The 245414-nt window shown below is 39.6% G+C and overlaps 10 protein-coding genes and 2 long non-coding RNA genes across 26 annotated transcripts in view; 4 read left to right on the forward strand and 8 right to left on the reverse strand.

Annotated features, from left to right (window-relative positions):
* Positions 1-505, reverse strand: part of amacr (alpha-methylacyl-CoA racemase) — a 22124-nt gene extending 21619 nt beyond the window's left edge. The window contains exon 1 of one of the 2 annotated variants that reach the window (XM_005456235.4): positions 383-505. The gene's annotated coding sequence lies outside the window, so the exon portion shown is untranslated. Of the gene's footprint in view, positions 1-27; positions 125-382 lie in introns of those variants that run through there. The other variant, XM_003451485.4, reaches the window with a different exon arrangement.
* Positions 506-26275: 25770 nt separating this feature from the next.
* LOC109203018 (uncharacterized) lies at positions 26276-33584 on the reverse strand. The gene is made up of 4 exons (XR_002062989.2): positions 33553-33584; positions 32717-32814; positions 28648-28733; positions 26276-27608 (listed from the first exon to the last, which is right to left on the reverse strand). It is a non-coding gene; the product is annotated as an uncharacterized LOC109203018 (long non-coding RNA).
* Positions 33585-34630: 1046 nt separating this feature from the next.
* LOC109202794 (uncharacterized) lies at positions 34631-36489 on the reverse strand. 2 transcript variants are annotated; one of them, XR_002062727.2, is made up of 3 exons: positions 36398-36489; positions 34874-35078; positions 34631-34755 (listed from the first exon to the last, which is right to left on the reverse strand). It is a non-coding gene; the product is annotated as an uncharacterized LOC109202794 (long non-coding RNA). The 2 variants fall into 2 exon arrangements; XR_003220919.1 differs by having other exon boundaries at positions 34631-35078.
* Positions 36490-45799: 9310 nt separating this feature from the next.
* LOC100698771 (lysosome membrane protein 2) lies at positions 45800-73838 on the forward strand. 2 transcript variants are annotated; one of them, XM_005456236.4, is made up of 13 exons: positions 45800-46250; positions 58661-58818; positions 60573-60720; positions 60909-61100; positions 61240-61331; positions 61861-61980; positions 65597-65775; positions 68628-68746; positions 69054-69127; positions 69218-69269; positions 70120-70272; positions 70420-70461; positions 70783-73838. In XM_005456236.4, the coding sequence occupies exons 1-13, from the start codon at positions 46128-46130 to the stop codon at positions 70891-70893; spliced, it is 1563 nt and encodes a 520-aa protein (XP_005456293.1). In that variant the 5' UTR covers positions 45800-46127; the 3' UTR covers positions 70894-73838. The 2 variants fall into 2 exon arrangements, with proteins under 2 accessions (XP_005456293.1, XP_005456294.1); XM_005456237.4 differs by lacking the exon at positions 70420-70461 and having other exon boundaries at positions 45801-46250.
* Positions 73839-83196: 9358 nt separating this feature from the next.
* On the forward strand, positions 83197-101448 carry nup54 (nucleoporin 54). 6 transcript variants are annotated; one of them, XM_019360998.2, is made up of 15 exons: positions 83197-83356; positions 83744-83851; positions 85306-85389; positions 85540-85704; positions 86083-86163; positions 87578-87742; positions 93391-93608; positions 93695-93882; positions 93986-94182; positions 94859-94913; positions 97753-97846; positions 99082-99189; positions 99455-99574; positions 100281-100391; positions 100862-101448. In XM_019360998.2, the coding sequence occupies exons 1-15, from the start codon at positions 83314-83316 to the stop codon at positions 100988-100990; spliced, it is 1866 nt and encodes a 621-aa protein (XP_019216543.1). In that variant the 5' UTR covers positions 83197-83313; the 3' UTR covers positions 100991-101448. The 6 variants fall into 6 exon arrangements, with proteins under 6 accessions (XP_019216543.1, XP_005456295.1, XP_003451577.2 ...); XM_005456238.4 differs by having other exon boundaries at positions 85540-85575; positions 100862-101274; XM_003451529.5 differs by lacking the exon at positions 85540-85704 and having other exon boundaries at positions 100862-101274.
* Positions 101278-110222, reverse strand: ppef2b (protein phosphatase with EF-hand domain 2b). Of its 3 annotated transcripts, XM_005456240.4 has the most exons (19): positions 109321-110222; positions 108894-108964; positions 108788-108805; positions 108658-108666; positions 108442-108569; positions 107898-107952; positions 107543-107718; positions 107325-107439; positions 106649-106695; positions 106391-106557; positions 106174-106210; positions 105609-105758; positions 105147-105497; positions 104874-105059; positions 104655-104797; positions 104341-104447; positions 104045-104208; positions 103854-103941; positions 101278-103634 (listed from the first exon to the last, which is right to left on the reverse strand). In XM_005456240.4, the coding sequence occupies exons 2-19, from the start codon at positions 108943-108945 to the stop codon at positions 103450-103452; spliced, it is 2178 nt and encodes a 725-aa protein (XP_005456297.1). In that variant the 5' UTR covers positions 108946-108964; positions 109321-110222; the 3' UTR covers positions 101278-103449. The 3 variants fall into 3 exon arrangements, with proteins under 3 accessions (XP_005456297.1, XP_003451578.1, XP_025764875.1); XM_003451530.5 differs by lacking the exon at positions 108658-108666 and having other exon boundaries at positions 109321-110217; XM_025909090.1 differs by lacking the exons at positions 107325-107439; positions 107543-107718 and having other exon boundaries at positions 103162-103634; positions 109321-110212.
* Positions 110223-114698: 4476 nt separating this feature from the next.
* On the forward strand, positions 114699-118096 carry gsdf (gonadal somatic cell derived factor). The gene is made up of 5 exons (NM_001279581.1): positions 114699-114921; positions 115394-115551; positions 115655-115747; positions 115837-115967; positions 116646-118096. The coding sequence occupies exons 1-5, from the start codon at positions 114812-114814 to the stop codon at positions 116793-116795; spliced, it is 642 nt and encodes a 213-aa protein (NP_001266510.1). The 5' UTR covers positions 114699-114811; the 3' UTR covers positions 116796-118096.
* Positions 118097-122910: 4814 nt separating this feature from the next.
* aff1 (AF4/FMR2 family, member 1) lies at positions 122911-140541 on the forward strand. 2 transcript variants are annotated; one of them, XM_005456241.4, is made up of 20 exons: positions 122911-123241; positions 127420-127540; positions 128407-129264; positions 131202-131243; positions 131383-131469; positions 132064-132097; positions 133245-133302; positions 133956-134097; positions 134189-135097; positions 135184-135272; positions 135359-135572; positions 135741-135835; positions 135920-135983; positions 136079-136215; positions 137101-137172; positions 137505-137598; positions 137721-137758; positions 137871-138086; positions 138722-138837; positions 138982-140541. In XM_005456241.4, exons 1-18 carry the CDS (start codon positions 123225-123227, stop codon positions 137926-137928), a joined length of 3129 nt encoding a protein of 1042 aa, XP_005456298.2. In that variant the 5' UTR covers positions 122911-123224; the 3' UTR covers positions 137929-138086; positions 138722-138837; positions 138982-140541. The 2 variants fall into 2 exon arrangements, with proteins under 2 accessions (XP_005456298.2, XP_019216544.1); XM_019360999.2 differs by having other exon boundaries at positions 138722-140521.
* Positions 140542-141266: 725 nt separating this feature from the next.
* LOC100699850 (macrophage mannose receptor 1) lies at positions 141267-161258 on the reverse strand. The gene is made up of 50 exons (XM_003451532.5): positions 161023-161258; positions 159894-160039; positions 159684-159796; positions 159315-159448; positions 158371-158594; positions 158187-158293; positions 157985-158103; positions 157737-157872; positions 157465-157547; positions 157231-157350; positions 157020-157121; positions 156786-156944; positions 156603-156685; positions 156261-156405; positions 156127-156171; positions 155874-156041; positions 154882-155001; positions 154671-154781; positions 154555-154587; positions 153098-153235; positions 152815-152961; positions 152577-152711; positions 152292-152449; positions 151992-152136; positions 151842-151896; positions 151640-151706; positions 151192-151325; positions 151059-151102; positions 150754-150927; positions 150481-150635; positions 150274-150387; positions 150047-150162; positions 149556-149710; positions 147985-148190; positions 147718-147895; positions 147402-147626; positions 147083-147252; positions 146934-147004; positions 145804-145904; positions 145571-145690; positions 145303-145440; positions 145055-145209; positions 144829-144928; positions 144462-144697; positions 143825-144008; positions 143459-143707; positions 143171-143350; positions 142974-143030; positions 142254-142396; positions 141267-142169 (listed from the first exon to the last, which is right to left on the reverse strand). Exons 1-50 carry the CDS (start codon positions 161063-161065, stop codon positions 142125-142127), a joined length of 6486 nt encoding a protein of 2161 aa, XP_003451580.2. The 5' UTR covers positions 161066-161258; the 3' UTR covers positions 141267-142124.
* Positions 161259-163207: 1949 nt separating this feature from the next.
* klhl8 (kelch-like family member 8) lies at positions 163208-177183 on the reverse strand. The gene is made up of 12 exons (XM_003451533.5): positions 177044-177183; positions 174734-174953; positions 171764-171825; positions 170674-170839; positions 170163-170483; positions 169777-169963; positions 167813-167956; positions 167213-167324; positions 166844-167012; positions 166597-166756; positions 165546-165747; positions 163208-164760 (listed from the first exon to the last, which is right to left on the reverse strand). The coding sequence occupies exons 2-12, from the start codon at positions 174929-174931 to the stop codon at positions 164637-164639; spliced, it is 1845 nt and encodes a 614-aa protein (XP_003451581.1). The 5' UTR covers positions 174932-174953; positions 177044-177183; the 3' UTR covers positions 163208-164636.
* A 745-nt stretch (positions 177184-177928) lies between these two features.
* On the reverse strand, positions 177929-185994 carry sdad1 (SDA1 domain containing 1). The gene is made up of 22 exons (XM_003451488.5): positions 185777-185994; positions 185569-185673; positions 185390-185488; positions 185181-185291; positions 183962-184033; positions 183770-183870; positions 183617-183674; positions 182560-182634; positions 182284-182385; positions 182039-182108; positions 181835-181938; positions 181531-181588; positions 181102-181160; positions 180934-181010; positions 179995-180092; positions 179832-179908; positions 179340-179469; positions 179160-179251; positions 178814-178995; positions 178555-178639; positions 178207-178368; positions 177929-178110 (listed from the first exon to the last, which is right to left on the reverse strand). Exons 1-22 carry the CDS (start codon positions 185864-185866, stop codon positions 178063-178065), a joined length of 2055 nt encoding a protein of 684 aa, XP_003451536.1. The 5' UTR covers positions 185867-185994; the 3' UTR covers positions 177929-178062.
* A 4387-nt stretch (positions 185995-190381) lies between these two features.
* Positions 190382-243434, reverse strand: ptpn13 (protein tyrosine phosphatase non-receptor type 13). 4 transcript variants are annotated; one of them, XM_019361000.2, is made up of 49 exons: positions 243214-243434; positions 232972-233091; positions 228816-228982; positions 226991-227056; positions 221960-222145; positions 221611-221698; positions 218982-219614; positions 213728-213820; positions 212369-212468; positions 211644-211836; positions 209850-209924; positions 209580-209751; positions 209060-209210; positions 208786-208924; positions 208490-208642; positions 207891-208073; positions 207584-207746; positions 206925-207348; positions 206252-206358; positions 206084-206137; positions 205545-205634; positions 205106-205213; positions 204820-204951; positions 204246-204712; positions 203695-203826; positions 202734-202827; positions 202555-202640; positions 202275-202446; positions 200422-200636; positions 200223-200321; positions 199766-200139; positions 199508-199667; positions 199238-199393; positions 197658-197829; positions 197297-197507; positions 197042-197124; positions 196842-196903; positions 196489-196644; positions 196083-196248; positions 195930-195986; positions 195735-195838; positions 195571-195626; positions 195380-195477; positions 195141-195289; positions 194963-195053; positions 192698-193035; positions 192100-192315; positions 191953-192015; positions 190382-191845 (listed from the first exon to the last, which is right to left on the reverse strand). In XM_019361000.2, exons 2-49 carry the CDS (start codon positions 233084-233086, stop codon positions 191768-191770), a joined length of 7647 nt encoding a protein of 2548 aa, XP_019216545.1. In that variant the 5' UTR covers positions 233087-233091; positions 243214-243434; the 3' UTR covers positions 190382-191767. The 4 variants fall into 4 exon arrangements, with proteins under 4 accessions (XP_019216545.1, XP_013130665.1, XP_013130664.1 ...); XM_013275211.3 differs by having other exon boundaries at positions 203710-203826; positions 243048-243434; XM_013275210.3 differs by having other exon boundaries at positions 243048-243434.
* Positions 243435-245414: the final 1980 nt, after the last annotated feature.

Raw genomic sequence — 245414 nt, forward strand, 5'->3', positions numbered from 1 at the left:
ATAGCACTAAGGAGCAGTTCGGCTTACTTTCAAGGAGAAGACAGGAAACCTCTGCTGAAGCTCTGCGTGCACGGGGCGCCTGAGCAGACTGACGTTACAGTGACCGCTGGATATGTCAAAAACACTTGGGGGTGAATCACGTGTGGACTAAACAACAACTACATGCTTACGACATAGCAGTAACAAACTTAAGAAAGAAACACACACGAAACAGTCATACCAAACCGCTCATAACTGTCACAGAGTTACTATCGTCGCTAAATGTCTAAAAAGTAATTCTGGCCAAATTACACAGGCGCTGTGTAACCCACAGGCTGTACAAAACCTCTCTATAAAAATTCTTACTAAAATACTGTCCTCCAAACCTCCTGCTCGCCCTCACCTGTTCAGCCGAAGTGATTTTTTGTTGTTGAGGAGAGGTTTAAACTGAATAAAGAACTCCGAAGGAGCTAGTTTTTATGCAGAGTGGTTAACTCCGCCTGGCTGGGCTTCTTGCGGTGTACGCCGGTGAATAATTAGCGAATACCGTCTGTTGTGAAGAAGCGGCTTCCTGGTGACCTCAGAGAGACAACTGCTATATTTTCTGGGAATTGTAGTTTCCACATGTCGCTAACGTATAGGGTAATTTTAAGTGAGTGACTGAATGAAAGAGCCTTCAACTCCACAAAATAAAATATGTAAACACAAAATATTATTTATTTCCATTGTTAAAGGTTATTCTCAGTATATAACAACTTACCTTAGCTTTACAGACAGTATTCTGAACAAGCTCAAAAAGGAAGCTCAGATTTAAAATGATTGCTAATACAACACAAACATCACATCTTTAGCATTTAGAAGACAATTTTAATTTATTTTTCTGCATCACTTTGGGTAATTAGTATTGTTAATATATTTAGATTTTGCTGTTTTTTGTTTCGCATCATAATACACATTGTACACTAATCATTCATCCTTAATTTTTATTTATCTATCTATCTATCCTGTTGAATATTGTTTTGTTTTGTTTTGTTTTAAAAAAAGAAAAAGAATAAAACTCTTCTGGGAATTCTGATATGTTGAGCCTTGAAGCAGATGGGCTACAGTAGCAGAAGACCACACCAGGTGTGGTTTCAGCTAAGAACATGAAATTGAGGCTATAAGTCGCAGGTTCACCAAAACTAGATAATCGAAGACTGGAAAATTGCATGATAAGCCTCAAATTCACTAAATACCATAAAAGCATGGATCCATCCTGCCTCACGTCAAAGGTTCAAGACAGGATGGTGGTGGTGTAATGGTCTGGGGAGTATTTTCAACCAACTGAGCCATCATTTAAACACCAGAGCCTAGCTGTATATTGGTGCTCACCATGTTAATCATCGTTTTATAACCACAGTTTACCCATTTTCTGACAGCTGTATGTGTAGCATAACATGTTAATATGGACTAAAATCCGTGAAAAATGTTTCCAGGATCTTGGCCACACACACCAGAGCAATTTTCTGAGCTCACATATAGTCTGTGCTGAAGATCTACAACCCGAGGCGAAATCCAGACACTGCTTTCATTTTTTTTGTTGTCTCACTCCTTATTCTCTAACAGCATACTTAATCTACAGCGTTTAAATTCAACACAAGAAAAAAGAAATCATAAAAGAAAAGTGCACCAGAGCAACAAGTCGTAGCTGAAAACCCTGTGAAATTATTTTGCATTTATTGTGTTTTGCAAAGACCTTCATGGGAAATTGTTTAACTCACTTTAGCCACTTTTAATCGATTATTGGTCTGATATTTCACCACCTGCAGGTAATATCAGATGCATCAAACAACAAAGGTGCTACTTTTGTTTATTAACCTGTTAAATTACATTCCCCAGAAGCCAGCACTTCAGTTATTCACTATTTCTCGTTCAATGTGAGAGAAGATGTCATAATTTCTTTCAAATTATCTCTCAGACACACAGCATGTGCTCCTTCAGGATGCACTTTGAGATGATGTTAAACATCCTGGTTTCAATGTCACTAACAGTGAGGTCATTAGTTGTTTTTCTTTGGTTCTTTTTCATGTGTTTTCTGCTTTTATCGGTATATTCTGTTCATCTGTACTTTGCTTTTTTCCCCCCATTTTTTAAAATCTAAAATCTTCATATACCTTCGGAACATGTGCATCAGTGATGAAAGCCTTTGAGTGCTCTTAAGAAGCCAGATGGCCCTTCTGTGTCTGGAGGACATGGCGAACGTGGACAGTTCATCTCCAAAAGTTGATTCTGTTCATCTGGACGTAGCGTTTTGTGGGAGAAACGTTTCGTCACTCATCCAAGTGACTTCTTCACTGGTTGTTGATCAATGGTCATGAGAATTTGCATAATTATGATTAAGGAACTGACCTCCCAGCCCATTGTTCCTTCAGTGGGCTGGTTTCAATCATTATGCAAATGTACTGTTTATAAGATTTGGGGGAACCTGCAGTCAGCTGAGACTGAAGAAGTCACTTGGATGAGCGACGAAACGTTTCTCCCACAAAACGCTACGTCCAGATGAACAGAATCAACTTTTGGAGATTTACTTTCCTGGATGATTGAGAATGCATCAAGACAATCGACAGTTCATCTAACCACAGAACAGTTTTACTTCTCAGTCTATTTAAAATGAGCTTTGGCTCAGAGAAGTCAGCTGTGTTTCTGGTTCACATATGGCTTCTTCCTTGCATCTCATAGTGATTTTCAGTCTTTTCCCTTGAACACAGAGATTTCTCCAAATTCTCTGACTCTTTCGAAATATTTTTGTGTTGAGAACATTATTCAGAAATTGTTCCACGATTTGTTGACAACTTTTGCAGATCAGTGGTGAAACTCAGCCCATTTTGGCTTCTGAGAAACTCTTGCCTCCTTAAGATGTTCATGTTACTGACATGTTAGCACCTGACCTAGTTAGTTGTCACTTGCTTTTCTAGCCTTTTGTTGCCCCAGTCTCAGTGTTTTTAAGATGTTGGTGCCATCAAATTCAAAATCAGCACGTATTTTCCATCAAATACTGAAATTTCTCACTTTAAACATTTCATATGTTTTTCATATTCCAGTTTGTGTTGTATAAAGTTTCACCAAAGCCTTTCGTTCCTCGTTTGGCTCTTGACAAAGGCGGTCACCCTTTTCTCCCTTTCCCTTATCTTTCCTGCTTGGCTTCTCATGTCCTTGTCTAGTCTCGTCTACTTCTCTCCTTTTTACCCTGGAAGAGTCTCACGGTCTGTTCTCTAAAACCTAAAAAGAGGAATTATGGATTTGATCAACTGGTCCCTGAATGCAATTGACACCCTCTTCTCAATGACAAGCCTGGTTTCGGGTGAGCCCGAGTGTCCTGGAGCGATGTTCCTTGCCGGATACACGATGGACGGGTGGAGGAACTGGAAGGTCGTGTGCCTGGCGGGACTGTCAATCGAGGACACTGAAGACATCTAACTTTTCGGAACCATGATAACAGGGTTCTTGCTGATCGGAGCTGGCTTGGCCCTGACTTATCGAAAATTAAAGAAAGCGGAAACGGCTGTTCAAATCCTCACAAGGCTGCCCAATATGATGATTGGAACGATGGAGCGAGCTGTGGCTTCTCAAAATGGGCTCATCGAACGCAGCACGGATAAGATCTTGGAGAAGCTTGCGGCTGTTGTGAGTACTCAGACTATGCTCTTTGAGCGCAAATTTAACAACGTCTTGGAGAAGCTCACGGCTCTCCAACGGGAGACTGAAAGACCAGTGACGGACATTAAGATCAACTGTAAAAAATTGACATGCATTTGTTCGCACTAAAGGAAAGAACACCACCGTTATTTCATGCGTGCCACCATGTCGGCGTCAGCTGCGGTCTCAAGGCTGGAGCTGAACAAAAACAAATTCTCTCCCTGATAACAAACTGTGTTCAGACTCTTCGTTCTCGTTCCACGTCTCCCAATCCTCGATTCCAAACGCCTTCGTCTGCTTATCTCCAAAGCTGAGGTCAGACGGCGGGTCTGGCCAACACTGGGTGAATAGCTGCAGGGCAGGATGGCTGTGACTACATCGGCTTACTTCTCACCCCTTATCCACACCTGTTGCTTGTCACGTGTTTCATGGTGTTGTGATGTGGACATTTATGTGCTCTCTGTGCAGAGGAGTTTTTTTGTTTTCTGTTCTCATGCTGACCTCCCACAGAAGCCCAGCATGAGTAGAGGTCTCTTTTTTCCCCCTCCTCCACTTACCCATTGTATTGTACATTTCAGTGTTTTTCCATACTACTACCTGTCTCCGACCTGTCTTCCCATGTGATGTCTGTGTTGTGTATGTACGGTCGGGGGGGGGGATTAATCAGCAAAATAATCATAGAATTCACTGCAGGGCAACTTGCATGTGACAAAAAAAGGTTTCTTGACTCTTGAAGCCTTTTCCATTTTTGTATTGATTTATTTGGGCTTCTGGACGGCCTGTTTTGTCCCTGCAATGTCTCTGCTCCATGACTTAACTAAGGTTAATTTTAGAATGTGCCAGTTTGCCTCCTTGTTTCTTTGCAAATGCCCCTGCTTAATAAACAAAAACAAAACAAAACAAAGAAACAACACACATAATAGAAGATCCCACAGAACGGGTTAGGTTTAGTGATTTAATTGTATCCCATCTTTACAGGATGCAAATTACTGTATAAATGTGGTTGCAAATTTTGTTTTTCAAATACTGTTCATGCCTTTAGTGCAATTACCCTTTTTCAGTAAGTGCTCTCAAGAAAATGCTGGTATGCAGGCATTTATTCAAGGATAAAAATGAATTTTATGCTGCTGTTCCAGATTCATTAGCGTTCCATTAAAAAAGGCTGTAAAATGTCAAGGAAGGAGCAGTATGTTATTATTATTATTATTATGGTTTACTTTTTAGTCTTCCCTTTACCTTATTCCCCTGTAAAAAGCAGCTTTTAAGGTCGGTGGCGACTGAACATTTACAGGTTTTACTGCAGAAAAATCACGTCTTTGCACATTTAACAGATGGTATTTTGACATCTGTTTTATGTGCTGAGCAAGAAGTATTAATAACAGATCAGTTTTATACCGAATCAGAAAACACACACTCTATCAAGGAGAAGCAGTACTACCTGTATACTTCACATAATAATACCTTGAACAGTCGGTAAAACAATGTGCAACCTTCTGAAAAAAAATTGTGGTTACCAAAACACAACTGCGGGCTTAGAATGTATTCCATTAAAATTTTCCAACATGAATCTACAGCTTATTAGTTGCAGTTTAAAAAAATAAAAAATTACATTTCTCGATATACACACTTTTTTCTTTTTCATAGCATTTGCTTTCTCATAAGCTAAATGCAAAGCCACCAGCAACAGCTGGCAAAATTGACTTTGCATAGAAACAGAAAACAGATGGAAGGAGATTGTCAGGTGCTGTCCAAAGGCAACAGAATCCACAGTTTTGAAGGTTAGAAAACTAAATATTACATATTGTTGCAGTTTACAGTTTTACAGAGCTGAAGCCCTTTTCATTGAGAATAGACAGACTGAAATGGCAGGTTTTCTAAATTAGTCTCTCACACAAATATGCTGTGAATGACTGGCAGCACGTCACGACAGATGTTTACTGCATCTACACACACGCTAGATGTTTGTTGTGAATAGCTGATAGCACATGTTGTGAATGACAGATCGCAACAAGGCTTGACTCTGTGTTTACATATGGTATAGAATAATGTGACAAACCATATATGTTAATGTTAAAAACTAATCTGAAATCAAAATGTTGAAAAAACTAAAAAAAATAAATTTAAATTTAGTTGTATACATGTCGAAGAATCTTCAACTCTTCTTAGTTTTGATTTTAAAGTTTGGTTTTAATATATCTTTAAATATAAATGACACATGATTGTCTATTTTTAATTACGTGCATCATGTGTTTAAGGGATCGTTGTCAGTTCTGTCGCTGTGGTTTATACTTGGAAAGCAATATAATAGTTGTGTGACAGAAGGGCACCTGGCTCAAAGACAGAGTTAGCAGGACAGAACCCAAATTTTTATTTATTTATTTTTATCAAGAACACATTTTGCTCTTGTAATTACAGGAAGAGCAGAACCCCAGAGACCAATGAACACTTTAAGAGCTTTGAATTTGACAGGATTTTCAGACAAAGAAACAGGTAAGTTTTAACTTAGATAAGCTGTCCTTCAGAACAGTAAGCAAGCCGGTAAATTGTGTTTCCTTTGTGATTTGCAGGCTGGGGAGGCAGCAAAGTCTCCAGAAAGCAGTGCTGGTGAAGAGTGAGGTGAGTTTGAATCAGGGGCGATTTTAGCCCATTTTGGGGGGTGCTGAAGCACCCCCAAAATGAATCAAAGCACCCCCAAAGATTTCTTACTTATTTTGACAATATTTGCTGTTTGTGTGACACATTACTAAAAATATAAAAAGCATACAGTACTTGGTTGAGACGGAACATTTTAACAACAAAAGTATAGATAACCCCTCCCCCCTCCCAAAATGGTTTGTTCCAGCTCGCCCCCACTCTGGCTCTAGGGTCGTTGCTGCCAGAGCGATGGTAGCTGAGACGCAGCAGAGCGGAGGTGGAGTGCCTGGATTAAAACAGGACATATTAGCAGCATTTAACCTTCAGTTACTCTTTATGTAGTTAGATAGGAGTCATGTTTCTTTTTAGCTGAAAAACCTTACACCAGGTAACCTGCAGTGCTGAAAACGTGTTTTCCAATGATGTTTGCTACCCTACAATCCGTCCTACTCTGTAGTAAAATCAGCGACATTTGACCGTCCTGTTGCTCCCACTGAAATGTATACAGCCTATTTAAAATCTAAAACTTAAAATTGTCCGTAGCCTGCTGTTGTTACCACTGTCCTGTTTGAAATGGATACTAACTAGCTAACTTACTGAATGCCCATTAACCTTATAACTCCTGTTGTGTGTGTGTGTGTGTGTGTGTGTAGAGAGAGAGAGACAGCCAGGTTCATAATGGATATAAGGAAGTTTTTTCAAAAACAGGAGCCACATTCAGGTAAAAGTGTAAGAACAAATGATCCATCAATAAAGGATAATGTTGGATCAGTGTTTCAATATTTTATATCTTTTATTAGATGTTCATGTGGTTTGGTTATTTGCCTTTTGGTTGAAAGTACACTGAGAGAGGACTTTTCATTAGTGATCTTAATAATTATTTTTTTCATATTAATGTAATTTTTTCATCTAATTGAATACAATCTATTTGTGTATGATTGTCAGTCCAAAGAGGGAGAGAGGAAAGAGGGGAACGTGAGGAGAAAGTACAAGGTCAGGAAGAACCAGGTAAGAAAACAGACAGGGAACAGTGACAGGCAAAACAGAAACTGTTAAACTGACGAAGAGAAAAAACCTGATTTTACTCATACAGTCTGGAAGTTGTGTCCTCCCTATATTAAAGCTGCTATACAGAATCTGCAAAACAAACTGGGTTGAAACATTTTTGACCCTTGTGGTCGCCAATTTTTGAAGCCATCCTGATAACCTTCTTCCACCAACGATGTGGAGATCCAAATCCAATTAAAACCAAGACACTCAAAAAGATGCTCTGTAAAAGAGTAGAATTCTTGGAACAGAGTTTAATACACTGAATCATATGAACAGCAGGAAAAATACATACAGACATTTAGCAAGAAAATTACATAGCAGAAAGCAAGCAAAGCAAAACCCCGGGGTGTACAGCCTTAAGCACAGACAGCAGAGCAACACAGAGACGGACAGGTAGCAGCAGCAGGAGGAAAAAGAGCTCTGGGGGTGTCTTCTGGTCCCCTAATATAGGGACCAGTATCCCCGCCCCCTGCTGCTGGGTAACTTTCCCACACGCCCAACACAGCTGCAGGGGTCAGGTAGCGGCCAAGGTCTTGGCCAAAGGCCAGTCAGGACTCTGAGTACCCCTTGCTCTGGCTTATCACAATAGGTCATGACACGGTCAAAGGTCAGACATTAATCCTAATTATTAAATCTTATACAGCAAGTGGCACAATCTTATAACATATAATACATAGGTTACATGCTTTCTCATATATAAAAACACTTCAGTGTGGGTTCAAAGTGTGTGTGTGTGTGTGTTTATTTTGTATGGTATTTTATCGTGATGTGTTCAGGATCTCTGTTACAATGTTACTGTTTTGGTTGTGCTGCGTTAAAGACATTGAGTGTGTATTAGGGAAGGTTAGTTACCGGAGAGTAAATTATTCAGGAGAACTCTCCCCTTACATTAACTGCCCTGTTACTGTACCAACTTAATAAACCTCGGTGTCTTGTGCTTAAGACTCCACATGAAAGTTAAAATATATATGTTCAGTGCGGATAGATATATAGAGTATATAGTTACATAGTTATACATATCATACAAAAATCCACCACACCCTCTTTAACAACATTCCAACATAACATTATCATTGATTGGCGAGATTAAAATTAATGATATATTTTTATGTGGTTCAGCCACAACTCTACTAAAACCTCAGCCAGTAATAGGTAGGCCAACTTTTGGACTGTCCAGTTGTCTGTATGACTGCCACATACAGACTTATGCGGCAGAGAAACACTTATCAGTGTTTCTCAAACTTTTTACAGTGTGTACCACCTGAGAAAAATGTCAAGCTCTCCCAAGTACCACTATGAAAGCATGAAACTCATAAATCTTACAACACAAAATTAGTATTATTAAATTAGTTAAATTAGTATCTGCAGTAAAGATTTTTTCATACATTGTATACATTCTACCATTGGCAAAGTTGCCTCCATTTTTATAGTTTTTTATTAATATTTTGTAATAATTTATTCTGTTTTGGGAGTGTTTTTTATGTATCTGTATTATATTATACATACACATTAAAAGTGAATCTCTGTCCAAAACATGCACTCAGTTTACTTCTTACTCACTATGAGCATCATTTAAATACCCTTTATCAGATTTGATGGTTTTGTTACAGACTAATCAAAAAAGTGTTTTGCTTTTCTTTCACAAATGTGGGGATTAAATTGTGTTAAAATGTACAAAACGGTGATGTCATGTTTTGTGACGAGGACCCAGGCACAGAGAGACTTGTTGAATTTAAGAATCTTATGATTTAATAAAGAAATTTGCAGACTTGCGCAGAGATGGTAAAATTATGATGACTGATAGCGGAGATGAAGACAACAGACAATGAGGACAGGGAGGAACAGGGGTTTAAATGCACCAAGGAGACAGTCAGAGAGAACTCGGGACAACTGGAGACATTTAAGGATGCATGGACTCAAAGAGACAGGGAAGACGTCTCATCGTGACATGTAAAGTTTATCTTGCCTGGCTGGGCAGCTCTCTGGGTGCTCAGCACCCCCAAAGCTCTGATCCTAGAATCGCCCCTGGTTTGAATATCCTTCCTCTGCAGGTGAACAACAAGGTCTTGGCAGTAGTGCTGGCAATCCTGCAAATTATGGTATCGATCCAATGCCAAGTACATTTAGTTTAGAATTCAGTTTAGTATTATTTTTAACCTATAAAGGCAGTTTATGTATGGAGAGAGCAAAGTTCATAAAATATGAGATGAATTATCATCAATTTACCAATTCTGAACACATTTTAATGACCTCTAAATCACAGATTTTTACTGTCCCTAATAATAGTTGTAGTTAACAGAATAAAACACACCTTTTAGCTATTCATGTATTTTCAAAATGTTTTTTCAGTACCTGTAATTTAAATGTGTCTGTCTTTAAAACACCATAAGTCAAATTCTGTTTTAAATGTGTTAAATAAATAAAACAGGCTTGACAGTAAACAAAAAATTATTCAGAGATTTTTCACAAATGAACTGGAATTATTTCCAGTTCATTTCCAAAAAATAAATCAACAAAAATAAATAACAAAGGAGTATGGAGTATCAGTGTTGGTGTCGATACTATCATATTTTGATCAGTTCACCCACTTTTACCCAACACGTTTTACCAGCCAAGGAACAGACAGGGAGAGAAACAGGAGTGGAGACAAGAGGAGGTCAGGTAACATGAAGTAAGAGTGAAAAATAGGTTGAGCGCCAAGTTACCAGCGCACAGTTGACTGGTGAATAGTGAAAAGTTCAGCTGGCTTTTTATCCACAGAAGATAATAACCTAATGAGTATACCTCCTGAGCACCTTGTGGGTGAGGTGTTCCGGACATGTCCCACCAGGAGGAGGTCCTGGGGCAGGCCCAGGACATGCTGGAGAGATTATATCTCTCAACTGGCCTAGGAATGCCTTGGTTTTCCGCCAGACAAGCTGAAGGGGGAGGTGGCTGGGGAGAGGGATGGGCTTCTCTGCTTGGGCTGTTGCCCCTGCGACCCGGCCCCAGATAAGCGGAAGAAGATGGATGGATGGATGGATGGATGATGTCTTATTTAATTCCTTCTGTAATTTAGATCCAACAACTTAAGTGCTGAAACTGTACATATATACATTTCTGTGTATTCTTCCATTTTCCATAAAGCAGCCAGCAGTTCCAAATTCACAGTGGTCTGTTACTTCAGATTACCAGTATAAACTGCTCTTGCAAACCTAGACTCTGGTCCTAGCTATCTATTTACAATATGTTAATGTTTCTGTTTTGTTTTTTTAAGACTATGTTCAATAGTTCCTTCATTTATTTTGTACTTTTTTAATCCAAATGTGAATAAAATCTGTGCTTTTCATCAGTCTAAATAATGCACATTATGTATGTGTTTCTCTTATGTTAAACAAATTTTGTCCTCTTACATAAGAGAAACATAACTCTGTGTTTTTTGTCTATGCATTTCTTTATTGGGTGAGTCAAACCAGCAGATCACGACAGACACTATAAAATGTAAAACATAAATGTGCCGCCCCACCAACACACACAGCTATCACCAATTCTGTTCCTAATTTTTATGGACAGACTAATGATAGCCAGATGTGCTGGCTGTACCAGGTCAGGAACACCCTATCCTTAAACTTGCCCCTAGTCTACTCAGGGCAAAGTAGATAGCACCACAAGAAGAGCAAGATCAACAAATATAGAAGTTAAAAGGCGCATGACTCATACACCTGACTCATATTTCCTTTGAATGTACCAGTAAGAAGAAAAATAATGTTTTATTTCGTGTATTTTGTGTTCGTTTCATGCTAACTTGTAGCAACTTGTTTAAAGAGGTGATATAGTGTCATTTCCACAACAGTAACTTCCATTATTTTCTTTATTGTGATGGTAATATCAGGGTTTGAAAAGCTTTTCAGTAGGCTTATATCACTGGAAATATTGTGTATTAAATGAAACTATTACTGTTAATATTAATGAAACACTTTTTTCCGGTCTATGCATTTCTTTATTGGGTGAGTCAAACCAGCAGATCACGACAGATACTATAAAATATAAAACATAAATGTGCCGCCCCACCAACACACACAGCTATCACCCATTTGTTGTTTTTATTTTTAAGATGAATTATTCTTGAATGAAGAGACACTGATTTGACACAAGTAAAAATATGGTTGATTATGTTTATTGTTAGTCAAGAATAAGTTAAGTGAGGGTGAAAAAAAGAAAAGAAAAAGGATGAAGAAGGGAGGGGAGAAAGAAAAAATGAAGAGTGATGGAGAGGACGAGGAGAGATGGTAGGAGAGAAAGGGAGAAGAGGAGAGGTGAAAAGAAAGGGATATAAGGGAGGAGAGAAAACCCCAACAATCCCCTCTGAGCAAGCACTCGGCGACGGTGGATAGGAAAAACTCCCTTTAAAGGAAGAAATTTGCAGAACCAGGCTCAGGGAGGGTCATCTGCCTTGACTAGTTGGGGGGTGAGGGGGGGAAAAGAAAAGAAAAAGGATGAAGAAGGGAGGGGAGAAAGAAAAAATGGAGAATGATGGAGAGGTGGAAGGAGAGAAAGGGCAAGAGGGGAGGTAGAGGGGTGAGGAGATAGAAAAGCGGTGGAGGAAGACCAGGCTACACCACCTTATAATCAAGTGAGGAAGCAGGAGGGTCCCTCCTCCTGAAAAACCAGAAGCGTTTCTTCTTCTTTTTCAGGCACTGTTCCTGGAGCTCTTTTTTCTGTAGGATGAGGGTTTTCAGTTCTTCGGTTGTTACTGTAATTTCCTCCTCAAGTTTCTTGCATTTTTTCTCCAGTTCTTCTAATTGTGCTTGTTTTTCTTCAAGCTTTTCTTTCAGATCTTTAGATTTTGCCTCCTGTATTAGCTTTTCCTCGTGCATGTCTGTATTCCTCTGCTGTACTTTGTTGTACATGTCTTCTAACTCCTCATTTCTGCTCTGGATTTCTTGAAGCGTGCACTTTAGGTCATTATGCGCTTTCTCCAGTTCTTGCTCTTGAACCTGCATGTCATTGTTTTTGCACTTCAACTTGTTATAAGGTTCCTTGAGCTCTGCGTTCTTTCTCAGCATGTCATTGATCCTACAGGGAGTGCAGAATTATTAGGCAAATGAGTATTTTGTCCACATCATCCTCTTCATGCATGTTGTCTTACTCCAAGCTGTATAGGCTCGAAAGCCTACTACCAATTAAGCATATTAGGTGATGTGCATCTCTGTAATGAGAAGGGGTGTGGTCTAATGACATCAACACCCTATATCAGGTGTGCATAATTATTAGGCAACTTCCTTTCCTTTGGCAAAATGGGTCAAAAGAAGGACTTGACAGGCTCAGAAAAGTCAAAAATAGTGAGATATCTTGCAGAGGGATGCAGCAGTCCTAAAATTGCAAAGCTCCTGAAGCGTGATCATCGAACAATCAAGCGTTTCATTCAAAATAGTCAACAGGGTTGCAAGAAGCGTGTGGAAAAACCAAGGCGCAAAATAACTGCCCATGAACTGAGAAAAGTCAAGCGTGCAGCTGCCAAGATGCCACTTGCCACCAGTTTGGCCATATTTCAGAGCTGCAACATCACTGGAGTGCCCAAAAGCACAAGGTGTGCAATACTCAGAGACATGGCCAAGGTAAGAAAGGCTGAAAGACGACCACCACTGAACAAGACACACAAGCTGAAACGTCAAGACTGGGCCAAGAAATATCTCAAGACTGATTTTTCTAAGGTTTTATGGACTGATGAAATGAGAGTGAGTCTTGATGGGCCAGATGGATGGGCCCGTGGCTGGATTGGTAAAGGGCAGAGAGCTCCAGTCCGACTCAGACGCCAGCAAGGTGGAGGTGGAGTACTGGTTTGGGCTGGTATCATCAAAGATGAGCTTGTGGGGTTGAGGATGGAGTCACGCTCAACTCCCAGTCCTACTGCCAGTTTCTGGAAGACACCTTCTTCAAGCAGTGGTACAGGAAGAAGTCTGCATCCTTCAAGAAAAACATGATTTTCATGCAGGACATCACACGCGTCCAAGTACTCCACAGCGTGGCTGGCAAGAAAGGGTATAAAAGAAGAAAAACTAATGACATGGCCTCCTTGTTCACCTGATCTGAACCCCATTGAGAACCTGTGGTCCATCATCAAATGTGAGATTTACAAGGAGGGAAAACAGTACACCTCTCTGAACAGTGTCTGGGAGGCTGTGGTTGCTGCTGCACGCAATGTTGATGGTGAACAGATCAAAACACTGACAGAATCCATGGATGGCAGGCTTTTGAGTGTCCTTGCAAAGAAAGGTGGCTATATTGGTCGCTGATTTGTTTTTGTTTTGTTTTTGAATGTCAGAAATGTATATTTGTGAATGTGGAGATGTTATATTGGTTTCACTGGTAAAAATAAATAATTGAAATGGGTATATATTTGTTTTTTGTTAAGTTGCCTAATAATTATGCACAGTAATAGTCACCTGCACACACAGATATCCCCCTAAAATAGCTAAAACTAAAAACTACTTCCAAAAACATTCAGCTTTGATATTAATGAGTTTTTTGGGTTCATTGAGAACATGGTTGTTGTTCAATAATAAAATTATTCCTCAAAAATACAACTTGCCTAATAATTCTGCACTCCCTGTATACTGCATGCCTGAGCATTGTTTTTTCAGTTTTCCCCTTTCTCCTTCTAGTTCAATGGTTTTCTCCCTCATTTCATTATGACATGCGTGTAGTTCTAGATTTTTCCTTTTTAAGTCTTGGAGAATAAGTTGTGTCTTTTCCTGCATTTTTTCCAGTTGCTCTTTTTCCCGAAGAAGCTCTTGGTTTTTCTCCAGGGCTTCATCAAGGTGTACTTGCAGCTGCTGATTCAGGTTGACAGCGTGTTCGAGATTCTCACAGATCTCCAGACTAACAGCTTGTGCTTGTTGAAGCTGGTAGCTGTTCTGCTTCTTTTCTGTAATCAGGCTTACAATGCGCTGCTTAGCTTGATTAAACATTATTCCCCTTATTTCTTGTTTTTTGGGTTTGTTTGTTTGTTTGGTTTTTTTAATTGAAGCCAGGGCTGCCCTTTGCTACCAATTCTGTTCCTAATTTTTATGGACAGACTAATGATAGCCAGATGTGCTGGTTGTACCAGGTCAGGAACACCCTATCCTTAAACCTGCCCCTAGTGTCACGGTCCTGGGTCGGTGACCCAGTGTTTTGAGTTTCTTGTGTCTCTGAGTTTTGTATTATGATCTTAGTTCCCTTTGTTCCCCCAGTTTATTCTTTAGTCTAGTGTCTTAGTTTGGCTTAGTTTTTCTTAGTTTGGCTTTCTTCTTTAGTTCTCTGAGTATTTAATAGCTGCCCTTGTTGGGTCTGTTCCCACAAACCCCGCTAATTCTAGAGACTTATTCATCATGAATGAAAACAAGACAGTCAGCGATCGATCGATTACTTGCGCAAGGGAGGCCTCGTCTATGTCCAGCATGGAAGTGACCCCGATGAGGGCCTCCTCTCGCTGGCTTTTATTGACAAACTTCAAACAATAGTTTACAAAACACCTCCCCTCGCAACCCCCTTTGGTTACAAAGACAAGGCACTGTATGTATATGCATGCAGGTGTGTGTGTGTGTGTGTGTCCTCCTGCTGACCAAAGGGTCGTAAACGCAGGAAGCTTACATCAAAGGAAGTAGATCTTCCAGATAGGATGTATCTGCTATAAAACCTCCCCCAACACAAAGTGGTTAGAGGTGCTCAGGATCAAAGGAATAGCTTTGATAATACTGCTTGAACTAAGACTGTACAAATTTAAGAAACACAATGGCAACATTCAACAATTAGACCTAACATTTCCCCCCTTTTTGTCATTGTATATACTTAAATTTCAACTTATGCACCCTTTGTTTGGACAGTGACAGTGTAGATTTCATTCATACACAACTCCTCTTCATTCACCTTCTATCGATGCAAAAGTTCACAGTTAATACATGTAAGCAGTTAACCTGCTTCTCATTGATCTCATACACAGTAAACTACATCCTATACGTAAGCAAATCAGTATCAACAGTCCAAAAACAGGAATTAATATTTTCAAAAGAAGATGCCACCAAGGACCAGACATTCACCAAGTTATCCAGCCTTGTGGTGCATCTACTCCTGTCGTGCAATTCATTATGTATTCCTGCAAGTAAACAACTGAATGTAACAGTCAAACAAGAAGAATCAACATTCTCAAAAATCATATGTCACTACAATACAACTGTATACAGACATAGACATTCAAACACATCAGTTGACTTTATTGTTTGTCCATGTGGCTCTCAGCTAACTTCAAAGCTGTAGCCTGGTCAACACCCTTCTTTATGACTCCTATCAACCCCCAAATCTTCTCACTGTAGGCATCCTGTGGGGGTTAGAGTCAACTGGTAAATTATCCGCATTTACAACTTCTCCTGTCATGTTGTCACCACAGGAAAACCTTTGTAAAGGAAATTGGATCAAGGTGTTTTGATCTTCTTGGCTCAAAACCTCAGCCAGCTTGATGTAGATGTAGATGATGTAGATGTAGACAAAGGGCTTCTCTGTTTGCATCCTTCTTGCAGAGGACACAAGAATAGGTGACGTTGCTCAGATTTCATGGTAAATCTCCAACTTGGACTAATCCATTGCCCTTCATACACATAGGCAACTGGCCTGTTTCCAGTTTATTTAGCTGTTCAATGTCCTGCAGCAAGTCAGATAGTTGGAGTCGGACTAGCAGGTCTGTCTTACCAGAGCAGTTCACCTTCCCAGCTACTGGTGAATCAACCGTCAGGTTCAGAAGTTGAAAAGTTGGCAGTGTTCCAAGTATGTTTACTCCTGGATGTGTTGCTACGGCAACCAAACAAACTGTCTCGCTCTCAGTGATGCTATATGGCCACAGTCCAGAAGAATGTGTAGACAGTGGCTTCACAAGCATAACCATTGGTCTCGTTCTTTATGTGAGCGGTTGTGTTCACAAACTGCCACCAATAGTTGGTTGAAAACCCCATGCAGGCACTGGGTGTGGTTTGCTCTGTCCCAGTGCGCTCCTGTCATCCCACTCTGGGTCCACAGGCACAAGAAGGCGCACAGCACATTCCCAGCCATCTGATGAGTACCTGTGGCTCAGTTGGTTTCTTCACCGGATTGAGACGAGGGGCCCTGGAGGCTTTCCCCCCCTTTGTACCCGGTCTTCCTGCCACTTACTCCGAGCTGGCCTGGATGTGTGTCACCTTCTTGCAGTGCGCTTGATGTATCCAAGTGTCCTTTCAGCAATCTTCACTGCTGTGGTCGTCGTCAGCAGCACCCGATATGGACCTTCCCACCGTGGACTGGACCAGCACTTCCTCTCCATGGCCTTGTCCACATCCAATCTCCAGACTTCAGACTCTGCTCCTGTGGAGAACAGAATCATCTGGCAGATCATTTGTTCTCAAGACTTTTTTACTTTTAAACACTTTAAGCATCTAACCTGCTAATATGCTCTCTCTTCTGCTCTCCTATCATCACTACAGAAGACTAGAACTCTAAATGCTCTAACATATATAATCTCAAAGAATCAGACCATTCTCTGTTGGAGTAATCCTCATGTACATTCATATACATCTTAACTAATTCTACACAGTCTAACCATGTCCTGCGTGTCTCTTCCAAAGTCTTCCTAAGTTTTAACTTTACTGTTCCATTAGGTCTCTCTACCAACCCTGCACTTTGTGGGTGATATAAACAATTATGTTGTTAATGTTATCCCTAGATGTTGTGCCATTAATCTAATCACTTTATTTACAAATTGTGGACCATTATCACTATAAATGGTCTCGGGAATCCCATGTTCCAAATATTTGCAGCATATCATACATGACCTGCAAAATTTTTTTTTTAAGGGTATTTAATCTTAAAGTATAAACTACTCATTATCTCCCTCCTGTTGCGACATGGCAAAGCCCATGGCGCAAAATAGCAACAGTTTTATACCAATTCTAAGGCAGTATTGGTTTATCACACAGATAACAAACACCATCCTGCAAGCTCGCTCCTACTGTAAGTCACAACTGTTTCCCTGCAGTAGATGAGTGGCCCTGCATGTCTGCCAGTGCATCCCGCATAATAGCCAACGTCTGCTGGCGGTGCACTGCTAAAACGTTAACACCATGTTCTCCTAAAGTTGCCTCTTTCGCGATCTTATCTGCAAAAGCATTCTCTAATGCATCTGGATCTTTCCCTCACATGTGTGCTACACATTTACAAACGGCAATTCTACTGGGTAATAACACTGCCTCCAGCAGATTTTGCAAGAGTTTGGCATGTTCTACAGGTTTCCCTGTAGAGGCTGTCACACCTCAGCTCACCCACTGTACCACGAAGAAATGTAATGTAGCAAATGCATACTGGCTATCAGTGTATATCGTCACATCTTATTTCTCTGCAGAATTAGACACTTCCGTTAAAGCTAGCATCTCTGCTACTCAAGCAAATATAAAACATGCTAGTTGTCCTGCATAAATAACTTTCTCACTATCTACTACAGTAAACCCGTTTTAGTTTGTCCCTCTACTGTTGTAGAACTCAACCACCAACAAACCAAACCTTTCCCTCACCAAGTGGCACATCTGTTAAGTCATCCCTCGGCTTATACTCCTCTCTACGCGCTGTCTACACTCATGAGAAGTGCCCTCTTCTTTCGTTGGCAAAAGGTTTGATGGATTCAGAATTGTGCATCACTTTATGGTTATATGTGGTTGTGAGAGTAACAGTAACATTAAAGACAAGTGTCTTGTAGGTGACAGAAATGTAATTTTAGTCTGCAGTAGTAGACATCTACCTCGTGTGAAACTAACAATGTCAAAAGGTGAAATAAACTATTTCCTGAAACATTGTACAGCTTAGGCTGCTGCACATACTGATCTCACGCATGGAGGTAAAGCACAAGCAACTAGAGCTAATCTTTTAGGATAGTAAGTTACTGGCTTCACTTGTGGAAAAAAAAAGTGCTGTTAGTTATTTCACAGTCACCTGGCATTTATGCTGTTCACAGAACCACAAGTCCATCGCTGGACCTCCTCTGCGCTGTCACTTATGGAGCCTGGCACGCTCCCTCAAATCCTCATGATTCAACGTTGCTGAAGATTTTAAAGGCAGAGCACGTCGTACACCTTAGTTGTCTTCCTCAACGTCAACGTCGAAACTCTTTCATTTTATTTAAGATTTTGCTGTGCAGAGTCTCCTCATGACGATCTCCTGGAAGCTCAGTAGCACAGCTCTCTGTGCTGAAGGCGATCTCTGATCCTCCTGAAGACTCTCTCCAGGCCTCAGCTCCCATCTTGTGGACGATCCTCTCAGTCACTTCTCTCGTCATGGCATCTCACGACATCTGCAAATTAAAATGACACTCCTCTTGCCACATGGCTTCCGCCATGTGTCAACTCCCCAATGAGACATGTACAAGAATGTTGCACATTCTCCCTAAAACAATCTCCAGGGTTTGTCCCTTGGAGCAGCTTCACTCCAACCTGTAACCCTGTGTAAAAACATTAGTCAGCAATTAAATGTTTAGCTTGTCTAACTCTCAGCTCCACCTGGAGCCTGTATCCTGGAAGACAAATTCGTTAAATCAAACTTCACATTTTCAACCGACTATAGATCAAAGGAATAATAAAGTATTCAGCATAAAAGACAAATATCATGTGCAGGTTTTCCCCAATCATTAAATCACTATTATTATCACAATTTGTCCCAAATCATGAATCATCCCAATTTATTCCACAATTTAATCGGTGACTTTCCTTAAGCAATGTCACTCCACTCATTTTATCACTATGAGCTCAGTAGTGGCCAGCTAATGAGCCCCATATTCAACTATTCTGTAACCACTGCACATTTGTTCAATTGTCACTTCTCTGTCTGTGCTGAATCCTTTACAAGCACTCTTAAAGAAAAACAAACATTAGCCAAACACAGTTCATCCTGGTTATCAGGTGTCGGCCATTCAGATTCCAGAGAAGCTGTGAAAAGTCATAAAGTTAACACTCGCTGTAGAAAAAGTAACAATAGTTTCATCACAGTATGTCTCAAACTGTATTCACTTCTCCCCTGTAACATTCATATTTCTCCACAACACAGTGTAATTTCATCATCAACACACAGCCTGTAACCACAGTTTTCTTCACACAAAATCTCAGTAATCCTGTGGTAGAAAAACACATTAAGTTGTGTCCTGCTATAAATCACATGATCAAATCACATGATTAACCATCTGCTGTAAAAGAAATGTTAATGTTAGCGCTGCGCAGGTGTATACACTCTTTCTCACAGTGATCTCTGTGAGCAACACAAAGTAGTTAATAACACACCCATGGTGAATTCACAGACACAGAAAATTTTAAACCAAAAGGTTAAATTTGCAGAGTTCACATAGTCATGTGACCCAAGTTTCCTCCTGTGGTCTCCTTCTGTTCCTGCAACAGAGACACACACAGAGATACATCCACACCTTTGTCAGGTGGGGGTTAACTTCACACAATGGTGTTAAGTCAGTCAGTCTTGTCAGCTTTTGTCAGTCAGTTAGTTAGTTCCCCATTTATTTTAAAATTCTCACTCATTCACACAGTCATCCATTCTTTCTTTTTGCTGATTGTGGAATTTTATCGTCGCATTTTCATTTTCACCCACAGCAAAATAACGTCATTTCAAAAGGAAAAAGAAAAACTCCAAATTGGATTCCCTCTCTGAATCCTTTTTGACAGGGACTTGTTTTCTGATTGTCCCAAATAAGTGGCTTTCTCCTGAGCTCATTTTAATTTTTGGAGAAACTCACTTTTGCAACAGTTTTCTCGACGATGAGTCGTATAGCTCTTTTATTCTAATCGTGGATATCTGCTCAAACAGAGATCATCAACCGAAACCTTCAGTGCACCATGAAAGTAACAAAATCAAAAAGAAAGGAAAGCAAAGGAAAGAAAGGCCTTGTTTAAGTCATGACACGTGTTCTTCATGCCAGGGGATAAATCGTAACAACCCATTTGGCAGGCTCAACTTGGTAACAAAAGACAAATCAACAGCCAGTTTAATCTCAAACATTCATCCAATCAGTCACACACACAACATACAGCATAACCCTGTTGTCTCATCACATAATAAGTTTCTTCTCATGTAACCAAAAAAATGTTTGCCGTGGTAAAACTTCTTCATACACCAGAAACTCACAATCAGCTCACTCAGTTAAAACCCCTCATCAGCATTCTGTTTTCCTCTATGATGCAGTCATCTCTCCTCCTATAATATTCAGTCCACTAGTCTATGTATCACTTTCATCTTACTAGTGACTTGGACAAGATGACAAACAGAATCTCATGCTTAAGATGCTGTCTGGTCTTCATGAGTATCATTTATTGTGTATATGCATGTAGGGTTAGTATGGTTGATGTATTTTCTGTATGTTTTTGTGTTCCTCTCATCACATTTCATTAATCTCATCACTGCTTAAAACCACACACATCTCTCTCTCTCTCTCTCTCTTTTAAACTATCCTTCTCTCATAAACAGAAAGTAGCATTATAGCTGTTTCAGGCTGAGAAACACCAAACACTCTTCGTGCTATCATTCACCACACAAATTATGTTATTTCTTTGTCCGCTGGGCAGGTGACCTGCAGAATCACGTCTGCCCCAGCTGGATGCCTTTTCACACACACCGTGACGTCAGACACACTCACACTCGCTTCTGCTTAGAGCACAATTTCACTTCATTCATCAACGATCCACACACCACGTGCTGCCCAATAAAACTTTGCAGTGTATTTCATCCTCTTTCAAGGCAGACTTAAACACCATATGGTTTTTTTCTGTTGTATCAGGGATGGATATGTGGTTGCAACGTTTATGTTCACTTTCTTTCCTTTCTGTCTCCTCTCCTGCCTAGTCTGTTTTGGACTCAACGCTGCTCCTAATGCCTCTCCATACTCAGCCTTTAGTCTCTCCTCCACCTCTGCCTCTTACGCTCTTCTCTGGCTCTTTTTTTTTCTGCTAACATTCTTGCTCTTTCTAATGCTTTTCCACGGTGTTGTTCCACAACTTAGCGACTGCTAACTGCAATTCCTTCCTCTGCTTAGCTGTCCCTGTTTTACCTGCTGCACTTAGAGTTATTCTTTCTACAAGCATTTTACACTGAACTTCCACTAATATCCCTTCAAATACACCAACAACCTACATACTGCATGCTGCCCGGTGAATATTTCTCCATAAATTTTACATCCCCTTCTAAGGCAGACTTACACATTTTATTCTCACACAAGACAACAATCAGCCACACTCACGCAGACCACGTCTGGCCCGCACACACACAACATAGGCCTATCGCTTGCGTCTACACGCACAGCTAGCGCGCTCTGTTGAAAACTCTCAAACGCCCCATATGGCGGAGAATTCAACCGTCGGACACTCTCCAAACGCCCCAAATGGCGGAGATTCCAACCTTCGGACACTCTCCAAACGCCCCAAATGGCGGAGATTCCGAACACTCCTCACGGCGGAGCTACCGAACCTAGGTTATCTCCACGCCCCACACGGCGGAGAAGCCTGCGTCTCTCTCACGCGGCTAGCGCGCTCCCGTACCTGCGATCAACGCAGGGTCACGTAGCATATCACAGCGCTCTCTAAGGCCTTCTGTACTTACTGTTCGTGTTGTTTCCGTTCATGGGAAGAGTCTCTGTATCCCGTCAATCGCCATCCATCCCGAGGGGAGTTCAGACGCAAACTTCCCGGCCTGGTGACAAGCATCAAGGCACCAGGGCTTTCCGTCAATCATCCCAGACGTTGCGGTGGCGTCCTCTCCCTCTCCTCGCGATGGAGGCAATGTGTTGGGATCCGGCTCGAAGGACCAAATAAATGTTGGGTCTGTTCCCACAAACCCCGCTAATTCTAGAGACTTATTCATCATGAATGAAAACAAGACAGTCAGCGATCGATCGATTACTTGCGCAAGGGAGGCCTCGTCTATGTCCAGCATGGAAGTGACCCCGATGAGGGCCTCCTCTCGCTGGCTTTTATTGACAAACTTCAAACAATAGTTTACAAAACACCTCCCCTCGCAACCCCCTTTGGTTACAAAGACAAGGCACTGTATGTATATGCATGCAGGTGTGTGTGTGTGTGTGTGTCCTCCTGCTGACCAAAGGGTCGTAAACGCAGGAAGCTTACATCAAAGGAAGTAGATCTTCCAGATAGGATGTATCTGCTATAAAACCTCCCCCAACACAAAGTGGTTAGAGGTGCTCAGGATCAAAGGAATAGCTTTGATAATACTGCTTGAACTAAGACTGTACAAATTTAAGAAACACAATGGCAACATTCAACAATTAGACCTAACAGCCCTCTATGTCTCTTTGTTGTTGTTCTGTGTTTCTTAGTTGCTCTGTCTCCCCTAGTCTAGTTTGCGTCTGTGCTACTTCCTGTTTTACTTTGAAGGTCCATAGCTGTGTCCCAAAACGTCGGCTGCATCCTTCGGAGGACCCGGCCTTCGCGGTCTACGTGGGCCGGGTCCTTCGAAGACCAAGAAGGCCGGAAGTGCGAGGCTGTGAAATGGGACGGTCTAGCCTTCAGATTTGCGTCACCGCTGTGTCGGTGGAGTTTAATAAACTCGGCCGTCTGCCCCTTGCTATCTAAAATATAACAGGACACTGGCGTAAATTCTCGACCATCTCACACTTCGGTTTAATCAGTTTTCTGTTTGACGTTTATTCAGCTGTGTGAAAATCCCGGAGGAACCCACCCAATGGATTAATAAAGTTTTATTTAATCTAATAATCTAATAACTTTGATCTCAGCCAACCCGATTTACTCCGGAACAAATAAAACACCGAAATAAGGCAAACAATTACATTTTTAAGTTATCCGAGTGACTTGTATATCATGTTTAACCTGAGTAGCGAAAGAGCGGGGATCTGAAAACGATGAAGCCGGGAGTCCGCTGCTCTCGCCGGCTCGAGCGACCATTGAACCCCCCGGTTTGCTATCGAGCAGGTGGGTAACAGACGTCTCCGAAAACGTCAGTGCACTTTTGCAAATATGCGATGTCTTGATAAACCAAGCAGACATTTGAAATTTACACAGCTACTTTCTCACCTGAAAATATGTTAAAAGTTTATTTTGTGACCCAGAAAGATTAATAAGACTAATTTTAAAACTTAGTAGCGGCCGCCATTGTTGGCAGCTGAAATTTGGCTGGACCGCGCTATGAATTCTGGGATATGGTGGGCCACAAAGGACACACCCAACCCATCCTTCAAATTCGGGGAAATGAAGGATGCATTTGTCGGCTGCATTTGAAGGAGTCTACGAATTGGGACAGCCTTCGTCGCCGGGCTGTGACGTAATCGGCCTTCAAATGCGGCCTCCGGAGGATGCAGCCGACGTTTTGGGACACAGCTCATGTCTCTTGTGAATGTATTCTACTTTGCTCCCTCGTCTCATCAGTTCTGATTTCTCCCAGCTGTGCTCTCCTTCTGTGTCTCATTCCCCTCGTTACTTCCCAGTGTATTTAAACCCTGTGTTTCTCTGAGTCAGTGTCGCGTCGTCCCTCAAGCTGTGTGTTTCCTCGTGTGCCTCTCCGTCAAGTGTAAGTTTATATTTCCCAGTTTAGTTTTGTATGCTTTCCCCCGTCAGCAAATAAAGCTGAGTTTTTGAGTTCATCCCTCGAGTCTGAGTGCCTGCATCTTGGGTCCTACTCCTGCCTGCCACACAGCGTTTCATGACACCTAGTCTACTCAGGGCAAAGTAGATAGCGCCACAAGAAGAGCGAGAGCAACAAATATAGAAGTTAAAAGGCGCATGACTCATACACCTGACTCATATTTCCTTTGAATGTACACTGTAAAAAATGGCAGTGAAATTGACATAAAAACCATGCAAAATCCCTACAGAAATGTATAGTAAACCCCAAAACACAATTTTTCTGTTTCAATCACAGTGAATTTTTGTAAACTATTAAACAGAATTTTTTTGTTATATTTATAAGATCAATGTGTGATTATAATCAAATTTATTTGTTAAAACTACAAATATTGGGAACAAAAACAGTGAAATACTTTAATACTCATAACAAAACAATGATGTTAATCTGACATGCAAATATTGTAAAAACAATAGTTTTAGTCAGTTGTTTTTAAAAATACACGAATTATATGTAAGTCACTTTACAAGTTTATACTGTAGGCCTGTAACGGACCTACTTTTAACATGATTCATGAAATTATGCAAATTCAGGTATAGGGCTAATAAAAATGTTTTCACAGAAAATGTCATTGTGAACCTGAGAGGTTACTTCTCTATTATTATGCTATATAAAGATATACAATTATAATGACATTGTCGGTTTTTTAATCATTCAGGCTATTTGCAGCCTATTGTAGAGTAACCTATAAGAAATTATTATTATTGATAGCCTTAGTAACACTTCTGTTCAGTCATAATCCTTGTATTCTTTATGTTTCTTTTAATTGTAATGTGACACTGAGACTAGACTACTGTTTTTTGGGTTAGGTTAGCAATGTATCATATCACAGGCTAAACAACCTAACAGTGCCTCCCATAGGATGTCTATGGTGCCTCCTCTCCACAGAGCTGTAGGCTACTGTAGCCTGCACTGAGTGCGCCTAATTTTGAATGTGCATCTGTAGTTCGTCTCTGATTGGATAATGATGTGAGGGCGGGAGGAGCGGGAGAAGAGCTGCTAGTTCACCGCGAATGAACCAGCATTTTCACACTTTTCTATCTTGTTTAAACACGCTCAAAGTTCAAACCTTAGTAGAAAAATAAGTCCAGTTTTATAGAATGGTTGTATGCATGTGTTTACAAAAAAGTAAGGAAAAAGTGTAGGAAGCATAAAGCATGTTCCCCAGATGGTATTGATGACATGTACAATCTCACCCTCAGCCCCCAAATGACAGTACAGATTATTAAGAAAACACACATAAAACCATGTCATCTTCTAGTTCAGCTAGTGATACGCCAGGGAATGATAGTCAGTCTTATCTCAGAAACATGTCTCTTTTACCCTAAACTGCAAGTACAGCTGCTAATTCCTGCCTCTATTATACAGACTACTTGGATTTGAAGGGGAAAAGATCTTCTGGACTACATGACCACAATTGGTGTCAGCAAAAGCAAGACGGTTATATTTTGTCTTGAATTTAATATGCTTTTATATGATTTTATTCTACAGGTGTTTCTTCTCCATAAACCCAGAAAAAGGAAACAAAAAAGAGAACAAAAACTTGAAGCATCTTTCCAACAAGAGCCCTCGAGTCCTCACCCTGATTCAGGATCTCTCCGACCACGGGTGGCGTTAAGCCTGAATATTGACTCTTTGTGGACTGGTAGCTTTTACTTTGTTAAATCCACAATGTGTACTTTGAAACTTTTTCTGGTCAAGAGTCCGCCACCTGCTTGTTTCATGAAGATGTTCTTGCTTTGAAGGAATGTTCCACAGTTTTGTTTGTTTGTTTGTTTTTCTATAGTGCTGTTGCTGCAGTGTTTATAGGTTTGTTTCCCCACAGGTGGTTTCCTGATGTTTTGGTATGGTAACTACACATGTGTTTTCTATGACCAGGGCCATGGTTGTGGTGACAGCAGAGTGCGTGTTGCGCGGGATGGTGATTACGGTAATTTTCGCACAATATGTCATTTTTGTTTTAACAGGTTACTATGTAACTTTTTGTGGCAGAGGGTCTGTCACATGCTTGTTTCATGAAGATGGTTCTTGCTTTGCGGGAATGTTCCACAGTTTTATAGCATTTTGATTGAATTGTGTGACTGTTGTGTAAGTTGGAAAAAATGCATCCAATTGTTGTCAATTGTTTTATTGATGATGGCTGCAAAATAAATTTCACAAAAGTGATATTTTCCTCACTAGTCTTTTCTGAAGATGTATTTTTGCATGTTTAGGTGTAGGCATAGCAGTAAGAAGTTTGCAGGTTTATGATTTAAACTTATACATTAAAACATAAAAATACAGCATAGTAATAGATTTTATGTATAATATACAGAGCAGCTCCATTTAAAATGCACAGTTTCACAGTTGTTTTACCAGTTCAAATGAGTTTTTTGTTTGATATTTCCCTGTTAATTTTACAAATTATGGATCCCCAATAAGCAATTATTACATGTAAAAAAAAAAAAATACAGGAAATATTCTATGAATATACAACAATTGTGTGAAATTATTTTCTTTTTTTGTAGATTTAACAGTTGTGAGTTTCCCAGCTGTGTGGTAACCCCAGCTGCCAGCGTTTTCCTGTAAAAACAGCACTTTTTTTTTTTTTTACAGTGTACCAGTAAGAAGAAAAGTGTTTTATTTCATGTATTTTGCGTTCATTTCATGCTAACTTGTAGCAACTTGTTTTTTGTTTTGTTTTTTAAAGAGATGATATAGTGTAATCTCCACAACAGTAACTTCCATTATTTTCTTTATTGTGATGGTAATATCAGGGTTAGAAAAGCTTTTCAGTAGGCTTATATCACTGGAAATATTGTGTATTAAATGAAACTATTACTGTTAATTTTAATGAAACAATTTTCTCCGGTAATTCATATGTTGCATGTTGCAGTTTGGCTAGAAATGTTCTTTGTTCTTAACTATGAAGGATAAAGACCCGCTTTATCCATAATGTGAGAGCTTGTTGACTCTGCCTAAATATAGCAGAACATACTGTGATTTTTCACTCTCAGAGCAAATACACAGAGAATGAAAGGTCCTTTATATAATGCAGATGGATGCAGCTGGACATGAGGTTTAGACAAGATTTATGGGGATCATTTGAAAAATGCCAATTTTTATTAAAATTCAGGGAACTGCTTTATTGCAATATCATCTGCAATATTTCTTAAAGAGAAAGCAGAGCGGGGAAGAGGAATATTCCTCAAAGGAAAATGATTTATTTGCATTCAGCAGCCATGTAATATATGATTATAGTTTGTTGCTAATTTACTACTCAAGAGTGAACATATTTATACAGTGCAAAACCTTTCACCCAGTCTTTGCCATCTGTGTGATTAAAAGCAAATTTCAATGACTGGATCGTCTTTGATTCCTAATAAAATTGAGTAATATTCCATCTGCTCTTGTATTATTGCCTGGGGATGAAAAATACCACGTTCTCCAAGAAGGTGCATCAGCAGTTAACAGAGAACAGCAGTCTGCATGGTTTCTGAATAGTGTTTTCTTATTCGTGCAGGTGCTGTGCTGCAGCCTAAACATCTGTGATTAAAGAGAAGCAGGTCAGAACCATTCGCAGCCGGTACTTCAGAGTGGATATGCTGCCACTGGAGAGACAGAGTGGGAGAAAAAAAAACATGTTTTGCTTAATAAATGTCTCCCTCTAGGGTTATCTAACCTTGTCATTGAACTCCACACCTACATTCACAATCCAACCACCTGTGTACTAATTAACAACATAGCATTGAACCTGAATTCTGTTGTTTTCATGTCAAATAATTGAAACTTAACCTTAGAGCAGCTACACGTCTATTTACCGTACTTGTAATATTGTTATCATGTTGCCTTCATTTACCACCTTCATTTATTCACATTCACACAGATGAAAATCACTAATCCAAATTTATCAGCTGCATTAGTAGCTAATTACAAATTGCACTTAAGTGATCTCTTGTTGTTATGTAAAATCTCAAACTCAAGCAGGGTTACCTGCGGCACAAAAGTAAAGCTTCAAGTAAGGAAAGCCAAAGAGAAATAATGTGAATAAGAAGATCTCTGATTGAGAGTTTCTGCTGCAATCAACGAAAACAAGTGAAAACAAAGAACTTCAAGTTGATGTTGCACTGTACATTCAGGCTATTGCTGCTCCTGGAGAAAGAAACCATGTTCTGTACAATCTATACTTTTTGGATTATAATACTCTTTTGCATCCATAACTGAGCTGCTCATCAATGCCATTACAAACCCTAACAAGGCTTTGCAGATTTCCATTTCAGAAAGCATGAAGCACGTGAGCCTGCAGCTGCTGTGGCCATGGATACAGTAATGGAAAGAGGAACCGGCACTTCCAAATTTTGACAGGTGACTCCAACAATAACAATAAATTATCACCATAGTGCAGTAACCACTGTAACCAATGATTCATGTCTTAATGAAACTGGGTCTGAAAAAGACTTTTGTTTTTTTGTTTGCTTGTTTTTTAAATCGTATGCTATGAAGGGGCCACAAACATGATTTTAATGAACAGCCTAATCTGCATTACAGGTCAGGCCAGCAGCGAGCAGAGACATGAATTCTGTTCAGTCACCGGAAGGCTTACATTTTCAAATGTGTGTTATTTCATCCTTCACTGGGTGGAATACTTACAATGAGCTGCCTCAAGGATCTTCTGTGAGTTATGGAGATATCTTGGGATATCCGCGGAGTGTTTCCACATATCATGGTTTAATTACCTCAAAATAAACATTAAGATTATTGAATTTGTTTGCAAGACAAATTATTGTAAGGTTCAGTAACACAAATCATCAGTTGATCTAATTTTGCTGTTGATTTAAATGGAAATATTTAACGGGGAAAAATACAATCCTGAATGCTGAAATGCCTTTTCTTATTTTTGTTTTTAATGATCATGTAATAGACACAGCTGGGTGCACTGTTGCCATTAGGGCCATTCTGCTAACAGCAGCTCTTTCGATTTGAAAGACTGAATAGTCTGGCTGCACTTTCTTGAGGAATGTTCATCCAATTATAGCCACAGACCCACACACCTCACACAAAGAGGTAAATAACACTCCCGCAGGGCAAAATCTTGTAGATTCTAACTACAGCTCAACAGCACTTCGGGCATCATCATTTTCTCTTTGTTGTGAACTGACGCGGCACAATAGTGACTTTTTTTTTAGGGGCTGGCAAAAATTCTGTAAAACCCGGAGCAGATTTCGCGAACGCCTCCCTGTCAGCCACCCTGCAAGTCAAGACACTGGAGTTTAGATTCAGCTGATGTGATTATGTGACAGAAGAGTAAAAGGTTGCTGCAGAGCTCTGCCTCCCTCTGTTGGCTAGCCATTTAAAACAAGTTGTGTTGACAATGTGTTGGATTAACTGTGGAGCAAAACTGCTAATGATTTAGTGCTTTGTCCAGGGAGAAAAGCTATAAGAGAATGAACTGTTTCTTGTGTGTGTGTGTGTGTGTGTGTGTGTGTGTGTGTGTGCGTGTGCGTGTGTTCCTTTACATGCGTTCATGCAGAAAATGATCTCTGCAACACCTCTAGGTGTGCAGGCGAGCTTCAAAGCTCTCTGTCTGCATGCAGGAGATTTCGAATGCTCGGATTTAACTTTGATGAAACGTTTTTTCCTAGAAGCATTATCTTTCTGTTTATCCAGAATTTTGATATGAGATTAGGGAAAAATGTAACCGACACATTGTGTTTGTATCCCTTGATATTCATCAAACTTCCCATTAATGTGTATCTATACTGTATTTTCGTTTATCCTAAAGCTGCAGCTATAAAACCCTCCTCGGCTGTGCTTTCACTTGAGGATGCAAAGAAAGTCACGTTTCACATTCAACAGCTGGCAACCATTCAATACATTTAAGAAATTGTCTTCTTTTCTTAGCATTCAAGCACTATTACTTACAGATAAGTGTCAGAAATCCAGTTAATATCTAGCTAGACTACCTGGAATTACATTTGAATAATGCAGTTTCTTATTAACATGGATCATTAGAGGTGGAGGCTTAACAGCATACTCTGTTTGACTGTCCAGACGCATTTTAATAGTTTATAGCCAATCTTAATGCCGAAAAACACCTTAAAAGCACAGTAAGTTTGAATTGTACAACTATGAAATGTACTGTCAGTGATTTTTTAAATTTACAAATAATCCACAAACGATGGTTTCTGGTTCACATAGATAGATAGTTCCAACATTAACATGCAGCAATGTGGCTTTTCAGTATTTGTGTTTCAGGTGTGTTTTTTGAAGTCGTCCTGTGTGCATAGAGCAACAACTATCCCACTGTCATTCTGCGGAGATGAAGGGATGACAACATTTCTGAAAGCGCTGACACCTGCTGACAGATAGATGAGACAGCGAGGAAGCACATCAATCTGAAACAAGAAACGCGGAGGAGGAAGTTCTAATCTGTGCATGCATTTCTTTTCTTTTTTCTTTATCTAGCAGGTTTCAGTTGAGCTTGTTGTTGTTGTTGTTGTTTAGTTATCTTTGATTTGATTATATCCCCACACGCTAATACGTGCATGGGCATATGCAGCTGGACACATGCAGAGAGAGAGGGCAGCGCAGGCCCCTTTAAAGATAGAGTATGCTCAGAGGGCTAAATGTTTTTCACAGCCACGTTTGAAGGCGAATGATAAGACAAACAGGATACAGAGACTTGGCAAGTGCCAAAGTGAAGATTAGGACGTAATCTTCAGATTGTTGAATGTGAGAGTAGTGGAAAAAAAGCAAATAAAAAAATACACTTGAGAGTATTCGATGTGTCTATTTTTTGGAGACAGTTTGAGGAATTCCTTTTCCTGTTTCATCATGCCCGCGCCTCAGCGCTGCAGAAACAGGGTCTGTAAAGAAAAGGCTTTTCAAGAGTGTACTAAGCTTTGATCTCAAACCCATCCCATCAACACCTTTAGTGTGAACATTGAAATGAAACAAAGACTTTGTGGAACAGACAGGCTTATAGCAGCAAGTGGTTTAGGAATGGCCTCTTCCTGATTAGCATACTGTACGCTGTGTATGGGTTAGGGATACAACAATGCCAATTTTTTCAAACCGATACGATACCGATACTTGGATCTGAGTACTTGCCAATACCGAGTACAAAAACCCATACTTCTACCCAGAGATGGGCAGTAACGCGTTACTGTAATCTGATTACTTTTTTCAAGTAACGAGTAATGTAAGGGATTACTATTGCAAAAACGGTAATTAGATTACCGTTACTTTCACGTAGGAACGCTGCGTTACTGCGTTACTAAAACCGTGATTTTTTGCGAGAATGTCTCATGACAGTGACGTAAGCGAGTGCGACGTTCGTGACAACAGCTGTCTGCAGATCAACAATGGATAATATATGGAGTGCGTGAGAGAGTATGAGCGTGCAGCGTTTAAAGCGTGGAAGTACTGACCTTACCTTGAGTTTGATTCCATAAAAAGTGACAAAAACATTAGTGTCCACTGTTCGCTGCGTGGGAAGAAAACTTCTTTTTAATCCCCTAAACTTCCAAGCAAGCACCGAGCGCGTTACGACGTAATGTGAAATAAACCTCCGCCTACCCCACTCCTGCTTTATAGGTGAAAATAGAACAAGAGGACCGCTAGTCTTTGATTTTATTTATTTTCTGCTGTGTTTTACTTGCATCTATGCACCGATACCACTATCGGTATCGGTGCATCCCTAGTATGGGTGTTTCGCTCTTTAGACATATTAAAGAACCGTGTTATGCACTTTTTTCAAGTATGTAATTTATCTGTTCCGTTGTTCCTAAAAAGTATCCGTTGTTTAACAAAAGTAGCATTGGTCTATATTTATTATACTAGTAATAGCTTATAATATATGCATAGGTAATATATATTAAAATCGAACAAAGAACATTTTTGTTTTCTTTGTTGCTTTTTTTAATGAATTTATTTTTATATTAGCTCTTCAAATCTACACTTACAGTTAGGTATAATTCCTGTTTAGCTCTAAAAAAAACCCCATAACAAGTATATTTCACTGGATTTGAAGTTCCTGTTTGATGTTGCTTCAAACTTAAAACCTATTCTTAGTCTATATTTTAGCTCAACAGTAGAAATCGGGGATCTGTGAGTTTGAGCATGGTGCATGACAAAAGTCGATAAAGGCAAGGATCTTTATTCGTTGCACAAACACACAAATGCAATTACTGCCGCGTGATGGTTACTGTCAACATGGACTTTGCACAGAGGAACACTGAAGGGAGAGGGAGAGCATATGCAATAAATCTAATAATAGCCAGCAGATGAGTCTGTAGGAATGCATTTATCTTATATGTTTAAAATGCTAGTCATTTTCAAGTAATACCACCTTATAAATTATAAGGCCTGGATTGTGAAAACTTTGGTCACTTAGTGTCAATTTAAGCGGCCAGCACACAAACAAAGGGTTGGAGAACAAAACAAAAGCCCAAAAAAAGAGCAAAAACTACTATTTTAGTGTTTGCGTGTCTGATGAGAGTTGGAATTTTGTGATGATTTACTGTAACATGATGCCAGAAGTACTGGAAACTGGAGGTTAGATTTAGCAGTGTATTGTTTACCTGCTGTGTTTGTGGCCTGAATTAATGATATGAAGGGCCATCGAGGGTTTTCTGACATTTGCAATGATTTATGATTTTTGTTTTGTTTTACCAAATAATCATATGCGCCCAAAACAATAGGTTCAGAGTTGGCTTACCTACATGTTACAGCAATAATATATTTTTTCCTTGCTGCCGTATAAGAGATCGGATGCCAAGACAATTCCAGGATGTCGGTGAGTCTCTGCTTTTCTCTCTGTTTAGATTTTTGTTTGAGAGAGAGGGAGACACATCAGCAAATACTAGCACGAGAGAAGGAAAGGAAATCAATAATGGACGAGTCGCAGGTCTGTGTGACTTCCAGATGATTCCTCCAAAGGTCACTCTGGTTATTTGATCAGAGCTATAAACAACTTATTTATCAGTAAAGTTGTGGCCCAGTATTAACTAAGGTGCATTATTAGCTAATTATCTTATCTCTTTTTTAGCCCTTTATGGCTGTTCTTTTAAATATGTTTGGGGGAAATCTTGAAGAGGCAGACACAAGAGGCATTTACAAAATTTACTGCTCAGAGCACAAACTCAACTGTCATTCAGCGTTTTCTGTTGGATACAAGTGCGCACATGGCAATAAAAAGGGCCTGAAAGCACAGTGAGCAGCAAAGAAAGCTAATGATTAACGTGTATAAATAAAGGGTCACTACTGAAATAACGCCTGTACTTTTCTTTTTTTTTTAACTTAAGCAAATAATGCCGATTAGAACTAGCCCAGCGCAGTATGTGCTAATGGGTTAAAGATGGTGTAGAACAATGAGAGGAAAACAGTGTTTAATCATAAACTAACACATCAAATACTTAAAAAATAAGACAGAACCTGACATTTTACAGGCACATCTAGCTTCAGCCATCCACAGCCAACACATAAACCTTAATTTAAACATAAAATGTGTCATAAACATAGGAAATGCACTGTAACTGACAGAAGAAAAGTCACCTTTAAGAAATACACCTATTAAGAAACACAGCTCACACACTGAGTCAGTTGTGTCCTGCTGTGTAAAAATGAATTCACAGTGTGTTAGCATTTTAAAAAACAGAAATAATACACATTTTATTAATACTGCTAATATTCCTCCAGCAGAGGAGCTTCTGTCTGTGTACAGTTCTGTAGTAGATCTTCTAACTTGCATCTATGACTTGAGGCTGAATCAGTAATGTCTTTATCCAATGATGAATTTTTACTTTATCTTATGAACTGTTCTTCAAGCCACACCAATTTGAAGAGTTGCCCGCTGTACCATAATCATTTACTTTAACTTAGTAATTAAAAAATAATAATATTTTAAAAGCTGATCAAATTTATAACATTGCTATTCACAAGAAACTGCTGTGGTAAAATACTGCCTGATTCAATAAATATTTTTGCCTATTAGAGAAGAAACAAATACATATACTTTTACGTGCATGTTACATATTTTGGACAGAGCTGTGTTCTTGTTAAGTAAATGCGCCTATCTATTGTTTTCATTTGTTTCATCATATTTGAAGAAATCCCCTGTCTACGACCTTGGCGGAGAGCACAGGATATGTGTCCCCATCAGTCATGCTGTAAACCATATGTTTGTGAGCAGTCTGGACAACAACTCTCTAAAATATACTTTTCCATTGAGACACTGTGTTCACTCATTTGGCCTTATTTGGTGGCTTCCACATATAGGCACGTTTCAGCATCCACAGATTTGTGTGATAGTTTTATTGCACTGCATTTAATAACATTTGTGTTTGTGTTGTTTTTGTGTTGTGCTTTATGATGTTATAAAAACAAAACACTCATACTGTGTGTGCTTCCTGAACTAGTACCTGGCAGACAAGCACAACTCAATAAAATTTGTTTTTATAATAACAAACTTGCTGCGTGTGTCTGTGTTAGACAACCTGCACTTTACAGAGAACATGCTAACTTTATTGCTCCCATGATTGCTATTATGCAAGCCGATGGCAGTTCAGATAAATATTGAGTTATTTTAAGCTGTGAAAAAAAAAAAACAATTGGTAATAAATCAACAAAGAACATGCTGTAACACACGTTTAATTGGAAATGCAGACAGAATGTAACAATGGTGCCAGCTATTTTGGGGTTCCTCTGAAGCGTCTCAGCCAAATTGAGGGAAAGGTCATCTGGAGAAAATTTCAGTAACTAAATGCAAAGTGATGAATTCGGAAACAAAATACAACATGTGTCAGTGAATGTCATTATTTTTAAAGGGGGAAAACGCCAACCTTTAATCTCATTTAAAACATAGTATTGCATCAACCTGTTACTCCTTTGTTTGTGTTGGGTGGGGCGTTCTATAGTGTCCTTCGATGTTTCCTGCCCTGTATCCTCAAACTGCGTGGAAAAACATTGGGAAATGAGATAAACACGCATGCTACGTCCAAGGACACGATACATCCTGTGCAGTGGACGGTAAGGATCTCAAAGTTGAACGGAGGCGATGCGTGGAAAATTCCTTTGGTTCACTGGCAAAGAAACAAATTCAAATTATAAAGGTGTGAGGTACACGTGATGGCCCGTAAAGTCACCTTTCATATATTACAATTTTGTTTTTGAAAATCTAAATGGTTCACTGTTAATTTTTTGGTCAGTACATTTACTTGACAGGTTCTTGGATAGCAAACTCAAAGTATTTGTATGCCAAGATAAACAATGTTAAAATAAACTTTTGATCACTTCACTAAAAAAAACCTTCTTCAGAAAGTGTTGCCTTTAACACATTTTCCTTGAGAAAGTGTCATTGTGTTGAATTTCTGCCTTAATCAGTAGAGGAAGAGCAAGGCCACCGAGTTTTTCTTTTTCCCCCCCAAGTCAGACAAAAAACTGATTTCAGATGTTTTGACTGTCCTGTTTGAGATCTTTTCCCAAAGTTGGAACACAATGAGAAGTGACAATGATGATGTGTGAATTAGAGAAGAGAGAAGGTGCCTTCAGCGGAAAAAGAATTGGAAGAATGAACATGTTTTATTCATTGTAACCGTGTCACCAAACATACAGACTTAATCATCCAGAGTACACGGATTGTTTTTCAAACCAATGCAATTTAGATTTTACTCTAGCCTGCCCGATGAGGCTGAGTTGTAGTCGTAGGAAAATTAAATAGCAGCAGGGAGTTTGTGGCAATATTGTTTCCTGTAATCTTGCTATAGCCAAGATGTAACGCATATGATGTTCTTTTGGCAGGCTTACATGGCACCAAGACCTGCAATCACGCATTTCTGATCATGCATTTTATTTCTTTTATTTTAGTAGCAAAGACTCTTTCACATCTTTGTGGAAGAATTTTGGCCCATTCTTCTTAGCAGAAATGTTTTAATTCAGCCACACCGGAGGGTTTCAGAGGTTGAACGGCCTGTTTAAGGTCCTGCCAAAGCATCTCAATTGGATTTAAGCCTTGACTTTGGCTAGGTCACTCCAAAACCCTAACTTTTATTATTTTAGCCATTCAGAGTTGGACTTACTGGTGTGATTCAGATCAGTTATTTTCCACACAGATCCAGGTAGGTTTGGCTAGGCTAAATCAACACTTTAAAAAAAAAAAAAAAACTGGCTTCTGCCAGTGCTACTCTTCAGCCCAGCAGACACACCTATGGTATTCATTTGTAAATCCTACGTCACTCATTCTCAAGTTATTGAGAAGTAACGTTTGAACTTTGCAGAAACATAAGCAGTAAAAGAACGCTGTGTTAACATCTAAGCTAAACTTAAAACACAGCCTGCAATATAACAGTTGTTAGTAATAAAGTCACCAGCAACAAGAAACTCATTACCTCCCCTGACTCACCTTAACGTGTAATTGTAACGACTGTATCTTCTGAGAACATGATGGATGCATCGGCATGGCACCTTGATGTTCAGCAGTCCTGTGGGCTTAAATGAACAGGTTTGGCTGCTGTGAGAATATGTCAACAAATCTGAGCACACAGATGGACCTTGAAGTGAAACAATACAAATTCTGGACCAAAGGGGGGGGAAAGGCCATGGCAACTATTTACTGTTGCCTACATTGTAGCTGGGTGACTTTACCAGGTTGCAGTGGTGCAGTGTGGGAAGAAACATTTAGACAGAAGTCACAATAATTTCTTTTTTGTGAGCTATGGTAGATTTTTTTCACAGTCACAAAACTAACACTGTACCTTTTTTTGGCTTTTTCATGCCAAAAGAGGCTTTTGGTCCAGCAACCCTAAATGTCTTGATGAGAGCTTCAACCAATCATTTTATCTTTGTTAATTTCTTGCATAAAATACTCTTAGAGTGACAACTGAGTTTAATTGGTTAGGCTGAGCATGAATAATTTATGTCCTTTCTTGGAAAGGCATTGCTCCCTTGCTCTCCAGCAGCACTACGCCTCTGTGTATGATTGAACAGAATTATAAATGACAATTGCAGTGGGAATGAGTGGAATAAGGGGATCCACAGGTAGGTCAGGTCAACAACTTTGCACATTGCCATTATTGTAAAAAAATAAAAGTAAAAAATAAAAAATAATGTTAGAGAGCCCAGAGTTCCCTCCTATGGAAAACAGTATGGTATGTGTGCAAAAAAAAATATGTATGCAATGAAGAGTTGAAATATTGTTGCACAACCCAAACAATATGAGTAAATGAAACCACTACATACTTACATAGCTAAAGTAATGCAAAATAGACTGAGAGACCGCATGTTTTTGTTAAACAACACAATCAGGTGTTCAAAGGCCAACAGGGAATCCAATTGAAATCAAAGCTTCAAAAAGAAATTGTCATGTTCTTTCTTTTAAACAACCAGTCATCTGACCAGAGGACCTGGGGGGCCTCAAGGGTATAAGATGACATCAATCTATTCAAAGCCCTCAGTCATAAATCATAGCTGCTTTTTTGAGATCGTACAGTATAATAAGGTGTACTCCTACTTCTCTTAGTAAGAAGGCCTGTTATAATTATCGAAACATTATCACAGAGTCTCTGATCCCCCTCACTAACGAGAGCTCTTTAGAGTTGGATATCTCTAAGATCAAAGAGCTGTGCAATGGGAGAGCTGACATCTGGTGCTGCTGCCCACCCACTTTTTCAGCTGCTGGGAAAAAGGGGGAAAGGTCAGGTGGAGAAGCAGGTGGGAGGAACCGCAGATATCTGGGCACCGGAATAGAAAGAAATGCAGATGTTTGAGCTTTTCTGAGCACACAGACTCTGTGTAGCGAAAGTGGTTTTTGTTCATGTTAAAAGAGCATGTTAATACAAGAACTAAAAGTCAAACACAATTACTTGAGATTGCTTAACAACTAAATATTACTCAAGGCCACATTTCCTGCCTTCCAGAAATCCCATTCCTATAAAACTAAATTGCCTTTGCTAATTATACTGTGATACCTTTGTGATCAGAGGCAGCACTTTATTTTGAATGAAGCGGCGTTTACATTTAAAAACAAAATATCAAGAAAACTGCACGACTACAGGTCATCACAAGCTACAGTACACCTAGTAACGGTTGCAAGGCTGGGTAAAGGGTTGGGCTGCATCAAGAAGGGCACGCGGTGTAAAATCTGTACCAAGCCAGAACACAGATGGATCCATCTGTTATGGCAGCCCCATGGGAATTAAGGGAGAAGCTATGCATGTCAGAGGAGGTGGATGGGGTGCCTGCAGAGCACTCAATTTTCCCATGAACTTTTTTATTTATTTATTTATGTTCTGCTTCTACAACAAAAAAGGGGGGTTGTGATTTAAAATGTAAATGAAAGTGACATGCAATTCATTTGAATTTATAAAAATGTATTAATTTAATACATTCATTTATTCAAATCATATATATTCATTGAAACTAGTGAAAAGATTCTCACTTGCTTTGTTTGATATGTTATGTTTTTTTTATCCCACACATCCACATAGCTGAACTTTTCAGCTGCAACTGTTTCAGAGGGAAAGAATCTGCTTCTTGCATTAGATGATAACAGCTAATTAAATGAATGACTTACAAAGAAATGTACTTGTTTGAGTGGGAGGAATGTTTCCACATTCCTCCACCCTCTTGCCATACACATATGGGAAACACATGCTGCTTATTTTATTCTTTTTTTTGAACATCTCTCCCAGAAGAGACAAATAAAGAAGCAAAAGTAATTGTTTTCACACTTCCAATATGCCAATGTGACTAATAAACCCTTAAGTTTCTTCAAACATTGACATGTTTATGTAACTACTGTCTAATAAATGTGACATTGTCTTTCTGTTGTTGTTAAACTGTAAATGTATATATCCTGTTATGTCTGTCAATGTTTCTATGCGCAGTGGAATTTCAAAAGGGAGAGCATGCTATCACAGCTGAGTTCTGCTGATGCGTTTTCCTGTTATGTGTAACATGCTTGATGCTTATACATAGCTGGTTCTAAGACTTTCAGCACGCTGTAGCCTATACAATGAAAACCACAGGAGGACAATATAAGACAATGGATATATTTCCTAATGCCTATTTATAAAATTAGGCCAACACATGAAAAGGGCTCTGGATTTTTATTCTTCAATAGGGTTCTCCTTTGAAGTTGTATGTATATTATGACTGTGTTTGCATTTGAACCTGTTTTCCAGGCATGTTATTTGCATTCTCAAAGGGCCTATTCCTGTATGACAACACACCCTGTGGATGTACAAAGGGAAGTTGCAGACGAATAATGGATAATGGCAAAGGCATGTGCCTTTCAAGGCTGAGCAAAGTGTCTCAGTACAAAAACAAGATAGTAAGACTGCAGATTTACTTCTGTGAGAGAGAGAACCAGAGCGATGAAAAGGTCTGCAAGAGTCTGTGATAATGAGTTTTCACATTAAAGTCATGCAAAGAAGAAGCCATCAGACAATGTGATCCAGACCAATTCTGTCACCTTCTTTGGTCAAAGCCCATTTAAAATGCAGTGAGGCAAAGTGGGAAACTGTTCTGTGGTCCGACAAATCGAAAAGTTAGCTTTGTGGAAAGCACAGATGTTGCAATTTCCAGCATCCTCGGCAGAGAAATCCAGACCTCAGCCACCTCTTCTAGCTTATTCAGGGGAACACAGAGGTGTTCACAGGCCAGCCAAAAAATATAATCTCTCCAGCTTGTCCTGGATCTACCACAAAGCCTCCTCCTGTGTGGACATGCTCAGAACACCCCACCCCGGAGGTGCCCAGAAAGCATCCTAGACAGATGCCCGATTCACCTCAACTTGCTCCTTTTGATATGGAGGAGCAGCTGTACTCTGAGCCCTTCTCAAACAGTATTGAATGGTATAAGCACTTTATTATAATAATGCATCAAGTGATAATATGAAAATAGTTCACAAGGGCAAAAGCAAATTTCAGCTTATAGATTTGCTAAACAATCGAACTTTATTGTTTAAACTGGCAGGCACAATTTTCAGCATAAAAAAACAATTTCTCATTTCATAATGTGGGTCATCCAGTAAAAGTAAAAGTGCACAGCAACAAAAATGTTCACATTTACATTACACCATACTAAATTACACTTACTAAGATGTCTGCAGATAACTATGTGCAACTTTAATTTCTACTTTTACAAATTCAAGAAACAGCTTTTGCAAGTCAATAAACACTTCAGCTTAACCGCCCCACCACACACAAAAAACCTCAAGATGATTCGCTCAGAGTGAGCCTGAAAGTGCAGACTTGTGCTTGAGAATTTCATTCCAATCATGTTATGGCTTCCTCTTTAAAGTAAATGCAACTAAAGTGCAGTAGTACTTAAAAAGCCACACCTCCATTAAGACTGTAATACTGAGAAGGATGACTGCACTTCCTAATATAACTTGATTTCAGAAGCTTCCGATGGCACAAAAAGATGCATCACATATAAAGTGGTAGGTTAGATCAGTGGAAGTATTTCCATTTTCCTCAAATGAGCAACTTCAAAGGCTTTTATTGTTGTCTACACCCTCTATATGATGTATTTGAACTTCTACACTCAGAGAGGAGATTTGGTATAGTTCCAAGTGCAACACTGTAAGAGTTTATATCCTTTATACTCTCATATCCTCATTTAGGTAGCCCTTTCGATCTTAAAGGTCTCAGCATGTGGACCAGGTGAAGTCATTCAGTGAAGTGGAAGCCTCCTTCCAGTATCATCAGAATGGGCACCGGATTGTTTCACTGGTTTTGGTATTTATCTCATAAAACTGTTATTTACACTCTAATTTACAGTTGATGGAAGTTTTCAAATCTCACAGAGACACAGAGAGATATACAGTCATTATTAGAGCTGTAGCTGAGAAAAAGTTGTATTTATATTAATTAATAAACACATACAGCATCCAGGAATTCAAACTAAAGATGAACTAAGGATTATCTGAACTTAAGAGAGGCCAAGGTCTCTACAGACGCTGCTGAGGATGTGAGGCCAAAAAAACGACTTCCTGCACCAGCCACATCCTCCAGGTAGCATAACCTGCCTTTACGTCCAGTACAAACCAATTCAACCTGCTAGATGGGCCAGACGCTGTAGACAGAAGTCTAGTGTGCTCTACTGGCAGTCACAATTCACCAAACAGGAATTACATTTTAGGGTGCTTCAACACGTCTACTCTGTCCTGTACTTTAGTATATTTGAGGCCAAAGTCTACTGCATTTTTATGAGTGTGAACTTGGTGCACTGTTGCAAAGCACAGTATAACAATGCAGACCTGTATAAAAGAGCTAATGCCTGGTGTGGTTAATATCAGATGTGAAATGTACTGTAGCTCTCCAAATGCTGACTGGTTGGACAAAAACTTTCAAAATCACCAAGAAATGAGGAAAGAAATATCCAAGTGTGTTGAGTGTCACAATGTGAGGAAATAACTATGCTGCAAAAAGCTTTAGCAATCAGATTAATGTGTCTGAAAAAGTGTGTCTAATGCAGTGGTGCTGCTGTGGCCCACACCAGAAGCAAAAAAGAAAAAGAAAGAAGAGTTATTGCCCCACATACTACAATTATTATGGAGTATAGGAGTATTATAGGTGTATTATGACCCAGCAACAACCATAAAAATATCTGAATGCATCAGCATGTCACAACACCGACCATATTACTGATATGTAATGGGGACAGGAAGACCCTAATCTTCCTTCCTATTAAGATCATGATGCTTACGATCTAACAGGAAACAAGTATGTGTTAGTGTTAGTGGGTGAAACACTATTTCACCCACTAACAAGTCACTCTATCTGACAAAACATTTTTAGGTTATTAAATAATCTGGTATTTAGTATATTACACAATGTGAAACCATGTCATATTTTACAAAGTTATTTTTGGGTCCTACAGAAACACTAGATTTTGTTGTATCAAAGCGAATGAAGAAGAGAAGTCAAACGTCATCTATCTCTGGTAAACAGGTTAGCACAAGAGCGTTTGCAGGAGAGGCTGTACACGAGAAATACCTGAAGCATTTTAACCCATTTACTGAAAGTGACAGGGATCAAAGCGATACATGTATTGCCAGGAGGTATGAGTTTTGCCAACCTCTGGAATGCAACCTGAAAGGAAGCAAGTTACGGCAAATACAGGCCTATGGGGAAATTACACCAATGAATTACAGATTAGACCAAAAAAACCCAACCCATATATATATATATATATATATTTATAAGCAACCATTAGATGTATCAGACTGACAGGGTGATTGGCCTTAACATATGCACATGATCAAATCACAAAAACCAGAGAGTGACGAAAAATTATCATTCTTTATCAATATGTAAAGTTACAAAACAGCTCTCAGCACTACTTGACCTTATAATTCATAAGGGGGTGTATTGTGTAAACAGACTGCCATAAAGAGTAGTTTGTATTTCAAAGCTGGTTTAATTCAGTATTTGGAAAACATTTTAATTGCGGGGCAGGACACAGAAATCCTATAACCTGAAAGAAGTGCTTAAAAGCCTAAAACTAATGCTTACAGAGGGAATATACTTTCACCCAATTACACAGTGTGTCATACTTGAGAAATGTCACTGGCGCAAAGGGAATTCACGTGATTCCAAAGCAGCAGCACCCACTACCACTACTAATAGCTGTTACAAGTAAACTACATTCACTTCTCCATTTGATCAGTCACTATAGTGAGTCCATGTCTAATTTTGCCACTCCAATAACCCCGTGACAGGATTACTGCAGAGACTGGGAGTCGTTAGCGTCATGTGATAAATGCCCCTGATTTTAGCTGGATTTATTGTGCCTGTGAGATTTATTATAAAACAAGTGAACAGCACAGAAATCCTGATGAGTTATCCTGACTTCCATTAGCAGATCACAGATTTCCTAAACCAAACACAGCGCTCCTGGTGCCTCGCATTCCTACCGCCGCATATGAAAAGCAGAAGAAACACAAAAAGTTTTCGCACAGCGTATGTTATCTGAAAAATCAAGTATACACAGCAGAGGACGCTTGCGTTTGTGAAACTTAGATTTGACCTCACATGAAAACTGTGTTCTCAAGAGTTTCAGGGTCATCTTATAAAAAAATGCACGGCAGGTTTTATTCCAGAGATAGGTTTCAGCCACTGTGGGAGTGAATGAATGCGCTCTCCAAAGGCCTTCTATAGCGGTGTACACTTGATACGGTAATTGAAAAACAAGCAGAATCTGTGTAATATGCAGCAACGTATAGAAAACGCATTTCACAGACTGTGATTTCTGCATCTGGGAGAGGACACACCTTCAATTTTCAAGGGATGTTAAACAGATGCCTGTTATGGATGGATATGCACGCTGGCCTGACATAATTCAAATGCAGAGCACCGCAGCCAGCAAAACAACTGCCCAAAGGGATAGTGACAGATGATGGACCTCAATTTACATCAGGCGAATTTGAGTTATTGCTAAAGTTGAAAGCAGTCAGACATCAATAATTCATTCCACTGCCCAGCCTCAAATGTGTTGGCAGGAAAACTGCAGTAGCGAAAAAAAATCTCCAAAAACAAATAGACCAGCTGGTGGCTTGTGTTATTACAGCACTGTATTGCTAATTTGTTGTTAGGTACACAAACATATGGCCCACAACTACCAAGAATAGACTAGCCGTTTCTGATAAGAGAGGCCTATACTAGACTGTCTCTAGTAAAAGCAGAGATATCTCAAACTGGTCTCATCACTGATGTAGCCGGTGAACGCAACGGGAACATGTGATGATATGTAAAATGGGCTTTGTATACAAAGAGAAAAAGAGGGGTTCATGAACACACTGGAACAAATGCTGGAACAGACTCAGATAACCATGAAATTATCATGGACACAAGGCTGATAAATGGAATAACCTGAGCGTCTGAGACGGCCTTGAGCCAGCCATTGTTTTTCTTGTAATTTTTTTTCCCATATGGCATGGTGTCACTGAGTTTGCATCACTCATCTGACTGAGGTGAACATCCCCTTTACAGAGATGTGGATGAATGACGTGTGGCCCAAAAGACAAAAACTACTCATCCTGATTCATTGTTTCCTCATTTTGCTCCCTCCATAAGGGTTTTGTTTTTCATAAATTTTAGTTTGGTTTTTTTTTAAATACATGTATATGTATATTTATGTATATATACATATATATTTACTGCTCAAAAAGTTTAAGGAGGCACTTTTTAATCCGAGTAAACCATCAAGTCAGTTAAACATCAGGAATATTGATGTAGCAGAGTGGGTTGTTAATCACTTTCAGCTGCTTTGGTGTTCACCAAATTAGACTAAAGGAACAGTTGGAGCAAATATGGAAGGAAAATTTCAATGTGGTCCCAGTGGTACTAGGAGCATTAGGACCTTTAACCCCAAAACTGGAAAAGTGGTTTCAGGAAATTTAAAGCACAACATCAGAGGTCTCAGTCAAGAACAGTGCAGTATTAATAATGGCTAAGATACTGCGCAGGACCCTCAAACTCCCAGAGCTCGAGGATCATATATATGAAGCTAAATTCCATCTTATTTTTAACAATTATATTTTTTGTAAATTTTAGGTTATTCACTACAATTTGGAATCACACGTCTTTTTCTAATTTTGACGTTTCATATGACCTAGTTTAATCTATTTGTAATTTTTTAAATAGTTTTTTCTTTGTTTGTCTTTTATTAGGTGTTTCTAGGAAGCACTCTGGAACACTGGTTTTGAAAAGTAACGGTTTTTTAAATGGTTTAAACCAGGAAATATGTGTGATGCAAGCTTTTGTTCTTAACAACTTTTAAGAGCAACCCATTTTGCTCTGTGGGCCAGACCAGTGGAATTCCCCTTTTTGTCAGTGTAAAGTTCAATTACTCATTTAATCCTTGAGATATCTTAACATAAGAAAAAGAAGTCCAATTCTTCTTTTTCTTACAGGACATCTCATTTTTCTTTCCTACATACAAAGAAATGCTGCTGTAGTAAATGGACCCCCCCGCCATATTTTTTACACCTTATTGTAGGAGTATTCGTTTTATGTAAAGCTTTGCAAGCATTGATTTAAAAAGTCACCTAGATAATGAAACAAAGCTATCCATTTTATTTTAATTTCTGCCTCAGCCTGTAGTTAGGCTGTTTTCCCACAACCGCAGTGGAAAGTAAGGCATGTTTATGGAAAGTAGTCCAGCAGCCTTTAGCTCACGGTTTGATTAAATAGAAACAAATTTCTTTGGGTTAACCACTTCCAGCTCACTGCAGAAACTACTATCTTATCTGCCCTTGAGCAAGGTGAAGGGCTTTTGACATAAAACAGTAGCCGGAAGCGTTGCGCGTGTATATGAGTGAAATGATATCCGTCTGGCTCGTCAGCTTTTTTAATCAGAGCACGAGAAAGTGTCACGTTTTCTGGTGTCACGGATAGCGCTCAGAATACACATAACGAGAAACGTAACCACAGCCTGAAAGCATGAATATCGCCTAATCAAACTACTTATGATTATTGCTAGCACACTTGTACTCACTGGCGTGTTCTGCTCTGAACTATTCACATAAAACAATAAATACGTAATTACTCCTATGGTTTTCAGTCATAAAACCCCTCATATTCAGCTGTCCTTCAGTCACGTACAGTGAAACCGCGTTTCAGTTTTGGAGCAGTTGCCTGCAGCTGCGCTAACAGTGATACGTTTAGGGTTGCTCTGCATGTGGTGGTGCGTTCACGGGGCGCACGCCCGCGCACACACCCTTGCTGGCTCGTAAACCCTATCAACCAATCGGCGCTCCCTCGTAAGGAGGGAGGGAGAGTTTTTACAGCCCGGTACAAATACTCGTGGCACATGTTTTATTTTAAGGTCGCCGCTTCAGACTGACTGAGAGGAATGGGGACCTCATGGTAGTCAAAAAATAAACCTTTCACTATCAACAGCAAGTCACAAAAAACTTCCTCGCAGCTCTGTAATTTTGGAAAACTAAACACTCAGCACCTTGGAGATATAGCCTTGAAGAAACTTTTCTGCAACTTTTTTTCAATAACCCAAAGAGGGGGGAAAAATTTCTGTGTCTGCAGTGGGGAAACGTGGGGACATTAAAGTGTCCATCCATCCATCCTTCAAGAGTCCCGCTCGCATCTCTCTTCCTGCCACCTGCCAACATGACACGGAGATCGTGCACCATTTATGTGGTTGGGATCACCTGCGCCGTCCTGCTCGCGGTTGGGATTGGCTTGTTTGCAGGGCAAGTTTTCCGCACATTAATGAACAACCGCCTGAAAAAGGTAAAGGGAAAACACACACACACACACACACACCGTTATATTATTCTACTTTTTAAAGCTCACGTGCATGCATGGCTGCTTGAATGAGTGATGACGTGCATTTTTCCCTGTGAATGGGCTGTTGTTTACAAGGAGAGTGTTGAGAATGATGAACACTGAAATGATGCCATTGTCTGTGTGCCTGTGTGTGAAACCCTTACTCATTTGCATACCCTCCAATTCTCTTCAGACTTTCCAACATGGGCTGTTTTTTCCTGTTGGTTTGATTGCATTCATTGTTTGCGCTGGGATTCCACATGTGCCCAGCTAAACTCTGAATAGAAACAAGAGTAAAAGAGTTGTTCAGCGACTGTAACGACTCGTCAGTTGTTCAAACAGACAGTGATGGGCTACGTGTCTCAGAAGAAATGGCTCACACAAGAAGCCGAACCGCGTGAGGTGGAGGGGGATGGGCCAAAAATGGGCTGTTATGGGTTAATTAGCCTGTACTATGCAATCAGCACTTTCTCTTCTCTGGGACTGAGGTATGTACCTCAGTCCCAGTTCCTGTTGCATGAGCACACACATATGAGTACTTCTTCCTAGGGAATTACTGATCTAAAGAAATTCCTATCGATCTCTTATGATGTGATATGTATATCTTGTCCCAACAAGTCACTCCCCCTGTGCAAACAAGTTACTTTCTTGTCCACACAAGATAAGAAGTCAACTCAAACGTAACAACATAACTTTTCATTGACTTAAAATTAAGTGTAACAAGTTAAGATGCTACAGCCACTGTAGCAACAGAAAGACCTCAGTTTCATACGGGACTGTAATGAAATACCACACAAGATAATAAGTCGTTCACAAAAGGTTAAATAAAACATCACCCTGAGGGGACCCTACTCTATGAAGACATATGTTACAGGAAATTGTGGATGCAAAGAAATTTGTGTTGCTGGTGGTGTTCCAGTTCAAGTGGTGGCCCTGTGATCTTATGGCTTTTATTTACATGTTGCATTCTTATATGTTCCAGATGGTGTCGTCAGCAAATTGCTGTCTTCCCAGTGAGATTGTTACGTTTAGCGCTATTGAAGACCATGTTGGGAAGGGGGCTGTGCTTAAACTGAGGATGTCACTAAAGCAAGTGACACTCTCAGTTTAAGCACTCAAAGTGCTTTCTTACTATAAGCCACACACGCACACACGCACACACACACATATACAGATAGACACTTTTAAGCTAGCATTTACACACTGACAGTCTGCAACTGCAATGCAGGTTGGAGGAGCCAGATATCAAACCACCCTGTCAGGCATCCAGCATAATGCACAGTCTGTAAACTCAGCGACCTGATTGGTACCTATATGTTACCCTATTTCCCACCAATTGGCTGAAGCCCTGCTTTACCTAACAACAATGAGGTTCACTCTGTCAGCTGTTACTGATTTGGGAAAACACTCCCATGTTAACTGCTAATAGTCACAACCTAAAATGTGCAGCTGCCTGGTCAACAGGTTGTAATATCTGGCACTAATTTGCATAAAATAAGCAAATGTGCTTTATCTTTTCAGTTCAGACAAGATAGGCTGCTGGGTTCATTAAGTTTGTTAACGTTGCACATGCACTTACATGCATGCTTATTCCATTTAAAATTGGTAAATGTGATAACAGGATTTTCTGTAACTAAAATATTAACTGTGTAAACTTTGTTCAACATGCCACACCAGTGCAACGGGTAAGATAGTTGCCAGAGATCTTTAATGCCCTTAGCGGGGATATTAAAGATTCAATTAGTAGTATGTGGAAAAATAATAATGAATACCTTTTGTAGTTCCCAGCATTTGGTATCGTTTTTAGCATTGTTTTTAATGTTAAATCTTCCTACTTTGTTTGTCATGGCAGTGACAAATGTGCAACTCTAACATCATGGACTTGGTTCTGATATTAGCTATTCTATGCTAACTACAGTTTATACTGGTCAAAAAAGTTAAAGGAAAATTTTTAAGTCAGAGTATAGCAGTCGGTTAAGTAGCAAAGGGGGTTGTTAATCAGTTTCAGCTGCTTTGGTGCTCATGAAATTAACAACAGATGCACTAGAGGGGTAACAATGAGACAACCTCCAAAACAGGAATGGTTTTACTCGTGGAGGAAACTGACATTTACCTCCTCATTTTTTCTGACGGTTTTTTCCACTACTTTTGCATTTGACTAGAGTCAGCGTCACTACTGGTAGCTTGAGGTGATATGAGGACCTACAGACGTTGCACAGGTAGTCAAACTCCTCCAGGATGGCACATCAATACGTACCATTGCCAGACGGTTTGCTGTGTCTCCCAGCACAGTCTCAGGAGTATTACGAGTAGGAGATTCCAGGAGACAGGCTGTTACTGTAGGAGAGAGAGCTTGACTCTAGACGAGCTAGAGGGTCCTTAACCCATCAGCAGGACCAGTATCTGCTCCTTCGTGCAAGGAGGGACAGTTTCAGCACTGCCAGATTACCTACAATATGGCCACCAGCAGGCCACTGGTGTGACTGTCTCTGACAAAACAATCAGCAACAGACTTTATGAAGGTGGGTCCTTTTAGTGGGTCCTGTGCTCACCACCTGGGACTGTGGAGCCTGATCATTTCCAGAATTGGTAGGTCCATCACTGGTGCCGTGTGCTTTTCACAGTTGAGAGCAGGTTCAGCTTCAGTACATATGAGAAGGAGGAGAAGCTGCAGAGAACATTCAGCATGTCTAGTTTGGTGGTGGGATAGTTATGGTCTAGGGCAGAGGTTCCCAAAGTGTGGGGCCCGCCCCCTACGGGGGGCGCAGAGCCATTGCAGGGGGACGCGGTATGAAAAGAAAAAAAAAAAAAAAGAGCGCTTGGACACTGTGGACAGGTTTTTGACGGGGCTCCCACACAAACGCAAAGCAGGAGATGAAGCATCGCCAAATATGTTTCCAAACCAACTTCCTTCCAAGCCAAAGACTAGAAAATATGGTGAAGCTTATCTTCCCTTTGGCTTCACCTGCACAAGTGCCAAGGTAGGTCTCCCCTGCAAAATTAGTTTCCCTGCGTCGGGAGCACGCGCTGTGCTCTCCAAATCACGGACAAACAGTATCCCACATTCTTGATTTTTAGTTCACAAACACTTCTTGTAATAACTAACTACTCAAAATCAAGAGCTAACATGATGTTAGCTCTTTATACAGTAAAGTTACAGCGGGATACAAATAATATCAGGCTGATCCTGCCGTAATTTGTTCCCCCGGTTCAAATCACGGACCAGTGGCGGTCCTAGCCTGTTTGGTGCCCTGGGCGAACACTCCCTCTGGCGCCCCCCCCCCAAGAGAGAGAGAGAGAGTATGCATAGTATGCAAAACAGCCATTATAATTCGTCATACAATGAGAACAGGACAAATCAACATAACATTGTGCTGAACACAGTCCAAAATATTCAGTAAGCTACATCAGTGTCTACTATTTACTATCATAGCCAAGTGACACTTCACTATCCCTACTAATTGATGTTATCTCGTTGTATCTCTGATGTGGTCAGTGCTATCCTCTATGCTGTTGCATGCTGGGGCAGCAGGCTGAGGGTCACAGATGCCAACAGACTAAATTAACTGATCCACAAGGCCAGTAATGTTGTGGGGATGGAGCTGGACTCCGTTAGGGTGGTGTCTGAGGGGCAGATGTTTTCCAAGATAAAGATACTGTTAGATAATACCTCCCACCCACTCTATGACATGAGATGCTGGCTAGTCACAGGAGCACGTTCAGTGAGTGACTGAGTTGACCAAAAAGCACCACTGACCGACAGAAGAAATCATTCCTGCCTGTGGCCATCTCCCTGTACAACTCCTCCATCTAAAACACTGTGAACACTGCAATAGCTACACCCTTTTTACACACGCTCTTTTCTACTCTGTAATATTCTTGTCAATCTTCTTGATAGTTATTTATAATCACCTCTGTTAATCCTTGATATTTAGAACTGAGTGATCTGTATATATTAGTGCTATTTCTTAAATGTGTAAAAAATGTTACATAATGTTTGGAGTTTAGTCTGTTACTGTTAATATTTTTACCATTTTTTTTTACCATTTCTTCTTGGAGCAACTGTAACCCACATAATTTCCTTAGGGATTAATAGAGTATTCTGATTCTGATTGTTTCAGGATACATGACCTGCCATTATCCAATGACACATCTGCTTACCTGTATCTTTTGGTCGTTTCTCCGCTTCTTTTCTCTTTTTTCTAAACTGAGCACCTGATGGCTTTGAACTTTTCTAGTCCATCTTCCATTGGTTTTCATTTTGCACTCCAGTATGAACACCCATCCTTCAACCCGAGGATCACCACAACATAACCTAATACACCTATACCTTAGTTCACAGATTCACTTTGTCTGGGGTTTATTTCTGGGGTTTCACACAACCCACGATTCAGATCATGAATACATAATGGTTTTGGATTTACAACATTATGAATGAAATGTGCTCTATTTGGAAGCAGCAGGGCTCTCCTCCCCTTTCGACGGGTTGTGTGTGAGACTTTAAATCATCAAATTGTAAATTATAAATTTTAAATTGTTATTGATCCCTGTTATTGATTTATTTTCTTACTATATTGTTTGTTTACTTGCACTGCAGTAACTGGAGCCTCGTCGTCTCGTCTCTCTATATACTGGACTGTATGTAGCGGAGATCACAATAAAGTTTACTTTGACTTCCGCAGCGAGCAGGCGCACCGAGGGCTCTCGCGCTCACTTTTCGCGTATAGAATTTCGAAAAAAACATCGGTGCAAATTATAAGTCTGTATCATTATGTCTGGTGTTTTCGTGTTTGTTGGTTTGTTTTTATTTTGTTTTATTTTGCTAGTTGGTTATTAGATGCTGCTCCAGCCAGCCAGAGAATCCCCCGCCGCCCCGCCCTCTCCTCCCTGTGCCGCAAGCAGCAGGCGCACCTCGCAAACGGATGGCGGCCTTACTCCCAGCAAATGGGCGATAGAAAACCGATCGGTGCCTACGACATTCCCAAAATGCGCTGGCATCATGTCGGGGCAGCATGAGTACGAGCAATTTTTTTTTTTTTTTTGCCGATGCCCGTGATGCCGCCCCGGGCAACCGCCCGTGTCGCCCGTATCAAAAACCGCTACTGTCACGGACAAACAGTATCTCACAGCTGTTTATGTGTTTAAACCCATTTTGCACAGAGAGACATTTTTTGAAAAATGTATTGATAGCAATGTTGAATATTATTACACAGGAAAAAAAAACAACTACACGTAAAATAATTACACCGTGACGCCTCTGCCTTTCTAAATGGAGGGACAGTAACTGCGTGTGTATATGTAAGCGTGTAAAACCTGAAGATAGTCAGATTAACAGTATTTCGTCTCTATCTGCCATTCTGCAATTCATCTCATGTAAACAATAACGTGGAGCGCAGCGTGACGTGAAAAGAGGCACATACCTTTGACGTTGCGTGACGAACTCTGTATTCCTCGTCCACACGTAAACGCAAAAAAGGAGTTTTAAATAATCTCCGTTTTCGGTGAATCGCAACGCCGTTTACGTGTTGACGAAAAGCCCAAACGCATAGAAACAGCTGAGTTTTCAAAAATACCCGTGTAGGTGTGGACGTAGCGTAAAAGAGTTAGTAGTATATTTTATTACTAACTGTAATTTATTGCCGTTTACTTGTATTTGCTTAATTGTTTACTAAATGTTTGAGGTGTGAAATAAACCGCAATGGAGTTTGTAAACAAAATATGGGTGTGTGTGTTTGGAGGATGTGTTTGTGCGGGGGGGGGGGTTAGGTGGTGGGGGGCGCGAACATTTTTCTTGTAAAAAAGGGGGGCCTGGCAAAAAAAGTTTGGGAACCACTGGGCTAGGGAGTGTGGAGATTCAGAAATTCTTTTATTGCTGCCATATAACCTGCATTATTATAATTGCATTAATAACATATTTTACAGCATTATTCTATTAGTAATATTTCTTACAGGGTTCATATTGTATTGAAGATGTTTGTCATCACATTGACCTTTTCTATTTACAGGTTTAGTTATGATCAATCTATACACATTGCATATTTATGCTTATTTGGAGTTGATGTTCCATCCAAAAGGGTCTTAAGCTTCACTGGTGCGACTGTCCAGGTGATACATGCTGAGGGAAGATGAGAACATAGAAGGTTGACTGCATGCATGCCTACAATACACATAAATCTAGTAACAGGCCTGAGCGAAGGCCCAAATGTATTCTGCTTCTTTTGTAACCTGTTGCATTTTAGTCTACTTAACAAATTTCCCACCTGTGGGACTAATAAAGGCCATCTTACTTGGTGACTGATGACGAGGGTCAATAATTAGCCCTTAGAGACCCTGAAGCTTGAAATTTATTGCCTTGTATGGAAGGTGTTATAGAAAAGAGAAGTTTTATGTCTGTTTATAGCCATTAAAGATGTACAAGATGTACCACTGACTGTAAACAATGTATTTTTAATCTGTAATTGACGTACGTGGGGGCGTGATCCCCTATGCTATAAAATCAGCGTCCAGTGTATTTTTGTTGGAAGACATATGCTGATATTTCTTCTCCTGTGTTATAAACTCGCCGTTTGAAACTCATACTCATAGCAACGTTAACTTAAAAATTGTCTCCCAGACAGACCCCAGTCAAGTCATCCTGTTTCAAGAGTTCTGTGGTTTTAGAGCATTCTGAGATGGTTTATCTTGAGTACCAAAGGTGAAAAGGTCAGAGGGACACAATTACAAATAAACACACCGTCAGGGCCTCGTGCATTCAGTGAATTTATGTTTATTCAGCTGCCAGTCATAGTTCCTAGAAAAGAAAATAGGAATTAGCAGGTCATGCTTTTAAAAATAATCTGTATTGGCCAAGAACATTGCAATCTGTGCATCTTCAAAAGAAAGTTTGCATTCTCAACATGTAGAATAGCTACTGTTTTCACTTCCTTTAACTCTTGTTTTTTTTAGCCAATCTGTTTTGTAGTACATTGAACATTGGTCTTTGATTTCTAAATGTTTGAATTAATTAAAGCCAACTGAAGCACTTAGTCTTGCTGCATAAGCTTAAAAATGGGTCCGAAACTTATCAAATTGGACGGGTGCATTGAATACAACAGTTTTACGATCAATGTTTGATCCAGCATCTGCTCAACATTGAAAACATTTGTAGTAATGTTCATCGTATCTTTAGTCACTGAGGTCTAGGCATTTCCATGATTTCCAACATTTCAGATGTAGGAAAGTAGTGGAGGTTTCCCAAAAGGTTCACTTTACCTTGATAATAGTGCAGACATGAAAGACCCATTGGCCCACAGTCAGTATTCTCATATGGCACACCTTCATGCTTGTTTTCATATCAAGACTTCATAACAGGTATCAGATTATTCTTCGCAGAGAGGCTCAGGGCTGACTTTAGAGGTCGACAGCCACATGCAAGACTTTCTATTGACGATGTGGAAATTTTCATTTTCTTTGACCATTAGGCTAGGTGTGGAAAATGGAGATAAAAACAAAAAGGTAATGAGCTGAAGATGAGCTTCTGCAGTTAGTATATTTTGATCACAGATGTCACAGAACTGATTAATGTCATTAAATTATTTTCACGCTTGAACAAGAAAGTTGTCAGAATTTTTAGTTGTCTGTAACAGAATAGTCTTTAGTAGCTAAATAACACAATTATGTGACATTTATATTAATCAGCAGCGTGTCAGTTACAGAGATAAATATACTTTTTACTCAAAGTCTGGAGCCTTAAGAAAATCTCTATGTAAGTGGATTGCACAGTAGCTCTTTCTAAAAGAGGTTTAGGTACTTTTATATGCCCATTAGTAAAACTCCAGTACAGTCAGTTTCTAGTCCAGAACAAAAGAAGAACATACAGGTCATTAAGTTATTGAGGTCAAGAGACTAGGGGGAGGGTTGGTGTTTACCATTATTCTGAGGAGGGGGGTCTGGGGGTCCTACTACATGCCTTGTAAAGTGTACTGTTGCAGTTCACACAGATCCAAAGTTATTTTGAAAAATGTTTTTTCTTTTTCATCATTACTGAGATAATATGACAATGTAGTTTAAATAGTCAGAGTACAATTTGGGTTACTCCTTTACACATTGCACAACTCTGCTTGGATCAGCTGAGATTTGTGGTTGTGCAGAGTGTGCTGTTTAACAAGGTGCAAGGTCAACACACATAACATGACTGAAATTAGATTCTCCCATCTTTTCTTTATTTTTTTCAAACTTTCATGTTTGAATGTTGCTACTCAGAAATTAATTGATACTAAAAACAATTACAGATGCACCAATCATTTCCACCAATATTGATGCCAACAGTGTCATCATCACCTCCTTTATCTGACACCACACCCAAACAAGCAGGCGCACAGCCCTCGCTTTCGCTAGCAGATACATGAAGAGCAGCAAAACAAACTTGGTGAAGCATCGTAAACATGAAACAGCTATTCGTTATCATTAATATAGCAGCGAGCAGAAATGATGAATAATAAAACCACTGTATTAAATTGGGAGGGAGGTAGGCAGCAAATGTTAATGGTCCTGTCCATATATAACATAAATAGTTATTTGTCTTAAATGTGATATCTTTGTCTTAAAGTTCCTGATTAAAGTTAAGAAAAGTCTACCAGCAGCCAGATAGAAAGGGTAGAAGTCTACCTTAAAAATATTTAATCTGCAACAAAAATATGATTCAAATTAACCAGAAGCAGATGAAGTAATAGAGGTTATTCCTACAAACATTTGCACAGATCAGTATTCGGTATCAATATCAATGCTAAGCGTGAAATGATAGCATTTTGACAACCTAGTCTTTGGTTACAATCTTTAGAGTTCAGATTAGTTTCCATTTGAAAGACACATTTACAACAAGCTTCATCTTTCTGGTTCATGGTTTGTAGCTTCCACTTATATACCCATATTTTAGCCTGCATAAAAAAAACCTATTTAGTGAAGTGTGAAGTATTTTGTCTGTAAAGTAATGTGATATTTTTCTTGTAAGCTTGTAAACTTCGCTTGGGTTAGGGTTGGGCATGACCAAACAGTTTCAACATACCCAAGGGTATTTCTCAAGAACAGGAGATCTTTATCGGGGGCGTTTTTGGCAGTTTTGGAGCAGTGGTTTCTTCCTTTGGATTAGCCTTTTAGTTTACGCCTGCATTATCTGTTTGTTTGTTTGATTGATTGATTGACTGTCTAACCATGTCAAGAAATGGCACATTGAGTTGACAGTGTAGGCCTAAAACTGGATCCAAATATATATATATATATATGCCTCGAGGTGACATAACTCAAGTGAACTTCTTACCCACTGGCATTACTGGACTGAAAGTGAAGTAATCTGTCTGTAAAAAGTTGTTGAAAAAATGTCTTTGTGTCTTGCATAAAGTAGATGTCCAAATCATCTATGGTTTGCTAAGATGAAATATGTGTAGAGGTTGGAGCGGGAATTTTGATGACTTCGGCCTGTTTATGTAAACACATGTTCATATGTAAGTGTTCAAGCTCAAAATGAAAATGTTTGCATTTTCCCAGATGAACACTCTGGGATTTACCCAGGGGTTGCTATATATGGTCATTGTTGTGGCTTTAATGGTCACATTAAATCATATCAAGTCCTGTTAAAACAAGAAATGAAAGTTTTGCAAAGTACACCATGTTTAATAAAAGAATTCGTCTTCACTTGTTCAAGCAAGTAGACAGATTTTTGTTAAAAAATGGCTGGAGAAGATATCAAGTTTCATTTTTAAGTGGAAGAAGAATGTATCTGTGGGAGTGACACGCAAGCATTTAACTCACATGGAGACATATTCAGTTATCTGCTAGTTTGGCAATATGATATATTTCAGCTGCGTCGAAATACTGCCTTTTCCACATTGCACCAGCATGAAGGATCTCTTCCCATGGATACCCTCCCAGCAGTAGACTGTCTTTGTGTGCTAAGCCTCTTTCAGGTTGAAAGATTTATTGGGAAACTGGCTAGGCTGGCAGCCTCTCAGCTCATATGTGAGTCCACCAGGGTCAGTATCAGTGACCTACTGATGAAGTGATAATGAAAAATGACTTAATCCTGAAAGGAAATTTCACCATCACTGCACAGACTTCACTACACCTCTTTGGACTTTGACTGGATTTCTTTTGCTTATTGGTTTTATTTTGAAAATGTTAACCTGCTTAATGAAGCTGGCGAAGATGCACAACTTGCAAGTAAAATAAGCTTATTTATATGTTAACTGAGGGAAATGTTGTTGCCAACTTGTTAGTCATACTCATAAGTGTGAACCTCGTTGCAGTGTGAGGGGAAAATCTTTCAATTAAGAATTTAAACATAAATATTTAATTCTGCACCACCATGATGGTTCCTTCCACATCTGTTCTACTAGCATGGCTATAAATTTTATTAGTGTAACTAGCAAAACATGCCATATAGGAAAATACACAAAAAAACAAGTTTTACGTAAATTTAGAGGTACGTGTTGTAGGGGTTCAGTCCTGATGGTCATCAAAAACGTCTTCAGCTTTACTGGAATGAATTGTCGTCTGTTAAGCTTTATGTCTGTGATACTTTATTTCGAATTCTTTATTGCGTATTTAGTGTTGACCCAAACAAAATTCTGTCTCGGATAGAAATTTTTGTGACTGTAAAGCTACGTACGGGCAATATACATTGAACGTGACACGTGAATCGATTGTAAATGGCGAATGTAATATTGAATTCGCAGTGGGATGATGAAATGAAGATAATCTATACAAAGATGAAAAGAATTGGGATAATTCTTTTTTTAAATGCATGGGTGTTGTTAATTGCTGTATGTGTGATGATGTCTGTGCAAAGTTTTGCTCAGATTGGTCCAACCATTCAGAAGAAAATATATAGATATATATACATATATATGCTGAAATCATTATAGTAAGATTCAAGTTGCAGGATCATCACAAAATCAAACCCATCTTTTGGTTGTGTTTGTGCCAAACCATAATTTTGCCAGTCACTTCTGCAGTTTGGTTGTAAGTGGGTTTTATGGACAATCGAAAACTAAATGGACCTTGATATCTTCTCGATGGTTTCAATAATATCAGGGCTGGTCTACAGTTCTTTGGTTGGCTTTGTTGAATCTTTTAACCACTACTGAGGCAAACCCATTTAGAGCCTACAAAGCCTGTGCACCATGACTGCAGGACTTAATGAATACCGTGGCCTCTTGCTGTGCCCAGTGTTGTTCCCATCTATGTATGTGAATGTCTGCACATCAAAGCACTAGCTTTAAGTGTATTTATGTATTCACCTGTTGCATGTGTTTTCATATGGGGAGTGGTGTAAGGAAAGCAGTGGTAGATACTGAGATAAGAGGGGTTTTTTCTGTTCCTGTTTTCCATGTATTTTATGTGCCATGCTGGGAGGTTTACCCTATTGATTGTTCAAAGCCTGAAATAAGAACACAGAAAGACCACGCTCTCCCTTCCTCAATCTAAGGTGACAGCTTTATTGTCCTTGGCCACTCAGCTAAACTTTTGTCTCTGAACAAGTAGAGGGGACCCCAGAGGAAGAGGGGGGAGGAGGAAGAGGGGGTGAGTATTCCCCTAAAGCATCAAGCAGTTCTGGACCTATTTCTCCAGCTATTAACTTTAAGATAAATCTGACACAATTAGGCCAGAGTGAGATTTTCTCTTAATGTTCTCTTGAAAGAAATGCTAATCCTCTCAGAGCCTTCAGTTTTTGCCTCTTTCTTTGCCAGTATCTCAAAATGTTCCTGCTACCAGCCAGAGCATCGTTGTCCGCAGGCAATGACGTTTGCTGTGAGAATGAAGCAGGATAGTTGCCTGTGTTCCACCTCCAGGGCCTCATAAGGGCTCAGTACCCAGGAATGTGGCTCAGTTCATTAAGGCTGGAGTTCTGCACAAACAGTGTGCATCCAGCTTTCTGCATCACATGATTGGTTAGCGGCTCTCCCCCAACTGCCTGTTGCCACAGGCAACCGCTAACAATTGGAGCAGTAGAAGGGTCTCCCCTCATACCATTCATGTGTGCAGTCAGTGTTCTTGATTGTACCGCTCAGACAGCATCTCCCCTCCACGACCCCCTACGGACGATTTGTTGTTACTATTTGTTTTTACTAGAAGCACATTGTGGAAACTTCATGTTCAAAATGTGTTGGCCGTTGCAAAAGTTTCCACTGTGTGCAGGAAATCACCTGAAAACCACATAAAAAATTATGTCAAAGTCCTTATTGAATAGAAAAATGTTTTAATGCAGTATGTAAAATGTGCAGTCAACGTTTTTATATTAATTACTCCCAAAAGATTTGCTTTTCACAACCATATTTGTGAGTTTGAATTACATATGATGATGAGTTTTCAACTAAAAGGTGTTTCTTATGTCTCAACAGGAGATCGTGTTGGTAGAGGGCAGCCGCGTGTTTGACTCATGGAAAAAACCTCCTCCTCCTGTCTACATGCAGTTTTTCTTCTTCAATGTGACCAATCCAGACGAGTTTATTGCAGGGGGAAAGCCAGAAGTTAAACAGATTGGACCCTACACGTACAGGTAAGAAGCAGGAGCAGAACTTGTCAACTTCTTGTTGATATGAATGTTAGCAAACAGATGTTTATGGTGAGTGTAAAAAAAAAAAAAAAGTCTTCTAAGAAATCACTGAAAGCACACAATCTGGTAAATGTGCTCTGGGTAGAGACTGTAAATAAAAGATGGATGTAGCCACAGGGACATGACAAATTCCTTTTTGGCTCAATGTTTTCAAGCCTCAGTGTTAGCCTTTTGACTACCACTGTATGTCTTTTTGGAACCAGATGTTGCCATATTTGAATGAAAGGCTGGAATGCTAAGGTATCGGTTAATGCTAGCAACCTCATTAGCAAGTTGCAATCATAAACTGGGATAGACAGACATGTCACATAATCAATGCTAAGTATTAAACTGATAAAATACTACAATTTCACTCATCAAAACTAAACGATAAACTTCTTAGACAGTATGTACCAAGCAGTACGCAGCATTATGTGCACCAAATATGAAGAAGTCCAGTTAGCTTAGGTGAAGCCTAATAGATACTAGGTGGCTCCAGTGACCTGTGTTAGGACTACAGTTGGCAAATCTGATGTGACAATTAAGGGTGCGTCTGACTGTGAAAGGGCACACTAATTATTTCTTGTTAGCCCATAAGCATGCAGTTTCATGTCACAGAAAAGCATTTAAGACATGCTATGTCCAAGATTTACAAAGAAGACGTAATTCTGTATTCAGTATTATCCAAAATGATTGTGTGAGTCCGTAACCTTACCATGAACGTGTTGATAGAGGTTTGTCTTATCTGGGAACGTAAGTCTTTTTGCAATTACAGCTGTCGCCATCTGGTGCGCTACAGATTGAATGCAGATTTTTAGGCACTTTTATAAAGGCTTAATTTTTCTAGCTATAAACATGGTTTATTAATGCTGTAAAATTTGGCAATTGATAGTATAAAATTTATTAAATATATATAATACCACTACTACTGTGTTGCCATATACTGTGCATGTTGAATTTCTGCTTAGGTTTTCTAGATTGGACCACAGCCACAGGTCAAACCCTCAAACTGTGTCAGCATGCGGCCTTCTGCTTTTCTGCTTCCTCTTTTGCGATCTATTACTTTCTTCTTGTCTTGTCCTCAGGAGGCCTTTTTTATTTTTTTGTGTGGGTTGCTGGTTTGTAATCACTAGTCATCAAAATCCTGCACTCACTTAAGCCCTAAATGATGATAATTGCTAAAGCACCAGAAACGTTGCAACAGCCAACATTGCCTGTCAAGATAATCTATTCCTAGAATGTCATTTTAACAGTTTTGGGTTGGTTAATTTCAAAACGATGAATGATAAAACTTTTGCTTCACAGCAAAAAGGTCCTGAGTTTGACTCCCCAAACTGGCTGGAGCCTTTCTATGTGGAGTTTGCATGTTCTCCCTGTATCTGTGTGGGTTCTCTCTGGGTACTCCGGCTTTCTCCCACTGTCTAAAGACATGCACTTAATGTGGTTAGGTTAACTGGGCATTCTAAATTGCCCATAGGTTAGAATATAAGTGTTAGTCCTGCGTCACACTGGCAACCTGTCCAGGGTGTTCCCTGCTTCTCACCCTATGATAGCTACAATAGGCTCCAGCACCCTCCACGACCCTGATAAGTGGAAGAGAATGGATGTAGGGATGGATGAATGGTTGCAATGTTGCACTAAAATACAAATGCAGTGCTATGTTTATGTGGTCTGCGTTTGGAACTTTTAAATGACATTCTTTTCCCGCGTTTGCACAGGGAGTACAGGTACAAGGACAACGTAAGCATGGTGGCAAATGGCAAAATGGTCTCCGCATATAACACGAAAAGCTTTGTGTTCCTGAGGGAGAAATCTGTGGGTGATCCAGCTGAGGATAACATCACCACTGTCAACATCCCTGCCTGGGTGAGTCATGAACTGAAAAAGAAGAGGAAAGTGGAGATCCAAGTGGGTTAAAGAGGACTTTATGTTCTCTTTGTTACTGAACATTGTTTATTGTGTCCTCATTTCCATCTCATTGTCCACCACCACCCTCTACCTTATTATTAGTCCTATTTTTTTTTTCTCACAACTGCTTCCATTCCTGTCTCCAGGCTGTCATGAACAATGTGAAAGGTAGTTTCTTTAAGTCCTCCATGGTTTCAATCTGGATGAACTCTCTCAAGAGTGGTCTGTTCACTACACGCACTGTGGATGAACTGCTTTGGGGCTACGAAGACCGTCTGCTGGTTCGCGTTGCTGGCACCAAACCTGAGGTGGAGACGGTGTTTGGACTCATGTACAAGGCATGTAACAGCTCTTTACAAGCAATATAAAGCTATGAAAAGAAAGTTGTCAGAGCACATCCTCCATGAAGTCTTGAAGATGTTTTGTTTCTCCAGAAATAACATTTGAAAAACATGTTCTGAATGTTTTTTGGTGTAGAAAAATGGAAGCAATGACGGTGAATTTATCTACCACACTGGAGAGCAGAACTACATGGATTATGGCCGGATCGAAACATGGAAAGGCCAAAGGTAGCGCTGATGCAGTCTCACGCAAACACAATCTTCCTCTCTGTCTTCATCCAGAGTGATGAAATTTTATTGGGTAACCTTTGTATTAACAAGCCTGTGAAATCCATTTTTTTCCCCCCTTTTTTTGGCAGTAATAGAGATACTGTCTGCCTGTGCCTTTCATTCTGTTTGTATCTTCATCTGGTCTTTGCCCTTAACACAGAGCACAGAGCAGGATATCCTGATGCCTTAAAAATGGCCTTTACTGAACCTTCTTATCCAGTTTTATTGTCTTAGATCCCCTGGAGTCTCTAATTACCCTTGTGCTCCTGGGAAACAGTGTTTTTTGAACTGTGACTTTCAGATAAAAACACATTTGATCATCAAAACGTACCACTGCAATTTACGGTTATTAAGATGAAAATGATAAATTTGTTTTCACTGGACGGGATTATTTTGAAAACAAGATTTGTTTTCTTTTTTCTTTTATTTTTTTCGATTTTAAATACAAGCCTGCATATTCCAAAAGCATTTTTTTGTTGTTTTGTAGGGAGTTGACTTTCTGGAGCTCTAACTATAGCAACAGCATCGTTGGATCAGATGGAAGTGCTTTCCACCCCCTGCTTGACAAGGATGAGCGCATTTACATCTTTACTCCAGACCTGTGCAGGTACGGTTCAGCACCACGGGGCATTCCAGCCCTTTCGTGGTTTACCAACCACATCTTAGGTTTTGTGTGGTGGGAAGGGTCAGATCCTTCCCTAGGAAATTATTCAATCAGACATTTTATTTTATCCACTGTGGTGAAGTTTTGTGCACCAATTTTTATCTTTTCTGTACTAACATATAGTGAAAATGTAAAAACTTAGTAAAAACAATTATAATTTCAGAATGAGCACAGCTTTATTATTAATCATCAACAATGTTTCTAGAAGGCACCAACACCAACAAACGTGATTGATCAGTCCAATTTAGTTTAATTTTTAGCTACTATATACGTAGCGAAACCCAGACCTTTTCTTTTAAGAAATTCAAGGCTGTGACCGTGTTTTTTTTTTTCCTGTAAAGTTGGTCTTTTTATCACAAGTCTATAGGGAAAAACTAATTTTTAGAGAGAGCCTCAAGTGGCCATTATAGGAACTGCAGTTTTGACTTCTTTTTTCTGCTCTTTGAGTTTGCCTATAGCTGAAAATTAATGTAGCTGGCAAACAGGAGGAGGGAAAGGGCATCAGCTTTGGCCTTAATTTTATTAGTCATGTTGTAAAAATAAAGTGTTATTTCAATTAAAGAGTCAAACACATGTAATGTGGCTACCATGGTGATTTGTGTGGGCCTGTCAGTTTCTATTTAGTGTGCCATTTAGGATGTTTAACATGGGGATTGCATGTTCTATTTGTGGTACATGACAAGCAGACCAGGGTGGAGGCTTTCACATCTACTATGGAAATAATGTCCACAGCCTTTGGATCACATGGTATGTTATTATAACATGCTGACCACTTCCAAACAGCTCAGTGGGTGACCTCTCTCTACTGTTGACTTTTTCTGCTTAAAGCACGAGGACTGTTTCAAACACTTAAGTGGCATTTTCCAGAAAACACCATGAAAAGGCTTCCTTATTAGGAGAGTTTCCGTCCGGAACATCAGGGAGAGGGTGACAGAGGGAATGGAAGGACAATTGTGGGAATAAGAGTAAAAAAAGGAGAGAGAGAGATAAAGAAAATGCTTTTAATGGTTGATGATTGATGGTAAGTGATACTTTGTGATAAGCACAGCACAGCACCTCTTGGACGTGTTTGTCAGAAATGTTCTCAACTAATGCTTTTGGGGAAATTTATAATGCTTCCTCCAGGATTTCTGGGATGTCTTTAGGGAATGTTTGACGACTGCTGAGAATTGCAATGAGTACCAAATTTAATCCCAAACCTTGTTTGTTGCAAAACAGACGAGCTGCTTCCCTAGTGTTCATAGCAAGAGTTTGTCCTTTAGAGAGCACAAGCTGTTTCGGACGTCTTCCTCATGTTGTTGAGCGTGGAAAGAATCTGTTGGAGTGGAATGGTTGCACCTTTGACTCTGATTGGACGTGTGTCAAAAACCCTGCACCAAATATTTACAAAGCACTTTCACCTACTTGTTCTTGGCCTGGTTGTGTCATCATGGCGTCTGTGTTACTGTGACTAAAGGGAATACGCCTTCCCCCTTTATTGTACTTACTACAGTAATTTGAAGTGGAAGTGCTCCATTAAGTCATACATGACGACCTTTCACACAGAGCCTCTGCCCTGTGTATAAGTCACTCGCTTAACATAACTTTGTGTTTAAAACACGTTTAGTTAAAAGAAAACATCTGGGACTGATGCATAGCAGCAGGGTGGTGGCCTCTCGGTCCAGAAACTGACAGCTGAGCTACCAGAAAAAATGAATTGGTAACGTGTCATTGTTCGAAAACCAGCTTCACCATCCTTTTGCTCTTCGTCATCATTACTGACTTCATTAGATGGTTTTATTTCATTTAAAAAATGTTGAAAAAGAAAGTCAAAAACACACGAATATTAAATGACAGAAATAGTAGACTCTCTTATATCATTTTAATTTAACCAGCCCCGTGACACTTTTTCAAAGCCTTCATTCTGTATTTAGTGGTAACTCTAAACAAAATTCCATCGCAAATACATTTTGGTGAAGCTTTAAGTTACATATGAGCGATATGTGAAAATGATTAACCCTACAGAGGGCTGAGTTTAAAGACACCCTAAAAATGAAAGAAAAAAAAAATAATGCACAGCAACTACGCAGCAACTCAAAGGCTTACTTAGTAGTAGCCTGACAACATCGGTGCATGCTCCTAATGAGATGACAGATGGTGTCCTGGGGGATGTACTCCTAGATCTGAATCTGGGCGTCACTCACCTCCTGTGCAATCTGAGGTGCGTAGGATGGAAACATAATGTCACAGAAGTGTTCTATGGGATTTAGATCAGGTGAGCATGTGGTCCAGTCAGTGGTAACAAATTCTTCAGCCTTCAACACCTGCTTCCATAGTCTCCTGCACATGAGATCGGACATTGTCTTTCACAAGGAAGAACCCAGGAACCACTGCACCAGTGTGGCGGATGCAAGGATTCATCCCGACACCTAATGGCAGTCCGGGTGCCGTTGCCTAGTCAGTAGATCTCTGTACATCGCTCCATGGATATGCCTCCCCAGACTATCACTAACCCACCATCAAACTGGTCATGCTGAATGATGCTACAGGCTACAGGTTCCTCCACAACCATTAATGTCTATCACATAAAATCTGTTTCTGATTGTTTGGTCAGAGACATTCAAACCAGTGGTCTGCTCTAGGTCATTTTGTAGCTCTGGCAGAGCTCAACCCGTTCCTCTTTGCACAAAGGAACAGATACTGGTCCTGCTGGTGGGCTAAGGACCTTCTACTGCCCTATCAAGCTGTCCTATGGTAACAGCCTGTCTCCTGAAATCTTCCTTTAATTTACACTAATTTTTAGAGATGACTTTGGCAAAAGAGATGCAACATCAAAGTTAGGTGTTTTCACATTATCTGGTGAGCTGTTTGAAATACTTCTCCAATATATTTAGGAATTTAGTTGAGAAGAACAGTGTTTGCTCTGCTTATCTAAAATGAATTCACACTGTAACAGTTCTCATTCCCAGCAGTGTAAGGCCAAGGATTTTCACTTGGCTTCTCCCAGGAAGGTCAAGGGAAAGGTCTGTACAGTATTGTTGCACGATTGGTGGGCTGCACCCTCTCAACCAGCTGGCAGACACTGTATAGAGTGCTTTGTTCTCACTGAGACTGGTTGGGATTCCCTCGACAGGACAAAGCTACAGATATGCAGGGCAAGGATGAACTGCTCTCAGTTCTCTTGGATGTTGGGAAAAAAACCACACACACACTGAAAGATTTCCCAATGTCTTTGCTCCCAGTAATAAAAGAAGGTTAACACCACAATATATCATTTGTCTTCCCTCCTCCCCTTACAAGTCTAGATTTAATGATGAAGGAGCCCCAGCAGGATTTCAGCATATTGTTGAAATCAATGTAACAGATAACAGAACATTTATTTCTCATGATCACATCGCCTGTTATGAAGTTCCTCACCTAAGCTGCAGTCCTTAAAAAGATTAGTTTGAAGTATTCAGCATTCACGCTTGATCATGCTGAGAATTTCCAGCAGTCACGTGTCACTATGAAATTCTGTGGTCTGAGTGAAGTTGTTCGTTAATTGTTTTTGTGTAATGTGACCGTTCGCTTTATTCTCCAGGACCATCTACATGGAGTTTGAGAAAGACGTCGAGGTGAAAGGGATCCCAGCGTACCGCTTCACACCACCACGCTCTGTCCTGGCCAGCAAAGAGGAGAACCCTGACAATGAGGGTTTCTGCGTCACCCCAAAGGAGTGCCTGGGAACTGGCGTCCTTAAAGTCAGCCCCTGTCGGAAAGGTAATCGGTGCAGCACAGTTTCTCTCTGAAACTTTCCATGCATCGGTCATGATTCAGCTCCAACATAACAAATTTTATTCTTTTCTCTAATTTCTTTAATAACGGCACAAAAGCTTTGCTTAGACTCTATGTCCAATGTAGTAGCCATTAAATACTAATGGCTACTACACTGATATCAATAAAGTCCTTCTTTTGTTTGTAATGCTAATACCCCCTAAAATACCCATGTGACACAGCTCTCCCCACACCTCAGGCGTCATCTGACATGACTGACCCAGTAGCAGAGTGGGCGGTAAGCCCTGTCACCTGATTCTGCCCTTGAATATGACCGGGCATTACCTCAGTGCCTTTTCATAGCTCAGCTGTGCTTCATCTCTCCATAACTTCCTGTAAAATCACAGTACTTGTGGTTTTAACATTTCTTTTACATATTTAAAGTTAAAAATATGGAATGTTTTACATGGTCAATGCAGCTGATGGCCCATACTGCACCTTTCTGTCACAGCATGCAGCCATTTCTAACTAGTTTCACAGAGTTATTCCAGCAAGTGAATATCCAGGGGCGTAATTTCCAGGGGGGTTAGGGGAGTTATGACCCCCCCAATAATCAGACCCAACCAATATAACCCCCCCCCCAATAAAATTATGAATTATCTTGCATGATAACAATAATAATAATAATAATAATAATATTACTACTACTACTAATAATAATAATGATACGTTTTATTTGAGGGCGCCTTTCTAAAACCCAAGGTCACCTTACAAGAGAAAAAGAGATCAAATAAAACAGTAGATTAAAATAGATTGTAATAAATTAAAATACAGAAACCAGCAAAATACAACCACAAACAACAAATTAAAAACAAAACAAAACAAAAAAAACCACGATTTGACAGCAAGTAAAATCTGTATTAAAGCAAGTAAGCCAGTTTAAACAGACACACACACACCCACCATGTTCAGCACAAAGTTACGCCGATGTGATTATCGAGCCCTGTTTTTTCATGTTTTATTATCAAGGTTTTATTATTGTGAAGCGATACATTTTAAAAACTTCATGCTTTGCTACAGAATAATGTAACTGTGCCAAAGATTAAAACGGACATCACAGATTGGCGTTCTCAAAAGGATTTTCATTGTCCACTAAAACAAATGGAATGACTGCAGTTCACTTTAAAGGTAAATAGCTAAGTATTTTTGAGCTTATGAATGTCGTTTAGCCATAAAGAGAAATGTGAGTGCATGTTTATGGCCCGGAGTTAAAGAACAAACGCAGTGAATAAAGGCCACTGTAAGTATACCAGCAGAGGTGTGTGTTAGCACGCCTGCGGTGACCTTGTCGGTTGTCATGTGAACAGCCTCTCAGGTGACTGCATGTGTCCAATGTTTTTGTCAAACGTCTGTTGCTAAACAGGAGAGCAGGAAAACTGTCACCTCTGCCCCACTTTATCAGCACCTCTAACTGCCCCCTCCCTCCCCCCTCCTCTCATGTCTGACTTTGTCACTGTTGCTGCTGCGGGAACACATGGTTCTTACACCCTTGGACCATTTGTGTTTGTTGGGCCACCCACCAAAAATGGCTCACTCGACTTTATAATAGCGAGTTTGACCGAGGTGATGTTGTCGGAACATGAAGTCCTCCGTTGACAATATAAGGAAGGAACTCAGAAAGACTAACTAAGAATTTTTATCTGGATATCAGCTGCCGCCTTTAATTGCTCACACAACAGGGGTTATTGTCCATTTGTGCTGATTTATTGTTTGTTTTTGTTTTTCTTGGACCCCAAGTAACATGTTGCATCCCTGTCAGATCGTATCTCACCAGCTTCTTCGCCTTTTGATCTGTTTTGTTATTGTTGTCATGCCCTGATTAGATCAAACTTCGAACATTAAGGAAATGTGGCATTAAAATGTTTTTTGTGCTGCCGCTTTAGTGGCGACAGTTGTTATGTCATCTTTGTGGTGCTTAACATGTGTAGATTCACCATAGTCGTGTGAAAAAGAGGTTCGAAGGTTTTAAATAAGAGGACATAAAACACGATCTGAACAACAGCACGTGACTTTTCTACTCTGCTTGAGTGCTCAAAGTGCTTTATACTGCAAGCCTCATATCTATATAGCATTGAGACACAGTCACACTCAATTCAGGGTTCAAAATCTTGCCCGAGGATATCTTGGCCTGCAGATGGGAGCAGCCAGGGCTCGAGCCACTAGCCTTCCAAGCAGTAGACAACCTGATCTTGATCCTGAACTCTCTTCTTTTAAAGAGAAGAGGCTTTCTCCTTTTCAATCATTTTTCTCACTGTAGAATGACGGACTTACTGGAATTTTTCGAAAGTGTCTTTATAACCCTTCCTGTGTTCATGGACAGCAACAATAGCTTCTCTAAGATCATCGCTGATGTCTTACGCACCCAAATTTTCCCAAAACTAGCAAACTGCCAAAACATCTATGTTTAGACAAGTGCTCACAGTGGCTAATGATCAGTTAATCAAGTGCGTTTAATTCTAAGCACCTGACTGCTGCTTATCCTCTTGATTCCAAAAGTAGCAGTAAGGTTGTACTTGTGTTTTTCACACACTGCTCCTGCGTTTTGGCTTATCATTCTACGCATACTAACCTAATTTTAAGACCAGTAAGGACCAGATGATTTTTTTTTTTATTATGTCCTGATACTCACAACCTTAGAACCGAAAGAGCGTGTTTTCTTTTTTACGACTGCATTGTAAATGATGAGAAGCGCACGCTAGAAACATGTATTTTGCATTACAAATAGCACAGCATAAAATATCATGGACACCATCTTAATATTTTTATATGATAATATATACATTCATTTCTTCTCTCAGGTGCACCAGTGGTTGCCTCCTTTCCTCATTTCTACCTGGCAGATGGCAAATATGTGGCTGCCATTAAAGGACTGTCACCTGAAAGGACACATCACCAAACTTTTCTAGACCTAAACCCTGTAAGTCTTCAGGCTTAAGGTCATCGGCTTTAAGTTGTTAGCATCCAGCTATAGTTTGTAAGGCATAACTTGTGTTTTGTTGCACCACAATGCTTCAGGTCATGTACCAGCAACATCAAATACTGAACAAGGTTAAAAGAAAGCCCAACAAACATTAAGATGTGCTGCTCCGCCACCTAGTGGTGGAGTTCTGAAATGTATCAGCTGTGCTTTATTGTGTGTGTGTGTGTGTGTGTGTTTTGGGGGGTGGGGGTATGTGTTTTTTTTAAATATATTTGATGTGTTTATATATATTTTTTTCTCACAGACTACTGGAGTGATTGTACGCGCTCACAAAAGAGCACAGGTGAACATCTTGATGCAGCGAATCACTGGATTCCCGTGAGTAGCACACACTTCTGTTGTTGTTCTAAATGTATGTGTCTGTGCTGTTTTTGATTACCAACCATATTTTTGCTGCACTTTTAACAGGAGCACTCGATTCCTGAATGAAACAGTATTTCCTGTAATGTTCCTCAATGAGGTAAGTGATATTACACATGCTGAAACACACAGGAAACTCCTAGATTCTTATTATGAGGTGCAATAAAGAAATTAAACAGTATGTCAACATTTTGAAAAAGACACGTGTTACTGAGAGTTAGATGATTATGTCGGTCCAGCTTAGCTTTACTGAGCTGAGCGTGGCTTAGAGTAAAGATGGAAAACAGCTGGAAACAAGCGACCTGGCTCTGAACTAATGTAACCGGCACAAGGGTGCGATGTGCAGAGAGTTCAAGTAGTAACTGTCTCCCAGCCAGGAAATAGTCCTGCCCCATAACCTCCCTAAAGAAACAGATGGGCCTCACAGCAAGAATGTCCTGTTTTAGAATCCACCAGCCTGCTGGGGCTCTTCTGTGTGGAGTCTGCATGGGTTCCTCCCTCGGGACTCCTCCCCTCACACTGATTGAGCAGTTAGAAAAAGACGGACAGATGGGTTTTGCATTGATTAAGCACTAAACACAGTGCTTAATAACACAACGAAGTTATGTTTTTCTGGTGCTATTACAGTGTCTAGTGCAGGATTCTAGTTGAGATAAGAAGAAGCCCAGCTCATTTAAATCAGGCATTGCCAAACAAATTTGGTGTTTTCCACTGAAGATGTATCTCTCAGTTATGTATCCACTCTCAAAGGGATTTCTTTTCAAGAGATTTAGACAAGGCCAACCTAATCAAAAGTAGATTTGGTTCCCAGAAGTCAAAGCCTGACTAGATTTTCCCACATTTTCAGCCTTGATGCTTTAGTGCTGATTGGTTTCTTCATCTTCTGTATGCTCAGCTGAATTCCCTTCTTCCTCTGATGGATCTTTTACTCTCTCTCTCTGAATAAACAGAGCGTGGAGATTGACGATGCGTCCGCAGAGAAATTAAAGAAGCTTCTGCTGATTAGCAATTTGGTGTCCAACTTCCCTCTCGTCATTGTGGGACTGGGTGTTATTCTGCTCTTGGTCTTTGTCATCCTCCTGTGCCAGGCTCGCAAACAGAAGGTATGAGACTGCTTCTTGCTGAGTTTGATCCTAACAACTTACAATTTGCCTGCTCCTAATGAGTCTTAATTTTTGCACAATTCATTCAGTTGCTTAATTGCTCACTAATAACACCGAGCTTGTGTTTCTCACTGTGTTCCTGGGCAGAATGAAGTTAAGCGCATTGTGTTTACCAAGCCTCTTTATGCTGTAAGTGTTTATAATTAAGTTGCTGCTTATTATATCTGCTTTTTTTATTCATTTGTCTTACTTTGGTTATTTTTTATCACCTAAGTGCCTTTTTTCATTAAATCTTTCATTGCACAGCTAGACCAGTTTCACCTGACTTAAAATAACTCTGCTAATGTACAGTTAATGCATTGAATATTAATACTGCCTGTCTTTTTAATTGTCGTGAAATGGCATGCTTGAGGGCATCAACCACTTCCCATTACAGGTATAACTTTACAAATTTAAATAAGACGTAATTAGTTTGTAATGCTGCTTTATGTCCTTAATGTCCCTCTACAGTCTTCTGCTGAAGACGACACCGCTTACTCTCCAGTTAATGATAAGGAGAAGGAGGATCCCCAGAATGGAACCTACATTGGTCTGACACCTAAGGCTGACGTGGAAGCTTGAGGATGAGCAAGGGGGCTTTGCATAGAGGGCTCAGGTGAAAAGTATATGTTTTTAGTTTCAGACGTCTTTTATTGTATGCTCTTAGGTTTATTTAGAGAGCGCTAAACTCTATTCCCAGACAAACATCGTGTTTAGAACACTACGGTGGCTTCTTCTAGCTGCTGCTAATTATGTAAAAATAGTTGAGAACAGTCGTCCAATAAGCAGAGAAGAAGAGTGTGCTCTGTGGTGGTTCTAAAACAATCACACCCTTTAAATGATGGAGGTTCAAAACTGCCAAAATTAAGCAGACATGGAAAAAATGACTCAGTAAATTAAGGTTAATGGAATTTATTACATTATTTACAATGCATTTGTAAATGATTGTGTTTGCTTTTGTATTATTTGCCTTTGTACTATGGCTCCATAGTAGTGTTGTTGTGATTAACACCTCAGTCACACTCAGGCCAGAGACTGGTCAGCGACCCCCTGGCAACCTCTGGGGAAAAAATGTGTACCGATTGGGTAACACTAATCTTCTTTTCCTCATGTGGTTGCCAAGCAATTGCCAACTGGCCTTTAGGCCTGTGTGACTGGGGCCTACTACATTCCTCTGAAATATTAAAGAAGGATGCACAAATTCCTAGTGCCAGTCCCAAATCAGGAGGGTTGCAAGAAGGGCACACAATTTGAAACCTGTATTGAATCACATATTCAATACAGGCCTGCTGTGGCACCCCCTTGGAAAATAAGGGAGCAGCTAGCAGTACTCATATTATTTACATTTGTCATAATTATTCTGTTTATCTACAATCAGATTTAATTCAAACTCTCTGTTGTTTTTTTGTGTTTTTGGGGTGGGTGGGGTTTACATTACGGCTAACAAGTAGTTTTTCCTGTTTTAGAACCACTCACTGCTTAAGGAATTGAGAGTGAAAGTGGACATTATATTCTTTCTTTTTTTTAACTTAACATTCATTTTTGCAGCCAAAGAGGCTTTTCCCAGACTGCTTTTATTATTTTATTAGACTGCTTTTCATTGTTTTATTATTATTATTTGCTTTTTAAGTGTCCTTGTTGTCCACTGAGTTACTGAGTGTCACTAATTAGCTAACATAAGCTAATGTAAGTCTATTAGCAGCAACCAATCCAGTGATGTCGCAATATAGCACAAAGTATGTTCTAAAAACTTTAAACACATATTTCTTCAATCCAGCTTCACAGACAGTTTATAGAGGTTTATTTGGAAAATCAAACATGTTTGGCACAACAGTGCATTCAGATCATAATTATGATTATAACTTTTTTTTGAAAATTTTGGCAGTTTTGGTCCTCCATACACAGTTAACTTCCTTTCATTATTTGTATGGCTAAACCGATTTGTCTTGCTTTGGAATTCAGATTTTATGGAATGACTACTTGTACAAGCGCACCGAGGTCATTTGGGGAGCAATGTGATGAAATCCTTAAACTGATGTTTTTTTTGGGGTGTTATATTTCACTCTCAGGGGGTCTCATCTTAGATGCTGTAAAGCAGTTATTAAAGCAGAAGAAAGAAAGCACAATATACTGGATGATAAATCAGTGTTACTATGTCTCATTTCCATTTCATTTTCATTTTAATGTTACAAAAAAAATGTCACAACTTAATATTTTCTGCTCATCCATGGCGCATATCGGATATCTAACAACCAGCATACCTGAGAATCTTCAGAGTATGGAATTTGTTTGTATATACATACAGTGTAAGAAGTGATGAACTGCTTACATTCCTCTCAGCGTATGATGGGGATGAGTATTGGACAAAACACTGTATATTTTGGAAATTTTAATTTGTAAAGTAAGACATACCTTGCTTTTTGGTTTTTTGTGTTGTCTTTCTTTTTTGTAAATGTGTAATTGTAGAAATGTTTGAATTAAAGACATTTCATGTAAGAACTTTATAAATGTTTATAAAGCTCTAAAGCAGGGGTCTGCAACTCCAGGCCTCGAGGGCCGGTGTACTGCAGGTTTTACATCTCACCCTGGGTCTACACACCTGAATCAAATGATTAGTTTATTACCAGGCCTCTATAGAACTTCAAGACATGTTGAGGAGGTCATTTAGCCATTTGAATCAGCTGTGTTGGATCAAGGACACATCTAAAAACTGCAGGACACCGGCCCTCAAGGCCTTAACCACGGCAGATTTGCTTGGGTTGAAACCATCATTCAGAAAGTACACAATTTATGTGTTGACAGTATTTTGCCCTGTGTAACTGTGTATTACTAAGTGATATAATGAAATGTCTTTTAGATGCTGTAGTGGTGCCTTTAAAGTTACTAGATTTCTTGTTCCTTTTAAAGATTTTTGTTGCGTGAAAAGAACACTGTGCCATATCAACAAATCTACTCTCAAGTTTTTTTTCCTTCTTCTTCTTCTTTTAGCTACCAAAAAAATAAATAAAAATAACAAAACCTTTTGATATTTCTAATATCTAAAAGCAGGGTCTAAATGCAATTTAAAAACTCTCTGCCTGACTAGCAGGTTGTTGTGCAGGGCCACAGTTTTCTCACTCGATGCTGGTGATGAAAATGTGTCGTTATAATGTGATCTGGAAAATGCTGCAGAATTCCTCCGTTAGAACTGTGACGAGTCCGCCTTTCATTATTACTCTTGTAACATTTTAATTAAAGCCTTATATGCACTGTGATAATGATAATGACTATATCAGATATTAGTGGATTCATGTGATTACAGTAAAGTGTTTAACACATACACTATAATAAGGAAAAAATGATTGCATTTTAGAAAATTTGTGCACAGCGTTTTATATAAGAGTTACAAACTCACAAGGAGATGAAAGACGGGATTCATCTGAATCCCTTTGCAAAATACACACTATACAGTATAAAAACACAGTTGTGGCTAAAGAGAATAAATTATTTTGCTATGTCGATAAAACCAAAACACATAAAGCGGAGCATGGACTGTTCGCTGCTTCCTGAAATTATTGTTACTGCCATAAAACACATACTTGTTTTGAAATGTTGAACGTTTTTATTCTGTATACAAAAAATAAAAAGTAGTTTCAGTACATGTCTTGCTGACTGGTGTTTGTCTCTTTTTCTTCTTTTTCTTTTTTTAGTGAAGAAGTCCGATTAGAGAGTCTGCCCCAAGGGGCAGAGAGGTAGTTGGGAATAAAATAATATCAGAAAAAGTACATCGCTGATATTCTTTGTTTAAATTACTGGATCTGGAGTGAGCTGTGCCCAGATAGTGATGATATAACTAACACCACAGAAAAGCCAGAAAATGCTTTGAATGACATTTGATTTCACTTTTTCAAATATCAGTTAGCAGATTTTTCAGTTGGCATCTCTGAAGGTAGACATGAAATGTGCAGCTTAAAGGCGCTGCTATGCTAAACACATGTAGAGGAGAGTTATTGGAATGTTTTTTCACAAAGAGTTTAGTTTTTTTTAATCTGCAACCCGAATTCCAGAAAAGTTGGGATGTTCTTTAAATTTGAATAAAATGAAAAATAAAAGCCTTTCAAATCACATGAGCCAATATTGTATTCACAACAGAACATAAATAAATGAGCTCATTTCAAATTTGATGTTTGCTACAGGTCTCAAAATACTTGGGATAGGGGCGTGTTCACCATGATGTAGCATCTCCTTTTCTTTTCAAAACAGTTTGAAGCACGTCTGGGCCTCGAGGTTATGAGATTCTGGAGTTTTGGTGTTGGAATTTGGTCCCATTCTTGCCCGATAGGTTTCCAGCTACTGAAGAGTTTGTGGTCATTTTTCGTTTAATGATGCACCAAATGTTCTCTATAGGTGAAAGATCTATACTGCAGACAGGACAATTCAGCACCCAGTCTCTTCTCCAACTAAGCCATGCTGTTGTAATCGCTGCAGTATGTGGTTTTGCATTGTCCTGCTGAAATACACAAGGCCTTCCCTGAAATAGATGTCATCTGGAGGGGAGCATGTGTCGCTCTAAAACCTTTATATACAATATTGGCTCATGTGATTTGAAAGTCTTTTAGTTTTCATTTTGTTCAAATTTAGGAAACAAAATATTATTTCCAAACTTATATCATGCTAGTTGTACACCTGCTCAAATGCTTGTTAGTGCAATTATCTGATCTGCAACTTAATGCATTTAGGCATGTAGAGATGGTCAAAATGACTTGCAAAGAAAGATGATTTAAGGGAATTTGAATGAGGCAGGATTGTTTGTGCCATGTGGGCTGGTCAGAATTTTTCAGAAACTGTTGATCTACTGCACACTGTAAAATATAACTTGTTGTTTCAACTTAAAAATATGAGGTAAAGGGCTGCCTTAAAATTTTAAGTTAAGTCAAGAAATAGAGTTTGTTCTTATAACACAACCAATTGTTATCTTAATGAAAAATTACATGTTGTCTAAACTTTCGTCTTAGTTTAGTTGACTGAGATTTGTTAGTCAGTTCAACTCCTTTAATTGTCATCTTTACTTGGGAAAACCCTTTCAGCTAAATTAAAATAATCTATTGTTTAAACTCTTGTCCTAGTTCAGTTGACTTGGGTTTTTTAGTTAATTCAAATACTTTAGTAGTTCTTTTAACTTAGGAATCTATTTTAGCTTAACTAACATAATTTGTTAGCTAAGTTGATTTAAGTGTATTAATTAACTGAGCTCCTTAAGGTAGCTGAGTGAACTTGTAAATCAGTTTCATTTTAATTATCAGAGTTGATTGACTGGATGTAAAGAAAAATGTGTATTAAACATCTTAAGTTTTGTTTTGTTTTTTAAGCTTTCTAACATCCATTTCAGCAAAACTACCTGTTAGGTTTATCTTAGATCTCAGGTTTAAATATCTACATTCCTTTAAATAAATTTTCTGTTGTTTACAGAAAAAAAAATAAAAACCCACAGATTCCATTAAAGTCTATCTGATCATTTCATACAAGTATAGTACATAAGTTTGTTTTAAGAACATGACAAGACAATTACTAATGAGCACCCAACATTCACCATTTATTGTGCCATCTTAGTCATCTGAGAAACAGAAAAATCAGTGACGTAGCTCATCTTTCTCACAATCCATCAAAACTCAAAGGCTGCTCCCTGTGAAACAATAAATTTGAACTTGGTCTTGAGCCCAGTTTGGGTGAAGATTAAATTCTGACCAATACTCTAGGAGCAGTAGTGATTCTTGTGAAGTAACAACATAAAGTCTGCATTAATGTAATGTATCAACAGAACACTTGATATTTTAGAAAAGTTATTCTTTACATTTGCAAAATTTTTAAACTTCATTGTGCTCAGTCACACCTGTTAGCATAAAACTTGAAATATTAAAATAGTACAAAACCTTTGATAAGTGACAGTAAAGATCAGTTTATAACAACTAAGACATCAAACTCTTGTATTTGTCTTCGTTTACAATTGCAACAAATTCCACAGAACCAATATCTCTGAAAATGAGTGCATGCTTCTGAAACATTTGATAAGATGGATATTTCAGAAACATCAGTTTGAGTCTGCTCAATTGCAAAACAAAGGAAAAACTACTGACTTGCATGAGATAAGCATCTGCAGAGTCCACCATTATATTGTTGTTCACATAAGTTTCTTAAACCATGAACAAATGAGTAATTGTCTAATCTGGAATGTAAAGTGTAGTCATTTAGTGACATACAAAAGTGAGAATGAGAACTTGCAAGAATAAAAAAACAAACAGTAAAATAAAAACTGTCCTTAACACTAAGGAACATACAATTACAGTTCTGCATGGCTTTCTGCAAGAGTCTGTTTCTTAGACCATGCACTAGTGAGATGCACTGCCTTCCACCAATGTTCATTAGGATGTTCTGAATGGCTTCAAAGATGTCCTTAAGTTCCTTTGGATAGTCTATGTTGAGGGCAAAAAGAAGGCCCATCAGCATGGAAATGGCACTTGAGACATCCCTCAGATTAGACAGGATTACTGCCGCCTCAAGGACAACCAACACATCGATGATGTCTTCTTCTTTCACCATCGCAATGCCAACTTTCATCCTCTTAGAAAACGTGTCTTCAATACCTGTCGGCTATAAAAGGGTTCAAAGACAAAAAAAAAAAAAAAAAATTACACAATTACAATTACACAATATCCCTTGTGCTTAACAATTCATGTCTTTCCAAAGAAGAGCCATACTGATGCTTTGGATGATGGTGATTGGCTTTGGGTAACACTTATTAGTTGTTAAAGTTTTTTCAGAATGAGATATGCACCCCCATGTTACAAATCCATTTCTTGCTTTAAACAAAGACCATGTTCATAAATAACTGAGCATGTCTTCAATTGCAGAATTCAAACAAAATTTTCAATTTAAATGGTAAATGGCCTGTATTTGTATAGCGCTTTACTAGTCCCCTAAGGACTCCAAAGCGCTTTACACATTCAGTCATTCACACACATGGGTGGATGACTGAATCGTGACTCAAGAGTTGACAGTTCGTCTTATAATTGGAAGGTTGCCGGTTCGAGCCCCGACTCCGACAGTTTCAGTCGTTGTGTCCTTGGGCAAGACACTTCACCTGTTGCCTACTGGTGGTGGTCAGAGGGCCCGGTAGTGCCAGTGTCCGGCAGCCTCGCCTCTGTCAGTGCGCCCCAGGGCAGCTGTGGCTACAATGTAGCTTGCCATCACCAGTGTGTGAATTTAAATCTACTTATGCTAAATATTGGCTGTGCTCTAAACCAAATCTGGCTGAGAATACATGAAATGTGCAAACTGCAGCTACACTACAGGATCAGATTATGGCTCCATAGACAATGCTTCTTTAATCAGTTTATTGATTAAAGTTTATTTTTCCCCCTATATTAACCGCATGAAAAAAGAGCATATAGACATGGCTGAACAGGTTGCATAATTGGCACTGAATATCAACATCCACCTTTACCCAGCTGCCCAATGACTCTCGGCCAGTAACCTTTAATTGCTTACCCAGTCTACACAGTCTCTTTTCCAGGGTCCAAGACATTTCACCAAAGTATTGCCCCCCACAGCTGTAGCAGCCACTGCAACCCCTTAAATATCCTAATATCTCTGCCATTACAATATACAATGTGAGAAATCAAACGTAAAGCTGAAGTGAACAGTACAGCAGCGAAATGTCAAAGACCCTGGTGAAGACATGAATAAACACAAGACACTAATAATATCAATGCTAGCTTGCCAGTTAGTTTCTCTGAAACCCAGGCCAAATCCAGTGTCAAAGATCTTGTAATAATACATTTGGTGAGGAAAAAGTACACATGTTATCATGTGGCATCTATTGTTTCATAGATGCCATATGTTTCATTTAAAATCCACTGTGGTGCTGTCATTATTAAATTTACTAAAAGAAACAATGCTAACCTTCACAGTCTTGAAAGTGTGTGAGGGATCTTCCTTTAGAAAAGGAAGGTGAGGTCCTCTGTCCTCTTCCTTTGTGTAGGGCTCTGGTCAAAGAAGTCAAAAACAAAACCAAAACATTTTTTAAACAGTGTTTATAAAGCATGTAGACAGCTCCAAATTCACAGCTTTTTGATACATAATTCCATCAATATATGATTATCATTGGAGATTTTGAATCAGGCTTATCAGGACATTCAAGTAGAATATGATATCCAACCTACCACCAATATACACAGATTCTGTAAAAGTTACCACACTAAATGTCCAGTTGTGAAATATGATGACAGACTTTACTTATCAGCTTTCTTTCAATGAGTTCATCAGTTGAACTGGATAACCTAAAACTTAAACAAAGGAGAACATTTCGCAGTTGAACACTTACATCATCATTGAAGCATTTTATGAGCCTAGTCAGCCCTCCTATGCCGCTCTTGATTTTCTACAGCTCCACGAACCTCTCCATAATGGTCAAGCACAGCAAAAAGGAACCCTTTCAGGTCAACAGATGTAAGACGGGCAAATTCTGCTTCAACCTGAGCAATAGAAGAAGAGGGGTGGAGAGTACAGGCAGAATAAAAAAAAGATTCTTTGAGACCCAAATTTAAGCAAACAGTCATCTGAGGCCCATTAGAGAAAACACAAACACACAAAAGCAAACAAACAAAAAGATGCACTTTACCTGCCGTTCAGCAAACAAGGAAGTTCACAGAACAATAAGCTCTGTCTTGAAATCTTTTAAAGTAGAATGATTGTGAAAATGACTTATGTGATGTAAAACTTTAGTAAATGTGCGATTAAAAGAACACTGAGTAAAAGGACAAGTAACAATTTCCTTATTCCTCAGATGTTTACCTTGATGAGCAATACTGTTTTAGTCCAACTGCCTCATTAAAGTTACACAACAGGCTTTTTACATTAAAGCCAGCAAGTCCATTACATACTCCCTTTTTAGATCTGAAATACTGTGCAGATTCTGTGTATATGTAGTGGACAGCAATTTACCCAAAAGAGTGCAAAGTTTGCAAGTCCACCTCATTTAAATGACAAAGACAGATGTGATCATCTAGACCTGTGAAAATAAATTAATGACAAACTTGCAGTTATGGATGTTATTACAACCACAAGAACCTAAACAGTCTGCTCCATTGCTTTTGTTAATGAATCATTTGTTGGTAACAGGTCTGAATATTTAGTTTATGCCACCTGCATGTGATCATCAATAGTGCCATATTACTTCTTAAGAAGTACCCTGACACTACAATCTTTATATCATTTGTTCTACAGAGCTATTAAGTTACAATATAATCTGTGGTGTTTCCAGTATGACAAAATGCACAAATTGTAACTTACCATTTGACTCCACTGACAAAAATAAATCCCCAGCATCAAGTTTGGCTTCACAGACCTAAAATAAGTAAAATAAAAATATATGTTATAATTATATTGTTTTCGCCATTTATTCATGTTTGCTAATTTTCTGACATATAAACAATATTAGTTTTGTTACAATACAGAGAATGCAGTTTAATTAAAAGGTAAATTATGCAAAAAAACAAAAACAAAAAACTTCTGCAGTATACCATGCCAAAAATCAGTGTCTCTGATGCCAATTATTTTATCACTACAGCTCTTTTAGTATGGAAACTCACACAATCTAGTCATACTGATCACAAGAGTTCAAAAATAAGTTAAAATAGTGAGCTGTTGTTAAGCATAAAGCATTTCAGGGTAACAAATAACTGCACAATAGAATTAAAGCAAAAAATAAACACACTGGAGGACTATCTGATAAAAACTAATATAATGCTGGTTTGTAGACCATATTTTGTCTCAATCCTCAGTGCACTCTTGCAGCTTAGCATGCAGCAGTTAATAACAACTTAAGTGATTACATAGGGGTAAACAGATGACAACAAGCATCGGAGTCCTGCCAAAAAGTTCTTTTTGAACCCAGTCAGTTATTGGAAATATTGCCAAAATGAACTTCCACCAAAATACAACAGCCTGTGAACTTGAAAGAAATTTACAAGTACAGAGACAATATGAAATAAGCTTTATTAATTAGCTGAGTTAGCTTGCTAATATCGCAACAGTGGTTGAGTGCACAACCTTAAAGCTAGCGGCACAATACTTGTGATTTGGTCAGTGCCACATTAAACCCATAAAAAAGGCCATGTGTCAGTTTATTAGGTCAAGTTTGGTCATGACACACAAGCTGGACCTTGTCGGCTAAAGTTACATTAGCTAAAGCAAACATTTCGGTAAAAGAGAAAAACACACATCATGCCATAAATTCAAAACATGTTCCAACTTTTGTAGCTCTCTTTCCTTATAGTTATAACCAATGTTACTCACCTTGAAAGCATATTCCAAAGAAGACGATTAGAAAACGTCCAAGTAAAGTGAGCATGTCGTTAACCGCCAATTCCCCATGATGCACCTCGGTAGGAGTCACGTGAGGCAGTTTTGAATCCTGCTGTGCTCAACTTACCCACATTGTCAAGTTCACATAAGTTTCTGATTTAGCTGGACATGAGTTTTCAAGTTAGCTTTTTTTGGTGTAATTGGGACGTTTTTAACTTGTAATTCTATGTTATAACAACAACTTCAGTCATCTATCGTCAAACTGATATAGAATAATATGTTGAAATAACAAACATCTAGAATTACATTTTACAGTGCAGTGGCGGTCCTAGCCTGTCTGGTGCCCTGGGCGAACACTCCCTCTGTGTAAATGTGTAAAAAATGTTACATAATGTTTGGAGTTTAGTCTGTTACTGTTACTATTTTTACCATTTTTTTTTTTTACCATTTTTACCATTTCTTCTTGGAGCAACTGTAACCCACATAATTTCCTTAGGGATTAATAGAGTATTCTGATTCTGATTGTTTCAGGATACATGACCTGCCATTATCCAATGACACATCTGCTTACCTGTATCTTTTGCTCGTTTCTCCTCCTCTTCTTTTCTCTTTTTTCTAAACTGAGCACCTGATGGCTTTGAACTTTTCTAGTCCATCTTCCATTGGTTTTCATTTTGCACTCCAGTATGAACACCCATCCTTCAACCCGAGGATCACCACAACATAACCTAATAGACCTACACCTTAGTTCACAGATTCACTTTGTCTGGGGTTTATTTCTGGGGTTTCACACAACCCAGGATTCAGATCATGAATACATAATGGTTTTTGGATTTACAACATTATGAATGAAATGTGCTCTATTTGGAAGCAGCAGGGCTCTCCTCCCCTTTCGACGGGTTGTGTGTGAGACTTTAAATCATCAAATTGTAAATTATAAATTTTAAATTGTTATTGATCCCTGTTATTGATTTATTTTCTTACTATATTGTTTGTTTACTTGCACTGCAGTAACTGGAGCCTCGTCGTCTCGTCTCTCTATATACTGGACTGTATGTAGCGGAGATGACAATAAAGTTTACTTTGACTTCAGCAGCAAGCAGGCGCACCGAGGGCTCTCGCGCTCACTTTTCGCGTATAGAATTTCGAAAAAACATCGGTGCAAATTATAAGTCTGTATCATTATGTCTGATGTTTTCGTGTTTGTTGGTTTGTTTTTATTTTGTTTTATTTTGCGGGTTGGTTATTAGATGCTGCTCCAGCCAGCCAGAGAATCCCCCGCCGCCCCGCCCTCTCCTCCCTGTGCCGCAAGCAGCAGGCGCACCTCGCAAACGGATGGCGGCCTTACTCCCAGCAAATGGGCGATAGAAAACCGATCGGTGCCTACGACATTCCCAAAATGCGCTGGCATCATGTCGGGGCAGCGTGAGTACGAGCAATTTTTTTTTTTTTTTTTTTTTGCCCGTGATGCCGCCCCGGGCAACCGCCCGTGTCGCCCGTATCAAAAACCGCTACTGATCTACTGGGATTTTCCCACACAAGTATTTCTAGGGTCTAAAAACTATCCAGTGAGCTGTAAAGGTCAGAGGAGAATGGCCAGACAACTTTGAGGAGAAGATTATCTCTGAACGCATAACACATCAAACCTTAATGCAGATCTGCGACAGCAGCAGAAGGCCACAGCGATGCCACCCCTGTCAGCTAAGACGGGGAAACTGAGGCTACAATTCACACAGGCTCACCAAAATTGAAAATAGAAGGTTGGAAAATGTTTTCCAGTCTCAGTTTCTGCTGCAACATTTGAATGGTGCTGTTGTAAACATCCTGACTTGTATCAGCTGGGCAGGTTGTTGGTGGTGCTGGTGTAATGTTATCTTCTTGGCACATTTTGGCGCCTCTTAATACCAACTGAGCATTGTTTAAATATGACGGGCTGCCTGAGTATTGCTGCTGACCATGTCCATCCCTTCTAACAGTGTACCCATTTTCTGGTTCCAGCAGAACAATGCATCATTTCACAAATCTCAAATGGTTTCAAGCTAATTTTTTGAACATAAAGAGTTTATTGTACTCAAATGGCCTCTACAGTCTCCAGATCTCAATAAATAGAGATGCAATGTGCTAATTTCCATCATGCATGTGTAGAAAATAAATCTGCAGGGTGCCCAAAAATTGATTCCCAGGATTTAAACAGTTGTAAATGACATGCTGGCTTAAAATCTTCCAGAAGGAAGATTCCCATTGCAATGTAAAAAGCTAAAATAAAAAAAAAAACGATATAATTATATAACATATATTTTATAATGTTGGTACAGTATTGCAGAGTAATAATCATACTTGCAAAGCAGGTCATTTCTTTATTTATATATAAAACCCCTTCATACCCCCTCTTGATTGCAATCTATTTACCAATATAATCAAATATAATGCACATAGAAGACACACGGAAACATCTCACTTATTGACACAACACCGGTCCTGTTCCTTGCCACAAATATTTTTCATAAAAGTACTCTATTTGTTTCGGCGGCTGTTGAATTAACATTTTGGGACAGCAGGTGGCGGTAGTGTGCCACCCAGTTGGACCAGAGTCAGACGAAGAAGCAGCAGCAGCAGAAGACGAAGAAGAAGAAGAAGGTGTCTGTGGTGACAGCACTCAACATGGCGTTCAATTTTGGCGGTGCCACGAGCAACCCAGCAGCAAGTATGGATATTTTTTAGTTAATTGGGAAATACTTGTAAGAGCTGGTAATGTGTTACATATTTCATGTCGAAGCTAAAGCTGTGTTAATGCTTGTACATGAGTTATAAATAGAAATGGCAATGCTAATGGTTCACCCTCAGTTGTTACGGTGGGTTCGTCTACCGGCTAACGACAGACCTCACGTGAAAACGGAGAGCTTTTACACTTGAGTCAGTGCAACTAATGAACTGTAGTCGGATTTGTGTTCGCGTGTTTCGGTGCTAATCTGGGCTCCAATGAGACCGAGCTCTTGTGGCTAACTGTTTTGGATGCCCGTGTGTAAGCTAAAACAAGCTAAACTCACCCAGTACTTACAGCGCTCTCTCGTTGTTTGTTTGTTTCTAAAAGGCACGTCCGGGTTTTCATTCGGTTCATTTGGAGCCAAAACTACGCCATCGACAACATTTGGCTTCGGGACCCCAGCCACTACCACCACAGCCTCATCCGGATTCGGTAGTAAGTCCACAGCTCAGACCCAGATTCCTCCTTGCGGGGATTATCCTGTGCGTGGGGCATTATCATCACGTAACCGCCACCAATATGAACATAGAATGGGTTTTTTCCCAAACCCTTCTCCTCAAAGCATAACTGAGCCCACTGGGTTCCCTCAGTCTAGGGCTCAAAGGTTCTGGGTTGTTTTGTTTGTTTTAAATTGGGCATTTCTTCACCTCTCGATGCATTTTGAACATATCTACCAGTTGGTTTCTTGGGTTTCCTTTTTAAAGCTTTAACACTGGCAAACTAAGCACTCACTATATGGTGCACCTCACAGATACAGGCAGCTGCTAATCAGTCCTAAATAACAAACTAATTAAATACTCAAATGTCACTCATAAACCCAAACTGCTTGGATGGATGGTATCACACAGCAAGCCATATTATTTGCCAAAAAATTCATTTTAAAATGCTCAAAAGGGCACCAACGCTATAAACATTGTCAGGGGGTCCAGTTCATGATGAGCTTGATGAAGACCACCACCTGAAAGGCATTGGTGGTAAAGCAAGCATTCCTGGAGCTTCTCCAAGAGGTCTGGTTATTTGGATTAGCAACCAAATGTGCATTTTCTCACTGTTTAGCAAGTGGTTGTTGGCTGTTGTTGCTGTGAAATTGGTCTCAAAGAAGAATGCAGTGGTGCATTGAAAAGCCTCCTTGTGATTGCTAACAGATAAGTGGTCGCATATAGTTTGCATGGAAGATACACCAACTGCTCTCCATGCACTAGTAAAACTGCGAAAAGTGTGACACAAACTGTAAACTGGGAGTGTTCACCTTCAGAGTAAAAGTTGTATGTTTTGAAACGTATTGGTTGAAATGCTGAGGCATATGTCATTTGAGGGCAACAGAACTGCGTTTCTGGTTTGTCGCACTTTTTCCAAGTTTCACTACTACTCGACAAGTAGTTAGGTGTTTGCAGACAAGTCATCATCTTCCATAAGATGCTTTTGATGCAGCATTTTCGTTGCAACCGATTTCACTCAGTGACAGCCAGCAGTCTTCAGCAACCAATCGCCAACCAGGGAATGTGTTTTTTTTTTCCCTTGCAACCAGTGGTTGCCACGTAGTTGCCAGCTAGCCTCAAAGCCTGTGTGATCTTGTCTAAATAGGGCCTTACTAGTATTCAACACAGACAGTTACATACAGTCCAAAACTACTAGGCTGTTAATGTGGTTTTCATAGCTGAAGTTGAGCATTTTATCATGGGAGTCTGGGGATTCACTCACATCTGGGAACTGGAATTGTGGGCACTTTAGTAAACGGTCCCTTTTTAAAAAAAAAATTCCTTCAGCGGTTGCTACATAGAAGTTAAAGACCCTCTTCTGCTGGCTGTTAATGTTTCGTTTTACTAACTAATGCAAAATAAAGCCATGCATATATAATGTATTATTTCTGTGTGCTTTGCCTTCATTAGCTCTAACAGCCCCTGGTTTTGGGGCAGCCACCACCACCACTGCTGCACCAGCCACAGGCTTTAGCTTTGGCTCCACCAACACTGGTAAGATGCTCATTGTTCAGACGCGTAGCTTTTCTTTTAAGACACTTGAAGACTGTTTTTACAATAAATGAGTCCGTGCTGAATCTGGCATTGTGTCATTTAATTCCATGTCATTCTCTCTTTCTCGCTGCCTGCCTGCTTTGGCTGCAGGATTTGGGGGGCTGGGAGCTGGAAACACCACGGCTGGTGGGTTTAGTTTTGGGGGGTTCGGTTTAAATGCAAACCCGGCAGCAGTCAGCTTTAATGTGGGGTGCTTTGGTACAGCAACCACCACTGGCACAATTTTCAATTTTGGTAATAGCCTGGCTAGCACAGGTAGATGACCTTTGTGAATCAGTACACTCTGTCTGTAAACTTACATTTCCATCCATTGTTTGATATCTGTGTGGATCAAGGATCGTTTTATCTTCACCTGGTGATTCATTTCATGAACACAATACATCGCTGTGATTGCATGAAGAGACAAAATGTTGAATTTTTTTACTCATTTCATTTGATTGCTGTGAAGAGTCAGTACACTTTCACCTTTGTGTAGAGGTAAATCGCTATATTGTAGTGAAATTCTCATTCTCCTCTTATTAATGGTAGCAGTTGTGAATTCATTCTGTCATTCTCTCACCTGTTTTGTTTGTTGGTTTGCTTTTGGGGGGTTTTGTCGCCTCGTTGAGCACATTTCTTTTCTCTTCTTCTTAGGCACATTCGGTGGCTTCGGAACAACAACGACAACTGCTGCTGCACCAGGGGCAACATTTAGCTTTGCTCCCCCTGCAACGGGTTAGTTATAGAGCTGGTTTGAACCCCCACTCTGCCTTATTACAGTTAAATTCATTTCAGTTTTATTTATATAGTGCAAATAAAGACCCTACCATAATAGAGATAAAACCCCAATAATCAGACGACCCCTAAGAGCAAGCACTTGGTGTCAGTGAGAAGGAAAAACTCTTTTAACAGTACGAAATCTCAGGCAAAAGCAGACTTCGGCCGGGCCAGCCATCTGAGCTTAGGTGGTAAACATCACCTAGGCTGTGCTTACGTTTGATTTGTGCTGTGCCGCTCTACGTAATGCTTGTTTCAGTGGATTCAAACTTCAAATTAGGAAGTGTGTCATGAGTGGCAGTAGCTTACTGGAAAAGGATAGAAAATTTCCTTCATTTACTCACACCTAAAAATGCTGCTTCCTGTCGAGTTGCAAACATCAATGAAATGTTCACAATTTTATTTATTTATTTTTTTAGATTGTTACTAGGGCTGTTCGATATAACCATATATATATTGGATGACGATATAAAAACATCTATCGTTGCATTTTACGCTATCGTTTGTTTCGTGGTGTCGCAAAATAAACTGTTTACGGCAATATTTTTTCATCGTTTTGATGGTCACTGTAGTGGCTATATTAATTTCCTAAAGTTCTCTCTTTCTCTTATATTTAATATAACCACACTACAGACGGACAAGCGCTTGTTTTCATGCATTGTCATTAGCAACAACGACGGTAACACCACCGCATGTCCTCTTGTTTATTTTCCACATAAACCTTTCACAATAAAGCTCAAGATCCTGTTGAGACTTTTCAAAATAAACTGAATCACATGAAAGATGCAGAGTATTTATGGATGAGAAGCAGAAAAGAGCCGTCAGGCGCTAAAAAATAAACCTTGGACTCAAACGTAAGAACAGGCTTTTCCCCGCAGCACGCCGTGTAATAAATACTCAGAAAGAAAACGGCGGCCGTTACAACTTATGTCTAAAAATGTATCGTTTCATGCATCTGTTAAAACACTCGACTCCAGGTACATGACGCGCAGCTGGAAACACTTCCCGCAAGTCGAGCTGCCCGAGATTCACAGAATTTACAGAAAATGTTACATTTTTGTGATTTATATCGTTATCGGACGATAGATGTCTGAATATCGGGATATGACATTTTGGTCATATCGCACAGCCCTAATTGTTACCACAAATTTTCTGGAACTCTTATATCACTTTTAAGGCTTCCGTTGTAAAATAACAAATGCTAAAACTGCCAAAAGTCCTTTAAATTTCTGCGGTGTCTCTCTGGCAAAGCTGGAACCATATTTCCCAAATTCCCAAATATTTGGCATTGTTTCCTTAACTGGTTTTTCATGAGCACTCGTACTTCCTCAATCATACTTCCTCCCTGTGTTTGCACATTGTTTTGTTTTAGGAAGCCTGTTTGGTAACACGCAGAACAAAGGGTTTGGGTTCCCGACTGGGCTTAGCACAGGGACTGCTGCAGGAACGTCGGGATTTGGAACTGGAACTGGACTAGGAGCAACTAGCCTGGGTGGCTTTGGAGGCTTTAATATCCAGCAGACTCAGCAGCAGCAAGGTAAGAACCTCAATTTCCCTGCAAATAGAGGAAAAATACAAATGAAATGTATATCTGTTGAACAGAGTTAGAAGCCAGCCACAGCTATTCAGACTGATATTCTGTTAGAAACAAATTTTTTACAAAGTTCAAAACTGGTGCCAATACATTGTTGTTATAATTATGCAACTTTGGGTATCATGAAATTGGAGACATTCCACTAAATTCCACATGAATTTCTTGCATCTTTTGTTTCTAGTAAAATGTTTTTTGAATACATTTGAAGAATAAGATAAAACTAGAAAGCGAAAATTTCTGAAGAAATTTTAAGTGTGTCTATGCTACTGCCAGATCAGTTGTCCAAAGACATCAGGATGTATGTGTTTGGAGCAAAAAACTGTTGAGTTTTAAGCAGAGAGTCATCAGCTCAACTCCTGTGAGTGGCAGGAGGGGATGAGACACACACACACACACACACACACACACACACTCTGCAGTTGGGGTCAGACACAGAGATGGGCAAACAGGAATTAAGCTCTGAAACAAATGCTTGCCAAGAGAAAACTGTAGGTCCGATCGCAATAATTCTTTCACCGTGAGTGGCAGGAACTTCCACACTACAACATATTAAATTTTCATGCCTGTAGAGTGTATCATACTGACGTGGTGACAGTGTAAAGACACCCTTCAATGTTAAGTTTGAGCTGAAAATTGAGAGCAGTTTTAGAATGGTCGTCTATGGGGGACAGAGAGGGAGGAGGCTGCGCTTTGATGGCATTTGTGAGAAAAACGTAAATCTGATCTTGATAAGAAACACATTGGATGAAAGAAGACAACGATAGCTACATTTTGATGTATAAATTATTGATGTAGGGCAAACGGTTTGGGTGGGACAGGACGAGAAAGACAAATTTTTTCAATTATTCTCCACACTCTGGTTTTTTGGCAGTTGACAGTTGGGCGAACATTCTGTGAAAATCCCAATTTTCCTAAAACTTAAACTGCTCTTGTGAAACAACCGTAAAAGATATCGCAACGAGGATTTGGTCAATAAAAGTCCAAAATCTTGTGACCCGTTTAAAGTTTAAATGACGTTTCTACGACAAAGTATGGCCGAGCGGTAGGCCTTCAAAGTGGCCTGGGTTGGCGCCACCAAAAGTCATAGCACACCATTCCAGATCCAGCTGCACAAAATGATATAACATATGTGAAGCTTGTATCAAAACTGTGGGGTGAGTTACGTGGCGAAATTTTAGGCAGAAAAAGGAGAATAATAAGCAGCATAAATCTGTCGAATAGTAATAAGTGTGCCGTTACATAGGCACACTTGATTTAAAAAAAAAGAAAAGAGAAAAAAAAAGAATGTTACGTTATGTTATGACATCATCATGATGATCAAGGCATTTCATATGCCTTTGAGCTGTGAATCCTTAAATAGGGGTAAGAATCCCATACTTTCATGCAGTTTTCTTGCAACACTCAAGATTGCAGCATTCAAAGGTACGCCTGAGAAACATTTTAAAACAGTTGAATCTTTAACACAGTCACTTCAGCAACACTCCAACATGTCTCAGAGTAAACACGCTGGCTTTACTACAATGGACCACCAAAATCCAGAGCCAAATTCGGAAGAAACTCATTTCCAGCTTCCACTCAAGAGGAAGGCAGGCCCGGATTATGTTGCACAGAATTGCACAAGTGCCGACAGCTGCTTTCCACCAAAGAAAAACAGGCGAATCTGTGAAGAAAAAACTGTGTTGAAAAGACAATCCAGTCAGACCTCAAAAGGCAGCAAAAACAACTCTGAGAGCTACTCTCCAGAGAGAAAGAGGAAGAGGAAGAGAATAGACACTGAGAAAAAAGAAACAGCAGTGACTCCGAGCATCCAAAAAAGTTGGACGCCAAGGTCTATCCAGCACCAAGTTGGGGAAATGGACGTTACGACCTCGAGCGATACTTTAACCTCTGAAATCGCACCAAAAAGAAAACAAAAGTCCAAAAGAAGCCATAGTGACACAGAGCATCCAAAAAAGTCCAGGACTATCGATCTCCCAGGTCAGAAAACAAACGATACGGCCTTGAGTGGTACCAGAACCTCTGAAAACACACCAAAAAAGGAAGAGAGGCCAGAAGACCAGAGAGAGAAAAACGTGTGGCTCATTGGGTCCATCAACATCAGACGAGCCGAGGGTGAAACAACAAAGATTTTCGGAGAAAATTTTGGACTTGATGCCAAAGTCCAGTGGTTTGGCGAAGGAGGAATGCGCTGGTCGGGAGTCCTTCCTCGTTTTTATGAGGAGCTATCCACACAGAGCCCACCTGACATACTGGTAATCCATGCTGGGGGCAATGATTTGGGACTCTTTTCTGCTGATGAACTTTCTTCTGTCATTGAGAAGGAATTGATGCAACTGCACACAGAGTTCCCCTCAATGACAATTGCATATTCATGCATCAGCGAGCGTCAAGTGTGGAGACATGAAAATCCAGACGAAATCAATGAGGACAGGAAGATTGTGAATGCCAGCATTAGAAAGGCTGTCGACCGCTTTGATGGAGTGGTTATTGAGAATCCGCCCTTCAAGCTTTTCAACAACTCCAACTGCTTTGGAGTTCATTTTTACACGAAAGCAAATGAAGTGTTTCTGACAAGCATCCGCAAGGGCATCAAGAAAAGTCTTAAGTCACATCACTGAAAACTGACTTGAGACATTTCTTTCACAGTCCAGAAAACCATACGTTGTTCATTTTAGGCAATGTGAACAACATATAGCTAACATGTGCTCTCATTTTTCTTTTCCTCTGCCTCTCACCCCCCAACCAGTCATGACAGATGGCTGCCCCTTTCTTAGCCTGGTTCTGTCAAAGGTTTCTTCCTTTTTATAAGGGAGTTTTTCCTTTCCACCGTCGCCCAGTGCTTGCTATTAAAGGGGATCATTTGAATGTTGGCGTTGATAGTTTAGAATCTAAACTAAACTAATAAACATCAAACTTCAGGTGAGGGGTTCACATAGTAGGGAGCACTACAAGAATTACAAATAAAAACATGTAATTGGTGGCTAATCAAAATAAAGAAAACAATAAAAAAAAAAAAAAACATCTCTTACTGCTCTGTTTATTTATTTAAATGAACACTTGTACTTTTTGTCATAGAAGAATAAGAATATTAATATGAATATGAACACCAAGGCGTTTCCAGGGCAGCCAAGAGATATAATCTCTCCAGCCTGACTTGGATCTGCCCCGGGGCCAAATGCCTGGTGGCACCCTTGCCTCCATGGGCACCTTAACTCATCACTTTTGGCGCAGAGAATGTAGTTTATGAATTAATACTAGAAAGCGAAAATTTCGGAAGAAATTTTAAGTGTGCCTATGCCGCTGCTAATCAGTGTAGTTTGCCATTCATACGGCTGCTTAGGGCAAAACTCAGAAGAGCAGCCATTCTCCACCATGAACTATGGTAAAAACAAACACCGCTCACGCTTCACAGATGACAGCTTACAGTTTTGTGTAAAGATGAAGTTACTTCGTACAGCGCTGATTTGCAGACGCTGTGCACACAGATTCATGAGCAGAAGTCCCATTGTACCACGGCAGAGCCGACAAAGTTTGCATGAACACGCTTTGAAGCATTACGTTATGGACCACTTTTCACACATGGTTGGTGTACCCACACAGCCGGCTGTAGCTTTTCAACTCACAGCCCGACACACACCCAAAAAACAGCCGAGAGAGCACAGACTACGCCCGAGAGGCGTGATTGCAGATGCCGCTCAGGTGGGTCCACCTCCCCTGCAGCGGCACTGCAGACCACGCCCCGCCACACACATCAAACACGTAAAATAAATATTTATGCACTTTCACATTCACTTTTTGTTTTTTGTTATTTTTACACAGTGTTCTGAATGGCTGTAGACCATTCTTCATCAATCTTGTGTATTATTATACAAACTTTGGTTGTAAGATTCAGATAACTATTTAATAAAAGCTAAATATTTTATATGAGAGTAAGAAAGAAAAGTATATCTTTGTGTTCACCTTTCTCTGTTAATGCCCTACCTGGCCCCCTGGCAAAAGCTTTGCTAGATCCGCCCCTGCACAGTTACCAGCTGTCAGCTACACAAAATAGGAGCTTGGTGTTTGTCTCTCAGAAACAGTTCATAACTTCCCTTCAACTCATTCATGTCACCTAAATTGTAAACCTGTTTCTCCATCACCAGTTCAGCTCTGATGATTCAGTAAGGACCTCTCCTGGTTTGGACCAGCCCTTTTTTCAGCTGTGGCTCCAGCAAACATCAGCTGATACTAGAAATTAAAATCAAATGAATTCTAACAACAGCTGATCAAGCTTAAACGTGCTGCTGTTGTTTAGCGCGATAAACAAACAAGAGCGAAAAGCCGATCATTGATCAGTTTCATGATTGAAGTTTCAACAGGCGAGAGAATGACAGGGGAGGCTTCGTAACGACAGAATAAATCGTAATATTTTCTCTGAATGTGGGACGATTCCGTTTGTACGGCAACTCTACGAACTAACCCTTATGAATAAAATAAAGTTCAACGTCAGTAACTTAGCGCGCACACAGCTGTATAGAAACTCCCGTCGTGCTAGCTAGCACGCAGTACGATTGTAAAAAGTCAGCACAACGAAAATAAACTACACCTAAACTCTGTTTATATCTGACCCAAATAGAGTGCAGTTCATAACTTCTTACCTGAAATTCAGTTCACCTCACGCTCCTGCCTTCGGTATCCCTGATCTACGATTGAGCTCCGCGTTAGCCACCACCGGTCGATCGGCGGTCGCCTCGCCGCCTCGTATGTCTCTTTCCCCGCATGTCCTTTCTGTCACACACCGGTGGATAGCTGCCCTCGGTTGTAGCTCCGCGTTAGCCACCACCAAACAACTCAGTTATTTTTTCCACATCGACCAGCATCATGGCAGCACGGTGGCACGGTGGTTAGCACTGTTGCCGCACAGCAAGAAGGTCCTGAGTTCAATTCCACCATCAGGCCGGGGTCTTTCTGTGTGGAGTTTGCATGTTCTCCCCGTGTTTGCATGGGTTCTCTCCGGGTACTCCGGCTTCCTCCCACCGTCCAAAGACATGCAGTTTGAGGGGATAAGTTAATTGGATAATCCAAATTGTCACTAGGTGTGAATGTGTGAGTGAATGTGAGTGTGAATGGTTGTCTGTCCCTGTGTGTTGGCCCTGCGACAGACTGGCGACCTGTCCAGGGCGTACCCCGCCTCTCGCCCTATGACAGCTGGGATAGGCTCCAGCGCCCCCCGCGACCCTGGAAAGGATAAGCGGAAGCGAATGGATGGATGGATGGACCAGCATCATCGGCCCATATAAACGAAAAATAAGTCCAGCTAAAACACAGACTCTTGGCGAGCGATCGGGTGATGAAACGAGTGTCAGCCGCCTCACTGTAAGCCAAGCCCGGGTGCTTTTTCACGAAGGGTCGCTAGCGGCGCTAGCTAGCTAGCCGGCTATCAGCAACACATAAGAGAACTGTTGCTAATATGGGATGTCTTGATAAAACGAGCAGATATTTGAAGTTTACACACCTACATTCTCGCCTGAAAATATAGTAATAAGTGTGCCTCTTGGCATAGGCACACTTAATGAGCTGTGACATGTTTTACCTCTCGTTCCCATGGCCAGGAGGCTTGTTCGGTCAGCAGGCGGGTCAGAATCAGTCCACCCAGCTTTACCAGCAGGTCACCGCTCTGTCAGCTCCCACCTTGTTAGGAGATGAGCGTGACTCCATACTTGCCAAATGGAACCAGCTGCAGGCATACTGGGGCACAGGGAAGGGCTACTACAGCAACAACAACCCACCTGTGGAGTTCAATCAGGAGAACCCATTCTGCAGGTTCAAGGTAAAGACAGAAAGCTCAGTACAGTGTGTTTGGTTTGTTTTGCTTTGAATTTTACATTGTAGTCATGTGTATCTTGTGGTTCCTAGGCGGTGGGGTACAGCTGCATCCCGATGAGTAAGGATGAAGATGGTTTAGTAGTCTTGATTCTTAATAAAAAGGAAGCTGATGTGAGAGCTCAGCAGCAGCAGCTGGTCGAGTCCCTCCACAAGATCCTAGGAAACAACCAGACCCTCACTGTCAACGTAGAGGGTGTCAAAGCCCTGTCGAATGACCAGTAAGTCATAAATATGTGATTATATTTCTTTTTTTTGGTTTTGTTGTTGTAGTAGTAGTAGATCACGTAGAAACACTCTTCTTGTATCTTCTGTCCTTTTTAGAACAGAGGTGATCATTTATTTGGTTGAGCGCTCTCCCAATGGCACCTCCAAGCGAATCCCAGCGAGTACCCTCTTCAGCTATCTGGAGCAGACTAATATAAAGGCCCAGCTCACTCAGATTGGAGTGGCCATGTCAGTGACACGCACAGAGCTGTCCCCAGCACAGCTCAAACAGCTGCTGCAAAATGCTCCTGCAGGTAAATGTGCATTTGGTGTGTTCTTTTCTTGTGTACAGTGGTCCCTCGTTTATCGCGGGAGTTACGTTCCAAAAAGACCTGCGATACGTGAAATCCGTGAAGTAGCCAGCTTTATTTTTCACAATTATTACAGATGTTTTAAGGCTGTAAAACCCCTCATTACACACTTTATGCACTTTTCTCAGACAGGCATGAACATTTTCACACTTTTCTATCTTGTTTAAACACTCTGAAAGTTTAAACCTTCGTAGAAAAATAAATCCAGTATTATAGAATAAAACCAAAGGCACCCGCGGTTGCCTTTGACGGTGCAAAAGGTTTCGTCGACATTGTTGTTTTGGTTGGGGAGAAAACTTACAAACATACAGTACAGCACTTCAGAGTCACACTGCTAGCGATCGAAGATTTATGTAAATTTGACAAGCTGAACGCATTCTGTACTGTATAGAAGACACGGCACGATATTGATTGACAACGCTCTACAGCCAATCAGGACGCAGAATATAAAGCGCTGTTGAAAAAAAACCATGCAAAATTGTACACAAAAAATCCGCGAAACAGCGAGGCTGCGAAAGGTGAACTGCGTTATAGCGAGAGACCACTGTAATAGAAGAAAGTGTCATTCTTTTAAGTTGGTTGTTTTGAATAGTTGCCAATAATGTTTCTTCCTGAGCAGGAGTGGATCCTATCATTTGGGAACAGGCCAAGGTGGACAACCCTGATCCAGAGAAGTAAGTTGGTTGTGGTATTATAAGTTTTTATTATAATTAACGCAAAGTTACCCTAGCTTATAAAAAGCAAGACATCCAGCTAAATAATACAATTTTATTTAACTTAGTTGAACCAATATGGAAAATGACAGATAAACATGAATCGACTCCAAGTCTTCATCAGTCTATAACAAACAGTCTGAATCAGAGGTGTGGACTCGAGTCACATGACTTGGACTCGAGTCAGACTCGAGTCATTAATTTTATGACTTTAGACTTGACTTTAAAAAAGGTTGTAACACTTGTGACTTGACTTGGACTTTTACACCAGTGACTTGGGACTTGAATTGGACTTGAACCTGTTTACTTGAAAAGACTTGATATTTTACCCAAATCTAAAATTTAACATACATATTATATAAAAAGTGCGGACCATTAATTCACTTTATTCATTCATTCATTCTTACCACACTCCGTATGTATGTGAGCGTGGGCTGTAGCACAGCCAATCAAATTAACCAGATTTGAAAAAAACAAGAACAAAAACGCTCGAGCCAAAAATGCTTCCAAGAGTAATTTCTTTCGGGTACATAAACTACGAAGTAGTCAACAAAAAACGAAATGCAATATGCAAAACATGCAAGAAGAGAATCACAGACGGAGATGGAACAACTTCCAACTTTGTCCGACATTTGAAGTTGCATAAAGAAGGTAGGTGGTGCTTTTTTTTTTTTTTTTTTTGCTACGATGAGACAGCTGACTTAGCTAACTTCATCTTATTAGCAAATGTTCTCCGGGCTACGTTGATGATACTGTTTGGCTTTAACAGGTATGATATGTTTGTCATGCTATTTTAAATCCGGTCCTGCAAGCGCATCCAAGAATAACATGCAACTTGTCAGCTCAGAATTGTCGGTGAATGGTGAGCAGGGTCCGTTTCAGAAAGTGGGTTCTGTAGCTGTACTCAGTCTCTCTCCGTCTCCTCCCCATCATTAACCCCGTAGATTTAACCCAGTTTAGACTGACAAATATTTATTTTACCATCACATCACAATTCAAAATCACTGTGTTTAATTTGCAATTAGTGTATGGTCGTGTTTAACTTTTGCATGTCTGAGCCAGGGAAACATTTTTTTTTTGGTTAGAAAATCTGGCCCACCTTAGTGTGTAATTGAGTAGTCCTGCTATACATGGCCTTTTTCTTCTGTCATTTATGTCAATACATCAAATAAAATACTTTGATCTTATATTATTAGCTGTTGTTTATTTGCAAAGGTTATTCTCAACAGGGATGCTAGACAAAAACGGCGTTTTCTACAGACAGCCTAGCATACGCTCTCCACTTGCGAGTGAAAAAAGAAAAAGAAAAAACACCCCTTCCCTATTGGTGTTAGAGTTTACCATGTCAGCCAATCAAAAAAATGATAAGGCAACATGTGACATTTGGTTGTTTAGGGAGAAGGGGAAGTTTTTAGGAGTGACACCAGCGACGGAAAGCGGGCGAGCGAAAGAAAGAGAGAGAGTTTTCATATGTGAGACATTAGTGACGTTTAGCGTGTTTGGAGGCTGTAGTTAGTTTGTTGTGTAGTTATTGTTTTGTATTGTGTGTCGGTTAGACTGCTGAATTTCATATTTGATCTAAAAAAGCTGTCAAAGGCAGATTCCAGTGTAAACGCTGTCTCCACATAGAAAACTGGACTGTTGCACCTCCAGTTGTCAGACCTGCAGGGTTTAGGCCTGTGGTGTTCTCCTCTGTCTTATACTGAACACAAACTACATTTTTTGGACTGGCACAAATAATTTGTGTGCCTTCTTATTTGATGCAGCACACCTGATTGTTCTGTAAATAGATTTAAATGGTTATATAAAAAACGCCTGAGGCCTTGGCTGCATTTTTAGGTAAATAGTACCATATAACTTTGTTGTTTGCAAAACTTGTGCATAATTTTTAGAAATGTACAATTTCTATTTGCATTTCAAGTTATGAAAATGATTCGTTAAACATGTAAAAAAATATAACTTTTTTCTACTCGGATTCTGAATTTTTTGTCTGAATTTAGATCAACTGTGCTAATATAGTATACCAAAATGAAAAAAATAACTCAAATTTCAGATATTTGAGGTTGTGCTGTAAATAATGATACCAAACAAGGCAAGAAAAACATATTTTAAAAGTGAAATATAGAGGTAAAATCAAAAGTAGTCAAGAACGGCCAATTATACCCGGGACCCCAGAGGGTTAAAAAAAAGACTTGAAAGGACTTGAAATTCAAAGTTTCGGACTTGGGACTTGACTTGAAAGTTGTCTGTCTTGACTTGCGACTTGACTCTGACTTGCTTGACTTTACTTGAGACTTGACTTGTGACTTGAGGATAAAGACTTGGGACTTACTTGAGACTTGCAAAACAATGACTTGGTCCCACCTCTGGTCTGAACTATTTATCTGTTATGATAAATAATTCAAAATCTAGTCTACTACATGACCCATAGAGGGCACTAAAGTATAAGCATAAAGTCTGGGCTGACAATAAGATAACTGTTCTATATTGCAAACCATTGAGGGACCAGCAAACGCTAATAAACAGCAATACAAGAACAGAAAAAGCACACTAGCATAAACATCCATGACCCCATTTCACACATTTTTAATAAATTAGTTCATATTAGGAGAAATCTTTTTGTAAAAGCCTGAGTAGGAAAAGCTGAGGCACCAATTCCCCAGATTTGATCTAGTTCCGATAATCCATAGTTTCTAAAGTTTTTTAGGGTTTTTTTTTTTTTTTTTTGGAGTTGTTCACATTAACTACAAGTTTAACAAAAATTTAATAAAAGCTGCTGCTTCATTTTGTGTGTCTCCAGGTTGATCCCAGTGCCCATGGTAGGATTTAAGGAGCTGCTCCGCAGGCTGCAGATCCAGGAGCAGATGACTAAACAGCACCAGACCAGAGTGGATGTGAGTGTAGTACTCACTGTTCCTGCTGTTTGTGGTTTTAATTTTCCAGATATTTTTTTTTTCTTTTTCTCAAAGGACTCAACATGGGTGCAGTGCTGTTAGTAATGACATGAAGGTTCTGCTTTAATATGATTAGAAACACCCGTGTTTACCTGCTATTTCAGGTGGAAACGTTCTGTTAACAACAAAATCGGTTTGGAAGCAAGTATATTTATATTGTAACACTTTGTTAGGCTGACCCCAGCATGAGACACACACAGTTCTCAATTGCACTTTCAGGGGACGTTTATTTACACACTGTCCAGATCGCTCAGTTCTGCTTTGGATCTCTCTCCTGCTCAGCCCAGCTCTGCTCCACTGTGCTCTGTCTGTACTGCTACCCCCAGGCCCCAGCAGCTACTGCAATAGGAGAAAGTATGATTAGTATGATGAAAATCAGCTGTGTCGGCCAGCCTCCCTTGGTACTGTCGGCTGATGATTGCTCCACCCCTCCCTGCAGCTGAGCCACAAACCACACTCCACCACATACATATGTATATCATAGGACATTTCAAACTAAACTAGAACATGAGACCTGGTAGCTGTGTGGGTTCTCATCTACTTTTTATATTGTCACTTGAGTGCAGTTCTAATGCTGTTGGTCTTGAACTGTGTGTGTATTTCAGCATAATGTTATAAATGTCAAAGTTCTCTTCACTCTGTTAAATGCTGCTTCTAAATGAGTCACATTAGTATCTGTTGTAGCGAGTGGACCTTCAAGTTGCATAGAGGTATTAGCCACACTGCTTTAATCAGGAAGAGAAAGGAGCAACAGAAACACCTGGATCTTTTTAACCTAAATTTCCTGGCAAAGCCGCTTAGTCAAAGTCACGGCCAAGCACAGGAGAGACTGCTACATAACTCTAAAGAAGTACTAAATTTAAGCTACCCTGTGATTTACAGTCAGCTCTAATATCTGTGCAGATTGAGCATCCTTGCCAGGTCAGGTTTGGCATTTTTCTCTGTTGTCCATGGCCCCTGCATTCAAATAATAAATTAATTTTGCTCCAGTTGAAACTTTTTCCAGGTCTTTTTGCATTCGGGCATGAAATTTTGGATGTGTGAAGACCTCTAATATCAAACATGTGCTTGTTATCAGTTTTAAAAAAGCATAAAGTACTTGCAATCAAAATAAATTCTTGAAATGTCAAAGCTTCATCCTCACTGTTTTCAACCATGCATGTGTGGACTTGCAGATTATCTCCAATGACATCAGTGAACTGCAAAAGAACCAAGCGACCACAGTGGCAAAGATCGCCCAGTACAAGAGGAAGTTGATGGATCTATCTCACCGAGTGCTGCAGGTAGCTGTCTCACTTTTTTTTATAAGCCATTCAGACATCCTTGCATCTCTGTTAAACTCTAAGCTCAAAATTCACTGTTTATATAAATAAAAATTAAATAAGTGTGGGAATTGAAAAGTAGAACTTTGTTTTGCATGAAATAAACTGATGTCATATCTGAATGAATGCCTCAGCTGTCTAAAGCTTTCCCTTCACTACTTTATCAAACTTTTCTTTTTCTTTTTTCCTTCCATATTTATCTCTCCTCCTTTGTTTTCCTTGGAAGGTGTTGATCAAACAGGAGATCCAGCGAAAAAGTGGCTATGCTATCCAAGTGGACGAGGAGCACCTCAGGGTGCAGCTGGACACCATTCAGTCTGAACTCAATGCCCCCACACAGTTCAAGGCAAGTGTGTTGAAACTGTGGCCGCACAGTGAGATGTGTCAAACAATTAGAGTTGCTATGAAATATTTTTGTAATCAGGTATTCTATCAATTCTCTATTGACTAATTGAGTAATCGGATAAATACTTTTGTCTTAATGAGCCAATGGAAATTATTCAAAAGGGGGGGAAAAAGACGCATACCATCAGCAGGGCCTGGTCACAGGACCTCGGGGACATATGGGTGCAGAAGCCCTGTGAAATAACCTGGTGCCTGTCCATGAAGAGCTCTCAAAGAATCTTAAATTGCACTCTGGAATAAACTTGAAGCCAGTGTAGCTGCATCAAGATTGGAGTCGCATGTGAAAACTTGGAGGATTTTGTCAGAAGCCTGGCAACAGCATTTTGAACAATTTGCAACAGTTGTGGGGAGGTTTTGCTAAGACCTGTGTATAGTGCATTGCTGTATTCCAATCGTGACGAAACAAAAGCATGAATAATCATTTCGAGTTTGGGACGTGACACAATGGAGCTTCATCTGTTAGCTTAGTTTCTCTTAGCTGAGTGCTACAAAGAAACAATGCAAAGACTTTTCACTGAGAATATTTTTGTAAAGTTTTTCAAGTTAATCATTGCAGCCTTAAAATGAATAAACAGTTCTTAGCAGCTGATAGACGTCAAACATTTGTTTGTTTTTTTTACAGTGTTTGTTCTGTCTTTGTCTTCCAGGGTCGGTTAAATGAATTAATGTCCCAAATCCGGATGCAGAACCACTTTGGAGCTGTGAGATCAGAAGAGCGTTACAGTGTGGACGCAGACCTCCTCAGAGAAATCAGACAGGTGAGTCGGAATTCTAGCACCTCTGACCTGCAGTTGTTGTGCAGGCATTCCCATCATGTGTTCAGTGATTCCGGAAACTCAGCCCAGGACTTAAAAAAACACTAAGAAGGAGAACATTAAAGTAACTTTTGAGTCTTCCGATACCAAGTTGCAGCAAGCAGAAAGACTATCATGATGGTAACATCCTGTCAGGGTTCTCACCCACCTTCCTTTATGCGGGTAATCTCTGAGGTGCTGACAGCGAAAGACAGAAGTAATCACTTTTGCACAGGAGCGTTTTTTCTTATTGCAAATAAGTGTAACATTGTAAAAACATTAGCTTCAAGGTCTGTCTCAGAGCTTCTGTGTTATTACTGGTGGCTCCAAACTGAGGAAGACTGCTCTAAACTTGTGGATGAAGGCTGAGACAGCTTGTTTAAGTTGTCTTCTCCCAGTAACTGAAACACTGTCTCCTTTTCTCTCTCTTTCAGCACTTAAAACAGCAGCAGGAAGGTTTAAGTCATTTGATCAGTGTCATCAAAGATGACTTGGAAGACATCAAACTTATAGAGCACGGGCTGAGCGACAGCGGACACATGAGAGGAGGCATCCTCAGCTGAGTCTGCCCCACCAACCTGCACATGCTCAGACACACAATCCTCCCAAAAAAAATGGCGCCTCGGCCATTTAATTTAGAGGTAATCTGCACTGTAGTTCCCCGATAACCCCAGTGATATCTGAACCTGCCTGCTCAGATGATCATTTTGACTAGAATGTGCCTTTAAGTCCCCACGCGGACAGGTTTATCATTTGCCCCACTTTCTGTACCAGGTAAACACTGACTGGTTAATCTGTGCTTTCTCAACTGACACAGCCCTAATGGAAAAGACTCAACAAAGTCTAATAATAGCTGGGATCCCTTATGTCAAATCAGATTATAATTATAAGACTACAAATGTGACTGGCATGTAAACAAGTTGTGTATGTCACCAGTGAAGACATTGTAAATACATGTTTGTATTTCTTTTTTCTTTTTTTATTCTCCTAGAATGTTAATAAATTTCATTTATTGGAAAAATTAAAGCACAGTGAACTTGCATCTCTTACACACATACTTTAAACAATGGCTAGTTTCCCTATTAATCTATTTAATTTATTCTTGTAAGTCCACCTATTTTGTGATTTGAGCATTTTCATTGTTTTGGTGCAAATATAGAAACACCTGACGGTCCTTCTATAGCTCTTCAGGCCAGCCCTTTCCAACATCTCATCAAAGCAGGGCTTGAGTTGATAGGATTTATGTCTCGGATTCACATCCCTGCCGAGATGAAAGACTGATTGGCAGTTGAACTTATTAGGCAGCTTTCATGCAGATTACATCCCCTCATCTAACTTCTACTTCAGTAGCTGGCAAAGAGCCAAACATCTGAATTCTCCAGACCTGGCAGCCTTTGCCTCTTTACTTTCTTCTTATTGTAAATATTTAATACCCATTATTTGTCATTATCTGTTCCTCTGCCTGTAAATATTTTTGGGAAAAAGTCCACATACACTACGTTGCCAAAACTATGTGAGCCACCTACACATTACACATAACAGCCACAGGAGCTTTTTATGATATCCCATTCTAAATGGAGTTCCCCACCATTGCTATGAAAACCATTCCCATTCTTCTGGGAATTCTTTTTGCAAGATTTTCACCCAGAAGAACATTTGTGAGGCCGGACACTGATAAGAGATAAGAGTGCTTGGATAAGAGTGCTTGGATTGCAGTCTCCGTTCTACTTTCTCCCAAAGGTGTTCAGTGGGGTTTGAGGTCAAAGATCTATGTGGACCAGTCAAATTCTTTCATATCTAATTTATCAAACCAGGCCTTTATGGACCTTATTTTGTGCACTGAAGCATAGTCATACCTTAGTCCTTCCATTGCTAAGCAGCTGCATGCTAGTCTTACATCTCCAAGAAGTAGCATACAGCTTTTATACTGATGTTAATCCAAGAGGAGGTTTAAAATTGTGCAGTTATTGAGTGCATAGAGGGATGGTAGCATTTACACTTGTAGCAATGAGACTTAAAAAAAAAACCACCTGAATTCAAAGATTAAGAAGTGCAATTAAGCAGCTTTCATGCAGATTACATCCCCACATCTAACTTCTACTTCAGTACCTGGCAAAGAGCCTGCATCTGTATAGTGTATCACAGCTGTTATCACTAACAGAAACTGAGGTCAAGAAAATTATGACACATCTGTGGGCTGCATCTGCTTATCACTGTGGAATTTCCTGCAGTATGCCCTCCTACACCCACTCATACAGCTCACTATGGAACCACGAAAGACATCATACTGTATCTGTTTATCCATTAACACTTTATAATAAAGCCTGTGACTAAAGGCATAATTCCCCAATAATTAAATGAAGTTTCAGTGTATTTTATTTGAAATTGCAATTAAAATGTATTTACCTACAAATACTTAAATGTATGTACACTAGAAAAAGGGAGTAATAACTCATGTTTTAATTAGTAACAAATATATTGTACAGTGCATTGTGAAGTACATTTAATTATGGGGAAATTATGTCTTTAATCAGTTGGTAGTAAAATACATTGAAATTAAACTTAATTACAGGGGAGTCACGCCCTTATTCACCAGCTGTATTAAAAAGTGTTACCATTTTTCCCTCTCCTGTAGTAGTCTCAAGGAACTGTGAATCAACTATGATGTGTATCTGTAACAGTATCTGCTCCAAAGATGTTAATAGTACACGGAGTACAAATAGACAAGCCAGTATTGCACGTGTTTGATGTTTTTATTCACCAACTAAACAGGTGAACTTTCAGTTAGATAAAAACTTTAAAAATACATATATAGAAAGTTCTTAAAAAAGTGGTCAAAAAGATCTATGTTGCAATGCAAAAATAATCTTTTTAGTTCATGATGTAAAATACTACTAGTACTACAACTATTAAACTTTTCATGATTGTGCATCCAGGTAAAAAGTAAACACAGTCCTTGACGTTCTCTGTGCATCATCCGGGTCATTTCAGCTGGTGCAGCTACAGCTCCCGGTCCCGCCTCTCAGGAATGTGCAGAGAGGTCCACCAGACGGAAAGCCTCCATGAACTCATTAATATCGATGCTTCCGTCCTTGTTAAAATCGATGCTCTGGGCCAGGTTTGCAATGACATCATCACTGATCTCTGTCTTGAGATGAGAGCTCAGGAGTTTCCAGGTTTGACGAAATTCCTCGTAAGAGATCAAACCTTAAGGGGGATGTGGAGGGAGAGGAAAATTCACAAACGTGCTTTATTGTGTTGGTGACCTTGGAGCTGATCTCAGGTCTTTCACCCATTCACAGAAATAACAGGGCACCAAGAGCATATAAACACCCCCCCCCCCCCCCCCCCCCCAAAAAGAAACAGTCAAGCCGAGTAGTACACTGCTTATAAACAGTAAAACTGAGAGTTTGGTTGTTAACTAACCTGAGTGATCTGTGTCTATGATTCGAAAGATAGTTTCCAAGTTGGAGTGGTTTTTGTACATCGTCTCCAGTAGGCTGGTATCTGATATCTGTCAGGACAAGATGTGTGTTTTGTATTTTGGGGTGCCATACATTTTTCATGGTTTTACAGCTCTGAGCAGAAGGGAAGTAAGTTAAGAACAAATGAGTCACCTCTAGTTTGGGCTCAGTGATGGAGAGCTCCCTTATCCACTCCTGATAGTCCACCATGCCATTCTTGGTGCTGCTTACAAGCTGTGGGCGCAGCACTCTCCAAGGCAAACCCAGCTTCAGCACGCTCTCTGTGGCACTTGCCCAGTGACTTGGAGAGATTATCCCTATGAAAAAGATGGGAAGAATGACTAGCCCTCACGCTCTCATATGCTGCCGTTATGATGTGTTTTATGTTTTGAGGAAATGAAGTATTAAAAATTCTGAATGCTATTTGGTGTAAAGCAATTACAGCTAACCTGTGTTGTTGGGATCAAACTCTCGGAAGGCACTGATGAGATCTGACTTGTGTACGAACAGCTGTCGCCTCAGAGCTTGTAGAGCTGATCTCTCTGTCCAGCCAACACTGCCGAAAAGCCAAGGAGGAAAAGAAAATCCTCAGGGATTTCATATTTATTAAAACAATGTGTACAGCCATCTTCAGCAAAGGTTACCACTTGATTTTCCACTTTTATTTCAACTCAAAAGAACTTTTTGTCAGAAAATCTCATGAAAAACTCTTTGAATTGCTAGTGTTAAAATAATGCTTGACTATTTCTTTGTGTTCCTTTACCTTTGTCTCAGTGTGAGCTCTCTGCAAGTCCTGCTGGCCTGATACTGAACGAAGTGAGGGACCAGATCAGCTCCCATTCTTATATAGGCTCCTCTATTGCTGCCCACCTCATAGTAATTTGAAGCCGAAAAAATTGTTAGTACCTGGATACAAGAGAAGAGATGTTGGGGAAAAAAAGGTTTCTTCTGTCACTCAGAAACCTGTGCTTTATGTGCTTACCCTGCGGTTGTGGCAGAACTCATAGCCATCCTGTTTGCATTCATGGGAGCGGATGAGGAGCTGCAGGTTGTGTCTTCCGAGAACCTCCTCTGTGACATCTGGGCCCCAGTAGCAGCCTCCACCTCTCACTTCATTGGGAATGCAGCCATTTTGGGGCATAGGATCACTCCACAACAGGTCTACCATCTGAACAGAGGGTATCAATCTGCCTTCTGAACTGTATGAGCACTCTGAAGAATTGGTCTATGTTTGACGATGCTCACTGCCACTTACTTGTTCCCACTCATGCTCGTAGGTCTCTATTCCTTCTTCACACTCTGGGTCTGAGTCAGAGTCTGGCTTCTTCCTTTCTCCATATGACTGGTCAAACCCAGCCAACCTACGTCTTTTCTTCAGCTCGTCATCCACGGACCAGTTCATTTGCTGATGGCTGATGTGCAGGTTATGTAGTGAACGTCGTGGGGGGCCTTGAGATGGGGTTGAGCTGTGGTGAGTCAGAGATCGCACCCGACGTCGAAAGTCCACTGGAACGCCGGCGTCTCCGTTCCTGCTGTTCATCGTCTGGCTGTTGCTGCCGTTCACTGCTAGTTTAGTCATCTTTGGAGGTCTGAGGGCTGACACATACTGTGCATGTTGAAAAAACAAAACACAGATTAAGTATGCTGACATTTCTGTTTCCTTAGAACAAAATTGAACTTAAAACACAATGAACTGAAAGTGAAAGGTCTTTCTTACTTTGTGTCTGTCCACTCTGGCTATTACGTTCAGGTCTGTTGTGTCAGAGATCCCTCCATGCACAATCAGCACCTTGTGATCAATCACAGTAGCCAGAGGTAGCCAGCTGAAGATCTTTTGGAGAAGCTTCAGGATCTTCTTGCCGTGCACCTACAGATCAAGTCATCTTTATCATACCTTATATATAGTCACGGTCATTATTATCATAATCCATCCTCTTCTGCTTAAGAAATTCAGGGTAAAGGTGGGGAGGTTGGAGAGAGAGAGGCAAGGTACAGCCTGGACAGGTCACCAGTCTTTCACAGGGCTAAACATACAGTACATGGATATAGACAAACATTCACTCCTAAGGGAAATTTTCTGGCAGTAACTTTTTTTTTTACAGATGTAAATTAAAAACAGTAAAATTCAATGCATGTTTAAAAAATACATGAAAATTCCTTCTTTTTAAAATGGTACATTGTAGTGTATTTTTATGCATTTTGTTTTTTAAAATTATTTGTTTATTTGTTTACTGTTTGGGTGTCAAACTGAATGCTAATATTAAAGTAAGTTTAAGCCTTACCCTATATTTTCCCAAAACCTCTTTAGTAAAGCCATATCTGGGATAACACACAATGAATGATAAAATTAGTAAACACATCACATGTTGGATCGATATAAAAATGATTTCTTAAAGCTAGACTATGACTGTATTCTGACTGAAGATGTAAAACAAAAAAATAGAAAGAAAAAAAAGAGCGCGAGATTAAGAGAAGAAAGTGTTCTGCAGACTGGCTTACCTTAGGTTAACAATGTGGTCCTCATGGTTCCCTCTGTTTAAATGAACATCATTGGGGTAGAGTAGCAGGAACCCAAACAGGATGAGCAGAATCTCCAAGGAGTTTTTGCCACGATCCACAAAGTCCCCATTGAACACATACGGTTTCTCAGGAGATGGCAAACCATTCTGGACAGTTTTAAGAGGAAATTTTGATCAAATTGAACATCTCTGAGTGACAAACCTTTTTGAAATGTGTGGATTGTGTAGCCTAACCTACTTTATAGAATATCAATAGCAGATCTTCTAGCTGCCCATGGAGGTCTCCTGGAAAAGAAAACATAAAACCTGTTTTTATCATACGACTGTTGTGACTACAGTAGACTGAAACTGACAAAAATAACCAAATAAATCATGTGGTAATGATCATATCAACAACAAAAATACAAATCATAAATATGAGGTTTAATTATTTATAAAGTGTTACATAAATCAATATATTTGTAGGTGTTTGCCACCATAATAATTTACCCATCAAATAATTTCACTATTTTTCTTACTTTCCCATTTTATTTTATTTTATTTTGTTACACATTTTCTTATATTTCTTCCCAGGACATATTTATTTGTTTAATTTGTCATAGAAAGTCACACATTTATTTTTTGTTTCATTGTGCAAAAAAGACAGTAACAACAAAGCAAAGAAATAAGTAATTAATTAAATAAAAAAATAAAATAACATGGAAAAATACATGGAACTGAAAAGCAAAGCTACAAACCATGCTACAATCATTTAAAAATGATTAATGTCTACATAGATTTCTGATCTGTGTTTAAGTATGTATTACTCTTGATTTTGACCGTTTCGGTCCTCCATAGATGAGTGCATGCTCAAATAGTAGGAAATAAAAAAGGCACAGTTTGGGGGTCAAATCTAGGAAAGGCCTGTTGTGTACCACATATAGTAATCTCCTTGGTGTGACAGGAGGAGAGATGACTGATGTTTGGAAGAATTCTTAGAAGTCTCCAAGTCTCCCCAAGAATCTGCAGAACATATCGTGCATGGAGCTGCTACTGGGGGAAAGAAATCATGTATGAATAAACCGAGTGTTGAAGAATAAGGCAATAAGGTCTATATCTGCCATCACTGTGCCTAATGTGGCGCTGTACCTACTTGCTTGTGCTTAAAAGCCTCCACAAGCTTTGACACTCCGCAGAACGTCATGGGGAAGGTCAGGTGGGGCCCCGTGTAGCTGTCAGGTACATCTATACTCTTGTAGCAAAAATATCTTTCCCATTCTGCATCACGGCAGATTTCGTTCTCACGAAAGATGTGAGAAATTAGATTTCCTTCATTAGAGACAGAGGAAGAAAGAAACGGACGTGGATCAGTGCAGTGAGGAAAAGCTACTTTTGTGCTTCTCAGCAGGGAGCAGGCTGGGTGAGCTCGGATTAGCTCACCGACTGTAATCTAATGAAACCTATAAGACCGCGAATGAAACTGTGTGTAATAAGAGTCACTGTCTTACTTTCACTGCTGGCTGGGGTGAAGTGGTCCATCAAGAAGCCAAAAAAATTGTACAGCTGCAGGAAGTGAAAAAAGTAACCATAAAAAATGACAGTTTATGAAATCATACAACTAGTCCGGTAAAACTGTACTTAAGCAGAGTGGACACCGGAGCCCCTGTCAGTGCAGGTATCATAGTTAGCTGATATTGATGTCATGTTTTCTGGTGTCTATTATCTATATATCAAAGTATAGGACACATTAAAATTATGGCCTATGGCTAAAAGAAAAGTGAAAATAAAAGTAGCATGGCAGACAATTAATGTCTGTATTAAATTCAATAGTAGTAAGCGATGTGATGACCTATCCTATAGTTAAAGCAAATATGCCAGTTTCATAGTGGTGCTATCAAAAACAGGCAATACATCCATACATAGCTGTGCAGGTATTCCAGTCTCTACCAGAAAATTGCATGACCAGCATTATAAAACACCTTAGAAGATGGCTAAAAAATTACTTTTATAATGCATATATGACACCGACTAATATCAGTTGCGTAAGCTCACCTTGATCTGATCTTGTTGTCCTGCATATTCAATAGACTGGAAGATGTTCCACGTGCACCTGCGTCTGATCTCCAGCCGGGCAACATACTGCCGATACCAGCGCTGAATCAATAAAGCCGCTCTGATTGCTGAAGATTTGGAGAGAAATAACAAAGCACTCATCTTCCATTACCAGTACTTTTACACTCTTAGTGAGATCCAGGTTAAAACACTTACCAGTGGCAGCTTTACCGCATGCATAAAAGTTGGGTTAAATTTACAAAGTTAAACTTACTGAGATTTTTTCCAGAGAATAGTTTGAACTATACACTATAAAAGGTACAGCTGACTGAGTAAATAAACTTACCTGGGACTGAGATGCTCACTAAAATGGGAGAAGAAACTGAGTTGTAGTTTTACAATTTAAAAAAAGCATTTCTTTAAAGAAGAAAAAGATTGGAAAGTAGCTGCACCTCTGTCACATTTCTTCTGCTGTACTTCTGATTTTCTCAGGCCACAGCCCATGACCTCTTTGCTGCTGTCACTGTCAGAAACAAAGACAAAGATACTTTCACACGGTCTGAAATTTCTGACCTTGTGTTTTGCAACCCGGGAATAGTGCAATACTAGATCTCAAGATACAAAATAACATCCTATACTTATTTTTACAGTTTAACTGACACTTGATTCATGAAATGTTCCCAGTAAATCCAAAACAGCATTAACAACACAAGTAACATAAATGTAAGTAACTTGGAAAAACAAATTATTCCTTAAAATAACTGAATTTATGATGTTAACCATTAATAGAATAAGAACCTTGGCATTTAATATTAATATAAAACTGAAGAATACACAACAAAATCAAAACAAATCCCCACACTGAACATTAATACTTACCTGGCCACGTCCCCTTCCGTTCATTACCTCCTCTCTTACACCTTATAAAAAGGAAAAGGAAAAAAGTATAGGTTATAACTTTATGACTATTTTGTTTTCCTTGTGTAGCAGCATGGGAAACTGCAGTCCTCTCTCCACAGCTACAGCACCCCAGCCATCACAACAACACACCAGCAAGTGTCTCAGACAGGCTCCTGCGATCGCTTAAACAAAACAAGATGCAAGTGGATTAGGATTAAACCCTACTACAGCTGGCATCTGCGCTGAATAAACACATGACGGCTCTAATAAAGGGCAGCAAGTGTTTTGAAAGGAGGCTTAGCTGCAGTAAATACAGATGTATTCATGAATGAAGTTACAAGTACAGCGCAGCATGTACTCTAATTTGCTCTCTTTCAGTTCTTGCAGTAAGTTTTTGCTCACACCTAGCCTCAGTGTTTCCAGGCCTCTCTCCCTGAAGGAAAACGTTTTTCAATTTTTAGTTTTGTAACACTATTAATGCGTCTCAGGCGCTTCATAATATGACTGGCAGCAAGACAATTGGATTACATTACATTGTTGCACCTTTATTATGTGCCATCTGCAATACATTTCGCATGTTGTTGCATTTTGATACAGTCTACAGTACTAATATTTGTCTTTATTAAAATGCTACCACTGAAGTTTCCCCATCTTGCTGTGTTAAATGCTGCCACACCTCCTTTGCCCTGTTAAGCACCAATGAAAATTGTTCATTAAACTCAGCTTGTTTTCAGCGTCCTCAAGAAAGTCGTCTGTGATGTCTGCTTCTGGGACATCACGGTAAACGTTTGTCTGTGTATAAAATCTCTGTGTGATCCCAGCCAGCAGCACCTGTTGGTGCTGTGACTTTCTACGACAAGGAAGTGGTGGGAGACGTCTGCTACTCAAGGACTCTCATTCATACATAGCTCCAAGCTGTCTAAAGCTGGAGAATCCCACAAGGGCTACTACAATAGGGAAAGAAAAGGAAGTAAGAAAATGAAAAGAACTTTTTTTGTCCACATTTGTAGTTTTTTTTATACCGCCCGTTCTGTAAACAGACTGTATAAGAATGATGGATGCAGCTCTGAGACAGAGTAAAGTAAATGAAATGTAGTGCATGAGTCAACTGGTTGCAAAAGAAAGGAATATTTTATAAAATCCTATGAAAAAAATCCAAATGTATGCTTAATTTATTACATCAGCAAATATTTGTTAGTTAGTTTATATTGTTAGTTATGAGTGTTTAATACAGCATAATATTTACTTCCTAATTTATGGTTCTAGTTTGATTTAAACAGACAATTCAGCAGGGTACAATTATTCGCTGTCATGGTTTGTCTGGCCGGATTTAGATGGACTCAGGAATGAAATTTCATGAGTTTATTTACAGTGCTGGTACAGATACAAAGTCTTTTAAAGTGTTCAGTCCGATAGGCACAAAACCCAATGGAAGGAAGTTTCTGTGAATCCAATTCCCAGATTCTCTGAGTCTCCCGAAACAAAATCTACAACAAACATTCTCTCAGAACTCCGCTGGGGTTTTCTGGGCACAGAAAGAGACTCACTCCAAATCTTCAGCAACTAAAGTGAAACAGAAACTTACAAAGAGGCGAGGTGAGCACTACCACAGTTTAATAACACTCAGGCAATGATTGAAGGTCAGGACCCAGCTTATATAGCAGACAGTTGATTGCCAAATAATTTGCTGGCGCTTGATTGATTCAGGTAGAGAAGAGGGTGGAGATCCCAATAGGAGATGAGCGTGCGGTGGAGATGAAGCCAGCTGCGGAGGTGTGCAGATGGATAGTGAATGAGCAACATCTTCTAACTTTCCACAAGTACTCATTTATTTAAAATATCAAAAATAAAAGTGCTACCTCTTCAGAGCACACTAGTCCGTGTACACCTGGAGGAATCCATTACAGAGAGATGGTACGAAGAAGAACAAAAAGGGGGTGACACACCAGTAATGAGACAGGAGGCGCCTCCATGTGGCGATACACTGCATTACAAAAGCAACTGTTACAACACTGACACACAGAGCAACAAGCACACAAAAGAGAGAAAACAAAGGGGAAAGAGAGAAATGGTGGAGACCCACAGGAGGACTGGAGCCCCGTGACTATTCACCACCCAAAAACCAAAAATGGCAACAGCCAGTACGGGCATAGTAGCTATGTCCATCTTTTATATACAGTCTTCTACACCTTTGTCATCTTGGGCATCTGTGTCATGTAAAATCACTTTTCCCTGTCTTTTGCCTTCCCTTTCATTAATTCGCCTCTTGATGTCTCAAAAGTGTCCTGTGACCATTTAATGTGTCTGATCTCCATGCCAGATACCACTGGATTAAAACCATTCAAGTAAGCTGAATGTAAAAACTCGCATACAAAAATGCTACTCATGTATTTTCAGTCTGAAGTTGTTCATATTACAGATCTTTAAAAAAAAAAAAAAGCACTATACCAGACTTCATCTGCACAGAAAGTACTTGTTTGCACATGTTTCAATATAATTACTGGTTTGGGGTTTCCACAGGGTTGGATGACATAAACAGATTTATATAGAATAGCATTACATAACTATGTTTTGTGTGTGTGTGTGTGTGTGTGTGTGTGTGTGTGTGTGTGTGTGTGTGTGTGTGTGTGTTTTTGCATGTGGTAACAATCTACAAATTAAAGCATTCCTGCCCTGAGAAGCTGAGACGTGTGGAAAATTTGAGACCTGAGGTTAAGATCTTTGCAGTGTTGTTGAGACCCATACAGCATCTTACGCAAGACTATCTTCCATATTTAGATTATGTGGGTTTAAAAGGCTATAAAATATTGTTGCAATAATATGAAGCAGTTACATTCTGACAGAGGTATTTGTACTTTAACGTTACAATATGTTCATAATTAAACTCTTTCCAAAAACAAGTGTTTAAATAAATTCTGTTTACAGACTTCTACGTTTGGTAACACTGTATCAATTTGCCCCAGCAAATTAACATACTATATTTTGTAAACTTATCACATTCTTTTGATCATAATATGACATTCTATTTTGAAATTAAATTTAAGAAAAAAATAGTACAAGATACTGAAGAATAGAGAAGGGGTATCTTTCTGGTAGTACAACCCTGAGTGAATATATATTTTCCAAAACTGTGAATTGAGGTAGAAACATCAAGGCACATATTTCTTTTCCATATAATACATAGATATAGATACATGCATACATACATGTAAATCTATTGAACAGACAGTTGTTTAGCTTAGTGCAGGTCTTTATCTCAGGTGAAAGACAGACCTGTTATATCACCACCAAAGGAAAGTATTGCAAGCAACAGCTTGCAGCAAGAATTCCTTTGGCAGCGTGGAAGAATTCTTGTTTGGTATCCGCAGGCTGCAGATAAGAGAACCAATTTGGGCCTCATGAGAAAGTTTGGCTGATGCAAATTTAGTTGTTAGTTGAGGAATCTGAAGAGATGGAGGTCAGCTAAGGACGCAGAACTTGTAGCTGCCATTCCATACAAGTCTGTGGCCTCGCATGACCCACTGAACTGTGAAAGTTTGTTTTTTTTTCCAGATATTAACATCACCTGCAGCAATCATTGTTGCTTTGTATTACATTTCTTCCCTCTGGATCCTGTCCTTGAAAAACAGCTGCAGAGGAATAATATCGTTTTTTTGTTTATCAGGGGAGATTTCTGCCTTTCATGTGATGCCCGAAAATGTGAGGTGTGATACAAACTGATAATCACCCATATGCAGAAATAAATGCTAGTTTGTTGCAGTTTGTTGAAACCAACTGTATTTTTCCCATGATTATAAACTGGGGGCCTGTTGGTGGGTCATCCTTTGCCATCTTTGACTGTTCGAACCCAAATGTGTAGTGCAAAAAACACACATATATGATATAAATGGTTTATTTTGTTGTTTTAGTCAGGTTTTGAACCTCATCACAGTACAAAAACAGTGTTAGGAAAGGTTACAAGTGATCTTATAGCCTCTGGCATTACTTATTTCTGTTACTGTTCTACTAGACCTCAGTACAGCATTTGATAATGATGACCACACTATTTTATACCCACTGTTTCCAAGTGCTTGCTCAAGGAGGATCATTTGAATGTTGGGGGTTTCTCACTATTATTGTAGGTTCTTTACCTTACAATATAAAATGCCTTTTGAATTAATTGTGATAAGACTTTATAGGGGTGTAGACTGGGGTCTGATTAACTATTAATTAAAATCTGACATACAGCCATCCCCATCTTCAAGGTCAAAAATTTACTAAAGCTTTATAACCTAATATATTGTGTAGAAAGTATTAAAATTTAAAAGATCATGTCACATTTTACAAGTTATATTAATGGAATATAGAGCTATTTAAAACTGTTTTCTACTTTAATTTTTTTTGTACTGACAACATATAAGCATATAGGGAATGATATATGGATATTCCTAGTATGACGCCACTTTGGACCTCTGATCTCTTCCTCAAGGTCAAAAAGGGTAAAACTTTCATGAAATTGTGCTTAAAATTCTGCTGCCTTTGTTTGTTTTTGCAACATTCAGGATATGACATCACATTATAGTTTGCATCTAAATATCATGACGCCTGATCTCACTTTTACTTTTCACATCTGCCTTTCTTTCAAGTTGACTGCAAAGTGCATGAAGTCTTTAATGAAAGTATTGTAAAGAGAAAGATAAATAACTGCCTAGTTAGAAATATAATAGATTTTATATAATAAGCTCAAGTTATTCTTTTCCAGTTTTTTAAAAATCAGTACCTATCATTCATGACCTATTCTGACATAATGTTTGTATAATCAAATGAAACATCTGTCACGCTACCCTTATAGGAGTTTCACTGCACTACAAACTGCTTAAAGTATGTTTTAACAAACAAAGAAAACTAAGTAATTATAGAAATGCAATACTGCCCTCAGAGTGAGCTGCCTTGGTGAAGGGCAGTCTCAGAGTGCCTCTTGTTAAATTAGATACTTCACTGATAGGGTCATTTAGTCAGGATATTTAATGACTGCATTACGTCGAGAGGTGTTCATAATTTTCCTTCAACTATGGAAATAACAAAAATACATAAGTAATAATAATAGAAACACCAACTTTAAATATAAATTCAAACCTTTTGTCAACGTTAAACCTGATGTCAGACATACTATAACATGAGTACATGTTTTTTTATTACATATGTGTACCTCTTGTTCCTCAATTTTTTTGCCTGCAATTGTGACCTCTCTTTCTCCACCCGTTAATCTTCGTTCATTTATTCTTTCACACAGAACAGGGGAAAAGTCTACAGTGTTAACTATGTCAAGGCCACCTTGGGGTACAAGCAGATAAAAACCGTGGTTCTCAGACCCTGACAAACAATACCTAGGGCAGCATCCCAGTTTTGTCGCTACTATCTCCTCCTCCGACCAGACGTTCGGGACCAACCGCAGCTTTTGTCTGCAGCCAGTCTTACGTGTTCATCCACCATGGCCTTTCCATTCATTGTCATGACATTACTTTTGGGCTCTTCCATGATGATGGCATTTGTCTTGGATCCATCCAGGAAAGAACCCGAAGCTGCCGTCTTAGGTGACAGGTCAGTATCGATATCAAATCAGAATCTGTGCAATAACCACACCACAATTTTGCCTGCCTATGTAGTTTTTGTTAGTACAGCCATCTATTTGTATGACGTTTTAATTATGTTTTGGGAATGTTTCAAGGAAATCTTTCTCTATTGTTCAGAAATCAGAGTGAGCTGTGTGCTGATGCACATGCGGTGAGGTCACATGGGTTAAATAGTAAATTCAGTGTGTGATTCAGGGTCATGTTGCCCAAATGGTTTTCAGGGAGAGCTGCACAGAGACATAACAGACTGTTCTGTTCAAGCTGCAGTAATGAAATCAATCACACTTGTCTCACTTCAGCCAAACATCTGCAAACCACTAGTCCACGAGGGTATTTGAGGGTATCTAGAAACAAACTACCTTTTCTTTTAATGTGGTAAAAACAACAAAGATTACTTTCTTTTATTCTTTTTCCAACACAACATTGTATGTTATGTTCAGGTGCCAAGGTGAGTCATGGCAGTCCATCAGAAAGAACCTCCTTAGGGTTCTGAACTTGCAGACTGAGCCGCAGCTACCTGCCGGTGCACTGGACAGTGTCAGAGAGCAGTGGAACCGAACCTTCAGCATCGTTTCTCACACAGCCAAGCATACTGCAAGTATGTGAAATCAAAAGATACACAGAAAAATGTACCACCCTCAACCTAGCGCTTAGTGGCAGTCAACTCTAAAGTCTTACAGTGCCTCTATATCTCCTTCCAGCCCCAGCAGTCCCAGGCTACTCTGCATCAGCTGATAATGGAAACAGTGCGAGCCTGAAGTGTTGTTCCATTGCCTCAGAGATCTTCATGAAAGGTGTGTAACAATACATTGTTATTTATGCGTAACAATAATACTGATATGCAGCATTTTTCAGTACAGTAATCAAGTGTTTAATTTTCCAGATCTGGGCTGGGACAGCTGGGTGATCCACCCGTTGAGTCTTACCTATGTTCAGTGCGCAACCTGCAACTCTGCCATGACCACTGTTCAATGTCCATCATCCCAAGTAAATGTCCAGGATGCCAACACACAGGTATAGTTAACAAATACATTAATACAAGAGAATAATTCACTGATTTATATGTTTTGTGACTCACATTTACATCTATAGATATTTATATGTTGTGCTTTAGTCCCAAAAAAACAAAACCTGGCATAGGAAATTCTCATAGGTGTGTGGGAACAGCACAATGCTTAGATTTATGATGTACTTTGTTATTTTCTCCTATGCTGCCTAAGAACAGCACGTATCTTACCATGGTGTGCTCTGGAGGTGAAACAGCTGCATGTAGATAAGCACGTGACCTTCTTCTTCCTGCCAACATAAATGAACTTTACCAAAAACAAGCCAAGGCATTCCCCAAAGTTCATCAACCAGAAAAAGCGTGACAGCAGGAGAGTATTGTGGAAACAGAACAGTAAATAACTATCAAAACTAGAAGTCGAATGGGTTGTTATTTTGTTTAAATCATTTTGTATTTAAACAAAGTAAAAATGTAAATCATTTCTTGACACCGTTCTTGCTTTATTTGGTGTGGAGCAGAGCAAGTCCTGCACACAACAGATGTTTGCATTTTTATCACCACAACTCTAAATGTTTATGGTTTTTTCACTGAAACAGTACATTTTTTTTTAAAATGCTTAAGCATCAGCTCTATAATCATGAAAATATGCACCATGTCTGATTCCTGCTCTCTTTATCTTTTCCCAGGACCAGGTGCCATGCTGTCGGCCCACCTCCCAAGAAGAGGTGCCCATAGTCTATATGGATGGATCCAGCGCCATTGTCATGTCCTCCATGCAGCTGACCCGCAGTTGTGGCTGTGAGCTGGGCAACTCTGAGGATCGTGGCAAGGAGTAGGCTGAAGTTTGTTTAACAGTCCTGAGTGTGTGGTATGAACCGCTTGGCTTTTATGCACACATCAAAAGAACAAAATATCATATCCATAATTATGTTCTCACACAAACGCTGCTTTTGTAGGTTGTCTTTCTCTTTTAAAATAGAAAGTGCATTCAGCACTGGCTCCAGGAACCAATGCAAGTCTGGGCTTTCCATTCCTGCAGCTGTGCTTTATTAAAACAGGAGTTTTGGAAAGCTGGACACTTATTGTTCAACTGATTTAACAGTAATTACACAATCTTGCTTGGTGATTATGCACTACATTAATGTCTTGGTCTGTAACCGTTGAACCAAAGGAAGGTCCAGCCAACACATGTATGGTAAATCCTCACAGTCTGTCTTTAAATAAATCTCATGTGGACAGGCTACTATTAATAGCTGTTAACTATTACTGAGTGTTCCCTCAAGAAATGTAAGACTTGAGCCAGACCCTCTCACAAGAGGATCTGGCTCTACTCTTAAAGCAGATCGTCTCTGATATGTAAAACGATCTTTTCTCATTTCTTGTTGTGGAAAAGAACTAAAATTCAATCTTCACAGATTACCTTTCATGCTCACAAGATAAATTTAGCAATCTATTAATTTCTCTGGGGCATGGGCACCACCTTCCATTGGTTAGACTCTATATTTTCATGTTTCAACTGAGGAAAAAGAAAAACAACGTTGGCCCGCAAACCCCAAAACTGCAACTTTAATATTTCATAATTAAACTATTTACTGGTGATATGACTGACATGCTTTAACAGAGGAGACCAAACAATCTTCTGTCCACATTTAATTTTTATTTTTATTTGTCATATGTATATAAATTCTGCCAATTGCAACAGTTAGATTTTCAAAATTGAGATTGTTATTTTCGAGATTGGCTGCTTCGTTTTTATGTGTTTGTGGCATAATTTACATTACATTATCTGACTGCTTTTATATACATTTACATGTACATTTACATACATTTACATACTGAAGAATTCTTGTTTCTTTTGGTTGCTTGTTTTAAAATTTATGCCTTTTTGATTAAGACTGGTGAGAGTTCTCGGTTGTAATTTTATTTTGTTATATACTCTGGCTTACTTTACAAAATTACCACCATGTTTTAAGCAATGTTTCACAAGTGCTTACAGTGCTATACAATAAAGCAATCTGACTAACACATTTAAATAAACTTTTTTTATTGTGCTCAAGACACTGTTTTCACATCTTAATCATTTGTGCCATTCAATAAATTCTTGCTTATTCCAATAAAAGATTATAAATGATTGAAATCAGCTAATTTTTGTATACTTCTCAGTTGCTATTATGTAAGTAAAATTCACAGATTAAACACAATGCTTCACAGTAAAACACAAGAAACAGAAGTATAACATGTCACAGCAACGTATTGTAACAGTCGCAATTGTGTGGTGTCTCTTTAAGACCACCTAAGTTAATGTTTCGTGATGTCACAAGTATGCGCCACTGCCCCCTGTAGAGTGTGTGAGAAGCGTGCTGGCACATGGACTCAGATGGACCTCATATCTTTACCTCCCTAACTCAAAGTAAAGTTACAGGTTGTATGAACACTGCTCGCTTCATGTATGATAAGACAGCAGCCGTTCAACCGGGCCTTGTAAGGTTGGTGAAGAGTGTGTTTATTAAAGGACAAGCACTGTGGAATTCCCAGTACCAGTATGGTTGTGGGCTGAGTGGTCCTCTCAACCACTGAATACAACCCACGTTACAGTATTCTTTATATTATTCTCTGAACTGACATTTTTAAATAAAACTTTCCTTACACCAGCCCCTCATGGCTTACTGCCAGCCACAGACTTGCTGTTAATTCAAGTGGGAGGGAAATAGTAGATGATGAGGAAAAGTTGGCACTGTACTCTATAAAACTAGGTGTTGGTGTGAGGGAGAGCAACATGTTGCGTACTTTTGAGGAGCCTCTAATGTTTTTTTAGCTGCTGTACATGCAATCCTTTCCTGGCTGCAGTGAAATCCTTACATATAGTTCTAAGTTTAAAGTCTGTGAAGATTCAGGTCTGTAGCTCAACATTGGCAGCTGCCTCGGTTTTTGATTAATGCTGGACAGAATGCCAGGACATATCGGCATATGGTTGTCTTTTGGCATACTGTCGCCACTTCTGCTGGCTGTCGGCGCAATTGAATGTTCAGAAAAAGAAACACTGATCAACCCGCTTCCCAGGAGGGTGATACAACCAAGTGACTGTTTAATGGAGTGTACTGGGATGACGTACATCAAAAAATTGCAGCTTCAGGACAATCATAATATACGGCTGTCAGACTCAACTGAAGGTAAGGAGACACAACGTGGCACATCAACTCTGGGTTGGAGGCATGGGGGGTGTTTGTTGCAAAATCAAATCTCAGGCTGTGTTCTGAAAATAACTCCTGAGAGACATCATCACTAGTTAAAGTGGTTCTGCTCCATCTATCTCCGCCTGACTGACCTGTTTTATATTGCGCATGTGTATAGGCCTTCACAAACTAGTTTCCTTTCCTAGGAGACCTCGGGGAATACTGTTGGCCTACTGACCTCAAGTGCAACATTGGTGAGAGCTTTTTGCATGCCTACGTGGTATTGCCTGTGGAAATATCTGCTGTGGGACATGAGCAACTGGAGGTCAAAGCCACTGCTCCATCTGCAACCACACTACATGTACATAACAGCCCTACAACAATTGCAGAGAGCTGCGGCCTTCGTTACGACGTCACACAGCATTTCAGCACACAGAACCCCGGGACATCGCTCTGCGTCCAGGTTGCTACCTTGGAAGATTCACTGGGGGACACAGTTCTTAAATGTCCTCCATATCTGGTCACCTTCTGGCAAAGAAGTCCAAATCAGCACCAACAACAAAGTGCTGGATAAAATATCAGAGGTAGAGGTATCCAGATCTTTTAAGTAAAAGCACCAATTATGGTATTAAATACTACTAAAGGTCCTGTATTTTTAGAACTTTTAATGGAAGTATTAGATGCAAAAATACAGAATGAATAAAAAAAACAGCCCCTTTGTCACAAAGGAGATGGAGCTCACTCTATAACTTATGGTGATTTTCTTTAAAAATTGGCATCTTTTTCTTTCGATTAATTTAAAGCTGCCACAAATACCCACAGGGGTTAATATAAAATTGTCACAGAGCTTGTTTTTTTTTTTAGCTAGTTTTAATTTGCTCATACCTAGAAGCTGAAAGTGTTACATTCTTATTGGTTATATGAACTGTTTGGACATTTTACTTTATTTGTTCTTTTCATACTTTGAATGTTAAAAGCTTACTTTCTAAACTATCTAGTAAGTAAACCTTTTATATTAATAGAATAGAATAAAATATTCACTATTTCCTCGTGAGCTGTTTTGAAGTAACAAGTAACAAGTGTGTCTGGAAGTGGTTGTAATTTATACTTAAGTGACCAACAGCAATAAGGAAAATCTATTGTGGGTCTCCAAGGCTCAATAATAAAATAGGGTATCAGAGATGCTAGTAATGGATGGTTATGCCTGGATTGTAGTTCAGGGGTAATGCTGGGGCAGACTTTAATTTCTCAACATTCTTAAGCAAGTTTAGATTTATTCTCTAGTGCGCTTGATGTGCATTTAAATCCCTTACCTGAATGAACAGAAAATGAGAGTGCTGTGAGTGATAGTAACAATATTATCTACTATTTTGACAAAATGCATTTAATGGACTTGCTATGATCACTGAAGCTGTATACTACATTCTTTAAGGATTATCATAAACACACCATCTTAAATAGGTTTTAAGATGATTATCAAGCATATGAGCATGATGATGTGGGTATTATGAACATTGTATGGCACATATACTTCTATTATCCACAATAATATTCTTACGATATATATTTGGTTTATGTGACTTTAGTTATAAGGGTGTTTCGTGGCGCTTGGGCCAAAAGGAGCAGATGGGGAATGATTTTAGATCTGTCAAGTGCTCGGAAACTTTCAGGGCAAACTTGTTGCTCTGCTGATGTATTCAAAGGCAAAAAGTTCTGTAAATGTTCTCTCTATTAAATGAAGAATGTAATGATGTTAATGTTGTGTTATGAGGTTGAAGGCTGTATTATTAAACTATTTCATTTTCCTTTCACTGTCACATCTTTATTGAGTTTAACTATTTAAGAAAGCTATGATAAGATATGATAGTAATTATATTTTTGCCCCCCCCCCTTCCATTTTCTCTGTTTCCGCTTATCTTATCGTTTATTTTATGCAATTGTTATGCATAAAATCCTCACAGTGTATCTTATTGCATTTCATTACTACACAAGGACACAATATACTGCCACCTCCTGGGTATGATGTAAACTAATGGAAGTACTGGAATGTAGTCCCGTTTACCGTCCAACCACTGGATGGCAGACTTCTTACAGGGTAGAACTGATCCAGACACACAGCCAATATAAATAAATAATTTACTGCCATCAAAAATAACTACAACTAGGGTGTACAAGTAGGGTGAAACACCAATTTCTCTGTGAAATGTTAAGCATTATTGCTGTCTTTTAACAAACACCATATTTTCTTGTCCACGTTTTTGTATCAGCTTCAAGTAGGTCCATGTTCCATTGCAGTTTTTGTGATCGGTCTCAAAATAATATTCAGTCCCTGTTAGTTGTTTAAAATAATATTAACCTGGTGGAATTATTCCTAATGATCAAAACGGTTACCAAAAGATCCATTCCTACTGCATGTTCAAATGATAAGCAGCAAAATATGAGGCAAATCTAAGTGAAATTTTTCAAATATGCCATTTTTCTATGTAAAATATCCTTCTTGTATTTTTCTCCTGAGCTGTAGCGGAAACTCAAAACCTAACATAGGAAATTTTAGACAGAAAAGACCTAGTATTTAAAAAAAAAAATCAATTTGAATTGACTAATCAATCGCAGCATTAGTTTGGTCATGACAAAAAGTCATGCTCAGCAAACCTCGGCAAATCTCAGTGCCAGAATACATCAACTGATGGCTCAGCTGATACCCTTCAACACATGTAATTGGAAAATTTCATGTAGTCTGGCTACATTTACTGAACATCTGCAAGCTGTGTTGCAGCCCACCCCATCCCAGCTCTCTTCTTTCTATGCATGATGTAATCAATGTCATATCTGTTGTTATTGATGTCTGTTTTGTACAGATTGAAATGGTTTGGGTGCGGAGTGGGGGAAACCCTTTTTCTGTTACAGTGTAGACACACTATTAAGCCTAAGCACTATTGAGACTTAAATGAAGGATGAATTTTGTTGGTGTGCTCTGCTGGCAGGCGACCAGGGGCAGCATAACATAACCCTCCTAGTGGGCCTCCAGACGGACCTTTCTCAGCCTGTATTAAAATGGAAATATCATGAAAGGTGTGACTAAGGTGAAAAGTGAGTCAGGACATTTTGCCAGTCTTAATCACCACCAACAAATAATCACAAGAAAGTGTGAAAAGAAAAAAAAAAAAAAGGTAGCTTGTGTGTGTGTATATCAAAAGCCAGTCATACTTGCCTTTAAGCTGTCTGCTTCTTACGGAGTCATTTTTTAAGTTCGATGGATACATATCGCCAAGGACAATTTATTCATGTGTCCCCTCAAATGATCTTATTTATGAATATATATTAGTCAAATTTATCAAACAGGACCACACAGGACAAAGGGGATGATTTCCCTAACTCACATTTCTTAAATCCCTATTTTTCCATTACATATAAGCATGAGATCAAATGATTATTTGCTGTAGGGTTTTCAATACTAAAATTATGGCAAGAGCTCACTGTAAATAATAAATATTAAAAAATAAAGCATTGTTTTTGCTTGTGCAAATTTTATATGTTTTATTATATCATATTATAATAAAATTACTTAGATCTATTCTCTATCTTTTCTTGTTTTACGTCAACATTCTATTCTTCAGGTACCGACAACCAAATTAAATTACAATGGAGCACATAACATGTAAATATAAACACAGGTGGCTGTACCATGTGTCTCAGGCAGGGGTAATTGTGAAAAGTTTGCGCAAACTGCTCTAAAGAAGAAAAAACTGTGAATAATGTTGCCCCTACTGGACTCTTTAGACACATTTATTTTCGATATATACTTAGAAAAGCAAATCGACAGCTTTAGCAATCTTTCTTAACAAATTTGAGTGTATAAAACTGAGGTTGGTCCCCGGATGGCTACGAAGAGTAGAACAATCCAGTAGGCAGACAGAGTGGACAACCCAAACACGTAGTGGCAGCAGACAACTATCAAACAATGTCGCCCTGACAGTTTTTAAACTAACAGCCCACCTTCACCGGTAAACAATGTGACCAAGTGAGAAGAAGACCTCGGCGAGGACTGTGAGAGACGCATGACAACCAACTTTGGTTGTTGTGAGACGCACCATGACATCTCAGCCGAGGTAGGGAGACACAGCCGACGCTAGCAGCTACTAGCTGAACGCTAGCTTCCCAGTCCGACCCGTCGGAGTAAGTTAATTAGTTAGATAAGGTCAGCCTGCTCGGTGGCAGCGCTCCGACGGGTTTATCTGAGCCCAGATTTAGCTTGAAACTTTGTTGAAGTGTTAGAGTTAATTGTTATTTTGTTTACAGATTAATGTCAAACTAAAAGCCGTGCAGGGTTTTAGCTCGGTAAGCATTTCGAGGAAGAGGTGGAATCAGCTGGAAACTGCAGGGTCGTGTGAGTTTTAGCAGCTGGGTTAACGGGGCTTGTGTGTTTATAGCAGCTGTTTTGTGTTTCCAGACTGCACATTTTACGTTCATGTTTGGAGAAAATGTACCGCTTCATAACTCACGGATTATCAAACCTCAGGCGTCGTTTCTTAAAAACTTGGATTTAGTTGGAAAACAGCTGGAGTCGGAAGTATGTGGGCGTCCAAGGCTCTTTAAAAAAAAAAAAAAAACGCCGTGTGTGTGTGTGTGTGTGTGTGTGTGTGTGTGAGAGAGAGAGAGAGAGAGAGAGACTATATCTGACTATATCTGAATATATCTGCCGAGACCAGTTGTGGGTGAGGGGAGGGAGACGGGATAAAAGGCACACTATTAAGAAAGAGCTTAATAATAACTGATTGAGTGCAAAATGCAATGAGAGTGTAAAAAGAGGTGAGTCTAGAAGAAATGCTCAGTGATTCATGGGAAGCCCCCAGCAGCCTAGGCCTATTGCAGCAAATCTAAGGCAGGGTTCAGGGTCACCTGATTTGCTCCAACTATAAACTTTATCAAAAAGGAAAGTTTTAAACCTAATCTTAAAAGTAGAGCAAGACCGGGAGTCTGTCTCCCAAACCCAAACTGGGAGCTGGTTCCACAGAAGAGGGGCCTGAAAGCTGAAGGCTCTGCATCCCATTCTACTTTTAAATAACCTGGGAACTACAAGCAAGCAGTCTATGAAAATGTATGCAATGCCTTCTAAGGATACTGGCCAAGTGAAGCTTTTATAATGTAAAAAAGCACTGGTCCCGGCACAGAACCCTGTGGAACACCCCATTCATATGAACAAACTGTTTGACAGATATTCTTTGAACCACTGCAGCGCAGTACTTTTAATACCTATGTCATGTTCTTATCTGTATAGTAAAATATTGTGGTCTATGAAAGTGAATGCTGCACTGAGGTCTAGCAGGGCAATCATAGAGAAGAGTCCACTGTTGCCACAAGATGATGAAGTCTAAATCCTGACTGCAACTCTTTAAATAAACCATTCCTCTGCAGATGACCATTTAGCTGTTTTACAACTACTCTTTCAAGAATTTCTGAAATAAGAGAAACATTGTTGAATTAGCTGAGACAGCTGGGTCAAGTGAGTAGTTAGTATCAGGTTGATGGTTTTGAAATTTCTCTGCCCCTGATTGGCAGCTCAAGTTCTCTATCTGTCCCGAGTGTCTTTATGGAGGTCATTAAACATTTCAAAAGGGCAAGATAAAGTTGTTCACTAAAGTCACAACTACTGGCTATTTTTTTTTTTTAATAATAATTGATTTGTCTAGAAAATAAAAGCCATGGGTTCATTCTTAAAAACAAAAGTGGAAAGCTAGACTTCTGCAGTGAAGGAATCCTTTGGTTCTGCTGGGGGCACTTCTGTTGGCAACCCCCATGCCAATAGGAGTGATGTGAATGTCTTTTGGAGTCACAAATCTCAAATCAGTTATAATGACTTTAACGAAAGAAAGAATTTAAAATGGGGAGATGTGTCAGTGACATCTTCCAATTACTTGATTTGAATATTAAATCAATCTAAAAAACATATAACATGAGTAGTAATCCTCTCCCCACACTTTTAGACAACACAGTAATAAATAAGTAATTGTTTTTTTTATCCTTTATTTATTTATACCCCCCCTCTCTCTTTTTTTTTTTTTTCCCAAACCCCTCAGTTGTAAAAGGCTGATAAGGTATTGTTATCACACTGCCGGATGGGAGGGCAGGGGGCGGGGACACCTAAGTTTGTGAATGCAATAACTCCACATAGGAGCTCCAAATTCATACCATAGGTGTAGCTACTAAAAATCTCAGACAAGTTTGAGTCTCCGGGATATTGACATCTAAACGTGAGGTCAAGATCACTTTTTCTGAAAACCTTTTGATTGCTATAAATCTAGAATTAGGCGACATAAGATTTTGAAATTGATCCCAAAGGTCAATTTGTGTCTACTAGGTGGCTGAGAGGTAGCACTGACGGTAGTATTTTTTTTCTTTTCTTGTTTTCCATCAGTCATCTGATAAATTGCCAAATGTTAAGGCAAAAACGCTTCAGAGGCAAAGCAGTGTGGTCAGTCATGACATTGACTGTCAGCCATTTTCAACAAAGTTTCAAGATGTAATTTTACCTCATACTACCTGTGGAGACTTGACTTGAGTATCCTTGCCATAGAGGTGGTTCTGCATTATCTTAAATTTGAAACAGATTAGAAGTATGCCTAACATTTGGCAGGATATATTTATATATATTTATCTGATTTGAGTGCTCAGCGTTTGTGACTGCTGTCTCACATTGCTTTGAATTTGTGTTGCCACTGACACTCTGCAAGATTTTTCATTGAAGTGTGAACTGTTAGAGATGTAGGTGGAATTTGCTTCCTTTGGCTGTTTCAGTATCAGTACTGCTTTCTTGTGGGTAATTATGCAGGGTTGTTATTTTGCTGTTTTGTCCTGCAGTCACTTAGATTGTGGTATTTTGTCTTCTGTGAGTGGCATTTGTATGCTAGAGGTCACTCTTCTGTTTCCCAAAATTCAATGGAGTCAGCCAGACTCCTCAAAGTAGTTGACATGAGCCCACAGAGGGTTATATGGATTTTTTTTTTTTTTTTTTTTTTTTTTTCTTTGAACACCTCCACCCTGCTTGCTGGCTGCAGTCTTTCTGTGTGGAGTCTGCATTCACCCACCAAAGACATGTATGTTAGTTTAACTTGTGATTCTAAATCAGCTATAGGCTTGGAAGTTCTCTTCTGTGTTAGCACTGTGACCTGTCTCCGGTGTAACCCACCTGTCACCTTTTGACCGATGGAATACTCTCCAACTACATTCTCAAATCTAAGCTGGATAAGCAGAAAAAGTGTATGAAAGAACAGTTAATAGAATCTTTTTAATGGTAATGTTTATTGTAGACGTGCTATCAATACAAATGAAACTCAAGTCTGTGGAAAACACGCTCTGTTGTCTTTGATTTTTCAGTATTTACCATTTACCTTTTACTTTCTATAAGGTACTTGGGTTGTTTCACTTGTGCATCATTGTTATCACCATATACAATCTTCAGAACAAAAGCATTCATGACTGTTTTGGAAGACTATCCTGTAATTTTAATACAATTAGTTGTATTGTTTAGCCCTTACTGTTTTTGCGGAGGAGCCTGTTACTGGTTTGTGCTTTCAAAGGAGTTTGGCCTTATGCATTTGGCTTAGTCCCAAATTTTTGCTGTTACACTTGTTGCCATGGAGGCATTCCACTGGGGCCGCTCTCAGCGAGGATGATAACACTGTTTTGGGAAGAAAACAGAAATTTTAAAAGGTACATTAAATGCTTAGTTTGCGTGAGTATATCCAAAGTATGAAGCATGTATTGATTTCTTGGAAATGCTTCCATTATAATTTATTATTGTAAACAAGCTTTCTGCCAATGACAGAATATCAGGACTATTAGTTATAATCATCTATTTGATGTCTGAAGAGCTGCATGTTATCTTTGGGGACTAGAAAGAACAGATGTGAATGTTTTTGGTGAATCCTCAGGGCACCTGTGAGTCCAATTACAAATGTCTGTTGATATGACTGATGGCACCTTCTCCCATTAGACCTTGCTGCTCTGTCTCTGGGGTAAAGAAGAGTATGATATGATGCCCTAAAATTGTAGTCACTAAATTTTAGGATCTCTTAAGCCAAACCCAGTTTCAGTAATAATGTCAGAAAACAAATAAGGGCTGCATTACAGTCTCAAATCATTTAGTTAACCATGTCTCCATAGTTTGATGGTAAGCTTTCCGTTTTATTTTCGATCTCTGTGTCTGGCTATTTTGTTATGCTGGTAATGGTATTCTCTTAAAAGCAGGGTTCAGTTAACATGTGACCTTCTTTGTAATCTTCTGCAGTGCACACGATGGAGAGAGGCACCTCCTTCGCCTCCGAGCATGGCAACAGAGGGTCCAAGAAGCCAGCCAAACCCAAGAACCTAAGCCTGAGAATGTACCCCTTTTTGGGGAGCCATACAAGGTAAAACATGCACCTGTAGGTTTTAATTATTGTGGTTATGTATAGCAAGGTTTTTTTTGTGTGTGTGTGTGTGAGGGTTTTGGTTTTTTTAATGTTCACGACTACATTGTGACAGTATGTGCAGAACAGATTTAGGCAGTTTTTACATCATGAATACAATATCTGGTATATTTCATATGCATTTAAAGAGTCCTACCAGATATTCCTTCTTTAGTCTTTGCAATACTGGTACATGACCCAGTCTTTACCACTTTCATTTCTGTCTTTAAATCTATTCAGTCTCCTGGAAAGTGAACATTACTGATCATGCTAACTCACTATAAAGAGGATTTAAAAGAGGTTTTTTTCCATTGCCTTAATTTTAATTGATGGTTAATTGTAGCGACTTTTAGAAAACTATTGGATAAGAATAAAATATTATTGGGTTGTTTTTTGTTTTTGTTTTTTTTTTCTCCAAGGGTGAAAAGAGAAGGACTATATGTAGCCTGAGAGGCAAAAGCCAAGGCCTTGTGGTCAGCTTTTTATTTAGGTTTTTTTTTTTTATTTATTTATTTTTTATTCACCATACTCCCTCTCCTGTGTGAATTTTAGGATCTAGAAACCTGCTAAACATTTCTTTGTAGGTTTTACTACATAAAAGTGAAATAGGAAATATTTCCAGGACAAAAATAGGATTTGATATGCTGATGGATTCCTCTCAGTTCATCCATCACTATAAAGTTGATTACATTCAAGAAAATGTGCTGAAGATTTTTTTTTTTTTTTTTTTTTTTTTTTTTTTTTTGAATATCTATTTGTTAATTTTTGGAAAAATGTTTTATGACCTGAATATCGGCCTTCTATTAACATGTTGATCCTTTTTGTAGACAAACAAAGGAGATGAACTTTCCAATCGAATCCAGAGGATGCTGGGCAATTATGAAGATGTGGATACTCCCTCACCCCTTTCCATTGAGACAGTACCCACTCCCGCTTATGCAAACTTCTCACAGTCTGATCAGGGTCAGTTAAACACAGATAAATCAACCAAACCTCCATTTCAGAACCAGGTCCTTTCCATGTCCACCCAAAGCCAGAAGGAGCCTGCTAGTAACTCCTCACACCCCATGAGAGGAGTTACTACCACTTCCCCGACTCACCATGGACATTCATCCACTTTCTCAAAGCCACCTTTAAACCACGGTCAGGGCAGTCAGCTTAACCACTCATCACATCATCATCATCATCATCATCAACAACAGAAGAACGAAGTCTTCTCAGACCTCAGGGACCGTGCCAGTCTTTACCACGAATTGTCTGATCAGTCTGACGATGTTAAGCCGCTACCCTTCCTACATTCCAGTGACCATAATCACATGGACACTGACACTAAGGACACTGTTGATGGATATCAAGGGTCCACAGACCATGCCCCTCAGTCTTCCAGCAATGTCGATGTTTCCACATTGAAAATTAAACAATCCCCTAAGGATGTATCACTGCCTCAAGCTAACAAAACTAACGCACTACCCTCCCAGACTTTTCCTCTCCTCTTGTCGTCTAAGCAGCCCAGTGTAGTCATGACCCAGAAGCCAACAGCATACGTGCGGCCCATGGATGGGCAGGACCAGTTGATCACAGAGTCACCTGAGCTAAAGCCTTCACCAGAACCATATGCTCCACTGCCAGAGTTGATAGGCAAGTCTGACCTGGGTAAAACAAAGAAAACGCCACAATTTTTGGAGGTGAGTTAATTGTCTTAGATATTACACCTTAGCAACTGTGAGATGTGCAATTTTTTTTTTTTATTAAAAAAAATAATGACAAAGTACTCAAATTTATTTGAAAAAACCTAAATGAAATGCATTTATACAGCACTTTATCCAATTTTGCCTCCCATACTCTTGTTACTAATGGCTGGCAGTGGGCTACCATGTTGCTAACCCAACTTTCAAAACTTTGTTGGGGTTAAGTGTTAACAACACTCCTCTCTCCTGGAACAATAATGCTTAAAGAGGTTGATATGGTGCTATGGTAAATGCACTTTTCGGGATGCGTTATAACTAATAAATAGGTTTGAGTGTATCGAGCCAGGAGAAAGTTAGCTTGGCATAGATGCCACACAGTCAGTAAAAGTTAAGCTTGTTGTTTTTGCCTTATCACTTGTACCCGTATAAAGCAAACAAGACGAAACCTATCAGTTGGCGAAAGAAAGAACGAGGTTATTTGGTTTTCACTCTCAATGCCAAGCTAAGATTTCTAGTTCATGGCTGGAATGTTATATTCATCATCAAGTGGTAATGTTGCAAGAAAACAAATGTCAAAGTATTCATTTAAAAGAAATGTCAGAAATGTTAGTAAAAGATAAAAACTTTTCATACAATTTCAAGGTTAGCTACTGCCACTTGAAGTCATTCATTCTGTCGAGCTTGTGATATTAAGCACACAAGAGTCAAGAGCTGGAGGGAATTTGGTTTTGTTAATAATGTGCATTATTACAAATACAGTCGTATTACAGGCGAATTATCTTTAATGTCTCCACAATTTGTGGTGATTCTGCTTGATTGTTCACTACGTTGAAAACATCTTGTTCTCTTTTTTTTTTTTTGAGAATTTGGCAGAACTCCAGTTGAACTCTATTCATCGGTTCTCTATCACACGCACAAACATACACCCAACCCTTGCACCTGCACTGCTCCGCACCTCCCCCTTACCCTCCTGCAGCAGGAAATCGGTGCTGAATAAGCTGCTGTATTTTTGCTGCTGGGACAAATCCAGTGCAAGATAGCTTCACAGTGACTCACTTGCATTTCTTACTAACACCTCATCAGCATACGGCTATAGATGTCTTATGAACTGTTCTGTTGTTAGAAGCACAATGTAATCATTATTGTTTTATTTTACGATCGGATCAGTTCTACAATATTTATCACAAGAGTATGGAAACTTCTGAAAATGATGCAGCGTCTTGAAAGTTTACTGTGTAAATATTACAAAATGTCTTTTGAGCACGTGCTCATGTCTTTCTCAGGTGGACAGTATGATGTTGCAAGCAGCCTGTGTTTTGTGTCTGTGTTTTGTGACCTCAGCTGGCTCTGATAAATTCACCCCTAGGCTCAGCAGAACAATAAATGAGCTTTGTCACCAACTTGCATAACTGCTCTGGGGGCCCATTCAGTCTGACCTTATCTCAAACACTATCCATTCAGAAGGAAAAACTGGGAGAGACTCCTGAAAACAAACAGAAATGTGGCATGTGGACTCATGTGTATGTAGTATTTATCTAATGTAGCTGCCTGATATAGAGTATTGACAGTTGTTGTGTATTTTGAATGTTTAATCAGAAACACACACCTCAAACCATTGTTTAGTCAAATGTCATACATACGAAATAAGATTTTCCACCCTCTTATGCAGAAGTCTTTCTGTATCTAGCACAGGGATGAAAGTCTTTTTTTCTTATTATCTTATAACAATATTCATTACTATTACTTTTGAAAACTATACAATTTTCAGTTCTGATGAGGGACAGCTATTGCATTATAGCTGTCTCTTGGCTATAAATTTTGGAGTTAATGATGTAAGATGTTGAAGACAGATTTGCTGATCTTTATTTTGTTTAAAGATCTTTGGGTGCTTTCAGAAATGAATAACTATTGTTTTGGGGGGGGTTTCTCTGTAGACAAAGACGGATGAAGCTCGATGTGTGGAGGACATCTTAAGGGTAAAAATACCTGCTTGCATTCTCATTTTCAATTCAAAGGCAAAGGATGAAATTAACAAACTTGTTGGGACTCCAGTGAGAGTGTATGCAGCATGCACTACACATACAATAAATATCCCTTTGTTTTTTCTCTCTATAGGAAATGGCTCATGCTTGGCCACCTCTCCTAAAAACTATACGCACACCAAGCACAGATGAGCCCCCCAAGTCCCCTTTCCAAGCCAAGGTGAAAAATCTGTCCTGATTTTATGTTTCACATGTCTGTATAAGTGCAGGGGTCTTGGTTGCTTTATTATTTCATTTTTTCAAACTTGCAAATATTGTGCAGAGGTTAGTAACTGTAGTCTTAATTCTTCTAAGGTGCTACAAAGTATTTTGTGGATTTTATATATCTTAGTTTTCAATGAAGTCCAGATTGGCCAAGTTATTTTCTTTTAAACTATAGTCGTGCAAAAGCCCCCTCAAATTTTGACAAATTGACATCAAGTACTGTGGTGTGATTGAGTCACACACTGGTAATAAGTCCATGCAGCTGTGCAGTGGCTCTAGACATTAGGAGATAATTTACACATCACTTTTATGCTTCCCGAAGGATCGATATTTTTGGCTTTCACTAGTGTCAGCCAAAGGTCAACTTCTCAGTTACACAAGTCAAATAAATCTGTGATTAAATCAGCTTTTCTTTTGTGTTTCTCTCAGAATATTTTTTTTTTTTGAGCGTAAATGTGGGCGTTAATGTGCAGATATAGCTCAAATACAAGTATGACCTCGATTAATGCTAGCATGTTTTTTTTTTTTGTTTTTTTATCTGTCTTTACAGGAAGCAAAGCATGCCTCTTCATGTCCAGGACAGAGTGAGTGAAGCAAAGAGGCATTCAGTCATGAATCAAGCAACATTAGTTAAAAATGCTGTATTCTATATTATCTTGAAAAATCGGCAGTGAATGCAAACCAGGTGCTAGTCTGTTATGTTTGTGGTTGATGGTGGTAGCAGGCGGCTCTGTCATGTGATCTATTAAACAGGCTCTACAGGCTCTGTTCTGTGGCCACAGATTTGAGAAACCACCCACAGTTTTATTTCATCTTATCTAAATGAGAGAAGTAGTGAACAGTGTTTTACTTCTTAGTTTGCAGTTAGTATTGTTTTCACTATGATGACTTTCATTTAAGCAACAGCACACAGCTCTGACCTATCAAGGCATAGATGGAGGACCTGTGAGGGTGTACTATTGTGTCTGGCACTTAAACATTGGCATCAAGTCCCTTGGGGTCCTGTGGTTTGTGAGGTTGCTCAATCAGATTGAGATCTGGAGAGTTTGATGACTCCATCATTGCCTTGCACCCTTTGTAATATTCCTAAAGCTTCGCTGTTTCTGAGCTGTTTTACAGTGTAGTCTGGCATATGGTAATGCAGGAGTAGGCTCCTGCCTGGGGAGTGCAATGCGCATGTACACCCTGGTTTGCAAGCATTTTTGGATAGGTGGTAGGTGTCAGTGTATAAATACTTAAATGGTAGGAATCAACATAGCATTGTAACAAGATGATCGGTGTCATTCATGTAACCTTTCTGGAGATCAGTGGATTTCTCCATCAACGTTTTTACATGAAATGAATTAAGTACAACTATGGTGCTCTCTCAAAGATGGAAAAATGTTCTATCGGCAAAGTGAGTGGAGACAGTGTATTAAGTCTTCCTTTAGCTAGACATATTGGTTAAATGTCACCAAATTTCAGGTCCTACTGGCAAAGGCAGATGTGCAGTTAGACTCTCAGCTGTTGAAGTACCTGCCATCAAATATGGGGGGTGCAGTGTTTTACCAACACAAGTTAAATGTACACACATCGCAAATATCCATGTACTGCATTAATTCCATGATATGAGACATAACCTTTAAAATCCAAACTCTGCCACTAGATTTCAGTGCAAAGTTTACAAAGGCTTAAAACCACTTTGAACTTCCATTGTTTATTTTGTGGTACTAACTTGTTTACTTTTTCCAGGAAACCATGACTCCTCACCTCCTGAATCATCTCATCCCAGCCAGCAGATGTCCTCATCGTAAGTGCCGTGGCAGATAGCTGAAATGTGACTTGCCAGCCAAAGAACCATGCTAAACGCAAAAGGAAATCACTGGTTTCATGGAATTTATTGAATTATTTTTCTAAAAAGACTTTGTTTTTTTCCTCCACATTATAAAATATTAATAGCTGTTGTTATTGGCTACTCAGAGAAAAAGGTTGACTGGCATCAAGATCAGAAAACAAAGAGCATAAACAACTGCACATAAAGATCATTATGCATTATGGATTATTCGGGATGATGGTTTTTACTATGATTAATCATCGTGTGTTATATCAGCAAACGGTGGCAAATTTTATTCCACTTGCCTCACTCCATATTTAAGTAGTACTATTTAACTTAACCCAAGTATATCAGCATTATTATTATTGTTATTATTATTATTGCTAATGAAAAGGCAAAAAATTTCAATGTTACTTGAAAAAGTCTAAAGTGGTCTATTATCAAAAAAGTAGCAGATTAATTTAAATAACTAATTATTTAACTCAGTCTTTGTGGCTCTAAGTTTATTTAAAAAAACGGCAGTTATCAAATTATTCCTCTCATCAATTTCTTCCTGGCACATAGTTGCCGTATGTATTACTACTAGAGAAAAACTGAATATTTATCCAGTGTTTGTGTTTTTGCTGAAGTTCATTTGAAGCGGCACATTCCAGCGGGGTAGAGTCGATGAGCTCCAGTGAATCAGGGAGTAGCTCGGGATCAGATTCAGAGAGTGAAAACTCCACTGTGGAGCCACCTCAGCCCCCAGCTGGCACTTCAGTTAAAACTGAGGTAACCATTCATTTCATTTATGTACATGTAGAGAATATATTACTCTCTTTCTGTTCCTAAAAAATTTTCTAAAATCAACTTGTGTTTGCAGCCTGACGCCTCAGCAGTGAGCCATGAGGACTGGCAGTTGGGAAACTGGATCAGGTCCAGCCAACCAAATTCTGGCAGTGAAAGTCAAAGCGCGGTACTTGTTCCTGAGAATGCTTCTCATAAAGAACAACAGTTCACTCAAGACTTCAAACACTCCAGTGTTCAGGTGGTTGACTCCACTGGGGAGTCTCAGCCTCAGCTTTCTTCTCACCAAAAAGAGTTCGCAGACAGCACTGCCATTTCTCAGCAAAGCAGCGAAAGCTCTCAGGACAACTGTTGTCTGCAAAGTCGCCAAAAGTCTCTCTCTGCTGATGTGAACAGCTCAAAGAAATTCTCAAAATCGGTGAAAGGAGGTTATCCAGACCGCACTGATGCAGCAACCCCTGTGAAATGTGAGGAAGCTGTAACAGCTCAAACAAAATACCCGTGTTTCACAGATAGACCCAAGGTAAAGACGAAAGTAGGACACTGCAAAAAAAGCAAGGATGGCAGTAACAGTAAAAGGGACATTAAAAGGAATAAACTCGGTTCACAACATTTTCCTAACTCCTGCCCCAACCAAAGCCCTGTTCAGCCTGCCCCACCAGTCAGCATCGGTTGTAGCAAATCCGGCCCAGAGACCATCTGCCAGAGGGGCACCGAGATGCCTCACAAAACAACCCACAAGCACTTAGAGAAGCCTGGGCATACAGCCAAGGCTTCTCGGGAACTCGAGAGGACTCCCAGATCCCTAATGGTGAAGATAGAGCTAAGTCTGCTCTCAAGAGTCCCCCAGACCTCTGGCATTCACCAAGGGATTCCCAGCACTGCAAAACAATCGGCACAGGTCACGGATCCAGATAAAGTAGGCAGTGGTACTTCTGCAACACACAACCACACTAAAACCAGCAGGAAGAGTAAACCACAAAATGTGAGAAGCATGAGATTTGGTGCAGTTCTAGTAAACATACATGTGCACGGAAAGTTTTTGTTTTATTGCTTGATTTTCCTCTTTAGGCTGAGGTAGACAACAAAGGTCTTCCCAGGAAGAAACAGAAGCTGGAAAACAAGAATGCTTCCTTGACTAAAGTTTCTGTGAAACTGAAGTAGGTCCCCTAAATTCGTCAGATCTTTATCATTTAACCGTCTTACACTGTGTACCTTAAATTGTCCTCAATCGTCCCACCTGTAGATGTTCAAGCCATCCAGCAGAGGCCCAGCAGCGGAAGAAGGCCAAGAAAGATTGTCAGCACCCTGAGCCATCTGAAGATACTGCTAAAAAGTCAAAGCTTCAGAAGAGCCAGGCGAAAACACAAGAATCGAGTAAGAAAACAGAAAAGAACAAGGCGTCGCATAAACACAAGAAGAGCAATGGAAAGTGCACAGAGCATCCACAATCTGAAAGGGTAATTAGCCAAAAGTTAAGAAGTTTACTCAGCTAACTAATGTTATTACCTTCCTTCTTTTCCTTTAACCAGTGATTTGATTAAGTGATTTGTAATCTAATCAGAATACTTGGCTCTTAGTAAGCGGAATCACTCCAATTTTAACCAAGATGTACCCTGCAATCCTAGAATAAGTCCCCAAAGGTCAGCTTTGCTGTAACACCATCATCACAGCCCCTCAGCAAAGCTGTGGCTAACAGGTCCTTGCTCAAATTTGAAGAGGGGTAAGATTCATTGCTCATAATGTCAGCTAATATCCTGCTTATGTATTTTTGGAACTCCTGTCACACTAGTACTTTATCTCACAGACAACATCCAGTGAAGCATTACATAAAAGAGGCCAAAAGACTGAAGCATAAAGCAGATGCAGAGGTAGGTTTTCTTTAACTTGATTTTATAAAGTCTTATCCAGTTCAGAGTCATACAACTAACTAATGACCAATATGTACATGTTTCTCTCTCCGTAGTCGGATAAGCTCAGTAAAGCTTTCAACTACCTTGATGCTGCCATGTTCTTTGTTGAGAGTGGCATTGCCATGGAAAAAGATCCGCAGACGTTGTTGTCTTCCTACACGATGTTTGCAGAGACTGTGGAACTCCTCAAGTAAGAAACTGCATGTACCAGAGCTTGTTTGCACTATTATAACTTTTGTTGGTATAATGGCAAAGCTACAGAGTAAAAGTGCTCCAGGTTTTGGATACATGTAACAGTTCAGCTAAGTTTATTCTAAAATTGTTAACATTTTAAATGGAGCCCATCTGATATAGTAATTTTACGACCGATACAATTTTTTTTTTTTTTTTTTTTTTTTTTTTTTTTTTTATTAATCTGATATTCCACTACAGATTTCTGTAACATTTATTCTCTGCCTATCTGCTTGGATCATCTGGTTGTTGTTTTTGTAGTGTTTGAACCGTGTGTTGCAGGGAAGCTGCAGAGTGTCCTGTTGTGGGCAAACTATGTAACAATGTAACAGTGTAACTCTTTTTAAAAATTTCATTTATCCACTGTTATAATCAGCTAGATAAAACATAGATAAATGACTGATATCAGCCAGTAAAATGAGATCACAAGTAATTTGGACTCTAAGTACTTTTAAAGTAAATATTTTTTTATGTGATGGAGAAGCAGTCTATCATAATGTGATATAAAATCGTAATGTTCCCATGACAGCCTTATAGAAAAACAATAGCATCTTATAATGCTGTTTTAGTTATTACAGGCAATTTTTACTGTGCTAAGCCTGACACCAGGATAGATTCAAACTTCAAGAGTGAATTAACAGTGGAACCAGAGGCATGCCTGTTAATCATGTCGCCAAGTATAGAGCAGGGAAAAATGTGCCTTTTAACTTTCCAGCAAAACTCAAGCAGGTAATTTATATTTCTCTAGAAGAAGAAGACAAACACTTGTCACAGTGTAGCTATGGTATTTGTATTTTGGTTCTGAGTTTGATCCATGACTTGATGTGACTTTCTAATTTCGCAGGTTTGTGCTGAAACTTAAAAACTCAGTGGACCTTTCTGCTCCACCCCCAGAGAAAGACTTTCTAGTTTTATGGTAAGGTTTAAATGATGATTAATGTGCTGCTTTCTCCATTCATTACAGTTTCTGAGACCCTATTAACCTATGAAGGTTTGTCTTGATGCCTCCTCATGTAACATTAGTTCAGGCTGTATCACTGGAAACTGACTGATGTAGTAGCATAAAGTTCTTATTAAACAATTCCCACATGTCTAAATATGTTGTCAAAGAAAGCGTAAACAAATAGAAATAAGAAATTAGGAGTTGTAGAATAGATGGATAATATTCACTATTATTCTGTTTTTGTTTGTTGTTTTTTTTTTTGTAAGTCATGTGACCTATAAGTAACAGTCATGTGTGTCCTGTAGTTTGAAGTGCCAGTCTCTCCTGCAAATGGCCATGTTTCGACACAAACACAAAGCTGCACTAAAGTATTCAAAGACCCTCACTGAACACTTCAGTGTAAGTATTTAAAGGAGATGGCTTGTAATGGCAGATTGCCTTATTACGTGTAGAAAATGGCATTGATGTATGAGTACAGGAGCTGGTCAATATTTGTTTTGCTGATTAGATTTCTCTTACAGAGCTCTGCTCAGGCAACACACAATCCTCAAACATCCAGGCAAGTCATTTTCTTTCTATATTACAGTAACGAGTACATTGCTCTCAACTGTGTAAAGCATATCATAGAAGACATTCTGTACTTATATTTTTTTTTAACCTTTCTCCCTTAGAGTGGGAGACAACCTGTCCACCTGCCTGCCATCTCCAGCCACCACCCTCAGGTCCTAGCTCTAACCACAGTGCCAGTGGGTTGGTTGTGGGCAGTACTGTGGCAGTTCCTCAAGCCATTGAACAAATGACTTTCACCTATGTCAACATCACATCATTGTTTTTGAGTGCTCATGACATCTGGGAGCAGGCAGAAGAGTTGGCACGTAAAGGCAGCGGTAAGAACAAAGGAAAAGAGACCGAAGGTTAAAACGACCTGGAAAGCACAGTGAATGTTTGTAGTGTGGAGGGACTTAAAGGCATGGTTGTGCTTTTCTAACCATGCAGGACACTTTATTTGCTTTAATAATGATGCAAATAGTTACGTGTTGGATGTTCATAAGCAATTAATCTTTTGATTTTAAAAATTCCAATAGGTTTACAAGAAACATTTTATCAATCATAATCCACAAAGCGTCATCACCACAGGCAAAGGATGCAAAGTTGGTGAGCCAGTAAAATGTAGTTGTGTGCAGCTGCAGTGAGAAGGGTTTTCCCCCTCATAGCTGGCATCTGCTTGACAAGGATTTAGGACATAACAAAAAAGTCTATTTTTTAAATTAAGGTAATTTTGAGAGAATCTGCAAAGTAAAGATAGTAAACTAAGGAAATATTGAAAGATCCAGTTGTTTTGCTTGCCCTGTTGCTTTGTTGTTCCTGTGGGCAGCTGACATTCTCAGTATGCATCACTGACTAACTTGTACTGTGCTACATCACATTTATTTAAAAATAATAATAATAATACTTAAAATTGTTTGACTGACTTGTTTTTGTTTGTGGAGCTTTCCCATGCTTTTGTTTGCATGTGTTTCAGGTATGTTGGCAGAGCTGGACACTGTTATGGGGCCCTTAAACCTGTCTTCAGATATGACCTCCATGGTCCGCTACACAAGACAAGGTGTTTACTGGCTGAGGCTGGACAGCCAAAAGGTATGACACTGAAGGCCTGTGAACCCTTCAAGCTGCCTCTCACTGCCATAAATTCACTTTGTTATGTTTACCCTGATCACAACCTCAGCTTACCCTCAGGCTTGTGCCATTTTTGGCATGGACACTGACTAATCTCGTCAACAGTATCGATGCGGATGCATGCTCTAAAGGCTAGATTTTGGATTCCCCATCAAGAAGACGACACACACTGATGCTCTTGTTCTTCCTGTCGCTTTGTTTTCCTGGCACTTAAAAAAACATGGACGTATGCTGAAAACCGCACCTTCACATGATGTCAGAAAATACTTACAAATCGGGGCTTAACGGCGTTTGGATGGAAGCACATCGGATATTTGTGAAAATGGACTTTGGTCCTAGTTGGCAGATAAACACAGTTGTGGTGGAAGTACTCACAAAGGTGTTACTTATTTATGCTGATTATACCAACTTTTGTTATTGATGTCAGGAAACGCAGCACTTAAATGATATTTAGACTCAGCTTTTCCTGGTTGATTTTATTTCGTATCTGTTTCATTCTGAAAGTTAAACTTCGGCTTTTGTATCTTGAATTTTTTTTTCTGCTAAAGACCATGAAGTGTGTTGCAGAAGTGCCAGATGGTTACATTAAATTGGCATTTAATTTATTCATTTTAAATTCTCCATATTGGAATCTGTTTTCTGTTGTTTCAAATTGGCTTTGTCAGATTGACAGCACTGTGGTTGTACAGAGACACAGTGCAGGTGCAATAAGGAGACTAAATGATGAGCATATGCATTAATCACAATCAGATGAATGAAGGTAAGTTGGGGTACAGCTGACATATGAACAAAGGTGAGAGGCAGAGTTGGGAAAAACTATTATTTCAGAGGAGCTGTATCTGCACAGGCATTTTTAGAAGCCGTTGTGTATCAGGTGCAAGTGTAGTCTTGTTGATTTCAAGCTATAAACATTTCATTTTGTGTCTTACCTTTCTGCTCCTGTGAGGAATGTTGTTTTTGTGTGAATGATGATTGGGAAGTACCTGACTCACTGGTGAATCATGTTTCGTGGTTTTTGGAATAATGGTGAAGTTGTGGTACGGGGTGAGCTGGCTGCAGTACCGTTTAACTGTAGTGCGTAGTTTGTTAGACCAAAGCAGACTTCATTTTATTCCTGTCATCAAGTCAAAGAAGATTGCACATTTGGCGTTCTCCTCGTGGAAACTATAGCGTACAAGTGTCAAATAAAAGCACGCTCACATTGAAAGAGTTTCTGGTCCATGTGATCATTCCTCCTGTCCATGCTGGCTGTTAAAAGGTACACAATTCACAGTGCTGTTTTTGTGTAACCAAATTCTTGCTACATACTGTAAGTTGCACATGGTTGGCACAGACAACCAGGTATGAAAATATCTTGCAACCTGATCTCATCTCAATTTGTGCATTTATGAGGTGCAGCTGGCCAAACATGGTACATCCTCAGGACAAAGGAAGCACAGTGCTACTGTTATATCACTGCTAATGCCTAAAGCTTTTGTTGAGCTTGCTTAAAAGAACAGAAAGGTAGAGTCCTGGCTGAAGTCGGCCATTACAAGCCAATATGGTCAGATTCAGTGGACACGTCACTGTTTTTAACTTGCATTTTTCCTTATATGCTCTTGATGCAGATCAAATGTAAACACAGGTCACTGGATCTGCTTCCAGAGATGCAGCTGAACACAAAAAGGGAATTTTGAACAAAAAGATCAGATTGAGTTCGGCTTACAAAAGCATTTTTATGCAAAATGAGGACTGTGGATTTTGTCCCCTAACACTTTCATTTTTATTGCTTCATGAACAGAAGGAAACATTTCAATATCCAGTGATCGTTTCCATGCATGCAAAATGTGAACCTAGCCTTTAACCAAAGGCGTGTCTTCAAGTCCTTGTGTAAACAAAAGAAAAAGGTCTTTCTTTGGCTGTGATGGTGGATGTAGTGGTTCACTTTAAGCCTGTTTGTCAGTCTGTGTTGCCTTTAAACTAGATTGTTGTATTCATTAACAAAGGTGACTCTATGTAATGTTCCCTTCAGTTTTTGCACCAGTAAGCTTGATTTGTGTTCTCACACTTTGGTTGGCAAACTTTAACTTAATCAGTGGGAAACTATAGCTTACTAATGAGAGTTTTGAGTATTTTGTACTTAATTTCAGCGCATTATTGTGCAGAAGGGCTGTTTCCAAGACCAACGTGACTGTGGTAGTCGTTATTGTTTACTCCAAGTTTGGCTCAAAGCAATACAGTTTGAGTTGGTAACATTAGTTACACAAGTTTTGTTTGTTTGTTTTTCTACACAGGGAGGGGGATACAGAAATGATTAGTGAGTAATTATTGAAGCAGAAAAAGAAACTTTGGTTTAGACTAGTGCCATACGTGCCACTGGGTTTTGGAAGTTTCACTTTTTAAATTGGTCGTTTCAGTGTAGTTACAAGAATTAAATAAGGGCTGAAAAACGATCAAAGTATTCTGAATTTTATTTTCTCATAAATAAAATTATTATTCTTTTGTAAGTAAGGACCGCGTACACTGGTGCCATGGAATGTGGGATTACATTTTATGTACAGATCTTCAGCAGTTTCTTACCTTGGATGCCTCCATGAATGGAAACTGCAAAATTTGTCATTCAGGATTTATAAATTGTGCAACTTTATCAGTTTTCTGAATTCCTGGGTTCTTGTACTTTCTCATCTGCGGCTTTATTCTCATTATCTTTGGTTGTTGGTGCTTCATTTATGAGTTGCTCCGCAACAGATTTGTCCAAATAGTTATTTACTGGAAACATGTCTAAAAATGGTTTTTGAAGGATGCTTGTTTTTCATTTTGTAAAATATGTAAAAAAAAATAATAAAATAAAATTTTGTGTTGCAGTGTACAGACATGAATAAACACTGGAAATGAAAACACGGTTGTTTACGTTTGTTTATTTAAAAAAAAAAAAAAAAGAATAATTTGGCACTTTGCTATAAAATCTGCAAAACAGCAACTGGCTATATATCGACATCATTACTGCTGCATGTGGAAAAATGCGGAAATGTTATCTCACTATATTTTAATGGTATTAGCTTATTACAACATGTTGACTGGCAGCACTGATTCCTCACAGCAAAAAGTTTCTGGGTTCAAATCCACCGGCCAGCTGAGGCCTTTCTGTGTGGAGTTTGCATGTTCTCTCTTGCCCTTTGAGAGCAGGGATAGTCTGCATTGTCTAAAAATAACAAACTATATTATTGATTTGCAAAAAATATCAGTGTTAATGCAAAAAGCTTGACGATTTATGTGTCCGATTCTCCTACAAAGTTGGGGTTGGTAAAGGCAGGCTGCAACACAAGAATGACATGAGTTTTAGCACTGACATCAATACATTTGTTTAGCCAACCATGATGGGCTAATTAAAAACTTACCACATCAGTTTTACTGTTCCTTGCTGGCCAGCTCAAGGTGCTCGGTTTATATCCACGCACACTGAAGACGTAGAACAGTAGTCCAACTATTATGGTGACGACCACAATGACTGCAACGACGACGCCGGCTATCAGCCCTACGTCTGTATGGAGACAAACCAGCTCAGGTGAGATATTAACCAGCTAGAATCACCCCAATGTCTTACTTTGCTTATACCTATGCTATTGTATTGTATTCTAACATGCTCAATAGTTGTGTCTGGATGTTAAATTGGCAACAAAGACAACATAAGGTTGAGGCAGATGGGAAATTTTAGAGGAAATAAAACTTTAGTCTAACTTTTAGTCTAAATAAAATAAGGGGATCAGTACACTTGTTAATTATTGTGGCAGGGGACATTATTAACGGTTGCCATGACCATTCATCCACAACTTAGTAACTGAAATTCACACTTAAACCTGTAAGGCTGCAACAGGTGAAAAGTTGGGGAATTTCCAAAGTAGTTGTGATTTTTGTCATCTGGGGACCACGAATGTCCCCAAAGTCTGAGAAATCCAAATGGGAGATTTTGCTCTACAAGGACTAGCTGATTTAGACCTGTTGTTGTTGTTGTTGTTGTTGGGGTTTTTTGTTTGTTTTTTATTACATGCATGGCTTAAAAATTATTTGCTGGCATGAGAACCAAGATATATTGTAAAGCAACCATATTTGTCACTTACTGTTAGCTGGAGCTTCAGTGGGATAAATTGGATTTTTGTTCTCATCTGTTTGATAAACTGAAAGACAGATTTACAAAGAGCCTGTTATTCCGCTGCTTCTCATTACCAAATTCAATAAGCGTTATTAAAGCTGCAGGAACTGCCTTACATCTGTGTTGCATTAAAATATCTAAAAAGGGAAATAGAAAAATGCTTACACTGAGGGTGGCGGCAAGCAAAACTTTTCTTCTCCAGGCAGTTGTTGTCATTCCAGCGTCCATCTTTGTACATCTCCACACAGTTCTCGGCCATGTTCCCTGGGTGAAACGCTGCATTGGGCTCATTGGGAGCCCAGTTGAGGAAGCTTACAGAGGTCTCATCGGTCCAGGCCCAGCCAACTGGAGGTTTTAAAAAAAAGTTGATGCATTTTACTGAATTAATCCCTGGTACAATAGCCTTGTGAAAGCAATGAGTCTCTCTCTTTTTCTTTCCATTTTTAAACTCACAGTTGTTATCCCTTGTAAGGCCAATCCAGAGGTTCATATTTTTGCTGTAGTTGAGGCTCTTGATGAATTCCACCTCTGCTCTGCTGTGAATGGAGACCAGCTCCATCCTGCCTGCCTGGCAGTAGTGTTCAGAGTCCGGCCAAGAGAAGCCGACCTCACCGCTGTACACATAGTAACAGTACTTGCCATAGGGTATCGCAAACTCCAGACACTTCCCATCACCAGGGGCGGGAGTGGTTGGGGGTTTCTCTGAGAGACAAGTGTTATTATTAAAGGTTATATAAATGAAAAAATATATAATTAGTCAGAAACTGACTAAAAGCAATTAAAAACAAAAAAAGAGTTTAGTTCTGATTGAGCTTGTACCTGAGGTTTTCTTGCAGATGTACGGTTTCTCTAGGTCACACTTGGTGTCGTTCCAGGTCCCGTGGAACATCCTTGAAGCATGCATACTCACACAACCCTCATCCTTAATGTTAGTGGGCTCTCCTGGTCCCCACTGAGTGAAAAAAACTGGCCAACCATCTGTCCACATGTAGGAACCATCATCCTGCATCACAAGGCAACAACATATGATTAAAGGTTTAGATTCTTATGGATCACACAGTGCCATTAGACAAGCATCAAGGAAGTGACTCCATAAGTGCAGAAAAAAAAACAAAGAAATACCAGTGAGAGAAGACACAGAAGGTTTAAATCCACAACTGATTACTCAGCTGTTGTTTTTTTTAATGGCTCTGGTAGCTTCTTTCATATTAGAGATGTCTGTCTTTGATTCCCAGTTTAATCGAAATGCATCTACTTTTTTTAAAAGTAAATCTTCCTAGTAATATTTTCTCAATACTTTTTATAAATGTAGGATCTTTACTTGCAATGAGGTATTTTCAGCTTCTATAATTAGTGGCTTTCCTGGAGTATTTTTGTTCTATTTGTAGCATATTTAATGAGAATTCTTCTGAATTCTACATGGAACAAAACTTTTCTGTTCCTCTCTAAACAGCACCTTGCGCTTCAGTCCAATCCAGGCATCAGCTTTTCCCTGCAGGACTGCTCCAGCCACAAAGGCCTGGTCGTAGCTCATGTCGATGCTGGCCAGATTGCCTCCCTCATTCTTGCAGGCTGCCTGAGCTGCATCCCAGGTCGCTGGCTTCTCCACCAGTTTGTAACAGTTCAGGTACCATGAGATGTAGCCTGATGGGCAGGGGCTCTTTGTGGGAGGAGGCGGCTGGATACTGCTTGCTAATATTTAGGGAGATTGACAAATACTTAATAAGAAGGTTTAAGCTAGCATGCATTTAAAATGTTTTCTGTAGTCTGTGAAATGCAATTGCATCTAAGCAGGAAGAATTATCTCTGGAGTGTTTACTAACATTTCGTTCTGGAGCAGACGAAGCTGTGATTCTTATCACAGTTGTCATCGTTCCATTTGCCAGTTAACAGCGGGCTATGAGTAATCGTCACACAGTTTTCCTGTTGAGCAAACCAAGAATAGTCAAGGCTAAATGTGTCCTTTCCCTGTTTATGAGCCCACAACTTTACAGTACTTTCCCATCTGCTTCACTCGATTAGTGATAATCTGAAGCAAAGTGTCCTCACCGCTCCATTCGCATTGTTGGGCTCTTTGTCATTCCAGTTGGTGTACAGAACTGGGCTGACCCCATCGCTCCAGGCGTACTGATTCTCCACCAAGAGATCTGACAGACCGATCCATGTGGGGAGCTCCAGGTCCCTCAGGTAACTAGCAACAAAGTCTGTAGGAGAGAACAGAAATGTAAAGAGTCGTCTCTGTTGGGGAAACCTCTGTTCTAACAATGTTATGTTTAATGGTTATATGCTGAGCTTACCATTCTCATACTGGTTATCAATGACTGCCAGGTCTCCACCTTGCTCTCTGCACCAACTTCGAGCATATGACCAGTTTCCTTTAATATCATTCTTCTTTCCTTTGAACATGAAGCACTTATTGTTGAAACGCAGCCAACCTACAGGGGAGGAGGAAAATCGTAATGAGTAATAAACAGAGAAAAAATACTCCAGCTGATGTGAAAGAACCTGCAGCATTAGTCAGCCTGTGTGATTTAACCTAATTTGTATTTAAACTGTGTATGTTACCTGCAGGACAGTTGCCCTCCCAGGGCTGTGTTGGTGGAGGCGGGGTGTGAATATCTCCAGGGAACTTCTTACATACATAACCTGCTGAAGCCCGACCACAGTTGGCATCGTTCCATCCACCTTAACAAGTCAGAGTATATTGCACGCATCATTATAGTTAAGTCATAAAGACACATTAGCTAAAAAAAATAGTGTATTTGATCTAAATTGTCAGTTGACAGAAGGTGCAGTACCTTGATGTCTGTTCATCTGCACGCACTGCTCCTCCCCGTTAGCATTGTTGGGCTCACCAGGAGCCCAGTGAGTGTATGTCATAGGGGAGTGGTCGACCCACCTGAGCACATAAAACAGAAATTTAAATTTCACAGTTTTACATTTAAAAGATTTTCCTTATCTTCAAATCTGTTAAAGTATGTTGAATGTTTTTAACCAGTAGTAAATTTGTGAATTTGGTCTAAATTTACTAACCAGAGCAATGATAACACTGGTCACATATATGAATACCTAACTTATCATCATCAGTGTGACAGCAACGCAAATTAGGCCAAACAAAAATAACACAGCACAGACTGAATGCAAGTTTTTCTCTTTGTAATCAGTATGGCATTGTAGATAAGTGAGATAAAGATGAGTCAACATGTTCCGGTATAAGGGCAAACCTTTCCTTCATAATTTGATTCAAACTGTGGGATCTTTGAGGTTGGGGCAGCTGTTCTCTAAATAAATCAGGCAATTCATGTGGCGTTCATCTAAGTTCATCTAAGCAATGTGCATGTTGATGAAGTTACTCCTGCCGTCCCACACTTTTAATATGTGCATCGTTCTCATTTTTTTTCTGCATACTGTGTGAGGTTGCAAATATTTATTGAAGTCAGATGAAATAATCTGACTTACAGTCAGCTGTGGGCACCTTACAGTTTTTGCATTTTTATAGTACACAAAAGGAAAAAAGGAAAAGCAAAATGTATGAAAATCAATTTGTGAATTTGTAGGGCCCCGTGAGTGCCCAGCACTGAATTAACACACAAAGATATTTTCTGTCTCTTGGCAGTTCTCATTGTGGACTGATTTTTGTGTATAAATGTGACCAAAAAACTAAAACACAGCAAACCAAAGACTGTAAAACTTTGCTATTTGTAATACAGCCCTGGCTTATGCAAATTTTGTTCTGACATTTTCTCTCCCTCAGCATGAAGTTCTGATCTGTTACATTAAATACATGAATACACATGAAATATCCCTAGAAATATTATGATCTGACATGGAAACTCTGCTGCTCAGAACAGTGAAAAAAGAAAATGACACAAAAAAGATCTGTTTAACATTTCTTTGCTTTGGTGCAATTGCTTAGAAACATACTTACACATATTGTCCATCTACTGTGCCAAACATTCTCATTCCAATCCAGGCTGCAGTAACCTTTCCTGTCCCCACCTGAAACGGCAGCAAAACTTATCACTGATTTTTCCACAGTAAATAATCTCTAATGAAGTTAAAGATTTAAAAACATACCATGCTGTTAACATATGCTTGTTCTTCTTTGTTTAGGATGGACACAAGTCTGGCTTTCTCTGCATAGCACCGTGTAAAAGCTGTGTGGAAGTCCACTATGTCGGTGTCATTGTAGTAATAGCAGATGTTTTTGTTCTTCCTCCAGCCGGGGTTCGAGCCACATTCGGGAGCTGAAGTTTAAAACGTTAGGAAAAAACAAACACTCAGACATTGTGAGGGTTTGTGAGGGTCTGAATTCATATAAAAATTTCTCTATCCTTAAGGGAAGCAAATTCATGACTTGATCCCTCTGTAGAGAAACGACAGGTGCCTTAGTTACCTGGTTCAGGAGATGGGGGCTCAGGGGGAAGGATGGGATCCTTTCCTTTAGTAATCTTGCATATCCAATCCTGATGAGCGTCACAGTTGAGATCGTTCCACAACGAGTAGGTGCCATTCGCGTTGCTTACCATCTCTACACAGTCCTCCCGACCCTCGTGATTGTTTGGCTCCCCGTCACCCCAGTTGGTGTGGGACAGAGGCGTGCCATCGCTCCAAGAATATCCTGCAATAAGGGAGGAGTTGTTCTTTAGGTTTATTCTTTATTTGGCTTCCATTTAACCAGGTCCAGTCTGCAATACATATATTTTGCTCACCTCCTTCTATTGGGTTGCTCCTGAGACCAATCCACTTGGTAGTGCCTTTGCTGTACAGGGCAAGAAACTCTTCTTCCTCCTGAGTGTGGATGCTGGCCAGATTACCACCTCTGGCGATACAGTCCTCAAGCGCTGCTTCCCAGCTCTTCTTCAAGGACCAGTCCACGTTGTGGAAGAGCTGCAGTAAATCACCCCTGGAAAATGAATCACTGACCTTCTCTTGCAGATAATCACACTTTCAGATGTTCAACTTGGTGCTGTTATTACCTTATAACAGTGCCTGAAATGGGGTTTGGCTGTCCAGCCAGCACCACAGCCCTGTGCAGGAGGAGGAGTCGGGGCCTTGGTGGGCGGGCTGATGTCAGGTCTGTATTTTTCACATACGAAGGCATATTTGTCCAAGCACTGCTTGTCATCCCAGAAACCACCAACCTGACCCGTTGTCATAGCCACACAAGTACCACCACCGTTGTCTAAAGACAGAAAGAGATTTTGGTTTCTTGTGTTTATTATTGATAATAATAACAATAACAAAAACTAAATTATACAATTCTGGAGAAATTAGGGTGGGATTGTTGTTACTGGCGGACTCATTCTGTAGTTTGCCTCTGGTGCAGCGAAAAAGTTGGGGGTAAAAGAGGTTGGCTAACAATTTTTTGGGGGGGCTTTATTCAGTAAAAGGACTAGATGTTACAATCCCTAACAATGCATTGCTTTTACTGGAGAAAATCTTGGGGGATGGCTGTTATGAGGAAAAGCAGCCCAGAAACTTTACCAGCAGCACACATCGTTGTGTGCCTCAACTTTCGTTCTTTTACCCAGGCTAATCTGCCATTTTTCCTTGGTTAGGTTTAGGGATTAGAGTTCTGATCTAAATTATTAAAATTTGGGACACATCGTCAGTAGTGGACCTTGGATTCATCGGGTGTTTTGGCCATTTTCACTAGACACCCTCATCCAAGGAGGCCCTGCCAGGGTTGATCAGGCCCCGGAGTGTGTCACTGGTTTATGTTAAAATTGTTATTTCTCTTCTTCTTTCTCCTGTTTAGTTTTCTACAGTTTATTCTGTCTATTCACTGCAACTGAGAAATACTTACGTCTTTAACATTTATGGAGCCTCATTTCTTCAAAGGGACAGAAAAGGTGATAGAGAGGAGTAAGACCAGTAAGATAAGATGGGAGAGAGCAGAGAGGAGATCCGGAAGGGGGGCGCCCGATCTGGCTTCCCACACCTCCCCACCGGATTGGGCTATACGCTCTACCTCCCCACTGCCTCCCAGAAAAGGGAAGAAGAGCGGAACATTTTTCAGACATTATATTTTTTTAATATATATTTTTTGGCTTTATTAGATAGATGCAGTGAAGACCGACAGGAAAGTGGTGGGAAAGAGAGAGGGGGAGACATGCGGCAAAGGGCTGCAGGTCGGACTCAAACCCAGGCCGGCCACTATCAGCCATGCGGCATATGGTCGCCTGCTCATCCAACTGAGCCAAACCAGCCCACCTCAGGGACATTTACCTTGTTGTAGTAAAGTTGTCCCTCTGAAATAATTTTGCACAGAGGAAAATGTTTACAGTTTTCTGTCTAAGATGAGGAGAAAAAAATCTGAAATATGTGTTGATGTGTATTACACAATATATACCAAAAAAAACCATTGTGAAAAATGTCCCATGCTGTACTTGAAGCCACAACCTTCAACATACAAAGCAGAGGTGAGAGAAAGCTGGTTCTCCATTTAAGGTCAATGGGACTTTAGCACCAGAAAAAGTGAAATATTTCAGAAATGCAGAGTGAGACAAGCTAGCCAGCTTTATCTAGGTCAGTGTTAGGTCAGTACCTGGCTGGTCTCTGTCCCAGTGAGTAAAGCTGAGAGATGAACCATCATCCCAAATGTAGTCCACCCCTCCACCTGCCCCCCCATGAGCACGCAGGCCAATCCACCAAAAACCAGTCTTTCCTGACAGCGCCGCTGTAAAATGTGACTGCTCATAGCTGCAGGAAAACGGAACAAAGAGATGATAATGACAAAAAGACAATGACGTACAAAAAAGACTATTGGGGTGCACTACCTCAGCTGGAAAAATTTGCCCCTATACAATTTTGAAATTATTTGAATTCCAGAGGAAAAAAACAAGTATGAAATATTCTGTGAATCACAGGGGAGGAAAATTCTTCTTCGTGAGTTTTTCAGAGATAAGAGTGTTGTTGAGTAACACTGGATTATAGCACCATAAGTATAGGTTAAGATTGTATGCATCATGATCCAGAATCTGTAGTTTGGAAATAATAAGCAACCTTATATCACCCTCAGACAGACATGTGACTCACATGTCTTCAATATGCAGCAAGACGGCATCCTGCTCCTCACAGAAGGCTTTAGCATCAGACCAGCTCCTAGTCGTCTCCTCCATCCAGTAGCAGGAGTAGCGATATGCTTCCCAGCCCTGACACACACATTAAACACCTTATTACACATCTGGCATTGTCACTTCTGCAGTGCGAGGTTAAACTTGAAAAGGCAGAGAAATGTGACATTAAGTCGACGTTTGTCGCACCTGAGGACATCCGTACACAGTGGGCTGTACAGAAGGCGGTGGGTAATGTGCTTTGGGCATTTTGCAGACGTATGTATTGAGTTCTGTGCAGGTCACGTCGTTCCATCGGCCAGACTGAAAGAAAATTATGAATAATGTCAAAAAGATCACAACTGACTACAAAGATCACTTTGCTTTCACCAGTGAGGCTTTCACCAGGTTTCTCACCTGGTGCAACATCTCGACACAGTCCTCACTGAACCCATCATGGTTGTTGGGTTCCCCTGGAGCCCAGTAGGTGAATGTTGCTATGTGTTGATCAGACCATGAGAACAAGCCAGCATAAAACAGGTCATTTAGACCAATCCAGACGTCACTGGTGGCTGTGAAGGACAAAAAATATCAAGTTTAAATCAAGTGTGACATAAGAATGTAAAAGGCTTTTCTAAACCTTTAACATCTACTTTAGTTTAAACACAGAAAATAAGTGTAAATCCATACCCATGTACAGGTAGCCTTCCAGCCAGCTCTGCTCTGTCATGGAGAGGATGGAGACAAGTTCAGCACCCAGAGCCCTGCAGCTGCTCTGAGCATCATGCCACGTCTTTTTGTCTCCAAAAGGTTTGTAGCAGAAGTCCCCAAACTCAAACCAGTCAGGTCCTGAGCATCTTAGCTCTGTGGGAGAGAGTGGAAAAAGAAACGGCAGAATAACAACACAGAACAGATTAACTCACAAAATCATCATTATTTCTTCAAAAAGTGGAAGCTGAAAGAAATTAAGAGGTTCAAACTGCATGTCAACTTACCTCCATCTGCAAAAAAGTAAGACACTGCATAGTTTCCATCATATCTGTTGAAAGTAAAGGGATTGAATCAGCCTCTCGGGACTACCCCGCTACTAAAAAAACAAAACAAGAACTAGGAACCTCATCTACTCACTGCCGTGAGGTGATGCCATTCCTCGTGGATCCAGGGTAGAAGTTCTGTCCGTCAGCTTTTAGCAAAGTGCAGTCTCCTCCAATCTCATTCAGCACCACTCCGGCATGGATAGCTGCTGCACAGATGTTTGAGTCCTGTTTAAGAAAGAAGAGAGAGGTAATGCATTGCACTGCCAGAACAACATTAAGAAAATCTTTGAAAAGACATCAGATTTCAAAAGGGGAAAAACATGCTGGTTATCTTTCTGGGAGACACAAACATTCTGGCAATAGTACGTACTGATGTGCCAACCTGGAGGAGTCGGACTAGCTGTGCATCAGTGGTGATACCGACACTAATTAGCAACCTCTGCTACTTAACTGACCATATCAACATCCCAGAAGTTTAAGTGATGTGATGCTTTACTCTAATTAAAAAGTGTTCCTTTATTTATTTATTTTTGACATACCCCTCGATACAATGTAGTGCCGTACACTGTGTAATCAGCTTTGGCACAGTCTGCTGGACAGTGGACACTGAAAGACATATGAAAATTAGTTTAGAAATGTGTGACTAATAATCCAAAGAACAATGACACAAAGAGCTACAAATTCAACTTTATTACAATATATTTGTTTTTAAAAAAAGAGGAAAAATATATTTTTACTTACGTCATTTTATCATTGGCAAAGTTGAAGTTGGGCTTGCTGGCACATGTAACTGCATCTGTTGAACAACCGATATTTTATAATGACAAACCGTATAAATTTAGATTTGTATTTGAAAAAAGGTTTAATCTGGAGTTAAGTCAGTTTCCTTACAGTCTGGCGTGCATCCTAACACTTCAAACCGAAGGCCTGCCTGACTGCTGAACTCCACTGGAAGGATGCGGATAAACTGAGCTGACACAGGAGTCCCCAGCAGCTGAGTCTCAGGAGTGTTTCTGTCTGTTGCTCCTGGTAAAAACTGGAAATGAATGAGAGAGACAGAAAATTGTTATCATGGATATTTAAACAGATAAACCTGTCCAAGAGCTCCCAAGTGTGGCTTTGAACAGTCTTGATCTGGCAGGTGGGAGACCACAGAAAGTCGCTATGTAGTTTCGTGTACTTCTTACTCACATTCCCATCAGCTGTGTAGTCAGTCCAGGTCAATCCATTCATACTGTGCTGAATCTTAAATTTGGTGACCCAGTGGTCATTCTGTGGGCAACCCTGAATTACAATCCCCGTCACTTTTCTAGTCTCACCAAGGTTTACCTGAATCCAGCTTGAAGCAGCTGTAAGAGGACAGAGACAGGGTACAAGATAAGACCTTTGTTGTGCCAAAACCAGAACCCTAACCTCAAGTTTTAACTAACAATTCAAAAATTATTACACATGTGTGATCCCTGGGTTGGTGCATACCATTTCCTGATGGCATCCAGCAAGAATTTCCATTCAGACGAGCTTTGTTAGGAGTGAAGGAGCCAATGGAGGAGGAAGCAGAGAGCATGGCATCTGAGATGTTGCCATGTTCAAGACCCAAGCCATGCAGGCACACTGAGCATTCAAAGCACAAAAGCATGAAGCCGGAATTGCACTAACTCAAGATAAATATGTAATACTACATGAAAATGTTTAGAGAAACCGATGGAGAAGTTACCTTTTTGTTCACAGCTGTAGATGAGCTCAAGATATTTGGAAACAGTGGGGCAGGGGTCTGGGTCCACATTGGCATACGCAAAGCAGAACGGATGGTTGTCACACATTTTTCTGTACCGAGGAAGGATGTCGTCTACTGTGCAGCTGCCTAGAATATAGTAATATCAATATTTACTTAATTAGTTAATTTGATTTACATTGATGCATACCTGCAGATAAAGTTTTCAAAAAATCACTGAATCAAATACAAATCATCAATATATGTTGTAACAAATGTGCAGCACCACTTCCTGAGCCATCGAAGTGTGGACAGATGTCGGCATTCTTTCGTCCGTAGAAAGCAGACTGGATGTTAATCACACTTTCCTGTGGACAGTGAAGGACAGCAGCGGAGCCCTGGCATACCAGTGCAGTCAAAAAGCCTACAATAAAAAGTTGATGCGTTATTCCAGTGCAAAAGTAATATATATTATAGATGAGGGTAGAATAATTAGCCTAAATATGAAAATTTCCCAAGTACCTTTAAACAGAGCAAGGAATTTTTAACACAGCTTTTCCAAATATTCTAGTATTAATTTGGAGGCTTACAATGTTTTACTTTGCACATAGGAAAAAAAATATTTCAAAATATTTCACCAAAACCAAAAAATTATTAGCCTCCCTTATACCAATAGTCAGTTTTGCATTTTTTTTATTTTTTTTTGCTGGATAGCAGCCTGCAGGCGTTTGTTGTAGTTTTCAGCAGGACTCACACGTCTCCTGAACGATCCCAGTCCATTCTCTCAACCTCCTGCAGATTTGATGGTCTTCTTTCATGGCTCTTCAGTTCACCCCACAAATTTTCAAGATGTTCCAAGTCAGGACTTTGTGAAGGGCAGTCAGTAACGTCCACTTTGGTCTTCTGCTTGTTGCTCTTTACCAGGAGTGATGTACGTTTTGAGTCATTGTCAGTGTTCTTCGGGTTGTAAACCTCTCCCTTCTTTCTCTAAATACAAGCAGTGTCTCTGTGGGCAAAGAGCTCTAGTTTCATGTCATCTGACCAAAGGATATGCGTCCAGTGTGCCTACAGTATACTATAGTATAGTGTCTATAGTATACTTCAGTACGGCTTAAACTCATCTTTTCTGCAGAAGAGGAGTTTTTCTTGGTCTGTAACCTCACAGTCCGTTCCTGTGTAGAGTTCTAGTGATTGTCCTTTTCAAGATTATAATTCCTGACTTGGCTGAGTTATTCATTAGTGTCTTTGCAGTTATTCTGGGGTATACATATTTCTCATTCTTTGAAATCTTTCACTTTCTACATCTGCCAGGTTTGATTTTCTTTATAATAGTTCTCACTCCAGTTCTTGAAACATCTCCTGCTTTGTGGGCAGCGACAGTTCTTTTTCTCAAGTCTAAACTGATTTCTTTTGTTTTTCAGGTGATAAACTGAGACAGCAGTTTTTTATATTGTGTGTAAATTGGAAGATAAACCTCAGTTTTAACTTGATTTTACAAACTTTAAGCATTAAAAATTTACAGCACATCATTCCACGGCAGTGGATTGTGCTATTAGTCAGTAAAAGGCTTAGTTTTTCACAAGGCCATTTTTGGTTTTTCTGTAATAATTCTGTTATTATGTGCAAACTGAATGCTTTTTAAAGAAAACTAGTATGTTTAGAAAAGCTATGTTGACAATCTCTTGCTCTGTTACTCAACTGTGTCTTTTTATTGTTTCAAATTAACACTGAGGTTGCTGTTACCATCATGAGGTGGAGGCGGCTCAGGTGTTCTTCCTGGAATAAGTAAACATCTATCAGCAATCTGAAAATTGTCAAATTCTTAATTTCCAAGCATCATCTGGAGCATCATTTCTCACCTCTCCGCTTGCAGACATATCCTCTCTTGTACCCACAGTTGTCATCATTCCAGTAGCCATTGTTTATGAGCATACTCAGACAGTCTTCGCCATAATAGTCATCTGGGTTCCCTGTGAGAAAGGACAAGCATATTTTTCACTTTAGTTTTTGTTTTTAGTCTTTAGTTTTAAGTCTGTAAGTATTTATAAAGCATCAGATTTGGCCTTTAACCTGCATTCCAGTGGATGAATCTGAACGGAGAGCCATCTGTCCACTCCCAGCCACCTTCAGTGATGGAGTCATGACCCCCCATCCACATAGAGATCCCAGTGGGACTCTGCTGGATTAAAGCTGAGAGAACATTTAAAAAAGCAACAAATTATAGCAAGTTGAGATTAGTAATAGATCTAAAGAAAAAAAAAACAGTAAAATGTGAAGATAAAGATAAAACACCAGACTAATGAGCAAAGTTCTATGCCCTTTTCACTCCTTGGTTGCAGTTATGTGTGCTTTGTTGCACCAGCCACACCCAAAAGTGGGAGTGTACCTGTACACCCAGTCAGTCTTTGAACATGATTTACAGTATTTAGGGGAGGAAAAGTCTCCAGTGCCCACTAGTGGTAGCATTGAAAAAGACATCACTAGTGACACCGCTCCAAAATTCTATAATACATGAAAGCTACACAATATCCAAACTGCAAAATTTTTCAAGCATAAATTTCAAGCAAAGATCTGCACATATTAGCTCTGAAACACCTACAAACTGAAAAGTGATAAGTTGACTGAGAAATTGAGAAAAGCAGTTAAAATATGTCGTCTAAAATAAAAAAAAATCACATTTAGCATATTATTACACTGAAATACGATTTAAAATGTCATAATTTCATATTTAGGAGCAACAGCACGATTCAATAGAATCCTTTAGCCCTCAAGTTATCAACCTATTTTAGCAACTCATATGAAAGAATAGGATCATTCATAGCCCCTTTTTATTTCATACAGTTACAGTTCATTCAGTTTTTTTATCTGTAACATGCATTCTGTAATCTTCCTATGTAATGTATTATGTTTTTTAATCGTTTTGTATTTTGATGTTGATGTATTATAGTATGATATGATTCTAATACCCAAATATTAATGAAGCAGTGCCTCTGTAACACTGTTTAACAACAAATGACCATCTTTTTCATCTGAACAGTGAAATAAAGATGTAAGGATCATACCCTGTATGAAGGTCTGTTCAAAGGGCTCAGTGATACTGAGTAGATCTCCTCCCTGATTGACGCAGTCAGCTCGAGCCTCTGCCCACGTCCTCATCGACAGGTAGTTAAACAGGTAGCAGTAGTCATTAAAAGGATCAGCGGTCCAAGAACCGCATTTATCGTTCCAGCCTGTAACAAACACAACTGCTCACACATTTGCATATTGAGATAAATGTATTTAATCATCATTTGTCAGTGTAGCTTAAAGCCTGACCTGGTCCAGATGTTGGAGGCTGAGGAGGAGGTCCTTGTCCCTTGGCTACAGAAATACAAAACAAGGATTAACTCTAAATATAAACTCAATATATAAAATTAATTCAGGAAGAGGCAAAAATGCATTTATAACACCTTTTTTGCAGATATAATCCCTTGTGGCTGTGCAGTAGTCATCATTGAGTTTTCCTGGATCATTGTGAGTGGTTCCTGTGATGTGCATACAGTCCTCATTATTCTGCCAGTTGTCAGGCTGGTTTTCCGCCCATGGGAGAAAATCCTGAGATCAAGAGAAACGTGAGTATTTTCATGTGTAAAATTTTGATGCTGTAAAATATTATGAAGGATAGAGGATAATCTCAAGAAAAAGTTTTTTAGGTATGTGATGAATGTTTTCACACTTTTACACAGTATAACAAAATAGGTTAGAAATACATTTTTTGGTGCCAAACAGGTTGCTCTGGCTTTAGCACTTACTGCAGGGGTTCCATCGGTGTATACGAACTGGTTTTCAACATTGATGTCATTCAAACCCACCCAGGCTGCCCCTGGCATGTGAGCTATCAAAATGTCAAGACAAAAACACATCAGCATTGATAGAGTGTGTTAATGAAATACTTCACTTTCGTCATAGTTTGATGTGTTCTTTTAGTAACTCACCAATCAGGAAACTCAGCTCTTCCTCTGTGTGGAAGCTGGCCAAGTGACCCTGCTCTCTGGTACAGTGCGCTTCAGCATCTTGCCAGTTTTTCACCATCTTGGTCTCAAAATAATAGCAGAAGTCCCCATACAACAAATATCCAGTGTCACAGTGGGACTCTAAAGCAAATCAACAGTCATCAGTAAACGTGTGGTCTGTCCGCAAGGAAAGAGAGAGTGTGAAGTTTGACTCACCAGGAGCTGAAGTTGGTTTCGGGTTCTGTCCCCCAGTCATCTCACAGATGTATCCCAGGCTCTTAAAGCAGTTGGTTGTTTCCCATTTGCCGTCATAATTTCCTGGATGGGAATGTTTAGGAACGTTAATCGGTCTTGTAATAGCAGCTTCATTCTAATGACACACGTAACGATTAGCTTAGGAACAGAGCAACAGAGCACCGATCCTTACCCGTAAAAATCTGTCCACAGTCCCAGAAGTTCTCAGTGTTTCTGGGCCAACCGGCACCATAGTTTGAAAAGGTTATTTCGGTTTTATCCACCCATTTGAAAGTGCCATCCTGGTCCTTATCTGGTGATGTTACATATATAAATAACTTTAGATTTTAGACAGCTTTCTCATTAATCATGTATAAAATGGCAATGTCTTTTTTCACATTTTCATGAGCACCAAATCATAGAGGACCTGATAAACCAATCCAGATGTCAGGTATGTCCACTTGATGAAAGTCTGGGAGCTTCCCATTCATGAAATATTGTTCCTCTTGACTACACATGAAGAACAGAACAAACATGGCAGATGAGAATCACCGTGTGTGATCAAATGCCTGAACTCACGAAGGCTAAATTCTTAAGACCAGACTATGCACCTTATTATTATTTAGGAAGTTGGTAACACTATCACTGGCCAGAATAGTCTCACTTTGATTGGGAACTTGCAATTTTCTTTTTCTTTACCTGTTTATAATCAGGAGGTGAGCCCCTATATCAGAACACTTGGTAAAAGCCTCGTGCCAGGTGGTCAAGAGATTGATATTACTGACCATCCAGTAACAACTGCCACCAAAGCTCTGCCAGCCAGCAGGGCAGATGGCTGCAGGTGAGAAGGGAAAACAAAAGTCGGAAATAGTGAGAGATAAAAACAGAAACCAAATAAAATGCTTTCACAATGGTAAAACTTGTGTTTCCAAAACAATCAGTCTTACTATTCAGTGGACGTTTGCACATGTAAGGACGCTCGTATCTGCAGACATGGGACCTCCAGTCTCCAAATGAACTGGTTTCATCCTTGATCATTGCAATACAGCTGCCAACCTGAGTGTCACTGTTGGAAAATGCAAGTTTGAAGCAAGATTTAGTCAATTAATATTGACTTTGAGAGTCTCTTTCAACAGTATGAAACCTTACATTGTGGGTTGACCTTCAGCCCAGTTTGTGTAGCCCACTTGTGTAGCATCAGACCAGGCAAGCTGACTGTTCCCCACTTCCACTTGACATGAAATCTTGTTGCATTTCTGGAGAAACAAAGGTAAAATTATCCATTTAGAAAGAAGTAAGTCGGTTTCCTAATCCCACACTATGCCTCTCTTACCAGTGTAGAAAGTCCAATCCAGAGGTCAAGATGTGTTTCACCCATGTTTGCCGTGACAAACTGGTTTTCTTCTGCTGAAGTAATGGACACCAGGTCTGCTCCATCCGCCACGCAGTCATGCCTAGCTGATGTCCAGCTCTTTCTTGTGTCTGATTTAAACTTGTAGCAGTTGGAGCCATACGTCATCCACCCGTTAGCTAAGTCACACTGTGGGCTAGGATTTGCTGAGGAGGAAGGAAGAAATTATGTTAAAGCTGCTATAGCGAAGAATGATTTACGACGTGTCCTTAGGCACAGACTAAGCTCTGGCCACATCACACAGCCAGTGGTATGACATGTTTGGGGTGTTACGCTCATACTCATAGAATCAGGGTTACATTTAGTAACTACTGTTTTTTCAAGCCAAACTTCTTAGGCTCACTACTATTTCTCTGGTTGTTATTCCCAAATAGACATCACAAACTTTGCACTTGATTTCTGGGTATTATAAATAATTAAAGTTTAAGTTGAGAAACTTCCAGATTTGTTTAAACAGCTGACATTTTAAAAAAAAAAGCTGTTTCCAGCTTATAATGGCATGGTGTACTTATGCATACTAATTTTGCATGCACATGGTAAAAGTACCCAGAGATTTTGAGTATTTGGCCCCAATCCCACCACACAGAGTGCTCTCAGGTGACATGAATGTTCAACACGCAGATTTTATTATGGTTACAACATACATGGTAACTAGGGAAATGTCAAGCAATTTTTTTATCTTGTATTGTTGGCGTGGTGTATAAACAACAATGTTAATACATCACGTAAGTTTTACACCACAATCCATTATATCAAATGATCACTGCATGCGATGTGTGCAAAACTTGTATAAATAAAACTGGATTGAACTGCATGGCTAAAGAGGTGATCAAACCAATTTCCCTCACTGTACTCTTTTCACTTACAGTTGATGTGTTTGCAGATGTATTTCCTCTTGGTATCGCAGTTATCATCATTCCACTCTCCAAAGTTATAGCCTACCAACTGACCACAATCCTCATTATCATTCCAGTTATCAGGCTGGCCTGACATCCAGAATCTGAAATAGGAGCATAATGGTTAATTATTATGGATAAAATTAAGAAAGATACCTTACATATCTTTCATTTATTTCTTAGTCTTCCCTTTCAATGATCAGGTATTATGTTAATTACTTTCACGCCTTTCTGATATGCCCAACCATGGCTTTGACCCTCAAGTCAGATAAGGAAAAGCTCACCCACAAAAATGAGTACACGTGCAATGGAAGTAGGAGTAGTAAACGCATTACATACGACAGATATTGTATAAAAGGACTCCCATCACTCCACTCCCAGACACCTTCCACGGTGTGGTCATTCAGGCCGATCCAGTAGATCTCTGAGCTGATTTGTGTCCTCACCCATAACTAGAAACAGGACATGAAAATATAAAACCAGAGAGTGAGAAATGATACAACATTATTTATGTAATCTCTGTAATGTCTCCCATTTTTTGTTTCTCACCCGCTCATGAATGTCCTGAATGCTCATCAGGTTGCTGTTATGCTCCAGACAAAATTCATTTGCCTCGAACCACGACTTTGTATCAGTTGAAAAGAAGTAACATTTGTTCTCATACTCCCTCCAGCCTGACTGGCACTGGCTATGAGCTGAAAATATTGAAAGAACACAGCATAGCAGGAAAGTTAGCATGTGAGGCAGCACATTTCCAGCCATAGAAACATAGATATAATATGCCCCTTTTCGGTTATGATGTAATACTACTTATGGGAGAAAATGATCTCTTCACTATGATCTGTCTCTTTTTAAAAAAAAGACATACAGAAAAGAGAAGTTTTGGTGGATGACTGCACTGATTGAGAGACTTCACACGTCACTGCCAGCTCAGCTCCACACAGCATGGTCTGATGTTTAGATATTTACATTACTTCTCCGCTTCAGGTGAATTTCTGTAATGGCTTTTATTATAGAGACTGTGACTACTTTGCTGGGTTGATAAGTACACAACTCCCCTAGTTGATGAGCTGAACGCTGAATGCTCATCAATCATAAAAGTCGCATGACAGAGCTACAGTCTAGCCATGTCAGTCAGTTTGCACAAATCTTTGGGTAAATGTTTCACTTTAACAGCTTTGCGCATGATTTCCACGAATCCTTAATTAGTCAAGCAATCATAAAAAAGCACTGAATTCTAACCTAAATCTAACCATCAATTAATAAAGAATAAAAATTAAAAAATAAATCAAGCTTTTCCTGTGACATCTGCAGTTAAATATACTGCGCTAATGGAAGTAATTATTACATTTAGATTCGTAAGTCTGTTCCTGAGACTTTGGGTCACATGATCTTCTGTGCATCATGTTCTTCAAAATGCTTTTTTTAAACCAATAATTGCAAAACGTAATTATTATTCCCGCAGCTAGGTTACATCAGAAAACTTAGGATTGTAAAATGTGCAGTCCATATTTCTGATGTTTTGCTTTTTAAGATGATTAAAAAAAATCTCTGTTTTTCAAAATAAAAAACTAAATCATTACTTTCTGTGATTGGCACATTTTTGGGGGGAAAAAAGAGGAAAAATAAGATTGTCAAACATACAATTTAAAAATGTAATTATAAGAGCCGGACTTACCTCCAGTAAGAACAGCAGCAAAGCTCAACAGCTTCAGAAGCATTCTTTGTCTGTTTGCTTTTTTAATTAATATTTTTGGTGTCTTAAGGAGTGCTTATGCACATCCTACTATTGCAAAGTCGTTTCTCTAACGTCCCCTGAGCCTGGCAGTGTATGTGTGAGCGAGTGATGTGCTCTAGCTCCAAGTGATGCCACCTCTGAGAAGCTTTTCTTTGGTTTTCCTCTTTTCAGCAGTCTTCCAGGGTCCAAAGACTGAAAGTAGTAAAACAGATGTGACGGTCATTTAAAAACTGCAGCAGTCTGCTACTGTGAGTCAATAAAACCCAAGCCAATAAAAATGAATGAAAAATAAAGATGGGTGTTTTGATTTCACCATGTGGTATTAACCCTAACAACAATTATCAGTAATAAACAATGTTTTTCAATTGAAAACAGAGATTTTTTTCTAAACCTATTTTTACATTATTTCATTTCAGACTGTTGTTAACTAAAACTTTTTTCCTCGAATATTTTTAAAACACAAAACCCTGATTGTTCTTGTACGAGTAAAATGTCATTGCTACTCAAATATCAAAAATTTATCAGCAATTAATTTGATGTAACTGATTTGTTACATTGTCACAAAATAATTGGTCCAAATAGCATGTGAGGTAGGTTTCTCATAGTATATAAAAATGCAAACACACCAGTTTTGAGGTGTTTTTGTTTTTGTTTTGTTTTTTTACACAAAAAAATCCAAAGATTAGTGTGTAACTAGTGCAACTATTTGGAGAAAGAGCGCACTACTCACATTCCACTGCAGAATACACAGGTTATAAACAACCACGTGTCGACTGTCAATAAACATATATGTACAGCCAAACCTCTGCCTTGAACTGTTACTTTTTAACATGGTTTATAAGGATGTTACAAAACAATACACTCAAATTTGCAGTTAAATTCTCATTTATTCTTTTATTGCTGCAATTATGTATCATATTTAAAAAAGTGGTATGAAATGCTAAAAAATAAAAAAGCTGTAACAAAATTTTCTAAGAAGCTGAACTTCTACTGTAAACACAATAAATAGAAATGCAATCAGGAATAAAATGGAAACAACATTTGATATTTATTAAAAAAGGACACGTATATTTAAAACAAATTCCACAATTATGAAAAAAATTATGTCACGCAAAAGTGGGTGAAAATGTCAGGCCACTAAATTAAGAATATTCATTAGTGATCTGCTAGAGAATCTCAAGCAGTGGTGGAGTTCACATAAAGTTAGGGGACTGCAGATACTAGAACTAGACCTTTTATTTAATGAAAAAAAGGAGTAAGTCTTAAAATCAGTTTAGCACAATTTAACAGGTAGCCAGTGAATCTGAAAAATTCTGTTGTCCTTAGCCTGCAGCAGCATTACTAATCATCTGCACTCTCTAGATATTTCACGTGCTAGAAACTAGAGGGGACATAGATCATAGAAAACAGATTTAATTTTACATTTTAAATTTTAAATTACCTTTTAAGGAAAAATATGGGGTCATTTTGAGTCTGTAAATATCTGGCAAGTGAGGACACCAGTTGATGGACTTTTGGGAAAGGAATGTTCTCCCATTTTACTCTGACAGGATTATACATAGTAATTAAAAGGGGACCCAAGATAGATCCTTGGGGAATACCACAGATTAAAGAGAGGACACAACAGGTATCAGGCTATATAGCATCACTTCCTCATGCTACTTGCTTGCTGCTAAATATCAACAAGCAAGACCCATAAACAGCTTCTGCATTCTACCAAAGTCACTGTGTCAGGACTCCTGATAGAGGTGCTCATAAAATGAATGAGTAAAGAGAACAGAACAACCTCATAGGAGGATAGTGGCTGACAGTGAGGGTAAAACAGACAGCTGGTTAACTCAAGTAACATATAATTAAAATGAATAATAATGATGAACAGACTAACAGCACAACACAGTGAATAAATTCCTTTTTCTTTTTTTTTTTTTTAATTTTTGCTTCTTCAGAAAACCAGATATTGCATCTATTAGAGAGTATCTTGCAGAAGTCTTGTACTGTCTATGAGGTAAATGTACTAACTTTGTAATATCCACTGTTGTTTCCATGATTGTTGTTTTTGTTTTAACATTTTAAGCCAGAAGACAAACATCAGATTATTCCAGAAATAAAGAGGAATCTCACCAAGTAACATTTACATATATCTTTATTGTGCCAACTGATACCATGTAAATAAACCACCAAATGGAAGCAGTCAAAAGGAGGAAGAACACCAAGTTTACACAGCAAAGTTTACAAAAGACTCATTTACTAATAAAGTTGGCTTCAATTTTATTGTAAAAATGATATTAATAATACCAGAGAGAAATCTGCAATAATATGTATTTTACTCATACAAACATTATCAGAAATAATATTTTCTTTCTTCATATGGCAGAAATAAGCATGTATTGATGAACAACTTGAAAATTTTTAAATTCTCCATTTCTGACAAAAATATACTCAAGACTTCACATCTAGTCTAGGAAAATAGTGCACAGCAATGGATTAGTTAGTAAAGAATAATGCCAAAGATACGGCTATATTGGTATACAAAAGTGTTCATATATTAAAATATAACGGAACAACCATCCACAGACACAATCTTTTACAAATCTGAAAACACTGACAGTGTTTTCAATGTCAGCCTCTGTCAGTTATGACGAGATCTCGATGCAATAATGGAAAAGAACCAAACAGGTGCACCATATTGCTTTAATCACTCCTCATCTCTCAGTTACAGTCATAACACCTTTCTCAGCTCTAAAGTCGAGGTAAATGAGTCGACTTTCAGCAGATTGTTAAACCGGACTGGCATTTACAGTTTTTGTGTGTTTGGCACTTGCAGCAGCGTAATTCACCAGTCAGTCGCTAATCATTGATTTAGATTAGTGAGCTCTAAATGATTATCCAAACACAATAATGGAGAAAAAAATACCTACAAATACAGCTGTTCTAAACCTTTAAAAGTTTGTTTTCACTAATCTGGAAATGCGAGGGCAACAGTCTTGGACATTTCGTGGCATTTTCACATCACATTTCAGATTCATGGGAATAATTTAAATGAACTGGTGCACAGGCAAGTGTTGAATCCAGTATGAATACCTTCAAACTACTAATGTGTCACATCTCTCTGAAAGATTACAATGGAGTATAAAGAGACTTATTAGGACTGATGTGAAAAATGCTTTCATACTGGCCGACTAAAACGTTCTTGTTCACGATATGAATCAAAGCACCCCTCTCATTCTCATGTGGTCTGTATATATACATGGCTCAGATACTATTTTCCCTTAAACAGTCAAAACTCAGTCAAAGCAGGGAAACAGAAGAAAAGTACAGTACAAAATACAACATCAATGATTGTACAGAACACCTGCAGGAGTCACAAAGAAAAAGATACGTCTTCAAAGTCTCTTTTTGTCACAGAAGACTTCAGATTTGTCAAATGTGCACTTCAAGTCATTAAAATCTCACTGAACAAACTAAACATCGGGTGAAATTTCTCCGATTTTGTGCAGTGATCGGATGTAACGGTGGCCTGGCAGCCAGTCGCCTGATTGTGCGTGGAGTGGAGCTCACATGCAGTTGACCACGTTGCTGGAGCCTTGTCCGACGTCTCTGATCTGGCTGACGTGAGACGAACAGACGGCGACTCCAGCTCCAGCACGGCAGTGAGACACTGAGCCCACCAGCTCCCATCTGAACAGCAAAGGTACACAAGTCAATAGACAATTAACAACAAGAACACTGTGGACTTCTAGAGGTCATTTTAAAATTCCATTTTTTAGAAAACTACTCAAGTCCTTCAAATGTTAGATTATGCGGTACATATATAATGTACTGCATAATCTATAATTATGGACTTTACGGAGTATAGCTCAAATAAACAATCAAATTACAATGTTAGATGGTTCAAGTCCCTAAAATATTTTAATATCTGATTAATAACATTACAATATTTTGCAGGTAGGAGACTAATATATTGAAATCAGGTGATTGGTTTATTGGTATTCAAGCTAGGCCTGATACCAGGAACCAAATCAGCAGTTGTCATAATCATCTTGTGACAAGATGATTGATGATGTTGGATTATTTTGCCCACTGCCAGTAACCCTACTTTCGTCGGACTCTCTTGATAATACTTTTTGGATTATTTTAATGTGCTTGAATAAATAGCTCATTTATATGAATTTGTATTGAAAGACTGAAATGTGTCAAAACTTACAAAGAAAAGAATAAAGTTTTCTAGATTTAACATTTACAAACAATGTATGTAAAAAGGAGTTATCTAATAAATACTATACCTCATTTTTGCTTTTTTATGTATATACATATTCTTGAAGAATAATAGTGGGGAAAAAACAGGCATTTTAAACAGGAATGCATCAGAGCATTTACTGATCAGTTTTCCGCCTACTGAATAAAGTTATTCTCTCACACCTCTGTACACGCAGAAACACAATCCCCATTCTTCTCCTACTGACCTGTTCATTCGTGGCTCAAAAGCCTCCACTGTGTTCAGGTAAATGTTTCCATTGTGTCCCCCGACTGCAAACACTCTTCCCATTACAGTGGCGACCCCGACCCCTCCACGTGGGGTGGTGAGCTCTGACACGTACTCCCAGCGGTGTATTCGTGGGTCAAAGCGCTCTACGGAGCTCAGTGGTGAGTTGTCATCAAAACCACCTTTGGAAAATTATAAGATAAGACAGTCGTGAAAATGTTATCTCTTGGGGATTTTTAGGATATTGTTATAAAATATGAAACTCCCATGTGTGATAAAAGGCAGCATGAATTGCTGAGAATATTGGTAAAACCTCACACTCAGGTTTAACACCTGTTTTTTTAACTGTCACATAAAGACGGCATTTAACGACCTCCCCAATACACTCAATGACGAGTTTTAACACCTCAGTATAGATATCAACACTATGACCACTATTAGAATACCTTCTGGGGGGTTTTCAAGGGTAGCTGCAAAGGCAGAGAGAACCCTCACCAACTACTCAAACAAACATAGTTATTTTGTTCTATAAGCAGGCCTGAAATATGACAGAAACTGCGTGGTTCAAAAAACTAGCTTCAAGGGTTAGTCCTGGTAGGCTTGAAATAACTAAAGAGTCAAATAGCTGTATGCCATTAACCAGGCAGCTATACAACAGTATTACATGTTTTTACCTGAAGCTATTTACCATGTAAAATTTCATAACAGACACTTCAGTGAACCTCAAACAACTCTTTAAATTGAGGTGGTGCAATAAAATCCTCTTCCTGTGAATCAGTTACCAAACAGCTTTACAAATGATGAACTTTCGGCTTTCCGGATTCGAGCGTTTGTTTATAAAACTCAGGGGTGTGTACATCAAGCATGTGATCTGGGTTCACCAAAGAAGCACCCATGAAAGAGGAAGAAAACATTGACAAACTGCATCATATAAAGTCAGTGCAGTAAATTCCAACAAACATTATTGGACTATCCAACGAATCAGCCTGTAGAGAAGAATATGACAAGCATTCTCCTACAGTTCCTCTTACCCACTACATAGAGGCAGCCATTAAGTTTACTGACTCCATTTCCAGCCCGACGCTGTCCCATCTCGCAGACCTCAGTCCACTTGTTGAGATGAGGATTAAAGCGTTCCACACTGGACAGTGACGCCACGCCATCGTTGCCTCCCACAGCATACACAAAATTCTGAAATTGGGAGAGTACAAAGTAGTTACGTGCTGATTACATATCACAGATCAGATAGATGGTTTTTACTTTTCTCTTCAGTTTTACCCCCAGTGCCACAGATCCAACTCCTCCCCTCGGAGTGTTCATCGGCGCCACGGCACTCCAGCAGTCACTTTCGATGTCATAACGCTCCACGTCGTTGAAACAGGAGTTGTCGTCCAGACCTCCAATAGCATATATAGGACCACCAAGGGCTGCCAGGGCTATCCCCCTCCTGAAATACATATGTTCATGAAACTTGCCATACAGTAAATGCTTCACAGAAAGAAATGTACATTCCTTACTATGGAACAGAAATTTATGCAATCAAAATTTTATGTTTTTCTTCTTTCTGTGTGATCATAACATTAAATATTTTTAAATCACTCCAACTTTTCTCCAGGAGTTGCACTGGAGCAAATTTCCGATTTATACCTTTTGGTGTTCATCGACGCTTTCATCATCCACTTGTTAGTGAAGGGGTCAAACATCTCCATGTTTCCCAAGTGTTCGTTACCATCATGGCCGCCAACAGCATAAACCTTGCCTGAAGAAAACAAACGGTAAACAAACAGGGAATTACGATCATGTGACCAGAATATGAACTGATACCATTAATACTGACATACTGCACACTAATTAGAAAAATCACTGATTGGCCACATCTTATAAGTGCTATCAGTATCAAGCATTAGCAGCAGATCCTTAATGTCCAGTTAACTGGAAGGTGCAGCTATCCTGGATCAGACTCATCTGTTCATTTTTTTTTCTTCATGGTTATGATTTCTTCCTCCTCAAGAACACTTGCCTGGAGCTCAGCACCGCTGAACAGGAGCATCCAAGTCACAACCATATTAATATGAGACAATTTAACTGTGCGAGTGATCAGGAGGATGAGGCTCATCTGTGCCCACTTTTGACTTTACTGAGTATGTTGTACTCTAGTCCCTCAGCTTCCATACCCAACATTTCATCATTCAGGTGAAAATGTTCTTGTTTACATTCAGTAATGCAATCATATTCAATCTTTCTTACCTCCTACAGATATTACGCCCACGTGACGCCGTCTGCTGTTCATTTCAGGGCCAAAAAACCAGCTGTTCTTAGTGATGGAGTAGCACTCAATGCTGCGAAACGGGTCACCAGAACCGCCCCGGCCACCCACGCAGAACAACACTCCTGAGGAAACAATTGGACAGATAAAATGCCTCTGAGCACTTCAGGAAGAAGATGAAAAACACTTTAGCCAAGATGGAAAAGTTAATATAAATGAGAAGTTATTAAAAGTTTTGAAAGATGTATTTGAGCATGAGATTCAGGGCCCTTATTTTTCATGGCATGGCAGCAACTTCTAAAATCAGCATCCCCATTTGTGCAGTGTTTTTGTTACAATCCCAGAGAACAATGCACAAGTGGACAGAGCAACACACACATATTAAAATTACTCTGCAGAAGCAGGAGAAAGCAATTTGTTAGTATGCGAGTGAACATTAGGTCTTGAATTTTTTTTGCTAAGATAAGTGTCGAAACATCAAGCAGAGCATTGCTTTCACTTTTACACTGTCTTACATTTCTTTTAATAAAAAACATGTTTGCAAACAAATGAGGTCTGACAGCAGTGCAAAATATAAAGTCTTTCACTCCTTTTATTGTATCTGCATGACGGACATGACTCAAACCTGTAGCAAAATACTCGGAAGCCCTGAGACACCCCTGCTTTTTCCCCTGTGATGTTTTGCACACAGTGCAGGTTTTGCCACTTTCGCAAAATAACTGTGGAAAGGCATAATATGTTTACCATTTTCCCAAAGCCTTTGTCCATTAAACACTGTGTTACTCACAGTGTTTAATGGACAAAGGCTTTGGCCAAATGGAATAGGACTGCCGGTGGTTTTAGTGCATTTTTTGAGACACACTCTACAGGTTCACTTTATGGACATTTGAGGTTAGCAAACATTGCATTGTTTCTCTTGGCCTTCATGCATAAATTGCATTTCAGGTTGTGGTGTTTTCAGGTGGCTGAAGTATTGCCAATTAAATGTCCAGCACCTTCTGTTGTGTCAGAAGTTTGATTTTTGTTGTACATCTTCCTTTTAACATAGTCTTACTTGGCCAGATGAATCCAGGAAACCTCAAACTGCATGGTACAGGGAACAGCTGTGATTGGCTCATGCATACATGGAGTCAGACACTGATTCAAATCTTTCCCTCCTGAACGTCTACTAGGGGTAACTCGAGTTTCTGTTTTCTGAACAGAGTAATTTCTGTCGTATTTCAGGCCTGCTTCAGAAGTTACTGGGGATGGTTTCTGCCTATACAGCTAACCAGGCCTACCAGAACAACCTGGAACCTATTCTAAATGGTCATCAAACCTCGTCTTTGTTGATATATACCGAGGTGTAAAACCTCGTCATTAAGGGTACAGGAGAGATCATTAAATGTCCTCTTTATAGGGGAAGGAGTCAAGGAGCCCTTGATTTGCTTTTGCATTGTGTTCAATTGACAGAGCACACATTTTCAATATCACTCAATCATGTGTACATTTAATGAATTCAATTAACTGCGCAGACTTCAGACTACTATAATATGCCTCTGCAGCTCAGCAACAATGTCTCACTGCCTCCTTTTCAATTTTATTATTACGTTTAATTCTCAAAATGCAAGCACAGTTACACGTTACAGTGACTACTGACTAAGCGAGGAGCATTAGGAATGATGAGATAGTCTGGATTGTTTCAGTGATATAAACAGATTCATCAGCACGGTGCTACTTATTTCTAGCTTGACTATAATTAAAAACCCCAAACCATCTGTCTATAACAGCAGATTTGAGGTACTAATGTAATGTAATGTAAATGGGTCCAAAAAGCCACTTGATTTTATGTCTGCAAGTGTGCTTTTGTAAAGATAAGAAAATGTGCTGTAATGTTTTTCTAAATGCCATAAAACAAAAAAAACTTGTTACATGCTCACAGCAGAGCACCACCATATAAAGGTACCTGCAGTGTGCTTCCGGGGTATGGTACGGACTGAATACTCAAAGTCTGGAACCACCTTGTTGTTGAGGTGCAGGTGGTAGTTCCTGGCTTCATCCATCAAGTCACGACAGCTCAGGTTACCTTTGATCATCTCGTCTTTTGCCACTGTTCCAGTCAGAAACTCTACTGGTAGTAGGGGCAGGCGCACCTAAGGAAGAGACAAACATACATGCGGGTGTCATGCGGATGCTAGAGTGATTATATAACACTCCTTTTACCCACAGTTATTCATCTAAACATTCAGGTAATCAGTAAACCAGGTGATAAACTCTGACTTCTGACACACATTCAAGAATACAACACTAATAAAAAAAAAAAAAAAAAACCTTTCTAGGTCATTCTCAAACCTGAGACATGATCTGGTCCAGCCAGGCCTCATGATGCTGTGGGTTTGCGTTTAGCCATTTCACTGCTGCATTGTACACCTGTGTCTCCGAGTGAATATTGAGGTCGCTGGAGGACAGTAATGTACGCAAGTGCTGGGGAGACACACATGTGAAGTCCTCACACTCCACTACCTCTGTGAAGTGCTCGCAGGCGTAGCGGTCAGCCATGTCCATCAGATCCACACGATTGTGGCTCTCGGCAAAGGTTCGAACTGCCAGGCAGTTGGTGGGATGAAAGTGTGCCTTCATGTATTCACAGCAGGCTCTCGCCACCAACTCAACCTATTCGAAAAAGGAAATAAATCAACTTCAAATATTATGATTTGTATTATATAGTTCAGTGTTTTTCTAGATTAAAACTGTCATTATGCATTAATTTGGTAAATCAAAGTTTAAGCAAAACTATACTTGAAATGCAGGACACCTCTGTTCATGTTATAATCAGCTGCTAGTGCTTGTTGTGCTTGTCTACCTGAAGGATGCAGGCAGCATAAAGCAGTGGCTGGACATTATCCACAGTTAAGGTGAGCTTGGAGGAATAAGCAAAATGCACCAGGTCCTGAATGGCATCCCCATCAAAGTCCTTAATTTCTATCAGTTCCTGCTTGGCTTCAGACATCTCTGACAGGAACATGGCCCTGAGGAAATGAAACAGTCACTTGAAAACAAAGATTAAAAACAAAGCACCAGCTAATGTTTAAAAATGCAACCACGGTTCACATTAGCAGTCAAAAATAGACACTTTGATAGCAGTAACCTTTCAGTCTATAAAACCTCATTTTAGCTGAAAATAAACTTTAAACACTAAAAAGAGTTTGGATTTTTAAATAAATTATTGTAATGTAAATATTTAAAAACTTTCAAATACTGTTCATCTGCAGTATATGGTTGTTTTTTTTTGTTTTTGGGCATGCCACTTTTTTGTGAGAACACACTGCACACCATGCTGTTGCAGATTTTGAGCTGACAGATCTCTGGGAATCATCTTGTTGGTGCAAAAATACCAATTTATGACTCTAGATAACAGTGTTATCAGTTCTGGCATTTCTTTTAGATTCTACTAAAGAAATATAAAATATCATATGTTTTGTGAGAGCTGCAAATAAAACTGAATGTCTGTTACATGCCAGCACAACACTGATTCCTTCCCTGAGTTGGTGCTTTTTGTAATCCTTGAATGATTCATAGTTACAAGGGCTAAAAATGATTGAAAAAGCAGCCAATGTCGTAAAGAAAAACTAAAAATGAAAAAATAAAAGATGGAATAAAGTCACTGGTTTGCCAGTTTTGACCATTGTTATCTTATTTCTTTGCAAATTGGGCATGATGAGGGAGTTGTGGACCGTTCTTAGAACACAATATACAAAATCAAACCACACTGTGTTAGATAAGAATTAAAACTAACAACTGAGACGATAAACCCATTAGTAAAACTTTGTGTCCTTAGGTTGTACATTTTTCTGTACAAGCAGATATCTTTTTTTAAATCTAAGAAGTCCCCTCCCTTTATGGCCGTTAGAAAAAAAATCCAGGTTTAAGACACTGATACAGGCAAAACACACCTGAAGTAAGGGATAACACAGGCCAGCACCAACTTGTGACACTGTATCAACCTGCTGCCGACCTAGAAAAAAAAAGAAAAAACAAAATACATGATACAAGCACACGTTGACATTTTATACATTAGAGCTACACAATATATCAAATTTTAATCTCAATCAAAACTAGTTTCCTTCAGTGACACTGAAAAATGTGTGCTCCAACAGTGCAACAAACTCAAGCATTCCCTAAATCATTGCCTGACTATATGTCTACATGTGCCAAACACCGGAGTTCCCTTTACCACCCAGCATCACTTTTCCTGGAATAGTGTGGATGAAGTCGGAAGTTGATGAACTTGTTCCTTTAAGTGAATCATCATCTGCTGTTTGGGTTAAGTGCAACCAAAATAGATTCTGTGCAAAAGGTTACACCACAACACAACCCACCTAACATATTCAGCTGTCTGAAAACACACCACAAACTGCAGTATGATAATGCATGAAAGCCAAGAAGAACAATCCAAGGTGAACCTGACAACACCAACTCAGACGTGCACAAAAGCTGTGCAGTGCGACAATGCATTCACGGAGCTCACAAACACTGACTGAAATCACAGACGCAACTGCATTCTTTTTTGCTAAAGATGTGTGTCCACTAAAAATGATGAGTATATGGATGTTTCAGGAGAATAATCAACTTCACTAAAAAACATATTTTATCCCCTCATAGAGTTATGTGTGGTGATATGTGGCGATAGCTGCGCTATATACAAAATGAGGGACCTCACTGCTGTCAAGTGCTTTGCTACAAGTTTTATTCACATCATGAAAATCCAATAAATGGAGTGAAACGTTAGCTCCTAGGGGATGCACTTGAGCCAGATGAATAAACACCTAATTTAAACACCTACAGTGGGGCAAAAAAGTATTTAGTCAGCCACGGATTGTGCAAGTGCCCCCACCTAAAATGATGACAGAGGCCAGTAATTTGCACCAGAGGTACACGTCAACTGTGAGAGACAGAATGTGAAAAAAAAAATCCATGAATACACATGGTAGGATTTGTAAAGAATTTATTCGTAAATCAGGGTGGCAAATAAGTATTTGGTCACCTCAAACATGGAAAATCTCTGGCTCCCACAGACCTGTAACGTCTTCTGTAAGACGCTTTTCTGTCCCCCACTCGTTACCTGTATGAATGGCACCTGTTCGAACTCATCATCTGTATAAAAGACACCTGTCCACAGCCTCAAACAGTCAGACTCCAAACTCCGCCATGGCCAAGACCAAAGAGCTCTCGAAGGACACCAGGAAAAGTATTGTAGACCTGCACCAGGCTGGGAAGAGTGAATCTACAATAGGCAAGCAGCTTGGTGTGAAAAAATCAACTGTGGGAGCAATCATCAGAAAATGGAAGACATACAAGACCACTGATAATCTCCCACGATCTGGGGCTCCACGCAAGATCTCATCCCGTGGGGTCAAAATGATCATGAGAACGGTGAGCAAAGATCCCAGAACCACACGGGGGGACCTGGTGAATGACCTGCAGAGAGCTGGGACCAAAGTAACAAAGGTCACCATCAGTAACACACTAAAACGGCAGGGAATCAGATCCCGCAGTGCCAGACGTGTTCCGCTGCTGAAGCCAGTGCATGTCCAGGCCCGTCTGAAGTTTGCCAGAGAGCACATGGATGATACAGCAGAGGATTGGGAGAATGTCATGTGGTCAGATGAAACCAAAGTAGAACTTTTTGGTATAAACTCAACTCGTCGTGTTTGGAGGACGAAGAATACTGAGTTGCATCCCAAGAACACCATACCTACTGTGAAGCATGGGGGTGGAAACATCATGCTATGGGGCTGTTTTTCTGCCAAGGGGACAGGACGACTGATCCGTGTTAAGGACAGAATGAATGGGGCCATGTATCGTGAGATTTTGAGCCAAAACCTCCTTCCATCAGTGAGAACTTTGACGATGAAACGCGGCTGGGTCTTCCAACATGACAATGATCCAAAACACACCGCCCGGGCAACAAAGGAGTGGCTCCGTAAGAAGCATTTGAAAGTCCTGGAGTGGCCTAGCCAGTCTCCAGACCTCAACCCCATAGAAAATCTGTGGCATCACTGCTCTCGAGAAGATCTGCATGGAGGAATGGGCCAAAATACCAGCTACTGTGTGTGCAAACCTGGTAAAGACCTATAGTAAACGTTTGACCTCTGTTATTGCCAACAAAGGTTATGTTACAAAGTACTGAGTTGTATTTTTGTTATTGACCAAATACTTATTTGCCACCCTGATTTACAAATAAATTCTTTACAAATCCTACCATGTGTATTCATGGATTTTTTTTTTCACATTCTGTCTCTCACAGTTGACGTGTACCTCTGGTGCAAATTACTGGCCTCTGTCATCATTTTAGGTGGGGGCACTTGCACAATCGGTGGCTGACTAAATACTTTTTTGCCCCACTGTATTTAAAGAAAGGAACACAGCACAATGTAAAAGTGAAAGCAGTTTCTTGTGGATGTAGTTTTCCTCTTAGGGCTGCACCCAATCAGGTGGATAATGGCGACTAATTTTACTTCGAAACACAGATTTGTGCATTATTAAGAATGTAATATGGATGTTATGATGTATTATACTTCCATGAAAGTGCAATAAAAATGTCTGTCATGGAAACCAATAAATTATCCTGACAAATAATCACAATCTCAATATTGATCAAAACTAATTCTACAGCCCTAATATAAATAAGTTACTCCTTATTACTCCTTATCACCATGTGATGTGATTTTGGCATTAGTTTTGAAATTTTGAACAGGCCAATCTAAAACAAAAAACAAAAACAAAACAAAACCCAAAATAAATCCCACTCTTTATAAAACAGTTTTCATTTCACACTGACATTACAAAACACACAAAAAGCTCCTCTAAAACAAAAAGTATAAAGGAACAAATCTTTCTCGAGTCCAGGTGTAGAGGCCCACCTTCAGCGTGACGTCACAGAGCTCACCCACTTCATAGAAATGCCGGAGCGAGTTATGGAAGTCCTTCCAGGCTTCATGAGCCTCAAAGACAAAGGACCCGTCAGGCTCACATTCTGATTTCAAAGCCCTGTTTGCAGGCCGCTTCTCCTTGGACTTCAGCTGTTTGGCATGGTCTGGCACCACATCCCCCGGTGCCATAGTGGGCTACAGGAAACAACACCTAGATGGTAAAAATAGATGCCGGTAAATACATAAAATCATATTCACTCCACTTAGATCTTTTTTCTTTTGCAGTGTATTAACAATACCGATGTTTTAATTTGATTTGATGGAAATCAGATGATTTTCTGTTAAAATAACCGCAAATTTTTACACATAGGTGTCTGCTACAAGGAAAGCAGTGGAATAGTGAATCTCCTCTCCCGTCTCTATATTCATCAGGCTCTATCACTGTTCATCTTTTCTCACTTTTATTGGATTGTAGCGTTACGACTGTTAAAAAAAACAACAACAATACTAACAGTCTAATCACAGCCTGTAATCAATAATAAGAAGCGCAATTTTTAAATTCCACTGACTTCAACTGCATCCAACAACTGCAACTCAGCACAAATAACAGCAACCTTCAATAGAGGCAACAAAGAGGACGTGAGGGGTGGGAGACATGGCCTGCCAGCTGAGCAAGTTTTGTCAGTATTCCTCCCCCGTTTTAGTGTCACTTCTTTCACTATTTTTGCAAAACACAGGAAAAGCAGTTCTCTAAAACACACAAATTACACTTTAAAAAGGAAAAAAATCAACAATTTAACCCATTTAAAAAAATCTACCTATCGCTGAATCTGATGAACAATTTCCACAATTGATGTGTCTTTATTTAAGAACAGAAAGTGAGAGTAACAGCTGAAGCCTCAAGCTCCACCTACGCCTTACAGATGATGTACTGTCTCGCTTTTTTTTTAGCTATGCCCCTGACACTGAATAGCCTCAGTGTATCGCCCCCTCATCACTAGTCCTCTCACCTAAAAGAACAGAAAACATCAAGTCCCATCATATGCACTACGATCAAACCCAATCACCACTTCTGTTCTACTTTGTAGGCTTGTGGATAGGCTTCAACATACGTAGGGATGCAGCAATATCCATTTTATTTAAAAGGCAAAAGCTGGGTTGGCCTAAGCAACCGTTGGAGTTTTTAAGATGCTAAGATGATCAGACTGTGTTATTTTATTTATAAAGAGGAAGTGGAATGAGAGAGTCAATAATTTAACGACAGAGGCAGTGCACAACTACTGCTCAAAGTGCACACAGAAGGATGATAACAGCCACATTTTCTCATGTGACACGAAAATCAAAACTCCCACTGAGGAACTAACGGGACCAATGTGAGGCACTGAAGTACACAAAGACAGTCACGCTCTTCCAAAGACCTACAGTTGTCATGTCAAATTACTTCACCTAAGGAAACACTACAAGTGCCCTTAATGAGGCCAAATGTTGTTCTTTGTCCTTTGGCCTTTGGCATTAACTGACTAATAAAGCTGACAAGTGAGTGCACACTGAGTTAAGGGTTTTTTTCCACCACATTTTAAGAGACTGAGGGTCAGGCAGCTCTTGAAATTCTCTGATAAATGTCGAAGGGCCAATCTGCAATACAGTTATCTGCACAGAGTTTGCATTTACATCATCTTCTCTGCCATAGATAGCATTTCGCACACTTCATCTACACCTATAGATTACTGTCGCATTTATCAGATATTATATCTTGTACAAGTATCATGCTTTAACTAGCCCTCAATGCACTAAATGTCCTGCACCAACTTAAATATTGCATCTAGCTGTTCTGTTTAAAGGACAGTAACGACAGGTTTCATCCAAGATTATTTTACCACAGGTAGGTTCTTAAACTCGGTCAAAACGGTCGACAAAACAACTGAACTTTAATCTCTGTCGACATACATTGAACCAAAGGTCAACAATTTGTCAATCGAGACGCAATTACGGTTTAGTCTCCACAATATTAGCACCACTTGTTACAAATAGCATGCACGTTTGGGTCTTAAAAACCAGGCGAAATGAAATTACTCTGCTGTACATTATAAATCTAGACAGCTAGGCTAGCAGCAGATTATTGGCTAGCTTGTTTGCTAAAAGCAGCTACTAGACAGATTAGCATCCGCATGACAGCTAACGTTGTCTGACAGGAAACGGACAAGATGAGGGCACAAATTTAGCCCCCAAAAAGTTACAGCAGAACTGCAATAAATAAGTTAATTTCCACAAGCGTTCATATGAATTATAAGAAAAAAATACCTCATGTCGCAGCGAGAATTAAGATGCCGGCTTCATTGAGGGGAATGCTTTGCTGCTTGGCAGTTGCACGTTTGTTGTGATTCCAGGTGCTTCATGGGTAATGTAGTTTCAAAGAAGAACAGAAAAAGAAGCAGAACTAACTAAATGTAAGCTAAATAAAGCGGTCTCTGTGACACCCTGAAATATCCCCCACACACCTGCCTCTCGGTTCTGAGATACTGACACTTTAACGTTGATGTCTGATATCTGAGACATTACATTTGATACTGATATTTAAAAACCTCAGTATCAAATTTCTTACAGTTTAATGGTGCCAGCTTAAAAGTTAAAGCATGTAAAAAGCAGTACAACAGTATTATGGTACATATATACATACACCAGAAGCTACACAGGACTGGGTTCCAGTAGATAACACTTGACACAAATAAAGCCCTAAAGTGGGGAGTAATGTGCAAAGTAAGGGCATTTAAGATTGTAATTACAATTATTATACAACTCCATTCTCCAATAAAATCTTACATAAGATCGCACATTAACACCTTTGTACCCTGAGCTTCTCTTTACTGTACAGCAGTGTATGGCTGGCATTTCAACAGCACCCTGCAAACAACACTGAAAACAAGTTGTGGATGTTTATATACAAGCAAACATGGAGAGGCATGGCTTAAAAATATGCAACAGTGTTCCAGCAAATAGTATCAAAATTAATAGCGCTGTGCTTAGTGTAGTTAAATAGAACAGAGACCTGGTACAAAAACACAGTACACGCTCAGTCAGTGCTTGTATTGTGACATACGAGATACTTACATTTAACTTGCACTGTGATATTAAAAGTATATGGTGAATAAAAATGACAACCAACTCAAGTAAAACACATTCACACAATTATCAGAGACCATTTATTTCAGAAAATGTGTAAATTATGCTGTTTATCCACAGAAAAAAATACATGTTAAAGTGTGTAATTTTTTTTTTTTTTTTTACACAAAGGTTAGCCTACAACACAATGTCCTTTTCTCCTACTTGTACTGCTTCTTCTTCTTCAGGAGAGCCTCTCGTAAAGCAATCTAGATTAAAAGACACAAAAAAAACCCATTTCCAGTTCAAATGCCAAAGTAGTTTCTTGTTTATATACACATTTGTAATAGGCATGTGTGACTTACCTGTTTCTCTCTGAAGGAGCGTTTGCCTTTAGTTCTGACGTTCTGACTGTGCCTCATCATCATGAAGTTCTTATTTCTCCTCTTCTCCTTGTTGCTGCTGCTGGCGTGTGGGTTTAGCTTGGTCCGCTTCTTGACAAAGTCCTTCCTGTCTGTCCGTCCCGCCTAGGAAATCAAACACATCGTTAGGCCAAAATGCTAAGAATAAATCAGGTTTACACTTTGGAAATGCACTGAGAGTTTCTTAATCTCCCCAGAGTCAGTGTTTCACATGGTTTCATATGCATGAACTGATTTTTTTAATTGAAACAAATCTGAATCTGCTCCACATTTGCATCACAATTTATTCACCATTGCTGTTGCCAGTCGTGTTTCCTTGTCCGCTTTTGGTTTCTTGTGCAGTCTCTCAATATCTCTCAATGTCAGCAGCTCTCCTCTGGGGAAAAAATAAATAAGATGGCCATCATTCTCAACAAGCTAATCAGCACAAAGGCCCGCAGGAGACTGTGAACCTGAGAGTAAAACTGTTTTGCACAAACTATTAAGATTTCAATAAAATACATTTCATTTTATGTGCCTTGAATGTTTAAGGTTCATTTCATGCCCTTACTTGTCTCGCTCGTCATCACTGTCCACATTTTTCCTCTTCTTGCCTGGTGCAGCATTGACCTCTTTGGCCATCTGGACCAGACTGATCTTCTTGAAGTCATCTTGGGTGAGGAGCCTGCTGGCGCTGACCGCCGCTGCCTTGGCTTTTCTTTCTTCAGCTGTCATGCTTTGAAGCTTCTCTGCCTGATTTAAAAAAAAACAAAAAACAAAAACAAAAAAAACCAAACAAACATGAAAAACCAGAACAGTTTTATAAATATCTACATCTTATTTCTACTATGAAACAGTATGAATAATGAGGTTTTAGCAATCTGTCAAGCTATGTTTGTTAATTTTTTTAAACTCACCACTTCTCCTGTATCTTCATCAGATGAGTGGTGAACGTCCACCCACTCCCCATCTTCATCATCATCACTAATACTGGCACTCTCCCAGCCGTCTGTTATATACAACAATACAAATATATTATTCACACATTCCGTACGTACACAGAGAGCGCGCAGGTGGATGTTACAACAGTGGCCAACCTTCATCGTCCTCTCCCTCTTTGTTCTCCTCCTCCACCTCCAGGACCTCGGCTCCGGGGATATAGTCTTTAGCCTCGAGCTCTCCGTAGTCTTTGATCTTGGCCTCTGCCGATGCCTCAGTGGGTCTCCCCTGAATGACAAGTAGGGTTTATACTTACAGACGTGTAGCTTCAACTATTCTAGGAACTGGAAAACATTTATGAATATATAACATATTGTCCCAGGTGATGAGAACGGGCTGATCGCCATCTTTTATCTCCTTTGTACTTCTTGAACGTTAAGAAGAATTTTATGGTTTATTAACATTCATTTTACATTCGATTTTTGAGTGTGCTGCCACTACTTGACTAGTTAAGTCAAGAAAACATAGCAACTCACAATTCACTCAAATGTTCATAAAATATCTTTTTTCCTCATTTTACTGCAAATCGGAAGGCAAATCATCATTTTTGAAAATGTTTTTAAGTTCATATAGACTCCTATGAAGCTCACCCTATCCTTTCTGTGCAGCATCTGTGGATTAAGACTCCTGAACAACTGGATAAGTCCTCTGGCAGACATCATTACATCTGAAAATCAAGGCAGTGTACATCATGTGAACATGAATACAGACTTCAACACAATCACAAAAACTTGAAATAGAACAATTACTTACTCTTGTCTTTGTGGGTCTTGTATTGGGACAGGTCCTGCAGAAGGTCCTCGTTGATGGCGAGCGGACAGCGTGCTGCCACCTCCCTGATGGCATTGAGACTGAAACATAAACAAAAGTCAGTTTTATTATAAAATTATAGAGTGATACTAAAGAGGTAGCTACAAAAACACTGTATATACACTCGCTGGGCACCTAACAGACTTCTCACTGATGAAAATAACTAAATCACCCGATCACATGTCTGCAACTCAACTCATTTAAGCACATCGTCATGACGACCTGAGAAAGATGATATAAGTGACTCTGAAGTTGTTGGTGCCAGACAGGCTGGTCTGAGTATTTCAGAATCTGGTGTTCTGCTGGGATTTTCCCACACAACTATTTCTAGAGTTTACAGAGAATGTAAAGAAGAACAACATAAAAGCATGGCTCTATCCTGCTTTGACTCAACAATGGTACAGGGTGTATTTTCTTGGCACACTTTGGGCCCCTTTTTATCAGTTAAGCATTTGAACGCCACAGCCTACCTGAGTTTGTCCCTGAGCATGTCCATCGCTTTATAACCAGTGTACCCATTGTATGGTAGCTGCTTCCAACAGGATAACACACCATGACTCAAAGCTCAAATCATCTCAAACAGTTTTCTCAAAACGGGACAATGAGTTCGCTGTATTGAAATGGCACCAGATCTCATTCCAACAGAGCACCTTTGGAGTGTGGCGGAACAGGAGACTTGATTGATGTGCAGCTGATAAATCTACAGCAACCATTTGATGCTGTCGTGTCAGTTAGGAAAATCTAAAGCTCCTTCCTGAATCTGTGCCACGATTACACGGAGGTGTACCTAATAAAATGGCTGATCGGGGTATGTTATAGGTTTAGTTTGACTCATTTTGTAATTCACAGCATCTTTTGATTATCGCATAAAGATCTACTTACCCCACAGTCATGACTTCCCCAGAGTTTCTCTCCGTCACAAAGTTGTTGGCGATTGTCATGATCACAGGTTCAATGATCTGCAGCAGAACAGTTTTAAACAGGATGAACAGTGTTAAACTACCGTGTTAAATCACCTTAAAACGACTGAGTAAATGTGAGTAAATGTACCTCAGGGGGAACGAGCTGGTGGGAGGCCTGAGCAGCACAGAGAAGAATCTTTGTCACATCTGCAAAGACAGCAGCTAGTTAGAAAAGTCTCATGGATGAATGATTTCTCATGAAAATTCTAATTTAAATGTTAATAATAATAGCTTAGCTAGTACTGCTATGTATCAATTTAGAAAATTCAACTGAGAAAGGACACCAATGTTTATATCTCATCTAGCTGGTGGACACTGGGAGATGAACTTTTTGTTCTCAGGTAACACGGTACAAACAGACATTGCTGATGAGGTATCACTCACTAAAGCAAGAGCCAGTTATTTCCATTTTATTCAAGAGAAGGCAGCAGACATCCCCAAAACTGGGTCTAGATGAATAAACAACAGTACAGGACAGAAAAGAGCATCCGTTTCTTTAACTGTGAGTTGTTTTTACCTCTCTGATGAGGCTGAAGAAACCTCTGGATGAAAGGGTAGAAATTAAAGAGGAAGAGCTGTGAAAGAAAAAGAACACCAAGTGTTTACTCGCTAGAAAAAATAAAAAACACTGCATACCTCACTCATGCCTCAACAGCTGCGATTTAAATGTGGAGTTCAATAGAAGCCAGTACATGTTTTACCAGACCCGACACACAGGACTGAAGGGTGCATTTAAAACTGGGTGAATCTGACTTGAATAAACTCATTCATGAAAGAACAAAAAAAAAAAAAAACAACCCAAAAACAGAAGAGTCACCGACCTCGTGGATTCCAACCAGTCGGGATATGAGCTCCATCATCATGATCTTAACCTCAAAGCGCTCCTTTGAGTCTTCCAGCTGCTTTAAGAGCTTCTCTGAGAAATCTAAAGAAAAAAAAAAGATTTTTATGAATGGAAGCCTAAATGACCTTGAGGCAAATTCTGTGTGTTCCATTTGCTGCAGTGTTGCTGAACAATTAGATACCTTGAGGGTCGTGAATAAGGTGAACTGCAGAGAAATTAAAAACTTCTGCTTTCTTCTTCTTTTTATGTTTCTAAGAGAAAATGCGAGAATAAAGAGTTAAAACAATTCATCCTAGCACAGCATTAAATCATCTCTCAGTTCTGTTTTCTAAGTGTCTTCTTGTCCTCTGGGTCGTGTCAACCATCTTAAAGTTACACAACTGGAATTAGAAACAGTGCCTTCAGTGGAAGGTAAAACAGTGGCACCTTGAGGACTTTCATAGCCTTTTCCAGCTTCTTCTTGTTCTTGGAGGTTTTCTTGCCAGTGGAGAATTTCGCCATCAAGTCTCTCGCTGATGGCCCTTCATTCTTTACAAACACACACAAAGAAAGCCCACACCAAATCTTACTGAATACTGCACAACAAATCCAAACCATATTTGTCTGTTTCAAATGCATTCTACCTTAGCATGAAAGAAAAAAAAAAATTCCATATTGTATCATAACATATCATACATCAAACTATCCATCTTTGGTGCTTACCTCGGATTCTGAGTCACTCTCATTTTTCTCATCTTCATCTGCTCCCAGGAAGAATTTAAGGCCTGCCACGAGGATCTAAACAAGAAGAGTGGCTGGTCATAAGCGCTAATGTTTCCACTTAATCAATATCATAAGCAAAGTATTTTAATATATATGTATGTAGGGCTGTGCGATATGACCAAAATCTCATATCCCGATATTAAGACATCTATCGTCCGATAACGATATAAATCACAAAAATGTAACATTTTCTGTAAATTCTGTGAATGTCGGGCAGCTCGACTTGCGTGAAGCGTTTCCAGCTGGGCTTCGCGTACCTGGAGTCGAGTGTTTTAACTGATGCATGAAACGATACATTTTTAGACATAGGTTGTAACAGCCGCCGTTTTCTTTGTGAGTATTTATTACACGGCGTGCTGCGGGGAAAAGCCTGTTCTAACGTTTGAGTCTAAGGTTTATTTTTTAGCACCTGACGGCTCTTTTTTGCTTCTCATCCGTAAATATTCTGCATCTTTCACGTGATTCAGTTTATTTTGAAAAGTCTCAACAGGATCTTGAGCTTTATTGTGAAAGGTTTATGTGGAAAATAAACAAGCGGACACGAGGTGGTTTTACCGTCCTTGTTGCCAACGACAACGCATAAAAACAAGCGCTTGTCCGTCTGTAGTGTGGTTATATTAAATATAAGAGAAAGAGAGAACTTTAGGAAATTAATATAGCCACTACAGTGACCATCAAAATAATGAAAAAATATTGCCGTAAACAGTTTATTTTGCGACACCACGAAACAAACGATAGCGTAAAATGAAACGATAGACGTTTTTATATCGTCATCCGATATATGTTATATCGAACAGCCCTATATGTATGTATGTATATATATACATACATACAATATATATGTATACATATATATTGCTTCCCCCCCTTCTCTCGTTGTATATTGTTTTCTTTACTTTTGCACCTTTGTGGTTCAGCTACCCAATTTTGCTGTGTAAGAAACCGCACAATGACAATAAAAGCTCTAAGTCTAAGCCTTAATACCCCAAAAATATACCTTTGTCACTTTGGAGAAGCACGTAGTTGTGATAACATTAACTGTTTTGGGATCATTCCTGCAACAAAAAAACAAAAACATGTTTGAAACAAAATAATTATACATTGGCTGTAAAATAGCCGCTTTAACGTTTCTGTTTCACTTTGAACCCACCATATGTTCCTTTTGTACAGCTCCACCATCACATCTAATGAGATCTTTGCTGCTATCGGATTACTGTCTCTCAGCATGGTGTACATGAAGTTCTGTAACATCTGTAACAAATGACAGCACAACACTGTCAGTGTAGACCATGTTACAAAGACTACCAAACAATATTAGGGTGCACAACAGCTGTGTACTTACTGTGTTGACCTTGTTGTTTTTATGTTTTGCGTTGATGTTTTTGATGTCTGCTACAATGTGTGTGTACAAAGTCTGAAGAGAGAAAAACATTGTTTACATGAAAGCAACAAAAACAAACATAAATAAACAGAAGCAATCAGAAGACTGTCCCATTGGTAGGTCTGCAGAAACTCTAACAGCAGAAAACCAAGTCCACAGATCAAAGTTATTAACTCATCACTACATAAGGCATTCACCAGCTAGCAAAATTAAACTCACTGGCCACTTTGTTGCAGGTACATGTTCAAAACAACCTGCTGAAGTTCAAACTGAAGATCAGAATGGGGACGAAAGCTGATTTAAGTAAAAATATCCAGTGAATAGCATGACTGCTTTAGGCAACAGGAGCTCAAATAACCACTCAGTACAACCAAGGTCTGCAGAAGAGCATCGCTGACTGCAGAGTACATCAAATCTTAGTACCAAATGAGTATCACAGCAGGATAACACACCATTTCACAAAACTAAAATCATCGCAAACTGGTTTCTCAAACATGACAAGTTCAGTTCACTGTACTCAAATATCATGTACAGCCACCAGATCTCAATCCAACAGAATGCAGGCTTTTTTAAATTTTAAATTCCTAAGTTTAAAAAGCTTAAAACCAACTAAAGCTACAGAACATGAACAAGCAGCTTTAGTAGCTTTATGCCTAAAACAGCTGTGAACTGGATTGAGTCAACCAGCCAAGTCGTTTAAAAAAAAAAAAAAAAAAAAAAAAAAAAAATCACACTCATGTTTACAGCAGCAACCTGTGGAAAAATATGAGGCTAATATTTTCTTTTTATTATTGCTCTAGCATACTGTACGAATAAATGTGTGTACATATATAGAATAAAGAATCCTGGCCAACAAATGGATAAGATGCCCCAGATAGCATGGTGGCACGTTGGCTCTCGAAATTCTTAATGTCAGGAGTTTCACTTCCTGCTTAAATCTTAAGAAAAAAAACAGCAACCTAAAATAATTTCTATTATCCACATATCACAAATGGTCCTCATGCTCAGTATTGATGTAGTTCTTGGGCAAACTGTCTACATGTTTACACAGACAAAACTTTTGTTTATCTTTATAAATACCTGAACAACAGCTTCCCAGATTGCTCTCTCAAAATACTGAGAAAAAAACTGCAATGCCCCTTAATTACACTGCTGTTTGGGGGAAACAGCTTAGTCTTACCTTCCTAAGCAGCTTGTCATGACATCGCAGCAGCTCAAAGAAGAGCTCTAGGAGGCCTGAGGCATCAATCAAGTCTTTATTCCTCAGAAGGATCAGAGCTTTGCAGAAAGTCTGACAAAGACAACAGAAACACATATAAACCATTCAAGTCTTTAGCAAAACTCAAGTGGCGGGTTCACATGAATCCTGGTGTATGAACCCAACCTCACCATTCGTAGGTCCGGCTCCAGGACTGTGTGGTAACTAAGTAATAACTCAGACAACTCTTTAGGAAACGTGGAGAGCTGCTGGGGGAAGCAGTGACCAACCTGAAGGGCAAAGAATACTTTTATTGAGACAACTTTTAAGATCCAGGACTATCCACTGCACCAAAAACACACCGGGTTACCTGAGCGAGAAACATAACGAGGTCTGCAAGCTCCTTGTTCGGTTTGTCAGGCTGCAGCTTAAAGATCTGCACATTGGACTGATAGTGTCGGTACTGTTGCAGAAACTGCGGACGAAAACAAGAGGATTACATGAGTAAAAAAAGGTTCATATTTTCCAAACAACTCTCCCAGCTAATACGTTTAGCAATCTTAGCTAACAACACTCACCTCCTCGACGTACGACTGCGGATCTCTTTTTATGAGATTCTGAAGTTGAGGCAGATTGTTTGGTAGTTTGTTGTTCTGTCGACCCGACATGGTTTAAGATTATATTATGTATGTGTTGCAGAATAATGAAAAGCAGCACTTCTTACAGGGCGAGCATGGCCAATGTGTACGCTGCCATTTAATTTGAGGGGATCCAAACGTCACATCCGGCCACACTGTCGTCACTTGTGTTTTCGGCTTTGAAGAAGCCCTCGTGTACAAAAATGGAAGGGGAGATAAATCGTTGAATTCAAAGAATGTAAAACAATGCAGAGTTTTTGTGTGATAATATTTTGATTTTATATTCATAAGCGCTCTTTATATTTTGCACCAACTTTTCTTGCATTTAAAAATCATGTAAAATATTTTTTTCAGTATACAAAGAGCATGCCTCTTTGTATACTTGAAGACAGTTCAATAATAATAAAGATAGAAAAATAAAAATAGAGAAACATGTCCAGTAAAGTCAGAGAGCTTTCCAACGAGTTTTAAACGGCGGCCCTGAGAGACTGCAACTTAAGAAAACACCAGCAATAAGAAAAACGCTGTAAAAGAACACAAAACACAACGGAAAACACCACAACAGCAGCACTCATAAGCTTCAGCCTCACATGGCTCCTGCACTGCTCCACTGACTGTAATGGAACAAGACGTCAGACGTGTGTTCCTAGCAGTGAACCCGAGGAAGGCTGCCGGTCCAGACGGATTACCTGGCAAGGTGCTAAGAGCATGTGCCCACCAGCTCACCCTCATCTTCACCAGAATCTTCAATCTGTCACTGGATCAGGCAGCCATCCCATCTTGTCTAAAATCAGTCACAATCATTCCAGTGCCGAAGAAGTCTCCCATCACCAGCCTGAACAATTACCGCTCTGTGGCCCTCACGCCAGTAATCATGAAATGCTTCGAGAGACTAGTATTTCAGCATATCAAGGACTACCTCCCCCCAGAATTCGACCCCCACCAGTTTGCATACCGTGCAAACAGATCCACAGAAGACACCATCGCCATAGCCCTCCACGCTGTGCTGAGTCACCTAGAGCAGTGGCAGAGCTACGTCCGAATGCTCTTTGTGGACTACAGCTCAGCCTTTAATAAAATCATCCTGGACATCCTCATCACTAAACTGGTCACTCTTGGCCTCCCTCCACTCACTGCCTGGATAAAGGACTTTCTTCCAAACTGGCCCCAGACTGTAAGACTCGGCCCTCATCTCTCCTCCACTCACACACTGAGCACCGGCTCCTCACAGGGCTGTGTGCTGAGCCCCCTCCTGTATTCTCTCTACACCCACGACTGCAATTCGACCCACGACAACAATCTCATCATCAAGTTTGCAATGACACCACGGTAGTTGGACTTATCTCAAAGGGAGACGAGGCAGACTACAGAGAGGAAGTCCTGAAGTTGGCAGCCTGGTGTTCAGAAAACAACCTGGCACTGAACACTAAGAAAGCCAAAGAGCTCATTGTCGACTTCAGGAGACACAACACTGACTTATCCCCCCAATACATCAACGGGGAGTGTGTGGAGAGGGTCCACACCTTCCGGTTCCTTGGTGTCCTCATCTCCGCTGACATCTCCTGGACAGAAAACATCTCAGCAGTTGTCAAGAAGGCCCAACAGTGGCTGCACTTCCTGAGGGTCCTCAGGAAGTACAAGCTGGACTCCAACCTGCTGCTGACCTTCTACCACTCCATTGAGAGCCTGCTAAAATACTGCATCACAGTATGGTACGGCAGCTGCACTAAGGCGGACATAGCGAGGCTTCAGAGTGTAGTCAAGGCAGCACAGAAGATCATCGGCTGCCCTCTCCCCTCCCTGATGGACATTTATTCCTTCCGCTGCCTCAGCAGAGCAGCAAGCATCATCAAGGACAGCTCCCACCCTGGTTTCAACCTGTTCAGCCTGCTTCCCTCAGGGAAGCGCTACAGGTGCATCAGCACAAAGACCCACAGACTCAAGAACAGTTTCTTCCCAAAGGCCATAACCACCCTTAACTCATACACAGATAACACAGTCCCAACCCCTCATTTTCCCATTTCCCTCTATAAACCACCACTGTGCAATACCAAATTCTATGTGCAATAACCCGAATTGTATATACATAACACTATTTATTTACATATTAACTTTTTTACACCGGACTGTTTATTTGTACATTTCATATTTTTTTTTCTGTTAATGCTGTTGATATGTATATAGTGCTGGAGAACCATGCAACCCCCACTCCCCCAGGCTCCGAAAGCCTGGCCAGCCAACATTGTAGGGTCGACCCAATCGGTGTGTCTGCGCTGAGCTCTAACCAACCTGAGATCTCATTGCAGGATTACATGAATCCACGTACATTTGCACACATACAGAGATAAACTCCACCAAAGAAACCAAATTCCTAGAAATCCAAACAGAGAAATGTTTGCACACACATATGATTATGCCAACCAACCTCATATCTCCACGCATGCACACATTAATGCATATACTTTGCACACATACAGAGTCACCCTCTCTCAAAAATGTTATTCAAACAAATGTTGAAGGAACATACACACACACATATGAATATGCGCGGAGGTACACAACTTTTTTTCCAACTACAGTACCTTGAAAAACCTTCACACATTTTGTCACTTTACAACAACAAAAGTTAATGGATTTTTTTTAGATCTTCTGTGATAGACCAAGACAAAGTAGCACATAATTGTAAAGTGGTACAAAAATGATACATGGTTTTCAGAATATAATAAAAATCTGAAAAGTGTAGCTTTGATTAGTATTCAGCCCCCTGTACTCTGATACCCCTAAACAAAATCCAGTGATATCAATTGCCTTCAGAAGTCACCTAAATAGATAATCAAGTTCATCTGTGTGTAATTTACTCTCATTATAAATACAACGGCTCTGTGAAGGCCTTAGTAGTTTGTTACAGAACATGAAAACCAAGGAACTCACCAGACAGGTCAGGGATAAAGTTGTAGATAAGTTTTAAGCAGGGATGGGTTATAAAAAAAACATCTAGAAAATGGAAAAGGTTTGCTACAACTGCAAGCCTACCAAGACATGAGTGTCCACCTAAACTGACAGACTGAGCAAGAAGAGCACTGGTCAGAGAAGCTTCCAAGAGACCCATGGTCACTCTGGAGGAGCTGCAGGTGGGAGAATCTGTCCACAGGACAGCTGTAAGTTGTGTACTCCACAAATCTGGCCTATATTGAAGAGTGGCAAGAAGAAAGCCATTGTTGACCGAAAGGCATCAAAAGTCCCTTTGCAGTTTGCCAAGAGCCATGTAGGGGACGCAGCGAACATGTGGAAGAAGGTGCTCTGATCAGACGAGACCAAAGTTGAACTTTTTGGCCTAAATGAAAAGTGCTACGTGTGGCGGAAAAATAACACTGCTCATCACCCTGAAAGTAAAACGTGGTGGTGGCAACATCATGCTGTGGGGATGCTTTTCTTCTACATTGACAGGGAAGCTGGTCAGAGATGATGGGAAGATGGATGGAGCTAACTCACATGGCAATCCTGTAAGAAAACCTGTTGGAGGCTGCAAAGGACTTGAGCTTGGGATGGACACTGACCTTCCAGCACGACAATGACCCTAAATATACAGTTGGAGCGTCAATGGAATGGTTTAGATCAAAGAATATCCATGTGTTAGAGGGGCCAGTCAAAGTTCAGACCTAAATCCCATTTAGCATCTGTGGCAAGACTTGAAAATTGCTGTTCACAGATGCTCTCCATCCAATCTGTCTGAGCTTGAGCTATTTTGCAATGAAGAATCAGCAAATATTTCAGTCTCTAGATGTGCAAAGCTGGTAGAGCCATACCCCAGAGACAGTGATCAGACACATATGTGCTGTTCCACAAACGTGATGTTTTTATTGTAGTCACTGTAGCAAGTGAGATCATGGAGAAACATACAGGAGAGATGGAATGAAAAGATCAAACAACTGATCTTAAGTAAGCTTTACTTAGTTTTTTTGAGGCAAAGAGTTTGCATAATATTTTTGAGTTCTAAATGAGAACTACTGAGGTTGTACAGTGTACTCAAAATAAATAAGTTGCCCTAACTTATTCATCTTAAGTAAGCTATACTTGATTTTTTTGAGTCAGTGAGATTGGATAGTTTTGAGTTCTAGGACCTAATTAGATTATACAGTGCAGGAAGTACAGAGCCCTCTGATAGGCAGCCAGGCAAGACTTTCTACAAAAAAGAATATAGACTATAATAGATTCAATAGATATAACAGAGCGGCAAGTAATGCTAAACATATAGCACCATTAGTAAAGACTAGGTCAATTTGAAGTACAATGTTTTTAGGTTTAACAGTCACTTTACCACTTTAAAACCTAACTATTAAGGAGTCCTGAGAAAATAAAGTTATAAAATAACTGCGGTTCATAGATAGCACCCGAAGGAGAGTTATGTAAATATATTGTCAACCCATACTGACACAATGGGAAGCCTCTCTTTTACAGAATTACGTGTGCCAATGAAACATTTTGACAGTATGCCTATAAGAAAAAGCAGCCTTGAAAGCAACCATAAAAATGCTGTCCAGTATGTATTGGGCAATATAAGCTTTATTTTGCATATCTGGGTAACTAAACAGCCGTTTAAAACAATCATGAATATGTTTGAACACATAGCAATATTTCCAGAATTGTTTTACAATTATAAAACACTGAATTTTGGCACCACACGGTGGTTAAAAACTGGTAAAAGACAAGCCATCTCTGCTCCAATACCTCCTGCTTGAACGGGATGTAGCAGATGTAGGCAAGTAGATTAAATCAGGGCATTTAAGATGAATCGCTACATATAGATGGGCATGGATTACATGAGAACCTGTAAGACAAACATTGCAAAGGAGTCATCAGACAGTGAACACAATGTAACGGCTCTAATGTGTAATCTCTGTTGAAGACCACTGAACTGTTGACTTACTTATACGGTTGATTTTGGAATCACAGTTTAAAGAGGTCTGCTCTCTGATAAAATATAATCTCAAACTACAGCTTTAATTATCTCTTGAAAAGTCAATAGCCTCCATAGAGATTCAACATCAAGATCCTTCTTATTCCGTAATTGTGCAGGAACTGTGTGGAGCGCAGATGTAGTCGTTCTAGTAACCCACAGTTATACAAGCTGTAATCTCTCTCCCTCCAGTGGTGTTTATTAGTAAGCAAATAAGGAAAAGCCACGTTAGGTTAATGCTTCTACGGGTGATGTTTAGTATGTGATGGCAATCTTCTTATAGACAGAACAAAATGCACACATTTAGGCTGACAAATATTCTCAAAAGTATGCTAAAATGATTTATGTACTTAAAAAAAAAAAAGAGACAAAAAAAAGTAAAAGTAAAATATTTCATTCTTTTTTTTCCCCAAAAATGAAACATTCCTCTACATGTTATTTAAAATGTATCCAGTTTAATTTTTCAGGAGATGAATATGTACACTTTTAATTTCATCATTTGCCTCAGGCAGTGAGCAGTTTACTGTATAATAGATTTACAGAGCAAATACTGACATAGTATTCTGTCAAGGCATGTTCCAGCATCAAAATAGGCTTCAAAATACATAATATTGTTCCACATAAAATAGAAAATCGCTGATAATATTATAATTATTTTAGGGTATCCAAAAATCTGAACACCCCCCCGCCCCCATCAATGTACTCTCGTGCGTGATAATTACAATGACAATCAGCAGTTCTTATAGATGCATTAAAAGGGAATAGCAGCCAGACGGGGGGAGGGGAGGGCGGACAGGTAAAAAATATACTTCTTCTAAAGGATTTACTCTTGAGCAATCAAATAGATTAAGGCAATAAAAAAAACAAAAGAAAAGAAAAACAAAACTTGTAGTGTAATTTGGCAACTCTCATTTTTGTTTTGCTTTCATCAAAGAGTCACCCAGCCTCCACATGACAGCGATTCAGGGTTTCTACTATCCTGAGATGTTTTCTTCTGCTTGAAGGCATCGGAGGACATAGAGGATCACTTGATAGCAGAAAATATACTGCTCCTGAAAAAAGAAAAGAAAAAAAAAAGAGGGAAATTTGAGAGAAAGCTTGGGAGCTACTAAGATGTGTAAATACTTAGTAAATGCTACTAAGCTTAAAACCAAATCACCTCTGTTTGGACCATTCCTTGTCTCTGAAGCCTCATGTTCCTGACAACGTCTGAAATATCAAACTACCAAAAAAAAAGAAAAAAAAAAGATTAGAAGTGATACTGAGAAAAAGTTATTATTAAATTTAGAAGATGAAAAATACTGACATCTGCATCTTTACTGATGAGACCCAGAACCACATCAATGCAGATGAGGGTCCCTGAACGACCAATGCCTGCACTGCAGTGTGTGATTATAGGCCCCGACTGATGAACGTGTCGCATGTAGGATATGAATGTGAGCAGCTGCTCAGGTTGTGAAGGTGTCCCATGGTCGGGCCATCCAGTGTAGTTTAGATGAGTAACAATCTGGTTTTCATTAGTCTGGAAAGAAGGAAACTCATATGTCAATGTGGACAATTCAAGTAGAAACATCTTAAATTAGGGATGTCAAACATAAGGCCAGAGGGTGTGAAACAGTCCAGCAAAGAGAAAATTAGGAGTGTGTAGATTTTGGACTTTCAACTGCTGTAAAACTAAGACCCATCACCCCTAATTAACATTCATATTACACCACAGTAATAGTCTGATATTAATAAAACTAAAAAATTAAACTTGATGTGAAAAAACATTTTAACTAAACTAAACATACAAACTAAACTTTTGAAGAAAAAAAAAAAAAAAGCCACGATGTAAAGTTTGACATCCCCGTCTTAAATTATCTGCACAATCGATCTATACACCGATATACATGATATATATTTACCTGGACATCTTTGACCTCGATGAGACGGATGACGAAGTTGTCCAGGTGCTGGTCTTTGATAAGTGTTATCTGTAATCTGTCATCCACCATCTCTGCCGTCCTCGGCGTGTCCGGCCAGTACCGCTGACATTTGACTTTCCCCCCCTCAACCTCCTGGGTCATCATTGCAATCACATTGGACTTCTGCTCCCACACCATCTGCCAGAAGTCCCCTAGAGTAGTGGGTAAGGGTCCTTGACAGGCAATGTACATGAAGTTCTCGTCCTTCACCGACATATTAATGAAGTTGGCGTTGATGTAGCCTCCGTCTTTGCCGAGGACAACACGAGTTGTGTCAACTAGAAGAGACATCATGAAAAACAAGTTTCAGGATTAAAATTTGAATTCAGAGAAAAAGTACTAAAAAAAGGCATTAAAGTGCAGTAGATGTACTGTATATAAAAGACGATGTAGCCTCAGACCATTAATGGAGGCACAAGTGCTGTGGTTGGAGCATGAGGGGACAGTAAACATTTTATTGACAACTTTGTGGTTTCAGTTGTTAGTTCTTATTTAATAGAGAACAAAGTTTATTTTGAGATGGGACTACTTTGCACATGACAAGTCCCTACAGTTCAAGTGTGGAGTGTGTAGGGGTGGGGAAGAGGGAACTGATAAAGCATAGTATCATAATATATTGAGTGGCAATATTGTATCGATATATCCATCCATCCATCCATTTTCTTCCGCTTATCCGGGGCTGGGTCGCGGGGGCAGCAGCCCAAGCAGAGAAGCCCAGACCTCCCTCTCCCCAGCCACCTCCTCCAGCTTATCCGGGGGAACACCAAGGCGTTCCCAGGCCAGATGAGAGATATAATCTCTCCAGCGTGGCCTCCTCCCAGTGGGACATGGCCGGAAAACCTCACCCACGAGGCGCCCAGGAAGCATCCTTGTCAGATGCCCAAACCACCTCAACTGGCTCCTTTCGATGTGGAGGAGCAGCGGCTCTACTCTGAGCCCCTCCCAAATGGCCGAACTTCTCACCCTATCTCTAAGGGAGAGGCCAGCCACCCTTCGGAGGAAGCCCATTTCCGCTGCTTGTATTCGCGATCTCGTTCTTTCGGTCACTACCCGCAGCTCCTTACCATAGGTGAGGGTAGGGACTTGAGAGCTTCGCTTTTACACTCAGCTCTCTCTTCACCACAACAGACCGGTACAGCGTCCGCAGCGCTGCAGCCGCTGCACCAATCCGTCTGTCGATCTCCCGCTCCCTTCTCCCATCACTCGTGAACAAGACCCCGAGATACTTAAACTCCTTCACTTGTATCAATATAGGGACACCAAATATTAGCATCTTATTATATAAAATGTCAATAAAATTATAACTCTTTAGTACTAGCATAATAAATCAATTACTTTTTCAATCCAAAATAGCATTCAGCATGCGGGACGAAGTTGGTAAAACTACAATGGACGTATCAAAGAAAGAAATCAGGAAAGTGCTGTCTATATAAAAATATGGACCCATTTTGGAATTTCCTAAAAAAGGGAAAAAAAAAAAGAAAAAAGGATGGAATAAACACATGGTATTTAAAATGAGGTCCACATCAAAGTAAAATACTCTTGGGATAATACGCGTATAAGGGCTCATGTCACAAACTGCCAAAACTTGCTGAGAATGGCAAGGTAACCAGCTCAGCCCAAAAACCAACCAACACTGGGCTCACTTAGTTTGACAAATCTAGGCCCCAATTTAGAGGAAGTCAAGAAATCACCTATTTTATGTGAAAATATCTGCATCCACACAACACAGAGAAAAAATATGAATAGGGAACAGCATGTTAAAAACACTGAAAGCCAGGTGTGCGACACTTCTCTACAGTGAAGTCAAGGGTGACATTGAGGAAAGTTTGCGAAAGGGTTGCAATAAGTTGTGTTGGAAAAGGTCATAAAGTAGAAAATATTGCAATATATGCTATTGTAATGTGACAATGTATTTGAAATTCAATACTATATGTTGGGTTAGTATCATTATAATATCTTATCTCGTATTTTTGGCTTTCAGGTGATTCCAGTTACTCTGACAGTGACTTTGCGTTCAGATCCACACTTCGTTTGTCATACATGGACCAAGATGGGGACCGCTAAAACGCTCAAACTGAGATTTCACAACAGTAGTCTACAAACCAGTGGGTGATGTCACAGTGGCTACATCCATCGTTCATATACAGTTCATGGTCCATGATATTAATAGTGATCACATAGGGAACTGCTAGTTTTTCTTACAGGGGACAATATTCTTATAGCGGTTCTTCTTCTTGTTCTCCTTCGTCTGACCGATCAAACAGTCATCCAGCGGCTGGAGATTCTGAAGATTCTGCCAGAACGGAAAATGGATATTCAGAAAAATCTAATGAAAACTATTGTCATTTATTCTTTGGCAATGAAATTCAAAGAGTCATACTTCAAACTCCTGTAGAGGCACTTTCTGTTCCAAAAGTCCCCTCATCGTGCGAACCACGCTGTTGAGCTTTTGTCCTGTGTACTGGCCATCAGGGACCACTCTGACAAGGGGCAAAGAGGTCAGCTCGTCCTCTGTGATGATTGGCCCGTCTGTGCGAAGACATAAACGAGGGAATTAAAAGTTTTGTAAGTAACTTATGACAATTATTAGCATGTATTGTCTGAGACATTGACTCCTACCATCTTCTGACTTTGAGTTCATGTTTTCAATTGGCAGTTCATCGCTTCCCCACGTGATTTCATCATCGTCTGGCTGCCCAGCACTCATCTGCAGGTAGCTGTTGGTTCAACACAAACAGCCAAGAGGTCTTAATATAAATGATGTACAACCTTAAATGTGATGAGTGGACATCTAAAAAGTAAAATCGTACTTTTCATTGTGTGGATCGTCAACACTTTCCTCATTCCATCTCACCTTTCGGGAGTTCTGCAGTAAAAAAAAACCAAACAAAAAACAAATGACACAAACAAAACAACATCATAAAAAACAGACTGTTGTTTCTGTGGTTTCTCAAATGATTAGTTTGATTTGTACCTCAGGAGAATCTTCTGGTATAGAAGAGCCATCGCCGTCCGTGTCCTCCGAAAGCTCTGTGCTCTGCTCGGTCTCTCTCCTCTCTCCCAGTTCACCATCATAGTCTGTGAAATATGGGAATGTAGTCCATGTTGTTTTTTTTTTTACACATTTATAACTTTCCAGTTCATTCTGCAGCCTGTGTGTGTGTTATACCTATAGGTGGTATGACAGGACACAGCTTAGTCTTCATGCTACTGTCGCCACTCAGACCTGAAAGAAACACGAGCAGGTTGCTTTAGAAAATATTCAGAAAAAAAAATACACTCATAAGACAGAAGTTTAAAAAATACAAGTGCATGATTTTACCAGTATTTCCATTGCACTTGTCGGAGTTGATGGGTAGAGAGGCCAGGTATGTGTTTGGGTTCTGGTCTGGTGGTCTGGATACAATAAGATGCACCAGGCCTTTAGTTTTACGGATGGTGGTGACAGCTTTGGTATGGGACACACCTGTCATTAGCTCTTCATTCACCTACAAGACAGAAAGCCAGTCAGTCAGTATACAGTCTCAGAAAATCCACAGAAAATCCTTTTCAATTATTTACAGAATGTTTACAAAAAGAAAATGCTTTTTGTAAACATTTTGAATTTGGTGCTATTGTAACACAGAATTTAAGAAATTCATGTTAAAAATAAAAAAAAATTCTACAATTAAATCACAATGTAATGTGTTTTGTTCAACAAAGCACATCGCAAGTCCAAAACCACTCACTTTAAGCAGCCTGTCTCCTACTTGCAGCTTGCCTGAGGACTCTGCTACTCCTCCTGGTGTGATGGATTTAACAAAGATCCCCCTCTCCCCTCCAATTACGGAAAACCCCAGACCTCCTGACGGCGGCTTCTCCAGATCTACCTTTATGAGCTCTTCCTGCGTTTTCAGCAAACAAATGTGCAGTCACCTTTGATTTGTCATTCAACACTTCAGTAAGTTACTTTTTTTTGTTGGTTTGGGTAACTGTCTGTGTTCCATTAACAATAACACCTGATGAGCTGGGAAAACATAACCAACAGAAGAACATGTTTTCACCCCCAGGCACCAACATAATTAAAAAAGAAAAAACTCACCTCTAAAGGACAAAGTGCTGCGAGACCTTCTGTATCTCTTAATTCTTCCCCTTTAAGGAACCCTTAAACAGAAAACAAAGCTTTCACACCATCTTTAAATGTTTGACAAGTAAAAAACTTAATATAAGTAAATGTATTCTTATTTAGATCGATTTATCAGTGCATCTGTAAGTCACATTTCTTTAGATTATAAAGCATACCATTCATGGTGGATGAAACCGTTGTGCTAACATTGTTGTTGAGAAAAGAAAGACTTTTCTGCATAGAAACTGGCTTTCCATCCCTGTTAGAGTAAATAAAAGAAAATAAAAGTTACTGAGATTATTGTTAAGATCTTGTATTTTCTGTAATGTGCAATGCTATTAAGACAAAAAACATAAAAACAAGCACCCAAAAAAAAAAAAAAAAAAAAAAAAAAAAAAATATCACAAAGGATGGATGTTATTCTTTTTTACCTTGTGGCCTTTAGTGTGAGTTCACTGGGGGAGTGCTCCAACAGCTTAGTGCTCTCACTGAGAGTCAGGTCCTGGGTAGGGGCCCCATTGATGTAATGGATTAGGTCAAGTGGCATTAAGCTTCCTTCTTTAGAGGCTAATGAACCCGGAAGAATATCTTTCACATATAAGACTCCATACAAACTGTCACTACCACCATCCAGTACCAAACCTGGAGAATGAATAAAGAATGAAAATATTTAAATTTGATTCTTAAGAACTCATTTCTGATGCAACATTTGGGAAGAGTTTCAAGACATTAGTGGCTGGATATGAGACACACCAGTGATATTTTCTTTTCTTAATCAAGGTTGTTTCTTACCCAGTGGTTCTTGGTTCATCTTAAAGTAAATGTCAGGCAGCAGATGAGCTTCTATGGGGGGTTTAGGAACCTCCAGGACCCTCCCTACCACCAAGTCAACCACCCGAGGGGCAGCACGCACAAGATTGACCACCTCAGTGTGGCCCATATCGCTCACATCAGTGTTATTCACCTGCAGACAAAAAAACCCAACCCATTCATTCAATGTGTAATGGTTTGGAAAACACAAAGAAACAGAGAGCCAGACTGTTTCCAGTTTGTATTTGATAACCTCCTCCATATCTCTGTGTAGGTTTTCAGTCATCCAGGTCATAAAAATCCAAGGAGCTTGGAAAGAAAAGCGACTCGACTTCTTTAAGTTTCCATAGTGTTCATTGATGTAGTTTCATTCTTTAGTTGGATACCTACAACTGAGGCAGTGGAGACTGTCAGAAAACGACTACAGCAAGACAGTGTCTTAGAAAACAGAACTAGCTTTACCCCCAATCAGATTTGCACACTATTAGACCTCTGCCTTAGCGCCACATAATTTAAATACAACAAGGATTTCTACAGACAAAAACATGGATGTGTCATGGCCTACCCAGTGTCATCCATTGTAGCCAACCTTTACATGGAGCTAGTAGAAAGTAAAGTTCTTGGCTCTTTCAGAGGGACAGCACCTAGCCACTGGTACAGATATATGATACAGACTGTTCACATCAACAAACAAAGTCACCAGGGAAGCCATTTCTGGACCGTGCTGTGCACACTGAGGAGAATGGAAACCTCAACATTAAAGTTTAGCCCACACACACAGACCAGTACCTACTTTGTGACTCCCACAACCCTCTGGAACACAAACTTAGAGTAAACAGGACTCTGCAAAACCGGGAATAAAACATTCCCTCTAAGCTAGACAGGAAAGAAAGGAACACACACATGTAGAGAAAGCTCTTAAAACATGTGGTTATCCCAACTGGGCTTTCATCAAATCAGCAAAGAAGCACAGTAAAGAAGGTCACCAACTAGGGAGAAACAGAAGGACAAACGGAACAACATCCCTTATGTAGCAGGTTTGGCAGAGAAGCTCAGGAAAATTTTCTCTGAGCACGAAAACCCAGCCACACAGTCAGACAAAAACTGTTTCATGCCAACTCCCAAACACATACTAAACAACAGGAAAACCAAACAGCCACCTCATAAACACATGGCACAAGACAGAAGAGCCACCTCGACAGGACATCTGCATCTAAAGGAAAAAGGTCACTCTTTAAATGATGCTAATGTTCACATGTGAGACAGAAAAGGCAGATAGATGGCTTCTTTCACTCCTCTTGCAAACTATGTCCATGTGAATGACCATCCTTGACCAGAGGGGGTGGCTTATGACACCAGCTGTCTGCCATCTATAATCCAGTTTTGAGATCCCTTCCCAGGTGTGTTAACGCCCACTTACATCTTGCGTCAGTTGATCTCAATAAGTCACACAATAGGGGGAGGCAAGGTCTCAAAATGGTTTCACCTGAAACCTCTGTTGATAATGATAATCCACACCCTTTTTCACACCTTGGCACATTGTGAATAATGGGAATTTATACCGTGATCATTCGGTCCCCGGGCCTGAGCCTTCCATCTCCTTTGGCTGGATCCTGGATGATGTCATGGATGTAACATCCATGATCATTGCCTTCAGTGAGGGTGAAGCCAAGGCTGCCCTTTTCTGACTTCACCAAAGAGACCTGTAGCTCTACTTCCTAACAACAACAAAAAAACATAACTTCAGTAACAGGAATAACATCTTGATCCACATTTTAGTGGAAACCCTCCTTAAAAACTCTTAGATTATGATTCCCTTCCTCAGTTCTTACTGGGACAAATTCATCTCCATCCTGTCCATTGCCAGGTGCAGTGAGGTTCAAGGGCAGAGGTAGTGGAGGAGGCAGGGGATCTGGGCTTGGGGAAGACAGGGAGGACACCTTCGGGAAAGTGGATGACTCCAGATCAGCTCCCATCGGGGATGAAAGTCCCCTGACCAAACATCCACAAAGCCAAAATTTAGCAAAAACACTAATAATCACATTTATAACTGATAATGCTAATCGAGTATTTAAATTTAGATGCATTACCGGTTGCTGAGGTCTGATCTTGTCATTGACAGATTTGAGGAATAAAAAGCTGAGTGCATGTTGTCATCCAGATGACCACTGCTGTCGTAGCGTCCCAGTCCCGGGTTGCTACTGGAGGTCTGGTAAACACCCCGCTCCCAGGTCTGCCTGCTGTTCTCCACAGAGCCTGCGCTGAAAGCTTCTTCCACCTCCTCATCCCCATCGGTGCTGTCGCTGTAGCTGTTGCGTCGGCCAGGGGTTCTGTGTAGCAGCCTCTCCAGGGCGTCTTCCACAGGGCCCTGTTTCTTACTCCCTGGAGCAGACGTGAGCCTTTCTAAGTTCAAGCTGGGCTCTCCAAACGTCCCTGGCGCCTTTCTAGGCGATGGCTTAGGTGTCTAGGAAGAAATTTGGTTCAATTTAAGTTTTCAACTAATGCTTGAAAGACTCTCAGTGATGAGGAAAATATTAAGTGACTCACCAAAACTGCAGTGTCCATCTCAGGAAGAATGCCATGCTCAGGTCTACAGAGAAGCAAAGTCACCTCTTGACCAGTTCCTCTCAGGGCGGATATCACCTCCTACACAAAGTGTAAAGGAACCACAATTTCAGACATATTATGGCTTCAAATAACTTAGTTCCCCATTTAAAATCACACTGAAACAAATTGTATTACATACATGTTGTGAGAGTCCTTTGAGTGGGGTTTGATTGACACGCAAGATGACATCGCCCACTTTGATACGACCGCTTTCTGCAGCTGGCTGGCCAGGAAACAGTTTTTTAACCCTCACCATGCTGGAGCCAGGGGGTTCGTTGGGGATGTTCTCCTCTCGGCTAAAACTGAAACCCAGGCCTGATGTGTTTTTCAGCAGGCACACCTCAAACACATTATCTGTGAAACAGAAGACATGAATTTGCAGTTATTGCCATAGATGGTCGATGAATGGTCACACAGAATAAGAAAATATAAAACCAGACTGGATGAATTATAACTTAGTATAATAACAGCCATGTAATACACTAACAACCTGTAGAGGGTGTACCCAACCTCTTATAATTACATGCAAGTAAATATAAGGAAAGGATGTTCTATTGGGGGGGTGGGGGGCTCAAAACTGGATTTTATTGTCTGATTTGGTAAAATATTTAGTATATTGGGAACGTGACTAAAAACATACAACTTCAGCACACGCCTGAAACACAAAACAAAAAGTCCATTCCCAACTTATATTTATAACCAGTTAGAGAGAGCACAAAACTAAAGAAAGTCCAGCTGTTGTTGCAGAAGAGCAATTTGTGTAGATTCTGCCCATCTATTCAGCTCTAATAAAACAGTAGTGTGCAAACAATGGGTTGTACACACATGCTCATTTGATTTTAAGTCTTGGTGTAACACTGCTAAAAAAAAAACATACATTGTATGACCAAATTTGATTATTTACAGGTGGACACAAGTATCAAAAAGAAATGGTGCATATACTCTTAAAAAGTCTATTAGCCTTTCAGAGTAATTATAAAGTAAATGTTAAATCACATATGTTCAATAATGTAGAAATTTACTTTAGAAGTCTGAAACTACTCTTTTTTTTTTTCTTTTCTTTTTAAATCATTTGCAAACAAGTCTCCAGTAGTACAGGAATTACTATTCGTTTCCATTACATGTCCTGGATGGACCCTTACATTCTCGCCTACAGCAAAGCAAACTCGTATTGCTTATGGTTGCATAAGAGTTAGAGGAGGTTGTCTACTATTCCTAAGATCAGTGGCTTGATCTGCTGTGTCCATATGTGGAAGCATCCTTGGACAAAATACTGTAAAACGCCTCTGAAGCACCTATCTGGGCTTTAAAAAGTGGCTGCAGGTTGCAATATAAAAGTAATTCGAGTGCTAGGTGAGGGTACAAAAACAAAAAAACAGCACTATAGAAACTACAGTCGTTTTACCATGACTAATCTAGGAGAGGGTGGAACATGAACCAACTAACCTAACTTACTTGATGGTGCAGTTAGATTAGTTATGCAGATAAGTTAATACATCAAAGAGCTGGGCAGCAGAGTGGGGCATGTGTTGCCTTGGAGCAAGAAGGTTTGAACCTGCCCAAAGACCCTGCCTGTCAGGTTATTCTAAAGTCCCATTTTGGTGCAATGGTAAGTGGTTATCTGTCTCTCTGCGACTGCCTGTTGAAAAGACAAGTGGCTAATTTTTTTTTTTAAAAACCCTTAAAATTACAACAATAGCGTGGTGTGCCAGGATGAGAGGCTGAAGCAGAGGGTAAAAGAGTCTTCATGCATTAAACACGTGAAATTCACTGAATCGCACAGGAAAAAACTGGCACCAAATGAATATTAAATGTCTGAACCTAGCTTTGTTGCAGTGCTACGAAAGAAGTCAAAGGATAATCCCTCAACCTGCACTTTGCTGTGCATTTATTAGATTACTGAAATTAGACCACAGAAAACAGGAAAACGCATTATAGGGTGCGTTAAAATTGGATCTCCAATCCCAAAATAAACCACACCACATCCTTTACCTTGTGTGATGAAGCTGTACTCTGGTTTTTCTTTGGCTTCGAGTGGCTGCTCCTTGTTCTTGGTCAGATTTCTGTCGTAGCCGGTGGCAGATGGTGGAGTGTTCTTAGGTGTGAGGGGAGCGTGGATGCTGTTTGCAGGTACGTGACCCCTCTCCAGCAACAAGTGCACTGTCTGAGCCATGCAGGAAGTAAAACCTAAGTGTTAAGATGCCAGCTAGGCAGCAACATAATTTAAAGATACTGCTCACATGGTGGCTCATGGGAACTGTCATCCCCTCACCTGCCCGGTGTCTCTGAGAGCCTCTACCGCTTGTTGATGAGTGGCTCCCTCCAGGCTCTTTCCATTGACGGCCACCACACGATCACCTAAGCCGCAGACAGAAAGGTGATGCCCAAAGACGAAAGAGTCTAAATTTCATTTTTTCCTTTGTGCTACATATTTGTTACACCAGTGTCTACCTTTCTGTATCCTTCCATCAAGTTCTGCAGCGCCTTTTGGTATAAGACCTTTCACATAGATGCCTCCATGTCGGACAGCAGTGCCAGCTCCTCCCTAAGATAATGACAGAACTCTTAGTGAAATGAGCCGAAGAGAAAATACGTAATTCTTTATTTTTCTGTGGGGGTTGATGGCAGGGTTGGATGTGTTTTATATGATAACTGCTTTATCTTTATTGTGGCTTCAGAACTGTAAAGAGAATATCAAACTTTACAAGATAAGTATTTTAAAGTAATTTTAACAGAAAATTCAAGACCAGAAGTTTATATTTTGAAGTTTTTTGGATCGGGGGTTGAATAAAGCTAATACTTTGGTGCATAAGAACTGTCACAGGTGGAGTAGATGATGATTTTGAAGTTTTGCCCAAAACCAATTTAAAACTTGGTCTTGGACACTATGAATCATGACAACATGACAAAAGCTCCTTTTCCTCTTGTTCAAATGAAATTTTAGGTGGATTTTGTGATTCTGGAGTTTGCTTAGTTATTAAACAAAGTTCTTATTATTTTTAAATCTTCTAAAAACTTAAACAGATGTCAAATTTAATTGATACATCAATGTTTGCATACCGAATCAGTATTCCAACCACACAAGTTCACCTGTAACAGCAGTCTGAAGACACAATAAAGTGATTTGTTAAAGTGGTTTAATTAACCCAAGTCAATCATATTCAAAATTCCAGAGAGACTAATTAGAGCAGTGATTACTCACATCATTTAAAATCCCTACTGTAAGAGATACCGTGACATTTCTTTCTTTCAAATCCTTCTTGATTAAAAAATAAAGTTCACATGCACGAGGGTTAGTATTACCAAAAGAACGTCCAACACACGGCAATAAGAAATGAAACCAAACCAAACAACATGTGAACTGGATGAGTCGGGGAAAAAAAAAGTGCAAAACAAAGAAAAGGGTGAAAACCTTGCCGAACAGTACCGTGACACTTAAGCCCAGGCTGCTGTCTTTTTTGGACAGCTCAATGTCATATAGTTCTCCTGGATGGAGACTATTGACCCCTGAGGCATTACCATTTAAATTTTCCATGATGTTTTCCTGCAAACAGAGAATAGGGCATTACAGTGAATTATCACAAGCCTGAACATGCAGAAAGAAATCAAGGTGAGTGAGTAGACTGACTAAACAAGCCGATACAGTGAAAAAAAAACAACAAAAAAACAAGGAATATCATGCAGCATACAGTTGCAAACAGCCTTTCATTGACAGTGTAAATGCAATGACAGGCAAATGTTATAAAGAACAGGCAGTTAGTTGTGCCAAGCATCAGGTTATATGTAATGCTTGTGTATAGAAAACAAACAATCATATTCTGTTCAATTAACATAAGCAAATTTCTACTAGAAGAAGACACAATTTTGTGTATTATACTTAACAGAGCTCCTAATTGAGAGCCTAGGGCAATGTATAAAAGCAGGGAATCCATTGAAATGAGTCCATTTAAAAAATAAACAAACCTTTTTGACCTTTTGTTTCTCTTGACTACTTGAATAAGTCTCTTCGTCCATGTCTGAATCTCCCCGGTCAGAATGCTCAGAGACTTTGGGAGCCTCCAGCACTTTAGATTTTCTAGTTTTGGGAGGTAGAGCTGGTGGTGTAGGATCAGGACCTACATTTGGATGTTGGGCAGTGGGTGTAGTTTTGGCAGCACTCCTTTCTAGGTACTGCTGAACTCCACTAGCAGGGGCTTGGTTGGTTTTAGCCATAATGCTCGTCTTAGAGTCTTGAGAACTGAGGGCAGTGTGCTGCTGAGCTGGTGATGAGTTAGATGACTGTATTCCAGCACTTTGTTGTGGAGGACTGGGGCTTCTTGTTCCTGCATGCTCTTCTGAGGAGGTATCAACGTCTAGTTCTTGTCTCTGGGCAGAGTTAAGGGACTTAAATGAAGACCTGTGCTGGTAGGGTGAATATCCTCCAGGAGATTCTGTCGGAACAAGTTAAAAACAACAAAAAAAGTTTTGGATAAAAGTCAGGATCAATCCTGACAAGGTGCACATGAAACAGAACTTCTACTAGTAACCCTGATTTTACCTTTGTAGAGCCTCTCTTTGGGCTGTGATACGACGAGAGTAACGTCATCAGGAGAATTCTGAAGTATATCAACCACGGTCGTGTGAGAAAGTCCTTCTAGGCTTTTCTCATTCACAGAGATCAGCCGGTCACCTGAATCAACAAGACCACCATTGCTCACACAGACAACTACTACTCATATTCACAGCAAGACAGAAACAAACTTAAGCGCTAACCATCAACACAAGCAGACAACACTATCATCTGAATACGGAAGGTAGAAAGTGGCAACTAAAAAGTAGCATACCGGGTTTGAGGCAGCCATTGATATCAGCGGGACCACCGGGAGTGATGGAGCTAATAATGGTGCCAAGGTCTGCGCGGCCAGAGTTCTCTCCTCCTACAACTTGAAACCCTACAGGACAAACACACACGCGCCAATGTATGAACCCAAAACTATAAACAGTTGCATGCAAATGTAGAGGCAGCTTCTGGCAAACACCATTTTTGTTTATTCAGCTGAAACATTTGCATACAGCAAAATTACTGGTTATCCAAGTCCTTAAAATAGAAAAGCAACAGCTTGCCTAAGGGGGAGTTATTCACTTCTTTTAACTCAGAAATCTGTCAAGTATAAAGCATGTCCAGGGTTCCCCCGGCATTTCCAGCTGTTTAAAGCAGTTGTCAAAACAGCAGAGACTGTGTAAAATAAAACCAATTTTATGAATATATTCATTCACTCTTACCTAGTCCGTATTTCACATCTTTCTTCAAGTTTACAGTTGTGATCTCTCTCTCTGGAGATGGTAACGCATTAACCTTTTTCTTTAGAGAATCTGTCCAAACAAAAAACATTAAATACATGACATCTTTTGTGACACAGTTACATCCTTTTGTGAGTTTGGTAAGCAGGGAAGAAAGTGCAGGCCACTCTGAAAGCACTACACTGTAACTACTAATCAGCTCAAGAGGACATACAGTGTAGCTGAAGGGCTCCCTCTTTAGTAGAACTGAATAACAAGCCGGAAAAGCTTGGCTAAGCTGGGATGAAAGTTGGGTTCAGTGCCAAGAATTAAGCTATTAAATGGTGGGAGCAGGGCCAAAGCCAAGGTCCATAGGCATCGAGCAGTGAGATAAAAGAGACTGGACTTTTTTTGTGTATATATTCATAGTTTGCTAAATCTCAGAGAGACATTGTTGAACAGACTAGAGTTGTAGAGAAAGAATGCTAAAAATGAGTAATAATTGGTATCTGTGGGAACAAGAATCGCATTTCCTTACGTACCATTCACAGATGCTGGGGTTGAAGGTGGTCCAGAGGAATTGTGCATGCTAACACCTGTGAAAGAATGTAACCCACTTATAAGAGCATTCTTTCAGTATTTCAGTATTTCAGGTATGACCTCTATAACTCTGATGCTCTGCACTGCTCTTCACAGGCCAGCATTCTTACCTACTACATATGCTTGGCCGGTATCCTCTATGGAAGAAGAGTCAGATTCTTTTTTGGACATGCTGGTGCTCCAGGCTGCGCTGCTGAGAGGTGCTATGCCAAATGATCTGAGAAAGCGAAATACAGATGAGAAAAATGAGGTGTCTTCTACAATGCTGAAGACACTCTCTTACTAACATTAGGCCTCTGAAATTTCCAAGCTAAAAATCACAGGTCATCTGTGAAGCTGACACAAGGGGGAGCAGCTGAGACAAAACAGACTTGTTGCTTACTAAAAAAGGCACAATGACACAAACACACACTAAGGCGCATGTACACCCCCACACAGACCCCCAGAGGGTCAATTACAGGCTGGAGGTAGAGTTTTATATGTCTCTGTAGTGCAGAGTAGTCTCAGCAACAGATCCTCAGTAACTTTAGTCTGGTCTGAAGAGACTGACAGTGAAACCTAAACACATGCGCAGGATCCCATACTGGGGGAAAAAGGCATAGAAGGACCAATAAAAAGATAAGAAACACATAGTTTTCTTATTTATTTTTCTTATTTATTCTTATTTCTTATTATAAAGTTAAATTCAGCATTTGCTCATAATTTCCTTTCATTATGTTTCATTAAGCATATGGGAAATAATCCGGGTCTTGCTTTTGACATGCTTTGCTTTTCTCAACTCACTTGTCCTGTTGGTGTAGGATGGAGTCTGTGTCTGAGCTGGCTCGCTGATGTTGCTGGAAGTGAGAGGCCAGTTGGTTGGCTTGTGGCTGACTAAGTCCGCTGTGCGACTGACCACGATACGACTCTGCCAGTCTGTCCTCCGGAGACTCTGGCATTTGTCCGAGGTTGTGGTGGGAACGACTCATTGCTCGGGGATTGGAAAGGACCGTGGAGGCCGCTGGATTGAACCCTGGAAAGTGAAGCTCATCTTGGACTAATACTGAGCCAGACAGTGCCTTATTGAGGGCTGCCTCTGAGTATGAGATTCTCTTCAGTTGGTCTGGGTTGGAGCGTGTCGATAGACTTGGGGCCAGGCTGCCCGAACTCGTCGTCATACCTACGGCATCTCCACTCCGAGAGTCGAGGGAGTACTGCATACTGTTTTCTGGTGAGCGGGAACATGAAAGACATAAAATTCTGTCATTCTATAATAATAATATTCACTAGTCCTTATTAACATGAGGCGGGTAATTCCAAAGAGCTAATTTGTTGATCTATTCCAATTAGCGTTGCCTTTGACAGATGCATCAAGTTAACCCTCATCTCTATTAAAAAACCAGCAGTGCTTAGCTGTCTATATATTCACATCTTTCTAAATATGAGGTGCTCTTCTTGCTTACCTAGGTCTTGCAGCTCCTGGTTGTTTTGGCGAGCCTTCATCTGCAGGTGGAACTTATGCTGATCCGAACACAGCTGTAGCAAATACTGACATGTCTTGTTGCTGTCTGTCTGAAACAGGTGCTTAATGCCATCTGATGTGTTCTGAAGGCAAATCTTCTTTTTCTGGAGGATTACAGACAAAAAAGAATTTAAAAAAAAGAGAAAAAACAAAGTGAAAATGGGCATCAATTGGATTACACTATAGTGGAAAACAAATATTGGTATACTGTGGTACAGGTTTATGTAGAATAAGAGACAAGCACATACTGCAAACGAAATCTTCTTTGTCTCCCTCCAGGGGAACCTTAGCACTGGGGTACGATTTCCATTAAGGACTTCAAAAATGAGCACCCCCTTGGAGTAAACACCCAGCATGATCCCTGTCTGAGACCTCTTCTCAGGAAGTACTCGATGGAAGTGGACTCCATATTCTGTCAGCTTCTGGCTCATCTTTAAAGACAAGAGAGACAGTACTAAGATACTGAAATAAGAATCAAATTAACATAGAAACCAGGAACTTTCCAAATGAGAACCAGAGGGTTGGTTTTTTTTTTTTTTAAATTAAGGTCAATGAAGAAGCAAACATCTGTTTTTGTAGTCTCCAGTAAGACAAAAAATACAACAAAATGAAATGTAATCAGACACTTTGCTGTTGTTACGGTACTTATTTTTGGTCAAACATACACCGCATGTCAGTCCTTCTACTGAAGTAAACTCTTTGGTATAAAATAATAATTTACATCACAAAATAAAAACCTTGAGTTGCAATTGATTACTGAAAAAAATAACTTCAGCCAGAACTGAACATATTTTTGATATCTATATGAAAACTGAATTTAAGTGCAGTCTACTTTATTATTGCCAACCTTAAGGAACTCAAACTCCGCCTCAGATTCTGTTGCACTGTAGTAGTTGCTGTGAAGCTTTGGCAGATCCTCCCTGATGGTGGCCTGGCCCACTTTGTCCAAGACAGACATTGGGAGATAGTGCTCCATTCTGAAATAAGTCTTCCCATGGAGCTGCAGGGATCGAGATTATTTTTAAGATACTTTCGTTGTTTTATATATACAAGAGTCAAATGAAATACACTTTTTTTAAAGTCATAAGAGAAAAGTAACTTTTAGTTGACTGATAACAAATAGATAAACAGCAGAGTCGGTACCTCAGGTTGATAGTCACCAAATTCAGCCTGCAATGCCAGAGAAGCCAGCAGCATGGCATCTTCTGTGCCGCAGCGCACTCTTTCCTCCAAGATGTCCTTCCTCAGCTGTAGGTAGTACTGATGTTTGGTCATAGCGTGCCTATAAATCCACAGAAAATTACTGTAAGTGGTTAATATGCCAACATGAACACACTGTGTTATTTTTTTTGTGTAACGACAGCACACATTTGGCATTTGGGTTTTCCAGCTAATTGTGTGCAAAATGTGCACTTACTGTATTAAGTTGATATCATCAAGGAAGAATTTGATGCGGAAAAAAAGGTTAAAAAGCATGTCAGATCTCCTTTTCTTGGACTCCTCCTTCCATCCCTCTGGGGCCACTTTGGATAATTTGGCATCAAGATCAACGAAGAAAAACTCATTTTCTGTGTGTGATTTTCAGGATGAAAGGGTTAGAAAGTCAAGTTAGGCTGGCTTCAGTTTTGCATCTTTACAGGAAATTGATCAAAATGAACAACTAAAACCAACCAAACCGATATTTTTTATGTGCATTTATACACTTTTTAACTTTCCACTTCAAAAATGAAAACATTTACTTTGAATACAATTTGAGCTATTTTTAACGAACTGTTTAAATGCTTTTTTCTTATGTGAGAATGAAGACCTCTGGGGGCAACTACTAAAGACTAAACAAACAAAGAACAACTGTGAAACACTTACCAAAATCCCAAAATAACACAAGAAAATGCACATCCATTCTCTCACACACACCTCAAACCACAAACATACAATACCTTTGAGGTATGCGAGGCCGAAGAGATGATGCTCCACAAGTCCAGTGTGGGCAACCACCATGTCAAAAACGTCTTTACACACTGCCTTGATGTCACAGCTCAGCTCCAGCTTTTGGCCATTGAGCAGCACCACACCCACCTTCCTCTGCACTTCTTCCACCTTCCCACGTTTCTTGAGTTAAAGAAGACAAAGGATGGAGTAATGGTTTACAAACAGAAATAAAAACATGAATTCTTTGGCTTCAAGGTGGCATCATTTTACATTCTCACCATTATTGACGAGGGAACAGATAAGGGCACGCAGGGCTCGCTGGCCATCTTCACAAACTCGGGTCCGTGAAAGTTCTACCACATAATAAAAAAGTCACTGTTAGATTTAAGTTTTATTTTACCAGCACACTAAAGGGTCTTTTGAAAATTACAACTGCCCTCTCACCCATGATATAAAATATGCATAACACAAATACTTCACACTCAGCTGCCACTTTATTAGGTATACCTATTCAGTTGCTTGTTAATGCAAATATCTAATCAGCCAGTCATTTGGCAACAACCCAGTGCATTTAGGCATGGAGATATGGTGTAAACGACCTGCTTAAGTTCAAGCTGAAAATCAGAATGGGGAAAGAAGATTCATGTCAATCTGAATGTGGCACGGTTGTTGGTGCCAGATGTGCTGGACTGAATATTTCAGAACAGGAAACGAAGGCCAAAATTCACACAGGCTCACTAAAATTGGACAACAGAAGACTGGAAAATATTGCCTGGTTCAGTGATTCTTGATTTCTTATGAAACATTCAGATGTAAGGGTCAGAATTTGGCCTTAACAACATGAAAGCATGCATCCATCCTGCATTGTATCAAGGCAGCTGGTAATGTTGTAATAATGTGGGGGATATTTTTCTGGAAAACCTCGGGTCTCTTAGTACCAAACAACATAACCAGCTTGAGTATTGCTGCTGATTACGTTGATCCCTTTATGACCACAGTATGCCCATGTTGTGACGGTTACTTCCAGCAGGATAGCATGCCACAAAGCTCAGATCATCTCAAACTGGTTTCCTGAACATGACAATGAGCTCACTGTACTCAAATGGCCTCCACAGTGACCAGATCACAATCTAATGGAGCCCCTTTGGGATGTGGTGGAATGGGAGATAGGCATCGTGGATGTGCAGCTGACCAATCTGAAACAACTCTCTGATGCCATCATGTTAATATCCACCAAAATCTCTGAATAATGTTTCCAGCACCTTGTTGAATCTGTGACACAAAGAATTAAGATACTCTGAAAGCAGAACTGGTACAACCAGGTTCTAAAAAAGGTATAACTCATAAAGTGACCAATTGTGAAAAACACTTTGCATTCATATGATGCTTTATAGTGTTGTACACATTTCCTCGTTGATTTTTTGTTTTGTGTTTTTGCTATAATTGAATCTCACATGAGTCAGAAGAGCAGGACTCCTCTTCCTTAACAGATATGCACAAAGTTTTTCCAACTGGAAACCTTCACATCCTAAATTCCACCAATTATAATCAACCACGAACTCACTAAAAAGTCTAGTCCTGGCAAGGGTGCTTAACTTATTGGCAATATAATAATCTAGTATTTGGGGTATACTCAGAACAGCAACACAATTGTTACCATGCTTACCAATTGTGTTAACAAATACTGCTAAATTAGACCATACTATAAGGAAAAAAGGGAGAAAGAAAATCCACACGTCCCACAATCCTACATACTTTTAATTACTATAAGGAGGCTGAAATGAATTATGTACTCCAGTCAGCAGTTCATCTTTAGAGCATCAACAAGTTTGCTGCCAATGAGCTCATGTGAGTCAAAATTATACATCCATCATCAAATATTGCAGTGCAAACAGGCTTCAAGGCCACAAACACTAAGAACTTGGATGCCGTTCTAGAGTTACTGTGCTCCATAGTGATAAAGGAGCCTTTCTATTTAAATAAGAATGTTTTTGTAAACAAAAAAAAAAGGCCAAAACTGCAAGAAAGATTATAATTAACAGAACATCAGTAATACTGTTACATGTGCAAACCTTGGGTTTGCGGGGAGGTACAGAAGAGGTATAGAGAGACTCTTGAAGGGCCAAGGGGTCATCTGTGGGGTAGAGGTTGGCCCTGGACAGCCTGTGGGCCATGTGGGCCTGAAGCCGCTGCACTTCATCCTCCTGCCTCTGCAGCAGCAACTCTGCTCCAACCAGAGTGTCATCAGCTGCTCCCTCATTTTGCCTGGAGGGAAAAGAAAAGAAGAGGATGGGCGTCAGAAGAGTCTGATGCTGTCTACAAGCAGAAAGGAAGCCATTCTCTCTGTGTGCGTGTGCGTGTGTGGTGGGGTTTATGTGAAGATGTGTCTTCTATTTGCATACTTTGTTTCATTTTTTAATGTAACGGACAAGTTTAAAGCTAGCAGCAAAATGGCTCTTTGTGTACAGCTGATGTTTTTGCTTTAGCATTCTGGGGAAAAAGGGAAGAAAAAGGTGCTCTGCTGCGGGACATATTGTTGAGCAGGCTGAACAACAGCAGGCAGTTCTGATCTATAATGCCAGAGATTAGAGAGAGACAGAGAATGTTGAATGTGGATGTCACATTAGATGACCTCACTAGTGAAACATGGAGCTGACCTTGCCGAGCCACACCAGCTGTATGTTTGTGGCTTAGAGTACCAAACAGGATAGCTTCCACGTTCACCAGGAGTTTTGTGAGGTGGGGGTGGGATGGGTGAGGGGGATGCATGAGGGGGGTGGGAGAGGCTAAGCATTACCTGTGTCTGTTTGCATTGTGGCTTGCCAGCGACAACGCGTCATGTTCAGTTGGAAGTGCCAGCTGGGAACCATACCTGCCAATTTCGCCAGGTTTCTTAGCTAGAAAAGACAGAATGTCAGTACAATAAACAAAAACAAAGGAAAATGCACATCAATTAACACGAATACTTAGGTCCATAATGTAAATATGCCAAAATTAGCTATACAGGCTAATTTTCCTCTGCAGTCGCCAGTAGGCTGGTGGCATTTTTTTAAAACATAAAGAAAAGAAAAAAAAAAAAACCCCAAAGATGCAAAAGCATCCAAGCATAGAGGTGCACAAAAAAACCAAAGGGCTAAATGCTGTTTTTACATTTTTATAGTCAAACAGACACGCATGCACATATGGTGCTGCAAATATACCTGCAGGAACATGTCAAAGGTGCAATTATAGAAGAGTAAAATCAGCAAAACAAATGGGATCTCTGTTGCCTTGCAATAAAGTGTGCTGCATTACAGCAACAGTAGGTGTAACAAAGTAATGACATACAGTTTTTCTGTCTTATAAGTTATTACTGAATGCATGTTTAAAAACAGGTTTGAATTTAGTAACACAAACTAGGTTAGAGATGCTTTAGAATTCCGCTACATTCTAGTGAAGAATATAAATACACAAGTTTCTTTTTCAGTGTTAAACTTTGGTGCAGGGTTACATTAGAATGGGCTTCAAGTCTTTTTGGCCTTTAACTAAATTTTGCAGCAGGGATTTGTTTTTAGTGATATGGAAAAAGTTAGCCAGTTAACGTCTTAACCTTTAGGCTGATCTTAACTGAACTCATCATTGACTAGCTCTGCCTTCTGTTGTGTTGACAATTTTAAGTAAATTAATCTTGAGTACTCCTAGTGTGGAAACCATTATGCACACTACTACTACAATAACAATGAGGTGCGTTGCACAATTTCATTTTTCACTGACAGTAGAAAGGAATTCTTGCCTTGTGCAGTCTTACATAGTGAAAGACAACATGCAATTTGTTTAGCGGCATCAGGCAAGCAAATAACAGCAGCTGATTGGAAGTTACCTCAACATGGGAAACTGGCAGGTCTGCTGCTGTGCTTCTAAATCAAGCAAAAGCAGCGGCACTTCACTTTAAGCCTAAAAAGTGCACTATGAAGTCACCGTAAGCCACAGCTCAGTATGGCTCTCTCGTAGTATTATTAAGTGACTGATTTATTCTCTTGCATGCACATAGCCAAGATGAGTTACATGTGTGCAGCACCTATCACCTGTTAGTTACATTTCACAGTATGCTATGTGTGGGTGGGACCGCCATTAAAAGCGTAATAGTAGTAAAGGATGTGTCAGTGGCGTCTTTTACCTAGCCTGTAATCTGGATCAGAGGAGGCGAGTGAGGGGCTTTCACTGGATGAACTGTAATCACTGTGGTACCTGTGGTGGGTAAGGACTGGGTCTGGCAACAGAGAAAATTATTTGAAAATTATTTTACATACCACACAGTAATATAATAATAACAATAATAACAACAATAACAACAAAAGGGATAACTTCATGCACTTAATACAAATTAAGGTGTTAAGGTGAAGCCGTGTATTTGTCAATGTTACATAAAACAGAGGTTTACAATAAGTTGTATGAGACTTTATGGGGCTAGGACAGCATATGAATTGATGGGCGCATGTTTTCATTTACTCCACAATCTACTGAAACCAAACGGTGACACTAAGCCTGTAAAATAACACACACAAAGCAGGATTTAGTCATGCTGTGGGTAAACACTCCTAATGAAAGGCATATGTACCTACAAGGAAAAGCAGATTTAGCAAGTGTATGCAGGCATGCCTCCAGTCAGGTTAGAATGTTTTTTTTTTTTTTAATTTAAGGCGTAAACTTTTGTCTTGCTAGACTGGGTGAACCACAGCAAGTACAGACCAGTTCTCCACAGTTAAACTTTTCTCAAAGCAAAGCCCAATTAACTCAATAATAACCTAAAAATCTGTGGTAACTAAGAAAAACAAAAAAACAAAAAATATGATTCAATCTGAAACTTACCCTAATGTATCATGTGCTCTTTGCATTGCACACAGAACTTGAAAATCCTGCTCCTCAGTACCAACTACATAGTTTGAATGAATGGGATTCCCAAGTCACTGCTAAGGCCTTTTATTTTACAGTTTCACAAAACAACAAAGTTCACCTTGTACTGATCTCTGTCTTACGTAAACATGTTAAGCAAAAAAGCATTGTGGCCCGACAGCTACTATAATGTTAGAGGAAGGAGGACTGGTTGGACTATCACCCAAAATAGTTTTCCATCTTCCAGTGGACGGTGACTCATCATTTCCTTTAACACAAAAAGGTGCACAGAGGAGCAGTCTTGTGTAATTTACAGCAAATTACCCATGCAGTCACAATGACTTACATTTCTGCTTCAAAGCCCTCACTGAGACGTACATACGTGCAGTCACCTGCCTTTATACTTAGGTGAGTTTTAGAAACGCTGAGGTGAAGAATACAATAAAGAGAAAAATTATCATCATGAAAAAGCTTTTTCTAAGAAGTGGAGCTTACAACATATTTATCAATATGGATTACTTAACAACACTTTACTGAGCTTCACAGAAAGGAGGAAACATGATAAAATGCAATAGAAGCATTTGATTTTAAAGGAATCTACTTCTACTATCTAGCTCCCATTACTCAACTACAATGTTTTGCTATAAGTCAGAATGAAACTGGAGGTTATTTCAGTTTTATCAACCTTGTCAAGGAAAAAAAAAAAGAATTATAACCCCACTGTTTAAAAAAAACAAAACAAAACAAAAAAAACAACCCCACACCCCGACTCCCTAAGTCTGGTGAGGTCCTGGAGGTGCTAAAAATAACAGAAAAGCTTGGAGCCTATCCCAGATAAATTTCATCCAGGGCGGGGCACCCATTTTGACAGGTCGTTGGTCAATCCCGGCAACCACACTCTTTCCTCCTCATCTAACCCGATTGTCTTTGGACTATGGAAGCAACCAAAGCACCTGGAAAAACCCATGCAGAAAAGTTTGAGCCCAGCTGTGAGATTACAACGCTGTGCTGACCCGAGCAAAACATAAATATATTTTTTATGAATGTGGCAACTTGAATCTGTACACAGATTTAAGGTGATTCATGTGCCACAAACTCTTTTTGGTCATGGAAACAGCTCTAAATGAGTTAGTTGTAATGAAGACAAGAAAAAAAAAAATCACCCAAAACCCCCCCAAAAAACAAGTAATTCCCAGGACCAACGTTTCAGTGTGTCAGGCGGTGCTTTTAGGTCATTTCAAAAAGTAACAGAGAGGGTCACGGCTGAGTGGAGAGTGAGATTTTCCTCATAATGTACATGTTTAAAAGTAAGCAAGGGAACAGAAGGGTTAGAGAAATGCCGAGTTCAAAAAAGATGTAGTGCATAGCTCATTCTCAGTGCCACCAATTATACCAGCTTTATTCACAGGAAAATATAAAGGAAACCATTAAAGGTAAATAAATAATGCAATAAAATCCTTCTTTTTCTTAAAGATTGTAATGACAGAAAAAAAGATGAGTACTTCTGTTGCTAGTATGTTTTGTTGTAATTAAATACTTTGCGTGAGAGAGAGCACTCCCCACATACTTGCTGGAAAAGCAGCCTCTACATAACAGTGTCTACATACTTTAAGGCAAAGAGCGTCAATTCTAGGAAAGAATTATCAAAGCATGCATTTACCACCAAACTTTCTCCAGGCTGCACTTCATCTTTCATTTGTCCTCACATACATGTTTATCTCCATGATCTGACTTTATGTAGGTGACACCTCTGCATGTGCTACAAGTGTCTACAGTCCTTCAGCTTTTAAGTATTTTACACTGAGAAAAAGACCCTACCCCGACTGTGCTCTGAGGTTATTTAGTGCCTGGAGGTCAAGGGACATTGGACATTATTCATAATGTGAAGAGGAAATAAGTTAGGTAGCTCAAATGGTTTAGAAATAACAAACATTTAACAGCTTTTCACAAAAAAAACAAACACTCAGTAATCTCACCACCTGCTGACTCAAATAGAATAATTAAGACAATTTCAAAAGGCTGTGATTTACAGACACACCTCCCCTTCCTCTGGAGCAGCAGCGTTCTGTACTGCTGTCCAACATGGACCCACCCCGGCAGAAACCCACATAATCTGCTGCCAAGTGCCGGAAAAGTCCAATAATGTTAGGAATTCCCTCATCTGCTACGCATGACTCCTATTACAGCCTACAGTTCGACAAGGAAAGCTTTGACTTATTTAAGACTGACACCAAAAATGGTGTGTGGGGGTTGGGGGATTTCTTGGAACTGTTTGAGACAGAAGAGCCCAGGTAGAGACATGCCCATGCACACAAAGGCATGCACACAAGCACACAAACGTGAGCGTTGCAATACATTTAGACAAGACTGGTAAATGCACGCACACACAGGAGGGCAGTCAAGGGCTGTTTAACCCTGTAAAACCTGAGACCACTGACCACTGCTGTGCCATCACTTTCCTGCAGAAAAGAACAGAAAGAAGTGAGAGAGAGGGAAAAAAGAAAAGGAAAAGAGGTCTCTGCCAAGAAACACATCCAACAAGGCCCCCTCCAAATGGTTCGTACTCAATTAGGCCCCCATTCATGGTGTAGCCAAAGAACAGTTGGCTCACCCTTCACAGACACCCTCAGTCACTTCTGATGGCAGTAAACAAAGCTTCTCTCCAGGATGCTTTGTAATATCCATCATTTAATATTAATGAATAGACCAACCCTCTCAGTCTTCTCTGCACATTCACAAGCAATCACAAACACAACAGTAATGCCATTTTCCCCACAATTCCTTGGTAAAAATCTCAATTTTTTAAATATTTACCACAATGTTCAAGCCTGCAGCGTGTGACAGTCATCCCAAAGCTTGAGTTTAAATTTCTTTCAATATGTGGATCTTAAATTGGAAATATCTACTGGTCTTTTTTTAGTGACTCTTTAAATCTGGACCTTGTTTTTGTGTCATCTTAGCAGTTATATGAAGGTGTTGCGCATGCGACCCATAAGGTGTGAAGTGACAAAGTCTTGCACTTTCATGAGATGAAGAAATTAAAAAAAAAACCCAAACCCTCAAATCCTCTAAATTACAATCAATACAAAGAAAAAGGGAGTGAAAGAAAAGAAGGCAAGAAGGTACTTGCTGGGGGATGAAAAGCCACAGTCGGGGAAAAGAATGCTTGGTTGGTCAGCATCAAAAATAGCTGCGAGAAAAGCAGGGAGGCTGAAGGCTGGAAGGAGCAGAGAGTGGGGATGTTGCAAGAACAGCAAGAGAGCAAGAGGTAGAAGACAGTGGTTTATTGTATGAAATCGTTCAAGCCTCATGCGCCTTGAACGGCTCTCAGCTGGCCAAGAGACATGTGACTCACTGCATAAACTTACTTTACTAAGAATTTCATAATCTCCAACAGGAAACTTAAAGCTCTTATAACAGATGACTGACGTGTTAAACAGTTCTGCTTGATGTCCTTGATTTCAGCATTGTTCTATTATTTTAAGACTTTTTCTTTCAGTCTGTAACACACTGAAAGTACATAACTAGTCTGCATCTATCCTTTATATGCATGTTTATAGCCATAATAAAAATTTAAAAAAAAAAAAGAAAAAAAAAAGGGATTTTGTATATAACATCTCTGACAGTCAGCAGCAGGCTAGAATTAAGCCAACCTATAATTACTGGTCACTGTAGCAATGACTCATTCTGTCTAAACCTTGCTGCCCAGCCACCACCAAGCCAGCACCCAGTTCCCCATACTTCACAACACTTACGTGGTAGTTACTACAGATGGATACGCAACCTGTAACTAGTCCAACTGTCCGGTTGCTCACTTGATCCCGTTGCTTTAACTTTTTTTGTCTTTCAGATCAGGTCAGCTGATAACTCCATGCTGTGCCTGATAAAGCCATGCACTACAGAGTCTGACACTTCACTTACATCAACTGACCCTGAACTGGTCTGTTTTACTTAAGACTTCCTTCCTTGCCACAGTTGCAGACTAAACCCAAGAAATTTGTTGTGGCCAACCACACACATAACAGCAATCTTACATCTTTACACACTATAGGCCGCACGTTGTATGCTCCGACAAAGGATTCCTAACCACACATGACCAAAAGCTCAGATGTGTGTAATGAAAACAACCAGGTGCTTGTTGTTTGTGATGTGTTGAAATAAGGAAAGGCTTACGTCAAAAAACATCCCATGGCATGAAAACCTGAAAACTATGTGTAGTTTGCAGGTTTTCAGACTAAACAGCTTGTTAGTCATTCTGTTTATATTCAATCAGCGCCAGCTTCCAAGAAAAGGCCAAAACTGCCATGATGGGGTTTTTTCCTAAAAGTGAAAATCATTCACAACACGTTGTCGAGAGTAGGAGTCACAACCATACCGTGATACCACTTTGAATTACATGATTCTGGTTCGTATTTTGGTTTGAAAATTTTTCAAGGAATTTAACAAACACACAAAAAAATCACTTTAAACTTAACCCTGAAAACATTCCTCTGTACAAATTCTCTATTAAATTAAACCCCTAGTTTCAGCATACTCACCATCCACTGCTTGTCTTAGCGCCTGAAGTTTCCTCTGTTTTTCCTTGATCTTGTCATAGGCACCGGTGATGCCCGAGCCTACAGACAAGGCTGAGTGGTGATGAGGCTTCCGACTGTTCAGCCCATCAAACTCAAGGTATTGAGAATCCCTTTCTCTTAAAGCTTGCAAAGGTGACTTGCGCCTGCCACTGGAGTGTGTACTTAAGGCACTACTGCCTCTTCTTGCATCCTCCAAAGCCCCAAAGCGAAGAGCCTCTGGGTCAATGCAAGCCAAGTCCACAGAGGAAGCCCAGGTCTTCCTGGGCTGACTTAGCTTCAGTTCCCCACTGTAGAAAGGCAGAGATCTACGGTCCAGTTCCACAGGCCGGCCTTTTTGCTGGGGGTGAAAGGGGTGCAGATGGGGATAAGAACGCTGGGAATGGAGCGAGGGGGGCTTTGGGTAGAGTTCACTGGGTGAGTCAGAATTGGTGTGATAATTAGACAGGGAATACTGTAAGGCTGCCCCGTCATCCCCCTTCAAAAGATCCTGGATTGGCAGTGAGCCCATGGAACGACTAAGGCCTCGGTTTAGAGAGGTTTGTTCCTGAGTCTTCGCTCTGTAGCGCTCCAGAACCCGAGGGGCAGCACTCCTCCCTAAGAGCAGGGGAGAACCAAAATTTTAAACACCAAGCAGATACAGAGGCTGACAAGTTAAAGTGCTAAAATAGCTTCTTTTTGTCCAATAGTATATGACGGTTACACCTTTGCATGTAAAACAAACAACAGCAGCCCAAGGAATAAAAAGCTAATATTACTACAGTTCCTCAGTTTGTTGAGAAACTATGTTTCCATTGTTTTAAAAGGAAACAAAATTGTGGCCCAATAACTAACAATTTCTGCCACAAGCATCTTACAATCTAGCACTGCCTTTCCCTGAATAAGAACGTTTGCTTTTACCATCCATAAATTTAAAGTTTGCCTTTCCAGGCATATAAACACTACCAGTAAAGTCTGTGTTTTAGAGAGAAATAAACCAGTGAAGTATGCAGGAACAAAACAAAGGGAAGAAATACAGAAACAAGAGGGTAATCGGGCAGATGTTGAGGCCTGTTAAAATAAAAAAAATTTCCTGCATGTGGGTTGGTTTTAATCTAGAAAGCATATGTTTGGAAATGCATTAAAGATAGCCAGACTTAAGTCTTCCAGGAACTCAGGAGGAAACCTGAAAAAACGTGACTGAGTAAAACTGGAATTTAAAAAAATAAAATCCAAAATTTATGCATGTCTTTGATTTGTCAAAGAGGTGAGTTATACCCCTGGACACGCTGCCAGTCCATCACAATGATAACATGCACAGCATGTGTAAAAGGAAAAAAAGACAATATCTGAATTCCCTAAGCAGCAATGAGAACTTGGAGCCACTGGGTTAAGGGTGACAGAGAGAGAGAGCTGGTCCTTTCAGAGGAAAGATGCTTAAGAACTGAGTAATACTCTTTGCATGTACTTTCCCTAGGGCTGGCTAGGGATCAACCAGGGAAACAAAGCACTGATACAAACAGGAGACCAGCAGCTACACTGGTGACTCCAAAATATGCATCTGTAATCAATGCCATGCCGTGCTTACATAATCGGGATGGAAGCCATGTTTGTGCTCTGCTCTCCTCTTCATGGCCTGGAAAAATGCCCGAGTTCTCTCAGAAACCACTGGGAAGATTTGTTCATATTTTCCTGAATTAAATCCGATTCGAGGTTGTAACTTGGTGTTCCTCTCTCCGACTACTTTCACTTCTTTCCCACAGACTCAAAGAGTGAGTATGTGACTGACAAATGGTTAGAAAACAAGGGGAGCAATTTACTTCTGATTCTTTCTTCATTAAAATATAGTTTTAATAAACATCAGGGCAACCAGCATCAACTGTTAAGCCCTCACAGCTTAAAGATTAGGAGTGAGTAAAACCACCCGGCCAACATATTACGATTGCGACCCCATGAGCTGCCGTTCTTTCGTGTTTTGCCAAACATTTTAACCGACTTATGGACCTCTGAAGGTGTCCCATGGTTTCTGGCACCACAGAAGGAGTTCAGTAAGTTGTGAGAACCCCTAGCACCCTTTTGCAATTTGATTGTTTTTCTTTCCATGAACAACTTTATACCAACAACAACAAGTGGCCAAGTCTTCATCTCTGAAGACTTGGCCACTGTCAGTATAATCTTCAACACAATGGCAATTCACTATTCATCTAACATATACCAGATTGTTATTTAATCTTCCATGTCACAATGTTATTCCCTGTATCTATCAGTGGACACATGTTTTGGTTCGTCTCTGGACTTGCTTGACAAATTGAATTTCTAAGTGTTCTCAAATGTTCCAAACAAAGCCTGCTTATCTAGGATCTGGTGATTTGTTTTAGAGAGAGGCTGAACTTGTGACCCTCATATGAAGATTACACAGAACGTAGGTAAACAAAACATTTAAGTGCAACGGACTAATATTTGCTGAGTTCGACACTAAAAATAAATAAAAACCTTATCGCGTTGGCAGCCTTTTATCCGCCTGCAGCCAACAGATACGACTCAGTGTGGAAATGAATGATTTTGAGCACACCACTGCAACATTACTGTGTCACTTATGTGCGGCTCATCTTACCTGAGGGCAACCCTTTGCCCCTCAGCCTCTCCCGAATCTCTTTGCTCCGCTCCGGAAGAGATTCTCTGTCAGTCAGCAGACCGTCCAGCTGTGAAAAAGACAGAAAATGAAAAACAAAGAGTGAGGGTGAAAGAAGGAAGACGTCCTGAAACATGTTCTATCAGCACGACCACATTACCTGTTGTATAATTCAAACCTAGTGCGCTTTTGGAAGAGCTTGTTATAGCTCTTTAACACACACTTAGCGAAGAAGCATCCTTTCTATAAAGGCTTTGTGACAATTTTGCAAATATGGACTCCTACACAGGAATGCTGAATTTCATGTTATATACATCATCACATTTTATACCTGAGAAAGGCTGCCCAGCACTGTCCTGACGAGTCTTCTGATATAACTGAAAGGAGGGTCACAGCTGGAGTTTCGGATGTGTTTGCTGGAGATGTCCAGGACTGTGCGCAGTGACATTCGACTCAATGTAATGTCATCACACATGTTGAGGAGTAAACTGTTTATGTGTTCTCCCAGCTCCATAGGCTGCATAGGGGAGAAAAAAAGGATAACACAGTTAAGCTACAAACAGTGAAAAGAGTATCTTGTTCTCAAGCATCCTGGCAAAAGGTTGGTCTAGATTTTAATTAGCATCACAGTTACGACATAACATCAAATTAAATTTTATGAAATAATATCAGAATTCATCTCTCTGTTAAACAGAGAAATGTTTGGCTGCTTTTGGACCGAACACTTTATAGCCAGTATGCAGTTGGGAGGGTTCAGCAGATACATAACAAGCAGTTGTTTTGATCTACAGTAGATGCACATTCACAAACAGGAACTGAAGCAAGGCTAGGACACCACCTAATGTTGTCATTCTTTAGTTTCTGTTAATCCTGTTTTCAGCTTCTTCATTTTCTGTTTTTAAAAATGGGAAATTTTGGTGCTGTATTCCTGTGTTTAACCAAACAAGGTACACTTTCATCTGCACATATCTCAAAACCTTAAACTTTGTCTTATCATGAGAAAGTACCCAGTCCCTGACGGAAGCTTAAAAAACAAAACAAAAACAAAAGGCCCTAAAAACAGATTTCTGAGAGGTGTGATGGTCCCCACTTCAGCTGTTTGTAGAAGTAAAAACATGTATACTACCTCCAACAGTTATTACATTTTAAAACAGTTTCTGTTATCCAATAGTGCCTTCTTTACATGCATTTCTGTTCATTCTTCATGTTTTTCAACAAGTCTGATCACTTTACATCATGCTGGTGTATTGCCGGGGTATCACAGAAGTACTGTGTTGAGTTTGAGGTCATTTGGATGAAAAATTCTCCTACTTTAGATAAAGAATTGGGTAAATGATAAGATTTTAATGATACCAACTCCAGTATTGACTGGGCTTGTATCCCTGATTCTTTATCGATTTCCTGGGTAGTTAAATTTAGATTTAGTTAGATTTCCCCATTAATTTTTGCTTTAGTTATTGAACCACTGGCAGAGGCCATTAGAAATAATCAAAGTATATCTGGATACCAAATACAAGGAGTTGAATTTAAAATTCTACTATACGCAGACGATGTTCTGCTGTTTGTCACTAATCCCCAGGATGCTATACCCTCTGTATTATCTATTATAGAAACTTTTGGATATCTCTCCGGGTATAAGGTTAATATGAATAAAACTATTGCTTTGCCACTAGGAAATTTGCCCAGGACATGTAATATCCCATTTACCTGGTCGGGTTCGGGATTTAAGTACTTGGGGATACACATTTTACCTAATATAAGAGGTATATTGAAACAGAACATAGACATAGTTCGTAACAGTATTAAAAAAGACCTTTCCAGATGGATGGATCTCCCGGTCTCTTGGATGGGAAGAATAAATTTAATTAAAATGAATGTGTTGCCCCGGCTTTTATATCCTCTACAAATGCTCCCAATAACTCTTACTAAAAAAACTGTAAAAGAAATTGAAAAAGATATGTCAAGGTTTATTTGGAGGGGTAAGAAACCCAGATTAAGTATGAAAACGTTACAGCTGCCCAAAGATAAAGGGGGTCTTGCCTTTCCCAACATCTTGCTGTATAACTGGTCATGTCATAGTAGAGTTATACATGAATGGATCCACACATATCTAAAAGACACAGATGATCCCCTTGAAGCCTGGACATGTCAGCCATTTAATCTTCTAAGTGAACTAGTGAGTAAATATAATAAAAAACATAATAAAGTAATGATTGATACTTATTTAAAAACATGGCGTGATATGAGTAAATACACTGAAAGTAATCCTATACTTAGTTATATAACACCTTTTTTAAATAATCAGCACTTCACACCGGGAATGGAAAGTGCAGTATTTCAGAGATGGTTTGGTGCAGGAATACGTGTGGTGGGTGATCTGTTTGATGGGAATGTTTGTATGTCTTTTGAGCAGGTCCAAAAGAAATACACTATACATCAAACGGATTTTTTTGCATTTTTACAGGCTCGCCACCTAATTACTTCATGTCATGATGCTTTGCATAATACAATGCAACTAGGACCCATGGAAAATTTCTTCCTACATTTAAGTGCAGATAATAGTACTATAAGACAGTTTTATAATGTACTACAAGGTTATAATAAACACAATATTGGAAAACTGATTAGGAGCTGGGAGGGTGACCTCCAGTGTCAGTGTGATGATCATGCCTGGAGTGAGTCCATACAATCTGTGCATTCTTTATTTCTTAGTAACAGATTTAAAGAAATTCAATATAAAATTTTACATAGACAGCATAGAACACCTATTTTTCTGAATAAAATTGATCCGAGCAGGTCTGCACAATGTATTAAATGTAAATCTGCGCCGGGGTCCTACGTGCACTGTCTTTGGACTTGCTCAAAAATCTCAAAATTCTGGCTCTGTGTAACTAAAGAACTAAAAGGGATATTTAAAAGCAGAATACAAAGAGATCCAGCTCAGTATCTATTGGGGCTGCCAATTTCGAACAAATTTCCAGATAAAAACAAGCATATACTTCTATGCAAACTACTGTTTTTGGCAAGAAAATGTATTCTTTTTAATTGGATTAATGAAAAACCACCAACAATAACTCAGTGGTATAAAGAAATTTTTAGAGTATTACCAATGGAAAGACTGAGTGCAAAATTAAGTGGCAATGATGATATTTTTTGGGATATATGGCGCCCGCTATTGGATTACTTACCTGATGATCTGAAGAAAACCATACTGATAGGCACAACCCCACTTCACTGGCGGGTTGAGTTTGTCAGGAGATATATGTAAATGATTGGTAGACCGAATTATATATACTGTATCAGTTTCCCGTCTACATGTCTCAGATTGCTCATTGTGGGGTTTTTCTTTGATCTGCTTTGAGGTTGTTTTTTTTTTTTGGTTTGTTTGTTTTTTTTGTTTTGTTTTGTTTTTTTTGTTTGTTTTGGGGGGGGTTTTTCTTTCTTTTATTGTTTCTGTTTTGATCTTTGTTTTGTTTTGTATAAAGGGAAAATTATTAAAAAAAAAAAAAAATGGGAAATTTTGGTGCTGTATTCCTGTGTTTAACCAAACAAGGTACACTTTCATCTGCACATATCTCAAAACCTTAAACTTTGTCTTATCATGAGAAAGTACCCAGTCCCTGACGGAAGCTTAAAAAACAAAACAAAAACAAAAGGCCCTAAAAACAGATTTCTGAGAGGTGTGATGGTCCCCACTTCAGCTGTTTGTAGAAGTAAAAACATGTATACTACCTCCAACAGTTATTACATTTTAAAACAGTTTCTGTTATCCAATAGTGCCTTCTTTACATGCATTTCTGTTCATTCTTCATGTTTTTCAACAAGTCTGATCACTTTACATCATGCTGGTGTATTGCCGGGGTATCACAGAAGTACTGTGTTGAGTTTGAGGTCATTTGGATGAAAAATTCTCCTACTTTAGATAAAGAATTGGGTAAATGATAAGATTTTAATGATACCAACTCCAGTATTGACTGGGCTTGTATCCCTGATTCTTTATCGATTTCCTGGGTAGTTAAAGAAAAGAAAGAAAGAAAAAAAAGAAGATGACTCTGGTATGCCGAAGCACCACTACTGTGATTTTTGCCTTGTTTTGCAATACATGACTGTCAGAAAAACATACCAGCAGCAATAACAGGTACTGATAAGACTGGAGGCATGTTGGAAGCTTTTCTTAGTTTCCATCACCAGTACAAAATATTTTTTATGCACTCCATCATCTTTTATTTTTTCATATTTTTTGGTACTGTAGCATTTGGCTGTGGGCAGTGAGCTAGCAACTGATTTCCATCATTTACCTTATCTTAGAAATAAAGGGGAGTTTTTCAACAGAGCTGAATGTCGTAATCCACCCATTCCACAGAAAAAATGCTTTGATTTTGTTTTTTCCTCCATATATCATGGGATTTTTCAAAATACGGGATGAACAAAGTATTTCTTTACCTATCCTACTGGAGAGTTGAGTACAATGACATAAAGTTATGTGTTTTAAGTGCACACAGCAGCACCTTTAAAGGTGACAGGAAAGGCTGATGAGATGTGGATGGATGAGAGTGAATGGAGCCTCAGCCTTTCACTGAAGCGGAGCAGATGGCAAACTTGAGTGTGAGATGCCTCTAAACTGTGGGCGGTATTTTCTCACAATAGTGAGCACGCTGTGCAGATTATCTTTTACACCTGACTGACTCTGGTCGAGATATGAGCACAATGTCTTCAAACCATCTTTGTAAATTCCAGAGTGCCTTTACCTTTTCTTCCATTTCTTATCTAGATGTGAAGATCATAGTTTGGAAAAAGCCAGATATGCCTGAAACCTCATTGATGATATATATACACAGGTATCTGTGGAAGTATTTGGTACTAAAATAAGCCTAAGAGGGACATGCGCTACTTTCTCCTATTCCAGTGTGCTCCATCATTTCGGCAGCATGCCTGTGCAGGTTTGACAGCTGAATTTTAAGTAATGCCACAATGCTCAATATGATAGATACTATTAAACCTGGACAAACACAGGTGTGTCTCTTCCAGTAAAACCCGTTCAACACTTACTGTATTTGCCAAGTGTGCCATTTAAACACCTGATGTCATATCTTTAGTCCAGTCTCACACAGCAAACAATGTACTAAAGCATCACTTCTACACTTTAAAATGTGCTGCTATCCAAACTCTAAGATTTTTTAATGTATATTCAGTTCACTGAATATAAAAAAATAGACTTTGTTAAAGTGTACACAAAATTCCACATCCAAAGCTGTCCAGGTGGCCGGATTGGAGCCTTTGGTGGGCCACTCTGGACCCCCAGGCCATGTTTGACACCCTTGCTCTGCACATTTGGAAGGAAGCGTCTGTGTTAAAGATTTACCTGACTATGGGGGATCTCATAGTCCGCCCCCCAGAATAAGGTCATCCCCAGAGAGTACATGTGCATCTGTGAAAAATAACACCACTTAGGAATCATATATAACATTATATTTCATTCACTCAAGACAAAATGCATGCAACAGTAAATATATATGTACAAAGATGAGGCACAAAACCTGAAAGCAAGTCAAAGATAAATGGACTAAGGCTCAACAACTGCTAAGAGTTTTTAGGGGGGGCGGGGGAGGAAAAAAAGTACAGGAGCTCTCAACCTAAATCCAGAAACATTTTTCCATTTTCCCCTCCTTACTCCTCTCCGCTCGTTGCATGGAAGAGAAATTACTTCCCCTGAATGTTGGGCTTGGTAGAGGAAAGAATAATTCAGCGACTGCCAAAGAATGCAACACTGCCTTCAAGGTCTTTTAGGAACACATCACAGAGTACAAATTTAAAGAAACACTAACACTTTCAGAAAACGTGTAACCTTAGACGCTGCCGATTAAAAGCGACAATATGACCTCTATATGTCAAAAAAGAAAAAGGAAAACTTGCACATGACGTATGTTTATCCGCAGTCTGATAATGAAGGAAACAGATTATATTCTCTACACTGAAATAACTGAGCTGGGGAGACAGGCCCAGGGTTGGAAAACTGACTCAGCAAAAAACCATGTTGAGGTCTGTGGGTCTGTGCCAGAGACGGGAATCCAGTCATGCAAGGTTTTTGCTCTTCACCAGAGAGGCAGAGTTAAAATGAGGGGGTGTGGTGTACTGTGATCGCTCACAACTTCAAATCTAAATCTTCTACATGCTGTCTCTGCTTTTCCAGTGAAGATATGCTCTAACCGTACACACTGACTGTTAGTATCGTCTATACCCAACATTTAACAGTAACGTTGCAGAACAGACTAAATGTACCAAATGCAGAAAATGTACAAAACTTTAAAAACGCAAGACATCTGACAAAACAAAGACAAAAACTCGTGATAGACAATACAGAGAGGACAAAAATAGCTCTGCCTTGTTTGTTCATTTTCCATTTAGCATGTCATTTGCATGTCTTTTGAAACTCTGGATGCTAAGGAAAACAATGACTAACATCAGCAAAATGACGTAGGCAGGATCTTAAAGAAAAAGAAAAAGAAAGCACGACACACAGCTATGCACGTAAGGAAGATCTGTCTGCCAGTAAAGATGCCAAGTATGTGTAAACCTTTCACAGTAATGATGCTTTCTCACAGCATTTCTAACCATTTAATGAACAATTATTCGTCATGCTTGAGTAAGTGAAACCAATAAGCAAAACAAGTTATAAACATTTTTCTAAGAATCATGGTGATTTTCTTTTGGATTGTGCAAAAACATCTTTGGGAAAGACAATTAAAAAATTCCTCTGTGCAGGAAACCCCCCGATGAGCACACAGGTGTTGACACATATTTCTCTAGCCAGTTTCAGGCTATTAAACTGATGGTTTTGTGCCAACAAACCACCAAAAGGCAGAAAAGTTAATCAGGTCTGACTTAAAAAAAAAAAAAAAAATCTCCATTTAAGGGAGAAAATGCACCTACGTCATTTGTTAGGATACAACCTACATGACTTGGTAAGAAAGAGCGAATGTAAACATGGCTATGTTTAGAACAAGGGGTACTCAACAGTCGCCGACTGGTTAGATGACACCAAGTGATGGTTCGAAATGAATGTTTAGTTTAAACATAAGATTTCACTTAAAAATATGGGCAACAACAAGAGATTAGAGCACACACACACGTAGACTAAACATTTTGGCAGATGCTGTCGCCACGTGGTGTATTATCATGGTTTATACCTTTTCTATGTCAGAAACAGAAGTCAAGGAGTTCCCCTTCAGGACCTCTGGTGCTGTGAAGGCTCTTAAGTCCTGCTGGGTGACATACTCATCTGTGAATGAGATGTTGCCAGATGGCATGAGCAGGAGGGACCAGGGAGATATAATGAAGCCCATGGCTGAAGGGTCTGGAAATGGAAACAACATTTCAATGATTAGTTTGCCATCACGGTTGAACAGCAGAAAAAAAACAAGATAAAATAAAAAATAAATCATACTTTATTCACATAAATTCTTAGCCATTACCACATATTCACACAAGGACAGTGTTAAAGTCAAGATCTGTGTTTTTAAGCTTAATACTAGCATCAAATTTTGTCTAAGCATTTACAGCCTGGATCCAGTGACTGTACACATATCCAACCACAGTGGATGTTTCTCGCTATGGCTTTGGCGTTTATGGAAATTCGAGATGATTGAAGTAAACAAAAACACATGTTGCTTTCTTAGTTGGCAAGAAAATAACTGTTGGGGCATGGTTGCAGAAAGGAATGGCCACACAGCGTAATTCTCTTTTCCTAAAAAGCCACAGCCAGTGCGATGTTGGGAGAAGGTTTTAAAAATACACAAAGGAATGTTTGAGCAGCGCTGCAAAATTCTTTTCTTTGACTGATAGTTAACTCTGAGACGAGCAGGGAGACGAATTTGATTTGACGCAAAAAAAACCAACTCCTTTTACAAAGCTGGCTTTTACTAAGTAAATATAAGTTTCCTGTTTAAAAACTCATGTGACCAAGATCTTACTCAAAAGTAGACTGGTTTAGTAGTAAGTCTATCCCATGCAAAGCTTTTGCTGACCAGACTGACTCAGCCTGAGCACACGCATTTCATGACAAATTTTAATACATTGCAAATAATGCAGAAATCATGCTAGAAGGATAGCGCTTGTCAAGCCAACAGAACACCATGCAATGCAACATTACATAACCTATCATCTTCAAATGTAAGTTTTTAGCGTTTTGAACTGCTCACTAAGCTTAAGGAACAGGAAATAATTTTGAACAGCTATATTTATAGCCCATCCAGCTAGGAATGAGAACTAAGCAACTCATCCACTTGAGAGCTGGTACCAAATTATCCAATTCATCAGAATCGTATGCCTCTAAGCTAGAGCTGGGCGATAGAACGATAACGATATGTATTGCGAAATAACTTTTACTCAATAGAAAAATTTAACTATTGCGATAGGCCTCATCTCTCGTCCTCTTAAAAGAAAAAACAGAACAGCCAATCCAAATTAAGTAGCGCAGAGCCGAACCAATCACAGCCGCAGCGTCGCGTCACGTGACTTGTTACGTGCAGCACAAGTGCCAAGGCGCACATGTGTATTTGTTTTTGCAGCCGTGCAGCCCGGGTAATGAAGGAAAGGAGTTTGCCGACTAGAGAAAAATCAACCGAGAGCGTGAGCGAAGGTTACCGAAGAAAAAACCGATGATGGTTCCAATGCCGGAGAGCTTGTCGAACGGAAGGGCCACAGAAGTTCCGTAGTGTGAAGGTATTTCGGCTATTTCAAGTCTGACAAAAAACAGAGTAGCGCGCACTGTAAATTGTGCCGAAAGCAAGTCTGGAAATACAATAAACCGGTGCATGCTCAATCTCTGACTGAAAGTGCTAATTCGTCATTCGGCTTTTGTCAGACTAAAGTAACTGTTAAAACTGTTTGAAAAGCTAAGCTATACAACAAGGAGAGATTGAGAATTTCCTTTTAGTTCTCAGTTTATTTGATATTGACAAAAGTTAGTCAATTTTGTCTGTTCTTCTGTAAAACGACCTAAGATTTATTTTTAGAATTAATATTTTGTTTCTAAGTGGAATTGACAATTTAGTCTGTTTGTTTGTTCTATTTTAAAACTTAAACGCTTTAGCGGCTGCCTTTTGTGTAGTTTGTAATATTTGCCTTTATTTATCTGAAACTGAAGTCTCATGTTCCTTAAGTACATCTGCCCTGTTGAACTTATTATGGGAAATAAATATTTAAATCAAAACAAGCTGCTGATTATTTCACATTTTACTTGTGAGCAACGGCACATTTAAATCTTACAAATATAGTTATTTGGCTTATATCGTGATATATATCGTTATCGCCTGAAATGAAAAAAACATATCGTGATATGAAAAAATCTTATATCGCCCAGCTCTACTCTAAGCTAAACAATTCCTTTTTATCAGTGCTGGCGTGTTTTTCTGACAAGTGAGCATTACAAAATGAGACTCATGGTAGCTGAGCTTTTGAACACACAGGTGCAAGCTTTTTTCCCCTATTTGTTTCTTCTTTAATAGAAAACTGAATTTGTGCTCTTAATAAGAACACTGACCACTTAACTTTTTTCCCCCAAAGAGGCCCCAGGTCCTTAAGTCACTCTCACTGAAATAAAATCTCAAAGTGAAGTGTTTTACATAGTAAAAAGAAAATTAATCATAGATGTGCAGCAGAGAAATCCACAGCAACTGTGTTACGCTATCATATCAGACCAAATCTCTGAGGCACTCCTCTAATATATAGATGGGACCATGAAGAGAAATTCCTACAACAAATTAGAAACACTCACCCAACACTTATTCAAACAAATCATTCTTATACAAACATACAAACCACTACTGTTTACACAAGAGAAAAAAAACTGTGCTAGTGGTGTTTGACCACATTAGTACACTCAGAGTGCTGGAAAATCTTGACCCTACCTTTAACCACAAAGACAATGACAAATCTGGTGCAAAAAGCAAATATCTAACACACTTCACCAAAAACAAAACAAAAAAACAAACCTATTGTTTTCTCTTTGTTTAAAGTGTTTCTTGTCATAAATGGCCACAACTTCATCTAAGAGAACATCCAACACAAATATTAAAGTTAAATGGTTACTAATATTAATCCACTCTGTCATAAACGTCGTTACATAGCTTTTAACTATATAACAGCTGGCTTAAACATCTGCTCATCAAATTGTAGCTTCTCTATGCAGTCTAAAACTATCCAACTAAAAATATACTCAGCATAGCAACACAACTACACAATAGCAAAACAAAACTTATGGTGCATTCATATCATTGTTCTCCTACAAGTAAGTCTTGCCACCTAGCACCCATATGGAAAAGCCTTTGGACACATATTTTGAAGTATTATATAAATCAACCACAATTTCAGTGGTTATGAGACAGAAACCGCATGTATAGAGTCAGAAGTCAGCTCTGATATAATTGGTTAAAAGGTATGTTGACATGCCCCAAATGTTCTTGCCACGGGAAGAGATGCTTCCATCAGGACTTCTGAGAGAAAAGACTTTAAACCAGGATTCACTCTGTGTCTCTCTTCAAATATCTCTGATTAGAAGAGAATATCATAAATAACTGGTACATCAATGCCATGTCAAGACTACTTTTATCGAAAATATTCCAAATATCAGTCTTTCATTCCTGTCCTTAATATCTTCAGAGCTTTATCTCAATAGACAATAAATTTCTGCATAAAAGTATTTGAGCATAGATTGCTTGTAATTAATGGTGAATATTTACAGGCTACGCTGATAAGAGAGGGTTCCTACAGCATTACCAGTACTGTCTGGAAATGAAACCAATCAGAAAAACTAGAAGTTGAACTCAAGCTGGTTTTTGCAGACTGTAGAAATGCACAAAGTCAGTGGTTGGCAGTTTATTTGACACAGTCCTGCCCTATGTAATCAGGTGCAATTAAATGTTGTCTGAACACCCAGGGACTGCAATGTCTGCTGACTCACTTCCTCTGAGTCACATGTTGTTAAAATTTTTCTTAAGTTACAAACTGATATGATTGCAAGGAAAACCAAAAGGCATTTATAGGCACAAGTAAGTCACAAAGATTATTTAAATACATTAAATACGGCAGATTTAAAAATCCTACTAATTATGTCATTCTCTGATGCAAAACACTGACAAATAAAAGTTTGCGTTGATTCAATGTTTTTACAGATTTTACAGCGAGGAAATAAAATTATGACAATACAATTTGACACTGAAAACTCACATGATGTTTTTTTTTTTTAAAGAAAACAACACAGATAGATATATTAATTTATTTTGAAATAATAATGCATGATGATGACAGAATAAGACCTCTGCCTTTGACTCCATGTTCACCTACCTTTGTGAAAAAGTTCTTGGAGGCTCTCTGCACTCTGACTCAGCACTGCCCAGACCTCCTCTTCCTGGAGAGGACCTCCTCGAACCTCCAAGGCTTCTGCCAGAGACACATGCATGTTCCCTGCAGAAATACAGCAAGACGAACATGAAAAATTTAATTTACACAAAAAGACCTTCTGAAATCTACAGAAATACATATTTTTATCAAAATTAAGATTGCTGCCTTGAAATTTTAATGCTTCTGTCCAAGTTTTATTTATTTTTTGAAACGATTGCAAAAACTTTAAATATTGTTTTCTGCAAATTTCCCCCATAAAGACAACATTGAAGCCTGCCCGTACCCTTTAATTTAATTGTTTTGACACCTCAGTAAATATCAATAAACATGTTCTTTAACACCAATTACAATAGTTTCCGCATTTTTCCAAGGGTAGTTGCATAAACAGAGATCACCCTCACTAACTTCTAATGCACACTATAAATAGGCCTGAAATACGACATGATCTGCTCGGTTCAGAAAAGCGCATCAAGAGTTACTCCTAGTAGGCTTTCAGGGGGTGAAGTAAAAAATATAGCAGACCTTTAATTCAGTCCATTCCATCAAATTTATTGATTATTCGTCCACTGATGTTGGACGAGAATGCCTAGCTTGCAGTCTCCGCTCTAATTCATCCCAAAGGTGTAGAGGTCAGGACTCTTTGGAGGCCAGTCAAGTTCTTCCACACCAAACTGGCTCATCCATGTCTATACGGACGTTGTGTTATATTGGAACAGGACAGGGCCATTCCCAACGTGTTCCCAGAAAGTTGGGAGCATGAAATACTCCAAAATGTTTTGGTATGCTGAATATTAAGAGTTCCTTTCACTGGAAATAAAGGGTCAAGCCCAGCTCCTGTAAAAGACCATACTACACCACAATTCCCCCCAAACTTTACTTGGCACAATGCAATCAGACAAGTACCGTTTTCCTGGCAACCGCCAAACCCAGACTCATCTAGTCTAGTGGAGAGGTGTAAATTGTCACTCCAGAGAACACGTCTCTATTGCTCTAGAGTCCAGTGGTGGCCTGTTTTACACAACACCATGCAATAATTTGCATTTCGCTAGGTGATGTAAGGCTTGGATGCAGCTGCACAGCCATGGAAACCCATCCCATGAAGCTCTCTACGGACTGTCCTTGAGCTAATCTGAATGCCACATGAAGTTTGGAGGTCTGTAGTGATTGACTCTGCAGAAAGTTGGTGACCTTTGTGAACTATGATTTTACGTCTCCAAGTGCTTGATTTTATACACCTGTGACTATGGAAGTGATTAAACACCAGAATTCAGAATGGGTGAGTGAATACTCAGCAAACAGAGATTTCTTGATTAGAAAAAACCCCAATCAGGCTCATGAGTGCAGAGATTAATTCAATTGTCAAGCTCTGCAATGCAACAACAATATTTTAATGGCTCTATTTAACACCTTGTGCACACTCGTTTTTCACATTCCTGGAACAAACCAACAGCGCCTCACAAAATACTCTCAAAATGCTTTCAGAGGCACAGAAGTCATTTCACAAAACATTCTAAGTATTTTTAGGTCAAACCCACACAGGAAGTCAACACAACAGGTTAGACAGGATAATAAAGAAGGAGCCTGCACAAATCCACAAGATGACACATATAGTTCAGTCTCATACACCTAAAATGGATTTGGTGCTCTCAAATTCAAGGTTATCAAAACTCAGTGACTCCAAATACATGAGTAACTAAATAATCTATCTTAAAGGCAAGTCCCATAGTGAGACATTTCACTCATGCTACTCTGAGAGCTGGTGTTATGCAAGTAACCAAAGGTTACGAAACAAAGACACATTCTAGACTTCTAACAAAAGCAAAAACACTTCACAGTCCAGCAGATTTAAGCTACAACATTCCCATACCTCAGTTAAAACAAGAATCTCTATTAGAAGCCGAGGTTCGTTCCCATGCATGTAAAATGACAAAGGTCTAATAAAGTGTATGCATATCTCATATGTTAGGCATGTCAAGCGTGAATTTGTAGGTTTGTTTTGTCATGTGTTCTTGTGAATGTGCTTCTATCTGTCCCTGTCAAGAGTGAGCATGCCCACTCACAATGACTGGACAGAAGCATGTGGGAAAGCACTTAATCCACCAACTTCCTCAAACACAAGTACACGCATGCACAAGAAAAATTGGTTGACCCAATCTGATTTTAACAAATACCTGACTATACTCAGTCATATATACATATATATATTCTGTTGTTACATTCAAAACTAATTCTACTAGTGTCCCACACTCATTCTCTGAGTATAAGAGGCTACACGCAAACACAAGCATACAATCCTGCAGCCTCTCAAAACAATCTAAATGTTGCAAATGAGCATCTCCTTAGTTTGCAACCAATCTACTTTAGAAAGTCTTTCAGAATCAACTGGACGCAGTTTGTCTACGGTCCCTGTGTGTATGTTTTATTCCTTTTCCTCTGTGTCCTGTGTGTCTTAAGACGTTTTTCTGCACGGTATGCAGAGGGGGAATGTGCATTTTAGCAGTTCCGCTGGCTTTTTATAATGAACCAGCTATTACTTGCTAACACAACTAAACCATGAAAAATACTTTGTGTATACACTACTCAAAACACCAATTACTAAGTGTACTGGCCTGGCTTCTGTGTGTGTGTAAAAAAAAAAAAAAAAAAAAAAAAAAAAAAAAAAAGGAAGAAGAAGAAAGAAATACTACAACTGTTTGTATTTGATTACAAATACTACTAAAAGTCAGAAATCATTTTTATTCATGCACTAAAACTTAACTAGATTCCCTGCCACATAAAAATCACCTACAAAGACCATTTTAAATAGGAAAATAAAAACTATTTGCTGGATGGACACATTTTAACCACTGATTCAAATAATCTACTATCTCATTATTTGTGTTTTTTACTGTCTCCACTGTGCAGCTGTTTACTTTTTCTGGACTGTTTTGGTTTCATGTACTGTAATGTGATTCTAACCTCTGTTCTAAGCTGTACAACAGGAGCTTGTTGGGAACCAGTATTAACTTAGGTGGGACAATTGAATGTATTTAATGTTGCTTTTTATTTTTCCTGCATCATAAAAGGAATCAGTCATCTGTTTTACAAGAGCATCCGCCATAAGTTTTTGTTACCTCCATATTTCTGCCAACGCAAGACAAAAGACAACTTGCATTTCTTGAAAGTCAGCAGCTTCCAGAAAACTCATATTTCACATTCCCGGAGAACGACTTCATGTTCCAAAAATTTAAAGACTTTAAGGACCTTTTAATACATTTTTAATAAATTTAAGATGTAACTGTTGTAACTTAAATACCTTTGGGTTTTTGACTGTTTACCCAGCTATAATAATTCTTAAAACTTTAATTGGAGCTCTGTTACCTGAAGATTCAAATTTGTTGTCATTTGCTAGATTTTAGACAATTATTTCAAAAGACTAACCTACATATTGTCGAGGTCATAAGGTGAGAATGGACTGAAACAATCAATAGATTATGTAAACATACAGAATAATTACACTGTTGCTCACCTGTTGAGACTTCACACCACAGTATCTCAAATACTATACAACAACATACAGGCTGGTACAAGGTGCATAGTTAGCATTAGTGGTTGTTAGGAGGATTCTTCTTGAATGAAGTAATTGTACTTTTTGGCACTTCTAAGATGCTTTACAAGAGGCAAATGAAAATGACAGTTTTATTTTTTAATTCACGCTTTTTAAATTCAGGCATACTTTAAATTTTTTTGTATTGAAAAATCCAATACATAATACAAAATGTTTCTTTCGCCAATAAATATAGTTAAAAAAAAAGAAGAACTATGGGAAAAAACAAAAACGGCATGTTCAGAGATATACATTAGAAGTAGTTAAAGCTAAAATATTATTGGATATATGGATAACTTCGACATTCCACCCAATTCCATGATACTGTTTTAAAGGGTCCATCTGTGAATAACTTTGCATGTACAGGTTTCTTTCACAAAAGACAGCAACACCACAACATGTTATATTACTAGCTTTGGCTGCAATTGCCTTTTATGGAATTAAAAAAACAAAACAAAACCCACATCTGCCAAGGGCTGTATATTCTTTTCCATTTGGCACTTAAAAACATGTGTTAGCCATCTTGTTAGAGGATCTCGGTGACCTTAAACACTGACCACCAAAATTCTAATCAGTTCAGCCTTGTATCCAAGTGAGTTTTGCGTCTCATTTAAATACATTTCCTCAAAGCTTTCAAGAGATATCACATGAACATAATAGGATGTGCAGACACAGACATACTATCAAACTGTAGCGGCATCCATATCTGCCCAGTGTTGGTGGATGTCTGCGTGTCAGCAAAAAGATTACAGTTAGTGATGTCACTGGCTGACGTTATCATGTCAATTTTCTAAATTAAAAAAAAAAAACATTAATACAATGCACTTATTTTTTTTATAGTTACAATTTACCTGCCAAAGAAAATCTAAGAAATGCTAAATAAATAAAGAGAACAATTATTTGCACTGCCACTGACTATTCACCATGTTGGTATTATAAAACATTGGTATTAACCCAGAATTTCACATCCATATAGCACACAGACTAAATAAATAAATAATAATAGAGCTTAACAATAAATCTGGAAAAAGGGGAACATATTTTCCACCTTTGATATACAATAGGAATAATATACGGTCAAATCAGCCCATGAAACAAAGCATCTGAAAATTACACTTTCTGTTTTAGTCAAAGCTATATTTACCTTAGACTTTTAGCTTTCCTGCCCAATTACTGAGTCATTAATCAAACTTATTGCAAAGTGAAATAATGCTTTAATTTATTTAAGAATTATAGTCCTACGTTTATTCATGTAAGAAATGCACAGATTTGTTCTCCTTGCTGACCGGAAACACATATTTACAAACACGACATACCACAACAATGCAATACTATGTATTTAACCAATGTATTTACCCCTGCTTAAACCTGCGTACATGATTTACATTAAATCTACCCTACAAACCACTGAATGAGAAAATGGCACAAGGAATATCTTCTCTTATCTGTAGTTTTGCTTTGTTTTTTTTTCCTCTTTAAACTCCAGCTACTGTGCTGCACTGACAGCTCTGGCTAATCTTCCCAATCGAGTGATGGAATGATACCAATGTAAGCAAAACAGGAAGCTCCAGTTTTACAGACTAATTTACCCTGAGCAGAAACTGTGAGCTCATTTCACTTCATTCAAACATAAACGACCATATTTGCGTCTTCGTGCGCATGTGTGTCACATATAAATGGCTCTGTTGTGTTGGTTTGTAGTGCAATTTCTCCAGGATATAAAAATGTCACTGTAAAGCTGTAAAGCATTGTTGCTTTACAGCATATTTCCTGATGTGGAAATATGCAAATATCGAGGGCAATGCAACCGATTCAGAGAGTGTGCCTGGTGTACGTGGTTAAAATATGCATTACTGTGTTGCATTTATAAAATAATGTGTGTTTGTAGTGAGGATTTAAAGATGTAAAATTCAGATAACAAAAGAAAAAAAAGGGGGGGGGGGGCTTTCAGACAGAGGGCACAACTGCAAGAAGGAATAACCTGCCAATATCAAGCATCAGCCTTACTTCACACTATGCCCGTTACCTTGTTCTGGCATCAATGTACAACTAGCATTTAAATATGTTAAATATAAAACAGCCCATGTCATTTCTCACCAGATTGCTTTGAGCTGATAGTAAGGCAACAGCAACTCAAACATCCACTTCTTAAAACAAAGGTAAACAGAAAAACAGTTAAGAACAGGAAACTGAGGCTACAGTTTACACTGGCTCACTAAAATTGGACCCTAGAAGTTGGGAACAACTTGGTCTGATGAGTCTTGAACTCTATTGCAACACTGAGAAAGTAGGGTCAGAATTTGGCATAAACAACATGGATCTCAAGACAAAGGGTGTCCAGCTCAGTACCAATAAGTGTACCTAATGAAGTGAAGGTGAGTGAATGTATTTAGATGTGCTTGATCACAGCTTTGAGACAAGATTTCATTAATCAGAACTCAACACAAAAGTCCCGCCAAAAAAGTCAAGAAAAGAAATCCAAACAGGAAAACAAGCATAACTGCAATAAAAGATCAACCAAACAGCAGCCACTTAAAACATGTACCAGACTGTGTAACGTCACATTAAATTCATTTTCATTTTCTGTTGAAAAAATGTACTTAAAACATTTTTGAGCTTAAAATCTTTCATATTTGGATCAGATATCGGTCTGACACTGACTCAAAGAAGTAGCTCAGGTATCTGTGGAAGCACTGAGCACTGGTAGCGATCTGTCCAGTTCCATATTGTTCTGAATTTATTTTGCACTAGTTGCTAAAAGGACAACTCAACATACCACTGCTTGTGTGAGAGGAGAGGTCCTTAAGGCAATCACAAATTCAGGCACAGTTAAGCCTGTCACAATGAGCTAAAATGAAATGGAAGTAAATAAATCAGGTAAATAACGTAAACAGGTGAACAAAAAGTTTATCTTATATATCTTGGCCCTGTTAAGTATTTGGTTTTTAACCAAACAATGGCAATTTAATACAAATGTTTACTTATAAATCTATTTCTTATATTTTGTTTTATAATTTTACAAAGAAACTAAGTAGAAAGGTAAGCTTAAGTGTCACGTGATGATGACTTTCATTTCTCCAATCAGTTCAACCAGTTCCAGGTATTAGCACACAACCAAAACTTATCTGCATCAGAACCGCCAGCCGAGATCGTGTCCCTACCGCGTAAGTTGGCAGCCAATCAGATGTAGCAAAGACACAAAAAGGAACTTAACAGCAACCATGTCCACACCTAATGTTTCATTTGAAATTTGACTGCATTACATGATATTACTGCTCTGAGGTGTTCCTCTTTCCCTTGGACCAAACCTGCGGCCTCATTTGGTCTAATGACATTTCCCTTTTTTGCAAATTGCAAATCTCACAACTGTGAAAAAAGAAAAAGAAAAAAGAAAAAATCACAAGAACATGATGGGAAGTATCCAAATATCAGTACTGGTGACTGACAAAAACATGGCATTTACCAGTGTCACTGGCTGATATATCATATTACATTATATCATCAGTAGCAGAAAGCATCTGAAAATCCATTTTTCCACTTTTTGTCACCAGGGAACTGAGAGACCTTGGACTAAAACTTTCATGACAACTGAGGGAGTGTTGTTGGGTGACTATGTGTGAGGATGAGAGAGAGTAAAAAGGGTTTTACTTAATCTCTTAGGTCAGCTGGAGAAATGTCAAAGACCATCGGTCTAAAGTCGCACCAAATTGTGAGCAAATCCCATTTAAGTGGATAATATGAAAAATCCAACATGGTTGTGGTTCTATGAAACTCTCTGGGGATAGAAGTGTTACAGAAACCATTACCATCCCCTAAGAAGACATCACAAAAGAAAAGCCGTGTACCAGTGTTGTTACGTCTGGCACTATGAACTCATCTGCTATAAACTGGGTCACCAGCCTGTTCTAGCGCTGTATTTTATTTCTGAAAATAATATGTGAAACAGTTTCCTTTCAGTGAATCTTAGTCTGGAAAAGAGGGTTAATGAGTAAGCAGGCCGAAATTCTTATGCAGGAATGCAGGTTAACCATTCTAGCCATCAGGAGGCGTGAAGTTGGAGGCGAAGTGGGATACTACCCATCTTGCTCATTACCCATGAGAATGGGGAGAGCGGGTGCTGTGAAGCCCGATTGTTTTGTGGCCCTTGTTATTTCAACAGAGACCTACAGTGGAATGTTTTTTATCCTCACTCAGGCTGCTGTGCAGGCCAGCTCCTCTCTCTCATTGGACTACGGTCCTGCTCATTATTGAGGGTGCTTAGGAGGCAGCGGGCCAAAACAGCGAGACCAGACAGCCTTCACCACCTCAGCGCCCCATTCTCTGTTTTTCAAACTGTGGAGATGTTTGTTCCCAGATATTCCTCTGAATTCCCATACCATAGCTAGGAAAAAAGGGGAAACTAAACAAAGATTAGTCTGCTGCTGTTCATGTTTAAAAGCCTTGGCTACAGTCACAAGGATTTTGAAGAAAATAATCCTTGGAAACGTGATAATGTTCTTTACTCTGCACTTTTCCTTTCCTCCCACCTTCCGCTGTCACGGCTACCAGTCCACAAAATGGATTTGAAAAGAATCACCTGCAGCTAAATAACAGAAGCACACATAATTCCAGTTTTCCTGCTGTCTTCCAAGTTCATCCCTCAGCAATAAACAAAAACCTAACCCTGCTCGAAATCATCTGAAAACAAGCCTAGCTGCACTTTGGGGGCAATGTGGCATAAAAGCACCAGATTCCACTCTTCCTTCCAAAAGCACAACTCATAAGATATGAGAAGGAATTTGTTCATATCCTCCAAACATCAGAGCTGTGGTCTCAGCTGGCAAGCACATCTGGAACAGAAGCTGGTAAGAGGTGGTGGGGAGGGGAGAGGGGTTACCCTGCGCCAGCACTGAGGTGAAAATCGTCCTGAAGGTTTTACATGCCAGGAAAATTCAGTACCAAACTCTGAGTGAACCTCTATTCCCTGAATCTTACTGTACTGTGCAGCCTGCAAGCACATGATTCGTATTTAAAAAACACACCCGTGTGTGTGTGTTTTGAATTTGAAGAAAGGCTTGATCAAGATATCTTTCGCGAACACGCCTTATGACATAAGCAATGAGAATTCATACATAGCTAACTAGGCTGCAAGCTACTGAGTTCATAAAATGCAACTTTAAGCCAGAATTATGGTTTGAAAACCTCAACCTTCACTACCTGTTAAAGTAGCTGATGTGGTGCTCCACTGCAAAAATTAATTTCCAGTTGTATTCACAGCTGTGTCCTGCTCATGTTTGCTTATGAAAGAAACTGAGCAGAGCATGAGTGACTCAACTAAATAAAATGGGAAAACCCAGTGGTGAGTTTTCATTATTTTTGACTGACGTACAATCAGTAGACATGCTTTTCCACATTACTTATTAATGTCTAAACAGGGATGCTGACAATTACAGCAATGGGACCAGTACCTTCCAAGTACGTCCTGTTAATCATCTCTGAGTGTTGGTGTTTGTCTTGTTTTTTGGTTGTTTTTGTTTTGAACAAAGCCAGGGTAGGAACCAGAAAAGAGAGCTTAGACTATTTTGTTGAATATCAGCCCAGCTCTGGACCAACAGCCCTCACTTCTCATTTTGGTCTCGACCTCATCCGCTCCATTTCTGTTAATCACAGGGTTGCTATGAGTACAGTGACATGCAGAGCATGGTTTTGCAAAAAAAAAAACCTCACTCCAGCTCCCCCCCACCTCTTCCCAGCACACACACACAAACCCAACCCACTGTCTATATTCCTATTTTTTCCTCTTTTTCTTGACGGTGCCCCATTATAGCCACTTTAAACCTGGTCAGGCACACAGCCTAACCTGATCGTCTGCAAATTGACCTCTGACCTTAGGTTAATTACCATAGAAAAGCGGTGAAGTTAAGGGGGAAGGGGGCCAAGCTGCCTTCCCCGATAAAACCTTCAGTCTGTAGAGACACTATACCGCTTCACCTTTTGCTAGGGTTTAGAAGGAGAGTGTACGCTAAAATGTTATTCGCATTTCTCATAATTATCCAAAAATGTCCAGGTAGAATCACTTGAAATAAGTCAGTCTGCTAGTCTTGTGCTATTTTTGAGGTGGTGTTTCCACCCTCGCAAAATTACAATACGATGTGATTAGCTTAGAGATGCTCCATTTGTCAGGGATTCTGGACTAAGTTAACAAGACATGACGCATAACTTTTAAGGTCGAGACATATTAGTTAAATATCAACAGCGCAGCCAGCTAGTAGTTCTGACGATGTTAGTTTTGTTATTAGTTTTTAAAAAAGGGGTGGAAAAGACATAAAACCTCCGGTATTTGAGGCTCCTCACGAGTTACTCAATCCCTCGGTTATCCCGGTTTGGCTAAAGTTAGCTAGGACACTATAAAGTTTGTTTACATCACTTTCTGAGCGGTTCATAAGAAGCTTACCGGCCGAGACGAGCTACAAAATCAGCTGTGAGGGAAATGTTGGTGCTCGGACGAGGTTATGAGTGGGCATACAAACGGCACCAGACGCCATCCCATCCACAAAGCAACATCTTGGATCGTAGCTGTCGGCGAGGCAGGCAGACAGGCGGAGAGGCAACAGGTTTACCTTTCCGCGGAGCAGTCACCTATAAAAATCCACTTCCACTGAAGCTGGCCACAGCGAATGAAAAAAGAAAAAAAAAAGTAAATCTGGTCTTCTGAAACTCCTCAGAAGCTGCGCTTGTTGGCCACTAAACAGTACTGCTCTCACCACCAGAGAAGCCAAGTTACCATTACTGCTGAGGAGTGGAACAACTCCTCCCTTTGCGCGTGGGCTGACTGGAAGTAACCAGACACCTTACTGTGGCTGTCTATTGGCTCTCCGCGAGGGGACTGTCATTTAGCCGTTCCTATAGTAACACAGTACCAAGTCATGGAAGCAGAGTATGTATCCAGGTCCCCGACGTTTCTTAAAAAGTGCTCTTATAAAATTAAATATTGTCCACTGAGATACATTTAATAGTTGTATAATATAGAAGGTTTTTTTTTAATTACTTTAAGATACATTTCTTTGAAATACACCACTTCCATAGGGTTATGTATGGTATATGTGTGAATCTAGTAGTGAATCTTGTGTATTTTAATATAATTGAAAGGGTGTTTTTTAAACAGTTCTTAAACCATGGGAAATTACGACGGACCTGACCTGTTTCCTGTTTAAAATAATTCCAAAATTAACCATGATTTCTGTATATCCCATAACATCAAAATGAGTCAACTAAGCAGTCAGGAAGCAATTCACTGCTGAGTACTTCCTTCCTATAGGTGCTCTTGTCTTGATGGGCTATTTTTGTGGTTTACTTTGCGCCATCTTGTGACATTTATTCCTCATTACAACCTTTAGTAGCCAGATTGTGGCCAAGGGTTATCTCTGCCTGCCTGTGCCTGTTAGTGCTCAAAGGCATGATTATTATCACCAGCCATTGCCTGCAGTGATAAGGCTTGATTACTTGACACTGATTTTCCACTTAGATTGAAACCAGTATTATCATTTCAGCAGATGATGCCATTGCATATAAACCATTTCATTTTTTGCACAGGCATGTCTCTGTAGGTGCATACTTAGTCTATTTCTGAATGCAATAAGACAAATATTTTATGCATTCGTTATATTTTTAGTCTTATTTGTAGGAATTGTTATACTTTTATTCGTATAACAGTCTGTTGGTGGGGATCTTACAACATCAGCACTATAGATCACCAAGCACAACAACTCAGTAACAGAGACAAATATGTTGTAAAAAATAAATAAATAAAGGAGAACAAGAACAACCAAACCAGAACAACAATCATTAATACATGATATGCCTAACCATTATGGCTAACTATTATGACGCCCTCAATAATCCGATAAAATTATGATATTTGCAAAGATAAACAGCATCTTTGATTGGCCCACCAAAGAATATGTGACAGAAGATAAGATTGTCTCTTTATTTTCAATTCACTGCATTTCTGAGGATGCTCAGAATCATACTCAATCATTTGTTAGCTAGTTAGTTATAGCTTTCCTTCTAAAAACATGTAATATTTGGGGAGGCTGCTTAAGTTTTTTTCCACTTTTGTTACACTGTTATGATAAACCGTTACAGCCGTTGGAATGTCCTGTTGTGTACCTGTTGTCTCCTTTGACTGACTAGCCTTTAATCACTCTACATTACCTGGAGCAGAGAGGCCTCATCTGGGGACAGAGTCTGGATAAGCAAGTTCTCGCTAAGCCTTAGTAAGGAGTTCTGAATTTTAGATTTCTTCTTCCTGCTATTTCTGTCAGTACTGTCCTTAATACCTCCTTATTGGCACTGGCCTGAGCCCTTGAGGTAATTTGCACTAAAACCCTGAAAGAGTGGATATGACTGTCATGATAATCTTGAATGTGGGGCACCTGGAACTGTTGGCTGTGTGTGTGTGTGTGTGTGTGTGTGTGTGTGTGTGTGTGTGTGTGTGTGTTAGGGTGGTGGTTTTCCAGTATGTTTAGCCTTTGGTTCCAGCTGGAAAGCATTAAAAAAATCTGACCCTCCATTGCACTTACTTTGAAATTTGGTCCTTTATCTGTGTTGAGTTAAAATAAAAGCTTGGCAATAAATTGTCTCAGACACTTCAGAAGTAAATGTATACAGACTGATGTTTTGAAGCTCTACATGCAAATCCCCCTATTGTCCCCAATGTTGTGTCAAAGCCCTTTTAACTTATAAGACCTGGCCTCTGTACTCGACAGTGATGAATTCTCACACACTGAAATTCACTCAGAGGCATCAGACCAGATTATGC

The sequence above is a fragment of the Oreochromis niloticus genome, linkage group LG7 (genome assembly GCF_001858045.2).
Source record: "Oreochromis niloticus isolate F11D_XX linkage group LG7, O_niloticus_UMD_NMBU, whole genome shotgun sequence".
NCBI lineage: Eukaryota > Metazoa > Chordata > Actinopteri > Cichliformes > Cichlidae > Oreochromis > Oreochromis niloticus.

Excerpts from the sequence above, each read along its gene's own strand:
- LOC100698771 (XM_005456236.4), top strand. The coding sequence starts at position 46,128 with ATGACACGGAGATCGTGCACCATTTATGTGGTTGGGATCACCTGCGCC. Across the intron at positions 61,101-61,239 it reads TGTTTGGACTCATGTACAAG|AAAAATGGAAGCAATGACGG; the intron begins GCATGTAACAGC and ends TTTTTGGTGTAG. Across the intron at positions 70,462-70,782 it reads TTACCAAGCCTCTTTATGCT|TCTTCTGCTGAAGACGACAC; the intron begins GTAAGTGTTTAT and ends GTCCCTCTACAG.
- nup54 (XM_019360998.2), top strand. The coding sequence starts at position 83,314 with ATGGCGTTCAATTTTGGCGGTGCCACGAGCAACCCAGCAGCAA. Across the intron at positions 93,609-93,694 it reads ACCCATTCTGCAGGTTCAAG|GCGGTGGGGTACAGCTGCAT; the intron begins GTAAAGACAGAA and ends TGTGGTTCCTAG. Across the intron at positions 97,847-99,081 it reads AGCACCAGACCAGAGTGGAT|ATTATCTCCAATGACATCAG; the intron begins GTGAGTGTAGTA and ends GTGGACTTGCAG.
- ppef2b (XM_005456240.4), bottom strand. The coding sequence starts at position 108,945 with ATGGGCTGTGGCCTGAGAAAATCAGAAGTACAGCAGAAGAAATGTGAC. Across the intron at positions 107,719-107,897 it reads CACCCCAGCCAGCAGTGAAA|GAAATCTAATTTCTCACATC; the intron begins GTAAGACAGTGA and ends TCTCTAATGAAG. Across the intron at positions 103,942-104,044 it reads TCACTGAGCCCAAACTAGAG|ATATCAGATACCAGCCTACT; the intron begins GTGACTCATTTG and ends TTGTCCTGACAG.
- gsdf (NM_001279581.1), top strand. The coding sequence starts at position 114,812 with ATGGCCTTTCCATTCATTGTCATGACATTACTTTTGGGCTCTTCCATG. Across the intron at positions 114,922-115,393 it reads GCTGCCGTCTTAGGTGACAG|GTGCCAAGGTGAGTCATGGC; the intron begins GTCAGTATCGAT and ends TGTTATGTTCAG. Across the intron at positions 115,968-116,645 it reads TCCAGGATGCCAACACACAG|GACCAGGTGCCATGCTGTCG; the intron begins GTATAGTTAACA and ends ATCTTTTCCCAG.
- aff1 (XM_005456241.4), top strand. Across the intron at positions 131,470-132,063 it reads AGTCCCCTTTCCAAGCCAAG|GAAGCAAAGCATGCCTCTTC; the intron begins GTGAAAAATCTG and ends CTGTCTTTACAG. Across the intron at positions 137,759-137,870 it reads CACAATCCTCAAACATCCAG|AGTGGGAGACAACCTGTCCA; the intron begins GCAAGTCATTTT and ends TTTCTCCCTTAG.
- LOC100699850 (XM_003451532.5), bottom strand. The coding sequence starts at position 161,065 with ATGCTTCTGAAGCTGTTGAGCTTTGCTGCTGTTCTTACTGGAG. Across the intron at positions 157,122-157,230 it reads CTGTGGACAGATTTTTACGG|GAAATTATGACGGCAAATGG; the intron begins GTAAGGATCGGT and ends ATTCCCATCCAG. Across the intron at positions 145,210-145,302 it reads TGATAACCAGTATGAGAATG|ACTTTGTTGCTAGTTACCTG; the intron begins GTAAGCTCAGCA and ends TCTCTCCTACAG.
- klhl8 (XM_003451533.5), bottom strand. The coding sequence starts at position 174,931 with ATGGCACCGGGGGATGTGGTGCCAGACCATGCCAAACAGCTGAAGTCC. Across the intron at positions 171,826-174,733 it reads TCTGTGACGTCACGCTGAAG|GTCGGCAGCAGGTTGATACA; the intron begins GTGGGCCTCTAC and ends TTTTTTTTCTAG. Across the intron at positions 167,957-169,776 it reads ACCCCGGAAGCACACTGCAG|GAGTGTTGTTCTGCGTGGGT; the intron begins GTACCTTTATAT and ends TTGTTTCCTCAG.
- sdad1 (XM_003451488.5), bottom strand. The coding sequence starts at position 185,866 with ATGTCGGGTCGACAGAACAACAAACTACCAAACAATCTGCCTCAACTT. Across the intron at positions 184,034-185,180 it reads ATGACAAGCTGCTTAGGAAG|ACTTTGTACACACACATTGT; the intron begins GTAAGACTAAGC and ends TTCTCTCTTCAG. Across the intron at positions 179,470-179,831 it reads TGCTGCACAGAAAGGATAGG|GGGAGACCCACTGAGGCATC; the intron begins GTGAGCTTCATA and ends CTTGTCATTCAG.
- ptpn13 (XM_019361000.2), bottom strand. The coding sequence starts at position 233,086 with ATGCATGTGTCTCTGGCAGAAGCCTTGGAGGTTCGAGGAGGTCCTCTC. Across the intron at positions 228,983-232,971 it reads CCAAGAACTTTTTCACAAAG|ACCCTTCAGCCATGGGCTTC; the intron begins GTAGGTGAACAT and ends TTCCATTTCCAG. Across the intron at positions 204,952-205,105 it reads CAATGGCTGCCTCAAACCCG|GTGACCGGCTGATCTCTGTG; the intron begins GTATGCTACTTT and ends TTGTTGATTCAG.